Consider the following 288358-nt stretch of genomic DNA (forward strand, 5'->3'; position numbering starts at 1 on the left):
GGTAATAGAAATAAAATATAATGAAAATATATAAGTCCTCTTTCCTAGTTAGTTTTCTGTTGCATAATAAACATCCTGACTAAAAGCAATTGTTGGTGGGGGTAGTGTGCTTATTTTGCTTATAGGTCCAAATAACACTCTGTCATTGAGAGAAGTCAAGACAAGTACTCCAGCAGAGGCGGAATCCATGTGGAATAATGTTACTTATTTGATCTCTATAGACAATTCAGCTTTGTTTTCTCCTTAACCCAAGACCACCTTCCCAGAGGTAATATTAGCCATAGTAGTCTGTACCCTACCACATCAGTCATTAAACATTAATTAAGAAAATACCCTACAAACTTGCCTATAGAACAATACTATGAAGGAGATTCGTCATGTGATCCAGTTCATGTCAAGTTGACAAAAACTAACCAGAGCCCTCTCTGTAGTACTGTAGTAGGAATAAAGTGCTGTACAATGAAAGGTGGTATCTACACCAAGAGAACATGGCCCACAAAATGAACTAAACAGGGGTAATTGGGTCTCACAGAGACTGAAGACACAATCATGGACCTGAATAAGTCTGTACAAGGTCCTCTGCACATATTTTATGGTGGCTGACTTGGTGTTTTGTGTGACTCATAAAAGTAAAAGTGGGGCTACCTCTGACTCTTTCATCTGCTCTTGGAACCCTTTTCCTCCTACTGGGTTGCCTTGAGCAGCTTTGATATGAGGGTTCATGCCTAGACTTCTTGTATCCTGTTATATCATGTTTGTTTGATGTCCCTAGGAGGCCAGCTCTTTTCTGAAAGGGAAGAGAAGAAGAGTAGGCCTGGACAATATGGGAGGTACAGACAATGGAAGGGAAACTGTAGTTGGGATATACTGTATGAGAGAATAATTATAATTAACTAAAGATATCCACATGTTTTAAATCCAGCAACTGAAGGGAATGAGATGATGAGATTTCATGTGATCTCAGTGACGTGTCTTATAAAAGATCCTTGGAGGAGAGAAACCACACAGAGGAAGGTGACACAGTCATGAAAGATGACATCAATTCAATCATGAGACTACAAGTAAAAGCTTCATAAACCTGAGAACTCCAGGATCTCAACAGATACTCCTAGATTTCCAAGAAGAAGGATAATCAGTTGCTAGATACTTTGGTCTTCACTTCTGATTTCCATCCCAAACTGAGAGAGTCTTAGTTTCTGTAATGTTGATGGAAAACTTCTGATACTTTTTCATTACAAGTATAGAAAGGGAATAAGAAAAATTTAAGGGGACACAAATAACATAAATTGATGCAGTGACATAGGTATACACACAATGGGTCCATGTCTCTAACATATCAGTTCATCTGTAATTAATTCATATATGTGTCAATTCATTTTCATTTTTTCCATAAATAAATTTATGTAAAAATTAATTTGCATAAATTAAGGATTTACAGTTGAAAGAGGGGATTCACCTTTCTGAATATGAAGCCAAATTTATGACAATAGACTAAAGTTTTTGAAATACTACAGGAACCATATGATGTTCAAACAGATGGGTAAAACCACTACTGTCTGTGTATGGATATAAATTAATGCACAGGAAGCCCAATTAAGAAATTGTTGGCTATACTTTAGAAAAAACTGAAATAGATCCTTACCTTGGACTCCACTGTGCTCATGAACTTCCTTCAAAATGTTCACTTCTGTATTTAGTGCTGTTTTACAAAGCCTTTTACATATTCAACTTTCATGAATGCTTACCACATCCCTATAAAAATGTGAAAATTAATATAATGACCAATAGCAGATTTTCCAATAAATATTTTACTTGTTAATTAATTAAATATGTACTTAAATAAGCCAATAAAATAAATGCATTAAATAAAAGTTAATATATTTATTTAATGGAAATAGTATACAAAATTGAACTGAAACTGCATGTCAGTAATTCATTCTTATTGAGTTCAACACTGCTCTATATGTAGAGCAATGTTCCCACAAATGTTCAATGGTTTGGGGATTTTTTTCTTGAGGGAAAGATATCAAACAATTGGAAAAATAAAACAGAGGACAAAAAACAGCTAGGACTGTATATGGCTCAACAGTTAAAGGGCTTGCAGCATTTCCAGATCTCACTGTGGTTTACAGAACCAATGTTTGACAACTTGTACCTGTAATTCCACCTCCATGGGCTTTGTCTGGCTTCTACTTGCACTCACAAACATGTGATATACACACATACACATTCACACAAGTATGAACTTTTAAAGTGCTCTTTACAGTTATGGGTACTAAAAAGTGCTACAATTCTCTTTTACAGCATTTCAGACAGGTTTTATCTATTGGTGCAATGAAAAGAAATAATTTCTATGTCTGATGACAGATATGTAAATTTATTTACTATAGTAACTGAGTTACTATCTTTATGCATCCCATAGTTACCTTTGCTATAGTAACAGATTTACTATTGCTGCATCACATAACAAGTATATTTTGTACAATAAATTTATTTTTTAAAAGGAACTCCAGGAAAGAGAATTAAAATATCCATCGGGCTGACTTGGCCATTGTCTTGAAAGAAGTGGGATAAAACAAGAAAAGCAGTCTAGACCTTAGCTCAGTGTCACTGGGAGCTTCTGTGTCCTGGAGGAACCTGAAGTTCTGAAGTGACTGCATGGTGAGGTGACAACAAAGCTTCATTTTTCATGTGAATATTTCTTAAGCTCCTCAGTAAGTTATAGCAGAGTACCACTGTGTGACAAAACATTTTCTAGTGAGATACAACACACCTATGTACTCACTCCAGATAGGGAACCAATAACAGATCAATGTACCGATACCACCAAAGTTTAAATTGGTGAACCATGAGTTTTACTGAGTTTACTTATACGAATGGATGAAGAATAACTACAGGAGCAGAAATCACTCAAATACAGCTGTGCCGCCAACATCCACCCCAGCATTGGTAACAGCGCATGAAGGTGGGAACCTAGGGCACACAGCACAACCTTCAGGCAGCTCAGTGGGTTGGAGAGGGTTCTTTCTAGGTGCATTAGTTGGTCAAACTCTCCTCTGGGCTTCTCCCAGGCAGCTGGTCTAATCTTAGGGTCTTCTTTTTGTTATGGCTGGTCGGAAAGTGTAATTTGCTGCTTGGCTTGTTTGAGATTCTTCTTTGTAACTGCATCTGATTATAGAGAGGCCTAGTGAATCCGGTTAGTGTTAGGGACTTCCTGAAGCTATTTTGATTTCTTTAACTTCCTGTTTAAGGAGCTTCCAAGGAAGATGACATGATTCAATGTGAGAAAAAAATGTTAGAAAACCGGCACATACAGAACTTCATATTAAAACAGAAGTTATGTATACCACAAAGTCAGACATTAATGTTTGGGTAAAAGTATGAATGTTAATATGCAATACAAATAAGTAGTGCTTTATTGTTTGAATCCGCATGCAATCGACAGGTCACTGTCAATCATTATTGGATGTTGTTTGCTACATTTTTATGTGTGATATGTTTCACACATAGAATTGTAATATGAATTAAACCAGTAAATGCATTTAAAATTATTTTTTCAATTAATTTAGTTCTTTGACCCTTTCATGCATCATTACTCACCCTATCTCGTGATGCCTCCTTGTCTATCTGAAATTTCTCTTTCCAACAATGCATTATCAGCTATGACCATGGTAATATACAGATAAGTTTGCTACAAAGAGTCATATGTGAGTCTCTGTTCCTACAGTAGCTGGAGTCTGTGTTTATACCTATGGCTCCTGCTGTTGTTGAGTGCCATGCTGACTGCAGTGGGCTGGGCTACCTCCTGGAAGCTGAGAACAGGTTCATGAGCCATGATGCCACTGGTGCCATACAAATCTCTGTGGCTTTTGCTGTAACCTGAGGCCATGGCAATATCCGGGTCTAGGCTGATGTCATGGAACAGGTCTGTACTTATGGTTATGTACTTATCGCTGTTGAACTCTATATTGATGCCTATGTCCCCACAATGCCATCAAAGGTCACATGAAGCCTGGGATCTGGGCCACATCCTGTGGCCTGGTGGTATTCAGGGGCCATGATGCTGCCAGATCCCCGGATCTGAGTGCTCAGACCTACCCCTCTGAACAAGGATGTTGAACCAGCCAAGCTGCTGCCTGAGGCCATGTCTGGGTCAGTGGCCCATCTGAAGCTGAGGTTTGCCTTGAAATCTGTGGCACAGATTATCACTTGGGCCCATACAGAATCCTGAAATCTGGGCTTGCGTGGAGTGGGCAGTGGCGGCACCACAGCAGGGGCCATACAGATACTGGTGGCCTGTATCACCACCCTGGACCAGAGTGCTATTCTGGCCAAGTCTACTGCCGAGGGCCATGCCTAGGTCCATGACCCTGTAGCAGCTATGGTCTGGATTAACATAAGTAGCTCTCATGGCTCCGGTTGCCACTGAGAGCCCTGAAGAAACCCAAGGTCAAACCAGCAATCTGAGTCTGGGTTGGTGTGCAAGGACCACCATGCATCCATGTCTGAGTGGCCTGTACTGATGTCTGATGCTCCTGTTCCCATCGAAGACCATGAAGACACCAAGGGCCATGTTAGTGTCTCAGGGCCATAGTGCTGTTGGGGACAGTGGGGACATCCAGATGGAGCTGCTTCTAAGGATCATGTTGGGGTCCATTGTCCTACCATAGCTGGGGTTTGACCTGAAGTCCAGGTCCTGCATTGCCACTAATGGTCACATAGAGGCCCATTTCGGGGTTTGGAACCATTCCCACCTGAATGGACATCCGCTCTACCTAGAGGCAGGAAGTTCTCTGGGCGTAAGCTACAACGAAGGGCCATGGTCCAACAACAGTTGGAATCTGTGTTGATAGCTGTGGCCAGTGGCACCTCAGAACGCCATAGAAATCATGTGAGATGAAACCAGATGGATATACTGAGCCAGTCCCCACTTAACTTCCCTGGGGAAGATGGACTTGCCTATTGCTGGACACTGTAAGAGAGCTGGCACCTGCACTCAGGAGAGAGGTTTTCCTCCACTTACCACAGCCAAGGATGAACCTACCTTGAGGGCATGCATGTAGGGAAGGTGACTCCAACACTGCACCTGAGGCTGGTGGCCCCAGTGGTTTGCTCTGGCCTGCCTAACACCCAGGCCCACAACTGGGCCTTGAGTTGATCCACCCTAGCATCTACCCGATCTAGGTCCTCCTGGAGCATTTAAAGGGACTGGTACTGTGGAACGATACCAGCAAGATCTCCAAAATACAGGATACCCCAGAAGAGCTCCAGTGAAGATCCATTGAGGATGGTGTAGCAGAAATCAGAGTCCTTGGGCCCATCCAATGACTCATTTCAATGCACAGTTGCCAGTCAAATGATGGGACAAAGGAGTATGCTATATGATACACCGAAACCCCCAATGTCATCAGGATGGATAAGAAGTGATGGAGAGTCAGGAGAGAAAGAGAAGCAGAGATTTTTATGTTTCAAATACTTGTATTGTTTTGTTCTGTTTTGGTTTAATTTTTTTTCTTTTTTGTTCTTACTTTTGTTTGCTTGCCTGCTTACTTTGTTTTGTTTTCTCTCATTGTGGGAGAAATGAAATAGGGAGGGGGAGGTATGGGAGGACCATGAAGAAAACAGAATTTGGGTACATGATGTGAAATCCCCAAAGACTCAATAAATAAGTTTAAAAAATGAATTAGCATCAATAAATCTAAAATTATTCCACAAAACAGAAACAAAAGGGATATTGTCTAATTCATTTTATGAGATCACTATTATCTAAAAGAAATACTTAAAGAGAAAATTACAACCAATTTCTCTCATGATCATAGATGTAAAAAAATTCTCCATAAAATACTTGCAAACTGAATCCACAAAAACATGAAAAAGATTCTGTACCATTTGATAGAAGGTTTTAGTCCAGATATGTAGTAATGTCTCAACATAAATAAATCAATAAATGCCATCCACCACATAAACAGTCTGAAAGATAAAATCCACATATATGATCATTTCATTAGTTTCAGAAAATGTCTTTGATAAAAATACAACAACCTGTCATGATAAAAATAAAAGTCCTGGAAAGACTAGGAATTCAAGGACATTCTCCATAATAAAAGCAATTTGTACCAAGACTGCAGTGAACATGGAGAGAAACTTGATTTGGGATGTCTTTCTGTATGCTGTGAATATGTTTTAATACCATTGTTTGACAAAGAAGCTTATTTGGCCAAAGCCAGGTAGAATAAGCCAGGTAGACAATCCAAGCAGAGATACAGGGAGAAGGGCATAGTTAAGGAGACACCAGCACCTACCTGGAAAGAAAGATGTGAGGTAACAAGCCTTGAACCTCAGGGTAAAATATAGACTAATGGAAATGGGTTAATTTTGTTGTAAGATATACATAATAAGAAGCCTGAGATAATAGGCCAAACGGTTTGTAATTGATACTGAACCTATGAGTGGTTATTTAAGAACTGGTGTGTGGGAGAGAGAATTCTGGTTACAGAAACTCAAAACATTTCCAGTAAAATCTCAAAGAAAGGGATGTCCAATTTCTCATACCTATTCAATACAGGACTTGAAGATTTAGCTAGACTAATGACACAACTGAAGTAGATAAAGTGTATACAAATAGGAAAAAAGAAGATAAAGTACCTTTGCAGATATGATTTTACATAAAACACCCTTAAAACTCCACCAAGAAACTTCCAAATCTTATAAATATTTCTTGAAAATTATTTATCTGATTACAAAATTAATATAGAGAGGTGTTTCCATAGTGAATTGGTCACTCACAAAATTAATAGAGAAAAATCAGCAGCCTCCCTAGATACAGTTGGTAAACAGAAAACAGATGCAAATGGTAACAGAAAGCAGAGAAAGAATCCTTTTACAATGCTCTAAACAAAGAAACAAAAATAGAAACAAAATATACTTTAGGATAATGCTAACAAAGCAAATGAAAAACTGGTATAATTAATTTTTTAAGATATTGACAAGAGAAATTGAAAAATACATGAGAAAATGGATTAATATAGTGGAAATGCCATCCTATAGAAAGCAATGTACAGAATTAACACAATCTTCATGAAAACTCCAACACAATTCTTCACAGAAATTGAAAGGACAATTTTCAACTTCATGTGGAAACACACACAAGGAAAACAAGCAAACCAAAAATTAGGTTGTTAAAAAATTTTCTATAGCTAGGTCATGGTGGCAATTGCCTTTAACCCCAGCACCAGAAAGGTAAAGGCAGGTGGTTCTTGGTAAACCTGGTCTTCAAAGAAACTCCAGGACAGCCATAGCTATAACACAGAGAACCTGTCTTGTAAACAAAAAACAAATGGAAAAACTGAATAAGAAAATCAGCAACTATGGGATAAAATTAAAGATCCAGTAAAATTGAAGACCCAGACATAAGTCCACACATTTAGGAAACATGATTTTTTGTTTTGATTTGCTTTGGTTTTGGTAAACCAAAAATACACAGTGGAAGAAGAAGAGTGGGACAAATTAGATACCTGCTAGTAGAATCCTGATAGATCTACACTTATTACCTTGTATAAAACTCAACTCCAAGTGGATCAAAAATCTCAAAGTAAGACTAAATATCTAAAACTGATAGAACAGAATGTTAGCAGTAGTCTTAAACGCATTATTGCAGAAAAAGACTTTCTGTAGAGGACAAGAATAGTGCAGGCACTAAGAAAAATAATTACTTACCTGGTAGAACTGGAAAGACACCCATCATGGTGTAAAGTTGCAGGATACAAACTGGGGAATGATCTGTTTTAAATTTTTATTTTTAAATTCAAATATAATTAGAAACAAGGTTGCTTCACATGTCAATCTCAGGTCCCTTTCCCTTTCCTTCCCCTCCTCCCATGCCCTCCCACCCACCCCTCCCAATATCTACTCATTTCCCTTGGGAGGGTAAGACTCTCCATGGGGGTGCCCATAGTGAATGATCTTTACCAGTTATACATCTGATAGAGAGTTAATGTATAATATATATATATATGTATATATATATATATATATATAGAGAGAGAGAGAGAGAGAGAGAGTGTGTGTGTTAGAAAAATAACAATTAGAAATTGAACATTGAACTAACCAGGGACTTCTCAAAAGATGAAACCCAAATGACTGAGAAACACTTATAGAAATGTTCAAAATCTTTAGTTGCTAGAAAAACATAAATCAAAACTGCTTTGAGATTTCATCTTATTCCAGTTAGAATGGATAAAATTAATAAGACAAATGACATCTCCACACTTATTCATTGCTGGAATAAGAAAGGAAATGGGTATGGAAAGACAGGGTGAGCCTGTAGTAGGAGGACTAAATGAGGAGTGGGATGGAAGAGAAGAGTAACAAAAGGAATATGGTAAGAACTAACACTAAAGGCTATTTGAGGAGTCATATGGATACCTACTACTTTAGAAGCTTCCTACAATATGTACATATATGAAAAATTTAAATGGAATCCGGAAATAACAAGGTAGACAATGCTACAACTAGACAGCTCTCATCACTAAGTAAAAAGGAATGTGTCTATCCAGTTAAAATGATGACCACCATCACCATGGAAACCCCCAAATTATCAAGTTATTGCAAAGGCTATCGGTTGCCATCCACAAACTGGTGTTAAGTCTCTATTGCTGAAGACAACTTTTAAATATCTCACCAAACACATAGAAGCCAAGCTGGTGCTGAACTAGAGATTACCACCCCACTGACTAGTGTACATGGTACTGAAAAATACTCTAAACAAAATCGAAAGCTAAATACCAGCACAGGTACAAACCCTGAAATCTGTAATGATGGCTTGCCTAACTCATTCACTGGTATAAACATTATGGAAACAATGAACCACTCTCTGATAGGATTCAAGGTCCATTTCATGAAATGGAACCCACTCAGGAAACTACTTGGGTGGTCAAGAACCTGAGATCAGATAGGCTATTGGCCTACAGGAAAATGACATATTATTATTTTTCTAAAGGAATACAGCAATAAAATGTTTCCTAATGATATTCTGCTATCCCCACAGATTATTGTTTTGCTTAGCCATCCTCAGAAAGTTTCATATTGCAGGATATGGCAACTAACACAGACACTCATAATTGGACAATGTGTTGAAGGTGAAAGATTTTTGAACACCCATTCCTAAATGGAATTTCTTCATCAAACTTCTCCCCTCTGCATTCAGGGAGCTTTGTGGAAACAGCAGACAGGATTTCTAAGAGCCAAAGAGACTGGATGACACTAAGAAAATACTGTTTTCCATACACAACCGGCAGCATGCATAAGGCCTACACAAATTCAAACCAGACCTCGCCTCAACTCTCAAAGTGTGCAATAGACATGAGCTCCCATCTCTAACCAGGAAATTATTTCCAACTGACAATGGCTTTCAAGGTAAAAAAAAGTTTTTTTGGAGGTATGATTTGTTTGTTTTTTGTTTTGTTTTCATTTCTCAATGGAGTCTCACTTGGCTTATTAAAAACTATATGGATTTTAGATATGGATTCGGGGAGTGTCAGTCTACAATCCCAGTGCCAGTGAGTCTGGAAATAAGGAGGTTCCCAAGAGAGATGCATGATTCCCCAGAGAAGTGGAATGAGGCAAGTTCTCCTGAGCACATTGGGAACATCAGGGGAGGGGAGAAGGAACCAAGAAAAAGAGAGGGGGATAAGAGGAGGGGAGAATAAGGTGTCGGGGAGCAGGGAGGTTGAGCAGAGGTAAGAATAGAGGAGAGCAGGATGAGCGATACCATAATAGATCGAGTCATTATAGGCTTGAGGATAGAGCTGACACTAGTAAGATCTACAGAGATCTACAAGAATAACATCAACTGGCAAACTAAGCATTAGTGGGGAGACTACATTAATAGCCCCTCCTTGATGATAGGGTTGAGGACTATCCTATATGCCATCCTACAACCTTAATCCAGGGACTGATGAAAACAGAGACAGATACCCACAGCTAAACACTGAACTGAACTACTGGAACTTAGTGACAGAGATGTAGGAGTGATGAGCAAAGGGGTGAAGACCATGATGATGAAACCCAGAGAGACAGTTGACTATAAGGGGGAGCTCTTGAATCCCAAACTGAGGGCTGAGAGGCTAACAGGGGACTGATCCAGACTCCATGAATGTAGTGCCAGGGCGAATGCCACAGAAATCACTGGGGCCTTGGGTAGTAGACCAGTGTTCACCATTGTTTATGAATGAGCTTTGGGAGCCCATTCCAAATAGAGGGATGCTCTCTCTGCCTGGACACATGGGGAATGGCCTAGGTCCTGCCCAGGATGAACTGACAGACTTTAGGGATTCCCCCCCAAGGAGGGTCACACCCTACCTGGGGAATTATGTGGGGATTGTGTGGGGGTCTCTGGGACCTGATGGAGGGACAAGGGAGGAGGGGTGGGAGAGGGAGGTAGGACTGACATGTGAAACATTCATGCTTCTAATTTAAATAATAACACATATTGAGAAAAAAAACACATAATTGTAGAGCCTTGGAGCAGTGAAATATGGCCAACACATAAAAAACTCAGTGGTAATGCTGTATACATTTTGGCTGATATTGTTTATTTGGTTTCTTTTTTCTTGTCTACTCATCTTTTACTTGTATATTGTGGTTTAAGATTTTGATTTTGTATGAGTTCTATGTGCTTGTATGTATTTTGTCATTTATTCTGATTTATCTTTTTTGTTTGTTTGCCTGTTTGTTTTCTGAAGAGATAGTTGATTTTGTGGGGTAACATCGAGAATGTGAAAACAGTAATAGGAACATATTGTATGAAATATTTTATTATCAAAAAAAGTAAACAAATATGCCCCAGTTTAAGCCTCCTGTATTTAAAGTTACTGAGTAACACTTGAATATATCAGTAGTTGTCACAAACAGTAATTATGAAGAATGACTGTAATGCTAAAAGAATTTTTTCTAAAAAGTAACAATCTTTTTATACATACTTAAAATAAAATTATGCCATATCATTCCTCCTTTAGCTCCCCCGTATTTTACCCCATCCCTTTAAAATTCACTGTTTTCTTATTTATTTATTATTGTTAATATATATGTGAATAAGTATATAAATGGAAAAATAATAAATAAAATAGATTTGCAGGTATTTCTTCCATCCCCTTTGTTTTTAATTATTTTTCTGCAATAGTTACATCATGTATGGAAATAACAGGAAATCACATTTGATTGTCCAAATAGCTCCTAAATTCTGATCAAGTAGTTCACACAATAGTCTCATGTTTTATTTACTGTCATTGGATACTTTAGGCAAAAGATCAAAGTTTCAGATGCTTTGGAACAAGGAGGACATAAAGTCACAGAAAGGTCTCACGAGGCCAGTGAGAGAGACCAGAGACAGTTGCTAAAGAAGAGCTTCATTTAAGAACAGCCATTTGAAAACAAACACAACAGGAGACAATCCATATTATCTTTTATTTGCTGAATCTTTTTGGTTTTAGTGCTGCCAATTCCACCCCTGCAGTTCAGCCCTGGCAGCTAAATCTCTGTTATTTTCCAGTAGCTTCTCACAAGCTGATAAGAAAGCAAACTTGAAGGAATTAAAAAAAAGAAAAAGAAAAGGAATGAACTAAAACCTCCAACTTCCCCCTTTCTCTGTGCTCATCTTGTTTCTTACAGCTTTATTGGGAATAAAGCAAAATTTGACAACGGGAATTTTAGCCTGACCTAGAAATGTCTTCACCAATGACTGCTATAAACCTTCATCTTCATGCTTTTCTGCATCCTTGTAAAGTCTTCAGCAGGACTACATATGTCTTGGAAGCATAATAAATATTAGTCAGTTCATTCTTATGCCCTCAGTGAGATCCTTTGATCTTTGGAGCTGCAGAACTACGTAGCTATCAACCATATATGAATCACCATGCAACTAGTACCATCTTTGGTCCAATCATTTATTTAAGTAAGCCATCTGTCACATTTTTGTGGAAAATGTATACTCAAGAGAGATTAAAAAAATGTACTGTTGCCATGCCTTGGCTGACAACGGTCTATTTTCAAAACGGGAAAAGTAATTCTCACTCATTTTCCATGTTATTTTTATAAAAATAAATCCCAATGAACTGCCTCATTTTAAGGAGTTTGTTGGGATTCATGTGAGTGACATTTGGGACACCTTCCTGCAGCAGCAGCCGTGGAGTACTCTGCTTAGAACTAGTACCTTATTATAGTTGTTTTAGGATTAAAGAAGTGTATTTTCACGATGTTCGTAAGTGTGCTGAGTAAAGTGAACACTTGACTCTATGGTATTCCTTTTAACCTTACTTTGTTGAAAACACTTTTGAGTGAGACTTTCCAAAAAGAGTGATCCAGGGTTTACGTTGTGGCTCTAATAGTTTTAATTTTTTCTCCATTAGGATCTTTCCTAGTAAGCCTTTACTAAGATATATTCCTCTTAGAGTCTGCATTTCAGTTTCTCCTTGAACTAATAATTTGTCATGTGACTTGCGAGCTATTACTTCTTTAAGTGTAACCTGCTTAATAAGTTATAAATAGTTAAATGGGGACATTAGGTTTACAAGGGCCCATGGCTCTCCAGCGGAACTATCCTCAGACCAAAAGGGAAAATTGAAATATTGATTGGCTTGGGCCAGAGACAGCTGTTTCCTTCGACATCTTCTGGATAACATCGACATTTTCACACACTCTGAAAGTATTCACAAACCCCTGCTGAACTCCGGTCACCACGAGGTGGATATGCTGCAGCAAAACCTTCCCAGCTTGGTACTGTTAACACCTAGGCTCACAAGGACCTTCCAGTTCTCTTCTGTGGATACAACAGGAGCAAAGGCATTTAATGTTATTCTCATACATGATTCTACAAATACAATCAATATCTAAAGCTTCATGTTAACAGGTCCCACATTTGGGGGTATGCATTTCCAAGGAAGTTAATAAACCTTAGGGTATTTGACATCAACAGCCTGATAACAAGTAGCCAACAAATGACAATGGACAAGTCTAATAACAGAATTTCTGACAAGGGTATTCATCTTTAATGTTTACTTTACAATGAACTGCAGATCACAATGCCACATGAAGTGATATTTGTTGTAATAGTTTCACATCTCAGGTAAACATATTCTAAGAATTCAATGCATTAACATAACTAAGGTCTTGATGCATGCTACAGTAGTGTTATACTCATGGAAGAAAGTAGTTTTTTTTGCATAACAGCATCTCTAGTTCTCCAACAAGATGAATTGAAACCTAAATTACAAAACAAAACAAAACAAAAAAAGACAGGGGAAACACAACGATGTAGGTGAAGGCAGTTACTTTCTGAAAAGGACCCCAATAGCTTTGGAAATAATAGTAAGACTAGACAAAAAAGATTGCATCAAACTTAAAGGCTTCTTTAGGACAAAAGAAATAAGGAAGAATGGAGGAATACTGTGCAGAATGGAAGAACAGTTTACCCATCTATACTTTTGTCTGAGGATATATATGTATGTATGCATATACACATATGCATATGTATATATATAATAGAGTACCAGAAATGATCTATTCAATGAATAGGAAAATAACTAAACAACTGCTTTCAAATGGAGATGTTCAACTGGGCCATAAATATATAAAAATGTGTTCAATATCCTCGGCCACCAAAAAAAAAAAAAGCAACACAAAACCATATTGAAATGACTTATCACCCCAATTAAAAATGTTTGATTCATGTCTAAAATCCATATATGAGTGAGTACATACCACGTTTGTCTTTTTGTGACTGGATTACCTCACTCAATATGGTTTCTTCTAGTGCCATCCATTTACCTGTGAATTTCAAGATTCCATTGTTTTTTTCTGCTGAGTAATACTCCATAGTGTAAATATACCACATTTTCTCTATCCACTCTTCAGTTGAGGGGCATCTAGTTTGCTTTCAGGTTTTGACAATTACAAATAATGCTGCTATGAACATAGAGGAGCAGATGTCCTTGTCGTATGAATTTGCCTCATTTGGATATATGCCTAAGAGTGGAATTGCTGGGTCTTGTGGTAGATTGATTCCCATTTTCCTGAGGAATCTCCATACTGATTTTCAAAGTGGTTGTACGAGTTGGCATTCCCACCAGCAGTGGAGTAGTGTTCCCCTCTCTCCACATCCGATCCAGCATAAATTGTCTTCGGTGTTTTTGATGTTAGCCATTCTGACAGGAGTAAGATGGTATCTCAAAGTTGTTTTGATTTGCATTTCCCTAATGGCTAAGGATGTTGAGCACTTTCTTAAATGTCTCTTGGCCATTATAGCCTCTTCTATTGAGAATTCTCTGTTTAGTTCTGTACCCCACCTCTTTTAATTGTTTCCTTTGGTGTTTTGGAGACTTGCTTCTTGAGTTCTTTGTAAAATTTGGATATTAGCCCTCTGACAGATGTGGGGTTAGTGAATATCCTGTCCCATTCTGTGGTCTGCCTTTTTGTCTTGTTGACTGTGTCCTTTGCCTTACAGAAGCTTCTTAGTTTCAGGAGGTCCCATTTGTTAATTGTCGATCTCAGTGTCTGTGTCACTTGTGTTATGTTCAGGAAGTGGTCTTCTGTACCAACTCGTTGAAGAGTATCTCCCACTTTCTCTTCTAAGAGGTTCAGTGTGGTTGGATTTATGTTGAGATATTTAATCCATTTGGACTTAAGTTTTGTACAAGGTGATAGACATGGATCTATCTGCAGTATTCTGCATACTAATATCCAGTTATGCCAGCATCATTTGTTGAAGATGCTTTCTTTGTTCCATTGTATAGTTTTAGCTTCTTTGTCAAAAATCAAGTGTTCATAAGTGTGTGGGTTAAAATCAGTTTTCAATTTGGTTCCATTGGTCTACCTGTCTATTTTTGTGCCAATAGTACCAGTCTGCACTTCCACTGAAAGAGAGTCTGGGAAACATGAGAGATATGCATGGTACACTAGAGAAGAGGAATGAGTCAAGATCTTCTGAACAGACTGGGAACAAGTAGAGGGTTGGGGGGGAGTCAGAACTCAGAAGAAGAGAGGGGGGAGAAGAGCAAGAGAAAGTAGGTCAGGAGGAACAGGAAGGTTGAGTGGGGGGTAGAATAGGGGGAAGAGGGAATCATAGGTTAGAAGACAGATCTGGCACCAGTGAGACCTCTAGTGATCTAAAGGGATGACACCAAGTGGCAAGCTAAGCAAGAGTGGAGAGACCACCTCAAATGCCCATTCCTGATAATGAACTTGATGTCATAGGTTATGGTGCTTACTGCATCAGGTGGTGGCTAATTCAGAAAATCATAGTAGACAAAATGCCAACAATAAGTGATGGTGTGCAGCCTTAAATGTGACTGCCATATAATCCCTCTTCCAAAAGATCAGGGAATATCACAGAAGGGGCTAAAGAGTTGGGGCTAAATGATGGGAAGATTTGCAGCAAAAACCCAAAAGATGTCTTCTGGATATGGCTTACTTATTAAACTTAAGATATTATGTGCTTCTGCACAAGATTTACACATGATTGGGCTCACCAGCATTTCAGTAAGACTGGGGAGGTACACATATGGTTCTAACTAACTCTGAGGAACTCTTGTCAGTTAATGGTTATTGGGGGAGCAGTTGTCACATTCTCAGTGTTACAGCCACTGATCAGTTGTTTTGGCCCTAGGATGTCAACTCCCACCCATATTTTAGCAAGACACACACACACACACACACACACACACACACACAAAAGAATTAAAGAGGGACTATTGCAAAGAGGACTTTAGTGGAATCACAAAGAAGTAAGAGAGGCAAAGGGACATGAAAATGCCTCAAATTTATTACATACAAATATGAAACACAATAAAAAGCTTAGATTCTAAAACTTAAAGTAATTATGGTCAATAAAACAATTAAAAATAAAGCATCAAATTTGTGATGGATGCAAAGAATAAAGAAAAACTATTGGTGGATTGTAAATTAGTTCATTGAATATTCAAATAAATATGAACAGTTCCTGAAAGAGTTTCTTAAAAGTACAACTGCTGCATGAACCAGATATCGCACTTTTGAAAATATGTCGCAAGAAATCTAAGTCAGTTTAATAAATACATTCCTGGATATCCACACGGTTATTGCTAGGCTATTCATAGTAGATATATTATGAAACCAGTTATCTGAGTGTTCATCAGCACATAGATGATATCATGGGATATTTTACTTGGTCATAAAGCAGGAAAGGAATGATGTAATTTTTTAGGGAAGTTGATGGAACTGGAGATCATCATGTAAGGGAAATAAATCTGTCTTACAAAAAGTAAGTTTCATGGTTTCCCTTATACATGCAATTCACTAGGGGGAAATGGACATGAAAGTAAGAGGAAGAATGTTGGGAATGTGGAAGTGAAAGAAGATGATAGTTACAGAGGTGTTGTAAAGGGAGTGAGTACGATCAAAATATATAATGTGTTTATAGAATATGGAAATATCATGGAGAAATAGAGATGGCTATGTTGTTTGTGCTTGGTAAGCAGCATAAAGGCTTGCATTTGGATCGTTGTCAGCCATGTAAAGCTGGGTGTGGCAGCACACATATCTATCCTCTAGTCTGGGAAGTGCAGAATTAAACAAATTCATAGGACTTACTAGCTAGACATACTAGCTGAGGGAGTAAGCTTTAGAAGCAGTAAGAGACCTCTGTTTTAAATATAGTGGAAAGAAGCTGAAATACCTGACATGTACTTCTGGTAAGCAAACCATACACACACACATGTACTCACATACATACATGTACCTCTAGGCACCTGTGCACATATATAAATACATACACACATGGCACATACTAAAAAGAGAAAAAATCTTAATGAAATCAATTACTTTGTGCAATTACTTAAAGCAAAACATAGAAACAATTTAAATTTAATATTCAACTGAAATTACTTTAACATTGTTCTTAGATTAGGGCCAGATTATTGCATCTTCATTCATAAATGAAAATATGATAGAGCTAACAATCTAGAATGTTTGCTATCTGTTCTTGTATAAAGGGTTTAACCAGGTTAAAAAATGAAAAACCACAACTTGCAAACATTCCTGAGTTTCTGGAGGAGGGAAACACTTTCAGGAACAAAAGATCATTTCTGTGTTATCAGTCCTCTGAAAATAAGGCAACTCTCATCATTCCACACACCATTAAATGATTAATTCATTTAGTAGTAACTAGTGGTTTAAAATTGAATTCATTTAAGAATTTTTTATATGGCTTCTGATATCATAGATTTTAAAAAGGTGACATAAAAATCTGCTCTCAGTCCTGGAACAATGATCAGTGTTTTAGAGCTCACTGATCTTCCAGAGATCCTGGGTTCAATTGCCAGCACTCTCGTGGCAGCTCACAACCAACCACCTGTAACTACAGCTCTAGGGTATCTGCCCACTCTTCTGGATGCTAAAGGTACCTGCAGCTACATGTCGATATCACCAGTCCCTGAATACATTAATACTTAAAGTAAAAGAAAATGCTTTCACCAAGATGATAGTTAGAAAAGACATACCTATAAGCATGTAATTGCAACCCCAAAAGGAAAGAGAATTACAGTTGCATTCATTCCATATTTTCCAGGATGTTAAGAAAATCAGAAAGGCAATATAAGAAAACTGATAGAAGCTACAACCAAGTGGGTTATTGCTTGAGATCATTCAACTCTACATACCAGTAGAATAACCATGAAAGCAGAATGGCATTTTTTTCAAGTTTCAAATTCGGACACAGTATCTCATGGTATCTAATTTTTTTCCTACGTCTTATCCTAGCCTAGAAAACTACCCAGTACTTGCTCACTCCAAACATTCTATAAGCTGTCATGGGCAGCATCATGACATGTTCACCCATACTTTGGGTTTCCAAGCTTTGGGGGAATTTTTAAACAGGTTCCAGTTTGTGCAAATATTTAGAAAATGATTGTAACAAGCATATCCCAAAACAAATGAAGGCCTTTAGTACTGAAGTGCTCACAGAGAGAAACCCTACCCAGAAGGAAAAGGCTATCTTGTCAGCAAGGGTGTCTCTCTGGGTTAAAAGAAAGATTGGAGCTGACAATTTCCAGGTGCACACTGTGGGAATCACTGTGGCTGTAGGCAGGAGGAGGCAGGCTGGCAGCCCTGGCTCGATGGGAAGTTCTTCTCCAGCACAAGCTGTCCATCTGTTAGGCCTGGATGGATCCATTTCATTTATGCTTCTTCAGAATCCAGGGTTTTCACTCACTAGACACCATGTGGAGGAACCCACAAGGGAAACAAGATCAAGTGATGATGTTGACATACCTTGCATTCCCAATCAGCTGGAACATAAATTATTCATTTACATCCCACCCACAAATAATATAAATGATTAATTCTAAAATATCTATCACCAGCTGACCCTTTAATGAACTGAATTTTAGGAATTTCAATTATATCAAGACAATTGATTAAATATGTATGATCTCTGTATATATGTATGTATGTATGTACGTATATATGTATGTGTACTTCTAAAAATATAGGAAGTTGAGAATACTAAGATTACATTAATTTTTAAGCTTCTTTTATTAACCAATGGTGGTTTTAAAAATACCCACTATGTGTTTACTGACATATTTTTATTTGGCTCCAGATCAGGTGACAAGATAACCAAACTTAGTTATTTTGAGCTAATTTTGAGTGAATCATGTATTGGGGTGATGTCACACAGCTCATTTTCATGAAGCAAGTTGGGACATATGAATTTCCTTTGAGCTGAAGGAGTGGGTTTTAGTTCATCTAAAATGTTCATCTATAAATGTATTTTCTGGACTAAAACAAGCTACCAGAAGTTCATTTTTAGTTTGCACATTAGAATGCTTATCTTTGGAGTACAGCTAGAGTGTGGTTGACGGATCCAAGGTCAAGGTCCTCACTGTTGCCTATGTGTCTCATGGAAATGCTAGTGTTTGTAATTGCATTAAAGAAAGGAAAGCACACACAAGAGGAATAAATGCTACTTCTACATGTGTTAAAATTTAAAATGCTACTTAGTAGGAATCTAGTTGCTCCTCTACAGAGACAATAATAAAATCTCTTTAAAATCATCATTCATTTATTTGTTTGCACATTTAATACATTACTAGAAATGGCATGGATCACTGAACACTTGGACATAAACACAGAGGGCAGAGTACCTATGAATATGTAGGGGGAGAGGATATCAAGGCAAGCATAGTACAATAGCAGTTTAGATTTCCTTTGAGGAAATTACATTAAAATTTCCAGTTGACTGTTTCAGATGGAGCTCAGTTGTTCAATGAAAGATTAGCAGAAGGAATGACTATGACAACATAGACCAAAACAATGTTTCATACAGATGAGATGGGAGTGCTTGATTCAATAGGTCCAATACAAAGATGGGGCTTGGTTATTTTTCAAAGTAGTCACTTATATTTTGGGGAAAAACAGAGAGAGACAGATGGAAAGAGAGAGGTGGGGGACAGACAGAGAGAGGAGACAGAGAGATAGACACAAAGGGAGAGAGAGAAAGGTGAATGGAATGTGAGAAAGCAAGAGAAAGGCTAGAGTCAGAGTCACAATTAGGGACTCCTGCAAGCACCTCTGAGTCACTGAGCCTGTAGAAGTATATCACAACCACAATACTTCTAGAGATATTTAGACCTGTAATCACTCATGATTAATCCAGTATGCAGAATACTTCTTTTATATACAGACATATATAAAATGTTCATTGCTCCTCTATGTATTGGAGGCAAAAGTTGGCATTGCCCTATGAAAACTATTTTTAAAATTCTCTATACTTACCACCTTATTGTAATTAAAGTTTCTTAGTTGCATGAGTCACACATCTGCTCATCCTCTCAACTTTCCCAAAAGGTTTCATGTAAGTTGTCTTAATTTTTGTAAACATTCCTGCTTGTATTGTCCCTGTCACCGACTTGCAAATAATGAGGTAACATAAAGACAGCTTCTTAAATTTAAAGAAATACTGAATTATTTGTTTGTGTACCACATCCAAATATGAAAAATTACTTCTAACATGTCTACCATAAACTGATTCTATAATGTACACTTATGTAGCACATGCTGACAATAATCATCTCACCTTATAGTATTAGGTATGTCACTCTTGTCTTCCAAACTCATGAAACACAGAGGATCTAGGTCATTCAACTATGTGGGATTTAGTTACTATGACTTCAGAGACACACCCAGTTTTAGGAAAACATGAAAAAGGTATTATCATCAGTGTGTGTGTGTGTGTGTGTGTGTGTGTGTGTGTGCCTGTTTGTTTGTGTGCACACACATGTAAACTTTAGGTTAAAATACTCAGAAAATTGCAGTATATAGTGAAAATTATTTTTAACAATATACTATTTAAGACACCTTACATGTATTGGTTAACTATCCTTTATAAGTACAATCAGGATAAAATATATTGGTGTTATTTACAGTTTTGTGTTTTCTCAGTCTACAGTGACTTTCCTTTTTACTGGTGTATCAAAAAAGTCTGTATACATATAACACAGTTTAAGAGAATAGGCTAAAACAAAACAGAAAAAAACTTGCTTAATAACCTCATGAAAGAATGTCTTACAGTATTATTTATAAGATTACTTTGGGGATTCAAAGGATAATGAAGTAAGAGCTCAATGAAGTCCATTGACATCACTGTGTATTTTGTCAAAGATGAGGTCTTGGCATGTCCTTTTCTATTTAACAAGTATATTTGATTATGCAACCAAGAGATAAAATGTAGTTACATTTATGCAATTGCTTTAATGGCAGATTCTAATATTGACAGATGCATTACTCATCAATATGAAGATGAATTCCAGATCCCTCTAGTCATTCATTCTTTTCACTTGCACAATTTGGAGACATAAATACATCTATATACACTCATGTTTGCTATCATAGCTAAATTTGTATTTCAGTCTGACTGACAGTGTTCAACTACATATGAAAACACAATATATCCAGAAGAGCTAAAACAATCCTGAGTAGAAAAAGAACTACTGGAGGTATCACCATTCCTGACCTCAAACTGTACTACAGAGCTACAGTAATAGAATCTGCATGATATTGCATAAAACACATATTTTGATCAATGAAATGCAATTGAGTACCCATATATAATCCCACATCCCTGTGGAGACCTGGTTTTTGAAAAGCAAGCCAGAAACACACACTGGAAAATAATAGCATCTTTGCAAAATGATGTTGGCCCACATGGATAGCTGCATGTAAAGAATGCAAATAGATCCATGGTCATCATCCTTCACAAAACTCAACTTCAGATGGATCAAATCCTTCAGCAAAAGGCCATATACAATGCCTCCCATAGAAGAGAAACTTATTGTCGTAGCATTGAAAATAAAAACCCAGAGACAGATATTGGGGTTCAAGCTTCAAGATGAATATCAGAGAAGAAAAGTAGCCAAGCCAGTAAATCTTACCACTACCAAGCTGAAATAGTAATCCTGACTCTGCGAATCCTCAGAGGCAAAAGCTTGTGAATTCCTGTCTCCTCTTCCTCATGTTCCTTTCTCTGCTCAATCATATTCTCCTGTCCCCATCTCCCTTGTGCTGGGATTATAGATATGTCATCCCAAGTGTTCCAAACAAAGGCATTAGTTCTGTTACTCTTCACTCTTGTGTAATCCAAATGTCCTTGAACTCAGAGAGATTCATCTGCCTGTCTCCTGAGTCCTGGGAATAAAGGTGTCTGGCACCACTGCCTAGATTCTGCAGCTAACTAATGTGACTGGTTTTGCTTTCTGATACTTCAGGCAATCTTTATTAAATCATAAATAATACATCACCACATATTGTTACAGGAGAGGACCTTCTGAATGGAACACCATTAGTATAAAAACTAAAAAGAACAATTATTAATGGGACTTCCCTAAAATTAAAAAGCTTCTGTATGGCAAGAGAGAATATCATTATGACAAATTTGTGGGCTACAAAATGGGAAAGTATTTTACTAACTTCAATGCAATTTAGGGTTAATATCTAAAATGTACAAAGAACTCAAAGACTGAGACTCAAGTAAACAAGTAACTAAATTTTAAAATGGGGTTCAGATATAAAAATTCTCAAAATTGTAAACTCAATTGGTTGAGAAACAATTAAAAAGTTAGCATTCTTAGTCACCAGGGAAAATCAAATCAAAACTACTTTGAAATTTCTTCTTATTCCAGTAAGCTTGACCAAGACCAATAAAAATGTTAGTCCATGCTGGCAAAGATATGGAGTAAGAGAATAATTATCCATTATTGGTGGAATTGAAACTTGTATAGCTATGGTGATACCTTGGGAAGTGGGGAATAAATCTACAATGAAATATAGCCATAATACTCTTGGGCATACACCCAAAGATTCCTAACTACATCCTTAATGTTGTTCACTCCTCTCTAGTCATAATAACAAGAAATTGAAAACAGCCTAAATGTCTATGAATGGGTCAGTAAATAAAGAAAATGTGGTACCTTTGCATAATGAACTATTTCAACAACTCTTACCAAAAAATCAAATTTACAGGTAAATGGCTGGAGTCAGAAAACAAATTATCCTGGGTGAGGTATCTCAGAACACAAAGGACACATAGTAAGCATTTACGTATATATGGATATTAGCTATTGAGTCTCAATAAGCAGACTATAACCCACATAATCACAGCGGTTATGTAAAGGACTAGGAGGGAGTGTTTGATCACCCTAGGGAGGTGAAATAGAATAAATTGGATGGATAGATGGATGGATTTATGGATGGATGGATGGATGGACATACTAAGGGGAAGACTGGAAAAACAGAATCAAATATAGAGGGACAGAGATACGGGTGAGGGAGAGAATACAGGAGTACATGAGGACAGATAGAACAAAAGCCATCTGAAGGGCTAAATTGTCATATGGAAACCCAATAGAGTAGAAGCCTCATATATATATATATATATATATATATATATATATATGGGGAGATAGAGCATCAACTAAACATGTCCCATCACTAACTGAATCAACTGAATCAATTGAAGCCACCAGTAATGAGAATGGATTATATCTAATTGCGTTGTTAGCTATAGGGGCCCAATGGGAACCCTCAAACAATCCTGGCTGTATCTAAGTCTATTGGTTAATAGCCACAAACAGATGATAAGTCCTTATTGCTGAAAACAGTATCTACACAACTCATTACATATGAAAAAGTCAAAAATAGTCCCTACCTAGTGCTGTCACACCTACTGAGTGGAGTTAATAATACTTTAAGGTACTCTACATGCTACCAGTGGAGAAAATAAAAAAAATCCAGGTCTAAATCCTTTGATCAACAATGAACTGCCTTCCAGATGAGTTAATATAGCATTAGCAGAAAAGTTGTGTGAATAATTATGTGCCCCCTGAGTGGATTTAAGCCCAAATCCATTACATGGATCGCATCCACAAAACTGCTGGGGCAGCCAAGACCTTGAGACTATAGAGACCAGGTACCTAAGGTCAAACCAAATACTACTGTTCTCCTGAAAATATAATTACTTCTAAAGATATTCTGCAAAACTAAATTCATAGGTCACTTTCTATTTCAACTAAAAATCTTCCTACTGTAGTAGTTGAAAAAAATACAGAGACCCACAACTATATAATGTACAGAGAGTGTAATACCTTGAAACATCCAAAAAAAGATGTCTCCATCAAAACTGCATTTAGAGCTCAAGGAACACTGTGGAAGACAAGGAAGAACTACTTATAGGGTATGGGGGCATGAAAGAAATGAAGCCGTCTAAACACAGCAGGACCACTGCACATAGAAACTCACAGAATCTGGCAGCATGCGCAGAGTCTTCACAGGTTTGGGCCAGATCGAGTCCCAGTAGTGAGAGAGGAAGGGCACAAGCCCCCATCCCTAACCAAGAAGCTGTCTGCAGTCGATAACTGCTTGCAAATAAAATAGTAGTTTAACAGAGTCTCACTGGGTAAGCAAACTACTGTTAAGGCCAGGCCCCATACCTAGCAGTAGATGGCCAACACAAAAATAACTCAATGTCATATTGGGAGGTTCTTTATTGAATAATGCTTTGTCAGGGCTTTTTGTTTATTTGCAATACAGGCCCCTTTCATATATAGTATGATTCATAGTTTTGTGTTTGCATGGTATTTCAGTGCATATGAACGTGTGTGTGTGTGTGTGTGTGTGTGTGTGTGTTCCTTGAGGCTTTATCTTTGCCTCTTTTTCTTCTATTTTGTTTGTTTGTTCATTTTGTCCTATTCTGATTTGTTTTATTTTAACTAATTTTATTTTATAATCACTACTTTTAGGTGCCTATGCCTATTTGTATTCCAGTGAAAGAGAAAAAGAAAAAGTATGAATTTAAATGGTGGGGAAATGGAAAAGATCTGGGAAAGGAGACCATAATCAGAATATAGTGTTCAAAATATATTTCGATGAAAATGTTGACTAAATAAATAAAATGCATAAACATCTTTGATAAATAAAACTTTAAGCAAAAGTAACAAATGATATCAATACCAATTATCAGTAAACATTTTATGTTATATAAATATCTTGTCTACCTAAAATGCTCATATCACATACAAAGTTTTCTTGGAAAAATGATGTTGCAAGTCAAAAAGAAGAGAGACTCTGACCTATGTCACAAACTCTGGACTGTTTAAATTACTTTTAGCAATTAGATCATCAGTCATTTTAGGTCTTCCCAATCAAATTGGCCTGGTCCCATCATGGCTTTCTTCAGATATGAACATAAATCTTTGAATACTTCACTTCGGTTAATTTCCACCAATCTCCTTCAATGTTGTGTATTTCTGATGCACTGAATGTCATCTTAAACTCTAGCCTGCACTGTATTTATATATGGAGACAAAATGTATAAGGAGGTAACTAAGGCAGAGTGATGTCACAATTTTCTGTTTTTTCCCTCTTTGCTCTTGTTCTGTCCACAATACTGCTACTCCCTGTTTCTCATTCTGTGCACACCGAGGGAAGGCTTCGTGATGTGGGAGGGAGAAATTTCTACAACAAATCACGAAGAAGCTCATCAGCAGACACTGAGGGTTCCAGATATTGTCTTCATTGCAGTCATCTTTTCACTCTTCTCCTGGCTTTAGTGAATATCTTCAGAATGTGGACATAGGACAGAACTTCCTTGAACTTCCTCCTGCCTGCATCATTCTGCCCATGCTCACCATTTCCAGAAGACACCATATTTGCCTTATAGGAGTCTTTCATGCATGAGGACACTCACTGCATTCCATCTTTGCATAACTATATATGAACAGAAGTATCATCTTGATCTGTGCACATGCATGAATAAACAAAATACCTTGCATCAGATGATTTATACATGAAATTCAAGCATTATTTCTTATACGTTTGTAGGGTGGGACCTCCCAGACAAACACATTAGCATATTTAGCCCTGTGGTCCTTTTTTCTGAGAGATGACATCTTTTTTCTCTTTTTATCTACTTAATAATATAAGATGCTATATTATTAGAAAAAATAAAATCCCCACTTTATAAGTTAGATAGTGAGCGACCTTGAAGGATAAATGCATACCTCTTAGATTGCCCAATTTCAAACTCTTTGGCTTTGGGAAGAATATTTTCTTCAAGAGTGATCCATGAATGGCATAGGGCTTCCCTTTGCTTTTCCATCAGATGGTAACATTGTCTGGTTCATGACAGGCATACCCTGCACACATATACACAGCAGAATTCAGGATGATATGCATGGTTTGATCTCTGCCCTCTAATTCCATAAGGTATAATGGTGGGCCAGGAGCTTTAAGTGCTAACAGAAAAAAGTAGATTAGAATAACATTGTTAGCAAAAGAATTTGAGGGCAGCCTGAACAACATAACGAGTTCTAGGCCAGCTATACCTATATGGTAAGATCATATCTCAAAAAAATCTGGGAGAACCTCCATAACATTTTAAAAACTCATATATATATATGTGGGAATTATCTAGGCAGCAGTTTCTCCTCCCTCCTCTCTTCCCCGCAACTCCCTCCAGCCCCCTCTGTTGCCACTTCCAAATCCACTCCTCCTCCATTTCTACTTAGGAAAGGACAGGTCTCCACTGAGTATTAACAAAGCATGACATATCAAGTTGCAGTAAGTCTATACACATCCCTATTTATTAATAATGGACCAGGCAACCCAAAATCCAGTAAAAGAGTAGGACACAGACTCTATTTCAACTTTTAGGAATCCCACAAAAATGCTAAACTACACTATTGTAACATATATGCACAGTGCATACTGCAGTTCTGTGAAGAAACCCAGATTGTCTGTTAAGTCTCTGTAAGACCCTATGAGGCCAGGTAAGTTGATTCTGTGAGTTTTCAGGTAGTGTCCTTGACCCCTCTAGTTTCTTCTTACCCCCTTTCTTACCCTCTTCTGCTGGATTCCCCAAATTCCATCTAATGTTGGGTTTTGAGTCTGCATTTGTTTCTATCGGTTGCTTGATGAAGTCTCTCTTATGACAGTTAGGCTAGGCAATCATCTGGTCACAGGAGATGGCCAGTTCACAGTATGTATAAGTTATTCCTAGGAGTCTTAGATGGGGTCATCTTTGTAGATTCCTGGAAGATTCCCTTATGCCAGATTTTTATGATCCAGAAATGCCCCCCTTTCTAGTAGTCTTTTTCAGTCCTCTTCCCCAGAGTGCAGCCCACTTAATTGCTCATGTTCCCATTCATACCTGTAGGAGTTATTTGGAAGAATGTTGGGGATCATATATATAGATATAGATATGGATATATATATATATATATACTATCATATCATCTGTGAATAATGATACTTAGATTTCTTCCTTTCCAATTGGTACCCCCTTGATTTCCTTTAACTGTCTTATTGCTCTAATTAGAACTTCAGGCACTATATTTAATAGGAATGGAGAGAGTGTACACTCTTTAATTATTCCTGCTTATTTTGGGTTTCTCCACATTTAATTTGATGTTGCCAATCAACTTGGTGTATATTGGTTTTTTTTTGTTTTTTTGTTTTTTTTGGTTTTTCGAGACAGGGTTTCACTGTGGCTTTGGAGCCTGTCCTGGAACTCGCTTGGTAGTCCAGGCTGGTCTCAAACTCACAGAGATCCACCTGCCTCTGCCTCCCGAGTGCTGGGATTAAAGGCATGCACCACCAATGCCCGGCTTGCTGTATATTGTTTTTATTATGTTATTGCATTCCTGATTTGTCCAGGAATTTTATAATGAAAGGTTATTGATTTTTGTCAAAGGCTTTTTCAGCATCTAATGTGATGATTATGTCCTTTTCTTTCTTTCAGTGTTTTATATGGTAGATTACATTGACAAAGTTAATATGTTGATCCATTCCTACATCTCTGGGATGAAGTTTACTTCATCATGGTGGATCACCTTTTTGATGCATTGTTGGATCAGTTTGACAATGATTTATTGTGTAGTTCATGAGTGAAATTGATCTGTAATTATGTTTCTTTTTTGAGTCTCAATGTGGTTTGGGTATTGGGATGACTGTGGACACATAGGAAGAATTTGATGATGTTCTTTTTGTTTCTGTTGTGTGGAATAATTCAAAGAGTATTGGTATTAGCTATTCTTTTAAAGTCGGGTAGAATTCTTCATTAAACCATCTGGTCCTGGATTATTTTAAATTATGAGACTTTTAATGACTACTTCTATTTCCCTAGGAGGTATCAGACTATTTAAATAGTTTATCTGATGTTGATGTAACTTTGGTAAGTAGTATCTATCAAGAAATCTGTCTACTTCTTTAAGATTTCCCAATTTTGTGGAGTACATGCTTTTGAAGTATGATCTGACTATTCTCTGGTTTCCTCAAAGTCAGTTGTTATTTCCCCTTTCTGTTTTTGTTTTTGTGATTGAATATTCTCTTTGCCTTTTAGTGAGTTTGTTTAAAGGTTTGTTTATTTTCTTTGTTTTCTTAAAGAACCAATTCTTTGTTTCATTGATTCTTTGTATTGTTCTCTTTATTTTTATTTCATTGATTTCAATCCTCAGTTTGACTATTTCCTGCTATCTACTTCTCTTAGTTGTGTCTACATAACTTTATTTGAGGCATACTACTAAATAAATAGTTTAAGATCTCTTAAATTCTTCATAAAAGCAATTTGTCATTTGAAATTTCCTCTTAGCACTGTTATCATCGTGTCCCATAAGTTTGGTAAGTTGTACATTCATTTTCATTGAATCCAGGAAGTTTTTCACTTCTTCCTATATTTCTACCTTGAACTACTGGTAAATAAATAGAGAACTGTTAAGTTCTCAGGTGTTTGGAGGCTTCCTATTGTTTCTGTGGTAGCTGAAAGTCTTTTAATCCATGGTTGTCTTATAAGATACATGAGATTATTTCAATTTTTTAAATCAGTCAATACTTTTTTATGGTCAATTTTGAAGAAAGGCCCATGTTGCACTGAGAAGTTATTTTCCTTAGTGTTTAGGAGAAATTTTATGTAGATGTCTGTTAGGTCCATTTGAATTATAACACCTGTTATTTCCATCATTTCACTATTTTCTGTCTAGATAACATGTCTATTGGTGAGAATGGACTGTTAAAGATTCCCAGTAATATTATGTGGGGTTCTATGTGTGATTTTAGCTTTAATAATCTTTCTTTTACAAAGATGTGTGCCCTTACATTTGGGGCACAGATGCTCAGAACTGTGATATCATCTTGGTGGATTTTTACTTCAATGTCCTTGTCTAACTCTTTTGACTAATTTTAATAGGAAACCTGTTTTGTTAGATATAGGGGTAGCTACACCAGGTTGCCTCTTAGTTCCATTTAACTAGAAATTTTTTCCCCAACCCCTTACTCTGAGGTAATATCTATCCTTGATGCTGAGGTGTGCTTCTTGTATGCAACAGAATGATAGATTATGTTTTCATATCCATTCTGTTAGGTTGAATGCACTGATATTGAGGGATATTAATGACAATTAATTGTTAATGCCTGTTATTTGTTGATTGTGGTAGTAGTGTGGGTGTGGGGGGGTGTGCTTGTGCGTGTGTGTGTGCTTGTGTGTGTGTGTTTGTGTGTGCTTGTGTGTGTACTTGTTTGTTTCTGTGTTTGTTTGTACCCATTCTTTGGTTGTATTTTGCTGGTGTTGTGGGTATAGATAACTTTCTGCTGTTCAAACTTTCCTTCCTGTAACTTTTGTAGGGCTGGGTTTGTTAAAAGATATTGTTTAAATTTGAATTTGTCTTGAAATATCTTGTTTTCTTCATCTATGACTATTGAAAGTTTTGCTGAGTAGAGTAATCTGGACTGGCATCCATTGTCTCCTAGAGTATGTGAGATATCAATCTAGTCCCTTCTGGATTTTAGGGCCTCTGGTGAAAAGTTCGATATGATTCTAATAGGTCTATGTTTATTTGCTATTTGGCCTTTTTCTTTTGCCACTTTTAATATTGTTTCTTTGCTCTACATGTTTAGTGTTCTATATTCTTCTACCTTTATAGGCTTGTCCTTTCATTAGGTTGGGATAATTTTCTTTATGATTGTGTTAAATATATTCTCTGGGGTTTGGAGCTTGGTTACTTCTCCTTCTTCTATTCCTATTATTATTATTATTATTATTATGTTTGTTTTCATAATGTCCCTGATTTCCTGTATGGTTTGTGTGGGGAATTTTTTTAGATTTAATATTTTCTTTGACTGATGAATCTCTTTCCTTAGTCATGTCTTCAAGCCTGAGATTCATTCTTCCACATCATGTATTCTGGTGGTGATGCTTGCATCTGTAGTTCTTGTTCACTTAGCCTGATTTTCCACTTCCAGGACTCCCTCTGTTTATGTTTTCTTCATTACTTTTATTTCCATTTTCAGGTCTTAAACAGTTTCGTTCATCTGTTTTGCTGTTTTTGTTGCTGTTTCTTGGCTTTCCTTTCGGGATTTACCAGTTTCTTCCATTTTTTGTTTGACTTAACCTCAGTTTCATTAGGGATTTTTTCATATTCTCTTTAAGAACCTCTATCATTTTCATAAAGAAATTTTAAGGTAATTTTGTTGTGTTTCAGTTTTATTGGATTGTTTAGGTTTTACTGTTGTAGGATATCTGGGCTCTGGTGATGCTATATTGCCTTTTCTGTTACTAAATATGTTTTCATACTGGTGTCTAAACACCTGGATTTGGAATGCATGTAAGTCTAGGTGCTGATTCCTGCATTTGTCTTTGTTGTATTGGAATTTTGTTCTTTGGATTCTCTTTCTTTCCTTGTCTTCTGGCTTAAATGTCCAAGTGTTCTAGCGATTAGTGTGTTTTCAGGTCCAGTATGCTGACCCTCTGGAGGTTTTAGGGCTAGGAGTTCCTGACCTATGGTGAGACTGAAGACTTTTTCTGACATTGTAGATCAAAATATGGAGCACAGGAGAGGAGGTGCAGTCTGTTGTCACTAGATCTGGTTTTGCCTCTGAAGTCCTTAAGCCTAGCCTGGCATCCAATATAGCTGCTAGGACTAGAGTCCTTAGATCCGGAATGTACTTCAGTAAATTTGAAGTATATTTCTGACTTTGTAGGCCTGGATATCGAAGCCAAAGGAAGGGATGCATTATGTGGTTCCTAGATTCTGCGTGACCCTGGGTAAAGTCAAAGACTTCTTCCAAAGTAGCAGGCCAGCATATGGAGCTCAGGGTGGACTGAAGTTTGGGGTTCTTGGACAGACTTATAGGGGGTTAGGAGACTCTGGACACTATCTTCCCCGGTGTCTTTAGGACCAATCTGGCCTCTAGCAAAGCTGCCAAGACTGTGGACCTTAATGTGGAGCCCAGGAGAGAAGGTACTGTGTGATTTTTGGGATTTTTAGCTCGTGGTCAGCAGTGTATTACTGAAGTCTCTAAATCCAGCCTGGATTCTGATAAAGCAAAAATTTTCTTCCAAAGCTGTAGATCAGGATATGATGAATACGGAAGTCTGGGTAGACTTAAAGGGGTTTTGTGGGTGGTAGTTAATGTCTTACCTGGGCTTCCTAGGACCAGGATGGACTATTTTCAGGTTTCCAAATTTGTGGGACCTAATGTGAAGCACAGAGAAGGAAATAAAGTCTCCTTTGTGGCCTCCTTTAAGAAGAATACCAATAAAGGTAGGGTTCTTACTATCTAATCAGTGTCCTGATGCTTCATCCTATGTTTCAATATATAATACTTGGAGATCAAATTCGTTCTTAAGAGTGGTTCCAATCCACTAAAATCAGTGTTGCTATGTCTCAGACCATAAGTCTTCAGAGTTACATAGATTTAATTAATTTTTAAAGTTAATAAATGCAGCTTTTGCTTTTGTTAGATTATGGACTTTATTAGACTTTATATCTTTTTAATCTTCTCTATAAAGTTGGAGACACATTTCATTATATTACAGACAAAAAGTAAGACTAATGTCTTCCCTTGACTATAATTCCTACAGAGTCAGGATGTGACCAGAGCACTGCCGGATTTCAGGGCCACTTTTTAAAAAAATCCAACTGGCTACTTCAACTTCTAAAGTTAAACACCTTGATTATCTAAATCTCTTCTCTCAGTCTGCACTGAGAGTGAGAGCAATGAAGTGTCAATTGTCATTGAATGACTTCAGGAGAATTAATCACAGATTCAAAGCTTTTGCCTCTCTGCTGCATATTTGCAAAATTCTAAAGCCGTATATGGTTAGATTAACAAAGAAATGCAATTATTTCAATACAACCAATAAAAATATCAACAAGCTTCATGTTTAATAACAACACATTTTAATGATACTTGACTATTGAATTCCCTTTTACTGTTTGACAGTGACCTTAAAGTTGACAGATATCTACCTTGGAACATAGAATTGACCTGTTAAAACTGGTGTATAAAGAACAAATTTATTGTTTGCTGATGAGTTATTTCCATTATTACAAGTGTAGAATTTAGTTGTTCATTTTTTGCCTTTTTGTCTAAGGTCAAATGTAGGATCATTTTAAAATTTTATAAGTTCCTGTCTACAGTTCTGCCTTACCATTAGCATGATGATCTACAAGGCTGATTCCATCTCTCATTTCAATATGTGAAAGTTCTATTAGAATTTAGGGTGAAAAATTGCTTGCAGCATGTAGCTGCACAAAACAAATTAGAGAATGTGATAGCAGTTCTGTTGGGGCATTCCTGCTGTCTAGCAAAAGGCAGAGTTTAAAATCAATTGGATTGTATAAAATGCATTTTTTAGTTTCAGCTCATGTTTCTCCTTTGCACAAAAAAATAAGGAAATTGAATGCAACTTTGGTTTGAAATACAACCAGAAGTTACAAATTGCCAAAGTCTCAAAGAAGTGAAGTCCTTCTCATAAGATCTAATGTGACAGAAGTTTCTTTGTGTCACACATTTTGCAGAAAATAAGATGTACAGGAATTGCTTCCTTTCTGAAATAGAGTGAAAATTTACAAAAAAAATAGGTGACATATTTTCCAATGACAAAGACTTGATACTATATACAAGGAAGTGCTTTTCACAAAGTATTAACTTGAAACAAGTAAAAGGCTTCTTTTTCTCATTCTTTCCAGGCTCTCTCTGCCCAATGTGCTGTTGTGCATCTGACCCAAAAAGCTGAATTCAGGTCTCGAACCCTCATGGACCATTCTACTTCTCCAGGTCCAATCATATGGAACTTCTTTATAATTATTATATATTTTATAGTTATTTTCATTTCATATTTGGGTGCCATTGCATGTTGGTAGATATCAGAACAACTTGTGGGGATCAGATCTGCTTTGTATCAGTGGGCATCTCAGGAACCCATCAAAGGTCTCTAGGGTTGGCAGCAAACATCCTTACACACTGAGACATGTAAACAACACCATCACATTACTCTTATTTATCTGATGAATTCCTGGGGTTCTTACTTGAAATTCTACCTATCTCTGACATCATTTTAAAATGATTAATACTTCCTCTACTGAATGTAATTTTAGTTACTATACTTCTCTACAGCACTACTATCTAGTATCATATGTGACTCCATCATTTTAATTTATTCCCTACATTAATAAGTCATTAAATTTAGTTGATTATTTTTTATTTTGAAGCCTTTCCCTTTTTTATTTCTAATAATATACTTTTACATTTTAAAAATATTTTTGTATTTGTGAACTTCATTTTTCTTTTTGTTATTTAAATTAGAAATAAGCTTGCTTCACACATTAATCCCAGGTCCCTCTCCCTCCCATCCTCTCTCCCTGCCCCCCAGCAACACCCCCAAATTCTACTCAATTCCCACTCTACTCCCCACCAGGAGGGTGAGGCCCTCCTTGGGGGATACTCAAAATCTGTCATATGATCCTGGGCAGGGCCTAGGCCCTCCTGCATGTGTCCAGGTTGGGAGCATCCCTCCATGTAGAATGGCATCACAAAGTCCATTCTTATGGCCAGGGATAGATATTGATTACTACATGAGACCCCATAGATTGCCGAGGCCTCTGCACTGACACCCACACTTAGGGTGTCTGGATCAGTCCAATGCTGCTCTCTCAGTCAATAGTTTGGGGACCATGAGCTCCACCTTGTTCAGGTGAGCAATACCTGTGGGTTTCACCTTCCCGGTATTGACCCCTTTACTCATCACTCCTCCCTCTTTGCAACTGGGTTCCAGGAATTCACTTCAGTGTTTAGCTTCTGGTGTCTGCCTCTGCTTCCATCATACACTGGATGAAGGTTCTAGGATGGCATATAAGGTAGATGTCAATCTCATTATCAGGAAAGGGCCTTTAAGGTAGCCTCTCTATTATTGCTTAGGTTGCCAGTTGGTGTCATCATTGTAGATCTCTGGAAATCTCACTAGTGCCAGATCTCTCCTCAAATCTTTAATGACTCCCTCTCTTAGGGTATCTCTCATCATGCTCTTCTCTATTCTCCCCCCTAAACAATCTTCCTGCTCCACCATGTCCTTTTCTCCCCTTCTCTTTTCCTCTTGTCTTTCTCCCAGCTCTTCCTCTCCCCTCCACCCATGCTCCTAATCCACTCAGGTAATCCTGTCCCATTCGCCTTCTCTGGGGTATCATGTATATATCCCTTAGGGTCCCCCTAGTTTCCTGGAGTCTCTGGCAGTGGGATTATAGGCTGGAACTCCCCTGCTCCATATCTAAAATCCATTATGAGTGAGTACATACAATATTTGTCTTTTTGTGACTGGGTTACCTCACTCAGGATGGTTTCTTCTAGTGCCATCCATTTACCTGTGGAATTCAAGATTCTATTGTTTTTTTCCACTGAGTAGTACTCCATTGTATAAGTGCACAACATTTTCTCTATCTACTCTTCAGTTGAGGAGCATCTAGGTTGCTTCTAGGTTCTGGCTATTAAAAATAATATTGTTATAAACATAGTAGAACAGATGTCCTTGTGGTATAAATGTTTTGAGTATATACCTGAGAGTGAATTTGCTGGATCTTGTGGTAGACTAATTTCCATATTCCTAAGGAATCTCCACACTTATTTTTAAAAAAAATGGATGTACAAGTTGACACTCCCACCAGCAGTGGAGGAATGTTCCCCTTTCTCCACATCCTCTCCATTATAAACTGTCATTGGTGTTTTGATTTTAGCTATTCTACCAGGAGTAACATGGTATCTCAGAGCTGTTTTGATTTGAATTTCCCTGATGGCTAAGGATGTTGAGCACTTTCTGAAGAGTCTATCAGCTGTTATAGTCTCCTCTATGGAGAATTCTCTTTTAGTTCTGTACCCTGCTTTTTAGTTGGATTCTTTGCTGTTTTGGAGACTTTCTTTTTGAGTTCCTTGTAAAGTTTTGATATCATATGGTGGATTACATTGATAGACTTTCGTATGTTGAACCATCTCTGCCTCCCTGGGATGAAGCCCACTTGATCATGCTGGATGATTTTCTGATGTGTTGTTGGATTCTATTTGTCAGTTTTTATTCAGTATTTTTTGCATCAAAATTCATGAGTGATATTGGTCTGTATTTCTCTTTCTTAGATATGTCTGTGTGTGGCTTGAGTACCAAGGTAATTGTAGCCTTGTAAAAGGAGTTTGGCAATGAACCTTTTGCTTCCATTACATGGAACACTTTGAGGAGTATTGGAATATTAGCCCTTCTTTGACTCTCTACTAGAATTCTGCAATAGTGCCATCTGGGTCTGGGTTTTCCTTTGTTTGTTTGTTTGGAGACTTTTGATGGCTGCTTCTATTTCATTAGGGGTTATACGTCTGTTTAAATTGCTTATCTGTTCTTGATTTAATTTTGGTAAGTGATATCTATCCAGAAAATTGTCCATTTCCTTTAAATTTTTGAACTTTGCTCCTCAAATTTTCCAAGTAGGACCTGATGATTTTCTGGATTTCCTCAGTGCCCCCTCTTTTATTCCTGATTTTTTTTTAACTTGGATGTTTTCTCTCTGTCTTTTGGTTAGCTTGGACAAAGTTTTGTCTATCTTGTTGATTTTCTGGAAGAACCAACTCTTTATTACATTGATTCTTTGTATTGTTTTCTTTGTTTCAAATTTATTGATTTCAGCCCTCGGTTTGATTATTTCTGGTGTCTATTCCTCTGAGGTGAGTTTGCTTCTTTTTGTTCTAGAGCTTTCAGTTGTGCTGTCAATTCTCTAGTATAACTATTCTCCAGTTTCTTCATGTGAGCACTTAGTGATATGAACTTTCCTCTTAGTACTGTTTTCCAAGTGTCCCAAAAGTTTGTGTATGTTGTGTCTTCATTTTCATTGTGTTCTAAGAAACTTTTAATTTCTTTCTTTGTTTTTTCCTTGACCCAGGAATGGTGCAATTTCATATTGTTCAATTTCCATGAGTTTGTAGGGTTTCTGTAATTTGTGTTGTTGTTGAATTCTAACTTTAAAGGTTGGAGGTCTGATGAGACACAGGGGTTATTCCAAATTTTTTGTACCTGTTGAGTTTTGTTATGTTGTCAAGTATTTGGTCAATTTTTCAAAAGGTTCCATGTGGCTCTGAGAAGAAAGTATATTCTTTTGTGTTTGGATGGAATGTTCTATAGATGCCTGTTAGACTCAATTCGATCATATCTTGTATTAGTTCCTTTATGTCTTTGTTAAGTTTCTGTCTGGTGGCCCTGTCTACTGGTGAGAGTGGGGTGTTGAAGTCTCCCACTATAACTGAGTGAGGTCTTATATGTGATTTTACTTTTCACAGTGTCCCATATTTCTTGGATATTTTGTGTTAAGGATTTGCTGGACTTAAGATTTTCTTACTTTCTTTGGTCTATGAATCTATTTCTCCTAGTGTGTCTTCCATGCCTGGGACTCTCTTCCAACTATTGTGTTCTGTTTGTTATGCTTGTATCTGTAGTTCCTCATCATTTACCCCCCTTTTCTAATTCCAACATTCCTTTGGACTGTGTTTCTTTATTGTCTCTATTTCAGCTTTCAAACCTTGCACTGTTTAATTTGCTTCTTGTAATTTTTGTTTATCATTTCTTCCATTTCTTTAAAGACTTTCTCATTTCCTCTTTTATGGTATCAATAATTTTCATTAACTTATTTTTAAGGTCATTCTGTTCTGCTTCATCTGTGTTTGGATGTTCAGGTCTTGCTGGTGTAGAGTCCGTGGATTTTCTGTTGTTGAATATGTTCTAATATTGTCATCTTCCCATCCTTTCTTCCAGTGGGTACAAGTCGGGTCTCTTCCTCCCTAGTGGGTGCAGGTTCAAGTTCTCTTCAAGTGGGTGCAAGCATGTCAAATACTCTGATGGGTCTCTTTGTGGGTCCAGGTACATTTGAGGCACTCCTTCTCCCAGTGGGTGGAAGCTAGATAAGCTCAGAGCCTTCAGCAGACTCTCGGTTGCTTGGTGAGCCATGGTACAAATCAATCTGCCTGCAGTCTCCATGCCAAGAGATCCCAGAGTGGGCAAGTGAAAATAGGTCCTGAGGCAATGCCCAGAGTTCTCCTATTCCCTGAGTGGTGGCAGGAGTAGACCAGCAATCTCAGCAGGCTCATGATTGCTTGGTCCTCTGGGGGCAAGTCAACACCTGGCCAGGAGATCGCCTCTTTTTAAATATTTTAATGCCCATTATTGTTGTTATTTTCCCTTATTTCCAAGTTTTTCCAACTGTACTATACAGAGGTATTCATGCAACTTTGTTCCTTGAAGGAATTAAGCTAGTGTCTAAGTGTATCTTCTGTTCCAGTGTTATTCACATCATTCAAATTCATAGATGAAATAGCTACTAATCATTCCTTGGTCTTCTTATCTTTTTTTAATATAAATTTTATTTAAATTATCCCAGTTCCATCCTATCCTACCATACTTCCCCCAATGACCCCACCATCCCATCCCACACCCACTCTACAGGGAGAGTTAGGATTTCCATGAGGGATTATTAAAATCTGTCAAGTCATTTGGAGCAGGGCCTAGGCCCTCTCCTTTGTATATAGGCAAAGATAGTATCTCTCCATGGGAAGTGGGTTCCCTAATTCCTTTTGTGCATTAGGGATATATCCTGATTCTACTACTAGAGGCCCCATAGGCTGTCCAGTGCTCCTATATGACACCCATGTGTTGGGAAGTCCTGTGTATATATCAATAAAGCACTGTTGGCCAATAGGGAAGCAAGATATGTGGGACTAGGAGTCCAGGAGGACTCTGGGTAGGAGAAACACAGGAAGTCGAGATGTAACCACCATGGGGTAGGGAGCCTGGAAAGTTCTCTGGTAAGAGAAATACTTAGATTAACAATTATGGGATAAATACTTAAGTCAGAGATAGCCAGTAAGAAACAAGCAAGGCCAACAGCTTCACAATTAATATAGCCTCCTGTGTGTCAGACTGGGGTGTATATATTCCCACTTGCTCAGGTCAGGTTTTTCTGTTGGTTTTCCATTTGTGATCTTGATCTCTTTGTTTGTCACTCCTCCCCCTCTGAAACTAGATTCCATGAGTTTGGCTCAGTGCTTGTCTGTGGATCTTTGCTTCTGATTCCATCAGCTACTGGATGAAGGCTCTAGGATGGCATTTAAGATAGTCATCATTCTTATTATAGGAGATAGGCATTTAATGTAGCCTCTCTACTATTGCTTAGTTAGGGTCATCCTTTTGGATCTCTGTATAATTCCCTAGTGCAAGATTTGTCTTTATACCTAGATTGACTCCCTCTGTTGATATGCCTCTTCTCTTGCTCTCCTCTATTCCTCTCCCCACTGAATCTTCCTGGTCCCTCATGTTCTCCTCCCCACTCCAAAACTGGGTACCAGTCTACCTCAAGATCCAGCAATTCCACTCTTAGGCATACACCCAAAGGATGCACATTCATACAAGGACACCTATTCATCTATGTTTATTGCAGCATTATTTGTGATAGTCAGAATGTGGAAGCAACTTAAATGCCCCTTAACTGAAGAATGAACACAGAGAATGTGCTACATTTACACAACAGAATAGTACTCAGTGGAAAAATCAATGGAATCTTGAAATTTGCACGCAAATGAAGGGAGCTAGAAGAAACCATCCAAAGTAAGGCAACTAAGTCACAGAAAAACAATCATGATATATACTCACTCATATAAGGATTCTAGACATAGTGAAAAGGATTACCAGACTACAATACACACCTCCAGAGAAGCAAGGAAACAAGGAAGACCATAAGAAAGACATACAGGGTCCCCAAGTGAAACAGAAAGGGACAAGAGCCCCTGAACAAATGGGGTGTATAGGGGAAGGGGAGGAAGGTATGAGAAATACTAGGAGAGAAGGGGACTTTGTATGTTTTAAAAAATACATTTTCTACATGTTTCAACCATCCCTCTTGCAATTTTTCTCAAGACATTCATTGTTGTCCTATGTCTTAGACACAAGGGTTGCTTCAGCCATCAACCAGGAATGGCTGCCTCACGTACTCATAAGAAAAGACCCTCATAGAAAGTACGTGACTCGGGACCACCCTGCTACCTGCCAAATTCCAGAAACAGACCTGAGGCTTATCTAGGGCATAGGCTGAAACAATAGAGAGTGGAATGTGCAAGATAAAGTTAGAGTCTGCAATTAGGTTACCAGAAGACACAGTATGACCTAGCCATCCCAGTGACCTTCTGCTCCACCAGGTTCATAGCAGCTACAGCAATCCCCCATTCCTTCCCCTCCTCCCTTCCCCTATATAAATCCCTTTGGGATGAATAAAGTTGTTGCCTTGATCAGACTCTTTTCTTGGTGTCCATCCTTGTATCCCCTGCCCCCCATCTTTTTCCTAGGTGTCCACCAGACCCATGTTTGTTATGAGAAGCCTTTTTCTTTGAGAGAAACTTTCCCGCCCGCCTGGTTCTAGTGCTGCATCAGTCCCAAATAAACACACAGGAGGCTATATTAGTTATGAAGCTGTTGGCCTTGCTTGTCTCTTACTGGCTAGCTCTGCTTTAAGTAATTACCCCATAATTGTTAATCTAAGTGTGTCTCTTACCGGAGAATAGTTCAGGGCTCCTACCCCATGGCGGCTACATGTTGACTGTGTTTCTCCTTCCCAGAATCCTCCTGGATTCCTAGCCCCACCTATCTAGATTCCTATTGGCCAGACAGTGCTTTATTGACATATACACAGGACTTTCCCAACATCTCCTCTTTTCTGTTTAAACAAAAAGAAAGGTCTTAACTTTAACATAGTCAAATTATATATAACAGAACAGTTATCAAGTAATAACACAGTTACAACATTTGGCTATTAACATTTAGCAAGATTTAAAGAAAATATCATTCATCCCATCCTTGTGAGTCCAAAGTTCTATATGTAGCTCATTTTTTATCATAACTAAGGAAAACTATAATTATAACTATCTGTCTTCAACTCCATCAAAGACCACAGAAGGATAATATATAAACATTAGGATTGACAGAGATATCTTACTGCCTGGACAGTCACCCGAAGTTCCTCTGTAACGTTGGGGCATCCATCTTCAGCCCATAGGCCACAATGTGTCTGGAACACTTCTCAGCAAAGCAGAAAATTTCAAACTGTCCATCTGCATTGGCAGTCTGTCAGTCATTTTTCTGTGTCCTGCAGAAAGTCTGGTAGACTCTTCCATGAAGCAGGAACCCTGTAAGACTGAGTTCAGCAGTCACTTTTCTGTGGGTCCTGCATATCCAGATTATACAACAACAGTCAAGCAGTACAGGCAAGAGCAGTTTCTTGCCCAAATGGCTAATCTTGCCATGTTGAAAGCAAACTCCATAACAAATTTCTTCAATGCCCATCTTCCTCTCATACGTAATTGGTGCTACCAGGAGCAGACATTTCTCATTGTCAAGAAAAACCGTAAACCATTTTAAATACCATTTTCTGAAGGTCTTTGAAAGGTTTGAAGACTGTTTATCTATCTCAAATATATTTCTGTTTATCTAGAAATCCTAACTCACCTAACTATAAATTCTGACTATTATAAGTAACTATCTATAATCTGTATTCAATTATGTATTATGTTTTAAAAGATCAGTATAAGCACAATACTTAATCAAGAGGAGAAATATAAGCATTACAAAATTGACCTTGAATTTGTATCAATAAATGAAAAACAATACCCATACCATAATTCCCCTTTTTACCATTAAAAGGAGATTGGTTGTGATCATTAACCAATTATAAACAATCCCATTTAAATGAAAACAAAGATTTATAAACAAGATGGGAATTGGGACGTCGCTCATTCCAAACTGCTTCCTGCTGGAAGGGGGCACTGTTCATACGATGGGGATCATGACAAAACTCAGAAACCTGTATAAGTCCATATTTTCGGGGTCTGTAAAGCTGCATCATCTTAGCTGTCTCAATTGTTGGAACACCTGGTCCACTGCTTCCGGGGGTCTTGGTTCGTCAAACCACAGAAGCCTGGAAGGAATCCTCAGGTTTTCATTTTCTGTGGAAACATAAACTAAAACTCATTTTCCGAGTAACATATCCTTATACTTAAATTTTGAAGTCAAGGCATTTTCAAAAGATATAAGTTGAATTAATTCAGCAGCATTTATAATCAAGTGTACTTTAGTTGTTCCTTCCTTAGCAATGAAAAACTGAAAAACATAACAGCGTACAGTATCCAGACTCTCTGCGTATTTTCCATCTTTACGTGGCTTATTTATTTATCTATTATTTATTATTACTCTATTTCTTTCACTTTTATTTATTTTTCTCTCAGACAGGCTTTCTCTTTGGAAACCTGCCTGCCTCTGCCTCTGGAGCAATTCCTGCCAGGGTGCGCCACCACAGCCAGCTTCTTTATTTTCTCTCTCAATCTTACATATATTTTTAAACACACTGTAATCCTTCAGAGGTTTTGTTCATCCAAGTCTGACTTTACTGTAAATCTTTATGTTTATCTGGCCACGTGTCTTATCTGTAAAACCACGGCTGTTTTAAACTGCCTTTTTTTTTTCTCAAGATGGCAGGCATAAGCGTGATTCCAACTTACCGCCTCAGTCCATGCTGACATCCAGCAAAAGCTGCCACTTCCAGTTGTACGTACACCCCTTTTAATCGTTAGCAGAGTCTCTTAAAACAACCTTGCTGGCTGATTTTTTTTTCTTTTTATGCCCAGGACTTCCCCAACACATGTTGAGTGTTCTGTGGGTCAGGACAGGTTGCCATTAACAAAAGACTCCCTGTGTTGTAGAGAGAAAAACATTGTTTTTAATTACCTCTCATTGTAAATTGTGTTATAAGTATGACAGCTGCAACAGTTATTTTGTTTTACAGCTTGATGGATGTGGAAGGTTTTGTGCAGGCTTTACAGAAAAAAAACTATTAGGATAAGGTAAGAATGAAACTGGGGTCAGTCTGATTTGTGTAGCCATGTTAGGCCAAGACTTCTAGATTTTAACCCAGCTCATTCTACTTTAGACATAGATAAGCAAGGTACAAATTTGGAAAACAATTTGGATAACAACTCAAATCTGTGAATACAATAATGCTTAGGACTTGTTTACATGGAAGGTCTTTACAAATTACATATTGTAACATGGTTTCTTATTGACTTAGAAACAATGCTCAAGCTTAAGTTCTAGGGGGAAATGACAGGAGTAAACACAATGCCTACCCCTTACATTGCATTGAAATCACTTAGGCTGTTCTTTTAAGAGCCAAAGGTCTGAGATAAAGAAACTTAATATTCTGAATGATATAAGTAAAACTTGATTCAACAGGTACCAAAGGATTACCAGAGTAAGTACATTTTCTTCCAGCATTCTGGGAGAACAGGCAAGTGTCTTCTTGCTTTGGAGAGCTCAACTGTATGTTTAACTTTTCCAGTGCATATCTGTGTCCACAATGATATTTTTGTCCTCTTCACATGAGGTTCAAATTAGTTAGATGTCTATAGCTGTAATAAAACTTTATGCTCAAAAATGACTGTATAGGGAAGAGTTGGTTTATTTCACCTTACAGATTTCAGTCCTCCATGATGGGAAATAAGTTTGTTAACTAAGGTTAGATTCATGGAGGCAGGAACTGAAACAGAAACCATGGAAGAACACTTCCTACTGGCCTGCTTCTGATTGCTTCCTCAGCTTGATTTCTTACACAACCCAAGAGCAACACTGAAGGGCTGACATCACCTACAATAGCTTGGGTAGTCCCGTATCAACCATCAATCAAGATAATTCTCACAGGCATGTATACACATAATTTGACAATATTATGGAGGTGTTTTCCCAACTGAGGGCCCTCTTTCTAGAAGACTCTGTCTAGGCTTGTGTCAGGTTGTCAAAAACCAACCAGGATAGGCTCACTTATGAAACAAACTTCCTGGATGTCTATTGGGGTATTTCTCAAAAGCTTTAACTATTATAAAAAGACTCCATGGATGGGGATGGTGCCAGGATGAGCAATACACTCATCTCTCTGTGCTTCCTGAGCAGAGATGAAATGTAACCAGTTTCTTTAAGATTCTACTGCCACAGTTCTCTCATGGTGGGCCAGAGCCTCAAACTCAGCCAAAAGAAACCCTCCATTTTTTCAAGCTACTTTTTACAGGAATTTTCTCATAGTACCAACAAAAATAAGTGTGATAGTCATAGTAAATACTTCACAAGAGTGTAAGGATGGTTTTGACTATGTACAATCCATTGCTGTTATGAAAATGAGGTGTTACTCATATCCATGTCCATAACAGGTATATTTGAGTTCAAGCTGAGTTAGAGTTAGCATGGTCTAATATTGAGACAATGATAGGAAACAAAGGAGGAAATCTAAGGAAAGCAATCAGTTTATAAGATGTTATTGGCATGAGTAAGAAATGTTGATAAAGCACTTACCTGACACTCCCAAAACTCTGAGTTCTATAGCCAGCACTCCATAAAGTCAGGTCAGGGGTTACATGACAGTGATAATAAGACTTGAGGCTAGAGACAAGAAAATCAGAAACAAAATGTATTCTTGACTACATAAAATAGTTCAAAGCAAATCTGGGATACAGGAGACAGTTTGGGGGAATGGGCTGTGTTAAAATGAATAAAATAATGTAGGACCCATAGTTGGAAGCAACCTTAATATTCAGCAAGTAGGTTAATAAAGACTAATAATGATAATAGTAATCATATATCAATGAACTGTACACTACATAGCCTTGCTTCCTGATTTCTACAGATACATTTTAGAATTGAAATACAGTATCTAAAACTGTGAATCTAAGATCCATACAAAAGAAGTTCACATTGTGTTGGACTTCTTGGTTCTGCGTTACCTCACTCAGTGTAAGCATCTCCAGGTCCATCCATTTTCATAATATTAGATTTCTTGTCAATTGGACAAAATTTAGTTGTGCATTTTGACCTGCTTTCATTATTCATGTATCAGTTGATGGACAGACTCAATAAGTTGATTCCATTTCCTAGATGTGACTAGAGCAACAGTAAACACCTATGTACAGGTATATTTGTTCTAAAGCATCATATCCTTTGGATAAATGTCAAGGTGTGTTACAGGTACTTCATATGATTGCGTTTTAGATTTTGAGTAACTTTCACAATGATTAAATATTGGTGGTGCCAGTTTACACTGTCACCAGCACTGTATATTACAACACAAAAAACTTCCATACATTATTTTATTTCATTTCTTTTCTTTACTTTTATTCTGAGATAGGATCTCTCATTTAGCTTTCACTAACTAGGAACTCATTTAATAACAAGACTGGAATTGAACTTATGGTACTTGCTCCTGACTCAGCCTCCTAAGTGCTGAGATTACAGCACCAAACATTGTTTACTGCTATTACAAGCAAGAATTCAAACATTATCGGCAAAAGTCTAACACCAGTCATAGCTTGATAAACTTCATGCATTCAAATACTCCAACACAAGTCAGGAATAAGGTAGGCTTTTCTTTACTGGACATTTTATATAGTATTTGAATAAATAATACTCAGAATAAGACGAGGAAATTCAAATTATACTACAGGCAAATTAGACTCACCAGTGATGCAGTCACTTACAACTTTTATGATATGCAAAGACCTTCCCATCATTTTTTGCATCATAAAATGTTGTCAGTACACTGTAAGTATTGTATTTTTTATCAAGCACAGTGTAATGCATTATGAATATGTTTCTCCTCTAACTTTTACATGTGTTCTAAAATTTGACAATAAAATTTTCATGTTTAAAATCTATTTTATTTTTGTTTATATGTATGTGTGCATCTGAGTTTACATATTTGTGTATGGATACCCACAGATGATGAATGAAGAGGTCATCAATCCTTTGGAGCAGGAGTTCTGAGCAACTGAGAACCACCCAATGAGGCTTCTGGGATCTAAGCTCTGACTCTCATGCTAGAGCAGCCGGCACTCTAGCTGAGCCATTCCTCCATCCGATAACCTTCTTTCTAAATATAACTCAACTGCGGTTTGAGAAGTCATGTATGTTTCCCATTAGTACAGATGGAAAGTGACAGAGTTAACATTCAAAACAGACCCACTTGAGGAAAAAATGTGTTCCATATTATCAGAACTCTTGGAAATCAAAGCAAACAAAATGTGTTACTCTTGAAATTCGCAGGTAAATGGATAGCACTGGAAGAAACCATCCTGAGTGAGGTTACCCAGTCACAAAAAGACAAACATGGTATGTACTCACTCATATATGGATTTTAAACATGAACACATGTTAAGGTAACAGGGAATTGTGCTTTTCTCATAGCTTCACTCTTTATATGGGATGAAATGCATAGTGGAGTTTCTATTACATTTATAAAATGAAAGGGAACATGGACTTAATGTGTAAGGGTTTCAAAGCAGGAACTTAGCCATGGATGTTTACTGGGAAGTGAGGAAGTATGAGCATCAGAAAGAAGGAGCAGGTGCTCAGGAGTACAGTCTCAGACCACAGAGAGGGAAAATGCACACAGAGATACTTAAAATGTATATTAATGTTTAATTGCCATTTATCATGGAACTGGAGACATTTATGTATAATTGGAGGATGACCAAATAAAGAAAATAATGGTTTTGGTAATTAACTACCTGTGAGATACAGATAAGAAAATGCAAAATATCCTATGTAAAAAACTGAGAATCATGACCAGTATCGAAAATGTGTCCTACATACTCTAAGTTGGAAGTCTACGCATGCACAGTGAATTGATGAAGGTTTAAGTAAAATAAATATGCAATAAATGAACCATTCTAATGTTATAACATTGCTTGGTTATATGTAACATGTTTACATGTTAAACTGTCAAAGTAAATAAAGAGCACACAAGTTCCCAAGGTAAAGGCTGATAATAAACAGCAGAAGAAAAGTGAGAAAATATACATGAAAAGCAGGATAGATAGAAAGTACAAAAATAAAAGTAAAATAGCTACACAGGTGTCTAAACAATTAAGAACACTTGCTGCTCTTTCAGAGGACCTGAGTTAAATTCCCAGAAACTACATTGCAGGTTCACTACTGTATATAACTCCAAATCCTAGGGCACACATGTACATAGGGCACACATGTACATAGGGCACACATGTACATAGAACACAAACATACACATGCAGCTTAAAATAATAAAAAATAGGATATGATAGGAGATAAAGTCATCAACAGTGATGATAAATATGAATGGATTAAAAATACTTCCTGAGGGCTTGGTAGATAGGTCAGTGGCAAAGTTGACTTGTTATGCAATTATTAGGATCTGTTCAGGTCTCTAGCATCAATAGAAAGTAATATATGTGTCTTGAGGTATAGAGATAGGTAGATACCTGTGGTTCACAGGACACCCAGTCTAGCAGAAACAGTGAGCTTTAAGTTCAATATGAGATATTATCTCAAAAAATAGGATGAAACATGATAGAGAAAGACACATGATAGTAATTTTTGGCCTTCACCCACTTGTGCACATATGTACATACAACCATGTGCACATATAAACACACATGCAGAAATAACATACACATGAACACATATATGAAGATACATATATAAAATTTAAAATAAGTATTTACTCCTAGTCATGCAAAGTTCTCTTTGCAAAAGACAGAGCCAATTATAGAAAAACCTCAGCCAATCAAAATACAGAATTGTGGATCGCAGTCTCAATAGAAACATGAAAAAAACATGCCTGTACCAATAGCTCAAGGAAAATTGCAGAAGAGGGGGAAGAAGTCAGAGGATGAGGGTTTTTGCTATGAGATTGTGTCTTCTAGTAATGTCAGAAGTTACACATATAATGTCTCACCAACATGACTGACTAAGCATGAACTGAATGAGGACAACAACAAACATGTCAAAGTGTAATTGAGAAAGCCCATGAAGCCTCAAGCTTACACAAAGAACTACATTCACCTTAGAAATGTTGAATGTCGCGGAAATAATTTTCTCCAGGGAAGAGCATACAACCTGGGTACCCAATACCCAATGATCATCCTTGACAATACATATACATGTCACACTAAATAAACTGAGCATGTCATACTCAGAATATATGTGAACATATTTATATATATATGCATGTAACAGCAATTCATATAAAAAGAGTTCATAGATTTGAAAGAGCAAGGAAGGGTTTATTGGAGGATTTGGAGGGAAGAGAGTGAAAGGATAAATCTTGTAATTATATTAATCTCAAAATTTAAAAAGGAAAGAACCAGATTATTACTATGGCAAGTACTGTTAAATATTCAGTATGACCATTTATCATTTATTTTTGTCCACATACTGACACCACGAAGCAAATCACTTCAGATATACATTACTGATTGTATTCTACATACAAAATGTAAATCAAATAAAGCTGTGAATCTACACCATAACAATTCACACAAAGATGCTTCCAAATTGATTTATACAATGGCACTGTAGATTAAAGCCAGGACCACTATAAAAGCAATAAATAAGCTTCAATTTCACCCACTATCATGTGCTATACATGCTACAACACAGTACACAGTATACACACTTCATAAGAGCATTCATAAATAATGTATATATATGTATATATATATACACATGTAATGTATATACTTGCATGGGGTGTGAATGCAAATTGATAGCCATAAGTGGTAGAGTCAAATATTCTAGAAATTCCTCCAAAAGTATTGGAGATATACTATTATTCAATTATATTTCTCTTGGTGCATTCCATGAGAAATGAAATCAATAACGCTGAGAGTTATTGGCATACTAGAGCAGACTACATCATTATTCACATTGTCCACGATTTTAAAACAACCACAGATAAATGGATACAGACATTGTGCTATAATAGATACAATAGAATATAACAGAACATTGTTCGGCTTTCAAAGAGAAGTAAATGTTATTTGGGTCCCACATAGATTAATTATATAGACATTGTATAGAGCCAAATAAGTCATACACATAAGGATAAATACAGGATGATGTTGCTTATACGTTGAACAAAGACAGTTCAATTCATACGTACTGGAATGATTGGCAAGCATTGCTAGGATGATGCAAGTATAAGAATGGCAACTATTGTCTAAATGAATTTAAGTCCCACTCCTCATGTTGAAACTTATGCTAGTATCATTGTTGGTCCAAGAGCTGATGAGTAGACATGTCACAAGCCATATGGAAGAAACTCCTATTATTATGCTGCTAAATAGATATAGTATTAAGCAAACTTGGAGTGACATATAGTATGCAGATTAATGCATCTCCCAATTCTCATTTGAGAAGCTTATTTTTTACTTAGATGGTGATTATCTTGAAGTGTCAAAATTGGCCATGCTGTCATAAAAAAAGGGACTGAAGAATGATCTGCCCTAAATGGAGCATCTATACAGCACCCCACTTGTCAAAGCTTAGGCATCATTGTGGAAGATTGGCAGAAAGATAATAAGATATACATGTGGCAGATTACTCCAGAAAAAGTGTCTTTAGGACACAGCACTACAGCTGTGCACATGAGCTCATTGAAGCAGTTTGCATGAAATTTGTGCAACCCCAAGCCCAACAGAATTCTTGCATGGAAAGGGAAATTTGACACACAATCTTACTACATGTTATTGAGTTATTTGCAATTATTAGCTACTAGGAGAGGGAGAGAAGTGTTCTGTGAGAGTGTAACACATGTTAAGTTGGTAATACTCCAGTAGAGGGTCACACAAATTGAAGGACTTAAAACACAATGAATTAGAATGGAAAACAGGATGCATTTGGGTTAGATTTATATATGATCAAAATGTGTAGTGTTCAAGGATGTGGGAGAGCTGACCCCATAGCATGGGCCTAGGAGACCAACCTAAAAAGGTGGTCCTGATAGCTTAGACTGACCAGCTCAGCTACCAGCCGGACTCACATCCTGGCCCTTAGGTTGGCCCACCGTAATCTCTACCCTATCTGTGACCTGCTGGAGAGTATCAAGTGACTGGTCCTGGGCAACAATAGCCACAGGATCTCCATAACTTGAAATAACAGCAGGATATCTGAGAGGAGTTTTGATGAGGGTCCAGTGATGATGGTGTGCCAGATGCCAGAGATCTTGAACCAAGCAAATGACTCATTGTAATCAACATTTTACACATGGGGCTGATTGGACAAAAGGATGTATTACATGCCACTCTGCAGCTCTCAATGCCACTAGAATGAATGAAATGTTTCTGGAAAGACAGAGGACCAAGGTGGATGTTTGTTTTGTTTTGTTTTGTTTTGTTTTGTTGTGAATTATTGTAAGGATATCCTGCAGGATTACAGGGTGGATATGAAGGGTCTAGGAGGTGAGTTTGATTTTGGGTGAATGAATGTGCAGTTCCCAAGGAATTAAGAAAGTATTATGCTCCAAAAAACACTCAAAGCACTAATAAAAACAAAGAATGCAAAATATAGATGAGAGGAACGAATTCAACAATCTACCACACAAAGCACTGAGAGTAGTTAATGAAAGGGTCTTATATTCCTATAGATTGATTTCCACCAGAAAAAAGATAACACTCACACCCATTAGCTATATATCTTCATTGTACAACATGTTTATAAAAATTAATACTATGTTCATCTATTTAAATTAATAATTGAATTTTTAAAGAGGCATAAAACAAAGCTTCAGTATCATTCATTATAATTTAAAGTTTCAACCTAATTCTCACAGCGTAGACAAATAATAAAGTATGAATACGAAAAGGAAAGTATTTTAAATATACAAATTTTGCTTTAAGTTTAAACATATATGTACATAGGATGCATAATATTGGATATATAAATATAGTATACTATAGATATAACAGACTGTGTAATAGAAAGTTTCCTGTATCTTTCTCTATGGAACACTCAGGTACTAGCCAATGAGTTGAACCTGAAAAAAAGCATCACAAACATTGAAAAACAAATAATCTTCAATAACCTTAATTTGTAATTCATAGGAACAAATCTTAGAAAAGTTTTACTGGCCCTTTGTGGATAACATTATTAGGATTTTATAAGAGAAAATTCTAAATCAATAGAATGAAATAGGTACAAAGAGCTAGCACACAAGAAGCAAGCTTGCTACAACATAATTCACCACTAATTACAATAAAATTTTTGGACAAGGAACAAAAACAATTACCTGAGAGCTCTGAAATTGTAAAGGCAGAGCAACACAAGAAAAGGAGCCAGAACAAAGAAAAAGGCCTGAATAAGAAGTGAATTTCTAGATGTTACTTCTTTTTATCACTAAACATGGACATTTACACTGCTACAAAGAAACTATCCTGAGAAACAACATCACTTTAGACAGAAGAAGGAAAATAAAGGACCTGTAAACAGAAATATAAAGTGTGTGGTTGTCATCAATAATCTACATCCAGTAAATGATGGAAGCAGATGCAGAGATACACAGAAGCACTTACATGAGCTCCTGAAGACTATTGAAGACAGAGAGCAGAGATTATATGAGTAAGGGTGTTCAATATCATGATTGGGAAACAACAGAGACAGCTGACTCAAGGTAGTGGAAGTTCATAGACACTGGACTGACACCTGGGGAACCTGCTACAGAACAAACTAGAATCTCTGAATGTGTATGACAGTTAGGTAACTTGATTTGTTCCAGGTGGTGGTGGACTGCTGGCTGTGGAATTAGGACCTATCCAAGTTGCAAAACAAGCTTTTTAGAGACCATTCCCAGTGGTGAAAATCTAGTTTAGCCTTGATACAGGTCCTGCAGTTTGGTATGCCAGACTGACAGTGGGGATCCTAAATGGGACCAAACTAAGCCTTTGAATGTGAATGACAGTTATGTGGCTTGATCTGTTTACTGGGAGGGGGGAGCTGACATTGACACAATAACCTAATCCAGGTGCATAAACTGGATTTTTGGAGCCTATTCCCTATGGTTGAATACCTTGTTCAGCCTTGATACGGGAGTGGGGGAGGGGGTTGGTCCTGCCACAACATGGTATGTTACACTTTGTTGACTCTCCAAGTGAGGACTTATCCCCTCAGAGGAGTGGGTGGAGTGGGCTGTGGAGAGGTGGAGTGGCAGGAGAAGGGCAGGGAGGGCAAATGGGATTAGTATGCAAAATGAAAAGAAACTTAATGAAAAAAATTTTACCAAATATAAAAACATTTTTTCTCCACCATCTTTGCTCAGAGGGCTGTCCTTTTCAGGAGCTGTCATGGGGAGATGAAGTGGAGATGAAGCCATGTAGCTTATCCTCAAAGAGAACTATCGAAGCCTCAAAAGAGGATGTGGAAAAGGGGTACTGTAATTAAAGACAGTAGGGGACATCCTCCAGCACGTCCTTGGATCCACATTTAATCCACAATGGCACACACATGGAAAAGACACTCCCAACTCTTGTGTTTAACCTAAGAGGTGTAGATGTTTTACAAACCCTTATGCTGATGAGTTTTGTCAACATACACCAGGGAAGAAGGAAGCTCAGTTTACGAATTATCCCCATCATATTGGCCTATGGACATGTCTGTGGTCATTCTTGGTTGATGACTCATTCGATTTGCATTTCTCTGATGACTAAAGATGCTGAACATTTCCTTATGTGTCTTTGGACCATTTGAGAGTACTCTGTTGAGAATTCTCTGTTTGAATCTATATCCCATTTTTACTAGATTATTTGGTCTTTTGATGTCTAGTTTCTTCAGTTCTTTGTATATTTTGGAGATCAGCCCTCTGTCAGATGTAGGACTGGTAAAGACATCATCCCATTATGTAGATTGGTGTTTTGTCTTATTGACCAGGTCTTTTGCTTTATAGAATCTTATCAGTTTCAGGAGGTTCCATTTATTAATTATTGGTCCAAGTGTCTGTGCTTAGGAAGTAGTCTCCTGCACCAATATGTTCAAGGCTCCTTCCCACTTTCTCTTCTATAGGTTCAGCATAGTCAGATTTATGTTGAAGTCTTTGATCTACTAGGACTAGAGTTTGTTCATGACAATAGATATGGAACTATTTATATTCTTCTTCAAGTTAGCATCCAGTTATGTCAGTACCATTTGTTGAAGATGCTTTCTTTTTTCCATTTTATAATTTTAGATTGTTTGTCAAAAATCATTGGATGTTTCTTTAAAGGTGGCTTGATCAAATGACATAGGAAGTATTACCTGCATTCATATTATTAAAGAAGCTAAGGCAGACTGATGTTAATCTTCTTTCAATTACTGGTAGCATCTGTAATGCATAAAAAAGATTAGATTTTTTCCTCATCAGGACCTGTTGGACAGCTGTTCAAATTTCCAGTTTTCATTAAGTCATATTTTTTCTTTTGGTGAACATTTAAGCTTGTATAGATTTCATTCATCCTACTGCTGTGGTTCAGTCTCAGTGTGGCCAAGTCTCAGGGAAGAGTTAAGGAATAGAAAATGGAAGAATGGGCCAGGAATGATGGTCAGGGGAATCTTGCAGCCTGACTGGAAGCCAGAGTTCGTCTTTATTTATACATAATTCAGTAAGCAGTGGTAGATTCATGTTCTTCCAAAACATAGAGCATGCCACTTTTATTTTTTGACATGTGTTTCACTTCTTTTTATTAATTTTTTTATTTTTAAATTTAAATTTAGATTAGAAACATGGTTGGTTCACAAGTCAGTTCCAGGTCCCTCTTCTTTCCCTCCGTCCTCCTGTGCTTTCTTGTTGACTGTGTCCTTTGCCTTACAGAAGCTTCTCAGTTTCAGGAGGTCCCATTTATTAATTGTTGATCTTACTGCCTGTGCTACTGGTGTTATGTTCAGCAAGCTGTCTCCTGTAGCAATTTGTTCAAGGGCACCACCCACTTTCTCTTCTAAGAGGTTCAGTGTGGCTAGATTTATGTTGAGGTCTTTGATCCATTTCGACTTAAGTTTTGTGTATGGTGATAAACATGGATCGATCCACAGTCTTCTACATGCCAGCTTCCAGTTATGCCAGCACCATTTGTTGAAGATGCTTTCTTTATTCCACTGCATATTTTTAGCTTCTTTGTCAAAGATCAGATGTTCATAAGAGTGTGGGCTAATATCAGGGTTTTCAATTCGATTTCATTGGTCTTCCTGTCTCTTTTTGTGCCAGTACCAAGCTGTTTTCAGGACTATAGCTCTATAATAAAGATTGAAGTCAGGGATGGTGATGCCTCCGGATGTTGCTTGTTGAACAGGGTTGTTTTGGCTATCCTGGGTCTTTTGTTTTTCCATATAAAATTGATTATTGTTCTTTCAAGGTCTGTGAAAAATTGTGCTGGGATTTTAATGGGGATTGCATTGAGTCTGTAGATTGCTTTTGGCAGGATTGCCATTTTTACTACATTGATCCTACCTATCCAAGAGCATGGGAGATCTTTCCATTTTCTGAGAGCTTCTTTAATTTCTTTCTTTAAAGATTCAAAGTTGTTGTGATACAGGTTTTGCACTTGTTTGGTTAGTGTTACCCCAAGGTATTCAATGTTGTTTGTGGCAATTGTAAAGGGTGATGTTTCTCTGATTTCTTTTTCAGCCATTTTATCCTCTGTATATAGTAGGGCTACTGATTTTCTTTAGTTGATCTTGTATCCGGCCACTTTGCTGAAGGTGTTAATCAGCTGTAAGAGTTCCCTGGTAGAGTTCTTTAGATCATTTATGTAAACTATCATATCATCTGCAAACAGTGAAAGTTTGACCTCTTCCTTCCCAATTTGTATCCTGTTGATCACCTTTTGTTGTCGTATGACAATGGCTTGAACTTCAAGTACAATATGGAAAAGGTATGGAGAGCATGGACAGCCTTGCTTTGTTCCTGATTTTAGAGGAATTGCATTGAGTTTCTGTCCATTTAGTTTGCTGTTAGCTGTTGGTTTACTGTATATAGCTTTTATTATGTTTAAGTATGTTCTTGTTATCCCAGATCTCTGCAAGACCTTTATCATGAAGGGGGTGTTGGATTTTGTCAAAGGCTTTTTCAGCATCTAATGAGATGATCATTTGATTTTTGTTTTTCAGCTTGTTTATATAGTGGATTACGTTGATGGATTTTCGTATGTTGAACCATCCCTACATCCCTGGGATGAAACCTACTTGATCGTGGTGAATGATTGTTTTGATGTGTTCTTGGATCCGATTTGCCGATTTATTGAGTATTTTTGCATCAATGTTTATGAGGGATATTGGTCTGAACTTCTCTTTCTTAGTTGTGTCTTTGTGTGTCTTGGGAATCAAGGTTATTGAAGACTCATAGAAAGAGTTTGGCAAAGACACTTCTGCTTCTATTGCGTGGAATACTTTGAGAAGAATTGGTATAAGCTGTTCTTTGAATTTCTGGTAGAATTCTGCACTGAAGTCATCTGGACCTGGGCTTTTTTTGTTTGGGAGACACTTGATGACTGCTTCTATTTCTCTAGGGGTTATAGGTCTATTTAAATTGCTTATCTGTTCTTGATTTAATTTTGGCAAGTGATAGCTATCCAGGAAGTCGTCCATTTCCTTTAAATTTTCAAATTTGGTGGAGTACAGGTTTTCAAAGTATGATCTGATGATTCTCTGGATTTCCTCAGAGTCCGTTGCTATGTCCCCCTTTTCATTTCTGATTTTGTTAATTTGCATGTTTACTCTCTGCTGTTTGGTAAGTTTGGACAAAGGTTTGTCTATCTTGTTGATTTTCTCAAAGAACCAACTCTTCGTTGCATTGATTCTTTGTATTGTTTTCCTAGTTTCCAGCTGGTACCCTGGTCTCCCTGGATCAGCTAGTTTCCTGGTCTCATTGGTGGAAGAGAAGTCCTGGAGTCTGGGGTGTTTGGTTCCAGCTGGGATTGGAAGCTCTGTGCAGTTCCCAGGTGATTCCCAGGCACTGGAACACAGGCCCAGATGCAGGGTCTGTTTTACCTGGTCCCCTGGTCTCCCTGGCTCCTCTGCTTTCCTGGACCCTCCGGAAGAGCAGGTCCCCTGGTCTCCCGGGATCAGCTCGTGTTTCACTTCTTTTTGCATATCTTTTAGTCATCATTTATAAACAGAGTTATCTTTTACAATCACTTTTTTTCATCAACCCCATAACCCAGCTTTTAAGAATGGAGGAGCATATGAGCCCATTTTCAGGCTGGCAGCTTTTTTGCCTTCAAGGATGCCAAATAGAAAGTAAATCTCCAAATCAGCCAGAGAATATTGCCATATCCTGAGATGTATATGACTAAATCTTCAGGGTCAGATTGCCCAAGGAAATCTCAGGCCAAATCTGTTACAGTTATTATTCAAATTCTGGCATAATATAATGTTTTCATTTTGTATCTTTCTAGAATTTATCTATATGCCTAATCCTGGCAACCTTTTGTTCCTTGGTGATTAGACATCAGATTGCCCCTGCACTAGCTAACTTTTCTAATAAAGAGGTGTCTTGACACCTCATTCTTTCCTCATCTTTTTGCATAATTCTTTGCTCATCCCTTGGAGTAGAGGCATCTTCAGTTAATCTCACTTTGTTGTTTTATTGCCATGCAATTTCCTGTCAGTATAATGGGAAGAGGCTTGCAATCTGATCTGTAGCTAACTCCTCTAGCCCACTGAGTTTACTATGTTCTGATTGTCTTCTTCCTGAGTAAGTATGGGGCAGATGTTTCAAGAGTACCTCATACCCTCACAAAGAGATCTCTGGCTTCTTTATGTATCTCACAAACTCCAAGGCATAATGTAGACCTTCAAGTAGATAAGGATATATCCCTAAAAAAAAGGATAGTGTTATGTTCACGACCGCTCTAGGGAAGATTAGAGGCAATAATCCTGGGAGAGGGCACAAATTATTCATATGAAGTTTCTGTCAATTCAATAACCCCAAATTGTGCAAATTTTAACATCTCCCAAGCATGCAACATGTGGAGATGAAAACCAAATTGACATAGTGCTCATAAAGACGCTCAGCTTCACTGGATCTTTATCAAGAAACTGTGCTGGCTTTCTGTCTTTAGCCATTCGTATCAGAAATGGATGTGTCAGTCTACTATAACAGAATATAATTGTTCACAGGATATTCTGACTATCCTTTAGGTAGCTATAAGATTATAGCTATGGCCTACTTCGTGACTTCAGTTATCTGATGCTTTCTTTTTTTTCTTAGTGAATACAAGTAAACAATCCTTCCAAAGAAACAGCTCTTGATTACACTGATTTTTGCCATTGTTTTTCTCCAGTGATTATATTGTACTTCCTTCTGCTGATTAGACACATAGTTACTTGTCCCTTTTTGCTTTGTTTTCTTTTAGATATTCCCAACTATAATTTTCATACTTCAACTGGTCTTGCTGTGTCTTTAAGGCTGTTGGGTTTTTATTTTCAATCTCATCTAAAAGTGTTTTCTACTTTATTGGATTTCATTCCTTTGGCCTGATAGCTGTTTAACAATGTGTAGCTTAATTTTCACCTGTTTATAGTTTGATCAGCCTTTCTTTTGTTATTTACTTCAGGATCACCCCATTGAGTTTGAGGAACATACTTTAGCTGATTGTAATCTTCAAAAAATTATTGACACTTTATTGGTAGTCTTCACTGGAATAATATGTAGGTCTAATGTTATGCATGCACTAAAAATATTCTAGTAACAAATTATAGTTGAATATTGCAATTTTCCATCCTGCCAATCTTGTTTTTTTTTATTTTTTATTTTCCAGTTTAAAGATAAGAAACAAGGTTGCTTCACAAGTCAGTTCCAGGTCCCTCTCCCTTTCCCTCCCCTCCTCCTGTGCTCCCCCAACCCCCCCCGTTACCCCTCATTCCCCCAGGGAGAATGAGCCCCTCCATGGGGGTGTCCATAGTCTGTCATTTCATATAGGGCAGGGCCTAGACCCTTCCCCAAGAGTTCAGGGTGAGAGTGCACCTCACATTGTTCTATGGGAGTCCAAAGTCCGTGTGTATACTTGGGATGGGTACTGATCTGCTGCCCAAGGCTCAATAGATTACCTGGTTAGGCCAATCTTGTTTTTAATTGTAAAATAATCTATAAAAATGTATCTTCAGCTGTTTGGAGGTGGTGGTTTCAGAATGTATGGAAAATAAAAGACTTCAAAAATTTCAGCCTAGTTTTAGATGTAGTTCTGAGATTAGTGAGATATGTGCATCTATTGTATCCTTTTGTTTGATGGACTTTACATCTATAAAATACAATTATTGAATTAGTATATCTACAATGTCCTCGTGAGCTCCAATAATCCATGGAATGTCACAATATAGAGTGAAATTCCCCGTGATTATCTTAACAAGATACTAACACCTGGCTTATAAAATGACAGCTGAATAGTCACCCAAAATGCAAAATGGCACTTTGGGAAGAGAGTCTGCCTCCTCATAATCCTGCTTTAGAAGTTCAAGTTTGCCTTAAATCTATCCAACATATTTGTTCAGAGTTGTCAACAAATATTTAACTTCAAAAATTTCAATGTATATTAAAAACAGTCATATTTCACATTTTCAAATATAGAAAATAAGTAGCAAAAGTTTAAAGATTTGAAAATTTTAATAAATTTTAATGATTAAAAACAATAGTAAATCACATGTAAAATGTCTCAATCATATGTATTGGTACACCACTGAAAATAATCAAATGCTTGATGAATTTCACTTTTGTTTCATTTGAAATTGAAATTTTCATTCAATTTTATCATGAACAAAATGAAATTTATCAGAAATCTGAAGATCTACAGAATTTAAGGAGTATTACTTCAGTATTTAGAGTTGATAAAATCTACGTGTCTGCCTAAGAAAAGGACAACAGATTCTACAATATTCTATGAATAAATGAGAACTACAAACTTAAAATAAATATGGAAGTAGTATTTAACATTGTAAGGAAGAGTTCAAGCATATCTTCCAAAATATGTAGCACATGAAATGGTCAGTTTCTTTCTAAAGAGATTTCATTTAATAAATTACAGAATTAAGAATGTGAATAGAGATGAGAGTCAATAACCTAATGCTTCCTAGTATAAGCAACACCTTGGATGTGATCCTCTAAAATTACAATTAAAATTTTTAAAAATTGATAATTTGCATACCACATCGATTTTGCTCACAATAGATTATATAAAACAAAAAACAGCAAAATATTCGCATCTGTTATTTCTCTTAAGTCAAGTGCCTGCTCAACTGGTCAGTGTAAGTTGGTACCAAATGTAGAGATTTGAGAATGCATGAAATGATTTTAGCTTATTCATGAAATAAGATTATACACAAATGATGACAAAGCAATTGGCGATTTTTTCGTTTGTACTACTGACGGGCTTCACAATCTGTTATGGTTACTTATTTTTATTTAAATATGCCTCAACCAAGCAACATAGGCAGTACTATCAATTTGCCTTTGCAACAGAAGAGGAAAATGTTTCATGGGGCAAGTTGTGAGCATTGAAAACGAATGCACCAACTGAAAGGAAGCCTAATGTTAGAAAAAAGAAGGATCCATTTATGATCCAGACTGAACTGGCTGCTCACTTTTAAGAAAATAACTGTCTTAAAAAAAGGTTTTGGGGCTGAAGGAGGTTATTTCATATTCATCACAGGAAAAATCCAACAAGATGAAGTCTCGATTCTGAACATCTATGCCCCAAATACACAGGCATCCACGTTCGTAAAAGAAACATTACTAAAACTTAAATCACATATAAAGCCCCACACACTTATAGTAGGAAATTTCAACATGCCACTCTCACCACTAGACAGGAATACCAGACAGAAACTCAAGAAAGAAGCAAAGGGTCTAATAGAAGTAATGACCCAACTGGGATTAACAGATATCTATAGAACATTTCATCCACATAAAAAAGAATATACCTTCTTCTCACCATCACATGGACCTTCTCAAAAATCTACCACATATTTGGCAACATATCCAACCTCAGCAGCTTCAAAAAAAATTGGAATAACTCCATGCATCTTATCAGACCACCATGCTTTAAAATTAGAATTCAACAACAACACAAATTTCAGGAAACCTACAAACTCATGGAAATTTAACATTGCACAACTGCACCATTCCTGGGTCAAAGAAGAAATGAAAAAAGAAATTAAAGACTTCCTAGAATTCAATGAGAATGAAGATACAACATACCCAAACCTATGGGACACTTTGAAAGCACTGCTATGGGGGAAGTTCATAGCACTATGTGCCCACATGAAGAAACTGGAGAATAGTTATACTGGAGAATTAACAACACAGATGAAAGCTCTAAAACACAAAGAAGCAAACTATGCCAGGACAAGTAGACGCCAGGAAATAATCAAATTGAGGGCTGAAATCAATAAAGTAGAAACTAGGAAAACAATATAAAGAATCAATGCAACAAAGAGTTGGTTCTTTGAGAATATCAACAAGATAGACAAAACTTTGTCTAAACTTACCAAACAGCAGAGAGTAAACATGCAAATTAACAAAATCAGAAATGAAAAAGGGGACATAACAATGGACTCTGAGGAAATTCAGAGAACAATCAGGTCATACTTTGAAAACCTGTACTCCACCAAATTTGAAAAATTAAAGGAAATGGATGACTCCCTGGATAGCTATCACTTGCCAAAATTAAATCAAGAACAGATAAGCAATTTAAATAGACCTATAACCCTATGGAAATAGAAGCAGTCATCAAAAGTCTCCCAAACAAAAAAAAGCCCAGGTCCAGATGTCCACAGTGCAGAATTCTACAGGAAATTTAAAGAACAGTTTATATCAATTCTTCTCAAATTATTCCATGCAATAAAAGCAGAAGGGTCTATGCCAAACTCTTTCTATGAGGCTTCAATAACCTTGATCCCCAAGCCACAGAAAGACACAACTAAGAAAGAGAAATTCAGACCAATATCCCTCATGAACATTGATGCAAAAATACTCAATAAAATACTGGCAAATCAGATGCGAGAACACATCAAAACAAACATTCACCACGATCAAGTTGGTTTCATCCCAGGGATGCAGGGATAGTTCAACATATGAAAATCCATCAATGTAATCCACCATATAAACAAGCTGAAAAACAAAAATCACATGATCATCTCACAGGATGATGAAAAAGCCTTTGACAAAATCCAACACCCCTTCATGATTATGGTCTTGGAGAGTTCTGGGATAACAGGAACATACTTAAACATAATAAAAGCTATATACAGTAAACCAACAGCCAACATCAAACTAAATGGACAGAAACTCAACGCAATTCCTCTAAAATCAGGAACAAGACAAGGCTGTCCACTCTCTCCATACCTTTTCAATGTTGGACTTGAAGTTCTAGCCATTGCCATACCACAACAAAAGTGGATCAACGGGATACAAATTGGGAAGGAAGAGGTCAAACTTTCACTGTTTGCAGATGATATGATAGTTTACATAAATGACCCAAAGAACTCTACCAGGGAACTCTTACAGCTGATTAACACCTTCAGCAAAGTGGCAGGCTACAAGATGAACTCAAGAAAATCATTAGCTCTACTATATACAGATGATAATAGAGCTGAGAAAGAAGTCAGATAAACATCACCCTTTACAGTTGCCACAAACAACATAAAATACCTTGGGGTAATGCTAACCAAACAAGTGAAAGACCTGTATCACAAGAACTTTGAATCTTTAAAGAAAGAAGCCCTCAGAAAATGGAAAGATCTCCTATGCTCTTGGATAGGTAGGATCAATGTAGTAAAAATGGCAATCCTGCCAAAAGCAATCTACAGACTCAATGCAATCCCCATTAAAATCCCAGCACATTTCTTCTCAGATCTGAAAGAACAATAATCAATTTTGTATGGAAAAACAAAAGAACCAGGATAACCAAAACAAACCTGTTCAGCACTATAGCCCTGAAAACAGCTTGGTATTGGCAAAAAACAGACAGGTAGACCAATGGAATTGAGTTGAAAACCCTGATATTAACCCACACACTTAAGAACATCTGAACTTTGACAATGAAGATAAAAATATGCAGTGGAATAAAGAAAGCATCTTTAACAAATGGTGCTGGCATAACTGGAGGCTGGCATATAGAAGAATGTGAATCAATCCATGTTTACCACCATGCACAAAACTTAAGTCCAAATGGATCAAAGACCTCAACATAAATCCAGCTACACAGAACTTCTTAGAAGAGAAAGTGGATGGTACCCTTGAACAAATTGGTACAGGAGACAGCTTCCTGAACATAATACCAGTAGCACAGACAGTGAGATCAACAATTAATAAATGGGACCTCCTGAAACTGAGAAGCTTCTCTAAGGCAAAGGACACAGTCAGCAAGACAAAAAGGCAGCCCACACATCTCACAGAGGGTTGATCTCCAAAATTTACAAAGAACTCAAGAAGCAAGTCTCCAAAACACCAAAGGATCCAGTTAAAAAGGGGGTTGCAGAATTAAATAGAGAATTTTCAATAGAGGAGTCTATAATGGCTGAGAGGCACTTGAGAAAGTGCTCAACATCCTTAGCCATCAGGCAAATGCAATTCAAAACAATTCTGAGATACCATCTCACTCCTGTCAGAATGGCTAAAATCAAAAACACCAACAACTATTTATGCTGGAGAGGATGTGGTGAAAGGAGAACACTCCTCCTTTGCTGGTGGGAGTGCCAACTGGTTCAGCCACTTTGGAAATCAGTATGGAGATTCCTCAGAAAAATGGGAATAAACCTACCACAAGACCCAGCCATTCCATTCTTAGGCATATATCCAAAAGATGCCCATTCATACTACAAGGACGTCTGTTCCACTATATTCATAGCAGCATTATTTGTAATAGCCAGAACTTGGAAGCAACCTAGATGCTCCTCAACCAAAGAGTGGATAGAGAAAATGTGGTACATTTACACAATGGAGTACTATTCAGCAGAAAAAAAACAATGGAATTCTGAGATTTGCAGGCAAATGGATGACACTAGAAGGAACCATGCTGAGTGAGGTAACACAGTCACAAAAAGAGAAACATGGCATGTACTTTCTCATATATGGATTTTAGACATAGATCTAGGGAGTTCCAACCTAGAATCCCATGGCTAGAGATTCTGGGAAGCAGAACCTTCATTCAGTGACTGATGGAAGAAGAGGCAGTCTCCCACGGCTAAACACTGAGCTGAACTCAAGAAAGCCAGTAACAGAGAGGGAGGACTGATGACCAAAGGAGTTAAGACTGGGCTGGTTTAACCCCCAGAAACAGCTGAACTGACAAGGGTTAACTCTTGAATCCCAGGCTGATGCCTGTGTATCTAGCATGGGACTGATCAATACCCCCCTGACTGGGGGTGTCAGTGAGGAGGCCTAGGTAATCTATTGAGCCTTGGACAGTAGATCAGTATTCATCCCAAGTATACACATTGACTTTGGACTCCCATCCAACAGTGTGAGATGCACTCTCACCCTGAACTCTTGGGGGATGATCTGGGCCCTGCCCTGGATGAAATGACAGACTGTGGACACCCCATTGTTGGGCCTCACCCTCCCTGGGAAATGAGGGTATATTGGGGGGGGGTTGGGGCGAGGGCACAGGAGGAGGGGAGGGAAAGAGAGAGGGACCTGGAACTGACTTTTGAAGCAACCTTGTTTCTAAACTAAATTTAAACTTAAAAATAAATAATAAAAATTAAATCAAATTAAACAATTTTGGAACTGCAGTTCATTTCCCTACTCTGTAAAATGATAGCAGAATCATGCTTAAAATTCACTAAACTTTTATTAATTGTCTCTTTTGAACTGTAGGTAGTAGATGGCCATTATCAATACTGTAAGTGAGAGAACCCGCTATCCCTTATCTATGTACTTTCCACTCATGTATTAGGTAAAGTACACAAATAAATTAACATAACCCCTTATGCTTTGTCATGATTTCCTTGTGCACAGTAGGGTTATTGTAGTATCAATAGATAGGAATAATGTGTTTTCCTTTTCCTGAAGGCTAGAAAACAGTTCCACCCTAATGCAATAAATGCTGTGGGAAATAGGCATGTTTACTTGGTTGCTAAAGTGCACAATGCAGGCAGGTATTCAAGCACCACAGGGTGTCAAAGTAATGCATACAATTTTCATGAAACAGTTTTTTTATGTTATCATTGCATTTTCCTACCCACTGAACAGCATGATTGTAGCTGTGAAATACATTTATAAAATTCTAGTGTGCAAAGAATATTATAAAATGAGATTATGTATCATGTGCCAGTATATTGTATATTCTCTAATCCATACATTTATTATATCTACAACTTTAGGTTTTCAATTTATTTAATGTTTATATTTTCAAGGAATTAGTTGTAGCTAGCAGTTTGTACAAGGGTTTGATCCTTTGTGGTAAAATTAAATGAGGAAAAGTACATCACGGACTTAAAATCAGTATTGCTAAACATATACTAAGAACACCAAAATGGAAATGAAAAGCATTTATTTCACTAAGTGATCCCAACTAAATTTCACCCATCCATCACTCCTCTGAATCTCAGGCACTGTGTCAAGTATCCGGCATATTTATGTTCATTTGCAACAGTGTGGGTCCTCATATTACAAAGAGCCTTTCTATTTGTTTTTCTTATGAAATTCTGAGGAAGTTGTTAGGCGTTGGACACTAACTTCTATCATATTGAGGTTGGCAATCAAAAGACTGTAGAACCAGCTCTGAGATAGCAATGTTGCTAATGCTGCTATATGATTATTTCAAACAAGCATATTTTCTTACATGAGCTGAGTGAGAACTGTTTCCCTTGTCCTTGCCTCCCAGGAAAGATGCGGGTAGGGATACTCAAGGCTTTCCAGACATACAAGGCATCTGTTTCACAGCTCTGCCAGCACCTTCCTCCTCAATTTTCTCTAATGACAGCCATCTGTCTGCTTGACAGATAAAACTATTTCTTTATATGCTTCATCATTGCAACCAGAGGTTTACAATTTTCAATCATTTAAAAATACCTTACCTACAGCCAAAAGAAAAAATGTGGTGGAATGCCACACATAATTCCACCACCAACAACCATTCCAAATCAAAGAAGAATGAGCAATCAATGGTCATTAATATCCCTCAATATTAATGGTCTTAACTCATCCATAAAAAGACACAGGCTAACAAAATGGATTCGAAGACAGAATCCATCACTATGGTGCATACAGGAAACACACCTCAGCCTCAAAGACAGACATTACCTCAGAGTTAAACATGGGAAAAAGAGTTTCCAGTCAAATGGACCCAAGAAACAAGCAGGGGTAGCAATCTTAATATCTAAAAAATTAAACGTTAAAATAAAATCAATCAAAAGAGATGAAGGAGGTTATTATAAACAAATCACAGGAGAATCCACGAAGATGAAGTTTCAGTTCTGTACATCTATGCTCAAAATATAAAGGCATCCATGTTCGTAAAAGAAATATTACTAAAACTCAAATCACATATAAAGCCCAACATACTTATAGTGGGAGACTTCAACGCCCCACTCTCACCACTAGATAGGAATACCAGACAGAAACATAACAAAGAAGCAAAGGGTCTAATAGAATTTATGACACAGTTGGGATTAACAGACATCTATAGAATATTCCATCCAAATAAAAAGAATATACCTTTGTCTCAGCACCACATTGAACCTTCTCAAAAATCATCCACATACTTGGCAACATACAAAACCTGAGCAGGTACAAAAAGTTGAAATAACTTGAAGAATCATATCAGAGCACCATGCGTTAAAATTAGAATTCAACAACAAAACAAATTGCAGCAACCCTACAAACTCATGGAAATCGAATAATGCAAAATTGTACCATACCTGGGTCAAAGAAGAAATAAAAAAAAGAAACTAAAAGACTTCCTGGATTTCAATGAGAATGAAGACACAACATACCCAAACCTATGGGACACTTTGAAAGCAGTGCTATGAGCACTAAGTGACCGCAGAAAGACACTGGAGAATAGTTACACTAGAGAGTTAACAGCACAGCTGAAAGTTCTAGAACACAAAGAAGCAAAAGCAAACTCACCCAGGAGACATAGACTCCAGGATATACTCAAACTGAGCGCTGAAATCAATAAAGTAGAAACTAGGGAAACAATACAAAGAATCAATGCATCAAAGAGGTGGTTCTTTGAGAAAATCAACAAGATAGACAAACCATTGTCCAAACTTACCAAACGGCAGAATGTGATCATGTAAATCAACAAAATCAGAAATGAAAAGGGAGACATAACAATGAACTCTAGGGAATTCAGAGAATCATCAGGTCATACTTTGAAAGCCTAAACTCCACAAAATTCGAAATTTAACGGAAATGGACAATTTTCTGGATAGCTATCACTTGCCAAAATTAAATCAAGAACAGATAGCAATTTAAATAGACCTATAACCCTATGGAAATAGAAGCAGTCATCAAAAGTCTCCCAAACAACAAAAAAAAGCCCAGGTCCAGATGTCCACAGTGCAGAATTCTACAGGAAATTCAAAGAACAGCTTATACCAATTCTTCTCAAAGTATTCCATGCAATATAAGCAGAAGGATCTATGCCAAACTCTTTCTAGGAGGCCTCAATAACCTTGATACCCAAGCCACACAAAGATATAACTAAGAAAGAGAACTTCAGACCAATATCCCTCATGAACATTGATGCAAAAATACTAATAAAATATTGGCAAATTGTATCCAGGAACACATCAAAAATATTATTCACCACGATCAAGTAGGTTTCATCCCAGGGATGCAGGGATGGTTCAACTCATGAAAATCCATCAATGTAATCCACCATATAAACAAGCGGAAAAACAAAAATCACATGATCATCTCACTAGATAAAATCCAACACCCCTTCATGATAAAGGTCTTGGAGAGATCTGGGATAACAGGAACATACCTAAAATAATAAAAGCTATATACAGCAAACCAACAGCCAACATCAAGCTAAATGGAGAGAAACTCAATACAATTCCCTTAAAATCAGGAAAAATAAAAGGGTGTCTACACTGTCCATACATTTTCAGTATTGTACTTGAATTTCTAGCTAGAGCAATATGACAACAAAAGTAGATCAAGAGAATACAAATTGGAAAGGAAGAGGTCAAACTTTCACTATTTACAGATGATATGATAGTTTACATAAGTGATCCAAAAATCTCTACCAGGGAACTCCTACACTTGATAAATTCTTTCTGCAAAATCACAAGATACAAAATCAACTCAAGAATATCAGTAGCCCCACTATATACAGACGATAAAAGGACTGAGAAAGAAATCAGAGAAACATCACTCTTTACAATTGCCACAAACAACGTAAAATACAGATTCTATGCAATCCCTATTAGAATAACAGCACAGTTCTTCACAGACCTTGAAAGAACAATGATCAATTTTGTATGGAAAAAACAAAAGACCCAGGATTGACAAAACAACATTACTCAACAAAGCAACATCTGGAGGTATCACCATCCCTGATTTCAAGCTCTATTATAGAGCTGTAGTCCTGAAAACAGCTTGTTATTGGCACAAAAATAGACAGGTAGATCAATGGAATCTAACTGAAAACCCCAACATCTGATCTTCGACAAAGAAGCTAAAAATATACAATGGAAAATAGAAAATTCCTTCATCAAATGGTGTTGACATAACTAGATGCTGGTATGTTGAACAATGTGGATAGATCTATGTCTATTGCCATGGACAAAACTTAAGCCCAGCCACACTGAACCTCTTAGAAGAGAAAGTGGGTGTTACCCTTGAATGAATTGGTACAGGAGACTGCTTCCTGAACAAAACATCAGTAGCATAGACACTGAGGTCCACAATTAATACATGGGACCTCCTGAAACTGAGAAGCTTCTGTAAGGCAAAGGATACAGTCAACAAGACAAAACTGCAGCCCACAGAATGGGAAAAGATATTTACTAACCCCACATCTGACAGAGGGCTGATCTCCAAAATTTAAAAAGGAACTCAAGAAGCAAGTCTCCAAAACACCAAAGGACCCAATTAAAAAGTGGTCTACAAAACTACATAGAGAATTCTTAATAGAGGAATTTAATATGCCTAAGAGGCACTTGAGAAAGTGCTCAACATACCTAGCCATCAGGAAAATGAAAATCTAAACTCTGAAATACCATCTTACTCCTGTCAGAATGGCTAAAAACAAAAACACCAATGACAGTATGCTGGAGAGGTTGTGGAGAAAGGAGAACTGCTGGTGGGAGCACCAACTTTTACAGCCCTTTGGAAATCAGTATGGAGATTCCTCAGAAAAATGGGAATAACCATACCACAATACCCAGCAATTCCACTCTTAGCCATATATCCAACAGATGCACATTCATACAACAAGTACATCTGTTTCAATATATTAATAGCAGCATTACTTGTAATAGCCAGAACATGGATGCAACCTAGATGCCCCTCAACTGAAGAGTGGATAGAGAAAATTTTGTACATTTACACAATGGAGTACTATTCAGCAGGAAAAAAAACAATGGAATCTTCAAATTTGCAGGCAAATAGATGGCAATGGAAGAAACTACCCTGAGTGAGGTAACCCAGTCACAAAAATAGAAACATGGTATGTACTCTCTCATATATGGACTTTAGACATAGATCTGGGGTGTGCCAGCCTACAATCCCATGGCCAGAGAGTCTGAGAAACAGAACCTTCATTCAGTGGCTGATGGAAGCAGAGGCAGACTCCTACAGCTGAACACTGAGCTGAACTCAAGGAACCCAGTGACAAGAGAGGGAGGACTGATGAGCAAAGGGGTTAAGACTGGGCTGGTTTAACCCCCAGACACGGCTGACCTGACAAAGTTTAGGTCTTGATTCCCAGACTGATGGCTGGGAATCCAGCATGGGACTGATCAAGAGCCCCTGAATGTGGGTGTCAGTGAGGAGGCCTGGCAATCTATTGTGCCTTGGGTAGTAGATCAGTATTTATCCCTCACATACAAATGGACTTTGGGTTCCCATCCCACAATGAGAGATGCACTCTCATCGTGTACTCTTGGGGGAAGGTCTAGGCCTTGACATGGATGAAATGACATACTATGGACACACCAGGGTGGGGTTCACCCTCCTATGGAAATGAGGTGTTATTGGGGTTGTTGGTGGGATAGTGTGGGAGGAGGTGAGGGTAAGGGAGAAGGACCTGGGATTGACATGTGAAGCAACCTTGTTCCTAAGTTAAATTTAAATTTTAAAAAAATTTAAAAAACTGGCTTCTTAAATTTGTTAAAGTTTTAAATTAACGAGAGCTAAAATACTGGCATTGACTAATATAAAATACTTGTATACTACAATACATTTTGAAAAACTCTTCAGATTACAGTTCACTATAGTAGGAAGCCCACCTTCTTATATGCTTATTCATGTTTTCTAAAAATCACAGTAATTTTCTGGCTAAATCTGTATAAGTATCCCAACTTTTAACTCCACTACTTGGAAAATTGAGGACAAACTCAGTCTGCTATTGTGTAAGGTGAAGGTGTGAAGGTGTGAGTTCATACTTTTTTCCTTTGTTTTATTTAAATGAGAAACAAGCTTGTTTTATATGTTAATTCCAGTTCCCTCTCCCTCCCCTCCTTCCCTGCCCCCACCAAGTAGATGGGATTGCATAATTCTTTTGTAAAGAAAGATATGCTTTTGGAATTTTCTTTTCATCATGCTAAGTTCACACCATCTTTCCTGTTAATCTCCTCTTCTATTTGTGGTCTTTATTTTTCTGGATTCTGATGTGTGGAAGATGCACACAAAACATCAGTACTCAGAGTTCCTGACAAGGAATACTTGGCGCTTGCTTCCCAAATTTCTGGTGAGACATGAAGACCCATGGCAATCACAGTCACTGTCGGGTGTTGATAACATGGCCATGCTGCTCTACAACCTGACACTCGTGTTCAGAGCTCTCCCATTCAGGGAAGCCTGACATAGCAGGGTTACATCATTTTGCCTATTAGATTACATCATTACTCCTCTGATAGCTCTTAGTATTTCCTTGAATCTTGCATTACTTATTATTTTAGTTAAACCTTAGATTATAAAGCATACACATGCATATTGTGTCTTGGGAAACAAATATTTCTGCACATTTGGGAGACTATAAGAATCCCTCTAACCAACAAAGACAGAAAAAAACTATTGATAATCAAGTTTTATTTACATTTAGTAACAGTGAAGGCTCCACTCATGACATCCTCTATAATACATTGTTATTATTACCTGACACATAGTAATTGGACATTTTTAATATATTTATGGTATGATAACAGCAAATACTTAATGAAAGCTTATTTGTAGCAAACACTCCCACATGTGAAAAGTGGAGTGTTTGGGTCAGTGTTTGCTATAAATGGAAACTTACATCATGAACAATTATGCTTGCTGGGGAAGAACATTTGCCACTATGCTAGGTCCTCAAATTTCAAGTTCAGGAAAAAATGTCACATGATGAAAAATAATGCTGAGTGGTCAGTCTGCTTCAATTATACTTCACTAGAAAAGCTAATAAGAATCTGAGTTTCCAGAATTCTTCCAACATGTTCAGTTAAGGAATTGCATGATGCAGAGTTCATGCATAGATTTATCTGACCTTATTTTTACCACTCTTCTCATAAATCTGTGAGAGCGTGATTTGTCTGGGAAGACTGGAATGCAGAGAACTGATGTCATTCCTTGATGACCTGGGAGATAATGAAATGAGAAAGACATTCAAGATCAACATTTTGGGTAGCTGTAGATGCCTTTCCTTCTTGAGTTTCCTGTCAAATAATATCCCCATTTATCTACAAACTTCAGGCTCACCTGGTGCACTACTCTGTGAAGCAAATATTGGGGATTGTTTTGTTTTTCTTCTTACATGTTTCTCAACAGCTGTCTTCTGTCTGTATGGAATTCCTAATTCGATGAGTGCACATCAGCCATCTCTTCCAATTAGAGTTTTAAATAGTTTATGAAGTATATTTCTGCCACTATAACTTGTATCTGAAACAATTTACCAATAGAAGACTTATTTTGGCTTACAGTTTGGTATTGAGTGGGTTCAATTCAAGACTTATTGGATTCAATGCCTTTAACCTATGCAAGACAGTAAAGAGCAGGATAGTCTGACATGTCCCATAACACAGTAAGAAAAGTAAAGTCAAAACACGAGTTTGGCTCCCACAGTCTCCTTTAAGGGCAGAACTACTAAACTCTATGACTCCGCAAAAACATCATGTTAGTGCCAAGCATTTAACACAAGCTTAGGGATAAGCATTTAAGACTGGAATTGTAGGAAACCACTGCCAATTGAAGTTCATATTTTACTGGTCAGCTCTTAAAATTATATGAAGTTTGGTGAGTTTTTTCCACACTTTCAAAAGTATGAACAGAAAAGCTTCTGGGAGGGGTAGCAAAGTTCAGAATTACTTCTACAAAATGGGCCCAAACTTACTTTTAAGCATTTTTAAAGCAATTTCAAGGAGATTTTTCTTTAAGTGGTCAGAGTAATTGAATGGCAGAGAATTCTGGTCTGCAGCATCTTGCTACCTTTTGACAGGAATTTTCTTCTCACCCCTCACAGATCTTTTGCTTTTAAGGACGAGAAACACAGTTCCTCAAAAGCACATGATGCCAACTGCAGATAAAATTAACTGGAGCTGTAACTCAAAGATTTTATGTGATTCAAAGCGCATGTACGCTCCTTGAAAGGAAAAAAATAATGTGTGCATGATAATTACCCACATGGGTGTGCTCTAAAGGGAAGCTAATAGCTGAAGTGGGTTCAAGAAATACAAAGATAGGGTTTTAAAAAGTAGTTTGCTAATTCCATGAAGTTGAATCTTCAATGTTTAAATTAATGTGTGATACTGATTTTCAAGAAGTGTTAATTTAGCAACACAAGGCATAGTGTCAACAGCCAAGAAGAGGGTCATTTAAATAAATAGATTTGTATGACTTGATTGTTTTAAGTCTCTCCGTGCCATGACTGTAATTTGAATTAAAAATAAGGTGACTTCTTTCACTGAATCAGTAAGTACACATAATAGCACTAGCAACCCTGTCTCACTCCACAGACAAAACTGTTTTTTAATAGCTTTCCAAAGACTATGATGCAACCAAATTCTATTAATGTTGTTTGCATTTTCTTATAAAATTGTCTTTTTGTAACATTAAAAGATTCAGAGTTCCATTCCCTTGGCTTGGTATTAAACATGTTTGAAAGGCACTATTCTTAATGAGTAGGGTAACTTCCTTCAGTATTCCTACTGAAAAACCAGAACAAGGAGTACACAGGAATAAAAGTTCTGTGTAAGGCAGAACTCCTGAGTCCTGACTGTCTTGTGATTAAAGATAATTTTATACCACCTTTGTGAAAGTCATCTTCTAGTGGTCCATGCACATTTTCAATTGATTCCACCCAAGCCTAGGTAATGAAAAAATTAAAGCCTGTATAATATTAACTCTGTTCTTATCAATTGTCTAGTTACTAAATAGAAAATGGACATTGAGAGATTATTTCCTTTTATGGAATTTTGGGGATATTTTATAAGGAAAATAGGTTTTGATTTATAATACTGAATGACTCTCCAAGCACAATTTGTGGAAGGCAAGACAAACCTTATTGAAAAGACAAATTTATCTTTCATTTGTTTGCCAAAATTCATAGAAACCATTGCTTCTGATTGTCCTCGTTAGTTTCTCCTGTCAGCTTCTCACAATCATCTGATGAAGTCTCAAGTGATAGCTTGACCAGATGACATTGTTCCATGGCCAAAGATTTGAGAAATTATTTTGCTAGATGATTGATGTAAGGGCCCAAACCACTGTGGGTAACACTATCCCTAGTATCCTTACCTGTCTCTCACTCTCTAAAGGTAGATATTGCCTGTTATTAATTCAAGAAATATAGTATAGTTTCTACTTCTTTATCTTCAAAGTTCATCCAAACTAAAGAGTAAATTAGCCTATTACCATATTGATTACAGCTTTCCAAGTCAAAAAGAATACAAGGATAGGGAAAACTGTCAGCTCATGGGAAATGTAAAATAATTACCACACATGAGTTCTTTTAACACACTAAGAATATATTACATGAAACTGAAAAAATTATATATTCTTATATAATTTTTACCACAGCTCCTCATTCTTCTACCAGAGTCATAGAAAGCTGGCAATTGAGTAAGATGCTTCAGTCAAAAATAGAAGAGATGAAAACCTGTGGACATTCATGACTGTACCTAGTGGCATAGTCTCTGCAGTCTGATCATTAATGTATGAGACCTCAGGGAAATTCCAGAAGTTGAAACTATGCTACATTTCTTGAATCAATAACAGGCACTATCTACTTTTAGAAAGTAAAAGACAGGTAAGGATACAAGGATAACTAGAAGAATGGCTCACCTCACAGAAACAAGGCTGACAGAGTCCCTCATGGCTATCTCCTGTCTTGTATGCTTGCCTTCCAGACACTACTATCACAGTACTGTCATTTGCCATAGTACCCAGCATTGTTATCGTCTTTGTTCAGCCAAAAATTCCATTCATATAGAAATATTTTCTCTTACTCACTAGCATCCTTAGTACCTATACAAAAAGCAGTACTTACTGAATATCACAATTACTTAAGTAATCGTTTAAAGAGTGCATCAAATAATATCTGATCATTAGCAACGGCAAAAGTGCTAAGATGAACTGTGGGGAGATGTACACACAGAATATGATTGTTGACAACAAACATTACATAAAAATCCAACAGCTCTAAATAATTGGACTGGTATTCCAAAGGAAAACACAAAGTTGGTTACTTATATTACTGACAAAAATGAAACAGGAAATCTGTATGATAATAGAGTGTGACAAAAGACAGGTATCTTACATAGGGACAAGATACAAGGTGAAACGATTTCTCACATTCTAGAATCTACTATAAGTATGCAATTCAAATATCAAAATAATTAACAAAAAGGAGTTTTAACCCCATATTAGACTTTCCTCATAACATAAATTCCATAACTTAAATTGATACATGGAATTATGGTCTAAGCTAACTTGTGGTTCACCTGATTTGGCATGTATGTAAAATGATGATTCATGAAATCTCATTAAACATAATCACATTGTTTTCTATGAATACATTCAAATACTTATTTATTTGGAGCTGAGTTATTAGAGAAGAACTCAAGGAAATGTGTATTAAAAGATATTTTTAAATGTTGCCAGTAAGTTATCACTGTAAATCCTAGCATGTGGGAGGCCGTGGCAGGGAGATTGCCTGAAGTTTCAAAAACATAAGCTACCCAGTGCATCCACGTTACCCTGGGATACAGTGTGAGATTCTATCGTGAAAAGAAAATCAAAACTAACAACTGGACAACATGTGGAAAACTAGATGCTTCAGAATCCTCATCCCTAAATTGGATTTCTTTGCACCACCCCTTTAAACACACACAAGAACTCACAGAAACTGTGACAGGGTGTAAAGCCTGAGTAATGTATACTGCCATGTATGAATAGATCAATGAAATCTGTGATATCAAATCAAAATTAACTCCACACTGTTTTAAATATGAATAGAAAAAAAGTTAGCCTAGGTGCTATAAAAATGAGTGGCAATACATCTCCAAAGTAAGTGTCCAGAGTGCATCCCTCATCCATATCATTCTGGTTGGGATCTCAGAACACAGCATGTGCCAAATCATTTAAAATGTGATTTGGCTAACTACAAACTTATTACACTAAAACCAGAAGCCTATACATATCTAACTGGAATAAATATAAAACAGCATGTGAGTATTCTAAAAATATTACTGTATGAATGCATAGTCAAAGTGGTATGCTTATGGAGGTACAAATATAATTTGCACAATAAATCCAGAACTGGAATTAATAAAAATAGCAGTCAACCATAAGTAAGGTAAAAAAATAGATGAATAAAAGCAAAGCAACAATGTCCTGTGTCTTCTGGAAGCAAAAAAAAAAAGAATATATTTTCCTAGAAAATTCTTTGGTGAAGACTATTAATTAAAAATTTAGATAAACTATCAAGAATTAAAAATTACTATGTAAGTATAATATTCAAATTAATGATGCATTTGTTTATATGAGACCAAATGAGAAAAATAAATTTCATAAAATAAAAAGGATAGTGTTATTTTATAAATTTGATATTGCATATTGGAATAGTATTACTTGATAAAAAGCAGAGAAGAGGAGAGTGAAAAAGAAGCTAATGAAATATGTACATCATTTGCAAAGAAGCAGGGCTACTGGAGAAGGAAAGAGCAGAGGGGCAGGGCAGCCAAGAGAAATAAGAAGAAAGTGTATGTGAAAATGCCATAACAGACTAGATTGGGGACATTCATGGTGGGAAAGAAGGTACTTTAAATGCCCTCTCCGGATAATGAGATAGATGACTACCTTATATGCCATCCTAGTGCCTTCATCTAGTGACTGATGGGAGCAGAGCCAGAAACCCACAGCTAAACACTGAACTGAACTCCTGGAACCCTGTTTCAGAAGGGAGGAATGATGAGCAAAGGCGTCAAGACCAGACAGGTGAAACCCACAGAGACAGCTGACCGGGACAAGGGGGAGCCCATGGATCCCACACTGATGCCTGAGAGGTCAGTAATTGATGGGGCCTCAGGTAGTAGATCAGTATTTATGCCTGTCATACGGGGGAGGGCCTAGGCCCTGCCCTGGATGATATGACAGACTTTAGAGATTCTCCCATTGAAGGCCTCACCCTCCCTGTGTAGGGGAGGGGAATGGGTAGGAAGCTAGAGGGGATGGTGGTTTGCAGGGACAAGGGGAGGGAGAAGAAGCTGGGATTGACATGTGAAACAAGCTTGTTTCTAATTTAAATAACAAAAAAGAAAATGCCATAACAAAATTCAGTTTGTACACTAACTTTAACACTTGCCTGAAACCAAGAAGGAGATACATAAACTATGAATAAAAAGATCAAAACTTCCCTTCTGGTTAACCATTGAGGAAATAATAAAACAGTTTTGATATAGTACAGGGAAAAGTAAAACATGAAATTGTAAATCAAAGAGAATATATTGATGGCTTTTAAATGAATGTAAGGAAGAAACTATAGTAAGTACTATGAAATAATCTTAAATTTCAGCATCTGATTTGTATTGCTCAAATATGTTATATTATTAAAAAATGGACAAATGTTATTTATTAGAAATAATTACAACCTGTGAGTCAAATTCCAAATTGCTGCTCATTCAAAGGAGACATAAATCCCAATAGTGGGGAAACACTTCACAGAATATATTGACAAAAACTTACAAAAGAAAAATTTCAAATTGTAAATTAACACAAATTGCACTCAACCTGGAACATGCTCAGTTAGATTCCAGTGTGTTTAGCAGTAACTTGCTATTATTGAAATGTTCAATCAAAAAGAAACATTACTATGTGCCAATAAATAAATAATCCATCTAGAAAACAGAGTTGCAAGTGAGAGTTTTTAAAATCAAAACTTACACATATTGTCCTTCCTGCATTAAAAGCATTTCTTTAGTTTGTAAGCAATCAAGGCAGCAATAACCACCTACACAAAAGTTCAGGCCCAACATAATGTGAGATATAATTTTATCAAGGTAGAGTAGCCTGTAATTTTGCCCAACAGCTTTGTGAGATCTTATTAGTGAACATCTTGGGGTACACTCTTTCAGAGTTATTTTCAGCTCTATTCTTTTTTTACTTCCTGGAACCATCATCTATGAAAGTTGAACTGAGATCTAATCAGGACCATGTGATGACCAACTGAAATATAGAAGAGAGGAAATCTTGCTTGTGGGTTTATGGAGTTTTATTCAACACCAGATCAACACTTCTAACACCAACAGACTAATCTCACATGCCACAAACATGCTTGTGTGGGAATTTTGTTCTGCTTGTCTCCTAGGTTTGAAGAAGCAAGAGAAGAAAAGGAATAGTTTAGAGGATGACCTTGAGTCATCCCTTAGGTGAGAGATGAGTTGACAACACAATAAGCAAGTTCATGGGCATTCAAAGAAATAGACTCCAGTCTTAACGGAGAAATAAAGTCATTGCCTCTTAAAAGGGAAGGTGGAGATGTAGGGTAGGTCTGGGAGGAGTTACAAAGGTAGAAAAGCAGTGATTATTATCAAAATATGTAGTATGAAATTCTCAATGAATCAATAAAATGCTAAAAAAATTAAAATAGTTTCAGATAGTAGGTCATGGGAGCATCTCTAGGAAGCAGGTTTATTCAGTGTGTGATTTACACTGTGTTCCAGAGATTGGGGAAGCAACTACATGTGACTGGAGTTCTAGGTAGAACATGGGATTTTCTTACATCTGACCTGGAGTCAGTCTGCCTCAGACCTCAAGAAGCACGACTAGCATGTTTCTCAGAGTGCCCACAGATTTCTCTGTTTATTATCTGAGAGGCTGTATGCTCTAATAATAACAATTTAAAAGACAAAATAATGTTGAGCACAAACTAGGCATGCTGCCCAAACAAAGCTCCTGTTTTTGTCTTCCTATGAATCAGCCACAAGATGTGGTTATTACAAATTGACACAAAGTGTTTTCTTCCTAGTCTTTCCTGCTCTCATGCTTGATCCCAGATCATCACAGACCATCAGCAAGCTGGGAGGCCTCTCTGGGCCTAGTCATTAGGAAGCAGATGTTAGAGAATCAGCCTCAGGAAGGAATAAACTGATTCAAAAATGGAATTAAAAGCCTCTTTTCAAAGACCATTTCTGCCATCTGGACAGAGTTCCCCATGTCTGCCAGTCTGAAGTAATCCACAAAGACCACACTCCAAATTGATTCATAATTTCATTTGCTGCATTCTTACGTTTTGCTTATCTCACTAAAAATGAGTATCAGCAGGAAGAAGGAAGGATATGGCATATGACTGGGAGTACCACCAGAAACCATCCCAAGCATGAATATTATTTTTTTTAATTCAATGAAATGCATGAGACCCTAGTGTGATTCCAGAAATGGGGAAATAATCATTTAAAAATAATAAATGTCATTTTAACTACCTAGGGGAAAATCATATTATAAATGCAAATATAGCTACAGATATAGATAAATAGAGAGAGTAATTTCATAAATAAGAGCAGCTGGAAGAAATGATGAGGATAGGATAATCATCTGCTAATATAATTTACGGAAATGCATTAAAATATATCTACAGTCATACAGAGAGTATATGGAATACATCCACCACAAAAAGATGTAGTTTCATAATGGTAGATATGGGTATACAGGTAGATCCACAGGTACATATTCAGTGCATCATACTTTGCTCATGAGTATGCATGCATGTTATATAAACAACACATTTCAAATACCATAGAATACTTTCCATATTAAAGAGGGATGCTCTTTGAGCCTGGACTCTTAGGGGAGTGCCTGGACCCTACCCTGAGTGAAATGACAGACTCAAGATATCCCCTATGTGGAAGGAATTGGCAATAGGGTGGGAGGATGGGGGGCATGGGGGGTGCGGGAGGAGGGGAGGGAGAGGGAACTGGGATTGACTTGTAAAACAAGCTATTTAAAATTAAAATAATTAAAAATATAAAAAAGAAAAAATCCAAATAATGTTGAACCAAAAAAGTGGATATCAACTGATAATAAAAATATGTGGCCAGACGGTGGTGGTGCACGCCTTTAATCCCAGCACTTGGGAGGCAGAGGCAGGTGGCTCTCTGTGAGTTCGAGGCCGGGCTGGACCGACAACCTCCAAAACAACACAGAGAAACCCTGTCTCGTAAAAACCAAAAAAAATATGTGATAAATTTTTGTTTGATTAATAAACTAATAAAGAATACAATGACATATATATAAACATATATTTTAAAGCCATAATTTAACTGTCAGTCAACATATTTGTCTTCAAAAGAAGTCAAGAGACACACCATAGAAATAACAGGAAAATATCAGTGTTTTGAATTTTACTCTACCTTAATTAGAAAATCAAATGCTAACTCCTCAACATGATTTCCTGATTAACCTCAGGTTCCTGTCCTCACTGTTTCCAGTTCTGTGGTGTCAATTTACTCATTGTTGTTTTACTTTTCCCATGGCATCATGAGAACCTCCACATAGCACATGGATAAGGCACTAACACACTCCAGAAATTATCCAAACCAGGTCCAGTCAATTACACTTTTAGGTTATGATTTACAGTACTATGGGTGACCTAAAAGTAGCTAAATGACCAGGATGTTCCCTGATCCACTTATGAGCTGTTCTATATCCAAAGAGTTTACTGCTAGTAAATTGCTTCTCAGGAAGGGAGGAGGCCTCCTGAAATCATGGGAAGATTTGTCAGCCCTGAGAGCCTCAGAGCTGTATGCCCTATTAGCCTTGTGAGCCTTTCCTCCTACTCCAATTTATGAGAAAACATTAACGGACTAGATCTCATGAAGGTCTCAGCTGCTTTGATTCTATATGGTAACAGCAATGTCCAACCCAAAGGTAAGTTATACACAGTATTCTCTCCTTTCCTACAATCTTACCTGTTTTATTCCTGTGTTCTGGAATGTTTCCTGAAACTTGGAGTGAGTGATACCACTGTGTGATTATTCATTCCATTTAGAGATGCTGATTTCAAAGCAACAGCACAGAACACAAGTGCCAGAGACATTTTATTAGTTACGAGTCTCTGTAGTAACTGCAGTTCACTATAAAGGAAAAGTTCCTTTCACTATGGCTTAGAGCACCTTGATGGGTACATCATACCCATTTAATAATGATTCTCAAGCCACAGTTATTTCCCTGGACTTAACACACTAAACACAGCTTCCTTTTTGCAGAAAGGGTCATATTCCAATCAGTAAGTAGTTAGTTGCTCCTATAATTGTTGTAGCACTGTAATACCAATAGGCTTAACTTGCTATGAATACTGATAACATAAGAGGCATGCAAACAAGAGTTGAGCAGCAATTTACCTCCAGAAGTTGGAATATTATCTGGCAACACTATAAATTCCAGTCAATTGAGAGGGAGCTTTTAATCTTATAGCTTGATTTCTTCATATCTTGTGACTTGAGCATATGTTTTCTACAGCTGTAGAAACTTACCAAGTAATAATGGTGTGCAACAATTTCTCCATCAAAGTCTCATTCCCTTCCCTACCACACCATGGAAGACTCATATTCATGGTAAAGTACCATAGAGTGCACTATTCATAAAAACTGTAGCCCTGGGCAGTCCTCCTGTGGGATGTATGATCTGCTGTACAATGAAGGAGAAACGTGACAGATGTTGTTTGCCAGGACAGTAACATAAGAAATGGGAGAAGACTCCCTAGAATTTCATGAACATAAACATGTCTGATGTGGGATGTCCTTATGTCTATATGTTTCTCTTATTGGTTGATGAATAAAACAACCCACGCAGGAAGAGGAAAATGCTGGGGAAAGAACTCAGAAACAAGCTACCAGGGAGATGTCATGCTGCCAAGGGAATAACATGCTGGATTACAGGTAAGTCAGATTCTAATGGCAATACATAATTTAATAGAAATTGGTTATAACTACAGGAGAGCTACCCAGTATGAAGCCCAAGCCGTCGGGCAAACAGGTTACAATTAATAAATGTCTTTGTGTGCTTATTTGAGGCTAATCGGCTGTTTTACCAGGCTGGAAAGAAATTCCAGATTTGCATGTCTGCTTCAAATCCCAGAGGCAGTGGTCATGTCCAGCCTGGAGGAAACAGCCACACAAGAGACAATTGGTGTTCTGCCTGGTAATTATACATTTTTATGTATCTCTGGCAGTGTCCCTTAAAACTGATAACTAATCTGTCAGTCTAGAAAGTCTGGTTCATGGTAAAGATTAAATAACTGTCAAATTCAATCATTTATTCATTCAGCAAACAACTTTTAAAATACTTATTCTAGACCCACATAGTTGATGGATATTGTTTGGGGAGTTTGGAATATGAAAATAATATCAGACTAATACAGAAATCAAGGAGATAAACATATCTGGTGCTTCAAATAATTTTTGTAGTCCTTTGCTTCTGTTCTATTTCCTGATAAGCATACTTACACAAGATGAGACCCCTTAAACTCAAACTTCATAGCACTACATTTCTAGCTATATGAGCTCTATCTACTACACAGTCCAGCTGTAGGATATCCCTGTATTATAGTTCAACGTTTTATCACTGAGCAAGGTCCCATGCCTCCACCCAAACTTCTGATAACCACTGTTACCCTTCTCATTTCAAGGAACCTGCCCAACGTAGATGCTATGTACAAATAGGAAAGACACGTCATGTTTCTCCCTCTGTGATTAGCTTATTTTACTTCCCAAAATGCCACCTAGGTTTCCTCTTGCCACCTGTAACAACATATACCCTTTCAATTCCACTTGGTTAATGAAGATCACAATCACAAACACAAGTCTCAGTCTGTGAACCTCTGGCAGCTCTCATACCTAAATCCTTGCATCAGGTTTTTTAATGGTCTTCCATTCCCTTGTGTATCTATTCAAGGAACTCTGGGCAAACACAGTCACTTGGATGGCAGAGCTCTTTCTCATCTGGGGACACTGTAGCACAAAACTCAAAAGAGCCTGGGATGAAGTCACATATCTGTGGCAGTACTGGCTATGTAAAAGGGAAAGGAGCCTGGCCACATATCCTGTCAAAATCTGTCTGGAAGGAATGAGCAGTGCTTCTGAGGGAGGCAGAAAAAACGTTCACAGGAATCACTCAGCATCAGAGGTGATCATTTGTCTAACAGAGGGCTAATCTTTGCTCACAGCTAACATCTCCTTTTCAAAAAAACCACAATTATCAGTTTAGCTCAAGTGGTGTTTTAGGAAGGGAGGCAAACATCCCTCCCCCTTCAAACTTGTTTACCTGTGTGACGCCCAGTGCAATTATCATGTGACATGGCCCTACCTTCTCTTCCAATACTCTATAAACTAAATACGTGAAATGAACTAAAGAAATATCTTGTGAATTGGGGCTTATCAGAAGTGTGTTTAACAGCATATCTGTAGCCTAACCCCCAAATGAACAATGACATCAATTTTTCCAACATCCTCATCCACTGTCAAATGCCTGTCTTAACTGGTTTTCATGAGCGAATACTCTCTGTTTTGTTGTAAAAAGGCAAAACCCCATGAGAAGTCTGAATTATTTTGACACCTGAAGCTGAGCCAAATAACTCACTAGTGAAAGAAACACAGCTGACATCAAGCCTGAGAAGAGGGAGCAATTTGAACTTCCCACAAAGCTGTTGCTTTCTTCTGCACAAACTGCCATTACACAGAGATCCAGTTAGGTCTTCTTTCTGCCTTCCTTTCATCCTTCGATCCCAACACTCACTAACTGTACTAGTAAAAATATTAAATATATGAACATTTCATTTTATCCAAATATCTCAAAATTCATTCCTAGAACAGAAATTTATTTTTAAAGTTACAAAAAATAACACTAATATAGAAACCATCTAAACCGTCACAGTTGTGTCATAGCAAAGATACTAATTACTTATTGAATATATGAATATTAATTTGGTTTAAGTTCAGCTGAATCCCTCAGCCAGCATTTAAATCCAAACAAAAACAAATTTCTCTAAACTTGCTTGATATTTAAATGCTATTTTGACTTGTTTGCAAGAAAACAGTAGATAATGAATGTGACCTTTCTTATCCCGCTAAGCTTGAATTGTAGGGCATTTTGCCCAGTGACTACATTGCATTTGGGAAGTAGCCCAATGTAACTGACATGAAAAGACACTGTTGAGGGTAGCAAGAAATGCAACAGTTCAGTCTCTCCCTACAAGTTTAACCAGGGTGACATGTAAATACACCATCTAACTATTCAACAGGATTTGATATTTTTGCTAGTATATAAGCTAATTACAAAAATATCAGAAATATCTAAAATTTCAATATATACTTTTTATACCTGGCATTGAGGAAATAATATCACTTAAAGTAATGAAGTAAGAAACTCAGCATCAGAGCTGTCATTCTGAATTTTGCATTGGGGATTAGAGCTGTGCATAGTGTGTTACAAGGCAAGATTTTTAAGTTTTTATAGCAGTCCAACTTTGTGCCTCTGTACCAAATCTCCCCTCCACTATTAAAGAAAATTCCTTTTCTTGCTAGACCAAGTTGGTTCTGATTTTAGATCCATTTCTCAGGAATCCAAAGTGTTTAATTTGTTGGTTGAGCCAGTGTGTCTGTGACTCACAAGTAATCAGTCTCTGCCTTGCTAGAACATCTAGTAATAATACAGGCTGTAGGTACTGTAGGTCTGCCAGTCTGAGAAGTAGAAATACATTTGGTGATCACATTGACACGATTAGAAGAAAGAGAAAGTACTAGAAGCTTCATGCTACTCAAAAGCTTCAAAACAATGAATTAAGCTCACTCCCACACTTACCTAGTTTTGTGATCTTTCTTACAAAGATGAATCTCAGTGTAGTTCCTAGGTCCTCTATGAGCATTTGCTTCAAAGTTGTACTCATGCTAACTGGTAGGAAGTGTATCTATTTTTTTTTTTTTTGGTTTTTCGAGACAGGGTTTCTCTGTATTGTCTTGGAAGCTGTCCTGGAACTCACTTTGTAGACCAGGCTGGCCTCGAACTCACAGAGATCCACCTGCCTCTGCCTCCTGAGTGCTGGGATTAAAGGCGTGCGCCACCAATGCCCAGCTGGAAGTGTATCCATTTTATAATCCCAATTTCTTTTATTATAGACAAAGCATAGAGGTAACAATGAGAGATGACCAGTCAGGCAAGATTGAGAGTGGGTGTCACAGTCCCAAATCTCTACTGCTATAACCTTTAATAGAACTTTGCTCAAGCTTTGCCAAAAGACACATTATGATAGAATGTGACTAGGTTATCTCCATGGTTCTTAGCTAAAATAGCCGAAATAATACTTTTATGTTATTTTTTGCCTGGCTCTCTAAAATATTGGTCTTATAAATATCAAAATAGTTATATTTGTGAGTATATTTGATTTAATCGGTGTGTGTGTGTGTTTGTGTATGTCTCTGTGTGTGTCTGTGTGTGATGTTCAGGAGAGGAATGAAGGAAAGAGAGAAAGAAATGGAGGAAAGGTCTTGGATAGCCTTTTTCTCCCAAACAAAGACCATCCACTCCTCACCTATACTGCAAGAGGCAAGCTAAAGCTAATTTATGATCAGTCCCTAGAAACACACAACCTTTACAATCTGTTTTCATTGGCACAGAGCAGCCACACATGCTTCATCTTAGTCTTCCTTTTCTCTTTTTAAATTATGGGAGTACTGCTTGCCTCCCAGCGTTGCTTCTCTTCTGTGCTCTTAAGCCCGGCAGTTACTCAGGATAATTGACTACATGGCATTTTGTGATAGAAGTGACATTAGGTCAGCAACGTGAGTCACATAGAGAACCAAGAAGGTATTATGAGACAAATCACATTTTAATCAGTTGGAGCTAAGATAAATGCAGGAATGTTGATAGCATTTGTATAACAGCATGTGATGTGACAGAGCAATAACACTTTGAAATATAGGCAGTGGGTATTAATTAATGATAAAACCTAATGGAGCTCTTATGGTACTACATGATGTCCATGTAAAATGTCTAATAACTTATAATTCTTGGTGTGATTTCCCCCCAGCAAGTCACACGGGGTGTGATCATTTGTAGCAGCTCAATCTGTAGTATAACATTTATTTCAGAGGAGCCAGGTAATGTTGGTTATGTGCAGTCCTTGCGCTTACTGAGCAATATTCTTTCTATGAGGCATTTCAGCTCTCACAGAATAAAGATAGGGATTCAAGTACATAACTGAAGCCTAATTGTGTGGTGAATAAGCATCATCTCACAGGAAATACACAAATACATTTTCTTCCAGGAAGTAGCAAGTGCAAAGTAGTTTTGTAATTACTAGTTCATAGCTTCCTGGTCTCAGTGTCATGGTTTTGAGTTCTTAATACTCTAATCTTATCCTAATTGCATCCTTGACATCTAATTGTTCTGTTCCAGTCTTGACGATCACCATGTTCTTTCAAATGCTTCCCAGGAAGGTTCAAGGAGAAAGGGACAAGAAGGGACTTTTAATAACGAATTCAAAAATTTAAGGATATTCAACACTCCCAGAATTTCTCAAGAGTAGAAGCATGCTGCATGTTAATGATACCTCCTTGTGGTTAAAGCCCTTCCCTCCGTGTATGCTAGATAAATGAGTCACAAAATGCTAATTGGATTCAACTGTCCTTTCTCCCCAACCACTAATTTGTACCCTCAAATTAGCTCTTGTTAATCTACTGGTAATTATCAGCTGTAAAAATATGAGAAGAAAATAAACAGTAAATGATGCATAGCTTTCCAGAGCCATCTTTCCATTTCCCGTTCACTTCTCTGCATGTGAGGGTTGGAATTGGAGAACAAAGTGCCGGCAGTCTCAGCTGAAACGAATCTCTTCATTTGCCTCTTTCTATGCAAAACCAACAAAGCCTCAGACTGTGACGCCAGATACAAGTTTCTTCCTGTTGAAAATATCACAGGAGCAGCTGCTCCTCGGCTATTTTGAGTGGATTTTCTGAGAACAGCTTGTAGCTCAATATTGTATGTGGTGGATGGCTGGCAAGAATCTGGCTGTAGGAGGGGAGTAAGCAAAACCTAACAACCTCGGTGAGCTACAGTGACTGACAGGCAGAGCAAAGGAGAGGGAAATGGGCATTGCTCTGAAAAGCAAAGAGATGCTTGCGAAGGCATGGATTACACTAGTGGCAAAAGTGTCTACCATTGTTATTCATCTAACTCAAGCTTAACGCTTCTAATCTGTTAGTGTAATTTTAAGTGACAAAAGACAGAATTCAGAAGTAGCAGAAACTGAAGGAGTCACAAAAAGGTAAAGAAGAGAAATAGCTTCCAATGTAAGCGGAAGCCCAAGCAGCATTAAGATGGGGCAGGAGACACTTCACTTCCTCACCAGGTCTGCAGAATATCCACACACTGTACTTCTATCTGAGGCCTGAGATGTCCTTGGGTCGCTGCTCTTGGTCACAGGAACTAATCCCTGAGTGCAGTATGGATATATGTTCAGCCTGCTGCAGCAGCAGCCGGAATGCCATTCAAAACAGTCTCGTTTCCTAAAGTCAAGCTGAGCTAACAGACCATGTTTATAACACCCAGAGACGCTATCATAGCAGCAGAACTCCTCCCTCAAGTCATTCCTCTAACGTAAGACACATGGCTCTTTGCTTCTAGAAAAAAATGTTCGTGACAACCCCGAGTGCTATCTCTTCAGTGTTTTTCAAATACTCACTACCTATCCACAAGGAAGGAGGTATCTATTAATTCAAAGTCTCAAGTCTATTCTTGACCTGGACTTTCCCATAATTAGTCCTAGCAAGCTTAATGGTTTCGGCATGTATTTTCTCAAGTATTTAGAAGCAAAGAACTGTTGGTGAATCTATTTGGGGTAGTTTTGATGTATTTTTTTAAATTAACTCTTACCCAAAACAGCAGCTTTTAGCACATACAAATATTTGTATGAAAAACAATAAACTTACAACTTCTATAAAGACACATGAATTCTAGAATTCTGAAAAGACTGAACAGCATTCCTGGATTCTGCATGTAATACATAACTTCTTCCAAAACACTGGATCTCTGCTAGAACAGCTGTTTGAGCCCTTGTGTGCTCAGAAAACGTTGTTGGGCTGCTGTAGTTATTGAGGCCATCTTGGAAATTTTGGGGGACAAGGCTCAAAGCTACAGGAATAGAACCTGAAGTCTCAGTGGGGAGACTAATCTTACAGCACAAAATCTGATGAGCCCTTAGTTTTGGCTCCATCTCTTTTACTTCTCAGGACTTTTTTAGACTTTACCTCTTTCTTATCTCAGCACTCTCCACGTAAAGGTCCTTTCTGGGTTGAAGAAGTCTCAGACAGGGAATGGTCTCATAGGAGAGACTGGAAAGGGGTGCAAATCTCTTAGTGAATTAGCATGTGTTGATAATTATTTTTTAAACCTGTATCGTAATTTAAGTATAATTCAGTATACTCTTTCGCATAAACTTCATATACATTGACTATTCTAAAAAGGAAACAACTCTGTGAAATAGGAAGACTAAATTTCTGGAGCTGGAGAGATGGCTCAGTTAAAGAGTACTTAGTATTCTTTCTAGGTCTTACATTCAGTAACAGATGTACCAGATCCAGGATGATACCCTCTGGCCTCTGACACCTGTCTGTAGGCACTTCGTGAATGTAGTGGTCATAAACTCATGCATTCATACCCACAAGACACACACACAAAATACACTCTTCAAAAATAGATTATACTCCCTTTGGACCTCAGTTAGGAGTTGATTGCCATTCATAAAACCATGACACCCATGTAAATACTACATAAGCAATGTGTGCTGTATCCCAGTGTATTTATGTTTGACTGTGTCTTCAGCAACCATACTTACTTAATTAAAGATACTGGCACTACATAGCTTTCCAGGTAAGATCAGACTTGAGCATGTATATCTGAGGAATAGCACAATATAGAGAATTGCTTTTATTTCTCCCTTATAAAATAATTAGAAAGTTAGGGCATTTTCTGAGATCCATTGCCTAACTAGGTTATGTAGTGTACAGACCATATAATAGAAAATTCAATGAAATAACACTTTTTTATTTTTAAAATATAATAAATTAGGTCCTGCACACCGATAGAACAATCTCTTAATACATTTTTAAATGCTTTGTAGGGGTGTAGTTTTGCTGTTTCAGAATGAATCTGTTTCAGAATGATACCTCATGTGTTACATCACTGGAAAGTGTTGACTGTTCATCCCTTCCACTTACCTTTGCAGGTGATTCTGAGCCAAAGGAGGTCTGAACAAAACTGAAACGTCCACCTTTAAGATCACAGTTTCTGCTTCCCATGTTTTTTTCAATGTGTAAGAGCCAATGAAAAATTCAGTGGAGATGAATGCTCCATCAATTATTAAGAGAGTCCAGACTAGAATCTTCTGGGGAAGCAGCAACATTAGATGAGCTCTTCTCCCCCAGCTTGTTAATACACGGGATCCTACAAACTCTTCTTCCTATCTCATTACTCTTCCTCCCCTGACATGATTATTGGTTTGCAGTGTTTGTATCTACTTTCTTCCTCCTTACAGATTCCATAAAAGAAAACTCAGTACCCCTATTTTGAAGTACTACTAACTACTGTTTAATTAATTTGCATGGAGCAATACTTTGTTCAATGAAATTTCCACAAAGCAGACAAGCTGTTTCCTGGATCTCCATGAGTGGAATGTGATCAATGACACTTTGACCAGAAACCGTAAGTGCTTGAGACAAATGCCGATTGTGATCGTCTCTGTTGATCCTTACTGCCACTTTTCTATTGTGTTTTACTTATCAGTTCTTCAAAATATGAGGACCTTGAACATTTTTCTAGAATTAAATAATTTTGTTTACTATCTAAGCTTAAAATCTTTGCCTTTATTAAGGAAGATTGAAATATCCTCCTTTTACTTCATAGGTCAAATTTATTTTCACAGAAACACGTATTTCTGGTTCTTAAAGCAAATGGGATTCTGTAATAAAATTACATACATCATACCAATTAAAACCAATCCATTCACTCCCAGTCTCTCTTTTGATCAGTTCTAAATACCTTATTCTATACAGATTCCTTAGTAGACTTCTCCAAAGATATGAACTTCATTGATCAACCAGCAGGTGTTTCTTGCTCTCTTTGCACTTATATTAATCATGGCATATTTATAAGTTGACATGCTTATTCCTATGTAAATCTTAGTGAATTTAGTTGCCCTAACCCATTGCTTGGGTTCAATTAATTTTAACTACACTAACAAAATAAAAATCATGAATAAATAAAATAAAGAACTAGACCATATATCAAGATAGTTACCTTCAAAATTCATTAAGCAACTTCCCTGCAAGGAAGAAGAGTGGATTAATGTGGAAAATAGACTGCAATGGGGGAAGATGAAGTATAAATTTTAACACTAAAACTATCTGAAATTTTGATCATGCTTACACATTTATTACTATGTGACACTAAAGAATTACTATTTTTAGTTCCTAAGATATGCTTAAATTCTTAATGTTATTATACGAGTATATGCTCACATACACTTACTAATGTGGCAATTGCTGTTTTTAATCCTTAGATGGCAAAGTACCCTGATGGAAATGCTAATAAGAATAACCTTTGTAACCAGGGACGTACACTAGTTTTCCAAAATAAGGCCATATCTATAAAAAGGATATGTATTATGCTTTACTTTTAGATACTAGGTAAGGTGGTGTCCTGGGATGTGAACCATGAATTATGATGAAATAAAACAATTCCAGGCATCTCTTTGTGTTTGATGTTTAGCCATCAGTGTCTTTTGCTTTCTAATAATTAGAGTGATATTTATAGGACATTCTAAGAGATTTCCTAGAACAAGACTGTTACAAGGAGCAACAATTAAATTAGTTTAGTTCAGCAAATGTTATCAATCTAATGAACATAAAATCATGCACACTGACTATTAGGGGAACCAGTCCTAAAATCTGGTTCCACATATCAGAAGACTGCAAGTGTAGTCTTGTCTTGCTCTTGTAAGGAATTCATAAACCTGATACTGGTTTATGAAAAGTCAGGAAAACATACAACAAAACAGTGTCAAATGACCCCAAAGCTTGACAGAACATCATTAGTCAGTAAGAGTCTCTGATTGAAATGCATGTCATATTATAGTTGAACGTAATGATGTTTCCATGCTGTTTTAGCAACAGGGAGTTGAAATTCTTATATTAGCTTTGGAAAATTATCTTAAAAATTAGTTGCTGGATGATTTCACTTAGACTAGAGTTAAAACAATTTTATATTGTCCATCTTACAAGGTATTCTAGTTAACTTTCCATTTTCCTGACAAATACCATCGACAGAGGTAACTTAGGGGAGGAAAGGATCTATTTTGTGTCCACTTTCAGGTCACGGTGTATCACTGAGAGAAACCAGAACAGGAAATTGAGGGAATAACGATGATGAAATGCTGACTGCTCAACCGTTCATACTCACCTAGTTTTCTTACATAGGTCAGGACCATCTATCTGCCTTACAGATGGCACAACTTACAATGGTCTGGGATCTCATGCATCAATTCATAATCAAGACAATCTTTCATAGATGTGATGAAAGGTCAATCTGATCCTCAATCAATGTTTTCCTCTCAGATTACTCTGGGGTGTATTATTTTGACAATTAAAGGTAACTAGGACAAAGGGTTAAACAAGATGTTCATTAATAAATATGGAAATTCAAGATACAATTTTTTGTTTCAGTGTTTTAAATGATAAATAACAAGAAGGTGCTGCCCCAGTCTTTTGAAGAAGAGAATATAACAGCTCAACACCCATGTATTTATGAATGGTATTCATTTTTAGCCAAGTTCTCACTGTGAAACTTTTTCTTAGACAATTCATGCAAAGTAAATTAATTTTTTTGTGAACTATAATGACGTTATATATTCAGCAATGTGGGTATACAGCCCAGAATGCTAGACTGCAGAATGCTTCAAAGAAATCTTGATAAGTGGAACACTGTACTCAAACAGGATTAGCATAACTAGAATTCACAATATTTTAAGGTTAGTGTAACCATGTGTTTTTATTCATATGTTTGTATTATAATATAGCAGATGTGAATGTTAGGATACAGAAGGAAATATATACCTTTAACCATGTGTTTTTAACACTTGTTTGGAGAAGAAATTCACAAGTCAACATGGATGCTTTATATGCCTTTCAAGTAGTTTATTATAATTCTTGACCTCAGCATCTACAGGGGAAAATAATAGAAGGCAAACCGTGTTTATATATACATGTTAAATGAACACCAAGAAATAAATGGTACTTATACTGGTATGGTTGTTTTAAGGTAAGTTTTCATTAGGAAAAGGTTGTAAAATTCTTCAGTATGCATTCCTTGAGAAGACAATATAATTTTTACTGGGAAATTTAATATGATACCCATCAATCTTTGAAGTTTTTTATTGTCTTATATTTAAAGGTGAAGAACATTTTTTAAAAATGCGCTCAAAGGAATGATTTGAGGAGACATTTCCTTTTGGTAAGAAATTAAATACAAGGGAATTAATCTCAGACTATACACACAGTTTTTGTTGGAAAATAAAAGAAAAGAATATTAGAAATAAACAAGTTCTATACTCACCACATCAATCCATAAAGAAAAATTTCAGTTTCAGCTGTCAGAAATCTGACAACCTGCTATGCATAATGAGAGACAGCCTGAACTATAAAGGAACCAATGGATTAATGCTGAGAGAATTGTAAGGAGCCTGTGTATTTTATTAAACAAGAGGAAACACAGTGTCAGAGTAAAAGTCATGCAGATAGATGACACACAGTGAAGTCCCACCTGTGAACATGCAGTCTATGAAGCATACAGTAACAATCAGCCATGCAGTCCTGTGGAAAGAATTATAATGTTGGATATCTATGTAATGTCTCCACAAAACAATAGTAGACAATGCTGTGAGAGGAGCAGATACTGAGAATACTGTGTTATCCCATAACAAGTTACACTGGAGCTTGGAACAAGAGAAAAGAGGTTTATCTCTATACATTCCCAAGTTTTGAGTCAAATGGAAAAACGATGAGAGTTGTATAACGAACAGTCATGATTATAACACCCATGTTGTTTGCTCACTTTTGGCACCCATGTTGTTTGCTCACTTTTGGCACTGTGGCCACTGTTCATAAATCTATTCAGAGGGAAACTCAGTAACATGGAGGCCAGAGGATGTTTCCATTAATAATAACATAAGGTTATAAAAGTAAATAAACAATAACCTGTTGATAGTTATTTTTGTAACTTTTATTAAAATATACATCGTTTTGATGAAGGGAACATAAAAGGAAGAGATAACACTGTTATTACAAATATCTAAAACATAGTTCGGATTATCTAATTTTTTAAAAAGAAAAAACAAAATACATTTGAAAAGAAGTATTGACAGTAGTGTCATAACCAAATTTGAAACTATACATGCAGTTTAAAGGTAACAGCAACAACAATAAAACACTTCCAATACAATCATTTTACTTGTGACATATAATAGTAGAGAAAACAATATTAATACTATAGAAAAATAGAAGGTATTTTACAATCTTTGATATTTTTTAATTTTTAGTGTGTATATGTGTGTGAACAGACAGACAGACAGACAGACAGACAGAGACAGAGACAGAGAGTGACTGAATACACATGATGGAGAGTGGTTGTGATAGCACATGTTGTGGTCAGAGAACAACTCTGTAAAGTTAATTAAATTCTTCTGTCTATAATTGGACTCTTGAATTGACCTTAAATCAAGTCCTTCAAGATTTTTAATGCTGAGCCATCTTGCCAGTGTTGACGAGGAACTTTAATACTAAAACAAAAAGCACTAACAAACAGAAAACTATTCCTTATTGCTGTAAGATGTATAAGTCATATGGGCACTTTCTATTTTTCTTCATCTCTCTTTCTCCTTCTCTCTGTCTGTGTCTGTGTCTCTGTCTCTCTCTGTTCTTTGGTTTTTTTGAGAGAGTGTTTCTCTGTGTAACCCTGGTTGTCCTAAAACTTGCTTTATAGACCATGGTGTCCTCAAACTCAGATATCTGCCCGCCTCTACCTATTGAGTACTGGGATTAAAGGTGTGCACCACCACCCTTACTGACAGGTTGTATTTTTGCCTCAGCAGATGGCCAGTCTATACAAAGAATGATGTATCATGGCCAAGTAAACTTTAACCTGAGTTGTTTTGAATTAACCAAAAAAAGTATCACACTAAATAGGGAAAACCATTTTAATTTCAGAAAATTATAGAAAACGCATTGAAAATAAAGACATCCATTTATAATAACAACCCTTTACATGAAGTTAATAGAAAACACCTGCACTGACAACAGATGCATCCACAAACACTAAGAACAGCATAGCAGTCAGTGGCAAAGGTCTTTTCACTCTGCTAAGGACACTGTGGAGAGAATGAAATTAAAAGACAGAAATATGCAATATTTTAGGATATGAACTTGAATTACATAGTCTCTCTCAAAACTCAATACTTAAAAATTCCATTAAAACAAATAAATGTTCTGAATAGTCACTTTGTGAAGGCAAACAAATTAAGAGATGCATCAGTCAGTCCTTAAAGAAATGCAAATCAATTTTCAAAGACATACTGTTTTTAAAGTACAAAATAACTGCTATGTTGAAAGTATGAAAAAAGAAACAAATACTAGAACATGTTTTCTTTATGGAGATGTTACACATGCTTATCAAAATGTGGAGATAGTCTGAATTTCCTTAATCCTCTAAAAGAATAAACAAACTATGGTATGATCATACAATGGAATATTACTAAGCAATAAAATGAAAACTGCTGAAAATTGCAACATAAATGACTCCCAAATTCACTTTCTTAAGTAAAAGATTTTATACCTAAAATGCTGCATACTACATGACTCATTTACATCATGATGATAAAACTAAAGAGATGTATACATAATAAATCAGTTGCTGTCAGAAGGAGAATTAAGGGAAAGTGTCAATTACAAAATAACAACACAAAGACCATTTTGAGAATAGTGGAGCTTGGTGTATCATTTGAATTATTACACATGTGAATGTGGACTTATCAGAGTTACTATTGCTGTGACCATGACAAATCTTAAAAGAAATCATTTAATTGGGACTTTCTTTCAGTTTCAGAGGTTTAGTTCATATATCATTGTGGGAAGGATGGCAATTCACAGGCAGACATGGTGCTGGAGAAATAACTAAGAATTCTGCATCCAGATACTCAGGCTCAGAGACAACGATGCTCTGGGAATGGCATGGGCTTTTGAGCTCTCAAAGTCCACTTACCGTGTCATACTTTCCTTAACAAGGCTACACCTAGTCCAACAGGGCAATATCTCCTAATTCTTCTCAGATAGTGCTACTTCACAAATGTGTACTTGGACATTAGTGTATGCTATCTACCATAAAGATACCATTTCTTGTGTTTGTACACAACTCTTCAGCCCAATCCAAAATATTTACAGAAAAGAGTATCAGTACTATAAAAGTTAATGAATTCCATGAAAAATGAGGTAAAGGGAGCATGCTTATTCCTTGCATTATACATTTGTTTTCTCCAAACATACAAAATCTTTCAAAAGAATGAAATCAGTAGAGAGGAATCTGGTATGATCATAGAAAAAGTAAGCATTGTCCAAAAAAATGAAGTACACATGATGTTGAAAAGTATATTTAAGAATAAAAATAATGTCAGGAAATATAGACATTAATGTACACAAGAACACCCCTGTTTTTATTAAACTAATCTCATAATTAATGATCTTGTCAACACAGTGAATGAATTATAAAATTACTAAATTAAATTTTTATTTCTGAGTTGATTTATCCAGTTTTATTTTATGTGTATCAGTGTTTTACACACATGCATTTCTGTGTACCACATGGGTATAGTACTGGAAGAGACCAGAAGTAGACGCTGGATGACCTGGACCACAGGTCATTCTTCAATGACGGAGTCCTAAAGTGAATTGTCAATGTATGAGAAGATAAAGAAGATAGAAAAGCTGGTACTTGGAGAGCTTGGAAATGATATGCCTCATCCAAAACAATATTATTAATAAATGTAATGTCTCATATACTTCTAAGGGAATGGGACAAAATCAGTGAAAAGCTATGATGAATGAGGACAAAGACAGCAGGAGACTAATCAAGGAATGCATAACTGCAGCAGTGTGTCTTGAGAGAATTCCAGATATAGTGCACACTGGCTTTGGAAATAACTTTATTCTCTTCATGGGCAAACATCAAGTTTCCAGGAACCAAAACTCTAACTTCATCATGGTCCTGGACCAAGCACAAAACTGAGCTAGTGTTACTTTTGTCCTTGAATTGGGGTCTCTGAGAAAGCCTTGGGTTGATCTGTCTCTCAACAGTTGGATCTCCTAGAATTGGAGTTATAATCAGTTATGAGGTGTTGTGTGTTTTCTGGAAACTGAACATGGAGTCTCTATAAAAGCAGCAAGTGGTCTGACTCATCTCTCCAGCTGGCTATATCTGTTAAATTTTAAAAGTATGGCAAAGTTCAATCATATCTCCTTCTTCTTCCTCCATAAGACTCAGGATATCAGCTCTTTGTGGAAGCTCTTGATAAATTTGAGGTTGAGTTTTGCTTTGTCTGTAATATAAAGTTTAAATATTATTCTTCTACTTGTAAGTGTCCAGTTGGATTGGCACTATTTATTGATGATGTCGCCCTTTATCTAATATGTATCATCGTTTTCTTGGTAAAATATCATGCAGTTATAGGAGAGTTTATATGTGTATCCTACATTCTTTTCTGTTGGACATTGTGTTTATTTGATGGCAACACCATATTTTCTGTTGATTTAGCTCTCCTGTATAATTTGAAATCTGGGATGGTGATAACTATCAATTTACTTCTTCAGGATGATTTTGGATATCCAAATATTTTGTATTTCCATATGGAAGTTAAGATTACTATTTATTTATTTATTTATTTATTTTGGGTTTTTGAGACAGGGTTCCTCTGTGGTTTTAGAGGCTGCCCTGGAACTAGTTTTTATAGACCAGGCAGTCTCAAACTCACAATGATCCACCTGCCTCTGCCTCTAGCGTGCCATTAAAGGCATGTGCCACCAAAGCCCAGCCAAGATTATTTTTAAATATCTTTGAATTGGATGTGAATGTTGAGGGGAGTGAATTGAATATTTAGATTAATTTTTTCTAGGATGGTCATTTTTGCAATATTACTTCTACAAATCCATGGCCTGGGGAAACCTTCCTACTTTCTGGTGTGTTTTCCAAACTTCTCTTTTCAGTGTCTTAATGTTTTCATATATGTATGAATATATATGTATGTATATATATATATACTGTTATATGTATGCTGTTATAAATGGTTTTGCTGCCTCATTTCTTTTTCTGTATGTTCCTTGTTTGTATATAAGAATGCTATTCCTTTTTATATGCTAATTTTGCATTCTTTTGGCTGCAGGTGTTTCCCTTCTACATCAAATTTCTGGTGTAGTCTTTAGCCTTTTTTAATATATAGAATTAAACTATCTTCAAATAATGATACTTCAAATTCTTTTTTTTCCTATCTGTATTCCCTTTACTGTCTCCCCTTTTCTTAGTGCTCTAGCTCAGATATCAGGTGCTATACTGAATAGGACTGATAGCTTTGAATGCACCATTACAGAAAAGCTCTTTTAGCTAGGACCTCAGTAATATTGGCGTTAGGATTAACAATTTATAAAGGGAACCTCATGTGCTAAAATGATCATGTGAGTAAAGAGGCAACTTACGAAACAGGGAGAATATTTACTAGCTATATATCTGCCAGAGGGTAGGTATCTAGAATACACAAAGAACTAAAAAAATAAACATCATGAAAATCCAATTTTAAATGGGGCATAGAACTAAATAAAGTGAAATGCAAATGACTTAGAAATATTTTTAAAATGTTCGATATCTGTAACCACGAGCAAAATGCAAATTAAAATTAAGATTTCATCTTACTCCTGTCAAAATAGCTAAGATTAAAAATAAGTGAGGACAAGCGCTGGCATGGGTATGAGAAAAGTAGATCAGTTAGTTATTCACTGCTGGTGGGAGTGCAAACTGCTGCGGCCTTTGTGGAAATCAGCATGGAGGTACCTCAAAAAATTAAAATAGATCTATCAAAAGATCTAACTATACCACTTTTGAGCATGTATGCTAAATGACTTCATATACTTTTCTAGATATACCTGCTCATCCATGTTCATTCATGTTCTACTCACAAAATCGAGGAAACGGAAACAGTATAGATGCATATACACTGATGAATAAATAATGAAAATGGAATATTATTCAGCTGTTAAAAATAAATTGTGAAATATGAAAGTAAATTAATGGATATGGAAGCAATTTTTGAGCAAGATAACTATCATATATGGTTACATTAAATCTTCTGTTACTTGTATTTTGTCGGAATACCCATAGATGTCAGAAAAGTATTCAAGTGCTGTGAGGTGGGCTTTCAAGGTAGGGGAGAACTTGGTGCGATAAAGAGCAATATAACTAATGTAACAGAATATAGTAAATGAGGAAGAGGCTTGTAGGGCAGGGTAAAGGATAGAATTTAGGGAGAAATAACTAAATCACTAAAATGTTTTGTAAAGTTATCTGGAAACTGACTACTAATCTTCCTAGAATACACTAATATGCATATATGAAAAGAGTTAAAATATAGTAATTGTACAATGGATGACAATGCTGCTACCACATTCCAGAGACTAATGACTCAAATCTCAGAACCAGGAATAGGTTATCTCCTCTTGAGTTGTTAGCCATTAAGGAGCCATAGACTCCCACATATTACAGGTTATTGCCAGTGCTCTTGGTTGCCTTCAGGAACTTGATTGTAACACCTTAGTGCTGAAAACATCACACAACATGGAGAAATCACACTGGTCCTCAACTGTAAACTTAATCTCTATTGGCTGTCTTTCACAGTGATAGAGACACTTACTACTAATAGTGGTGAAAAGTAATCATCACTGATAGCCAGTTGTGAACTTCCAACCTACAATAGAGACTATTGGCTTGGCGTATTCCCTGAGGAGATGGTGTCATGGGCAGCAGGCGAGTAATCAACCACTTCCTGAATGGGTTATATCCTGAAGCACAATTTAAAATCTACATATAATATCATTGTCTAGAGTTTAGATTCTAGACCATGAACTTGATTAAATAGTTTATATACCTTAAGGCAGAATTTATAAACACTCTGATAAATGGATATAGTATTCAGCCAATTCTTAAGGAGTTATTGCTAGAATCAATGATTAAAGCCATCACCCAAACCTTATCAGAAAAGGTTTATTTCTTGGTGGATAGTAATTACCATAGCGATAACACCGTCAAAGTCCAGACATTATGAAACCAAGGAATTCTCTGCCGCAAAAAAGACATCTGTTTTACTATCTAACCCCCCACAAGGCTCAGGGATCACAGAGGAAGAAGGGGTTGAAAGACTGTGAGGACCAGAGGTGGCAGGTGACAAGGAAACTTTTAGACATAGCAGGGCAGCTGCACATATGAACTCACAGCACTTCTGATGGCATTTACAAGATGTGTGTAAGTTCAAATAATACCAGCACAATTAATGGAGATAGACATAAGTTCCTGCCCTCATTCGGGAACTATTAAAGATTGATACTTGTAGAAAGAGAGTCATTTCTCTTTAAGGTAGTCCCTTGGTTGTTTGACCAGTCTCCCATTGAAGGTCACATCCCCAAGCATACATGGGCAACATAAATTACACTTGAAGAAAGAAGGATGCCATATTGTGGGTTCTATCTGAAAAGGATTTTGTGAGAACAATGAACATAATCAAAATACACTGTTTTAAGTTTTCAAAAAACTAATAAAATGGAGAAAACAGAGATGTCTCAGTGGATAAACACACTTGCTCTTCAAGAAGGATGACCTAGTTCCAAACCTCAAGCATTCCTATAACACAAGCATTATTTCCAGAATCAGGACAATCCCAGGAGCTTGTTAACCAAGAAACCTATTAAAAATAATATTGGGATCAACTAAGAGATCCTATCTCAGGGCATCATGATGGAGAAGATAGAGAATACACATTACATCATCTCCTGATCACTGCACATTGAAAATACATGCAATATAGGCACATAGTACATAAACACACAGCACAACATGTACACACAAATGAAAAATTTAAAACATTTTTAAATCATGATGTATTTACTAACATATTTCACATAGACATTTTGAAGACTGACCAGTAAAATTATTCCTAACATTTTAAATACAAAATATAATAATTAATATTAAAATAATATTTATGTCAAATAAATTATCAACATTTCATAACTATTCAGTTTATTTCATATAAAATAACTCCAGAAAAATATGATGGTAGTTTAACTTTATTGTGTAAAGCTAATGGGGTAATAATTTTAAGTGTAGTATGTAGGAAGAGATCTTATGTACCCATAGAAGTAGCAATGACCACACCCATGTTGGTGTGTTCATAGTAAGTAGAACATACAGCAGATGAAAAGAGCTAGGAGGAGGAGACTCTCTTTGGGTTCCAGTTGTGACCTGGAGAACAGCATGCAGACTTTTGGTTCTCGGCTTTCTTGGCTTCTCACAAAAGTGATTTCTCTCTCTCTCAATAAAATACCATAGTTCAGGCTCCAAAACAATACAGAGAAACCCTGCCTCATAAAACAAACAAAAAATATCATAGGTCATCCCTATTTTGTATAGCTTAATACTTCTGTGTTAGTAGTAAAAAGTTGAAACATAATAATTGGGACAAATATGTAATCGGGAGCACCAACAGACTCTTGATGAAAAGTGGGGAGCAAGCTGTGTATCTGGGAACATAAATTTATTTGTATACAAAGTCACAATATTTGATCTTAATATTAGCAACAGTATTCTTGCATACTTTATTATAATATTTTTCTTTTATCTGTAAATACTTTCCAGACTTTTTTTCAATACCATGATTACGATGTGGCATAATAAGCATATTTAAGTAGTTTTCTTTATTATGAAGTTTAGGATCAATGAAGACAGAGGCAGATAATGTGTGAGCTAATTTCTCTTTCAACTTGACACAAGCTAGAGTTATTTGGGAACACAGAATCTCAGTTGAGAAAATGCCCTTATCAGATTGGATTCTGGGCAAGGCTGTGGGACATTTTATTGATTGATGATTGATATGAAAGGACCAACTTACTGTAGGTGGCACCAGCCTGGCAATAGTGGTCCTGTGTACTATAAGAATGCAAAGTAAGAAAGACATGGGAAGAAATACACATAGCACTGCTCTGTGGCATCTGCCTCAGTTCTTACCTATTTTTCCCTGTTACTCCTTTTCTTTTCCTTTTTGTATTATAATTACTTGAATATTTGGCAACTTAATATTTCTGAAGTGAAAACCGTGGTTTTTTATTTACTTTCACATTTATGGCCCTGTGCCTCAGATTTTTACATTTCTAACTATTTTTCTTCATTAATTCTTCATTCAGTCATTACTAATTCTCTGAATGTATTAAGTTTTCAAATTAAGTACAGGTGTTTTTTATTTTTGTCCTATGTATTCCTATTGATTCTCCCTCTGTATTTTTGTCGTATAACTGTGAATTGACTCATGTTTGTAATTTATTTTTCTGAGATTTTTTAAAGTCTTTTTCTAAGATTTTTATCATCTCTAATTTTCAGCTCTGTTTTGGTAGTCATGTTTTTTTCTGATTATGGAACATTGCTTGTTGTCATTTTTCAAATTCTAGATTTATTTGGTACTTTAATTTTTAATTTTTTGTGACTGAGCCTAAAATTTTATGCTTTTAGTTAAAGATGACTACTTTATTTTGATATGCATTGTAGTTACTTGTAAAACTTTTTAAATTTTGAATTTTTTGTGATATTTATCATCTATTTTGCTAGTAATTACTTCAGGGAAAAGGCTGAAAATGTCTTTTGTAAATTAAAATATTGTAAAGAATTTAGTCTTATGAACAATTCAGTATATGCTACAGCTCCTTTCATAGCATGAAACCAGTAGCAAATAGTATGTAAGTAGGTGAGTATTGCTGTGTTTCATTAAAACTCAGCAGAATCAAGGCAGACCATCTTTGTCTACATCCTGTAATTTGACACCTCCCATTCAGGATAGGTGTCCTAGAGTTATAAATTGGCCATTGTAAGGATTTCATTAAATGAACTTTTCCATCAATATGACATCAATTATCCTTATCATTGCCCTGTTGATTGAGGGATTAACTGAGAATGTGAGGATGTCTTGCCCTCTCTCCATCTTTCAACAGTCTACCAAGTTTTTGTAAACTCTGGAAATCTGCTTTCATTTCAACAGGTCCTCTTTACAGGGCTTGTTTTTCAGTAAATCTTAAATAGTGTCCTCCTATTCTGGATAACATTATATGGAGTGACCTCAATTGCATCTTTATAACTACAGAGAGGTGTGAGCCCACTTGACAATCACAGTGGCTTTTACAATATTTTAACAAATCACATCTGCTTTCATTCTGAGTGTGCATATAAACATAATATGAACAGGACTTGAGGCCATTTCATATGTTGGTTATGCTTTGTCTAAATGTTAGTATTCATTGTCTAAAAACAAAAGCATTATCCTTCACATTGAAAATAACTTTACAAAAACAAAGAAAATTCAACACTAGTTTAATACTTCTGTAATTTATAATTCATGTCTAATTTCACTGATTCAACAGTGTCATCTGAAGAGAACTTTATGAGTAGAATCTAGTACAGAATTCTATACTGCATTGAATAGCAATGCCTCAGTAGATTTTCAGGACTTGAAATGCTTTTGAAGTTACGCTTTTTCATTCAAATCACTATTTCCAAAAAGCACAGAGCAGACTACTTTCTACAGCAGATCGTCAGCCTCAGCCTACAGGCTACCATTCTTCCTTGCCCTGTTGTGAATGACTTTCAAAATAATAACTGCTTTTGTGTTTTAAATACGTTTTTAAGACACAAAAGTGGGAAGGCTGGAGCTGTAGTCCTGGACCATTGTCAAAGGAGCTTTTTACCCCAGACATGGAAACAGTGCCAGCAGGAGGCCCCAACCTCAGGCCCAGGATCTAGGAGTTATAACCCAGTGAAACAAAGGCAGTGGTTTTCAGTAGTAGCTTCCAGAAACTACCACAGAAAGTCCCTCTGAGAAAGAGTACCTGTGTCCCAACCAGCATCCACTGACATTTCTTGGTAGGAAATAACGCTCTACTATATCAACCACTGGACCCTCAGCCCCATCTATACATCCAATGGGTGTAGTGTCCACCAGATGTAGCCCCACCTGCACCTAAATGAATGACCAACTGAGCATTAATCCCTCTTGCACCAGGAGTTCTGCTCTATTTGTGCCTGGAGAAAAATGTCAATAGAACAGAACCCCCAAATGTAGAGAGCTGCGAAGTGCTCCACCATTAAGATGGTGCTGGCTTCCACCTTCTGCTAGCCTGACAGCAGGTGCTCTCTGTGATAAACAGCACCTGTATTTGGTTAAGGCTGGATATCAGGCTTGCTTCTGTGTTCTGTGTACGTGGACCTATCTGCATGTTCGAAGTGGCATACTGGGGTTGGCCGCCCAAGGGCTTTTATGGTGTGGGTTGGCACTCCCCGGGAGAAGAAGATTGTTCAAGGTTCCTGAATAAACTGATTAAAGAAGAGTCTGGGCTTTGCGTCTTCCTTGTTGGTCGAGGCGGGTGCAACAAATGGTGGCCCATACAGGGAGCCTTTTCCAACTGACTCAGAACTTTTTGCAGTCAGGGCAGTGCACTAGTAAGTTCCTAAGGTAAGGTGGGACAAAAAAGGGGCACAAGTGGTGGCCTGTACGGGGAGCCTTTTCCAACCGACTCAGAACGTTTGGCAATCAGGGCAGCACGCTGGTAAGTTCCCAAGGTAAGGAGAGACAAATAAGGGACCGCGACAAGAGCTGTTGGTTTAATAGATAAATAAATAAGCCACGTAAAGATGAAAAATACACAGAAAGTCTGGATACTGTACCCTATTGTGTTTTTCATTTTTTTGATTGCTAAGGAAGGAACAACTACTAAAATACACTTGACTATAAATGCTGCTGATACATTACTTGGGAGAAGAGTTTTTGTTTATGTTTCTACAGAAAATGAAAAGCTGAGGATTCCTTCCAGGCTTCTATGGTTTGATGAACCAAGAGCCCCAGAAGCAGTGGGCCAGGTGTCCCAACAATTAAAACAGCTAAGATGATGGAATAAGGACTTATACAGGTTTCTGAGTTTTTGTCATGATCCCCATGGTATGAAGATCTTGATTTTGCATGGGACCGAGGAAGGATCCAGGCTTTGGTATATTTTCCAGCTTAAATTACATGAAAGCACCAGAGATTTGGATACTAGGGGGAGCTTTTTCACTATAAAAACCCTGTACCATGTGTCAAAATGAGTTTTTCCAGGTTTAATGTAAGGGCCACTCAGGTGTTTAAATGCACAACAAATGGTGGCCTGTATGGGGAGTCTTTTCCAGCAGACTCAGAACTTTTTGGAGTCAGGGCAGTGTGCTGGTAAGTTAAGATTGTTCAAGGTTCCTGAATAAACTGCTTAAAGAAGAGTCTGGGCATTGTGTCTTCCTTGCCGGTCGAGGCAGACACAACACCCAAGTATACAAATTGGGAAAGAAATAACCCCTAAAGCACAAGCTCCACCTATACAGATTAGGAGGAGAGATGTGTAAACAAGGTAAGAACACATTCAACAATATAAAGGGCAATAGAGCACCACTAGGAACTAGTGGTGCTACAATAGCAAGACCTGAACACCCTAACACAGATGAAGTAGAATAAGTCAACTTAAAAATAACTTCATGAGGATGATTGAGGACCTTAATGTGGAAATGAAAAATTCATTTAAAGATATGGAGGAAAAGACAACCCAAAAAGTGGAAGATATCAATAAATCCATGATAGAAAACCAAGAAAAAACAATCTGACAAGTTAAGGAAACAGTTCAAGTCATGAAATCTGAATAGTGGCAATAAAGAAAACACAAACCAAGGAAATTCTGGAAATGCACAATCTCAGTAAATTATCAGGAACCACAAATGCAATCATAAACAACAAAATAAAAGAGATGAAAGAGAATTTCAGACACTGAAGATGATTTGGAGGGAATAGTTTCATTTATCAGAGAAAACTTTAAATTCAACAAATCTTTAGCACATAACATACAGGAAATAAGGGACAAAATGAAAAGACTGAAACTAAGAATAATAGGGATAGAAGAAAGAGAAATCCCCCTTGCCCTGTGCTTGAGGTGAGTGGGGGCCCTGCTCTGAGCCCCAACTTCCTACATCCCTCTGCTTCTGTCTCCCTAGGCACTTTCTGCATTTAGAGAGAACCTGCCCCACCCAGAAGGATCTCCCTGAGTCTTGCCACACCTCAGGCTTCAGTGGCCCTCATTCCCTGCCATGTGCTTGAGCCCCTGCCCTGGGCTTGCATCTTCAGACTGTCTGGCCCATACCATGTACTTGAGCCTTCAGTCCTCTCTGGCACCCTTCCTGAGTTTGAGCCTTAAGTCCCCTCTGGTTTCTGAACTGTGCTTGAGAGTATTGGACCTGTACCCATCAGAGTATTGGACCTGCTTGAACTCATTGGAAGAGATCCTTAGACACAAACCCACCAGGAGAAGAAGAGACCCCACCAGTGCCCACTGAAAGAAGGGATGGGAAGATGGCAATATAAAAACACAGCCAACAACATAAGAACCAGTATGACACCACCAGTGTCTAGAAACTCTACAATAGCAGGACCTGACCTTACCAAAATAGATGAAACAGAAAAGAAGGACCTTCAAAAGAACCCCATGAAAGTGATAGAGGCCTTTAAAAAGGATATGAGAAAATCCTGTAAAGAAGTGGAAAAAAACAAAACCAAACAAAAAATGCAAGAAATCAACAAATCTCTTAAATAAAACAAGGAAAGCCAAGGGGAAAAAAAAAACAGACGAAGGAAAAATTCAAACAGTTCAAGACCTGAAAACCGAAACAGACAATAAAAAAAACACAAACTGAGGTAATGCTGGAAATAGAAAAGCTGAATAAGCAATCAGGAGTTACATATGCAATCATAACCAACAGAAAACATGATATGGAAGATGGAATCTTATGCACAAAGATAAACTAGAGGAAATATAATCATCAATAAAATAAAGTCTTAAATCCAACAAATCCTTAACACAAAATATCCAGGAAATATCAGACACCGTGAAAAGACCAAACATATAAACAATAGGTATAGAAGAAGGTGAAGAATTCCCGCTCAATGGTACAGAAAACATATTCGACAAAATCATAGAGGAAAACTTTCTCAACCTTAGGAATGAGATGCTTTCGAAAGCACAAGAAGCTTACCGAACACCAAATAGACTGGACCAAAAAAAAAAAAAAAACCAAAAACAAACAAACAAAAAAACCCAGAAAACAAAAAAACAGCCCACTTGCCACATAATAAACAAAATAACAAAGACACAGAATGAAGAAATTTTTAAAGCAGCAAAGGAAAAAAGCCAAGTAACATACAGAGGCACACTAATTAGAATTACACACGACTTCTCCATGGGAACTACAAAAGCCAGAAGATAGATGTCCTACAAATACTAAGAGACCACATATTCCAGCTCAGACTACTATTCCCAAAAAAACTCTCAATCACTATAGATGGAGAAAATAAGACATTCCATGACAAAACCAGATTTATGCAATATGTATCTGCAAATCCAGGTCTACAGAAAGTCCTAGAAGGAAAACTCCAACACAAGGAAGTTAACTACACACAAAATAACATATGAAATAGATAATCTTACTTTACTACATGTCAGAAAGGGGAAAAACTCACTAACAAAACCACCACAAAAAAGGGATCCAAAGCAAACAAGAATCAACAATTGATGGTCATTAATATCCCTAAATATCTCCTGGATATTTTGTGTTAAGGATTTGTTGGTTTTGAGATTTTCTTTGGTTGATGACTCTATATCCTCTAATGAGTCTTCAACACCTGAGATTCTTTCTTCTTTCTCTTGTATTCTATTGGTGATACTTGCATCTGTAGTTCCAGATCGTTTACCCAGCTTTTCTATTTCCAGCATCCTTTCGTTCTGTGTTTTCTTTATCGTTTCTGTTTCAGCTTTCAATCCTTCAACTGTTTGAGTTGTTTCCTTCATTTTTTGGTTGTTTTTTCTTGGTGCTCTTTAGATTCTTTGAGAGATTTGTTTATTTCTTGAATTTTCCCTCCATTTCATGGATTTTTTTTTTGTTTTTTCTTCAATTTCTTTAAGGGATTTCCTCGTTTCTTCTTTGAGGGTCTACATCATCTTCATGAAATAATTTTTAAGGTCTGTCTCCTCTTCTTCGTCTATGTAGAGCTTTTCGGGTCTTGCTGGTGTTGGATCCCGAGATTCTGGTGGGGTCATGTTGGTCTTTCTATTGCTGAGTGAGCTCTTATTCTGTCTTCTTCCCATCTCTTCTTCCAGTGGATGCTGGTGGGGTCTTTCCATCTGCACTGGTCTCCTTCCTTCCTGAAGCTGAAGCTGGACTCACTGGGGTTTGGGACTTGGAAGAGCTGATGTCTTTCCTGAAGCTGGACTTGCTGGGGTTTGGAGCTTGGAAGAGCTGATGTCTTTCCTGAAGCTGGACTCATTGGGGTTTGGGACTTGGAAGAGCTGATGTCTTTCCTGTGTGTGGGGGTATTCTGGATGCCAGGAGCGTCCCCGAAGATCAAGGGGATGGGAGTCGGGTGGGGGATCCCAGCCGGAGACCCAATCTCACTTGAAGCTGGACCCGCTGGGGTTGGGGACTTGGAAATCCTTAACACAAAATATCCAGGAAATATGGGACACTGTGAATAATCCAAACCTGAGAATAATAGGTATAGAAGAAGGCGAAGAAATACAACTCAAAGGTACAGAAAACATATTCAACAAAATCATAGAAGAAAACTTCCATAACCTAAAGAAAGATATGCCTATGAAAATACAAGAATCTTACAGAACACCAAATAGGCTGGACCAGAAAAATAAGTCACCTCGCCATATAATAATCAAAACATCAAACCTACAGAGTAAAGAAAAAATATTAAGAGCAGCTAAAGAAAAAGGTCAAGTAACATACAAAGGCAGACCTATCCGAATTACACATGACTTCTCAATGGAAACGATGAAAGCCAGAAGATCATGGACAGATATCCTACAAACGCTAAGGGAACAAGGATACCAGCCCAGACTACTATATCCAGCAAAGCTCTCAATTACCATAGATGGAGAAAACAAAATATTCCATGACAAAGCCAGATTTAAACAATACGTATCCATGAATCCAGTTCTACGGAAAGTGCTAGAAGGAAAACCTAGATCCAAGGAAGATAACTACATTCACAAAGACACAGGCAAGATATAATGCCACTCTACAAAACACCAAAAGGAAAAAGAGAGGAGAAACTACACAAAATAACTTCACTAACAATAAATCAAGCACAAACAAGAATCATCAATCAATGGTCATTAATATCCCTCAATGTCAATGGCCTCAACTTGCCTATAAAAAGACACTGAATAGCAGAATGGATATGAAGACAGAACCCTTCCTTCTGCTGCATACAAAAAACACATCTCAACATCAAAGACAGACGGTATCTCAGGGTAAACGGTTGGGAAAAGATCTTCCAATCAAATGGACCCAAGAAACAAGCAGGTGTAACAATCCTAATATCTAACAAACTAGACTTCAAAATAAAATCAATCACAAGAGATGAAGAAGGACATTTCATATTCATCAAAGGAAAAGTACATCAAGATAAAGTCTCAATTTTAAACATCTATGCCCCAAATTCAAAGGCAACGACATTCATGAAAGAAACACTACTAAAGTTCAAGATGCACATAAAATCTCACACACTAATAGTAGGAGACTTCAACACTCTGCTCTCACCGCTAGACAGGACCTCCAAGACAGAAACTTAACAAAGAAACACAAGAACTAATAGAAGTTATGACCCACCTGGGTTTAGCAGACATCGATAGAACATTCCACCCAAATACAAAGGGATATACCTTCTTCTCGGCACCACATGGAGCCTTCTCTAAAATTGACCACATAATAGGAAACATTGCAAATCTCCACAGATACAAAAAAATTGGAATAACCCCCTGTATCCTATCAGACCACCATGCATAAAATTTAGAATTCAACAATAACACAAATCGCAGAAACCCTAAAAACACATGGAGATTGAACAATGAACAATTGCACCATCCCTGGGTAAAGGAAGAAATAAAAAAAGAAATTAAAGACTTCCACGATTTCAATGAGAATGAAGACACAACATACACAAACTTATGGGACACTTTGAAAGCAGTGCTGAGAGGAAAGTTTATAGCACTAAGTGCCCACATGAAAAAACTGGAGAACAGTCATACTAGAGAATTAATAGCACAGCTGAATGATCTAGAACAAAAAGAAGCAAACTCCCCCAGGAGGAGAAGACACCAGGAAATAATCAAATTGAGGGCTGAAATCAATCAAGTAGAAACCAGGAAAACACTGAGAAGAATCAATGAAACAAAGAGTTGGTTCTTTGAGAAAATCAACAAAATAGACAAACCTCTGTCCAAACTAACCAAAAGACAAAGAGAGAGCATGCTGATTAACAAAATCAGGAATGAAAAAGGGGCCATAACAACAGACTCTGAGGAAATCCAGAGAATCATCAGGGCATACTTTGAAAATCTGTACTCTACAAAATTTGAAAATATAAAGGAAATGGACAATTTCCTGGATAGATATCACTTGCCAAAACTAAATCAAGAGCAGATAAACAATCTAAACAGACCTATAACCCCTAATGAAATAGAAGCAGTCATCAAAAGTCTCCCAAACAAAAAAAGCCCAGGCCCAGATGGCTTCAGTGCAGAATTCTACCAGAAATTCAAAGAAGAGCTAATTCCAATACTCCTCAAAGTATTCCACACAATAGAAGCAGGAGGCTCACTGCCAAACTCTTTTTATGAGGCTACAATTACCTTGATACCTAAGCCACACAAAGACACAACTAAGAAAGAGAACTATAGGCCAATTTCCCTCATGAACATCGATGCAAAAATACTCAATAAAATACTCGCAAACCGGATTCAAGAATACATCGGAAAAGTCATCCACCATGATCAAGTATGCTTCATCCCAGGAATGCAGGGATGGTTCAACATTAGAAAATCTATCAATGTAATCCACCATATTAACAAACTGTGAAAGAAAAACCACATAATCATCTCACTAGACGCTGTAAAAGCCTATGACAAAATCCAGCACCCCTTCATGATAAAGGTCATAGAGAGATCAGGGATAACAGGTACATACCTGAATATAATAAAAGCAATATACAGTAAACCAACAGCTAACATCAAACTAAATGGAGAGAAACTCAAAGCAATTCCTCTAAAATCAGGAACAAGACAAGGCTGTCCACTCTCTCCATATCTCTTCAATATTGTACTTGAAGTTCTAGCTACAGCAATAAGACAACAAAAGGAGATAAAGGGGATACAAATAGGAAAAGAAGAAGTCAAAATTTCACTATTTGCAGATGATATGATTGTTTACATAAGTGACCCAAAGAACTCCGCAAGGGAACTCCTAGAGCTGATAAACACCTTCAGCAATGTGGCAGGATACAAGGTAAACTCAAAAAAATCAGTGGCCCTATTATATACAGATGATGAAGTGACTGAGAAAGAAATCAGAGAAACATCACCCTTTACAATAGCCAAAAACAGCATCAAATATCTGGGGATAATGTTAACCAAGGAAGTGAAAGACCTGTATATCAAGAACTTTGTGTCTTTAAAGAAAGAAATAAAAGAAGATACCAATCTTGCCAAAAGCAGTCTACAGATTCAATGCAATCCCTATCAAAATTCCATCGCAATTCTTCAAGGAACTGCAAAGAACATTAATCAAATTTATATGGAAAAACAAAAGGCCCAGGATAGCCAAAACAACCCTATACAATAAAGGAACTTCAGGAGGCATCACCATACCTGACTTCAAGCTCTATTATAGAGCTATGGTCCTGAAAACAGCTTGGTATTGGCACAAAAATAGGCAGGTAGACCAATGGAACCAAATTGAAAACCCTAATTTTAACCCACACACCTATGAACACTTGATTTTTGACAAAGAAGCTAAAACTGTACAATGGAAAAAAGAAAGCATCTTCAACAAATGGTGCTGGCATAACTGGGTACTGGTTTGCAGAAGACTGCAGATAGATCGATGTTTATTGCCTTGTACAAAACTTAAGTCCAAATGGATCAAAGATCTCAACATAAATCCAACCACACTGAAACTTTTAGAAGAGAAAGTGGGAGATACTCTCCAACGAGTTGGTACAGGAGACCACTTCCTAAACACAACACCAGTGGCGCAAACACTGAGATCGACAATTAGCAAATGGGACCTCCTGAAACTAAAAAACTTCTGTAAGTCAAAGGACACAGTCAATAAGACAAAAAGGCAGTCCACAGAATGGGAAAAGATATTCACTAACTCCACATCTGACAGAGGGCTAATCTCCAAAATTTACAAAGAACTCAAGAAACAAGTATCCAAAACACCAAAGGATCCAATTAAAAGGTGGGGTACAGATCTAAATAGAGAATTCTCAACAGAGGAGGCTAAAATGGCCAAGAGACATTTAAGAAAGTGCTCAACTTCCTTAGCCATCAGGGAAATGCAAATCAAAAGAACACTGAGATACCATCTTACTCCTGTCAGAATGGCTAAAATCAAAAACACTGAAGACAATTTATGCTGGAGAGGATGTGGAGAGAGGGGAACTCTACTCCACTGCTGGTGGGAGTGCCAACTCGTACAGCCTCTTTGGAAATCAGTGTGGAGATTCCTCAGGAAAATGGGAATTAATCTACCACAAGACCCAGCAATTGCACTCTTGGGCATATATCCAAATGAGGCAAATTCATACAACAAGGGAATCTGCTCCACTATGTTCATAGCAGCATTATTAGTAATAGCCAGAACCTGGAAGCAACCTAGATAACCCTCAACTGAAGAGTGGGTGGAGAAAAAGTGGTACATTTACACAATGGAGTATTACTCAGCAGAAAAAAACAAGGGAATCTTGAAATTCGCAGGTAAATGGATGGCACTGGAGGAAGCCATCCTGAGTGAGGTAACCCAGTGGCAAAAAGACAAACATGGTATGTACTCACTCATATATGGTTTCTAGTCATGGATCAGAATAGTGCCAGTCTGCACATACACTGATAGAGAGTCTGGGAAACAGGAAAGAACCTAAAAGATATGCATATATGCATAGTACCCAAGAGAAGAGGATTGAGACAAGATCCTCTGAATGGATGGGGAACACGGTGAGCGGTGGGGGGGAGTGGGAGCTGGGAAGAAGAGAGGGGGAGAAAAGAAAGAAAGAGTAGGTCATGGGGGTACAGTAAGTTGAGTGGGTGGGGGTAGGATAGGGGGAAGAGGGAATCATAGGTTAGAAGACAGATCAGGCACCAGAGTGATGTCTAGTGATCTAAAGGGATAACACCAATTGGCAAGCTAAGCAATAGTGGAGAGACCACCTCGAATGCCCATTCCTGATAATGAACTTGATGTCTATAACCATCTGGGAGCCTTCATCCAGTGACTGATGGAAGCAGAGGCAAACACACACAATTAAGCACTGAAATCAACCCAAGGATCCCAGTGGCAGAGAGAGAGGAGTGATGAGCAAATTGGCAAAGAATGGGCTGGCAAAACCAGCAGAGACAGCTGATCTGAACAGGGGAGAGCTCTTGGACCCCATACTGACAGCGGGGAGGCTAACATGGGACTGATCTGGACCCCCCCCCAAATGTGAGTGTCAATGAGAAAGCCTGCGCAACCTATGGGGCCTTGAGCAGTGAATCAGTGTGTATTCCTGGAATACAAACAGTCATCGTGTGCCCATAGCACAAAGAGGGATGCTCTCTCAGCCTGGACTCTTAGGGGAATGCCTGGACCCTACCCAGAGTGAAATGACAGACTCTAGATATCCCCTATGTGGAAGGAATTGGCAATAGGGTGGGAGGCTGGGGGGGGAAGGGGAGTGCGGGAGGAGGGGAGGGAGAGAGAACTGGGATTGACATGTAAAACAAGCTATTTAAAATTAAAATAAAAAATGATAATAAAAAATATCCCTAAATATCAATGGACTTAACTCACCAATAAAAAGACACAGGCTAACAGAATGGATGTGAAGACAGAATCCAACATTCTGCTGCATACAAGAAACAAACCTCAATTTTAAAGACAGATATTACCTCAAGGTTAAAGGTTGGCAAAAGACTACAAAACCAAATGGACATAAGAAGCAAGCAGGTGTACCAACTTAATATCTAACAAAATAGACTTCAAACTAAAATTAATCGAAAGAGGTGAAGAAGGCCATTTCATAATCATCATAGGAAAAATCCCATCAGGAAAAAGTCACAATTCTGGACATCTATGCCCCAAATATAAAGACATCCACATTCATAAAAGAAACATTACTAGAACTCAAATCACACATTAATCCCCACACACTTATAGTGGAAGACTTCAAAACACCACTCTAAATCAAAGAAGAATGAGCAATAAATGGTCATTAACATCCCTCAACATTAATGGCCTTAACTCACACATAAAAAGACATAGGCTATGAGAATTGAATAGAAGAAAGAACCCATACTCTGCTGCATACAAGAAACAAACCTCACCCTCAAAGAAAGACATTACCTGAGAGTTAAAGGTTGGGAACATTTTTTCCAATCAAATGGACCCAAGAAACAAGCAGGGGCAGCAATCCTAATATCTAACAAATTAGACTTTAAAATAAAATCAATCAAAATATATGAAGGAGGTCATTACATACTCATCATAGGAGAAATCAACCAAGATGAAGTGTCTATCCTGAATTTGAATGCCCCAAATACAAAGGCATCCTCATTCATGAAAGAAATATTACTAAAACTTAAATCACATATGAAGCCCCACACACTTATACTGGGAGATTTCAACACACCACTCCCACCACTAGACAGGAATACCAGACAGAAGTTTAACAAATAAGCAAAGGTTCTAATAGAAGAAATGATCAACTGGTATTAACAAGCATCTATAGAACATTTCATCCACATAAAAAGGAATATAGCTTCTTCTCACCACCATATGGAACCTTCTCAAAAATCGACCACATACTTGGCAAGAAATCAAAGCTCAGCAGCTTCAAAAGAATTGTAATTCCTCCATGCATCTTATCAGACCAACATGCTTTAAAATTAGAATTCAACAACAACACAAATTGAAGAAAACCTACAAACTAATGGAAATTGAATAATGCACAACTGCACCATTCCTGGGTCAAAGAAGAAATAAAAAAAGAAGTAAAAGATTTCCTAGAATTCAATGAGAATGAAGATACAACATACCAAACCTATGGGACACTTTGAAAGCAGTGCTATGAGGAAGTTCATAACACTAAGTGCCCACATGAAGAAACTGGAGAATAGTTAAAGAAAATTAACAGAACAGCTGAAAGCTCTAGAACACAAAGAAGCAAACTCCTCCAGGAGGAGTAGACACCAGAAATAATCAAATTGAGGGCTGAAATCAATAAAGTAGAAACTAGGAAAACAATACAAAGAATCAATGCAATGAAGAGTTAGTTCATTGAGAAAATCAACAAGATAGAACAAAATTTGTCCAAACTTACCAAACAGCTGAGTGTGAACATGCAAATTAAAAAATCAGAAAGGAAAAGGGGGACATAACAATGGACTCTGAGGAAAATCAGAGAATCATCAGGTCATACTTTGAAAACCTCTACTCCACAAAATTTGAAAATTTAAAGGAAATGGACAACTTCCTAGATAGCTATCATTTGCCAAAATTAAATCAAGAACAGATGAGCAATTTAAATAGACCCATAACCCCTATGGAAATAGAAGCAGTCATCAAAAGTCTCCCAACCAAAAAAAGCCAAGATCCAGATGTACTCATTGCAGAATTCTTCCAGAAATCCAAAGAGCAGCTTATACAAATTCTTCTCAAAGTGTTCCATGCTCTAGAAGCAGAAGGGTCTTTGCCAAACTCTTTCTATGAGGCTTCAATAAACTTGATCCCCAAGCCACACAAAGACACAACTAAGAAAGAGAACTTCAGGCCAATATCCCTCTTGAACATTGATGCAAAAATACTCAATAAAATACTGGCAAATCAGATCCAAGAACACATCAAAACAATCATTCACCACAATCAAGAGGTTTCATCCCAGGGATGCAGGGATAGTTCAACATATGAAAATCCATCAATGTAATCCACCATATAAACAAGCTTAAAAACGAAAATCAAATGATCATCTCATTAGATGCTGAAAAAGCCTGTGACAAAATCCAAAACCCCTTCATGATAAAGGTCTTGGAGAGATCTGGGATAACAGGAAAGTACCTAAACATAATAAAAGCTATATACAGCAAACCAACAATCAACATCAAGCTAAATGGACGGAAACTCAACGCAATTCCTCTAAAATCAGGAACAAGACAAGGCTGTCCAATCTCTCCATACCTTTTCAAAATTGTACTTGAAGTTCTAGCCATTGCCATATGACAACAAAAGGGGATCAAGGGGATACAAATTGGGAAGGAAGAGGTCAAACTTTCACTGTATGCAGATGATATGATAGTTTACATAAATGACCCAAAGAACTCTACCAGGGAACTCTTACAGATGATTAACACCTTCAGCAAAGTGGCCAGCTACAAGATCAACTCAATAAAATCAGTAGCCCTACTATATACAGATGATAAAAGGGCTGAGATAGAAATCAGAGAAACATCACCCTTTACAATTGCCACAAACACCATAAAATACCTTGGGGTAATGCTAACCAAAGAAGTGAAAGACCTGTATTGCAATAAATTTGAATCTTTAAAGAAAGAAATTAAAGAAGCCCTCAGAAAATGGAAAGATCTCCCATGCTCTTGGATAGGTAGGATCAATGTAGTAAAAATGGTAATCCTGCCCAAAGCAATATACAGATTCAATGCGATCCCCATTAAAATCCCAGCACAATTCTTCACAGACCTTGAAAGAACAATTATCAATTTTGTATGGAAAAACAAAAGACCCAGGATAGCCAAAACAACCCTGTTCAAAAAGACAAGGTCCGGAGGCATCACCATCCCTGACTTTAACCACTATTATAGAGATATAGTCCTGAAAACAGCTTGGTATTGACACAAAAATAGACATGTAGACCAATGGAATCAAATTGAAAACCCTGATATTAACCCACACATGTATGAACATTTAATCTTTAACAAAGAAGCTAAAAATATACAATGGAAAAATAAAGCATCTTCAACAAATGGTGCTGGCATAACTGGAGGCTGGCATGTAAAGAATGCAGATTGATCCATGATTATTGCCATACACAAAACTTATGTCCAAATGGATCAAATACCTCAACATAAATCCAGCCACAGTGAACCTCTTAGAAGAGAAAGTGGGTGGTACCCTTGAACGAATTGGTACAGGAGACAGCTTCCTGAACATAACACCAGTAGCACAGACAGTGAGATCAACAATTAATAAATGGGTCCTCCTGAAACTGAGAAGCTTCTGTAAGGCAAAGGACACAGTCAGCAACACAAAAAGGTAGCCCGCAGAATGGGAAAACCTATTCACTAACCCCACATCTGACAGAGGGCTGATCTCCAAAATTAACAAATTACTCAAGAAGCAAGGCTCCAAAACACCAAAGGATCCAATTAAAAAGTGGACTGCAGTACTAAATAGATAATTTTCGATAGAGGAGTGTAAAATGGCTGAGAGGCACTTGAGAAAGTGTTCAACATCCTTAGCCATCTGGGAAATTCAAATCAAAACAACTCTGAGATACCATCTTACTCCTTTCAGAATGGCTAAAATCAAAAACACTGAAGACAATTTATGCTGGAGAGGATGTGGAGAGAGGGGAACTCTACTCCACTGCTGGTGTGAGTGCCAACTCGTACAGCCTCTTTGGAAATCAGTATGGAGATTCCTCAGAAAAATGGGAATAAACTTACCACAAGACCCAGCAAGTCTACTCTTAGGCATATATCTAAAAGATGCCCATTCATACAACAACGATGATCATAACAGCATTATTTGAAATAGCCAGAACTTGGAAGCAACCTAGATACCCCTCAACCGAAGAGTGGATAGAGAAAATGTGGTACATTTACAAAATGGATTACTATTCAGCAGAAAAAAAAACAATGGAATCCTGAGATTTGTAGGCAAATGGATGTCACTACAAGAAACCATCCTGAGCAAGGTTACCCAGTCACAAAAAGAGAAAGATGGCATGTACTCTCTCATATATGGATTTTAGACATAGATCTGGAGAGTGCCAGCCTACAATCCCATGGCCAGAGTGTCTGGAAACAGAACCTTCATTCAGTGGCTGATGGAAGAAGAGGCAGAATCCCATGATGAAGCACTGAGCTGAACTCAAGAAGCTAGTAACAGAGAGGGAGGACTGATGACCAAAGGGATTAAGACTAGACTAGTTTAATCCCCAGAAACAGCTGGCCTGGGAATCCAGCATGGGAGTGATCAAGACCCCCTGAGTGTGGGTATCAGTGAGGAGTCCTAGGAAATCTATTGAACCTTGGGCAGTAGATCAGTATTTATCCCTGGTATACAAATGGACTTTGGACTCCCCTCCAACAATGTGAGATGCACTCTCACCCTGAACTCTTGGGGGAGGGTCTAGGCCCTGCCCTGGATGAAATAACAGACTTTGGACACTCCCATGGAGGGCCTCACCCTCCCTGGGGAAATGAGGGGATATTGGGTAGGGGTTGGTTGGAGGGCAAGGGAGGAGGGGAGGGAAACGGAGAGGGAACTGCAACTGACTTGTGAAACAACTTTGTTTCTAAATTAAATTTAAAAATAAATAAAAAAACACTCTCACCACTGGACATGTCCAGCAGACAGAAACTTAACAAAGAAAAAATGGAACTAATACAAGTTATAACCCTATTGTGTTTAACAGACAACTATAGAACATCCCACCCAAACAAAAAAGAATATGCCTTCTTCTCAACACCACATGGAACCTTCTTTAAGATTGACTGTATACATGGCCATAAAGCAAACCTCAAAAGATACAAAAATATTGGAATAACACCCACTATCTTGTCAGATCATCACGGCTTAAAATTAGAATTCAACGTCAACAAAAATTGCAGAAACCTCACAATCTTATCAAAATTAATCAATGTTTAATTGCATCACCCATGGGTAAAGTAAGAAATAAAAAAGAAATCAAAGACTTCCTAGAATTCAATGAAAATGAAGGAACAACATACTCAAACCTTTGGGATATTTTGAGAGCAGTTCTAAGAGGAATATTCATTGCACTAAATGCCCACATTAAGAAAATGGAGAATTGCCACAGTAGAAAATTATCAGAACACCTGAAAGCTCTGGAACAAAAAGAAGCAAACTCAACCAGAAGGAGTAGATACCAGGAAGTAATCAATAATGTAGAAACAAAGAAAACAATACAAAGAATCAATGAAACAAAGAGTTGGTTCTTTGAGAAAGTCAAAAAGATAGGCAAACCTTTATCCAACCTAACCAAAAGACAGAGAGAGAACATGCTAATAAACAAAATCAGAAATGAAAAAGGGGACATAACAACAGACACTAGGGAAATCCAAAGAATCATGAGGTCATACTTTGAAAACCTGTACCCCACTAAACAATTTAAACAAATCTATAACCAATAAAGAAATAGAAATAGAAGCAGCCATAAAAAGTCTCTGAAACAAAAAAAATACCAGGGTTATATGGCTTCAGTTCAGAATCCTACCAAAAATTGAAAGAAGAGCTAATGCCAATACTCTTCAAATTTTCCTCACAATAGAAGCAGAAGGATCATTGCCAAACTCTTTTAATCAGGCTCTAACCACCTTACTACCCAAACCACACAACCAAGATAAGGAATTACAGACCAATCTCCCTCATGTCCATTGATGCAAAAATACTCAATAAAATACTGGCAAAATGAATCCAAGAACACACCAGAAAAATCATACACCATGTTCAATGTTCAATCATCCCAGGGATGCAGGGATGATTGAACATATGAAAATCCATCAATGTAATCTCACCATATAAACAATATGAAAAAGAAAAACAACATGATCATCTCTCTAGATGCTGGGAAAACCCTTTGATAAAATCCAATACCCTTTGATAAAATCCTTTGATAAAACCCTTTGATAAAATCCATTATCCCTTCATGATAAAGGTCTTGGAGAAATCAGGAATAACAGGAACATACTTAAACATAATAAAAGCTATATACAGCAAACTAACAGTCAACATCAAACTAAGTGGGGAGAAACTCAAGGCAATTCCTCTAAAATCAGGAACATGACAAGGATGTCCACACTCTCCATATCTCTTAAATTTTGTACTTGAAGTTATTGCTAAAGCAATAAGATAACAAAAGAAGATCAAGGGGATACAAATTGGAAAGGAAGAAGTCAAACTTTCACTATTCACAGATGATATAATAGTCTCTGTAAGCAATGCGAAGAACCACACCAGGGAACTCCTACAGCTAATAAACAGCTTCAGCAAAGTGGCAGGGTACAAAATTAACTAAAAAAAAACATTAGCCTTACTATATATAGACAATAAAGGGAATGAGAAAGAAATTAGAGAAGCATCACCCTTCACAATAGCCACAAACACCATAAAATATCTTGAGGTAATGCTAATCAAACAGGTGAATTACCTGTACAACAAGGACTTTGAGTTTTTAAAGAAGGAAATTAAACAAGATATCAGAAAATGGAAAGATCTCCCAAGCCCTTGGTTAGGAATGATCAACATAGTAAAAATAGCTATCTTACCAAAAGCAATCTACAGATTCAATGCAATCCCTATCAAAATGCCAGAAAAATCTTTCACACTCTTCTAAAGGGCAATCTTCAATTTTATATGGAAATATAAAACAACCAGGATAGCCAAAACAACCCTGTACAGTAAATGAACTTCAGGAGTAATCACCATCCCTGACTTCAAGCTCTATTACAGAGCTATAGTCCTGAAAACAGCTTGGTATTTTCACAAAAACAGACAGGTAGATGAATGAAATGAATTAAAAGACCCTGATATCAACTCACATATTTTTGAACACCTGAACTTTGGAAAAAAGTCTAAAACTGTACAACGGAAAAAAGAAAGCATCTTCAATAAATGGTGCTGGAGTATCTGGATGCTGGCATGTAAAAGAAAGCAGATAGATCCATATCTATCACCGTGCAATAAATGTAAGTCCAAAGGATCAAAGACCTCAACATAAATCCAGCCACACTGACCTCTTAGAAGAGAAAGTGGGTAGTATCCTTGAACGAACTGGTACCAGAGACAACTGCCTGAGCATAACATCAGAAGCACAGACACTGAGATAGACAATTAATAAATGGGGCCTCCTGAAACTGAGAAGCTTCTTCAAGGCAAAGGACACAGTCAACAAGAAAAAATGACAGCCAACAGAATGGGAAAAGTTATTCACCAATCCCACATCTGACAGAGGGCTGATCTCCAAATATTACCAAGAACTCAAGAAACAAGTCTCCAGAACACCAAAGGATCCAATTAAAAAGTGGGCTACAGAATGAAATTGAAAATTCTCAATTGAGGAGTCTAAATGACTGAGAGACACTTGAGAAAGTGCTCAACATCCTTACCCATCAGGGAAATGCAAATTAATACAACTCTGAGATACCATCTCACTCCCATCAGAATGGCTAAAATTGAAAACACTAATGACAATTTATGCTGGAGAGGAAGTGGAGAAACAGGAACACTCCTCCACTGCTGGTGGGAATGCCAACTTGTGCAGCCAATTTGGAGATCAGTATGGAAATTCCTCAGGAAAATGGAAATCAGTCTACCACAATATCCAGCAACTGCACTCTTAGGCATGACACCAGCTGGCATTAAGGCTACCTTAAATGCCCCCAATGATAATCAGATTGATGACTACCTTATATGCCATCCTAGAACCCTCATCCAGTGTCTGACAGAAGCAGTGGCAGATACCCACAGCTAAAAACCAAATTGAACTCCTGGAACCCAGTTGCAAAGAGGAGTGATTTAGCAAAAGAATCAATATCATGCTGGCAAAAACCACAGGGGCACCTGACAAAAACAGGGGGGAATGCATAGACCCAAGACTGATGCCTGAAAGCCAACATGGGACTAATCCAGATATGTCCCCCCCAAACCTGGGTGTCAGAGAAGAGGCCTAGGCAATCTAAAGGACCTTGGAGAGTAGTGTTTATTCCTGACATTCAAATTGACGCTGGTAGGTAGCCAGCGTCCACATGGAGGCTATGCTCTCTCAGCCTGGACACATGGGGGAGGACTTAGGCCCTGCCCGGGATGATATGACAGACTTTGAAAATTCCACATGGAAACCCTTAACCTCCTTGTGGAATGGAGGGGTGTGGAGTGTTGGGAGGATTGGTGGGCTGGGGGAGGAGGGGAGGGAGAGGTAACTGAGAGTAACATGTGAAAAAGTTAAATAAAAAAAGAAATTGAAACCTAGACAGATTATATTCTAATTTAAGGAAACAAATCTCTCTTGAAAAATAGAAGAGTTGATATTCATGATTCTCCTTTTGTTTATTTATAAAACAATGTTATTTTATTTACTGTATAGGTATTTTGATTAAAATTTAATATGAAAAAAGAGAAGTCCAACTTAAAGGCACATAAAGTATATTCAACAAAATCATAGAAGAAACCTTCTACCTATGAAAATACTAGAGACTTACAGAACACCAAGTAGACTGGAACAAAACAAAAAGTATACCCTCACCATAAAATAATCAAAACAATAAACATACAGAATAAAAAATAATATTAAGAGCTTAAAAAGGCAAAGGTCAGGTAATCTAAAGGCAGACCTCTCAGAATTACTATCATAATAGCTAACAAAATAGACTTCAAACTAAATTCAATCAAAAAAGATAAAGAAAACCATTTAACATTCATCACAGGAAATCTCAAATTCTGAACATCTATGCACCAACCACAAGAGCTCCTGCATGTGTAAAAGCAACATTACTAAAGCTTAAAGCACAAATCACGATCCACATAATACCACACCCTTGCTACTGGACAGACCTGCCAGACAGAGACTTAACAGAAAAATAAGAGAACTAACAGAGGTTATGACACAAATGGATTTAACAAACATCTATTGAACAATGGACCCAAACACAAAAGAATATATTTTCTTTCCAGCACCTCATGGAACCTTCTCAACAATAGATAACATACTTAGCAGCAAAGCAAACCTCAACAGATCCAAAAAATAATTGTAACAAAACTATCAGATTGCCATAGCTTGAAGTTAGAATTCAATGGCAACATTAATTTCAGAAAGTCCACAAACACATCAAAATTGAAGAATGATGAACTGAACCCCCATTGGGTAAAGGAAGAAAAGAGAAACAAAAGTCACAAAGCACCAGATACCCAGCTTACAATCAGCTAGCCCAGAGAACTAAGAACACTCTTCCAGAAACAGATGGAAACAGATGCTGAAATCTACAAGTAACCAATGGGCCAAATTCCTGGAGTACAGTCGAAGTGAAGGAGGAGTTATAATATGAAAAAATGATTCAAGATTATGATATAGAATCCCACAGAAACAGATGACCTGAGCTAGTGAGAAATATCTTACTCCAGTCTGACAAATGGAGAAACTGTCTGAGAAGGAACTAGACTCCCTTAATATAGGTGATAGTAGTGTGACTGGGATAATATATAAGGCCACTGGTAGTTGGACCAAGATCTAACACTACTGCACAAACTGACTTAGTGAAGCCTATTCTATATAGGGAGATACCTTTCTCAGCCCAGACACTGGGGTGTGGGGGTGGATAAGTGCCTTGGTCCTTCCTCAGGGAGATGATTGGACAGCCTTAGTAGACTTCCTACGGGATGCCTCACCTTCTCTAAGGAGCAGATGGGAGATGAGGGGATTGGAATAGAAAAAGAAAGTCTCTGTATCACATAATAATCAAAACAATATAGAACAACAATAAAAAGAATACTAATAGTTGCAAGTGAAAAAGGCCAATTAACATTTAAAGGGAAACTCATTTGAATCACAACTGATTCTCAGTGAAGACTCTAAAAGCCAGAAGAGCCTGGGCAAATGTGTGAAAACTCTAAGAGACCATGGATGACAGACCAGACTATTATACTCAGCAAAATTTTGAATCACCATAGATGAAGAAAACAAGGAATTTCATGACAAAGTCAAATTTAAATATTATATCCAGCACTACAGAAGCAAACCTCCAACTGAAGGGCAGTAAATAAACTGTGAAAGCACAGGCAATAGATAATCTCACACCAGCAAAACTCAAAAGTGGGAAACACACACACACACACACACACACACACACACTACCACCACCACCACCACCAGCATAATAACAGGAACAAATGATAAATGGTCATTAATATCTGTTAATATAATAAGACACAATTTACCAATAAAATTACAAAGGCTAACAGGCTAAATATGAAAACAGGATCTGATTTGTATTGTATACAAGAAATACCTCAACCACAAAGACAGACATTACCTCAGAATAAAGAGTTAGAAAAATATTTTTCAATTAAATAGCTCTAACAAGAAAGAGGGTGTAGGTATCCTAATATCTATTATAATAGACTTCAAAACAAAGTTAATCATAAGAGATGGAGAAGGATATTTAATACTCATTAAAGGAAAATTCCTCGAGGATAATGTCTTAATTCTGAACATCCACACCCCAAAAGTAAGGGTATTCTATTAATAAAAGATGATTACTGAAGATTATATCACCTATCAAACCCCATACAATAATAGTGGGAGACTTTAACACCCAACTCTCACCATTGAGTGAAAGATGGGTCATCCAAACAGATTCAGCAGAGAGTTAATGAAAGTAATAGATGTTATGACACAAATAGACCTAACAAATATCTACGGAACATTTCACCCAAACACGAAAGAATATACTTTCTTCTCAGCAACTCATGTAATCTTCTCTAAAATTGACCATGTACTCAGTTACAAAGCAAGTCTCAACAGATGCAAGAAAATTGAAATAACCTCGCTATCCTATCAGATTAGCATGAATTAAAGTTAAGTTGGATTAAAACAACAGAAAGCCTATAAACTCATGGAAACTGAACAACAATCTACTGAATTACCATAGGGTCAAGAAAGAAATGAAAGTCTTCCTAGATTTCAATGAAAATGTGGACTTTGGAAATCCTTCATGGAGGCCCTTGCCTTCCCTGGGGAGTGGAGGGGGGATAAAGTGGGGGTAAGGGGTTGGGAGGATTGGGGGAAGGGGTAGGAGGGGAGGGAGAGGGAACTGAAAGTGACATGCATAAAAGGTTAAATGAAAAATATGGGAAAAAGAATAATAAATGATCACATTCAGAAAAATAAAAAAAGAAAAGAAAATGAAAACACAACATACCCAAATCTGTGGGACACAATGAAAGAAAGCTAAGAGGAAAGTACTTAGCATTGAGTGTTTGCATAAAGAAATTAGAGAATTCTCATACATTGACTTATAGAACACTTGATCTAGAACCAAAGAAGCAGACCCACCCAAGAAGAGAAGATGGCAGGAAATAATCAAATCTGGGGATGAAATCAATAAAAGAGAAACAAAGAAAATAATTCAAAGAATCAATGAAATAACCAGTTGGTTCTTTGATGAAAATCAACAACATAGACAAATCATTATCCAATGTAACTAAAAGACAGAGTGAATATTCAAATTATTGAAATCTGAAACAAAAAGGAGCATAACAACTGACACTGAGGAAATCCAAACAATCATTAGGTTATATTTATAAAGCCTTTATTGCACAAAATTGAAATATTTAAAAAATGGACAATTTTCTCAATTGATTACCACTTACCAAAGTTAAATCAATATGTGATAAATAATTTAATTAAAGTAACTTCTAAGCTATAGAAGCAGTCTTTAAAAGGTCCCAATGAAGAAAAACCAAGAAGTGTTTTTAATGCAAAACTCTACCAGTATTTCAAAGAAGATCTAATAATAACACTTCAAAATATTGCACAATATAGAAACAAAAGGATCATTATAAAATTCTTTCTATGAGTCAGAAATCACTCTGATACACTAATAACACTTAGTAAAGTGTCTGGCTACAAAATTATCAAGTTAAAGGGCTATATGACTAGAATTTCAATTCTTTGAAGAAATAAATGGGAGAAGATATCAGAAAATGGTAAGATCTCCTATGTTTATGGATCAATGGGTTTAAAGTAAAACTGGCCATCCCCCCAAAAGTAATCTGTAGATTCAAGGCAGTCTCCTGAAAATCCCAACACAATTCTGATGGGGGAAGTCCTGTGTATATGTCAGTAAAGTACTGTTGTCCAATAGGGAACCAAGATAGGTGGGACTAGGAATCCAGGAGGACTCTGGGTAGGAGAAACACAGAAGAAACACAGGAAGTCAAGATGTAACTCCATGGGGTAGGAAGTCCGGAAAGTTCTCCGGTAAGAGACATGCTTAGATTAGCAATTATGGGACAAATACTTAAGTCAGAGATAGCCAGTAAGAAACAAGCAAGGCCAACAGCTTCATAATTAATATAGCCTCCTGTGTGTTTATTTGGGACTGATGCGGCTCTGGAACCAGGCTGGGGGAAGGCTTCCCTTTACAAAATTCTTTACAGACCTTGAAAGAATAGTACAAAACTTCATATGTAAAAACATAAAACCCAAAATAGCTAAAACAGTCCTGTATAATAAAAGAACTTCTGAGGGCATCATCATCCCAGATTTAAAGATCTATAAAGGGCTATAGAAATAAAAACTGCATGATATTGGCATAAAAAGACAGGTGGATCGATGGAATCGAATTATAAACTCACATACATACACATACCTGATTTTCCACAAAGAAACAGAAATTATACAATGAAAAAAGACAGCCTTAACAAATGGTGCTAGTAAAACTGGATGTTTGCAAGCAGAAAAACACAAATAGATTCATATCTATCACCCTGCATAAAAGTCAATTTCAAGTGGATAAAAGACATCAATGTCAATCCTGATACTCTGAATCTGATGGAAGAGTAAGTGGGAAGTAGAAAAAAACGGCCCTGAATTAGGTAACTGAGACCCAGAAAGATAAATATGGTATATGCTCATCAGTGGATATTATCTGAAAAGTTAAGGATAATCATGCTACAATCCACAACCCAGAAAGGCTTGGTGAAAAGGAGGGCTCAAGCAGGCTACTCAGATTTCTATGGGAAGAAAAAATAAATGGATTTTGTTGGGGAACTCAGAGTAGGTGAGGTTGGGAATATGAGGGGTCAGGTGAGTGAGTGAGAGGAGGAATGCTGAAAGAGCTGACTGGATAAGGGATTATTTCAGGGTCAGATAAAAACCTTGTTTAAGGAATTTACAATGATAACCCAAGATAAGATTTGTAGAAAAAGCAAATTAATAGCCTTAAATAGCTACTTCCCATAACCAGGCAATACAACCAATAGAGGGATTGGGACACCAACCTAGCCAAAGTTCAACATAATATTTAACCTACCATCTATCTCTCTGGCCTATGGGATGTGCTGCTGACATAGAGATTGTGGGAGTGGCCAAACAGAAACTAGTCCAGCCCAAGACAATGGCAAGAGAGTAAGCCCACCCCTGACACTGCCTGGAGTGACAGTACACAGAGGCTAGATGCCCAGAGACCTAGGATAAAACCAAAAATGACTGGGGAAAAGTGTCTATTCTAATGATGTCTAACAATATCCTGTTATAATCATAGATTGCTGCCTAATAATCATCAGAGAGGTTTTGCTCAGGGACTGGTGGAAACCCACAGCAAACATTAGTCTGAGCATAAGAAATCATGCAGAAGAGAGGCTGGAAGGTTTTTATAAGCTAGAGGGATGAAGGACATCACAAGAAAAATACAGAATCAACTAACATGGGTGCATATGTGCTCAGAGAGATTGAAATGACAACCAAGGGACTGATCAAGGCACTCTGCATACATGTGACAGTTGGGTAGCTTAGTCTTCATGAGGGACTCCTTATAGTAGGAGCAGGGGCTGTTTATGACACTTTAACTAGTTTTGTGGAAATTATTGCTCACAGTAGATTACTTTGATCAGCTTGAATACAAGGAAGGGTACACAGTCTTACTACATCTTGATTTGCCATATTTTGTCAATATTCATAGCAGGCCTACCCCATTTTTGAATAGAAACATAGGAGGCATAGATGGGGGTAGAAGCTGAAAGGAAGTGGTGGGGGATGGGCTGAGAAGAGAGGAGGAAAGGGAAGTTGCTTTCAGGATATAAAATTAAAAAATCACAATAGTTAAAATAATATGCTAATAAAAAATAAAATAAACAATTTAACAATGTTTATTAAAATACCTTAATTTTGAGGAAATTACTATATGTGTTCTTCATATTATTTCATATAATTCTGAATTATTGATAAATATAATCCAAGGGTTGAAGTAAGGTAATGAAGACATTCGATATTCATTTAAAATCTGCTTAAACTAGATGCCTTAAGAAGCTCAATAACATGTAGTTATTGCAGAAATAGGGTAGTTTCATAATTCATACCTTAACTCTAATGTCAACATACAATGATATCAGAAAAGAGCTATAAGACTTGATTAGATTGAGACAGAAGCAAAGAGAAATGTACCCAGGAGAAATGACTCAAGGGCAACTGATCCATAATGAAAACCATAGAAATTTACCCATTAAAATATAGACACCTTCAAAGGCGTTCCTGATTCTAACAGTACATTAGGAATATTTACATTATAAATTAAGATTCTTCACAGAGGATATATGATGCAATGGAAGTTGGAACTTCTATTCCGATGAATATTCATTTCCCAAGGATTTTTAAAGGTCTGGCCTAGAATATAGTTTCTCCAAGATTTTTCATTTTAAATAATGACATATGAAAGCAAGCTGACTCATCTTTCATAACATTCCTCCATCTGTTGCTTAAAAATAAACAACCTATTGCAGCTTGAGCTCATAGATAGGTGCTTGCAGCACATGGTTTATGGAGACAGGCAAATATACACTGTTGATGGTATAAGTGTGACTGGAAGAGAATTGATAAGCCAGAAATGAACTCACTACAAACTTATATATTGGACATGATGTTGTTAGATAAAGGACCTTTGGAGAAGCACCCAAACACGTAGAGGCAGATCAGGAATAGTTTGTAAAATAGACATTAAAAACAATCTTGATAAATACCTATAGCAATGGTCCTCAACCCTGCTAATTCTGCCACCCTTTAATACAGTTTAGTCCTTCACATTGTGATGACCCCCAACCTTAAATTATTTTAATTGCTACTTCCTCACTGTAACTTTGCTGCTGTTATGAATATTAGTATAAATATTTATGTTTTATGTTGTTTTTTGCTGACCCCTTACAAAGGGTCATTCAACCACCAAAGGGGTTGTAATCCACAGGTTGAAAACCCTGATCTACAAAATTTAGAATCATCAAAATCATTGGTTACATTTGCAACTACAGTTTTGATTATGTGTTTTACAAAGAAACTAGAAAGTTGTGTTTCAGAAAACTCAACACATATAAAAAAAAGAACCACATACATGCACAAAAGGTTTTAAAGGAAAATTTTAAAGGCAAGATATAAAATCTTATAAAACAGCAGCTGGGTATTCCTATAAGGTTTGTACCACTATTCCCCAGCATTCTGTGGATAGGTTGGAGTTGCTAATTTAATTTAAAAATTAGATTCAGAGTGTAGAAAGGGAGAATATCAAAAGGGACTGAAAGAGAGAGTACTAAGCTGAAATGTGCTGAATATTGCAGGCAGGAGAGAACATCTACTTAAACTAAGGCACATGGCAGAGAATAATAAAAGCCACGAGATTCAAGAGACATTCAGAAAGCATAGTGAACTTTGTTGTTTTTTCTTAAACAATTAATTGTGAGAACTGAGAAAGAAGTAGAGATCCTGCTAATCTTCTGGTTTACTTGTAATCTGTGTTACTATTTTTCTTCATTAATATGTTCTACATGAAGGAGAGTTAAATGAGGCAAGGTCAATGCATACAGCAATGACTGTGTTTCTATGCCTAGCCTCTCATGAGTAGAGAGATACTTCAAAGGATAAACCTAGGCTGAGAATGCAAGGTTGGAAATTACCAGCATCTTTTATTTAACTATTAACCGCCTGTAGATTTCAATTGTTTTCATCAGAGAAAAGAATACAAAGTGAGGAGTAACATCGAAAATGAAGAGTTAAAGTAAAAAAAAAAAAGCAAAAAAAAAAAAAAAGAAATACAAAAGAGACTAAACACCTAGAAGTACTGGAGGAAAGACAGAAGAATAGAAGCATAATTAAATTTATTAGTTGAAGTTTTGTTTGAGTTTGGGGAAATATTTTTCATTCTAGAAAATAGAAAAAAAGAATAAGAATAGAAATATGATAACTAGAAGAAATCATTTCTTGCACAAGGGAGGGGTTAAAATTTGTTTTAAAATGAAATGAAAATTCTGAGTATCATTTTTAAAATAGATTTCTTCCTACCCTACCCTTGCTCCAGCCCATTCTACTATCCATTCTTCAACTCATTCCATGAACCCACTCTCAAGTTGGTAACCATTCTCCCAACCCTGTTCTCTAAGATTCAGTCAATTGTGTTTAGAATATGCTGCCCAAATTGTTTATTGCTTAGATTGTCAGCTTGTGTCATTCTTGTAGGTATGTGAAGATCTCACTAGTGCCAGATCTCTCCTCCAACTTATAATGGCTCCCTATATTATGGTATCTCTATCCTTCTCTTCTTTATTTTTAACCTGGATCAAACTTCCTGCTCCCGTGTGTCCTCCTCTTCCCTCATCTTTTCCCCCTCTCTTTCTCTCATCTCCACCCCCCATCCAATTAGGAGATCTCATCCCATAAACCTTCTCTGGGTTACCAGGCATATCTCTCTTAGGGTTCTCCCAGCTTCCCAGACTCTCTGGTGGTAGGATTGTTGTCTGGCAATCCCTTGCTCTAAAATCCATATATGAGTGAGTACATACCATGTTTGCCTTTTTGTTACTGGGTTACCTCACTCAGTATGGTTTGTTCTAGTGCCATCCATTCATTTAAATTAAAAACAATCTTATTTTACATACCAATCCCAGTTCCTTCTCCCCAGTCTAATTCCCAGAACCATCTCTCATCCCCTCACACATCCACTCTTCAGGGATGTTGAAGCCTCCCATGGGGGATCATCAAAGTCTGTAAAATGTTTAGGAAAGGAATGTGGCCATAACCCCATATCTAAGCTGAGAGAGTATCTCTCCATAGGAGCCCATGGCCTAAGGTGACAACTCTTACAAAGAAAAATATTTAATTGAGGGGGCTTGCTTATAGCTTCAGAGGTTTGTGCCATTATCATCATGGCAAGCAGAGTAGCAGAGTTCAGGGAAGACTTGGTGCCAGAGGTAAGAGTTCTACTTCTTGGTTCAGAGACAATAGGAAATGGACTCACTGTCACAATGAGTGAAGCTGAGAAAGAGAACATAAAGCCTACCATCACAGTGACAAGCTTCCTACATCAAGTCCATACCTTCTAACAGTGCCATTCTCTTTGGGGATTATTTTCTTTCAAAATATCACAACCACCAAATGTTAGATATGAAAGTGCAAATTCTAAAGGAAAGGTTAAGGGCACAGGAAATGAGGAGGAAAGGGGCCAAGACTTCTGTAAAGTATTATAGAACTTGTTCAATGTCTGTCACTTGCTGACAGTAGGTGCTATGTTCTTATGAATTTGAAATTCAGTGGGTATGTTTTTATCTGGCTTATCAGTTCTGTTTTATGAATTTGGGTTGGACAGGATGTGTTTTAGTGGTATAGCACTTCCATTTTAAAATATCAATATTTCAGCAGGCTAAGATCACATCCTTTGCAACTGTTAAAACTTAAGATGAAACTAACTTAAAAACTGTGAGGCCTGAATAAATCTCCAAAGTTATCTGACAGAATATATGAACACATCATTTAATTTGAATGTCACTGATTCTGAATTTCCTGAACAAAAAGAGAAGATGAAATTTGTAAGACTAGTAAATGGAAGAGACCTAGCTCAAATCAAGGATCTCAATGTTTGGAAGACTTACAATACATAATCAATGACTAAGAATAGGCTATAGGCTACATAATGCTGTTTATTTATTTATTTTAGAAGATTGTATATAAGACATTTTAAACAATCTTTTTATTTTTTGAAACATTTGTACAGTGTGTTTTGATTACATTCCTCTCGCTCTTACAACTCCTTTAAGATGCACCCCACCTTTTTACCCATCCAACATTTTGTTCTAGCTTTTCTTTTCTTAAATGTAGAACATCAAGGTTCTGTTACCCAAATAATCTTGGTATTGGGGCAAATGACAGGAATGTGACTGACAGTAGGGCTCACACACTTAAAAAGTTAACTCTTCCTCTTCCAGAAAGTATCAAATGCCAATAACTCCAGCTATTGGTAGGACATTGTGCCTACCAAGAGAGCATAGTTTTCTCATGAAAGCTTCCCTTTGTCATCTGTATGCTTAATGTTTCTGCACATTGTGTAGCTAGTATTGCTGTGAAGAAACCATTCTTGCCATGCATGATATTAGATTGGATTTATGCTGAACTGTGAGTCAAAACTAGAAAAAATAAATTGTCATTTAACACATCATACTGAATGCTTAACATTACTTGCCTATTCTATTTTGAATTTGGAAGGATAGCTTTAGTACAGGCTATTTGATTCACTAGATTCTTTCCTTTTTATTCTTTTCTCATACAATATATTCTGACTGCATTTTCCCCTTCCTCTGCTACTTCCAACTCCCCTCCCCTCATATATGACTGTTATGACATTGGAAATTCCCTGTAAGTACAAAGTTCTAGACTTTGTAACATAACTTAACATTAACACTAGAAAATCTTAAATTTGACACTAGATATGAATATACAGTTTTCAGTGCTTATAGAATTAAAAATTGAGATAAGATGACATGATATGACATGACCTCATAGGGTAGCATCACAGAAATGTTCATCAAAAGGAAGTCTTACTATTGCTCCAGATACTTAGAAGGCCAAGGTTATTCAGTAATTACTATCCAATATACATCACATATTATGATCCAGGCCATTTCCCTTCTACATTATCAATTCAGCCAATCACTGAGAATGGTCACCAATACTGTCAGTGAAAGCAGAGGACAGTCTGGAGTCCATGGTAGCTGAGAAACCAGCGTAGAACTGATCCAGACCTCCTGAGCATGGTTGTCAGTGAGAAGGCCTCCACAATCTATGGGGCCTCTGGTAGTAAAACAGTATTTATCCCTAGCATACAAATGGACTTTGGGAGCCCATTACACATAGACACATTGGGGAGGGTCTAGGCCATGCTCCAATTGATATGACTTTGAAGATCCCTCCATGGAAGACTTCAACCTCCCTGGGGAACAGAAATGGGATAGGATATGGGGTTAGTGGGGGGCAGGGAAGGAGGGGAGGGAGAGGGAACTGGGAATGACTTTTAAGACAAAGTTGTTTCAAATTTAAATTTTAAAAAGAAGAAAAGAAATTGGAGGACAATGACTAAATCAGAAAAAGCAGCATCTCTTATGGTGGACAAACACAGCTGCCCAGAAGTCTCTGCTGGACTGAGACTGTGCTCACAATGTATCTTGGGAAAAAGGGGGAAGAAATGAGAGAATTTGAAAAATTGGTTAGCTTCTGAGTTACTATCTGCAAAAGAAATTGAAACAGGAGACTAAGATCTTTTCATTAAGAATAGTAAGTGGAGTGACTGGGAATTACCTGGGGACTGCCACAGAGCTTCCCATCCTGTCAGGAGCCATGTACCCCAAAATCCCAGGTCTTCTCTTCCTCCAATGAGACCAGGAAACCAGCAGGTCTAGGAAAACAAGGCCCTACATCCAGGCATGCCTTCCGTGCCTGGGGACTCCCATAGAGCCTCCCATCCTGGCAGGAGCCAAGCACCTTCTTCTCCACACAAGGTACCAGAACTAGGAACAGGAAGAGAAGAACTAACAGAGTATTAGACTTGCTTGCACCCACCAAAAGGGAACTCTGGGCCCCTAAAAACCAGACCAGTAAGGGGCTCTTTCTGCACCCACTTGAAGACGAGATGGGAAAGAAACAATACAAAAACACACTCAGCAACAGAAAAACAAATATGACACTGCCTGATTCTAGAGACTCCATACAAGCAAGACTCCAACATTCCAATGCAAATTAAGCAGAAGAGAATGACCTTAAAAACAACTTCATGAAAACAATAGAGGCCCTAAAAGAGGATACAGGAAAATCCCCCAAAGAAATTAAAGAAAAAACAAACTAAAAAATGCAAGAAAATGAAGAAAAAACAAACCAAAAAATGCAAGAAAAGGAAGAAAAAACAAACTAAAAAATGCAAGAAATGGAAGAAAAAACAAACCAAAACATTCATAAGGTGCCACAAATGGACAAAAAGATAAACTGAAAATTGCAAGAAAAGATTCAAACAGTGCAAGGGTTGAAAACTGAAATAGATAAAATATATATATATAAAACAATCTGAATGAAGGCTGAAATAGGAAAGCTGGGCAAATGGTCAGGTAATACAGATACAAGCATTACCAACAGAATGCAAAACATGGAAGAGAGAATCTCAGGTGTTGAAGATACACTAGGAGAAATTAATTCATCAACCAAGGAAAATCTTAAGTCCAACAAATCGCTAACACAAAACATCCAGGAATTATGGGGCACCATGAAAAGACCAAACCTAAGAATAGTAGATATAGAAGAAAGTGAAGAAAACCAGCTAAAAGGGGCAAAAAACATATTCAACACAATCATAGAGGAAAACTTTCCCAACATAAAGAAAGACATGGCAATGAAGGTATAAGAAGCTTACAGAACAACAAATACAGTGGACCACAAAAAAAAGTCCCCTCTCCACATAGTAATCAAGACCCCATATATACAGAGTAAAGAAAGAATATTAAAAGCAGCTTAGGAAAAAGGCCAAGTAACATATAAAGGCAATCCTATCAGAATTACACATTACTTCTCCGTGGAAACTCTGAAGCCAGAAGGTTCTCAATAGATATTCTACCAGCACTAGCAGACCATTGATGCCAGCCCAGACTACTATACCCAGCAAAGCTCTCAATCACTATAGATGGAGAAAAAAAGATATTCTGTGACAAATCTAGATTCAAGCAATACATATTCACTAACCAAGTCCTATAGAATATGCTGGAACAAAAATTCCAACCCAAGGAAATTAACTACAACCAGAAAAACATAAGCATTAGATAATCCCACTCTACCAATAGCCAACAGAAAAAAAGGGGTGGAATTCCTCACATAATTCCAACAACAACAACCATTCCAAATCAAAGAAGAATAAGCAATCAATGGTCATTAATATCTCTCAGTATTAACTCACCCATAAAAAGACACAAGCTAACAGAATGTATTCAAACACAGAACCCATCTTTCTGCTGCATACAAGAAACACGCCTCACCCTCAAAGACAAACATGACCTAAGAGTTAAAGGTTGGCAAAAGATTTTCCAGTCAAACGGACACAAGAAACAAGCGGGGGTAGCAATCCTAATATCTAACAAAGTAGAATTTAAAATAAAATCAATCAAAAGAAACGAAGAAGGTCATTGCATACTCATCACAGGCAAAATCCACCAAGATGAAGTGTCCATCCTGAACATCTATGCCCCAAATACAAAGGCATCCACGTTCAGAAAACAAATGTTACTAAAATTTAAATCACACATAAAGATGCACACACTTATAGTAGGAGATTTCAACACACCACTCTCACCACTAGACAAGAATACCAGACAGAAACTTAACAAAGAAGCAAAGGGTCTAATAGAAGTTATGAACCAACTGGGATTAACAGGCATCTATAGAACATTCCATCCACATAAAGAAGAATATACCTTCTTCTCACCACCACATGGAACCTCCTCAAAAATCGAACACATTCTTCACAACATATCAAACCTCAGCAGATACAAAAAATTGGAATAACTCCATGCATCTTATCAGACCACCATGCTTTAAAATTAGATTTCAACAACAACACAAATTGCAGAAACCCTACAAACTCATGGAACTTGAATAATGTACAACTGCACCATTTTGGGTCCAAGAAGAAATAAAAAAGAAATTAAAGACTTAATAGAATTTTATGAGAATGAAGACACAATATACTCTAGAACACAAAGAAGGAAACTCTCCCAGGAGGAGTAGATGCCAGGAAATAATCAAACTGAGGGATGAAATAAATAAAGTAGAAACTAGGAAAACAATACAAAGAATCAGTGCAACGAAGAGTTGGTTCTTTGAGAAAATCAACAAGATAGAGAAACCTTTGTCCAAACTTACCAAACAGCAGAGTGTGAACATGCAAATTAACAAAATCAGAAATGAAAAGGGGGACATAAAAACGGAATCTGAGGAAATTCAGAGAATCATCAGGTCATACTTTGAAAACTTGTACTCCATAAAATTCAGTAATTTAAAGAAAATGGACGACTTCCTGTATAGCTAGCACATGCCAAAATTAAATAAAATACAGATAAGCAATTTAAATAGACCTATAACCCATATGGAAATAGAAGAAATCATCAAAAGTCTCCCAATAAAAAAAGCCCAGGTCCAGATGGCCTCAGTGCAGAATTCTACCAGAAATTCTACCAATTCTTCTCAAAGTATTCCACGCTATAGAAGCAGAAGGGTCTTTGCTAAACTCTTTCTACGAGGCTTCAATAAACTTGATCCCAAGCCACACAAAGACACAACTAAGAAAGAGAACTTCAGACCAATATCCCTCTTGAAAATTGATGCAAAAATACTCAATAAAATACTGGCAAATCAGATCCAAGAACACATCAAAACAATCATTCACCACGATCAAGTAGGCTTCATCCCAGGGATGCAGGGATGGTTCAATATATGAAAATCAATCAATGTAATACACCATATGAACAAGCAGAAAAACAAATATCACATGATCATCTCACTAGATGCACAAAAAACCTTTGACAATATCCTTCATAATAAAGGTCATGGAGAAATCTGAGATAACATGAACATACCTAAACATAATAAAACATATATACAGCACACCAGCAGCCAACATTAAACTAAATGGACTGAAACTCAACACAATTCTGTTGACAGACTCTGGAGATTCACCATGGAGGGCCTCAACCTCCCTGGGGATCGGATGGAAGATTTGGTGGGGGACTGGATGCTGGGGGTAGCATGGGAGATGAGGGGAGTGAGAAGGAACTGGGATTGACATGTGAAACAATCTTGTTTCTAATTTAAAAAAAGAAAAAAAATGGAAAAATTTTAATACTTTAGAATATGTCAAAAATTTTAAGGATAAAATTTTGAAAACCCTGAGAAAATGCATCCAAAAATATAGATACAAAATTAACAGAAAATTGCTGAAATGGTAACTTACTAACATGTATATGAAATGTATCTTAGAATGAAAATCTATTTAGATTACCTATAAAAATACATGATGCCACTGATGAAATACAGTACCTTTGCATTTAATTTCTAGATAGTATGGTTTCAAAATATATTTGGGAAAACTTACTCTTCAAGAGTATAGATGCAGAATTCTTTTGAATCCTCATGTCCACCTTGTCTCTTTCAGGTTACCAGCTCTGAAGGTGGTTATTTGGCACTGAATAAAAGTAGGAAATGACAGTCATTCTAATGGTGGTTCAGGGAGGTCCTAATAATGAAAAGATCACCGAGTTTCTCAGAAGTGGTCACTCGGCATAAATAATCCAAGTGTTACCTTTCACTGGAGGAGCGTTCATGATCACATCTATCCTTGTATCCTTTTAGCAATGATCAGCTAATATAATAAGAGCTGGGTCCTAGCATGAGTAATGGAGATATTTTCCTTTGCTAGCCAGATGATAAGTGTTCATGTGGCTATATCATGGGTGCCATAAGGCACAGTACAAAAGATTATAATATAACATCAAGAAGATCAAAAAATAATCAGAAACAGTGATACATGGAAATTCACAATTGCTCCTTCTAGTCTGATAGGAACAGCAACAAAACAAGAATTAATGCTGTCTAAGAAATTACATAAAATTTTGGTAGAATTGTAGGACTGAATGCTACGTTTACCCATAACAATATCATCCTATGTAACAGCAAAAAATTTTACTCCTGCCATAAGCATGATCAGTATAATGTGAAACTTTTCCTTAAAAAGACACAAGCTAAGTTGGATGCTGTCTCAATTTGCCCCATATTCATTATTACTAGATAACAGGGGACATCAGTTGTTGCTCTTCCCAAAACCACATTTCACCCCAATTCATTTAAGAAAAAATTGACTTAAAGAATGCAGGATAGTCTATGTCAGATTTAATGTTCAAAGAAAAAATGGAAAAATTTCCAATCATTTGGCATAGCTATCACCCAATTCTAGAGATCTGGGAATGTGACTACTAAGGTGGAAAGGGCATGGTCTCTGCTTTAAGGAACTCACATGCTAACTGTATCAGCATCATAAAAAATAAAGATGGTCTGTAAAGCATCAGACTATTATTTAAAGAGACAAAGACAGGCCATAAATTGAAGGACATAAGATAATTCTGTACCATTGTAGAAACCAACATGTCACTTTTTTTCAGATGCAGTGCATAAAAAATCAATATATGAACTCATAAATAAACATGATAAAACACTCCCATTATTAGGAGCATGTTTCTTCAGATAGGGAATAGATAATATGAAAACCAAGGCAAGCATCAAGATCTCATAGATCTCTAGGTTCACAAGCTAACTATTCCTGGAAGTAGCTTAGAGAGAACCACTGCAATAGAGATGCTCCCAGCCTTGAGTGGAACAAATTATATTGCACTCGGCTTGATGCTTTTGTAGTTATGTTGGCAGAACTTCTGAGGTCCAGGAAGGATACAGTGACATAGCAGTTCAGTAGAAAAGCAGAACCCCACAGAAAGAAAATGAGGAGTAAAACAAGACTACAAGACCGGTCAAGAAACGCATTTTCTCATATGTAACTGCTTTTCTTCTGAAAGTCAGTGATTGAACTACTGGTTGAGATGCCAAAAGATGTGAGGAAGGTTCAAAGCCATGTGGTTTTGTGAGAGTAAAGTTTTATGTATGGGTCAGTGAGGTGACTTAGTGAGGAAGTCTATCTGCCTTCCAGATATAACAAGCTGAGATGAATCCCCAGAACACACTTGGTAGGAGGAGAAAATAGATTACTGTAAGTCATACTCTGATGTACACCTAACCACATGCACTTTCTCACATTTAATTGATTGATTAAACAAAATGTTTTAAAATTAACTATGTAGTATGTACACATTATAACAATGTTTTGGTCATAGGAAATAACAAGCATTCATATATTTTTCAAACTCTTAAGGTTTATCTCTTTATATATTCAAAATTAGAGGTCTTCAACACTTCTATCTTGTTTAGTTCTTTCAGATGTGTTTTAGTATTTTGAGAAAATTCAGTGACATTGAGATTAAACCTATGTGGAGGTGTTTGCGCAAGAACTTCATGGTATTTAATTATGAGGTACATGAATTTATTTTATTATGCACTGAAATTTGTCATGTGTTGATTTCTACAGTAACAAAGAAATCATTTAGGTCCTCTATTTCATGGCTTTGCTGTCTGTCTTTATGTGAAACCTGACAGTTTACAGATCACCATGTCATTTCATGCCACTCAGGTTCTCTGTTTTCTCAAAATTGGAACCAGTGGGTGACATCCAAACTGGAGGGTAATCAATAAATTTGGAATAGGACAGCAAACCTAACGACAACTTAAGATTTGTGGGTAGGTCAAACTATACATACATACTGTCATACAAAATTCCCGTATCTTTTTTCAAAAAGAGGCCTTGAAAATAACACTTACGTTAGATATTCAAAAATGCCAAGCCAAAGCATGGGCAATTGCCTTCTTGATTCCTGGTTTCAATAAGCTCTTAGATAATTTGTTTGTTTCTTGAATCATTTGCTCAGAAATGAGTCCATGCAGTTTGTCTTCCAATTAATTAGTTTGCTTTCTATGCTATTTATAGAATCCTAATTATATCCGTTAGTCCACTTGAAATTTTCATTCAATCTTTGGAAAAATATAGGCTTCACAGCCTTGGAAATTACTGTCCCTTGGAATGTCATTTGCTCTTCAATAGGAAGTAGAATATCTTCCCAGGTTTCCTCTAACCCCATAAAGGAAATTAATACCCACCAGATTCTACATGCCAAAAAGTGTCTGTAGTTTTACTGCAATTTCCATCTAAAGCAACATGCATTTTGTCAGGGATGATTCAGCCATTATGTTGGTAATTAAGTTAACAAGTGCTGTGTGCAACTTAATTTGGCAACAAGCTATCTCACAGCCTGTTCAATAGGAGCGGCAGCATTTCTGTAATGATTTTGTTTTTAAGCTTGGAAATAAGCTAAAAGCCATAATGACCCTACCAAAGGGATAGCTGATACATGTGCTAAAAATGCCTAGGATGAGAAAATGCTACTGTGCACATTTGATCCTCAGATCTTTTATTTACAGGTTCACTGCAGAGCATACTGGAAATAGGGGTAATTACCTGTGTACATTTTTAATTCATCATAATTCAAATAAAATGTGTTTTCCTGCAGAACTTCTTTATTGCACCTGTCAGGTTTTAGCAACTGCAAATTGACTTTTAGTAATGAATTTCTGCTGAATTTTGCTAATTATGAGTATAATATATCCTCTTGCTATCCTCCATTGATCTTCCCCCACCCTCCAGCTTTAAGAAAATAAAAGGCACTGATTGGCTGTGATGGTTGATATTGTCAAGTTGGCAGGATCTGAAATCTCCTAGAAGACAAAGTCCCAGGAATATTTGCAAATGGTCATTAGGTTATAGAGGTCTTTGTGAGGAATTTTCTTGGTTAGGCTAATAAAAGCAGACCATAGCAGTGTTGGTTTCTAGACTGCTTTCACTGCTCTCTTCTTCTTGACTGCATACCTTGTGTGTAAATGCTTCAAATTCCTGTTTCCATGACTACTCTGCCATGACTGTAAGCCTAAGTAAACACCAACCTTACAGGACATATGCATGCACTGTTCCCATACTCTGTTTTCTTAAGTGTCTACCAATAGAACATGATTGGGAGTGATGCTTACTTGGTTACCAAAGACAAAGAAAGCTGATTAGCAAGTGGTGGTGGAGGTAACACACAAATAATGAGCCAGGACAGAAACAGGGCTTAAATTTTATAAATATTTGGGTCTTCCCACACCGTATGCTGTAGTTGGTAATTGGAAAGCGGCTAAAGCTTCTTTTATTTGGTTCTTAAGATGGTTTTTTTCAGCTGCCTGTGTCCTTAGATACATGGAGTTTAGGAAAACAAGAAATATCTATCCAAATTTGACATGCATGTGTCAGTAGAAATTTACATCAATTGGAATAAGCCATCTTCAAAGGCTAAGATAAAGATTTTTATGCATTTTGCCTAAATATTTTACTACATGTTTAAGATCTGTACAAATTATTAAAATATGACTTCAGTAAACTATATTAAAATATCAAGGCACCTCTTTAAGTTAGACACTCCCAGTAAGCTACTCAAAGGAAAAGGAATATCAAGCACAACAATTTGAAAAAAGCAAATACACTTTAGTTATTTGTGCTACGTAATTTAAAATGGCATTGCACAGTTTGAGAAGTGGCTTATTTGGTAAAATACTTGTCATGCAATCATGAAAACCTGGATGTGAGTTCCCAGCTACCACATAGTAATCCTGACAAGATAATAATGTGTGTAATCCCAGACACAGGAAATCCGTGGAACTCAGAGGAAAGCCAACCTAGCTGATTCGATAAGCATCAGTGAGAAATTCTGTGCCAAAACATAAGGTGGAGAGCAGCTGAAGGAAACACGCAAAGTAGCAAATCAAAGGTCAATCACTGTCCTCAACACACATGCACACAAATGTATAACCATAATGCAGACCTGCACAAACACAGGCATGTATACAAATGGGCATAAATGTTCACCATGCATGCACATGCACATGCACACACACACACACACATGCACATGCACACACACACGCACATGCACATGCATACACACACACACACACACACACACACACACGAAGAAAACTAAACAGCATTACTATTTCATCTTTCATCTGGAAATTGATGAATGTCTTGAAGTATTCCAGCAAACTATAAAGAGAAACTCCTAGTTATTCCTTTTCCGCAAAGACTTAGTCATCATAAGCTTTCATGTTTATATTCAGTTCTTTGGTAAATGTTGAGTTTATATTAGTGTATATTGCAAGGATCTAGTTTTAACATTACACTATTAAGTTAACTATTTTAGGTTCTGGTTGCAAATGTTTATGTCCTCCCTATTAATTTGGCAGGATTTTTTTCAAAATTGCTAGTTTAGCTTTATTTAAAATTAATTTTTATTTAAATTAAACAGAATCTTATTTTACATACCAATCCCAGTTCCCTCATCCTTTCTTCCTCCCATTGCCCTACCGTTTCCCCATCCCACCCCTAATTCAATCCTCAGGGAGGGTGAGGCATCCGTAGAGGAATAATCAAAGTTTTTCACATCATTTTGCACAGGACATACTACTCCCCCTCCCACTGTATCCAGGCGAATGGTTTCTCAAAGCCCATTCATGCATCAGGGACAAGTACTGGTTCCACTGCCAGTGGCCCCATAGACTGCCTTAGCCCCCCAACTGACACCCACATTCAGGGAACCTGGTTCCCCAGCTGTCAGCCTGTAGTTCGTGAGTTTACTTGCTCAGGTCAGCTATTTCTGTGGGTTTCCCCAGCATGGTCTTGATCCCTTTGCTCATCACTCCTAGTTTAACTTTTATGTTCAAATTATTTTATCTCTCTCTTATATTGCTGGCATCTCTTTTGTTTTATTTTCTTCCAATATCTTCTAATAGCATCTTTTTATTATAATGCTATCTTACCTTAATTGGGTGTTTAAAGTGCACTGTTTGCAGAAGGGAATTCAGCTGGCTTTCCAATGTATTATATATATAACTCTTCTGAGTGAAATTTTCCTGTAATTTAACATGATTTTCTTATAAGACATTTTGGTCTTCATGAAAGTATTCATCATGTGTAAATAATATATTAATTTTCATCATTTATGATTCTTGTGATTTAAAAGATTTATGAATTTTCCCATGAAAGTGATGCTTGCATATCTGGGATAATCTTGCTGTTTATGCTGTATTGTCTTTTAGTTTGCCTTCAAATTGTTACTTGGTTTTATATTTCATCACCTAAACATTGGAAAGCATAGGTAGCCTGAGTTATATCTCCTTCTATTTTGGAATAAGAACTGTACTAGCCTATTGAATGAGTCGGGTGGGTTCCTTTGTTTTGTTCTACAATCATGAAGATATGAAGGAAAAATACAAATGGAAGCACACATTTCTGTTTCTGTAGTTTCATGGAAAGTTTCTTAAAGTGGTTATTTTGGGAAAGGGAGCTAAATATTTAGGGTATGAAAGTGATAAAGCAGATGATAGATAGTTCACTGTTTCAATTAAAATGCCCCTCAGGTTGTTTGGTTTATCTACCATATTCATAATTTATATTATTTATATGGACGAGTACTTCACTAAGAAGTCTTATGGGTATAGACTAAAGTAAACACATTCCACTGATACTCTGATGACATCACCACCCTAGGCATTCTTAAGAGTAGCAATGGAGATGTGAATAAATGTGTAATCACACCAGATAGAGAACTGACAACAGACCAATGTAAGAATAACTCCAAAGACAACTGGGTGAATTAGTGAGTTTTCTTGGGGGTTACTTAAGGAAGTATGGATGAGGTGTTACTTATGGGAGCAGAAATTAGTCAAAACAGCTGCATTACCAAACCCACACCGTTTGAGGTGACATTTCATAAAAGTTAGAAATGTGAAGAACACCATACAACTGTAAATATTGGAAAGTATCTTTTCCAGGCAGCTTAGATCATCTCTGGGGCTTCCACGTAATCAGGCTCATATGAGAGTCTTCTGGGTAGCTTAGTTGATCTGAGAATGTCTCTCAGTGGTCCACACTACTTACAAATGCTTGGAGAAGGAGTCTAGTGAACTTGGTCAGTTTCAGGGACTTCCTGAATCTTTTGAGTTGTTCATTTTCTGAGTTTATCTGGCTTCCCTCAAGATGGCTGACGCATCTCCTTCTAGATTAGAACATCTTACTACTTAAGATCTTTCCTCTAAGGTGAGGAGTTTGATCTTGAAAGTAATTGCTACACAGCAAAAACAAAGGGAAACACGTGATGCTAACTTTGCTGAGTGTTTTACTATAAAGGTTCTCTGTTCCTTCCTCTAACTTAGATATACTTGGCACACCACTGCTAAGCATCCATATACTCACCATTTAGTAGCTAATACTTCCATCTAAGAGTTCTCAGACTGCTACCATTTTAGTGCTCATGGCTTCATGAAAATCAGATGGATTGGGTTGTTCAATTTCAGGTCATCACACTTCTTGTTGATCAATGTCCACCCAGTCTCAGTTTTGCCACTACATTTTTCTTTTTTAATTTTAACTTATTATTTTTACTTTCCTTTTTGCCTGAATCAATATCTATACACCACATGCATGGTCATGCCCACATTGATGACAAGAGTTTATCATATCATCTAGAAATGAATTTATGAATGGTTGTGAGATGTAATGTGAGTGCTAGGAATTGAGCCCTTGGTCCTCTGGAAGATCGGAAAGTCCTCTTAACTGCAGACCAATTTCTCTAGCTCCTGTTACATTTTTCTGAAAATACACCTTGCCCCAAAAGGGACTGAACTTTTTCTAGACCTTGCACCAAGTTAATAATATGCCTTGCAATCATTTAAGACAATATCTTAATAAGATTTCCATTGTTGGTGATTAAACACCATGATGAAAAGTAATTTGGAGAAGACAGGATATTTCATCTTATAATTCTAGGTAGCATCCTAATGGTGAAGAAATTTAAGGCATAAATTCAAGCAAAACAGAAACTGAATCAAAGGCCATGGAAAATTGTTGCTGTCTAGTCCCTTACTGCTAGCTCAGCCTGCTTTATTAATAGTATTCAATACCACCAGGCCAGGGAAGACAATGCCAAGAGTGAGGTAGAGTGTCCCATAGCAATGACCTATCAAGAAAATGCCCCACAGGCCTCCCCACCGGCCAACCTAGTGAGAGAATTTTTGCAAATGAAGTTCCCCCTTCCCAAATGACTATAGATTGTTTCAAGTTGACACAATACTAGTCATTGCAGCTAGGTAATTAACATGCTATCTTACTGTGTACTCAGGCTGCTTAAGCTTTAATTTTACATTATATACTCTTTCATGGCCCTGACCCAGAATAAGGTATGTGTATGTGTTGAGATGATGATTTTCTAAGAGCAGCTAACAGGTTGAAAACAACTGCAAATAAAACAAATACCTCATAGATACTAACATGCAGATTAAGGTTGACAACATACATTTGTAGTTTTCAGTGCTTTTCTGAGTCAGTTGTAGTCTGCAATGTCTTATTGTAAAACCCTGGTAAAGACTTCTGTGAGTATTCCTTGTTTCACTCTCATTCAATGATTTCTCTGCAATTTAATAAACACAGAACAAACTCTTTGTTAGGGATAGGCACAGCACACATGAAACAGGGAGAGACAAATCAGAAATATTCAACAGATGGAATACAGACTGTCCAGTAACCACAGACTACAGTCAGATAGAAGCCAGAGGGAGAAAAACCTGAAAAATTCAAATTTGGACTTGCTTTTGGTCAAGCAACATCATGGAAAAGTTTCTGTTTCAATCCCTTAATGTGATACAGATGCATTGTAGTGCCTTTGCTGAGGTCTAAAATAAATTTGTGCAAGGTGAGGCACAGAATGCTTGTCAAAGGATATAAACCTCCACATTCTTGCTTTGTGACATATGATCATGGTTTCCAGTATCTCCTGGGAACAAGCAAACTAAGCCCTGTAACTGCTGCATTCATTTTGCCATCAAATGACAGAACACTCTTGTGAATTCTCAAGAAGACAGAGAAAGTCAGACAGAAAGGCTCTTATTACATTACTACAGCATTTAGAGCAAGCCATTCTGTAGCACCTGACCTTCCCAGGTGCCGTGCCTTCCCCCACGACATTCCAAAGGCTATTCCATTCATGAACAAGGAATTCTATTTTATGCATGAATCTGTGTGACTTACTTTTTTTTACATACTTTAGAGTTTCTTAACTGTCAAGAGAGGGCTTTGCAGCTTAATAACTATGAAAGGGAAATAGAAGCTAAGCAGCACTCACACCTAGGAATAAAATGCAAGTAAGATGCTTTTGTGGATTAGTCCTTAGGTAAAGGCCACAGTGTCTTTTCCTCTAAGCCCCTGTCCATTTTCAACACAGGAAATGACAATCTGCAATTTCAGAAAAAGAAAATGGTCTTAGTCTTAGTCCATAAAGCAGATGTAGGAAATATCTATTTATGTATATATATATGTATTTATGTATATATATGTATATATATTACAACTTTCTCCTATAATAAAGTTGTATATGGCTATAAAGTAGTGGGTATAAATGTGGTCCATTTTATTTTTCATGCAATAAATGTGTATTTAATGGTCTATTATAAATTGCCACTAGTGTAAAAATTTTCTACTTGTAATAGCCGATTTTATTATTTTTGAAGTTGCCAAGGTGATCCTTTCATTATATATAGATGATAAGTTTATCTTGCAATTGAATGAAATAGTTTCTAAGTAGAATATCCCTGTTCCACAAGGAAAGTTGTGAGTAATAGGAAAGAACAGGCATCATATAAATGTTTGATAATTCAGAAGATCATGTTGTGGTTTTATAATCTTTCTGACTGTGAAACAGCATTTGGCATGTAACCTTCTACACTTGTCATCTGCATACTCCTCTGATAGAGGAAATGTGAGATGAGTTTAAATTGCTGGCTCTATAATATTAAGTAGGAACATAGCAACATAATAGGATGAGCCTCATATGAAGAAGTCATATAAATTCTAACTCGCAGTCACCATTCATTTGTTATATCCTTGAATACATCATTTACAATTTTATGCTTCAATCTTCCAATGGAAGAGGATAATACTTACCCTTGTCACAAATATTTTTAATAAAAGCATAGAAAACAAAAGAATATTAGAATTGTTGCATGCTAGGGCCTTAGAAAAAATAATTCCTGCACAAACAAGTTAAATCTTGCCATCTTTATATGTGAAGCTTCATTTTTCATTTCAAGGGAGAGAGACAGACACATAACTCTAGCTGGGAGCTCAGACTGTGTCTATCAAGCACTTGTTGCATGTCCAACACTGTTTTAATTGTACAAGCTACAATCATCTGGAAAGAAGGAATCTTCACCAGAGTGGCCAGTGGGTAAGTCTCTCAGACATTTTATTCATTGGTCATTGATGTGGGTAGGAAAGTTCAGCCCACTGTGGCTAGTACCAACCCCAGGTAGATGTTCTTCAGGACTATAAGAAAGCAGGCTCAGCAACCCATATACAGCAAACTAACAAGCAGTGTTCTCCTATGTTTTCTGCATCATCTCCTGCCTCCAGCTTCTTGCTCATGTTTCTTCCCCAATGTCCCTCAACGATGAATCATGAACTGAATAAATAAGTCAAATAACATGTCATCTACAAGTTGCTTTTGGTCATGGTGTTTATCAGAGCAATAGAAAGAACATTAGTATAGACACAGGCACCAAGCTCCTAAGCTATTTTTAAAGTAGATTATTCTCTCATACAGTACATCTCAATCACACTTTCTCCTTCCTTAGTTCCTTCCAGCTCCCACTACCTACTTCCCCCACACATCTACTCCCCTTCCTTATACCTTCAGACAAAAAAGCAGTCATCTAAGAGACAATGGCCAAACACTACAAAATAGATACAATAAGAGAAAGCCAAAGTCCTCATATCAAGGCTGGATAAGACAAGCCAATAGGAATAAAGAGTTCCACGAGCAGGCAAAAGAATCACCTGCTAGGCCTGGCGTTGGTGGCGCACGCCTTTAATCCCAGCACTCGGGAGGCAGAGACAGGAGGATCTCTGTGAGTTCGAGGCCAGCCTGGTCTACAGAGCTAGTTCCAGGACAGCCTCCAAAACAATACAGAGAAACCCTGTCTCGAAAAAAACAAAAAAAAAAAAGAATCACCTGCTCCCTTTGTTAGGAGTTCCACACAAACATCAAGGTAACAGTCATCCCATACACACAAAGGACCTTGGGCAGTCCCATACAAGCCCTTTAGTTAATGTTTCATTCTCTATGAGTCTATAAGAGCCATGCTTAGGTGATTCAGTGGGCCAAAGTCTTCTAGTGTCCTCCATCCCCTCTGACTTCTACAATGATTTCTCTCTTTCTTCCATGGGGTTCCCTGAGCTCTGAGTAGAGGAACATGATGGAGGCCTCCAGTGTAGACTATCTCTGAATAATGTCTGGTTGTAGGTCTGTGTATCTCTTTTCATCTGTTGCAGGAGAAAACCTCTCTTCTGACAACTGGACAAGGCACCAACCTATGAGCATAACATAATAGCAGGAATTATTTTGCTAATTGTTTGCTTATTTTTTTGTTTATTTTTGCCATCCCTGTTTAGTTCTATTCTCAATCTCTGGGTTGCTGATTTTCCATTCATTGTTAAACATTAAGTGTAGGGCATGTACTTGCTCTGTCAGTGTGGGCCTCAAGTTAAACCACATATTGGGTGGCCACACTCTTATCCATGTTGTTTCAGGAATGACTGAGGAAGCACTATGAAAATGAAAGGCTGGAGGGTTCCTTAAATTCTCAGAGTTTAACAGGTTGTTCTCTGGAAGCTTACAAAGTAAGAATGCAAAGAATAATGCAAATAATAGATACCTGCCTTGTAAATTTTTAGAAGAAGGTTTTACATTCCTTCATAGACTCCACTTGGGCCCTCAGCTTGAGATGTTTGAACTAAGAATCTGTGGTTTCTAATTTGTTGGGGGCCAAAGAATCAGCTGTGATTTTAACAAGAGACTAGAATCATTGAGGTGAAATCTTCTGGTAATCATTTCCTTGGGGTCAACATGAAAAAATTCTGTGTCAGAAGGGGTGAAACCTGCATCTCATGGTGGCAGATAAGGTTGGATATGCTACCAGATTTGTAAGGTGTAGGACTGAAGAGTCTGAAGAGTCCATCAAAAGAAGCTAAGAATTAGCACTGAAAAAGAGAAGAGGCCATTTGGTGAAGGTACTGCCTCAGTTGCAGTGGAAACCCCATGATAGAAGGTGTCATGAAAAGAAGATAAGGCACAGCACTATGGGAGAAGGTTGGTGTCCTTGAAGAAATCCAAGAAAAATATTTAGTCTTAATTAGAGTGAGAACACAAGGATAACAGATATACTATAGAACAGACAAGAGTAGTGACAGGTATGTTATGGAGTCTGAACCAATGAATCAAGCTGTATATACTGCAAAAAACAGAGCCTGAGCAGTGGAGCTGCCCAAGCCATTTGCAGCCCCGAAGATCATGAGTGACTCTCAAACATTGGACACTGAGTTTTTATGTGACTGAAGGCTTGTTTTACTTTGATTTGATTGTAACTGTGCCCTGATTTTCCCTCCAGGAGTAAGATACTATTCAGTTTGTTTTATTGTTATTCTTTATTTGTTTATTTCTTTTATTTTTCTTTTCAAGAGCACATGGTTGAGAGGTTTTAAACTTGTTAAGATATGTTAGGATATTTTAAAGAAGCAGAATGTTTTTCTACTTTATTATATACTTATTTTTTACATTCCAATCCCAGTTTCTCCTTCCTCCTTTCCTCCCATTCCCTCCACTAACTGCTCCTTCCATCTGCTCCACAGAGAGGGTAAGACTTCCCATAGGAAATCTACAAAGTATGTTCCATCACATAGTTGAGGCAGAACCAAGGCACCTCTCCACCTCCATACCCCTGTATCTAGGCTAGGAATGGTATCTCTCCACATAGAGTGGGCTCCACTAAGGCAGTTTGTACATTAGTATTAGGTCTTGGACCCACTGGCAGTTGCCTTATGTATAGTCCCAGGCACACCATTGCCACCTATATTAAGGGAGTCTAATTTGGTCTTAGGCAGAATGCCCATTTGTCAGACCTGAGTCAGTGATCTCCCATTGGTTCAGCCAGCTGATACTGTGAGTTTTCCCAGCATGGTTTTGACTCCTTTGTTCATATCTTTGCTCCTCCCTTCGATTGTGCTTCAGGAGCTTGGCCCTGGATTTCTGCATCTGATTCCACCTGTTTCTGGAAGAGAGTTCAATCTTCACTTGGATTATGGATTGTAGGCTGGGTATGTTTTGCTTTATGTCTGGTATCCACTTGCGAGTGAGTATATATTTGTCTTTCTGGTTTTGGGTTACCTCACTTAGGATTTCTTTCTAGTTCTGCCCATTTTCCTGTGAATATTAGGATGTCATTGCCTTTTACCACTGAGTAATACTCCATTGTGTAAATATACCACATTTCTTTATACATTCTTCAGTTGAGGGGACTCTAGACTGTTTCCAAGGTGTGGTATTGCAAATAATGTTGCTATGGTTATAGTTGAGCAAATGTCCTTGTGATGTAAATATGTGTCTTTCAGGTCTATACCCAACAGTGATATTGGAGGATATTGAGGTAGGCTGATCCCTAATTTTCTGAGAAATCACCATACTGATTTCCACAAAGGCTGTACAAGTTTGCACCCCACCAGCATAGTATCTCTACATCCTCTCCAGCATAAGCTGACATTGGTGTTTTTTCTTTTAGTCATTTTGATAAGGTGGAAACTCAGAGTGGTTTTGACTTGCGTTTCCCTGATGAATAAGGATGTTGAACATTTCCTTAAATGTCTTTCTGCCATTTGAGATTGTTCTGTTGAGAATTCTCTATTTAGATCTGTACCCCATTTTTTAATTGAATTACTTGGTAGTTTAATTTCTAAATTTCTTGGGTTTTTTTAAATCTTAGAAATCAGCCCTCTGTCAGATGTGGGGTTGGTAAAGATCTTTTCCCATTCTGTATGGAGTTGGTTTGTCTTGTTTGCCATATTCTTTGCTTTACATAAGAATCTCAGTTTCAGGAGGATCCATTTATTAGTTGTTGCTCTGCGTCTGTACTACTGCTGTTATATTTAGGAAGTTGTCTCCTAGGCCTGTACATTCAAATGTATTTCCCACTTTCTCTTCTATGAGGTTCAGTGTGGATGGATTTTTATTAAAGTCCTTTATCCATCCATTTGGACTTGAGTTTTGTGCATGTTGATAGCCAGTTATACTAGCACAATTTGTTGAATATTTTTTATATTTTATATTATTAGATTCTTTGTCAAATTCAGGTGTTCATAGGTATGTGGGTTGATATCAGGGTCTTCAATTCAATCCCATTGGTCCACCTGTTTGTTTTTATGCCAATATCAAGCTGTTTTCATTGCTATGGCTCTATTGTAGAGCTTGGAGTCTGGGAGGGTTATGCCCCCAGATGATCCTTTATTGTGCAGGATAGTTTTGCCTACTCTGTTTTTTTTTTTGTTTTTTCACATGAAGTTGAATATTAAAGTGTTTGAATGTATAAAAGGCAGTGGGAGTTTTAAACTTATACTGGATTTTGTATTGTGATATTAGCATTAAATCTTGTGGATAAGGAAGAAAGGAAAAATTATAGGTTAATCATGAATTATCTGTGTGCTGGGTTGACAGAAGACTAACTATACTACTTAGTTTTTATAAATTGACACCTGCTCATCTGGGAAAAATAAACCTCAACTGAGAGCCAAACTAAATTCCAATTAGACAGCTTTGGTTGCTCCAAGAAAAAGGTGCAGTTGTTGCACCACTGGAGACATTTTTTCAGGCTAGTCACTGTTGTGAGTCATAGGTATTATGACTGAACAGAACTAGAGAATGTCTTTTAACCTTGGCACATTGCATAATACCTCCCAATACTATGCTAACTAGTCTTTAGACTAGTTAGCTTTTAGGTCAGTTCCATCTCAGTTCTTTTAATTACTGTGTCTGAAGTATGTGGTGTCTTCAGAGTTATTATTAGACATGTGAAAGATTTAAGTTTACATGGGTAGAAAATAAATACAATTTCTATCATTGCACATTATGTGTGAATTATCTATAATTTCATATTGCTAATGTATTTTGGAATGTTGTCATTTATTAAAAGTTTTATTTATATTATGCTTTGATAATGGTTTAATAGTGACTCACAGTTTGCTAGGACCTAAATTTTAGGGTTTTAAATTTGTGAGGGCTATTTAGCTTGAATTGATTTCTTGTGATGCTGGTGATGGGTTATTAGGTTGAGATAATTGAGATGGGAATGGATTATTAGACTGAGTTAACTAAGGTGGGAACACCCATCTTAACCACGAGCAGCACTTGTCCATGTGTAAGGGTCCTGAATGAAAGGGAACTCATCAGAAGCATTCATTACTCTACTTCCTAGCTAAAGTTACAATATGATCAAATATGATCAACTGCCTTTAAATTCTTGCCATCATGATTTTCTTGCTACTATGGACAGAGCCTTAAATTTAAACTCATCCTCCCTTAGTTTTGTTTCTCATTGGATATTTCATCACAAAAAAGAGGTAACAGTTATCAAAAATTGATATTTAGCAACTAACAAGAATTTTTGAGTAACCATCACAAGTATCTAGACCTCAGAAAAATGGTGACTCATCATGAATGCCTAATAAGTAATTCATGTATTATAATACCACTATGAAACTTCTTATGACCCTTTAGACTCAGTAAATGAGCCTGAAAAACAGGGTCATTCAAGGTAAACAAACTCACAAGTACATCATATTGGCCACCTGAAGGGAGCATTGGAAGTGGCTACTAACCTAAGTAATCATAACCGTAACAGAGAAATGGCATTTCTCCAGAAAGTTCGCACACTTCCTGTAAGTGCACTGTCACAGCCCACTAGAATCACCTCAAGAGCCTCTAATGTCCATTGCAATCATCTGAAATGCTCTCAACTGAAGCCAGCAAACCATCATTTAATTATGTAGGACTTCTGATTGCTCATCACTAGCCCTGTCCTCCTTCAGCTTTGTACCCCCTGTGTGCCTCCTCTATAGAAAACCCCCATTAATCTGACTAGTAACAAGGAAGATGTGCATATTCACGAGAGAGAATATTATTCAGAGTATCAGAAGAATTAGACAGTGAACAGACCTTTTCTTGAAAAGTCCCAAAATGCTGCTACTTGATCCAACTGCTCATCTTATTTTAAATTTTATTCTGTATTTATCTTTAAAAATCCATGCTAATACATCTCAGAAGAAGCAAACTTATAAAAAATAGTTTTGTGTTTTCATATTTAAAGGTAATGTCCCATTGTCCACTGATTCATGAGACTGATGCACACTGAAACTAACTTATTTGTCTTCCTCATATAGAATGAGAATTTATTACACTAAGCTTTCATAGGAACTACATGCTAGTTTTTGTCCTAAAGAATAGTAGCTTTATTGTGAGACAAGAGTCTTAAAATATTGTTTCAAGCTAACCATGCATTCTATGATTTCACATTCTTTGTACATTATAAATAAAAGCCACCAAGGTAAAATTCACTGGATTTTCTATTTCAAATTCTAACTTTGAGCAATAGCACCTCGTTGAAGTTAATAAGCCAGATAGGTCTAGAGGTACAGCTAGAGATCCTATGTTCTGTCCTCAATACCAAATACAGAGGAAAACAAGACACAAAAATCTTCGATGCCATTTTATCAAATAATTGTCTCCTCTTCCCTCAACAATGTTCCTTAGTCAAAGAAATTATGTACACAAGTGTTTATATTTTTCTCTTTCTTGATATAGTTCATGTACCCCCATCTATTATACAATTTATCAGGAACAAGCCAGTTGATGCAGCATTTCAAAGGAATACATTACTTATGTTCTAGTACAGTTTCATTGAAAAGTGTTAACAATTGCTATTTGGCAACCATAAAGAATATACAGACTTGAAGCAAGTTCAAGGTCTAATAGATAGCCTATCAAGACAGAACAGCAAAGCTATGCTTCATTATTGCACTCATTATTCAGTGTCTACTATATCCTGAACATGAAATCATTCTCTCATTTTAAGTGTTGTAGAATCATCCCTGAATTATGCATGCAATTATTGGAAGAAGGGAGCAAGTATGAGGGGACAGATCTCAAGTATTTTTGGTCTACTCAGAATGAATGACAGCTCCAGGTGGAATTCTGTGAAACAGAAGACTATAATTAATGTATTGTGCTTGTTTAAAAAACATGGTCATGAAATATTACACAGTATTTTTTAAGATGCTCTTTTAGAGAATAAGTTGGATTGAGACAGAATCCCTTAATTATCTATGTTTAAGAGATAAGATACTGGATCGGCTAGGGTAGATTTTGGTATTGTATTTCTGCATTTAGTGAACTTTTGCATGAAAGTCATCTCTTTGAATGCTTTTGCACACCTACTGTTACACTTAGCCACATCAAAGGGTAGATTTAGATTCAGCATCAGTGTCAGATGGAAGAAAAATGTAAGAAAATAGGTGGAATTTAAAAATCCATCAAGGCATATGTGTACAACCAGTGGAACAAAAATGGATTTCAGGAGAAAAGTTGGAATATTTTAATGAGATCCAGATCCCTGCAAAACAAAGCAAAACATGCAAGGTATCAAAGTGAGACAAGCTTTGGGAGTTATATAAAGCATGAAGGCTAAAATGAGGACACAACTTTAGAAAAAAATTCATAAACAAAGGCTGTTCTCTACAGATTTCTTTTCATTTTGAAAAATGTTCTTTAAAAATTGATCATTTATTTGGAACTGTGTGTGTCCACGTGTAAAAATGCTCACAAACGCATGCAAGTGAGTGTGTGTACATGTGTGTGAACATATGTACCAAATGTGTGGAGATCAGAGAAAAGCATTTGGATGTCAATTCTCTCCTTTCTTCCTGTGAGTCTCAGGGATGGAATTCAGGTCATTAGGCTTGTAGGTAAATACCTTTACCTACTGAGCCATCACCATGGCCCAAATCTCTAAGTTACCTGAATATTCAGTGAGATATAATTTTGTTTCAATGAAATAAATAGCAGTGTGAGCTCAACATTAGTGATAAAAATCCTCAGACTTGCCTCCTTCATAGAATCATATTGAACACCCAGGTCTTATCCCTGGTTTCAGATGCCACATTTTGTGAAAAGTTATTTGTTGCTAAGAATGGGCAAAATTCACAGTCTGGTATGGTAGGGAAAATGATCTAATTAAATAGATTGATATACATCTATATATATATGGTTTTATGTATAAATTATATACCAAAGTAAAAAAATATTCTGAAAATGTGCACAAGTAAAAATGTGTATTTTGGAAAGTTTACCACTTAAACCAAATAGTGCAGCTGGTAAGTATAAAGATAGAGACTACTAGTAAACACAATATACAATAAAGCCATAAAAATTGAGGTTCTTCTTGAGACTAGATAACACAGAGACCTAGTATAAAACCAAACACTATTGGTCTAAAAATCTATTATCAATAAGATGACTGCTAATGATATTCTGTTATAGTCATAGATCAGTGCCCTATTCAGTCATCACAAAACAAGCTACCTTCTTCAGGTATTAAAACAGTTGCAGAGAACCACAGCCAGTCATTGCACATAAGGAAAGTCCTTTGGACAGACAGCTCTAAATTGTATCTCTTCATTAAATTACCCCCGTTATAGCTCAGAGAATCTCATGAAAGAGGAAGAACAAGGACTGTAAGAGCCAGTGGGGAAGGAGGCAATGAGAAAGCAACACCCTCTGAGTCTCCTGAACAAGGCTCATATGAACTCACAGAAACTGAAGCACCATGTACAGGACCAACATGGTTCTGTACCAGGTCTATACTATTTATTTTAATTTTTTGTGGGATTCCTGATTGTGTGAGCTTGTGGGTCTCTGATTCTTATGCTTACTCTTGGGGCTCTTTTCCTTCTGTTGGTTGCCTTGTTCAGTCTCAATGTGATGGTAATTGTTTTATCATATATTTTATCTTGTCATGTTTGCCTGTTAGCTCTTAAAGGCCTGTTAATTTTTAATGAGGGATAAAAAGTGCTCATATTTTTAAGAAAGGGGAGATGAGAAGGAACTTGGAAGAGTAGAAGGAAGAGAAACTGAAGTCAGAATATGAGGAAAAATCTATTTTCAATAAAAGAAATTATATTTCTCAAGGTAACTATAATAACTCTTGAAATAATGAGCCAATGAGGTGATAATAAAAATATGACAACACAATGGATCTTAAAACTTGCTAACTTGAGTCTAATTCTTAGAACTATAGCTCATAGCATTGCTTTCATGTCATTCAGGACTTTTAGGAGCAAAGGAGTATAATCAAATACATGAATGGCAGAGTATCTACTAGCACATAGTACTTTCTTTTAAACAATCATGTGTGAATATATGTTTCCTTGGCATTTATAAGAAACTTCAAAGAAATAAAGTTAAAACTGCATTACCTTCATTGCAAAGGATCTGTGGGAAGAGCAGAAGAAATATGGAATTTGTGGTAATCCCAATATTTCTAGAAATGAATGTTTCAACTTAAATTAAATAATAAATGTTGTATGAAAAGGTAGAAAGTCATTGTGTGAAGCAAGATGCACCATGCAGTGATTGATCCTGATATCTTTCATGATTAATTAAATGTGTGAAATATAGAGTTAGTGTGTCCTTTCTCTTTTCCATGGTTTTACTTTCTTCTCCTCTTCTGCTTTTCTGCTTACAATTCCACCTAATTGTTTCTCATTTCCAGAATACAAAAGAATCAGAAAAGCTTTAAAAGTCATGTAAAGAGGACAAGAAGAAGCGGTTCAATAAGGAGGAGGCAGTGCATGCTCTTTTGTTTGATTTACGTAGGGTTATTTAAGAGACAATTGAATTTATACAGTTCCATTAGGTGAAGGATGTATATATGTCAGACAATGTCACATACAGTTTTGGAAAACACTGAGGTCAGTCAAGCCTGGAGAAAATATTGAGACTTAGACTATTGTTTTCAAATAACAGTGCACTCACACTTTATATGTATAATTTATCCATCAGCTACCCATCTACTGTCTATCTATCTATCTATCTATCTATCTATCTATCTATCTATCTATCTATCTATACCTCTAATATCTGTCCATCTACCTAGGATCTGTGCATTTCAGGTTGATGTTGAGCTCATTATGTACCTGAGAATGACCTTGAACTTCTCCCCTGTACATATCTCAGTTTCCTGATTTCTAAGGTTCTAGGCATTCACAGCCATACCTGGTTTATGAAGTTTTGGGGGAGCAAATTAAAAACTTGCTTCCTGCTAGACCAGCGCAGTACCAACTTACCTACATTCTCAGTACTAACAAACCTTTTGTTTTTTGCAAATAGCTTTTCTTTTTTCATTTATAAACATAAGACAATATATTATATTTTGGGGAGCAACAAGTTAAAAATGTTTCTTTATGTTCCCTTATGTATTTTTGTTTTCCAAATCCAAGATATTTAATGTGGGATGTTCTTCTTTATGCTGGGAATATTTGTTACTTTTATTGGCTGATAAATGAAGATATCTTGGCCAATATCCAGGAAGAATATAGCTAGGCAGGAAATTCAAACAGAGTTACTGGGAAAAAGTCAGGGTCAGGGAGATGCCATGTAGGAGCCATGGAACAAGATATGAAGTAACAAGCCATGAACCTCATGGAAAAATATAGAATATTAAAAAATAGTTTATATGTGAGACCTAGTCAGTAATATACCTGTGTCATTGGCCAAACACTTATAATTAATATTAAACCTTAGAGTGGATATATGAGAACTGCCAAGCAGGATGAGAAACTTCCAACCATATATGACATATATGTTTGATAGGAATTTCCATCTAAAGCCAGGAAAAAACTTTAAAAAGGATTCTAATAACTAAAAGAATAGACACGAATGGCTTCTTGGTAGCAGCCTCTTCTCAGGTAGGCTCTGTTTGAGAGGCAGCTTCCTGACTCAGTATTTGCAACAAAAAATATACAGTTCTTTTAGGAGGCCATGCTACCAAACACTTATACAGAGTTTATGAGTAAACAGAGGCATGGCCCTAAAACCTCCCTAGATTTGGGGCCAATACATGAGACACCTGCCAGTATGTCTGCTGTGAAGCTAGACTCACAGGAAGTCAAGGAATGGAGTGGAGTCAGCATCTTTAATCCTAGTCATGCCTGCTTAGCATACTATATGCTCATGTGGTCAGAAAAATATAGAAATATTCAATAAACACAGATTCAGTTGGAAAGAAAAACTCTAAAAAAATATATAGTTTTAAAACAATTAAAGTCCTAAAAGGGAGTAAGTAATATGTAACAAATATTACTTTTTAAAAGTAATAATTAAAAAATGCAAAATATACAGCAAGTCTGAATACTCTATATTGTGATGTTGTCTATGAATTGTTTGATAGATAAGGAAGGAGTAAGAGCTGCTAAAAGACATTTGATTATAAATGCTAATGGATTAATCCGATATATATATATATTTTTTTAAATGTCTTGATTTCAAAATTTAAGTATAAAGATATGTTACTTTGGAAAGAAGTTTATGATCTACACAGGAAATTAGAGTCTGTAGATTAATTCCAGTTTTAAAAAGCATCAGGATTGATCAAAGAAAACCTCTGTGATTTATTGAAGATACTTCCTTTTCTCCAACAAGAATTTTAGCATCTTTGTCAAAAATCAGTTAACTGTAGGAATATGGACTATATCTGGAACCTCTTCAATTTAAACCAATAGTTTGTCTCTGACAGTACCATGTTATTTTAATCACTATATCTCTGTGTTGTAACTTAAAAACTGGTTTGATGATACTTCCAGAACTGATTTTAATTTTCAAATTTTTTTGGCTATTGTGCATCTCTTGTGTTTCTATGTTTGTTTTAATTTTTTTCATTTCTGTCAAGAAATGCACTGGAATTTTGATAAGAACTGTAGATTTCTTCTGTGGTGTTGGCCATTTTCAAAATGTTACCTATTCCAATCCATAGGTATAAAGTCTTTCTGTCTTCCAATATGTTCTTCAGTTTTTTTCTTCTCTGTCTTTGGTTTTCAATGCATAAGGCTTTCACTTCCTTGGTTATATTTATTATTTGAGGATACTGTTGAGATTTTTGTAAATGTATTCTTTCCCTGATTTCTTGTTGGCTTGCTTCTTCTTGGTACATGGGATGGGTACTTGCATGAGTGCGTGCGTGCGTATGTGTGTGTGTGAATTTTGTATCCTTCTACTCTCCTGTCTATGTCTATCCACTTTTGGAGATTTGTGGTGGAATCTTTAAGGTCAGTTAACTATAGAATTATACAATCTGCAGATAAGATACTGTGACATCTTCCTTTTCTATTGCTTTTAAGTTTCACCTTTAGTTCTTTGTAGTCACATAGAATAAAGGACATTATTTTAATTGTCTTATATCTACTCAGACTTCCTTAGTATTCTCATATATAGTCAAATATAGAAAATATCCATGAGCTATTGAAAAAAGAAGTTTTTTATTTAGTATTTAGGTAACATTTTATGGGAATTTCCACCAGATTTATGTTTCAAGATGTTAGTTAACTTCAATATTTTATGTATGTTTTTATATTCATCAAAGATTTATTGGTAAAATCACTAATATTACTGTGTTGAAGCTATTCTATGGCTCTAGATTCTTTACTTTTTATTTTATGATTTTGGGTAACTCTGTGTTAGGTACATATATGTGTAGAATTTTAACATTCTCTTGGCACATTGCAGTTTTAATGAATATGAACTGATACTCCTTATCTTTCCTGGCTTGTTTTGGTTTGAAATCTATTTCTGTGAATACTAAAGTAGATCTGTATACTTGTTTCTTGGCTTCATTCACTAGATTAGAATAACTTCTCCTGTCCTTTTGTTTTTTTGCTAAAGTGATATTTATCATTGATAGAAATATATGATTCTAGTATGCAGCTAATAAGTATATCATGGTTTTTTAATCCAAGTTTACAATCGGTGTCTTTTTATTAGAGGATTAAATCAATAATATTAAGAGTTTTTTTTTTTCTTGGGAAAAGGTGCATTTTATTGTCTATCAATGAGTCTCAGTAGAAAAGTAGAAAGAAAGCCTTGGTAGCACCTGTTTGAATTCTTTTTTTTTTTTGATTTTTTTTTCAAATTTTTTTTATTTTAATTTTAAATAGCTTGTTTTACATGTCAATCCCAGTTCCCTCTCCCTCCCCTCCTCCCGCACTCCCCTTCCACCCTCCCTCCCACCCTATTGCCAAATCCTTCCACCTAGGGGATGTCTAGAGTCTATCATTTTACCCTTGGTAGGGTCAAGGCACTCCCCTAAGAGTCCAGGCTGAGAGAGCATCTCTCTTTGTGCTATAGGCACATGAAGACAGATTGTATACCAGGAATAGAGACTGATCCACAGCTCAGAGCCCCATAGGTTGTCCAGGCCTTCTCACTGACACTCACATTTGGGGGGGTCCAGATCAGTCCCATTCTGGCCTCCCCACTGTCGGTCTGGGGTCCAAGAGCACTCCCCTGTCCAGATCAGCTGTCTCTGCTGGTTTTGCCAGCCCATTCTTTGCCAGTTTGCTCATCACTCCTCTCTCTCTGTCACTGGGTTCCTTGGGTTCAGTTCAGTGCTTAGTTGTGTGTTTGCCTCTGCTTCCATCAGTCACAGGATGAAGGCTCCCGGATAGTTATAGACATCACGTTCATTATCAGGAATGGGCATTCGAGGTGGTCCTTCCACTATTGCTTAGCTTGCCAATTGATGTTATACCTTTAGATCACTCGAGGTCACTCTGGTGCCTGATCTGTCTTCGATCCTATGATTCCCTCTTCCCCCTATTCTACCCCCACCCCCTCAACTTCCTGTTCCCCCATGACCAACTCCCTTCCTCTTTACCCCCTCTATTCTTCCCAGGTCCCACTACCCCCCCCCTCGCCCTGTTCCCCATCCATTCAGAGGATCTTGTCTCCATCCTCTTCTCTTGGGTACTATGCATATATGCATATCTTTTAGGTTCTTTCCTGTTTTATTGAACAGTGTATATTAATTCCTGTCTTACTTTTGTGTTTCTTCATATGCCTTTTAACAAACTTCTTTAGTTTATTGTTTCATGTAACATCTTAAGTATGTTTGTCCTTCTCTTCATATTGAATTATTTCTTCAAGTATCATCTACAAAGTTTTAAATCTTGCATTGCTGTCACAAATTCCTTTAATCTGTTCTCATCATTTTAATGTTATTTGTTTCATTTCATAATTAACATACAATTTTGCTGGATATGGTGTTGATATTTCTGGCTTGGCAATTACATTTTATCAGAAGTTGGAAGACATATTCCTAGGTCCACTATACATTAAAAATCTTTGTCAAATAATCAAGTGTTGTTCTCTTATGGCTACCTTTATAGGCGATGTGGCCAGTCTATCTTTTAGCTGTTAATATCAATTTTTTGTTCTATGCTTTAGTATTTTAATATGGCATGTAATGGGGAGTTGTTTTTCTGCTACTATTTTGGTTCTTTAGGCTTCCTGGATGTTAATGAGCATCTTTGTTTCTAGATTTGGTAATTTTTCCTCTGTGCATTTATTGAGGATAATAGTCTCTGTGCCTTCACTATAATATTCTTTTTTCTCCCTTTATACACAAAATCTAAAGTCTCTCTCACTTTTTAAAAACAATTTAGCACTGGCCTTTACTGAGTGGTAAAAATAGTCTTCCTTGACATCCATCTCTAATTATCTTTCTTACTTTTAATATATTTGTTTAATTTAGAAATAATCTTATTTTACATATCAATCCCAGCTTCCTCTCCATCCCTAATTATCTTTTTTTTTTTACATAATTTCTTCAGTTGTTGAGTTTCCATTTGGCTCATTGAGTTTTACTTTCCACTATCATTTTGTTTGGGGTATTCTTGAGAGATTTTGTCTCTATTTTCATATCTTACGTTGACATACTTATTTCATACATGTTTGCTGTTGTTCCCTTAAAACATAGTCATGTCTTTGAACATACTTATGATCATTCTTTTGAATTGTTAGGTAGTTCCTCCAAGTAATTCAGGAGTTACCATTATTATAGAATTAGCGATTTATGGAAAAGATATCTCATGTCATTTTTTTGTGTTGTTTCTGTAGTATAGCTTATGCATCCGAAGTAAGTTCATTGTTTGAGTTTGTCTATCTTATGTATTTTTTATTTTCATAATCAAATCTTCTCTTCCATTTCAGTGGTGTTATTTGCAGTGTTCAATGCATGACTAAGTCCAAGTGAGTTCCTGAGTTCTTTCCCTGTGTGGGACTGGTATTACAGCCTAGGCTCTGCCTCATATCTTCCTCAGGTTCCGTTATTATCCTGTGTCATCTAGGGTTTTTTTGTCTGTGCCTTCAGCTTTCACTGTGAGTTGTACAAGTCTTCCCATCCTATAGGCATAACCAGGACTCAGATTTGGCCTTCATTTTCTGCAACAGCTGGGAAATGTGGAACTTCTAGAATGCCTATGAGGCTATCAGGAGTGAAAGCAAAAATCAAGTTCCCACATTTATTCTGTAGCTTCTTTTGAAACTCCTCAGGGAGTCAGGTTAACATATTTTTTTTCAAGGAAACGGCCACTACAACACTGAACTCTTCAAAGCATAGGGAATTCCAGATCATGGATGACATTATTCCTTACAAATCTTCCTTTGAGGATTAAAACTATTAAGTTCAGCTTACTTACAAGCTAAATGCATGTACCATTTTATTTTTTAAGAAAAATGTGGGGCAAAGAATTTTGTTCATATACATATATATATGTATATGTAACTATCTTTGGAGAGTATATGCAGAACCAAGAAGCAATATCCAGAGCACCACTCTTAGTAAACTATCCATTAAATAAACCCAGGGAGTCTGCATTATTCTCTAATCAATTACAGGGTCAATTAAATAAAGTTCACTTAAATTGCTTTTTTGTTCTCTCCATATGATGTCACTTGAATGAATGTTTTAATAGCACTTTCCAAAAGGGAAAACACAAATGAAATTGCTAGCATGATATCAAAGAAGTCAACCCATTACAAGTACTATTTAAACATTTAAGTATATAAGTGTTGTAACTAAGGGTTTTGTATAAAACCATTACTAGTCAGTGGTTCATTCTTTGAATAATGGAATATTTGCTCTTATTTGCTCTTTGTTCTTAACTGGAAATATAAACATGAAACACGGAGTGAAAAAATATATTCGAGTACAAATATGTAGTCTTGGTATCAGCTTATAGTGTTTTCTGCATATTACCCTTCCCAAAATCTATAAGAGACCAAACTAGGTCCATTACCTCAAGATGGAGAATGGTGTCTAGCTTGTGTAACAATAGACCTAGGCTCCACACCCATCATGAGGGCTAGTGGGATGTGCCTGGGGACTAGTGGGACTTGTCTAAAGACTGGGGAAACATGCCATTAATGGAAAGTCTGAGAGCTTATGTATGTGCATTCTAGGACAATCTCTAGGGTTAAAGGAAGTGTTTCCTAGTCAGGCCTATATACATGATAATAGATGTCTTCTGCCACTACCCTGCTTTTGGAAAGCTTTTTTAAGAGGATGCCTAAATAAGCCATAGTCTCCAGTATGGCCTGGGAGCCCTTATAAAATGTAAAGATGTCTCTGTCTCATTCTTTTTTTCTGTTTTTAATTTAAATTAGCAGAAAGATTGCTTCAAATTTAAATCCCAACTCCCTCACCCTCCTCTCCTCCCTCAGTTGTCCCTGACACCTCCATATCATCATCCAATCCCTACTTAACTCTCCAGGGAGGGTGAGCCCCTTGTTTGGGGTATCTCCAAAGTCTGTCATATCGAGGCCCTTCCCTATGTGTCCAAGCTGAGAGAGCATCACTCCACACTCCATGTAGAATGGGCTCCCAAAGTTCAATCAAATGCCAGGAATAAAAACTGATCTAGACTCGAGGCCCCAAAGTATGCCAAGGCCTTCTCACTGACACCCACATTCAGGGAGTCTGGATCAGTCCCATGCTGGCCTCTCAGTCATCAGTCTGGGGTCCATGAGTAACCCCTTGTTCAGTTCAGCTGTTTTTGTGGACTTTACCCAACCTTAGCTCATCACTCCTCCCTCAATGCAACTGGTTTCCAGGAGGTCACTTCAATGTTTAGCTGTGGGTGTCTGTCTCTGCTTCCATCAGTCATTGGATGAAGGTTCTAGGATGGCATACAAGGTAGTCATCAATCTCTTATCAGGGAAGGGTATGTAGGTAGACTCTCCGCTATTGCTTAGATTGCCAGTTGGTTGTAGAGCTCTGGAAATCTCATTGGTGCCAGATCTCTCCTCAACCTATAATGACTCCCTGTATTATGGTATCTCTCATCCTGCTCTCCTCTATTCTTTCCCCCAAATCATATTTCCTGCTCCCCCATGTCCTCCTTTCTCCTTTTCTTCTCCCCCTCACTTTACCCTAGATCCCTCTCCCCTCTCCCTATGCTCCCAGTCCACTCAGGAGATAGTGTTCCATTCCCCTTCTCTGGAGTACCATCCATATCTCTCTTAGGGTCCTCCCTAAATCCCAGACTCTCTGGCGATGGTATTGTAGGCTGCTTCATGTCTAAAATCCATATATGAGAGAGTACATACCATGTTTGTCTTTTTGTGACTGGGTAACCTCACTCAGGATGGTATCTTCTAGTACCATCCATTTGCCGGCAAATTTCAAGATTCCATTCTTTCTTCTGCTGAGTAGTACTCCATTGTGTATGACATTTTCTCTATCCACTCTGCCATTGTTTTTTTCTGCTGAATAGTACTACATTGTGTAAAGGTACCACATTTTCTCTATGCATTCTTCAGTTGAGGGGCATCTAGGTTACTTGCAGATTCTGGCGATTACAAATAATGCTGCTATAAACATGGTGGACCAGACATCCTTGTAAGAATGTGCATCTTTCAGGTATATGCTTAAGAATGGAATTGCTGGGTCTTGTGGTAGACTGATTCCCATTTTCCTGAGGAATCTCCATACTGATTTTCAAAGTAGTTCTACAAGTCTGCACTCCCATCAGCAGTGGAGGTGTTTTCTCCATTCTCCACATCCCTCCCCAGCCTAAACTGTCATTGGTGTTTTGATTTTAGCCATTGTGTAGGAGTGAGATGGTATCTCAGAGTTGTTTTGATTTGCATTTCCCAGATGGCTAGGGATATTGATCTCTTTCTTAAGTGTCTCTCAGCCAATTTAGACTCCTCTACAGGGAGTTCTCTATTTAGTTCTGTACCCCACTTTTTGATTGGATCCTTTGGTGTTTTGGAGGCTTGCTTCTTGAGTTCTTAGTAAATTTTGGAGCTCAACCCTCTGTCAGATGTGGGGTTAGTGAATATATTTTCCCAATCTGTGGTTTGCCTTTTTGTCTTGCTGACTATGTCCTTTGCCTTACAGAAGCTTCTCAGTTTCAGAAGGTCCCATTTAATAAGTTTCAGGCTAGGTAGTGGTGGCAAATGCCTTTAATCCCAGTACTTGGGAAGCAGAGGCAGGCAGACCTCTGAGAGTTCAAGAGCCAGTTTAGTGTACAGATTAAGTTCCAGGACAGGCTCTAAAACTACAGAGAAACCCTGTCTCAAAAACAAAACAAAACAAAATGAAAAAGAAAATTCTGTTTATCATTTGTTTTTTTACAAAGGAAAAAATGTGTACATATATGACATTGATTGTGGGCCCACATAAGACCTGAGAAAGATGAGTTAAATTCTGGACAAGGAGCAGGATGTGGCTTCCATGGCACACAGAGTTGCAGCTATCGGCAGATGCCTCTGGGTTGGAGTCAACGTCTAACTCCATCTGCCAGAACCACGCACCAATACCATGTGCTAAGGTACATGGTAGCTGACATAGTTGTGTGATATTTGTCCCATATAATCAGAGAACAATGTAGGTACCCAGTCAAGACAGATATAGGTGATAAAAACCTCTAAACAGGTTATGATATCTTTACAAAATGTGCATAGGATTAAAAAAGAAGGGGAAATGGGTATAGACAGTCATTAAAATAGTTTATAAATAATTATATAAAGTCTTTAAATCAACAATAAAATAATATAAAAAGATAAACCATGTAAAGAGGGAAAATTTATAGAGTATTGAATTTGTATGATATCCTATTGATTTTGAATTTTTTGAATGCTAGTAAACATGGAATGACGGCTCCTGAGAGACATTAAAGTGAGGAAGGGACTGCTGGTTTAAACAATCCTAGATATTTTAGGAATGCCTTAATTTTAAAATGGAAGTAAAAAATTGTATCACTTGGGGAAGACTTTATGTTTTTATCTCCACAGAAAATGAAAGGCTATAGATTTGTTTAATATTGAGGAGGATCAGGTTTGATTGGGGACAGCCCCTGAAAATCCCTGTTATATACATAAAGAAATAAGCACAGGAAAACATAATGTATATTTTACCTGCTGAAACATAAAATTTATTTGACTCGTATACAATACACAGTCTATACTTGTGTAAATGTAGTTATGTATGTGACCTTTGAAAGTTTGTGTGTTTTCAGAGCAAGAAACAAATATAAATGGGTGGCCCAGGTGACTCAGCCTCTAAGAGTGCCTTTGCTACAGTTTCTTCAGTGTTCTACATTTAGATGGTTCTGGCTTACTGACTATTCTAGTCAGGACTTGACAATTATCCTAAGTTTCTCAGAGTCACTTAAAAATCCAGCACCCCCAGACAATAGGAAGTAGTCTAGAGAACACAATACCTACATTCCCAAGAGATGAGGCGGATGATTTTTGTCATTCAGTGAGATATAGATGTTTGTTGTTGTTTAGGGTGGTTGGTTACAAATTTTTGTTGAACATTACCAGAAACTAAGTGAACAAAGGAGATTAGATTCAATGATCTCTTTCTAAAGAGAAAAAAAGAGGGATATGGTATAAAATAATGAAATAAAAGGATGCATGTTGAATCTACATTTGACCACTATTCTCAAACACTATACATTGATATTAATTTTTGTGTCTTGCTACAAATTTAAGGTTATTATTTTTAAAGCATACTACACACACATTTCTACTCTTGTTTAATGTAGTGTACCTATGCAGATCATTTCACAATGTAATTTGAATTTCTAGTACTTAAAAGTTATTATTACAAATCATTTAATACAATAAAGAAATGCAAGCTAATAGCCACCTATAACAATCAAACTTTCAGTAATGTTGGGTATGTTTTCAAGGACAAACAGATATATTTTAGGTAGATGGTCTTAAAATACTTCAAAGACCAACAGAATATGTCCTTTAAAATGTGTTAATAGCATATGGTTTTCATGAAAATGAGAAATTCTTGTTCCTGGCAACAACAATTTACTTCAGAGAAGGTGCTGTGCATAGAAGAAACTCCATATCGAGTTTGCTTTGAATGTAGCAAAACTAGCCATTTGGGTAAGAAACTGCTTTTTTCTTGGCTGATGTAGTCTTGACAGTATGTAGTAAAAACTGGACAAGCAGGACACAAAGGAAAAGTCTGCAGAACTTTACCAAAATAAGGTAGGATAGTCCTTCAAAATCTTACTTCATAGAGAAGTCTGTCAGATTTTCCAAGCCTGTATGCTGAAGATAGATGCCCCAACATTATGGAAGAAACCTGGGTGATTGTCCAGGCAGCTAGCTGTTTCTGTAATTTCTATAGTTTTAGAAGTTGTTTGCTCTGCACTTGCTGTTTACTCAGGTAATATTGCATCTTTCTCTGGTCTCTGATAGAGTTGAAGACTAGATAGTTTTCCTTGTTAACAAATTCAGAAAAGAAATTAACAAAAGAGGTATAAAGTATACAATGCTGAAAGGCATAAAAGTTATTTTGGGATTGGTAACACAAGTTAAGATAAAGGGCAAATTAGGTACAAAAGTTTGGATTCACCAAGATAAGCAATATAGTGGAGCATTTTCTCGGCATTTGCCAAATACAAATTGACTAGACATTGTGAATATAATTCTTACCTGATAATTATTGTTATTGTATATAGTGTTACTATGTTAGAGTTTGAAACATTTCTTTTTTATTTAGATAAAAGGGGGAAATGTCATACAACAATCCCTTGTATATTGTAAATAAGTGTCACTGGTTTCATAAAAATACAAATAGTTAAGAGCTAGGTAGGATTTTGAGGTCACTTGGAAGAATAAAGAGAATGCTTAATAAGCGGAACACAGAAAATGGGATAGAGGTAAAAGACACATGGTAGAACATAGGCTAATTTTTATTTACATGAGCTAATTTAAGACATAGTTAGAAACAAGCCTATTAGTTGGGGTTTCATAATTGATAATAAATGTCTCTCAACATCTCTGTCTCTGTCTCTGTCTCTCTCTCTCTCTCTCTCTCTCTCTCTCTCTGTGTATGTGTGTGTGTGTGTGTGTGTGTGTGTGTGTGTGTGTGTGTGTCTGAAGCTGGCAGACCCACTTTCCCATATTTCCTGAAGTAGTATTTAGAAGGTTTTATTGAAGAGGTAATTTCATGTGAAATTTGACCAACTTATTAGATTAAACTTAATTTGTGGAGACATTTCACCTAATGCCATTTTATCTAAGGAAAGCTCAGAAAATGGAATCTGTCCACTAATGTCAATCGATCTGGTGCATGTTTCTAGTTATAGACCAGCCACGTATCTGCAATTTTAATTTATTTTTAACTGGAAATTTTCCATTGTTCTTTTTTGTTGTGTTTTTTTTTAGAAATATACATCAAACAATAATGTTACATTAACTTTTAACTGAGTGGCCAATAGAAGCACAGGCAGAGAGATTTGTAGACAAAGTACTCTGTCATGTAGTATTCAGCAGCCTTCCCTGAGCAAACACCCAGTTTTAGTATCATGATGAAATTTCTAACCTCCATCCTTTCAGTTTATCTACTCTGGAGGAGAAGAAATGCCTCATAAAACAGCCCAGTGGTGCAATTATCACTTCAGTATGAGGACATGAGAAAGTGCTAAAATTCTACATTCAATACACCATTTTATGGCTGACTATAAACTCACAGTGGCCTTTAGGTATTCGCTGCAGTGTTAGTGATGATTCATAATAGAATCTCACAAGACATGGAAGGATGCCCTACACTCACATCCAACAAAGCTAGTATGAGGAGATGAGTGTGTGAAAGATAATGGTATATCAAACACCCAGAGCCACACTTCAGTGAGGCACTGGCAGTTTCAAGTAACTCATACTATGTTCCAAGTTAAACATTTACTATCTATGATTTTCAAAGAACAGTGATGCCCCAGGCACTCTTCTTACCAGGTGAGAATATGCAGCAGGCACTGTTTTCATTTGTGTATTGTATAACTAGAAAGACAATTCTAGGTTATCAGATTGAATTGAGCCTAAAAAACACAATATTAGCTGTATTTTGATTATTCTAAATTATAAAATTCCTATTTGTAGTTAATTTTACTTTCTTTGCTTTACACAATGCATAAAATCAGAAGCAGAGGCGTGACCTAGGAAAAACTAAGTAGGTATTATTTTCATTGCCTCTATCAAATTTGCTTGCTCTATAGATTTCACTGCACAGTTACCTCCGTATTTAAAACATGATAACATCACTATAAACATATTTTTTGTTTTCTGCTTATCATTTCATAGTTAAAATTTCCTTGTTTCAAATAGATTTTAGAATTATAATAGATAAATGATATTTATTGTGTTTCTATGCCAGAGTTGATTGAAATACTCATCTGTTGTAGAATCATTCAGTTTTTTTAACAGAGTTTAGTTTAGCTGTATTTAACATCGCAATTGACATTTTCATGAATCTACCTTTTTGTATAACCACTTTATTAATAGACATTTTTCTGACATATGATCATTAACATAAAGCAAAACCTATACTAAAGCTCTTGAGAGAACTTCTACATTTTTTAAACATGATTTATCATTTTTCTGTACCACAGATATTCTCAGATATTTAAAGGAAATGTCATATATTTTAATAGAGCTCATGTTTGTGGTGTAATATTCCAAATAACATTCCCACAAAGAAGCTTGGTACTACTCTCTTATTTTTTTCTACACAAAGCCATAGCCTATATTTTACTTTATTTTTGAAGATAGAATATATCCAACTAAGATATGAGCAATCTTCTTCAAAATTTTCTAGCTTCAAAAGCAAAACCATAACTAGGCTACACATCTACTGGCAGTATTTTATTTATAGTAATTCTGACATTCAGCTTCATATTGTTCAATAAAATCTTTCTGTCTGATGTACATATGGAGTAAGTCAATTACAATATTTGGAGAGATTGAAAACATTAGCTAATTTGTGGCTTTTATGTTCCTTAAATATAAAAGGATTTTCTCACCAGTGTGATTTTTTATTTGGTTATTTCGTACTGCAGTGACATGCTGAACAACAATAAACACTGTCACATTGTAAATTTTAAAGAATCATTTCAATTACACATTATAATTATAAAAAACCCAAGAGTACCCTTCCTAGTAACAGCGATGCAATTATAGAAAGTGTAAGTATTGAGTGAGTCTGATCCTTGAAAATATAATGACTAGATTTTCTCTCATTATTAGTAGATAATGATGCATTGATGATGATTAGTGAGCTGCGAACAATGCAACGATTTAGAGAAAAATGACAGTATCAGGTAAACAAATGGATTTTAGTTACAATAATACATTCATTTATATCCTCTCAAGGTGAAATTGCTTTCATTTGCCTGATTTTCATCTACCTCAGCATTTGTCTATTAACTGGGTTGACCTCATTCACTGAGACAATGATATGTGGAGAAGAGAATACGTTTATACACTTAGTTTTCTGTATCAAGCTCTACATTATATAGGTATTACTAAACAATTGTTGTCTTTGCAATCCTGACAGATATAAATTCTGTAATCAGAGAACATAAAACAAATGTTATTGCTGCTAGTAATATTGAAAAAAATGGATGAAGGTGCACACATGCATGCATGCACACACACATAAACACATACACACTACAAAATAGACTGTAAAGTTAGATCAATCACATTTGGTCACTACCGAGTTCAGAGGGGATCTGCTATCTTCAGAGGACACTGATGGCCTTTCATTTTGTAAATTTCCAATGAAGAAAAATATAGTGGTGGCAGGTCTATGTGGTTTTTGATTTTTAGGCTGGCACTTCAGCATGAGGGTGTAATAATCAAATTTTTTCCTGTGAGATCAAGCCCCTTTGACTTCAGACTAATGGGAGTATCAATGAACCAACTATAACTAAAATATCTTTTAAAGAGTGTCTAAGCCTAATAAAAGCTAAAACTTTTTAAATCATCTGAGTCTGAACCACAATAGAAATGAGTTGGTAACCATGGTTTTATACAGACAGCCTTCAGTGTCTGTCTCTAAACCTGCTAACTAGGAAGAAAGGGGAGATAATGCAATGAAAAAAAGTGAAACATTGGTAATTTCCCTTAAAAAGGCTTCTCAGAGATGACCTTAGAGATGTTATCTGTTGATCTACTCCTAATCTGGGTATGAGAGCATTGAGCTTCAATGTAGAATCTTGATGCCTGTGTAAGTATTGGGGCACAGTTTGGATATTATATTTACTTAAGACACTCTTACTGAATAATTCACAGATACCATTCTATTTCTGGATATCATGAGCATGAAAATGGAAAAGCAAACTCTCTGCCACTGAAGAGCTCTTTCTGGAATTAGAAGTGAAAACACATATTTGCTAATTGTGCAATTAAAGCGATAGTAAATCAGTATTATGTTGATTTTTCCTACAATATTATGTGTGCCTTGAAAGTGACTAACTCGGTTCTGCTATTTAAAGTATAGCTGTTTGTTGCCCAGCTTTTAAATCTCTATATTTACCACCAACCCTGTGTTGAGACCACACCTTCTCTAGATGCAACTATGCAGTATCCGAGCACAGCATTGATATGAAACCAGGTCCAAGTGAGCAGGAAACAGTACATCTTCCACAGATGACAAAGTACTTTCTGTGAGTCCATGCCATGTTTATTTGGATCTGAGATGAAATATTTGAACTTTCCACCCTTCACAGTCTCTAGATCTGCTGTTCCACTTGACGTGTTTTTAAATCTTCTCCTGTTACTTCTCCTTAATAATGCGCATGTTGTTTATCTACTCTCACCTGTGTCCGTGTCTTGGAAGACCTAAACTGATCAGCTTTGCTTGTTTACTATATTTATAGGAATGACTTAAATACATTTTCTTTGCCAAGTGCCAGCCTGTAATGCTCATTGCCCTTAAAACTCTATAACAGCCTACGAAAGTAATGCTTTGCCAAATTTATTGACTGGATCAAAGTCACATGGTTAGCTACAGATAGAAATGCATACTTCCTCCAAAATTAGAGCCAGCTACCACGGTGTTACTATGTCCATTTCAGTAACTATGGACACTACCAAAATTGTTTATGATTATCTTGATACAGGGAAGATAGTCTCAAAAATATGCATAACATTATACATATTATAAGTCATTCATATATAATATACTATTCTATATTATACAATATGTACATATTCAGGCATAGTTGAGAGTCAGTAGTTTGGGGGATGGTGAAAGAGAAGAAGGGTGTGAAAGTATTCTGGTATATACAATGAAATGATGAATGACCTAATTAGAATATATAGACAAAGGACCTGAGCAAATATTTATTCAGTGAATATTACAAGTGGCTAGTAAGCATAGGAAAATATGCTCAGTATCATTAATCATTAAAGTTAATTTAAACTTCCATTGAAATTTTACTTTACCAGCTAGTAGAATGGCTATTATTAAAGAAATAGGGATGTAATGGTGGTAAGAATATAAGCTAATACAACTCTTCTGAAATGATTTTGGTCATTGCTCATAAGGTCAAATCCACAAGTAACTTATGGTCTAACAATTTCCCTCCCAGTCATATATCTGAGTATTAAAATCAAAACCTTGTATATTCTTGTACATTCTTTGCAAACACATAAGCATTATTAATGGATGAGTGAGAAACAAAATGTGGTGTATTTAATCCTGGTAAGCCACAAAAAGAAATGAAATGTATCTGAATTCAAACCTGGGCGAACTTGAACCTGGTGTTCATGGAATGGTTTACTTAAAATCCAAAAGGGCACAATCCCCAGACATGGAAAATAAAGTAATTAATAATTGCCAGGTACTGGAAGAATGGGTAGGTAACAACTACTAAAACATAGTTTTCATTTTGCAGAGATGATGATACTCTGAAATTAGTTCATCATAGTAGTTGTAGGCTTAGTGATTTTAAGTAAATTCAAAAAATTAGGGAAAATTTTTAAATTAGTTAAAATTTCATTCTTCATTTTTCTTTTGTTTTTACAACGATACCCTCCTCAAACAACTGTAGTACATGACACAAAATAACTATTTTAGTCTCTCAATGAATAAAACACATAATGAAAGTAGTAATGTGATATGCTATGTCATTGCTGGCTTCCAGAGTACACTGTGGAAAGTATACAGAATATAATGAAAACCAACATTCAAAGAACTAACTCCTTTATTTAAAAACCACTACACACTACTGAGTACAACACCAAGAACTGAGTATAATAACCACCAGTTCCCAGATTTCACAGTATGGATGAATTGCGTCTCAGGACTGAAGGCCTAGAAGCACAACTATGGACAGACAATACCAGAGAGAGGTTACTTAAGGAGACCTGAAGTGGAGTCTATGGTGTTGATTTAGAGCAACGTCCCTTACTTCAGGAGATGATACTGGAGCATGAGAGAGAGGAGATGTTGAGGATACACCTGATGTATAACTTACATTCTTGGATGAGACTAGAAGTGTCACAGTGAGGTGGGTTTTGGTGACGCACACAGCCGGGCGTTGGGGCCCACACCTTGAATCTCAGCACTCGGGAGGCAGAGGTAGGCAGATCTCTTTGAGTTCAAGGCCAGCCTGGTCTACAGAGCAAGTTCTAGAACTACCTCCAAAACAATACAGAGAAACCCTTCTCTAAAGTCCAAAAAAAAAGGGACACAATGAAGAAAAATAACATTTAATACTCTGTGGCCTCTTCTCAGAACCAGAGTCCTCAGGGACAGAGCTATTCTGCTTTATACTGGGAATACAATCAATTAATTTAAAACTAAAGATGAATATTCCCACATTTTGACTGAAGTGCTTTAACAAAAGTACAGTCCTTTTAAAATTTAGAACTCTGAATCCAAGGCATAGGTGAAAGGCTGAGAAACATCTTGGAAACAACTCAGCGTTTGTGCATGAAGTTAGGTTGACTTTTGCCACTCTGTGATTGATGGGCACAAAAAAGGTGGTCTTACCTGACTTATCGTTAGGTTCTGTTTATATTTAGGTTCTAAATTCAGTCTTAACTTGTCTGCCTATTGTTTCAAAATATAAGCTTGATTACAGAGAAGAGGCAATTGCATTGAGAGTTCAGTTTTTTGGTATTGCTAGATCCTAAGTATTATACACTAAGGCAAATAGAATAAAATGAAATCACCAGAGGCAGCAAATTTTGAGAAAAACGAAAGTATTTATGATATGTATAAAAGTGTCATAGATAAGCATAAGAGTGATTGAAGAGTATGTAAGAAGGTTCGTATTCCCCTCTCTTTTTTTTTTTTTGCAGAGTGAAACACTGACAATGAAGATTGATGATGAAGGAGTAGGGGGAAATATAAACTTGTTTGGGAAATTTTCTTGGATGAAATCAAAGGTTTTGCCAATCATCACATCATCAGCCTGAAATGGGGAATAAGGAATGGTTTATTTTTATCATGTCTTTATCCATATATTTTTAGTGAGCAACAAGGAACATCTAAGAATGTCTAAGCAACATTGAAAATAAATATTACAGTTTTCTCAACTATTCAAGGAAGAGATAATATAAAAATTCGATTAGTAGGAACTTTGTCAAGTACTTGGAGCAGTGATTGACATACATATAGAGAGTGCTTAGTATTCATAGCTATTACTAATGCAACACTCAGAAGAATGGACGGATACTATACTCCAGGAAGTATCAGTTTTAGTCTGTAAGAGCCATCAATTCTGGACTGTTGTCTTTAGGACACTGCTCAGAGGCAGCCAAAGAGCCCTGGATCGGACCCTGGGTCGGGGAGTGTGGATCAGGGAAATCTTAGCTACCCAGTAACAGATGGCTTCAGTGCGGAAATTCAAAGAAGTAATTCCAATACTCCTCAAAGAGTTCCAGAAAATAGAAGTAGAAGGTTTTTACTTTTTATGAGGCAACAATTACCTTGGTAGCAAAGACACAACTAAGAAGAGAACTACAGACCAATATCCCTCATGAACACTGATACAAAAAATCCTCAATAAAATACTAGCAAATTAGATCCAAGAACACATCTGATAGAGGTCCGATCTCCAAAATTTACAAAGACCTCAAGAAGCAAGTCATAAATCAGGGGAGTGCCAGCATACAATCCTACTGCCAGTGAATCTGGGAAACAGAACCTTCATCCAGCGACTGATGAAAGCAGAGGCAGATACCCACAGACAAACACTGAACTGAACTCCTGGAATCCAGTGTCATAAAGGGAGAACTGATAAGCAAAGGAGTTAAGACTGTGCTGGTTTAACCCACAGAAACAGCTGACCTGAACAACGGGGTGCTCTTGGACTCCAGATTGATGGCTGTGTGGAAAGCATGGGACTGACCCAGACCCCCTGAATGTAGGTGTCAGTGAGGAGGTCTAGGTAATCTATGGGGCCTTGGGTAGTATTTATCCCTGACATACAAATAGACTTTGAGTGTCATGCCACAATATAGATGCTTTCTCAGTGGGGACTCTTGGGGGAGGGCCTAGACCCTGCCCTGCATGAAATGACAGACTCTGGAGATCCACCAAAGAGGGCTTCACCCTCCCTGGGGATTGGAGTGGAGATTGGGCAGGGTACTGGGGTACCTGGTGGGGAGGGTGGGGGAGGAGGGGAGGAAACGAGAGATGGGATTGACATGTGAAACAAGATTGTTTTAACTTAAATAAAAAAACTTAAAAAAGAAAGTTCAGTCAATAGCTTAGGCTTTTATCTCTATCCCACTTTGTGTGTCTGAATCATCCAGTGTCTAGCTGTCTTCTCTTTTCCTCCACCCATCCCCTCTGGTGCCCAAATCTGACCTAGATGTTGACCATTCAGCTTTTAATTAAAGAAGAGTGACACATATTCACAACGTACAAAAATTATTCCACAAAAGAAGTGCAAGATACCAAAGAACACTAATCACCTTTGAAATCATACTTCATTTTAAAATTATTTGGTTAGTGAAAATTTTTAGAATTAAATAGTAAACCAACTAAAGATTCATGTATGTCCTTCATTCAGTTTTCATTGCTAATATCTGTCAAACAATTCTCAAAGCTGAAACACCCATGTCAAATGTCATTATTATCTTATTCAAGAGTTTGAATGTAAATATTCTCTAAAACATGCTTTTTTTCCACTTGGAAACTAATCCATATTACCATCATTACATTCAGCATACTTACCTTGTAAAATTTAATCTGTGACACACAGAGTTATAGTAATTTATATTTCCCACTGAACCTGTTCATAGAAAAAATACCAACAGAATAGCAATACCATACAGTGTAGTGTCCAACTCATGCATGGACAACCTTATGCATGAGGCAAATTCCAGATAATCAGGAAGGAGTTTCATGACTGCATTTTGTCAGTCCAATTTAAAGTCCAGTTTGCTCAAAACACCTTTCCAGGCTATATCCAGACAAAGTAGAAAAGTTTTTTTCAGATGTTCATTATTAGAAGCAAAGCTAACATCCAATTAGCTCTGTTTCACTAGAGTCCAAATTCCCACCAATCCCGATGGTGAAAAGCACCTTTCTAAGGCCCAATTGTTGTTCGAGAGAAGCATCAAGTATTAGTCAGTCCTCTGATTACTCTTTGGAGTAGACACTACTTAACTTTCAGGAGCAAACTTCTCAGTTTTGTTACTTTTGATCCCCAACTCACATTCCCTCATTGCTAAGTCCTTCAATGTAGGCTTCTCATGGATGTTTTCTCAAGGCAAAAAGGCATTAAATACTACTATTTTCACATGATTCTGACTTTAGAACTTTCAAAAAATATATCTTCAGTTTTTTATCTTTCTGCATTTCACACCCTTCAATCTCTGGGTTGACAAAGGAATTGGGTTCTTCATCAACATTTAAAGGAAAACAATAATAACCAAAAATGAAAAAATAAAACCAGGAACTGGGGAGATGACTATGTAAGTATCATGTAAGCATGATAACCTGAGCCTGGATGCAAACTACCTAAGTGGAAGATCAGGTTCAGTGGCCACGGACCTATAAAAATAGAGCAGTGCAGCTAGAGACAAGAGACTATCTGGAGCTCACTGGCATTCCAGCCTCAGTGAATCATTGAGTTCTAAGTTTACTGAGAGATCCTGTCCTCTGGATCAAAATATAAGGAAGAGAGATATAAATCCAGAAGGTTTGGGGGAGGGTAAGGATATTACCAGAATATAGGGATTTTATATGAAAAATGGGAAAATGAGGGTCTCTTTAGGTAGTGGAGGGTTAAAATAACAAAAGTGATATATGAAAATACAACAAATATTCCCATGATTAGCTATTTAACTAAAAATTCCTAAACATATTTATTTCTGTATTATCTATCATCTACCTATCTGTCTGTCTATCTATCATAGTTTAGTGAACATTTTACATTTCTATTGACAGTGATTCTCCCAAGAACCAAAGATCACATAACTAAAGCATAGTACCAGACATAAACCATCTTTAGAGTTGCTGGCAATGGTTGTCCAAAGTATTTCCAAAGCATACGGCCTGTTGCTGTTGCCTACCATATAAGAGATACAAGATAAGTTCCTATTTCTTTAAACAGTGTGTGATTCACAAACGGTTCCTAGAGACCACTGAGCTAGAATTGACCTGAATGCCACCTCCTTGAATATACTAGCTTTCATGGTGCCAGGAAACAACTTGCATGTATTCATTGAAGGAAAGCAAGTAATAGTCCTACCCAGCTACTATACCTATGAGCCACATAAATGACAAATACAGTAATGGCACACATTATTTGGAGACAACCAACAGCTCTGTAACTGGACTCAACACACTCAACAGTTGCAAAGTCATGCCTGGATCATGAAACTAGGCTAACTACTCAGTGCTTCTGAAGTCACTGTTATTGTAGGAGAATCTACAAACACTATTGTCCTAAAACATCATCACTCCTAACAACATGTGAACATTTGACTTTATATTTACAAATAAGTGTGAATATAATCACAAATTCAACCCTCTAAAAGAAAAAAAATTATCTTTGCAACATAAGCAGACCAATACAGAAAAACAAAACCAAACAAAATGAGAAGATGCAGAACTGAGTACCAATGAATACCTGTACAAAAAGCACCCACACCTAAAGTTCATGGAATATTTCAGAATATGCTGTAGAAAGACAGTAAAAAATAGAAGATTTGTAACTGTGAAGTATCTGTAAGGTTATGTCTCCTACTAACATCAGAATTTACACCTAAAAATCTTCACCACGTGAATTCCCAAATGTGAGCTGAACAAGTATGACATCAATGGACATACCAAAGTAAACAAGCCTGGAGGCCTCAACCACACCCAAAGAACTACATAAACTAAGAAAAGCTGGTAGCTTTTATGTTTTTGTATATGTATATATGTAATGCATGTACAACATTATATATATATATATATGTGCATGTACAACAATTAATGAAAAAAGATGCCATGAATTTGAAGAGGAATCAGAATGTGTATTTGGGAGGACTTGGAGGGAGGAAAGGGAAGTAGGAAATGTTTTAATTATAATCTCATAAAGAAGTCCCAATTCATTGTTTTTCTAAGATTTAAAAGAATACTGTAGAAAGATTTCTTTAACAATAACACAGAAAGTTATTTCAGCAATAATATACACATATTTTTCATTTTTAATTTTCAGGTATGTCACAAAATATTGACAATTCTTTTTCCATTGATAATTATATTATTATTGTATGAATTTCATTACTATATTATTGAAAGAAATGCTCTTTACTTTGTCATGGCTTATAATACTTTGTATGGTATTAGGCCCACAAATAGGGTATCTTTGGGGATTACTATGATCATGTTCATGAGCCATACTTACTATAGTATTTTGTTTTGTTTTGTTTTGTTTTGATAACAGGGTAACACCAAACTCAGAATAAATGAATCTCTCCTGATGTGGGAAGTCAAGGTTTCCCTTTACACTCTCCTTTTTATTTTAGAAATATTTTTGTTAATTCTTTAAATATTCTGGTAAAGTATATAAACTTTACATCTTAGATAGCTCTACCTAGGTCTCCCACATTTATAGTCTATTATTATCATGGATAGAATTTCTATGTATAATAACTACAATTGTTTCCTGATAATCTTAAAATTTTTTAGTTCCCTTTCTTAGGTATATGTGTCTCTGATTTCTGTTTTCCCTTGTAACATTTCTTAGAGAGTTATATATTTGTGCAGGTTTAAAATTGATTATTATAGTTGTAGAGAGGGACCACCAGATCTTCATAGTTTTTCTGGCAGTCCTAGCATATTATTTTTATGGTGTTTGATTTGAAATTTTTAAAAAACTAGTTATAAGAGAGAATAATCACATACTTTTTTAGCTTTGGGGTAACTAAATTTTTATTTTATTAGTCTGTTAGTCTTCATATTGCTATCAATAATCTATTTCATTTTATTGTAGATTAACATTTTTCTTTCATGAAATTAATTTTAATTCTCTCTTGTCATCTGATGAATGATGTTTGCATCATTTGTGGAAGGTATTTTGCTACATTTTAAAAGTGAAGAGCAAGATGTCCAAATAGGAAAACTATTAGAAATGACAAGATGCTGAAAACCCTGCTTAGTAAAAGACTTTGTGCTGATAACAGATCTCTTCACCAAACAAGTGCAAGGAAGGTTCAGTGAATCCTCAGAAAGAAACAGGGTTATAGCATTGATTGATGAAGATGCATGTTATCCTAATGATGAGATGGCTCTCCTCCTCGTCATTTGTTATTATGGGACAAGTACAAAACCATATAGGAAGATGAGTGATGAAAAAGCTACATTTTTCTATGCAGATTTCTTTAGCCCAGCTAAACTATTACAGTGGGTGATATGTGTGCTCTGAATAAGCATGTGTTATTATTGAAAAATAATGTTCCAAATGATACTAATGTGAAGCATGTACTGATGTTATAGTATTCATTTTAATCTAAGAGGATATTAATATACTGTGAAAGGATAAAGTGATAGAGCAGGTAGTCTCCATGGTGTTAATAAACATAATATTCTGTAAGTATGTTGTTTGTGTCAAAGAAGAAAAATAAAAATGGAGAGTCATCTCACAGAACACTCAGAATTTTCCCCTTAGTTTCTTGAGCTAAAACTGTATGCTTCAAACCACTGTGGCAGGAGGGGCTGAAACTACATACTTATGACTATTATTCAAAGCCTCACATCCCATCTTACTGTTAACAATAAAAATCTTTGAACAAAAAGCATCAGCGGCTAACTCATAATAAGAACAATTTTCTTTTCTACCCCACAAAGACTTGTTACTATGTGAAGGAGGAAGGTAGCCTGTTCATAGTAGTATCCTCTGGGAAATGGTGGGCAGGCTCAAAGTCATCTTTTGTTGTTATTCTAAGATGTAGCTAAGGAAAATGATTATTCTTATTATTCCATATGTATGAATTAGAATAGAATTGAAAGGTGAAGGAATTGCTAATTTAAGTTATGAGGATTGGGTGTAAAATCTCAATTAGGGAGCTAGATAAGTGGTTCAATGATTAGTCACACAAATTGATATTGTAGAGAACATATTTTATGTGTGAACACCAACATGGCAGAACCATATGTAATTCCAGTTACAGGAATACAATGCTCCCAGATATGCACATGGTACATAGATATGCATATAGGCAAAACACGTGCACATGTTAACAAACAAACAACAACTGAAAAATGCTGAACTGGAACTACTGCTTCAAAACCAGGCAGAACCATTGCCATGTCAAGGAAGAAATAAAAAAAGAAATTAAAGACTTTGAAGAATTTAATGAGAATGAAGACACAACATACCCAAACTTATGGGACACTTTGAAAGCAAAGCTGAGAGGGAAGTTCATAGCACTAAGTGACCACACGAAGAAACTGTAGAATAGTCACACTAGTGAATTAACAGTACAACTGAAAGCTCTAGAACAAAAGAAGCAAACTCACCCCAGAAGAGTAGATGCCAGGAAATAATCAAATTGAGGGATAAAAACAATAAGGTAGAAACTAGGAAAACAATACAAAAAATCAATATAACAAAGAGTTGGTTCTTCAAGAAAATCAACAAGATGGAGAAACCTTTACCCAAACTTACAAAACAGCAGAGAGTGAACATGGAAATTAACAAATTCAAAAAATGAAAATGGAGACATAACAATGAACACTGAGGAAATCCAGAGAACCTGAAGGTCATACATTGAAAATTGTACTCCTTAAAATTCAAAAATCTAAATAAAAATTATCTGGATAGATATCACTTACTAAAATTAAATCAAGAATAGATAAGTAATTTAAATAGACCTATAATCTCTAATGAAAAAGAAGCAGTCATAAAAAATCTCCCAAACAGAAAAATTCTAGGACCAGATGGCTTCAGTAAAGAATTCTCCCAGAAATTCAAAGAACAGTTAATACCAATTCTCCTCAAATATTCCATACAATAGAAAAAGAAGGGTCACTGCCAAACTCTTTTTAAAAGGCTTCAATAAACTTGATACCCAAGCCACACAAAGGCACAACTAAGAAACAGAACTAAAGATCAATATCTCCCATGAACACTGATGCAAAAAGACTCAGTAAAATACTGACAAATCTTTATCCAGCAACTGATGAAAGCAAAGGCAGATATCCACAGATAAACACTGAACTGAACTCCTGGAACCCAGTGACAGAAAGGTAAGAGTGATGAGCAAAGGGGTCAAGACCTGGTGGATGAAACCCACAGAGATACCTGAACTGACAAGGGTGAGATTTTGTACCCCAAACTCATGGCTGAGAGGCCAGCATGAGACTGATACAGACCCTATGGATGTGGTGTCAGTGAGGAGGCCTTGGCAATCTCTGGGACCTTGGGTATTAGAACAATGTTTACCATAATATATGAATGAACTTTGGGAGCCTATTCCATATTAAGGGATGCTCTCTCAGCCTCAACACATGGGGGGTGGGGCGGCTAGGCCATGTACTGGATGAAAGGACAGACTCTGGAGATCCTCCATGGAGGGCATCACCCTTCCTGGGGAATGATGTGGGGATTGGGTTGGGGGCTGGGAGGCTGGTAGAGGGACAAGGGAGGAGGGAAGGGAGAGGGAGCTGGGATGGACATGTGAAGCAAGCTTGTTTCTAATATAAATGAGAAATTATATTTTAAAAATACTGGCAATTCAAATAAAAAAACACATCAGAATAATCATCCACCATGAAAAAGTAGACTTCATCCCAGGGATGCAGGTGTGGATCAACATACAAAAATCCAACAATGTAATCCATTATATAAACAAACTGAGAAAGAAAAGTAACATGACCATCTCACTGGATGCTGAAAAAGCCTTTCACGAAATCCAACATCCCTTCATGATAAAACTCTTGGATAGATCAGGGATAACAGGAATATACCTAAACATAATCAAAGCAATATAGAGCAAAACAACAGCCAACATCAAACTAATGGAAAGAAACACAAGGTTAATCCTTTAAAATCAGGAACAAGACAATTCTGTCCACTCTGTCCATACCTCTTCAGTATTATACTTGAAATTTTAGCTAGAACAATAAGATAACAAAACAAGATCAAGGGAATACAAATAGGAAAAGTAGAAGTCAGACTTTCACTATTTGCAGAGAATAAGATAGTTTACGTAAGTGACCCGAAAAACTCTGCATGGGAACACCTTCAGCAAAGTGGAGGATATAAGATTAACTCAAAAAATACAGTAGCCCTACCTTATACAGAAGATAAATGGGCTGAGAAAGAAATCAGAGAAACATTACGTTTTACAATTGCCACAAACAACACAGAATGCCTTGGGGGGTAACTCTAACAAAACATATTGCAAAAACTTTGAGTCTTTAAAGAAAGAAATTAAAGAAGATACCAGAAAATGGAAAGATCGCCAATGATCTTGGATAGGTATGATAAACGAAGTAAAAATGGCAATCTTTTCAAAAGCAATCTACAGATTCAATGCAATCCCCATCAAAATCCCAGCACAATTCTTCACTGGCATTGAAAGAACAATAAGTCACTTTATATGGAAAAACAAAACACCCAGGATAGCCAAAACAACCCGGTAATATAAAGTAATATAAAGGAACATATGGAGGCATCACCATCCCTGACATCAAGCTCTATTATAGAGCTACAGTACTGAAAACAAAGTAGACATGTAGATCAATGGAATCAAAATGCAAATCATAATATTAACCCACACACCTACAAACACCTGATTTTTACAAAGAAGCTAAAATTATACAACAGAAAAAAGAAAGCATCTTCAAAAAATGGTGCTGGCATAACTGGAGGCTGACATGTAGAAGACTGCAGATAGATTCATGTCTATAGGCATGCACAAAACTTAGGTCCAAATGGATCAATGACCTCAACATAAATATAGACACAGTGAGCCTCTTTGAAGAGAAAGTACGTTGTACCCTCGAATGAATTGTTACAGGAGACTGCTTCCTGAACATAACATCAGTAGCACAAACACAGAGATTGACAATAAATGGGACCTTCTGAAACTGAGAAGCTTTTGTATGGCAAAGGACACAGTCAACAAGACAAAATGGCATCCCACAGATTGGGAAATGATATTAAACAACCCCATATCTGACAAAGGGCTGATTTCCAAAATATACAAGGAACTCAAGAAACTAGTTACCAAAATACCAATTGATCCAAAACTAAATAGAGAATTTTCAATAGAGGAATCTACAATGGCTGAAAGACCCATAAGAAAGTGCTCAACAATCTTAGCCATCTGGGAAATGCAAATCAAAACAACTCTGAGATACCATCTTACTCCTTTCAGAATGGCTAAAATGAAAAACACCAAGGATAGTCTATGCTGAGACTATGTAGAGAAAGGGGAGCATTCCTGCACTGCTGGTCAGTGTGACAACTCATACAGCCACTTTGGAAATCAGTAAGGTGGTTTTTCAGGAAAATGGGAATCAGTCTGTTACAAGAGCTAGCAATGCCACTCTTAAGCATATACCCAAAAGATCCTAGTCCCACCTATCTTGCTTTCATATTGGCGAACAGTGCTTTACTTAAAATCAAATAAGACAACATAAACACAGACGGACATCCCCATCATCATTTTAAGTAAAACTATATGCACTTTTTAAAAGAACATCAATATTTCCAAAAAAAAACAATAAAACTAAACTTAATTGTCTTAAAACTGAACAGTATACAAATTCAAACAACTATGTTCATAGCAGCATTATTTGTAATAGCTAGAACCTGGAAGCAACCTAGATGCCCTTCAACTGAAGGATGGATGGAGAAAATGTGGTACATTTACACAATGGATTACAACTCAGAGGGAAAAAACAATGGAATCTTGAAATTCACAGGCAAGTAGATGGAACTAAAAGAAACCATCCTGAGTGGAGTAACCCAGTCACCAAATGACAAAAAATGGTATGTACTCATTCTTATACTGTTTTTATACAGAGAACAAAGGATTACCAGCCTACAATCTATACCATCAGAGAAGCTGTGCAACAAAGAGAACCCTAAGAGAGGCATATATGGTCCCCCAGTGAAGGGGAAAGGGACAAGATCTCCTGTAATAATTGGGAGCACAGTGGGGGGAGTTAGGATAAAGGGAAATTGAGAAGAGGAGGGGAGAGGAGGACATAAGAGAGTAGAAAGATTGAGTTAGGGGAGCATAGAGGACAACAAGAAAAGTGATAACATATTATAGGAAATCATGTACATTTAAAAAGAAATCTGGCACTAGGGAAATGTCCAGAGATCTACATACAAGGTTGACCACAACTAGCCATCTAAGCAATAGTCAAGAGGCTACCTTAAATGCCCTTCTCCAATAATGAGATTGATAACTACCTTATATGCCATCCTTGTGCCTTCATCCAGTAGTTGATGGAAGCAGAAATAGATACCCACAGTTAAACTCTTGAATCCAGTTGCAGACAGGGAGAAGTGATGACCAAAGGGTCTAGACCAGGCTGAAGAAACCCACAGAAACAGCTGATCTGAACAAGGGATTACTTTTGAACCTAAGACTGATAGCTGGGAAACCAGCATAGGACTGTTCCAGACCCCCTGAACAAGGATGTTAATTGGAGATCTGGTTAATCTATGGGGCCTGTGATAGTGGATCAGTATTTATCCCTAGTATGCTAAAGGACTTTGGATGCCCACTGCACATAGAGGTATTCTCTCTCAGACTAGACACATAGGGGAGGCCCGAGGCCCTGCTCAAAATGATATGACAGACTTTGAAGATTCAGCATGGAAGGCCTCACTCTCCCGGGGAGCAGAAATGGGATAGGATAGGAGGTCCATGGTGGTCAGGGAAGAAGGAGAGGGAGAGGGAACTGGAATTTACATGTAAAAGAAGCTTGTTTCTAATTTAAATTTAAAAACAAGAAAAAATAGGCAGACTAGTGTGATGGTTTAAAGCTCAGGTTTAGGGTCTCAACTACCTAAATTTGTTCCTGAATTCTCTCTTAATGTACTGGCAAAAGATTGAATGGTCCTTTGACATTTGGCACTGACACCTATAAAATGTAGATAGAAATTAGACTGTTACAAGGCATAGCTTACATAATAATCTTTGTTCTTACTATAGTAGTTTATGAATCACCTAATCAGATTATTTATTCCAGTATTTATAACATTTAACATGTGGTTGCAAATATAGAGTAAATATCTGCTAATAACCAAGAAGAGTGGTTCTGATTTCTACTTTGTTCAGAACAATTAATATATCTATATAGGATTCCCTTAGAGAAATCACTTTGTAATGTACATTTTTCCCGCCAGCCTAGTCCCAGAGTCGCATCAGTCCCAAATGACCATGCAGGACACTATATCAATTATGAAGCTATTGGCTATTTGCTATGGTTTCTTAATGGCTAGATCTGACTTAATTATTAAACCATAATTACTAACATATATTTTTATAAGGACTTATCTTTCCGAGGACGCCATCCTGCCATGTCCTCTACTCCCGGGATCACAATGGCAACTTCTACTCTTTACTACATATCCCAGAATCCTCCTTGACTCCTAGTCCCACCTATCGTACTTTCCTGTTGGCAAACAGTTCTTTACTTATCATCAAATAAGACAACGTGTACACAGAAGGACATCCCCATCATCACTTTGAGTAAAACTATATATATGCAGTTTTTAAAAAAATCAATATTTCCAAAACACCAATAAAAACTAAACTTAATTGTCTTAAAACTGAACAGTATACAACATATTTGGCTTCTCATGGCATCTTTTATTCATAAGTATGAACAAAGGATCCTTACTCCTTTGTTTAAGTTTCCTACTTTCATCATGAAATACCATCTATAATATTAAGATGCTAATCTCTAGATATGCCCTATAAGTGTAAAACAATAAGAAAGTATATTAAAAATGAAAGCATAAAATATATTAGTCAAACTAGGCATGAATGAGAGGCAAGTATAGTTGTCCCTGTTTTTTGTTTCCAACCACCATCTGAATAACCTGAACAGAGCAGCTAAACGCTATACCCTAAAGGTTTTATAACATGGCAAAGCAATGTGACCAACTTAGAATGAAGCACATGAGCTTTTGGGAAACATTCTATATTCAAAGGAATCACTTGAAAATATTCCCATTTTATGTTGCAACTCTGGTGACAATGTGGGGTCTGATTTTCACTAAGGAAATTAGTACCAGTTAGTGATTTCTGCTTCCTTTTGGTTACCACAAAGTTAAAAGACCTAGAAAAAATTGTTAATGTGCCAGATAGAAAATCACAGAAAGAACCAGAAATATTGGTCCACTGAATCACAAAAGAGAAAAGAAATGAGAAATTAGAAATGAGAGAAAGAAAGTAGGTTGGGTTATCTTATTGAGAATGGTCATTTAACTTCTTCCATCTAGCAAGCTATATTTTGGAAGGTTAAAATAGCATTGCCATTGACGGCCCTGGAAAAGGACAGCAAAAGGACTAAACAAATGATTAATATAACTAAGAGGATGCTTCAGTTTACCAGCATTAGAGAAAGAGAGAAGATATCTTGCTCATGAACAACTTTTCCACTCTGCACTCTTCTTCCTTTGTATTTCCTAATTGTTAATACCAGAGTATGTTGGCCTTCAAGTTGCCAACATGTGGAGTTGATAGTGAGAAGTTACAATCTTCTTTCTAATACAAGCTTTAAATTTTGATACTAGTAAAAGATTATTCGATTTGCATAATTGAGGTTGTGATTTATTCAATATAACATCAAATATCTCTGTAATTTACATCTAATGACAGATGTCTTGCCAGTTAAAAACCAGAAAATAAAGCATCCATTAAACACATTCAGATGCACAATAAGAATGATGCTAAGCTGTTCGGGCAGCAGGATCAGGTACAACAGGCCCTGCTTCTGGGCCTGTGTTCCAGCGCCTGGGGATCACCTGGAAGAAAAAACAAACCAAAGAATGAAAGAAATGGAAGAAAAAAGAAACCAAAAAATGCAAGAAATGTAAGAAAGAACAAAGCAAAAATGAAAGAAATGGAAGAAAAAACAAAGCAAAAAATGAAAGAAATGGAATAAGAAACATACCAAAAAAGGCAGGGAATGGAAGAAGAGACAAAGCAAAAAATGAAAGAAATGGTAGAAAAAAACAAACAAAAAATGCAAGAAATGGAAGAAAGAATAAACCAAAACATTCATAAAAGGCAACTAATGGACGAAATGATAAACCAAAAATTGCAAGAAGCAATGCAAACACTGCAAGGGTTGAAAACTGAAATAGAGCCAATAAAAAAACACATTCTGAAGAAAGGCAGGAAATAGAAAAGTGGGGCAAACGGTAAGGTACTACTGATACAAGCATTACCAACAGAATAGAAGAGATGGAAGAGAGAACCTCAAGTGTCAAATACACACTAGGAGAAATGGATTCATCAACCAAAGAAAACCTTAAGTCCAACAAATCCTTAACACAAAACATCCAGGAAATATGGGACACAATGGAAAGACCAAACCTAAGAATAATAGGTATAGAAGAAGGAGAAGAAAACCACCTCAAAGGGGCAGAAAACATATTCAACAAAATCATAGAAGAAAACTTTCCCAACCTTAAGAAAGACATGCCAATGAAGGTACAAGAAGCTTACAGAACACCAAATAGAGTAGACCACAAAAAGTCCCCTTGCCACATAATAATCAAGACCCCAAATATACAGAATAAAGAAAGAATATTAAGAGCAGCTAAAGAATAAGGCCAAGTAACATATAAAGGCAGACCTATCAGAATTACACCTGACTTCTCCATGGAAACTCTGAAAGCCAGAAGGTCCTGGTTAGATATTCTACCAACACTAAGAGACCATGGATGCCAGGCCAGACTACTATACCCGGCAAAGCTCTAAATCGCTATACATGGAGAAAACAAGATATTCCATGACAAAACTAGATTCAAGCAATACATATCCACTAACCCAGCCCTACAGAAAGTTTTGGAAGGAAAACTCCACCCCAAGGATGTTAACTACAACCAGAAAAACACAGGATTAGAGAATCCCTCTTTACCAACAGCCAAAAGAACAAAGGGGTGAAATTCCACACATAATTCTACCACCAACAACCATTGCAAATCGAAGAAGAATGAGCAATCAATGGTCATTAATATCCCTCAACATTAATGGCCTTAACTCACCCATGAAAAGACACAGGCTAGCAGAATGGATTCGAAGACAGAATCCTTCCTTCTGTTGCATACAAGAAACACACCTCACCCTCAAAGACAGACATTACCTGAGAGTTAAAGGTTGGGAAAAATTTTTCCAATCAAATGGACTCAAGAAACAAGCAGAGGTAGCTTCTTCTCACCACCATATGGAACCTTCTCAAAAATCGACCACATACTTGGCAAGAAATCAAAGCTCAGCAGCTTCAAAAGAATTGTAATTCCTCCATGCATCTTATCAGACCACCATGCTTTAAAATTAGAATTCAACAACAACACAAATTGCAGACAACCTACAAACTCATGGAAATTGAATAATGTACAGCTGTACCATTCCTGGGTCAAAGAAGAAATAAAAAAAGAAATTAAAGACTTCTTACAATTAAATGAGAATTAACACACAACATACCAAAACCTATGGGACACTTTGAAAGCAGTGCTATGGGGGAAGTTCATAGAACTAAGTGCCCACATGAAGAAACTGGAGAATAGTTATACTATAGAATTAACAGCACAGCTGAAAGCTCTAGAACACAAAGAAGCAAACTCCCCCAGGAGGAATAGACTGCAGGAAATAATAAAATTGAGGGCTGAAATCAAAAAGTAGAAACTAGGAAAACAATACAAAGAATCAATGCAACGAAGAGTTGGTTCTTTGAGAAAATCAACAAGATAGACAAACCTTTGTCCAAACTTACCAAACAGCAGAAAGTGAACATGAAAATTAACAAAATCAGAAATGAAAAGGTGGACATAACAACGGACTCTGAGGAAATCCAGAGAATCATCAGGTCATACTTTGCAAACCTGTACTACACAAAATTCGAAAATGTAAAGGAAATGGATGACTTCCTGGATAGCTATCACTTGCCAAAACTAAATTAAGAACAGATAAGCAATTTAAATAGAACTATAACCCCTATGGAAATAGAAGCAGTCATCAAAGTCTCCCAACCAAAAAAAGTCCAGTTCCAGATGGATTCAGTACAGAATTCTACCAGAAATTCAAAGAACAGCTTATACCAATTCTTCTCAAAGTATTCCACACAATACAAGCAGAAGGGTCTTTGCCAAACTCTTTCTATGAGGCTTCAATAACCTTGATCCCCAAGTCACACAAAGACACAACTAAGAAAGAGAACTTCAAAACAATATTCCTCATGAACATTGATGTAAAAATACTCAATAAAATACTGGCAAAGAGGATCCAAGAACACATCAAAACAATCATTCACCACAATCAAGTAGTTTTCATCCCAGGGATGCAGGGATGGTTCAACATACGAAAATCCATCAACGTAATCCACCATATAAACAAGCTGAAAAACAAAAATCAGATGATCATCTCACTAGATGCTGAAAAAGCCTTTGACAAAATCCAACACTCCTTCATGATAAAGGTCTTGGAGAGATATGGGATAACAGGGACATACTTAAACATAATAAAAGCTATATACAGTAAACCAACAGCCAACATCAAACTAAATGGGCAGAAATAGATTAATAGTTAAAAGAAATCCACCAATTCTTAAATAAAATTAGTCAGGAAATCTGTAACACCATGAAAGAACCTAAGGATAGAAGAAGTCCAGTTCAAAGCCACAGGAAATATATTCAACAAAAATCATAGAAGAAAACTTCCCCAACCTAAAGAATGACATACCTATAAAAGCACAAGTAGCTCAAAGAACACCAAATAAACTGTACAAAAATAATATAAAATAAAAATAAGACCCCTCACCTATAATAATAAAATCACTAAACATACAGAATAAAGAAAGAATATTAAGACCCAGTAACATATAATGCCAGTCCTATCATAAGAATACCTGACTGCTCAATGAAAACAATAAAAAAAAGGTCCTGGTCAGATGTTACAAAGACACTAAGAGATCATGGATGTCAACAAAGACTATTATATCCAGTAAAGCTTTTTATTACCATACCCAGAGAAAGCAAGATAACCCATGACAAAATCGTGTTTACCCAATACCTATTCACCAAATCAGCACTGCAGAATGTACTAGAAAGAAAATTCCAACCAAAGAAGTTGTCTACATCTAAAACGAACAAACAAACAAGAACAAACACAAAACAGACAATAGAAAAAGCTACATCAGCAAAAAGCTAAAAAGAGAAACACACACAATACCACCACCAATAACAAAAACAAAAATAACAAGAACCAGCAGTCACTGGTCATTATTATCCCTTAATACCAATGAACTCAATTTACCTATAAGAAGACACAGGCTAACAGATTGCATACAAAAACAGATTGGATGCAAAAAAAGCACACCTCAACTACAAAGACAGTCATCACCACAGGATTGGGAAGTTTTTTTTCTAATCAAAAAAATTTAAGAAACAAACTGTTGCCTGACATTGGTGGCACATGCCTTTAATTCCAGCACTCAGGAGGGAGAGGCAGGCAGATCCCTGTTATTTTGAGGCCAGCCTGGTCTACGGAGCAAGTTTCAGAAGGATAGCCTCAAAAACAATACAGAGAAACCCTGTCTAGAAAAACAAAACAAACAAACAAAAAAGAAACAAACTGGTATCGCTATCCTAAGATCTAGAAAAATAGACGTCAAACTAAAATTAGGAAAAATAAATGAAGAAGGACATTTTATATTTGTCACAGGAAAATAATTCATCAAGATGAATTCTCAATTCTTAACCTTTATGCCCCAAACACAATGGCACCACATTTGTGAAAGAAACATTACTAAAAGCTTAAATCACACTTGAAGCACCACACACTGATTGATAACTCGGAGACTTCAATACTCCATTCTCACCTCTATACAGGACTCCCAGACAGAAATATAACAGTGAAATAAAGGAACTAACATATTATGACTCAAATGGGACTAACAGGCGCCTATAGAACATTATACCCAAACACAAAAGAATATACCTTCTTCTTAGCACAAAGTATCTAAACTCATAAAGACACAATGAAAGCAGTGATATGAGGAAAGATCATAGAACTAAATTCCTACATATAGAAGCTAGAGAAATCCCACACTAGCAAAATAATAGAACAAACAGAAGTTCTAAGACAAAAAGAAGCAAACTCATCCAGTAGGTGTAGATAGCTGTAAATAATCGAAATGTTGGTTAAAATCAACAAAATAGAAAGAAAGCAATAAAAAGAATCAATGAGACAAAGTTGGTTCTTTGAGAAAATCAACAAGATAGACAAAACTTTATCCAAACTATCAAAAAGGCAAATTTAATATTCAAATTAACAAAATCAGAAATGAAAGGGGGCTAACAACAAACACTGAAGGAATTCAGAGAATAACTAGGTCATATTTCAAAACTCTGCACTTTACAAAACTGGAATACTTAAGGAAAATGAACAATTTTCTGGATAAGTACCAATACCAAAATTAAATCCAGAAGAGATAAACAAATTAAATAGACCTATAATCCTTATGAAAATAGAAGCTGTCATGAAAATGTTCCCAGTCAAAAGAAAAAAAGCCCAGGCTTCAGCATAAAATTCTACCAGAACACCATAGGAGAGCTAATAAAAACACTCCACAAAGTGTTCTGCACAATAGAAACCGAAGCAACATTGTCAAACTCTTTGTGTGAGGCTACAGTTACCCTGATACCCAAAACATATAAAAACACTACTAAGAGGCACAATTACAGACCAATCTTCTTCATGAACATTGCTGCAAAAATACTCCAAAAAAAAAACACTGAGTAACTGAATCCAAGAATACAATAGAATAGTTATCCACAATGACCAATTAGGCTTTATTGCAGAAGATGTCAATGTAATTCACCATATAAACAAACTTAAATAAAAAGAAAACACATGTTCATCTCATCAGATGCTGAAAAACCTTTGACAAAACCAATATTCCTTCATGATAAAGGGCCTTGGAGAGATCAGGAATACAAGGAGCATTCTTAAACATTATACAGGCAGTATGCAGCAAGTCAACATCCAAGCTCATACTAAATGGAGGAATCAAATGATTCCTCTAAACTCAGGAAAAAGACATGACTGTACATTGTATCCATATCTAGTCACTATGTACTTGAAGTCCTAACTAGAGCAATAAGACAACAAAAGATCAAAGGGATACAAAATTGGAAAGGAAGAAGTCAAACTTTGGGTATTTGCTGATGATATAACAGTGTATATAGGTGACCCCAAAAATTCTATCATGGAACTACTACAACTGATAAACCCCTTCAGTAATGTAGCAGGATATAAGATTAATTAAAAAAATGAGTAGTCCTCCTATGTACAGATGGTAAATGGGTTGAGAAAGGAATCAGAGAAGCAACACCCTTACAATACCTACAAATAACATAAGATATCTTGGGGTAACTCTAACCAAACAAGTGAAAGACTTGTATGACAAGAACTTTAAGTTTTTAAAGAAAGAAATTGAAGAAGACATTAGAAAATGGAAAGATAAACCATGCTCTTGGATAGGTAATATTAACTTATTAAAATGGGAATCTTACCAAAAACAAACTACAGATTCCATGCAATACCCTTCAGAATCCCAGTAAAATTCTTCACAAATCTTGAAAGGACAATACTCAACCTCAAATGGAAAAAAAACAGGATTCCTGTAAGTAAAGAAACTTCTGGATGCATCACCATACCTGACTTCAATCTCTGCTATAGAGCTACAATAGAGAAAACAGCTTGGTTTTGCAATAAAAAATGCATGTGGACCAATGTAGTCAAATTGAAGATCCTGATGTCAATCCACACACCTGTGGACACCAGAATATTGACAAAGAAGCTAAAATTATGAAATGGAAAAAAAAAGAAAGTCTCTTCAACAAATGGTGCTGGTATAACTGGCTGTCAAAATGTAGAAAATACAAATAGATCCATATCTATTGCCATGCACAATACTCAAGTTCAAATGGATCAAAGCCCTCCACATAAAACCAAATACACTAAGCCTCATAGAAGAGAAAATGGGAAGAAGCCCTGAATGCACTGGCACAGAAGACCACTTCCTAAATATAACACTGGTAGCACAAACACTGAGAGCAACAATGAATTAATGGGACCTCCTGATACTGAGAAGCTTCTGTAAAGCAAAGGATATGGTCAACAAGACAAAATAGCAGCTTACAAAATGGGAAAAGATCTTTACCAACCCTGCATGTGACAGAGAACTGATCTCCAAAATATACAAAGAACTCAAGAAACTAGACATCAAAAGACAAAATAATCTAATTTTAAAATTGCATACAGAACTAAGAGAACCCTCAAAAGAGTAATCTAAAATAGCAGAAAGACACTTAAGTAAAAGCTCAGCATCAATAATCATTAGAGAAATGCAAATCAAAACAACTTTTAGGTACCATCTTATACCTGTCAGAATGGCCAAGACCAAAAACTCTGATGATAGCTTATACCAGAGATGATGTGGAGTAAGGAAAACACTCCTCCATTGCTGGTGGGAGTGCACAAACTTGTACAAGTTTGGAAGTCATTAAAGCCGTTTCTCAGAAAAGTATGCTTCAGTCTACTGAAAGACCCAGCAATACCATTTTTGGAAAATACCAAAAGGATGCACACTCAAATCACAAGGACATTTACTCAACTGTGTCCACAGTAGCATTATTTGTAATAGTTAGAACCTGAAATCAACTGAGGTGCTCCTCAACTGAAGAATGGGTAAGGAAAATGTGGTACATTTACAAAATGTAATACTACTCAGCAGTAAAAAACAGTGACATCTTGAGATTTGCAGGCAAATGGAAGGAATTTAAAAAAATATCCTGAGTGAAAAAAGCCAGACGCAGAAAGACAAATATAATATAAACTGACTCATAAGTGTATATTAGACATAAAGTAAAGGACAACCAGACCACAGGCCACAACCAAAGAGAAGCTAGGTAACAAGGGACCCAAAGAGAGATATACATGTATCTGCCTATATACATTATCTCCTAAGTAAATTGAGAGCATGGGGGATAGGGAGGCACTGGGAAGGGAGAAGGCATAAAGGAAGGGGAATGAAAGTATATATAGTCTCTGATCTCCACATCTTCCCTGTGGAATGCACACACACACACACACACACACACACACACACACACACACAAAATCATAAAGAAACACAAAACAAATTCAATTTTACAAATTTTCTCCATATTTAACTGAACTATTTTGAGGTAGGAAGTTTTATTTATCTAACTTTCATTAGGGTCAATCTTCATGAAGGTCATCAGAAGCACCAATATCTGTTTATTTAATACAAAACTAGCCAGCCAGTCACCTTGGCTGTTTTGAGATTTTTAAAACTTTCTCAAAAACATTTCATCCTTTTGATAATTGTCTGAGTAACTTTTTAGAATTAAGTCTGAAGGTGCAGTATAGGCTGAGTCATGGGATGCTAGAAAACTGGTGAGGCATGAGATTCTCTCTGTATAGTAAAGAAAGCTTAATGACCAGTTGTGTGGGAACACAATTTTAGCACCTTTGTGATGCATACAAGCATGACTTCTGATGAATAACAGGTCATGAGCTATGTTTCCTTTCTTTGTTTATATTCACTTCCTTCCTCAAATGCTCTCATGTCAAAGCTCCTACTCTAGCTGGTTTCCTGCCCTTTCCTGTCTCCCCAATGCTCGGGTTTTGTCTGGCTTGAGCTCTGCAGGCCTTGCCATGGTGTTACTGTGTGTCAGTTTTCTCTATGAAACACAGTTACTTTGTTAATACTGACTAGGTTCCCACAATCTTCTATCCTTCTTCTGCTAATATCTATATGTCTTGGAAGAGAGGAGTGTACCTGACCCAATTAAAGGTAAGAGTTCTATGATCTCTTGTTCTCTGCATGTTGACCAGAATGCATATTCTATTCATTCTTCACTGGTTTTATTTTACTCCCAGGTCACTATTTCCTCATTGTCTTTATAGGAAACATGGTTTTGTTTTAGGGAACCTTCTCTTGGTCCTTCCTCAAAGTACATCTATACTCATGCTTTCTTATCCATGTGCTTCTACATGGATAAGTTAAAGCTACAGTATCTGGCATCCTCGGGACATCTCTCTCCACATGCTTTTCCCTAAAATGTAAGGGTTATCTCTGTGCTTCTTACCGCAAACCACTTCGTTCACACTATGCTTTTTAACCACACAAAATAGGAGATTAATATTTATCCCCCTTTTTTTTGTAATTACACTACTGAGCTTCTAGTCTTTTATTGGAACTGGTGCCTTAACTGTATGTTGTACTAATCTAGTATATGAATGCAGAACAACAACAAAAAATGTGTGTGTGTGTGTGTGTGTGTGTGTGTGTGTGTGTTTAAACCACACATACATGTACACTGTAAAAGTGGTCATTGGTCAACAGCAGCATAATTTGAGGGTGACCTCATCTTTTTCTTGTAGAAGTCTTATCCATCAGTGACATAAAGGTGAATCCTTGAAAGTCAGAGGATCAGTTAAAGACCTACAGCCGGGAAAGGCAGTAGCTCTTGCTTTGGTGAATGTAGAATTCAACAGACCATGAGCTCTGATGGTAACTTTCCATAGACAGCAGAGACTAAAATGATGCATTGCATTTCAACACCAGCAATGTTAGCTCTGCCTTATAAACTTTCAAAGCCCTAATGAAGCACAGCCTCCATTCTCTCTCCTGCCATGCCGCTGTGATCTCACTTTAGGCCTCCCTTCACTACAGTGTACTTACAGTAATTCCAAATCATCAGGTAATCCACATGTAAAATAAAACATCTAAATTTGAGATCCATGGTGATTTCTTCTTGAAACCAGTAAAAGAAAGGCTCCAAAGTCCTGTCAGTTGTCTGCTAATGAGCACTGAATGCACAGCTCTGAGTTCATAAACCTCATTTAGATGTGTCAGCAAGAGCCAGTGGTATATTAAAGGTCTGAAACTGGAACAATAATTAAGAAGACTCAATGCCAGTTCCTTTTCATCTTTAGCTGCTGCCTACCGTCCATACACACAAATACTAAAAGGTCATCAGAATTCATTTTATAATGAGTGCATATTTATATTCCACAAATCTTGCCTCTAACAAAGACAGTGATAACAGGCTGAAAAAACTTGATATAGTTAGCCCTGCGACATAAGAAGAGCTCAGGACAGGGTAAAAGGAGACAGCTCAACTCTACCAATGAAGGGCACAGCACAGCTCCTCTGGAATCAACTCATATGAGGAAGAGTCTGTACACTGTCTAGTAGAATTCAGGCACTGTTCATGTCTCTCTTCTGACACTTTCTCTCTGTAGCCTTGAAAGAGTGTCAGTCCCTCTAATCTGTTTTCTCAGTTAAAAGATAGAGTGGATTCAAAGTCACACTTAGCCTGGGATGGATCTCCTGGAACTTCTATATTGGTAGAATGAATGAAATCATGAGACGGTACTCTAAAGGATACAGCCTTCATAAAGATTAAAATGTTATTCTTATTGTTGACATTTCTCAAGATTTCACTGCATTTTAAGAATAAAATGACTTCACTCTATAAAAAGGGATTCAGTTTAGAATATTTCTTTAATGGATATTAGGACAAGGCTGATTTATCTCCCTTGTGAAGAAGAACACTCATGAAGTAGTCTATGTGGACCCATTACTAATATCTTATAGATTCTGCTAATAGTTATTATTAATAAACTATTAACAAAGTTAGTTCTCTTTTTTTGGATTTTTGAGACAGGATTTCTCTGTATTTCTTTGGAGTCTGTCCTGGTACTTGCTTTGTAGACCAGGCTGAACACAGTTAGTTCTTAGTGCAAACCTCAAGAGAGTTGTCATTGTTCTTATCACAATACAGAAAGGTGTGTAGTTTTGTCCTTTTGGCAAATATTCCATATTCTTATAAAACTTAAAATAGTCTCCTTTTAACAGAGACCTGGACCAATGCTCTGACATCTCTGATCTTGTTCTTGCCTCTCTCCTTGGTGTTATATTCCATTATCCATCAGTGTCCACAAGGAGTTACATAAGTCAGTGAAAGCCTCTCTGCACACAATTTTGCAGTGATCTTCCTTGGCCTAGAAGGCCCCACTGTGCTACACACTTGTTCTCTTTGTCTTCCCTCAACTTTGCCCCTTCAGTGTTCTTCCTCTTTCACAAAGAATCATGTGTGGTGTCCTTCTCCCTTTTTTCTTGGTGCGCTAAACATGTCTCAGCTCAAAGGCCTCTGTTCTTTCTGTGTCCTTTTCTTGATTAATCTTTCCAGGTTTCAATAGTGAAACCATGTTCTGCAAGAGGCCTGTTCACTTGAAAGTACAGAAGGAGACTCCTGCTGATTCCCAGCACCTTCTGCATGGTTTTGCGTGCTAGAAATGATCAAAATTAGTATTTCTTTTACTTACTTATGTTCATTCTTCCACACTGGTATGTAGGTCTCAGGCAAGAAGGCTGCCTCCTACCTTATTCTCTACTGCCTAGACTCAGGACCAGCAAGGGACAAGCATATCATAGCTTTGTTGAAGGAGTATGTCTTGAAATAAAAAGTGAATGACAAATAGTTTCTATCATTTAGTATTTTAGTATTTATGACAATGGAAATTGAAAGAAAAAATATGAAATGAAGTCTGAATAAAGATTAAGGGAACTGACCATTAGGAAGTTATTAGCTCTTTATTTTAAACACAGATGTCTATAGAAATAAATATGAGAACTTAAGCGATATTTTAAGTTGACCTGGCATGCTAAATTTGCCCAAACTATCATCAACAGTGCCACAGGTAAGCAAAATACTGGCGATGTTTCTGGGGAGTATCAATCAGTAGTTATTGTTACAACAATTAATAGTCATACAGATAATACTTCAGGGAGACATTTACCCAGCATTCGTTATACCAAACATGTTTGCCACACAATGTGTAAAATCATTTAGAAAACAGCAAAATTCACATCATGCAGATATTTCACAAAAAAAGAAAACCCCACAAAACACTCCTTTCTTTGGTCTGTAAGTGTCAACAGTTGGACTCAGGTCTTCTGCCCCTAAAGTACTAACTTACTCATCAAGAGAACTTCTTAGCATAGAAAAAAGCATCAGCACTGTGCTGGGAGCTGCACTCAGTCCTCCTGTAAAAAGATGATCATCTGATTCTGACTGTCTGAGTATAGGCATAATGCAGTGAATTTTTACGGGTTCTCTGTGTACTATTATAACTGGAATGTGATTCCTTCAAGTGACAAAATACAAGGAAAAAAGTATCTTACTTCTGAATGACAGTTTCCATTTTCTAAATAAAAGTTTCTCAACTAAAATGGAATTTGCATTTACTTAGATATAAAATATGATGTTACATGAAAAATGGCTGCAAATGATGTTATTAGTGTAATTATATTTTAAAAAACCCTTGTGTGTTTACTCTGAAACAAATGTATATATATATTTCTTTATTTTTATTTAAATTAGAAACAAACTTACTTCACATGTCAATCCCAATTCTTTCTCCCTTACCTCCACTCCTACCCACCACCAGCACTTGCCAACCCCTCACCCAAAATCCACTCCACTCTCTAGAGTGGGTGGGGTACTTCATGGGCAATCTCTAAAGTCTGTCATATCATCCAGAGCAGGGCCTAGGCCCACCCCTTGTGTCCAGACTGAGAGAGCATCCTTTCATGTGGAATGGGCTCCTAAAGTCCAATTGTATGGAGGGATAAATAGGCCTCATCACTGACAATCAGTGGTTCTGAATCAGTTCCATGCTGGTCTCCCAGCCATCTGGCAGGGTGCAAGAGCTCCCCCTTGTTCATGTCAGCTGTTTCTGTGTGTTTCACCAGCCCAATCTTGACCCCTTTGCTCATCATTCCTCCCTCTCTGTCACTGGGTTCCCCCAGTCCAGTTCAATGTTTAGATGTGGATGTCTGCCTCTGCTACCATCAGCTACTGGATACTCTAGGATGGCATACAAGGGAGTCCTCAATTTCATTATTGGGGTAGGGCATTTAAGGTATCCTCTCCACTATTGCTTAGATTGCCAGTTAGTATCATCCTTGTAGATATCTGGAACTCTCACTAGTGCCAGATCTCTGCTCAAACCTATAATGACTCCCTCTATTATTGTAGCGCTCATCCTGCTCTCTATTCTTCCCCCAACTCAAACTTTAAGAAGTCCTCCTATGTCCTCCTCTCCCCTTCTCTTCTCTCCACCCCAACTTTTCCCCAGATCCCTCTTCCCCCCACCCATTCTCCTAGTCCACTCAAGAGATCCTGTCCCATTCCCTGCCCCTGGGGTAGCATGCATCTCTCTCTTAGGATACTCCATGTTTCCCAGACACTCTGGAAGTGGGATGATAGGCTGGCACTCCCCTGCTTATGTCTAAAACTCATATATTAGTGAGTAGATACACGCTCAGGATGGTTTCTTCTAGTGCCATCCATTTGCCTGTGAATTTCAAGAGTAAATTTTTTTTCACTGATTAGTACTCCATTGTGTAAATGTACCACATTTTCTCTATCCACTGTTAACTTGAGGGGCATCTAGGTTGCTTCCATGTTCTGGCTATTACAAATAATGCTGCTATGTTTTGTTTTGTTTTTTTGGGTTTTTTGAAAAGTGGATTCTCTGTGGCTTCGGAGGCTGTCCTGGAGCTAGCTCTTGTAGACCAGGCTGGTCACGAATTCAAAGAGATCTGCCTGCCTCTGCCTCCTGAGTGCTTGGATTAAAAGCATGTGCCACCACAGCCCAACATAAATTATGCTGCTACGAATATAGTGGAGCAGATGTCCTTGTTGTGTGAAATGTTGAGGTGTGCTTCTTGTATGCAGTAGAAGGATGGATTCTGTCTTCATGTTTATTTTGTTGGCCTGTGTCTTTTTATGGGCAAATTAAGACCATTAATATTGAGGGAAATTAAGGATCATTGAGTGTTAATTCTTGTTTGTTTTTGATTTGTTGGTGGTGGTATCATTGAATGTGGATTTACTCCACTTTTTCTTTTGGTTTTGGTAAATCTAGATTATCTATTGCCTATATTTTTGTGACTTTAGTTACCTTCCTTTGGTTGAACTTTTCCTTTCAGTACTTTCTGTAGGGCTGGATTAGTAGATTTGTATTGTTTTTTATGCATGTTCTTTATTTAAATTAGAAACATGCATGCTTCAAATGTCTATACCGGCTCCCCCCCTTCTCCCTCCACCAACCCCACCCGAACCACCCACCCCCAGCCCAATCCCCATATTATTCCCCAGGGAGGGTAAGGCCCTGCTTGGGGGGGATCTCCAGAGTCTGTCATTTCATCCAGGGTAAGATCTAGGCCTCTCTCCATGTGTTCAGGCTCAGAGAGCATCCCTCCATTTGGAATGGCATCCCAAAGTTCATTTGTATGCCATGGTGAACACTAGTCTACTACCCAAAGCCCAAGAGATTTCTGAGGCCTCCTCATGACAACACATTCATTGAGTCTGTATCAGTCCCCTGTTGGCCTCTTAGTCATCAGTCTGGGGTTCAAGAGCTCCCCCTTGTCCAGTCAGCTGTCTTTATGGGTTTCACCAGCATGGTCTTGACCTCCTTGCTCATCACTCCTCCAACTCTGTTACTAGGCTCCAGGGTGTCAGTTCAGTGTTTAGTTGTGAGTATCTGTCTCTGCTTCCATCAGTCACAAGATGAGGGTTGTAGGATATCACATAAGGTAGTAACCAACCTTATCATCAGATAGGGGCTATTAATGTATTCTCTCAGCTATTACTTAGTTTTCCAGTTGGTGTTATCCTTGTACATCTCTGGGAATATCACTAGTGTCAGCGTTCTCCTAAAAGCTATAATGACTCCAACTATTATGTTATCTTTCATCCTGGTCTCCTCTATTCTTACTCCAACTCAGCCTTCCTGCTCTCGCATGTCTTCTTCTACTCTCTTCTTATCCCCCTCTCTTTTTCCTGGTTCCCTATCTTCTCCCCCATGTTCCCAATCTGCTCAGGAGATCTTGCCTCTTTCCACTTCTCTGGGGTATAATGCATATATCTTGGGAACCTCCCTGTTTCCCAGACTCACTGACCCTGGGATTGTAAGCTGACATTCCCCTGATCCATGTCTAAAATCAATGTATGAGTGAGTACATTCCATGTTTGTCTTTTTGTGAAAGGGTTACCTCACTCAGGATGGTTTCTTCCAGTGCCATCCATTTGCCTACAAATTTCAAGATTCCGTTGTTTTTTTCCGCTGAGTAGTTCTCCATTGTGTAAATGTACCACATTTTCTCTATCCACTCTTCAGTTGTGGGTCATCTAGGTTGCTTCAAGGATCTAGCTATTACAAATAATGCTGCTATGAACATAGTGGAATAGACATCCTTGTTGTATGAATGGGCATCTTTTGGATATATGCCTAAGAGTGGAATTGTTGGGTCTTGTGGTAGACTGATTCTCATTTTCCTGAGGAATCTCCATACTGATTTCCAAAGTGGCTATACAAGTTTGCACTCCCACCAGCAATGGATGAGTGTTCCCCTTTCTCCACATCCTCTCCAGCATAAGCTGTCATTGGTGTTTTTGATTTTAGACATTCTGACAGGAGTAAGATGATATATCAGGGTTGTTTTGATTTGCATTTCCCTAATGGCTAAGGATGTTGAGCACTTTCCCAAGTGTCCCTCAGCCATTTTAGTCTCCTCTATTGTGAATTCTCTATTTAGTTCAGTCCCCAACTTTTTAATTGGTCCTTTGGTGTTTTGGAGAATAGCTTTTTGAGTTCTTTGTAAATTTTGGAGATCAGCCCTCTATCAGATGTGGGGTTAGTAAATATCTTTTCCCAATCTGTGGGTTGCCTTTTTGTCTTGCTAACTGTGTCCTTTGTCTTACAGAAGCTACTCCATTTCAGGAGGTCCCATTTATTAATTGTCGATCTCAGTGTTTGTGCTACTTGTTTTATGTTCAGGAAGCTGTCTCCTGTACCAGTTCGTTCAAGAGTATCTCCCACTTTCTCTTCAAACAGGTTAAGTGTGGCTTTATTTATGTTGAGATCTTTGATCCATTTGGACTTAAGTTTTGTTCATGGCAATAGACATGGATCTATCTGCAGTCTTCTACATGCCAATATCCAGTTATGCCAGATATGTATTGTTTAAATCTGTTTTTTTGTTGGAATATCTTGTTTTCTCCATATATAGTTATTGAAATCTTTGCTGCATATGGTAGTCTGGGCTGGCATCTGTGCTCTCTTAGTGTTGGTAGCACATCTATCCAGGATCTTCTGGCCTTCAGAGTTTCCATGGAGAAGTCAGTTATATTTCTGATAGGTTTGCCTTCATATGTTACTTCACCTTTTTCCTTTGCTGCTCTTAATATTCTTTCTTTATTATGTATGTTTAGAGTTTTGATTAGTATGTGGTGAGAAAACCATTTTTGTGGTCCACTCTATTTGGTAGAGTTCTGAAGGCTTCTTGTACTTTCATTAGCATGTCTTTCTTTAGTATGGGAAAATTTTCTTCTATGATTTTTGTTGAATATGTTTTTTGCAACTTTGAGTTGTGTTTCTTCACTTTCTTCTATCCCTATTATTCTTAGATTTGGCCTTTTTACAGTGTCCCATATTTCCTGGATATTTTGTGTTAGGGATTTGTTGGACTTACAATTTTCTTTGGTTGATGAATCTATTTCGCCCAGTGAATCTTCAATACCTGAGATTTTCTCTTCCAGCTCTTGTATTCTGTTGGTTATGCTTGCATCTGTAGTCCCGAACGTTTACTTACCTTTTGTAATTCCAGTATTCCTTCAGACTGTGTGTTTTTTTAATTGTCTCTATTTCAGCTTTCAAACCTTGCACTGTCTGAATTGTTTCTTGCAATTTTTGTTTGTATTTTCGTCCATTTTTTAAACTTTTTTTCATTTCTTCCTTTATTGTCTATATCATCTTCATAAAGTTGTTTTTAAGGTTTTTATCTTCTGCTTCATTTGTGTTTGGATGTTCAGGTCTTCCTGGTATACAGTCCCTAGACTCTGGTGGTGTCATATTGTTTTTTCTGTTGTTGAATATGTTCTTATATTGTTGTTTTCCCATGCCTTCTTACAGCGGGTACAGGTGGGGTCTTTTCCTTTCCTGATGGGTACTGGTCCAAGGTTCTCTTCCCATGGGTGCAAGCAGGTCCAGTACTCTGATGGATCTCAGGGAGGGTGGGAGCTGAACTGTTAGTGTGCTATCAGCAGACTTGAGGTTGCTTGGTGTGTTAGTGGCAGGTTGACCTGGATGCAGTCCCCAGGTCAGGATATCCCAGAGTGGGCAGGCAGAAGGAAGTCAGCCAGAGGAGGGATCTGAGTGAGGGCAGGAGTACACTGGCACTCTCAGCAGGCTCCTGGTTGCTTGGTCCTCCAGGGGTGACTCAACCTGGCTGCAGTCACCAGGCCAAGAGATCCCAGAGTGGGCAAATGGAAAGTAGTCAATTAAAGGTGGGTCTCACCTCTGCCCTCCGTCCTGAGTAGGGGAGGGAGTCGTATATTTCGTTTTTTGTTTGTTTGTTTGCTTGTTTGTTTGTTTTTGTTGTTTTTTAAATTTATTTTTCAGTTTAAATTTAGATAAAAACAAGGTTGCTTCACAAGTCAGTTCCAGGTCCCTCTCCCTTTCCCACCCTTCCTCCTGTGCCCTCCTCCCAACCCCCCCATTATCCCCTCATTTCCCCAGGGAGGGTGAGACCCCCCATGGGGGTGTCCATAGTCTGTCATTTCATGCAGGCCTGGGCCTAGACCCTCCCACAAGAGTTCAGGGTGAGAGTGTACCTCACATTGTTGGATGGGAGTCCAAAGTCCGTGTGTATACATGGGATGAGTACTGATCTACTGCCCAAGGCTCAATAGATTACCTAGGCCTCCTCACTGACACCCACATTTAGGGGGTCTTGATCAGTCCCATGCTGGATTCCCAGGCTGATGCCTGGAATTCAAGAGTTAACCTTTGTCAGGTCAGCTTTTTCTGGAGGTTAAACCAGCCCAGTCTTAATTCCTTTGGTCATCAGTCCTCCCTCTCTGTTACTGGCTTTCTTGAGTTTATAATGAAAATCTTTATAAAAATAATATGAAACTTCAGTATTCAAACAGGATGTAAGATTTCTGCAAATGTTCCCTAAGGTCTGCTTCCTAGTTGTTTTAGTTGATTTTAGACACGTTTGCATTTTCTATTCCTAAGACTCTCTGTTAACATGCCCATTTGCTCAATATACTAGGGGAGATGCTGAGTATTTGAAACATACACTTTTGGCATGATAAACACCCACAACACATGTCAATCATAACTACCCATGATGTGTGAATATTTTTGTAACTATAGGATTCACTATTTATAGATGTTTGATGGGAGAATGTCGTTCTGTATATATGTTTCACTTATTGGTTGATGAATAAAATACTGATTGTCTATTATAGACAGGGCTACCAGACTGGGAGAATTCTGGGGAGAAGGATGAGAGGAGACACAGGAAATGCCATGTAGCCATCAAAGGACTAACAGGTCCTGGCATTCTCCAGTAAGTAGATATACATGTATTAATAGTTAAGGTCTAATAATTAACAAAGAGATAGCCAGTAAGAAGCTTAAGCCATGGACAAAATAGTATATAGTTAATATAAGTCTCTGTGTATTTATTTGGGGCAAATAGCTGTGTTACCAGGTAGAATAGAAACTCTGTCTACAGATGTTGGCATGGTTTTCAAGAGAACTTTACAAATCTGAATGGTTAAACACTATTTTATTGAAGTAACTACCACAAATAATCAGCAGACAGCTTAGTTTGGATGATTTTGGAAACTGAATATCACAATGGAACTACTATCCAGATCAAGAGTTTTATTTGTACCCCAGGCACTGTGTGGCATCATGGTAGTCTTATTAAACCTCTGTGACTTACATCTGTGACTTTTCTTATGCTTCTAATATTGATATAGACTATGCATTCTTTTGTATGAGGTTTCTCAATATTAAATTTCTGAGATTATTCAGTACATAAAGCTGTAGCTCAGAATCTTGATCTTTTTGCCTTTTTGAATATAGACACATCCCAAGCAGGTGAAAAACACCAACATGACCTCCTGTATCTTCACAGTCCTTGCTGGCTGAAGATGTCCACAGGCCTGCTTGGTATTACTAGACCCAGGTGGGTGATAGACACCCACATGCCAGCCTGAGGACAAGGTGACATCCAGGCCTTGCCTACTTTTGAGAAAGCATGTCTGAATTCGTGGTCTTACTGCAGGGAGGGGTGAGTATGTTGATGTTCTTAGCCTGTGTTGACACCAAAAGCCACAAGGATTCCCACGGTCAAGCCCACAACCTCTGCCAAGGTTAGTGTCCAAGGGAATTGCTGCTGTCACCTGGGACAAAACTGTAGCCTGCCCAGACTGCTACCAGGGATATGTCTGAATCATTGGCCCTGTATCAGTCAGAGTCTGAGTTGATTCCCATGGTTCCTATGAGCATCAAGGGTTATGTAGATGCCCAAGGTCTGATCCAACACCTAAGACCATGATGCTTCCAGGGCCATGTTGATCTGCATAGCCTGTGTTGCTAGCTGGGTCATGGTGACGTACAGGTATGAGATGCTGCTAAGGACCATGTCTGGGTTTGTGTTTCTGCTGCAACTGGGATCTGTGTTGATGACCATGGCCCATGTTATCACAGCAAGTCGTTGGAACCAAACATGTGGAAATACGAGAGCCATGCTGAGCTGGCCCTGTCCTTTACTGGCAGTAGGGTAGCTGTCTCTGCTCTTTGCTGGACACTGCAGCAGGAGACCTGGCCATGCCCTTAATGAGAGTTCTGTGTGCCTCCACTAAGCACAGAGGGCTCCAACCCTCATTACTGCTGTGAGAGACCTGACCCCAATGGAATGGGTGTAGGAGATCTGGCTATGCCCTCACTTGAGCAGTGAAGTCTCAGTGGCCCATATTGACCAGCTCAGCTGTCACCCAGGCCCAAGATGAGAGTGCCAGTTTGCACACACACTAGGAAAATCAATGTGGCAATGAAATAGCTGTGGCAATTCCTCAGAAAGATGGAAATCCATCTACTACAAGACCCGGCTATAACCAAAGGATACTTCATTCTACTACAGAGACTGTTGTTCAACCATGTTATTGCTGCTCTATTCACAATAGCCAAAAACATGGAACAGGGTAGATGTCTTTCAATAGCATGGGTAAGGAAATGTGGTACATTACTCAATGGAGTATTTAATCAGCTGTTAAAAAATGAAATCATAAAATTTGCAGGTAAATTGAGAGACCTAGGGAAAAATCTTGCCAAGTAAGGTAATCCAGGTCCAGAAAGAGAAATAGGGTAGGCATTCATTTTTATGTGTGTTAGAGCTGTGTGGACAACCAAGTTCGAATTCATAGCACCAGAGAGGTTAGATATAGATAGAGTAAATGCCTAGAGAGAATAGATAGATCTCATTTGAAGATAGAAATAGAACAAAAAGCTATCAATGAATGGGGGAGCTGGAAAAGAAGCAAATATAGAATTTCAAATTTTAAAAGCATAAAATCAAGTCACTCAAAAATTACCAACAAAAGATTCCTTTCAAGGTCATAAAAACTTTTAGTTACTTTTAGTTGGGAAAGATTGGTGTCAGTTGCCCCCATCATAGATTAGTAATGTCAACTTTCCTGTCCTGAAACATGAGACTATGTTTAATACATTCTAACACATCTAAAATTTAGATATTGAATCATGTACCTGATGTGTACACACACACACACACACATATATATTATATAATATATATACATATATAATATATGGTTGCAATAGATGACAAGAAAAAATGTAGACCAAAAAATGACCTTTACTAAAGATGAGATTTATTATTTTTCTATTTCTGATAAATTCTAAAAGTGGAAGTGTGTTTCTCCGTAAATGTCAGTAATTGTCAATCTGCAGATGGAAATATTGAATTTCCTCTGAGCCTCATTACAATCCATTTGCTAATTTGTAAATCTGAAGCCCTTGTGGGAATCAGAAATGCACACGTTCCCCCAGAGTGAGCCATTTGTATATGTGGATCTCTGTTAAGCAGAGATGTGTCATGCATTGGCAGGAAAATCACATCCAACTCCAACATGTTGTAGTGATTTCACAGCTGCAGATTCTCAGGAGCACAAATTACTTCCGCTAAGGCTGCCATTAATCTGCCTTCAAAATCCCTTCTGCAGTGGAGTTTTTGTAAATACAAAGCCACTGCAATTCCACAATTTGTTTTTACCCACCTTGTTCCACTTAGTGACAACCATGTCCCCTTCCAGGGATCTGTTCCATCTGAAATTCGGTAGTCATGCTTATCTAAAGACCCTCATTTTAGACGTTTCTAAGCCTATGTGCACCTTGACAAATACACGCAGAGATTTGTAGCAGCTTTTCCAACCACATATGAGCTGAATTCTGCAAATAAACACAAAAGCTTTCTTAAATGCTCATCGGTACAAACAATTGGAAAGCCATTGTTCATTGAAGTCAAATGATATTTTAATGTAGATACTCCTTCTGGCTTGTGACAAACAGCAACACAGAATGCTGCATTTGCATGCTACTTCTCGCAAATTTTTGAGATGAACCATCAGCACAAGAATATAAAACACACGGACCACAAGCTCATCATAAGCACCAAATTAAAAGCAAACTTTAGCAATCAGTGGAGAAATAGAGTATACACAGTGTGATCCAGAGAAACACTTTGGACATGATCCCAAGGGACTTGGGAAATGAGGTGATTGGCATTTTCTCTGTCATTCCACTCTGATGCCTTTTTGCTTAGTTCCTTTTCTGTGCTTTGTGATCTTTCTGGGAGTTGAACTCTTAGCAAAGATTTAAGAGCTACTCCCTACTCCATAGACTTCCTCTGAAGCCTGACTAAATAGTATTATTATTGAGTGATGTCCCAGTGATTTTTGAACAACAGTAATGCCAGAAGATTCCATTTTTAGATTCTTCTATGTTTCTACTTTATTGTCTAATAAGAGTAATCTTAATAAGTCCCTAAAATAAGAATTTTAGAGTTCTGGATTTATAAGGAAAGTGAAGTAAGTCATGCAACTATTACACTGCAGAGCATGATCCCCCTTCCCCTAAACCTGAATTTATTTGAGGATGATACCCCAAGTATCAAGCATGACTGAAGAGACACCATTTCAAAGTTTCAGCTGCAGCTGGCCAGGGTCTTACATAACTGGAAAATAGCACATACATAGCTCCCTTTTCAGCTCACAGAAACTACTCATCTTATAAAATGGAACTGTTTCCTATTGTAGATACAATTACTGTATTTACCAAAATGTTTAATATAATATTACAGACATGTTATATAAATAGATGCTGAATGCTTCCAATCAGTTCCTAACCATGTTGGTCAGTGGCTCAGGATTACATTAATTTCCTTCTGCTGTCCTCACTTGTCTTCTGCCTCTGAGTGTGAATCTATGTAGGTGACTCTTTGCTACAGTGGCTCAACATGACATGATTTTTAACTTTTATATTAACTTAGCTTCCCTTTATGGAAATACCCTAAATATTTCTGTTCTTTCTCTCCATAAATAGTCCTGTGTTTTTTAACCCCTTGCATTTTTCTCTCCTCTATTGCACAATTTTTTTTCACTAATGTTTCTCTAGAAGAGTTAAAGAAGTATTCACAGGGCAGCATTCAGTGCTCTTAAAATCTGATTTATCTCTCCATTCCCTGTTCATACTATAAAATGTTCCCTGCTTGGCACTAGTACAGTTTCAGGAGTCCTTCATCGGGTTTCTTTTAGTGACCACTTTCCCTAGTCTTTTTAAAACCATTAGTTGACTTCAGGGAGCAACACTAAAAGCATTTCATTGGACTGTGGAGAGGCTCTAGGGTTCATCTTTGAACCAACTCTCGTAACAATGGAATTTTCTATTCATTTTCTCTTCAGAGATCAAGTTATTTTAGGGAGAAAGAACATGTTAGCTAGAAGAGAACTTCCTTGACTATTTATCATCTCCATAAATTAAATAATTCTGATTTTAATTTTGTCCTAATTCGGTTACTTTAAAGATTTTATTGTCTTTGTGACTCCCAAGTTAATAATTGTTTATGAGGAGATTTGTCACCAATCAGGAGGGTTTTATAAAATCTGATAAGCTAGTTAGATTGTTCAAATTGCCACAACTTTGTGTTTTGTCAGGTTTTTAGGAAATTATACAGATACTAAGTAACAGTGCATTAATCCAATGTTTAGTTCATGTAAAATGTGCTATCCACTAGCCATCAATAGGAATAACCTGTCTTATAACATAAACACTATTTTGGCTAGAAATTTGGTTAGTAAATGGAGGTTGAGAATAAATTAAATTTCAAATTGTGAACTAAAATGGAATTTTAAAAATTATTTTAACTATTATATAAAATCATAAATATGTATCATATGTATCATATATGAAGCATATACAGTGTTTCAATACCTGCATATATCTATAATGTTGAAACTACATGTCTATCTTCTAGTAGTAACTATTACTTAATTGCAAAACCATTCAAATCCTTTCTTCTAGTTTTAAAAATATACAGTATATGCTGATTCTCTAGAAATGCTGATTCTCTAGAATCAATCACTGTGCCATTCTACACTAGAACTTTTTTCCTGTGTGTGTGTGTGTGTGTGTGTGTGTGTGTGTATGTGTGTGTAAGCAATGTGTGTGTTGTTGTACCTGCACATGGAGGTTCAGGTGGGGTATCTTCCTCAGTCACTCCACACTTTATTTATCAATACAGAGTCATTTGTTGAACCCACAGCTCACAGATGTGTTTGCATCTGGAGAGCTGAGGTTACAAGATTACAGATGGGAAGCCCTTCTTTATGCAGGTGCCTGGGTGCTATCAAACCTCTGGTCCTTATACTTACAAGGAGAGTACATTACCTACTATGATTCTTGCCAACTCCTCACTAAACCTTTACATAACTGTTGCACATCAGTGTTGACCTCCTTTTTGGCCAATAGATTATTCAAGTTTGTGCTCTCAACGTAGACTGTTGAAAGCAGGGGTAAGGAGAAAATAGTAACTCTGACTCTGTATCTTACTTGAGTATAGATATGTGATTATGGTAGTCAAAAAGATTCTCTGTGTTTCAGATGATTAAAAACAATTTTGAGGCTCAATGAACAATACGAATAAGTATACAAGATGGAATGTTATTTTGAGAGCAATAAAGAACTCAATAAATTGTCTATGGTTTTTGACAAAACATCATTTTTATGATTATCAGAGCATGAACTATGCATAAAAGAGAAAGAATATTTAATTCATCTAAAAGATAGAGTCATGTTTCATAGATTTGTAGTGCTCCACATCTCTTTAAAGCCAAGAAATGATTGTGTTTGAAAACTCCTTGTGCTTGAAATTGCCATTAAACTTATTAGGATGACCAATGCGATTGCTGAGAAAACAACTTTCCAGGAAACAGGCTCACACTAAGAAGAAAATGGTGCAGGGTTTTGATTTCAGTTGCTTCACACTCACTTATTAGTTCAGGGACACTTTAAGGTGGAGGAGAAACTTTGGTCTCTGGAAACTGTGGGCATTTTAATGATGACACAACGACCAGCACTGCTTATGTGTACTACTTTTTGTCCAATGCTGGACTCTGTGCAGCTTAGATTTTCTTCACTGCACTGGATTATTACACCTGAGCTATGTGAATTGCAATTGGTAAAGGAGTAATCATTTAGTTCCCTCAATTAATTTTTCATGTGCATGACTACCCAAAGAAAACTAATGTCCTTCCAGCTTATCTAAATAAAGGCCAGTCAGTTGTACACAGTATGGTTGGCGCTGCATGCTAAGAAAAGCAGATTTCATATGTCTTAACAAGAAAACCCTATCAAATATGCTTGTAGTTCCAAAAGAATGTTTTTGAGATGTCAAAAGCTCTATACACAGTGTGATATAAATGGTAAACACCAGTTCTGCTGCTACAATGATTCTTAAATTAAAAAATGGAACTTGGGGTTTGGAGAGATTTCTGCATGGTTAAAAACCTGGAATCCTGAAACTAAATTATTAAATTAACAAAAATCTTTTAAATTTTAAAAAAATAGATGCTGTGATAAAGTTAGCTCCCTTTTAACTGGAAACAGTCACAATGTTCACAGATACTTAGAATAAAGGGTCCTAATTGGCATTTTCCCTACATTGTATAAAACAAATGTGTTTTATTACTAATGCTTTGGATTCCTTCTATAAGTTACTTTGTCACAAACAACTAATAGTTCACAGTAATATAAGTTTTCAAAGCAATGTCTGAATTTCTTTAAAAGTAATTGTACTATGCAAGCTACTACATCCTTCCTTAGTTTTACAAAGTAAACTAGCAAGTCTAAACTGGCTAGAGAAAAAATGTAGTTTATAAAAAAATTATTATCTTCATGAGCAGTTACTGGTTTGTTTCATAGAATATTTGTGTATGTGCATGTGTGTCTGCATGTGTGTGTAATGTAATATATGTGCTTTTGTGGTAGTTTGAATGTGAAATATCCTCCAGGAGGCCTGGTATTTGACACTTTCTTGTTCCCCAGCTGGTGGTGATGTTTGGGAGGTTATGATATCTTTAGGTGCAGCCTTGCTGAGGAAGTGTGTCACTGAAGGCAGGCTCGGAGAATTTAAGGCTCTCACGTTGTTCTTTTCTCTTTTTCTGCTTTCTTTCAACAGACGAGAGTCTACAACACCAGCCTCTTCTTTCTGAAGGTATGCCTTCCCTGTCTGTTCCCATCTATTCTCCACTAGGATAAGGTAAATCAATTCTGGAGCTGTAAGCTACAATAAACCCTTTTCCTCCTATAAGTTGCTTTTTACATGCTATTTTTATCACAGAAGCAGGATAGTCACATGCCCGTAGCAGGAAGTTCCATGTTCTGCCCTGGCTTAAAATGCTCCCCAAGATGTGTCCATAAAATCTGATAAAGTAGCACTGCTACACATTTTCCCATATAGATGATAATATAGTTACTACCATAAAAATGTAACAACAAAAATGAAATAGTAATATTTTCATTTTATACTGGCAAATGCAAAGTAACTTTAAGGGAATAATTGACAAAATATAAAAGGATTAAATTCCAAATTTTAAAGTTAGTGGAAGACAAACTCGTGACTACATTACTCAGTGTTTCTATACAGATTCTCCAAATTGAACTCTAGTGTTCTACATCCTGATAAATGTCTCTCCAATCTCATGTCATACTAATTGTCTGTGACATCACTGTCACTTTCTCACAAACAACACTTCTCATGTCGTGACAATGTCCACAGGCAATATTAGCTTATTTGTTGGTTGTAGAGAAGCAACATGGTAAGGGTAGATGCAAGGCTCTTGATAATTGCCAACATATAGTCAACACTTAAAACTGCTTTCTGAATTAAGACATCACCCACATCTCCCATGCCCTTCTCATATGTCTTCCTATATAACAAAGCTAAATGGAAATGAGAGACAAAGTACGAAGAATAACTTTCCAAACTGTTAATATTTAGAAGTGTAATGGTGAAATTATGTTTCCAATATTTTCCATCTACTTTCATTGTCATTGAAATTTTTATAATTTAATCAATATCATGTGCAAGCCATTATATTCCAATTAACTGTGATTTACCATTTAACATCTTTTAGACACTACAATAAAAAAACATATTTATCCCTCCCATTTCCTGCTTCCCATATATTCTTCTTTGCTGCCTTTAAAAATAAATGGCCTCCTTTTTCATTGTATATTGCATATATATATATATATTTCTAAATACAACCTGTTCAGTCTGTATAATGTTACTTGTACTATGAATTCAGGGGTGACCATTGGGATAAACAATTGGTGTGTCTTACTTAAATACTTTTTATTTCACTCTCAACATTTTTTAGTTGCCTGTAGTTCTTTAGGGCCTATGGCATGTTACTTAGTGTCATCCTTGTTCAGCTCATATTTAGACCGTTATGTTGGTGAGACGTTATGGGTGCAGCTTCTGCCCTCCTAAGGAGATACAAACTCATAACATATTCCCTGAATTTCTGACTCTTACAATCGTTCCTCCTTATCTTCCACAAATGTTCCTGAAGTCTTTTATTCGGGAATGTTTTATATATGTATCTGTTGGGACTGGGCTCCACAACTCTGTATTTTTTTTTTGGTTTTATGATACAGGGTTTCTCTGTATTGTTTTGGAGGCTGTGGGTCCAGCCTGGCCTTGAACTCACAGAGATCTGCCTGCCTCTGCCTCCCGAGTGCTGGGATTAAAGGCTTGTGCCACCACTGCCCGGCCTACAACTCTGTATTTTGATTTCTCTGGTGTTGTAAAATGATCTCTCAGTTGCAAAGAGAAGCTTACTAGATGAAGGATGAGGGCTACACTTAGCTATGGTATAAAGAAAAATATTTCTGTTGTTGTTAGGGAGTATGCTGGTTTAGTGAAACAGTTGTTGTAGTGTTAGTTGACGCTTTTGTTGTTTTGATTCTTTTCTAGGGCCTTTTAAGGGGCCCACCACCCAGCTCCCAAGTAAATCATATACAGACGCTTAGGCTTAGTTATGAATGCCAGCTTTAGTTTGGCTTGTTTCTAGGCAGCTTTTCCCTCTTGGCTTTTATCTTTCCTACTTCTATATTTCTTACTTTCCTTCATACTCCGTGGTTGGGTGGGTGCCTGACTGGCTAAGTGGCTGTCTGCTGACGTCTCCTCTCCTTGTTCTCTTGCTACCCCTTCTCTTCCTTATTTCTCCTTCTATTTATACTTTCTGCCTGCCAGCCCCACCTATCCTTGCTGCTGCCTCGCTATTGGCTGTTCAGCTCTTTATTAGGATGACCAGGGATTTTAAACTGGCACTGTAACACAGCTTCAGAAAGTCAAACAAATGAAGCATAAACAAAATTCACACACCTTAAAATAGTATTCTCCTTGAATATCTGCTCACCCAGTACTCCTGTATTTATATGTGAACTCTTTAGTAGATAGTTGAATCTATTTCTCATTACTGTTCATTTCTTAATTCCTATCTAGTACTTAACCTACAAAAGTCATAGTTATCCATAAACATTTAGTGAGAGAATCAGTGAGTTAATGAGTAACAATCAATACTTAACTAATGGATGGATATAAACAAACGAGAATCAACCAATGGTATAAGTCTATGAGAAATTGCCTGTATATTTGGGCTATCTTGTAGCCAGGCACTGGTTTTTAATAAATCTAGTATATATCATATTACTAAGATATTATCCTGTATTCATAAAGTAGGAAGACTATTAACTAGCATTTGTTTCTATATTATGAATGGGCATTCTATGGCCAAAGTAGTAAAGCACCCAGTAGGTCAAGTTTATAGACAATTATCAATTTTCTCCTATTTTTCATTTTTCCTATACAAGAAAAAATAAGCAATTGTAAAAATACTACAATCACCAGACAAATGTACCGATCTGACGTGTTCAAGATTATTGAAATTTTCCTTCCCACAAGAATACACTCGAGAGCTAATTATAAACATTTAATACAAAATGACGTAATGAAATAAAGCCTAGGAAAATACTACTATTCTGTAATTGTGTGGTTCTAGATAGCCATGAAACACTGTCTTGAGAGCATATGTGTGTTTCGCTAATTGTTCTCAATTGCAAATAGTATAACGAATTGCGAAGGGTGCTAAAGAAACACACACAATGAATAAAAATGAATTTCTCTTTGATTTAGCTTTGCTCTACACAAAGTCAAGATGTTGGGATACTGGAATCTATGTTTCATCACAGAATCATAGGTTTAAGTGACAAAGGGAAGCTCTGAGGTTTAACACATTTTACAAAATCCATAAATTCTACCATAACAGGAAGGTGGATATTAGAGAACAATAAGTCCACGATCTCAAACCAGGAGCAATATCCAAGCGGGAAAGGAACCAAGCTTTATATGAAGCTCAGGAGGCAAAAAAATATTCGAAACCATGCTCATTTGAGGCATAAGACAATCACTGGTGATCAGTAAGATGTGAGAAAGCACAGTCCCTGTGTGGGCAGCAGTTGGCACACCAGGTGGTATACTGCAACAAGGCAGCTCACAAAGGCACATTTCTGCCTTATTTTAGCAAAGCAGCATCTTAGTAATTGGTGGAATGCAGTTGGGTTCTTATCAAATTAACTCTTAAATCTCTAAACTTCTTTTAAAGTGGAAATTAATGGTTTTCTTGTTTCATATTATTTATTCACTTGAATGTAAGCTTGCACATTTTAAAATGCTTAACCTTGCTTTACTTCCTGTCTATATGGTGGATTTCCCGATACAAAGTGTTTGCTTTTGTTTCTGAGGTGACTCTCAAATACGAACATATTACTGTTAAAAATTCCATTTTTATTTCATGAGTATCAAATTTCTTATTTAATAATTAATGATGAACCCAGGTTTGGGACTCAAGACGAAGTATTTTAAAGACACAAATGTAGTGAAAATTACACTTACTAAAACATTATTGGCTTATATAGAGTAGCAAACTAAGGTTAACCTTCTGAATGATGTTTAGATAAAATGGAGAAGCTGGGAAATGAAATATAACCAATTAATAGGAGGAAACCAGGTTTTTAAAACAATGTGTTTTGTGAAACTTAGTTTGAGAAACAATGTAGCCTTCATCTTCCTTTGAAGTTTAATGTTTTGTGAAATTAAAATATAATTATATGTGTTCATATAAACATGTGGTATTTGGTGTGTGTGTATATGTATGTATGTATGTTCCTAAATATAGAAATTCAATCTGCTCAGTTCACATAATCTTACTTGTATTTATACTACTTCAGAGCTGACCACATGGTATTATAACTCTTCCCAGGGGATCACTAATTCCTCGTCCTTTCAGAAGAGAGCAAGTTATCATGTAGTATTAGCCCCAAAACATCTACAATGCAATCCTGCACCCAAGACTCAGGAGACATTATGGAAGAGGGGGTGAACACATTTTAAGAGACAGAGAAACAGATGTCAGCTACAAGTCTGCTGCTCCTCGAAGAACAAGGGAAGCATACCCATGACATATCAATACCATGAGTTTTTTTTAATGCTAATTCAATAGCGCTTATATATGCCTGGCCTTAGATGTAATTACAGAGAATACAAAGCAAGAATGTTCTTTCTTTGTGATAACTTAATGCATGTACAACATTTCTAAGCTTATTGGAAATGATGACATCATGACAGATCAAATGGCATCTTCAAGGACTCTCTTCTTGCCAGCCTTAGGTTCTTTAGATTGAGAGATGCTAACTCACAAAAAATTAATGATTTATTTTTAGAAATTATAATTGAGATGAGATGAAACTATAATGAGAATTGTAATTTCTAGGTAGCAGTTCCTCAAAGCTCATGATCATAATGCTTCCTTTTGCCTTTGGGAATTCTGGAAAATCTCACCAAATTTAAAATTCTAAACTCTTTCTGAGATATATCTACCTCAGTCCATTACTGCTTGTTACTGTAAACCTACTAGATCCTGGGAAAATTTGCCCCACAATTTTAAGAATTTATTTTAAATTATTTTAAAATTGTGTTTTATAGAGCAGATTTTGTGCTTTGCTAAGTAGCCCAGAGCTATTAACCAAAACTTGCTGTGAGGCAATTAAAAAAAGGAGATTTAATTACTCAGGTTCATCCCCAAAATAATACAGTTCACTCTTATTGATTCTGATGATATATATTTCTAATTAAAATATAACATCAATAAATATATTCTTTGACTAACATTGATAAATTTCAAGAAAACAATCACCAATTTTGATCTTGTTAAAGAGCATTGATAGAGTTTGAAATAGGAACATCTTAATTGTCTCATTTATAAAACCTCTGCTCAATTTAAATTATTTCTGAACTCAGAATGGACATAAAGGAGTGATGTCAGATCTTTCATTGTCAGGAAAGTCAGACTTGCGAAATGCTCATGAACCAAAACACAATGAATGTAACACAGGAGAGGCAGAAATATAAAGAGGGACAAGGTGCATAGAAACCATACACTGTTTCTTATAAAGAAAAGTCACAAGGACGCTGAACTTTGAGATACAGGTTTAGGGAATCACACCTGCCTGACACAGGTTCAGGGACCTTCCCAGCAGGAAAGAAGAGCACCAGTGAGGGCCCACCCTGCATGTTAGGTGCCAGTTGTGTGGGCTCCCTCATTTTCAGTAAACAATGGGCAGAGTATTGGAGAGTTAGAGAAGCAGAATGGTTCATACACCATGGAAAGACACATAAAGGAAGAAAGGTAGATGGAGAGAATTGTCCAAGTGTTGGAGGTCAGCTTGCCACCTGTGCACATGAAGTGAGGAAGTGACTGAAATGAGGAAGAGCCTGACGAGGGAGGTATATTTGCCACCCAGGACCATGTTGATGTCTGGATCAGGCTGCTATCAAGGGCCATGTGTGGGTCTTGGGTACTGCTGTAGCCAGGGTCTTTGTTTATATCCATGGCTTCTGTTGCTGTTGAGTGTCAAGCTGACTCCAGTGGCCTGGGCCACCTCCAGAGGCTGAGATCAGGTTCAGGAGTCATGCTGCCACTGAGGCCATACTGATCTGGGTGGCCTTTGCTGTTCCATGGGGCCATGGTGATAGCCAGGCCTAGGCTACCACCTAGGACCATGTCTGCTTCCCTGATCCTAGGACATGTTTTGCCCCTGTTCCACTGAGTCACATCTGAGGTCTATGTTGATGTCCACTTGCCCATGGTGCCACCAAAGGCTACATGAAGCCTTGGGTTTCAGAAACATCCTGTGACCTTGTTGGTGTCCAAGGGCCATGCTTCCATTAGAGCCACCTTTCTCTGAGTTCCCAGAGCTACCACTCAGAACAAAGATGTACCAGGTTAAGCTGCTGCCTGAGGCCATGTCTGGGTTCATGGCCCAGCTGCAGCCTTGGTCTAACTTGGACTCTTTAGCACAGGTTAACACTAGGGCTCATACAGAAGCCCTGGTTGGACTAGAACCTGTAGCTTGGGTGGAGTCAGGTGGCCCATGCAAAAGCAGGGGCTATACAGATATCAGTGGCCTGTGCTAGCACCTTAGGTCATAGTGTCATCTTGGCCCAGGCTGCCACCAATGACCATGACTGGGTCTGTGACCCTGTAGCAGTCAGGATCCTGATTAACATGCTTTGTTCCTGTTGCTACCAAGTACCTTGAAGAAGTTCAGGGTCAAACCAGCCACCTGAGCCCAGGTTGGTGTCCTAGGATCTGGATGCACCCATATCTGAGTAGCCTGTGCTGCTACTCAATGACAGGGTGATATCTGAGCCTGAAGTGCAGCTGAGGGCCATGTCAGGGTCTGTGGCCCCACTGCAACCAGGGTCTGTGCTGATGTCTAAAAATGGTCTTGTTATCATTGAAGCCCTGTCAGACACCCAAGATCAAGGGCCAAGTTAGTGCATCAGGGCCATACTGCCACTGTGGGTAATGGTGACATCCAAGCACAGCTGCTCCTAAGAACCATGTTGGGGTCCATGGTCCTACTACCACTTGGGTTCTGACCTGTCCAGATCCTTCATTGTCAATAATTTTCATATAGAGGCCTGGAGTTGGGGCAGCAACCTGAGGTCTATGTGATGTCAAACCACCACATGTCTGCAAGATACATTTCCACTTGAGGGGCCATTCCTTCTACCCAGAACCAGGATGGCATCTGGGCCCAAGCTTATGCCAAGGGCCATGTCTAAGTCCATGGTCCAGAAGCAGCTGAGATCTGTGTTGATATCTGTGGCCAGTAGCTCCTCAAGAAACCATCAGAATCATGCAAGATGAAATCAGAGGGCTATACTGAGCCAGTCCCCTCTTCAGTTTCTTGGGAAAGATGGACTTGCCTCTTGCTGGATACTTCAGCAAGAGAGCTGGCTCCTGCACTCAAAAGAAAGGGCCCCCACCTGTCACCACATGTGAGGATGAATCTACCCTAAGGGCATGCATTTAAGGGAGCTGAATATAGCACTGCACCCAAGGACTGTGACCCTAGTAGTTTGAGCTGCCTAGCTAAGACACAGGTCCACAGCTGGGCCTTGGGTTGACCCACCCTAGCACCTACCCTGTCAAGTTCCTGCTAGAACTGGTGAAGAGACTGTTCTTTTGAGACCATACCCAAAAGATCTCTAAGACATAGAATGGCCTAGAAGAGCTCCAGTGAGGATCCAGTGATGATGGTGTACTAACATTCAGAGGTCTTGAACCAGCTCAATGACTCCTTGTAATGCACAGTTGCCAGTCAAGCTGATGGGACAATGGGGTATACTAGGCGACATACTCCAATGCCATAAGAATGGATAAGAGGTAATGGAGAGTTGGGAGAGAAGACGAAGCAGAGATTATTGTTTCAGGTGTGGTTTTGTTCTGTTTTGGTTTATTTGGATTTTGTTGTTGTTTTTCCTGCTTTTGTTTACTTGCTTAGTTTGCTTTGTTTGTTTTTATGGGGGGATGCAACAGGCATGAGGGGACATATGGGTGATAGGGAGGTAAAGATAATTGGGGGGGGAGCATGATGTGAAACTTCCAAAGGTTTTTTTTTTTTTTTTTGGTTTTTCGAGACTGGATTTCTCTGTATTTATCTTGGAGGCTATCCTGGGACTGGCTCTGTAAACCAGGCTAGACTCAGATTCACAGAGATCCACCTGCCTCTGCCTCCTGGGTGCTGGGATTAAAGGCATGTGCCACCAATGCCCAGGGCCAAAGGTTTAATAAAGAAAAATTTTTAAATGTTCAGGAGCACAGGAGGTACAAGGATTTGTGATGATAACTATAAATGTCAGGGAAGACAGCACTGGACACACCATATCAGTTTTAAGTACACGTGATTAAAAACAAAAGAGGAAGCCGGGCGTTGGTGGAGCACGCCTTTAATCCCAGCACTTGGGAGGCAGAGGCAGGCGGATCTCTGTGAGTTCGAGGCCAGCCTGGTCTACAAGAGCTAGTTCCAGGACAGCCTCCAAAGCCACAGAGAAACCCTGTCTCGAAAAACCAAAAAAAAAAAAAAACCAAAAAAACAAAACAAAACAAAAAAAAAACAAAAGAGGAAAATTTTATTTTGCCTCTTGTTTCAGAGCTTTGACCTAGTAGATTCCTGAATCTGTGTGGGTTTGAGTTGAGGCTAGTCATCTATGCAGTGAGAGAGTGCCCTGTAACTAAGTAACCCTATTCATGGTAGACAAGGAGAAGTAGGAAGGAGAAATATAAAGAGAGCTAGCGAGTGGAAAGAGTAGGTAGTGTATTTGTCAAAAGAAGACAGCAGATGACACTTCTAATGGAGTACTGAGGTCTCCTGGAGAGAACTGCAAAAGATCAATTCTATGAGGGGGGGTGACAGTAGGAAATATTGTTAGTAGCAAAGAAAGGAAACTGTTGGCAATCATATGAGAGAAAGAAAACAGCCTGTTGTGGGAGTTTCAAACCTCAATGGGGAGTAAAATCTTACCAGTGAAAGGACGTGCAAATGTAAAGGGTCAGACCCAGGACTCATGACAGAGTTTGGAAAATTTTCCTAGCACTCTCAGTAAAAGGTAATTTAAAGAGACAGAAATAAAAAGTCAGTGAAACAATAGCCATGAGTGGCATATACACCTGCAGGAGAAGGGACAGTGATGGAATAATAATGACAATCAGAGAAGAATTTAATGAAATGGAAAGCACAATCCAAAAAACCAATTAATAAAATAATTCATTCTTTTTAAAAAGTAAGTATTCTGACTAGTCTTATATCAGCTTGACACACAAACCTCCAGGTAAGGTTGCCTCCTTTCAGAAAGGGACATTTGAGAAAATGTCTCCTTAAGATATAGTTAGTAAAGCGCTTTCTTAATTAGCTTTTGATGTGGGAGGGCCCAGTCCATTTTGAGTGGTTCTGTCCCTGGACTGGTCCTCGGTTTTATAAGAAAGCAGGATGAGCAAGCCATAGGAAGCAAGCCAGTATAAGCACCCCTCCATGGACTCTGTGTCAGTTCCTGCTTCTTGGTTCCTGTCCTGTTGGAGTTCCTGTCCTGACTTCCTAAAATGATGAACAGTGATATGGAAGTCTAAGTCAAATAAATCCTTTCTTCCCCAACTTTCCTTTTGGTCATGATGTTTTGTCACAGTAATAGAAGCTCTAAAAAGTTTAGAGAAGCTATGTACAACAGGCATTGGTGGACTTCAAAGGATCATGAGAGATTGTGTGGAAATCTATTATAATAAATTAATGTAGAAAAATGGATAAATTTCTAGACATTTGAAACCCATCAAAATGAAATTAAGTGGATATAAAGCTTCAATATGTATATAAAATCATTGATATTGAGGTAATAATAAACATTCTCTCAATTAAAAAGATCCTAGGTCCAGATGGAGTCACAACTGAATCCTTTAAGACCTTTGAAAACCAACTGCACAAATGCTTGTCAAACTGTGTAACAAAAAAAGAAAGGAACATTATGAAGTTATCTTTATTAATCCAACATTGAAATCAAAACCAGGCAACAAAAAGAAAATTATTGACCATCTCCATAATGAATACAAAGAAAAAATTCTCAATGAAATACTTACCACAACTACACATAGGAAAGATCTTTCACATCACACTCTGTTTTTAAATTGGTTCATTTCCAGAGATCTACAAGGATGACACCAACTGGCAAACTAAGCAATAGTGGAGAGACTACCTTAAATGCCCATCCCTTATAATGAGTTTGATGAATTCCATCCTGTGACTGATGGAAGCAGAGGCAGTCACCCACAGCTGAACATTGACCTGAACTCTTGGAAGCCAGTGACAGAGAGGGAGGAATGATGAGCAAAGGAGTCAATATCAGGCTAGTTAAACCCACGGAAACAGCTGACCTGAACAAGGGGGACCTCTTGGACCCCTCCAGATGGCTGGGAGACCAGCGTGGGACCGATCCAGATGCCCTGTATGTGGGTGTCAGTGAGGAGGCCTGCACAATCTTTGGAGCCTTGGGCATTTGTGTTTGTCCCAGGCATACAGGTGGACTTTAGATGCGCCTCCCACAGTGAGGGATGCTCTCTCAGTCTGATCTTTTGGAAAAGGCCCTGGGCCCTGCCCAGGATGAAATGGCAGACTCTGGGAATCCCCCATAGATGCTATCACCCTCCCTGGGGAATGGAGTAGGGATTGGGTGGGGGACTCGGGGAGCTTGTGTGGGGGCACGGGACGAGGGGAAGGAGAGGGTGCTGGGATTGACATGTGAAGCAAGCTTGAAATAAGAAAGTTGGGTCATGTGTTTGCTTGATACATTGAGTTTTAAATATTTGTATATTATAGACATTAAACATCTATGATAGAAGTAGCTGGAAAAGCCCTCTTTTGTAGGCTCCATTTCTATAAAATTGATGCTTTTCTTTGTTGTTATAAAGTTTCTTTGTTAGTTTGTTTGCTATGTTTTGCTATTTTTTGAAAGAGGGTCTCTCTTTGTAGAAAGGCCTGTAACTTACTTTGTAGGCAAGATTGGAATTGTACTCACATTTACCTGCCTTTACCTCCTGAGTGTTGAGATAAAAAGCAAGTACCACCATTCTTAGCAAGGCTTTAGTTCTATGATGTCCCCCTTTTGAGCTGCTGCCTTTAACTGCTGAACTAATGGCATCCTGTTCAGAAAGACCTTCCATGCAACTGTGTTTTGTGCAGGTGCTGTCTATGGTTTCTTCCAGCAATTTTATTTCTCACATTTAGGTCATTTGTCTATTTGGAGTTAATTTTGAACAGTGAGATAGATATAGGTCAATTTTTCTTCTATGTGTGGACATCCTGAATTCACACTACCATATACTGAAGATGTTGACTTTTCTTCATGGTTCTTGCATCATTGTCAGTTATCAGATGGCTGCAGCTGTTTGAAGTCCTGCTCGAATTTCCTGTTTTCTTGAATTGATATACTTATCTGTTTTTTTATGTACCATATTGTTTTTATCACTATAATTCTGGAACATATCTTGAATGGAATTGTCCAACTTAGCATTTCTATTGCTGTGACAAAACACCATGATGAAAAGCAAGTTGTGGAGGAAAGTGCTTATTGGGCTTATACTTCAGCTTTGATATTCATAACTGAAGGAAATCGGAACAGGAACTTAAACAGGGCAGGAACCTGTCTCTCATTAGAAAAAAATCCAGGCATCTAGGGAATATAAATAAAATGAAATGAAATAAAACAACAAAAGTCAGGATAGGACAAAATAAACAAAAAGAAAAGATTTAAAGAAAGACAAAGCCAGATTTAAACAATACGTATCCATGAATCCAGATCTACAGAAAATGCTAGAAGGAAAACCTAGAGCCAAGGAAGATAACTACATTCACAAAGACACAGGCAATATACAATCATACTTTACAAAACACTAAAAGAAAAAGGGAGGAGAAACTACACAAAATAACTTCACTAACAATAAATCAAACGCAAACAAGGATCACCAATCAATGGTCATTGATATCCCTCAATGTCAATGGCCTCAACTTACCTATAAAAAGACACAGACTAGCAGAATGGATACGAAGACAGAACCCTTCCTTCTGCTGCATACAAGAAACACATCTCAACACCAAAGACAGATGTTATCTCAGAGTAAAGGGCTGGGAAAAGATCTTCCAATCAAACGGCCCCAAGAAACAAGCGGGCGTAGCAATCCTAATATCTAACAAATTAGACTTCAAATTAAAATTAATCAAAAGAGATGAAGAAGGGCACTTCATATTCATCAAAGGAAAAATACATCAAGATGAAGTCTCGATTTTAAATATCTACGCCCCAAATACAAAGGCACCTACATTCGTGAAAGAAACATTACTAAAGCTCAAAATGCACATAAAATCTCACACACTAATAGTTGGAGACTTCAACACTCCGCTCTCACCGCTAGATAGGACCTCCAGGCAGAAACTTAACAAAGAAACAAAAGAATTAATAGAAGTTATGACCCAACTGGGTTTAGCAGACATCTATAGAACATTCCATCCAAATACAAAGGGATATACCTTCTTCTCGGCACCACATGGAACCTTCTCTAAAATTGACCACATAATAGGAAACATAGCAAATCTCCACAGATACAAAAAAATTGGAATAACCCCCTGCATCTTATCAGACCACCATGCATTAACATTAGAATTCAACAATAACACAAATCGCAGAAACCCTACAAACTCATGGAGATTGAACAATGCACAATTGTACCATCCCTGGGTAAAGGAACAAATAAAAAAAGAAATTAAAGACTTCCTCGATTTCAATGAGAATGAAGACACAACATACACAAACTTATGGGACACTTTTGAAAGCAGTGCTGAGAGGAAAGTTTATAGCACTAAGTGCCCACATGAAAAAACTGGAGAACGGTCATACTAGAGAATTAATAGCACAGCTGAATGTTCTAGAACAAAAAGAAGCAAACTCCCCCAGGAGGAGCAGATGCCAGGAAATAATCAAATTGAGGGCTGAAATCAATCAAGTAGAAACCAGGAAAATATTGAGAAGAATCAATGAAACAAAGAGTTGGTTCTTTGAGAAAATCAACAAAATAGACAAACCTCTGTCCAAACTAACCAAAAGACAGAGAGAGAACATGCTAATTAACAAAATCAGGGATGAGAAAGGGGACATAACAACAGACTCTGAGGAAATCAAGAGAATCATCAGGGCATACTTTGAAAATCTGTACTCCACAAAATTTGAAAATTTAAAGGAAACGGACAATTTCCTGGATAGATATCACGTGCCAAAACTAAATCAAGAACAGATAAATAATCTAAACAGACCTATAACCCCTAATGAAATAGAAGCAGTCATCAAAAGTCTCCCAAACAAAAACAAGCCCAGGCCCAGATGGCTTCAGTGCAGAATTCTACCAGAAATTCAAAGAAGAGCTCATTCCAATACTCGTCAAAGTATTCCACACTATAGAAGCAGGAGGCTCACTGCCAAACTCTTTCTACGAGGATACAATTACCTTGATACCCAAGCCACACAAAGACACAACTAAGAAAGAGAATTATAGACCAATTTCCCTCATGAACATTGATGCAAAAATACTCAATAAAATACTTGCAAACCGGATTCAAGAACACATCAGAAAAATCATCCATCATGATCAAGTAGGCTTTATTCCAGGAATGCAGGGATGGTTCAACATTAGAAAATCTATCAATGAGATCCACCATATTAACAATCTGCGAAAGAAAAACCACATGATCATCTCACTAGATGCTGAAAAAGCCTTTGACAAAATCCAGCACCCCTTCATGATAAAGGTCCTATAGAGATCAGGGATAACAGGAACGTACCTGAATATAATAAAAGCAATATACAGTAAACCAACAGCTAACATCAAACTAAATGGAGAGAAACTCAAAACAATTCCTCTAAAATCAGGAACAAGACAAGGCTGTCCACTCTCTCCATATCTCTTCAATATTGTACTTGAAGTTCTAGCTACAGCAATAAGACAACAAAAGGAGATAAAGGGGATACAAATAGGAAAAGAAGAAGTCAAACTTTCATTATTTGCAGATGATATGATAGTTTACATAAGTGACCCAAAAAACTCCGCAAGGTTACTCCTAGAGCTGATAAACACCTTCAGCAATGTGGCAGGATACAAGGTAAACTCAAAAAATCAGTGGCCCTATTATACACAGATGATGAAGTGACTGAGAAAGAAATCAGAGAAACATCACCTTTTACAATAGCCAAAAACAGCATCAAATATCTGGGGATAATGTTAACCAAGGAAGTGAAAGACCTGTATATCAAGAACTTTGTGTCTTTGAAGAAAGAAATCAAAGAAGATACCAGAAAATGGAAAGATCTCCCATGCTCTTGGATTGGTAGGATCAACATAATAAAAATGGCAATCTTGCCAAAAGCAGTCTATAGATTCAATGCAATCCCTATCAAAATTCCATCACAATTCTTCAAGGACCTGGAAAGAACATTAATCAACTTTATATGGAAAAACAAAAGGCCCAGGATAACCAAAACATCCCTATACAATAAAGGAACTTCAGGAGGCATCACCATACCTGACTTCAAGCTCTATTATAGAGCTATAGTCCTGAAAACAGCTTGGTATTGGCACAAAAATAGGCAGGTAGACCAATGGAACCGAATCGAAAGCCCTAATTTTAACCCACACACCTATGAACACCTGATTTTTGACAAAGAAGCTAAAACTGTACAGTGGAAAAAAGAAAGCATCTTCAACAAATGGTGCTGGCATAACTGGGTAATGGTATGCAGAAGACTGCAGATAGATCCATGTTTATCGCCTTGTACAAAACTTAAGTCCAAATGGATCAAAGATCTCAACATACATCCAGCCACACTGAAACTTTTTGAAGAGAAAGTGGGAGATACTCTTCAACGAGTTGGTACAGGAGACCACTTCCTAAACATAACACCAGTGGCACAGGCACTGAGATCAACAATTAACAAATGGGACCTTCTGAAACTAAAAAGCTTCTGTAAGGCAAAGGACACAATCAAAAAGACAAAAAGGCAGGCCACAGAATGGGAAAAAATATTCACTAACCCTACATCTGACAGAGGGCTAATCTCCAAAATTTACAAAGAACTCAAGAAACAAGTCTCCAAAACACCAAAGGATCCACTTGAAAGGTGGGGTACAGAGCTAAATAGAGAATTCTCAGTAGAGGAGGCTAAAATGGCCAAGAGACACTTAAGAAAGTGCTCAGCATCCTTAGCCATCAGGGAAATGCAAATCAAAACAACTCTGAGATACCATCTTACTCCTGTCAGAATGGCTAGAATCAAAAACACCGAAGACAATTTATGCTGGAGAGGATGTGGAGAGAGAGGAACACTCCTCCACTGCTGGTGGGAATGCCAACTCATACAGCCTCTTTGGAAATCAGTATGGAGATTCCTCAGGAAAATGGGAATTAATCTACCACTAGACCCAGCAATTCCACTCTTAGGCATTTATCCAAATGAGGCAGGTTCATACAACAAGGGCATCTGCTCCACTATGTTCATAGCAGCATTGTTTGTAATAGCCAGAACCTGGAAGCAACCTAGATGCCCCTCGACTGAAGAGTGGATAGAGAAAATGTGGTACATTTACACAATGGAGTATTACTCAGCAGAAAAAAAACAATGGAATCTTGAAATTCGCAGGGAAATGGATAGCACTGGAAGAAACCATCCTGAGTGAGGTAACCCAGTCGCAAAAAGACAAACATGGTATGTACTCACTCGTATATGAATTTTAAATATGGATCAGGATAGTGCCAGTCTTCACTTCCACAGATAGAGAGTCTGGGAAACAGGAAAGAACCTAAAAGATATGCATATATGCATAGTACCCAAGAGAAGAGGATGAAGACAAGATCCTCTGAATGGATGGGGAACACGGTGGGGGGGGTAGTGGGACCTGGGAAGAATAGAGGGGGTAAAGAGGAAGGGAGTTGGTCATGGGGGAACAGAAAGTTGAGGGGGTGGGGGTAAAATAGGGGGAAGAGGGAATCATAGGATCGAAGACAGATCAGGCACCAGAGTGACCTCGAGTGATCTAAAGGTATAACATCAATTGGCAAGCTAAGCAATAGTGGAAGGACCACCTCGAATGCCCATTCCTGATAATGAACTTGATGTCTATAACCATCCGGGAGCCTTCATCCTGTGACTGATGGAAGCAGAGGCAAACACACAACTAAGCACTGAACTGAACCCAAGGAACCCAGTGACAGAGAGAGAGGAGTGATGAGCAAATTGGCAAAGAATGGGCTGGCAAAACCAGCAGAGACAGCTGATCTGAACAGGGGAGTGCTCTTGGACCCCAGACCGACAGTGGGGAGGCCAGAATGGGACTGATCTGGACCCCCCAAATGTGAGTGTCAGTGAGAAGGCCTGGGCAACCTATGGGGCCCAGAGCTGTGGATCAGTGTCTATCCCTGGTATACAATCTGTCTTCATGTGCCTATAGCACAAAGAGAGATGCTCTCTCAGCCTGGACTCTTAGGGGAGTGCCTTGACCCTACCAAGAGTAAAATGATAGACTCTAGATATCCCCTATGTGGAAGGATTTGGCAATAGGGTGGGAGGGAGGGTGGAAGGGGAGTGCGGGAGGAGGGGAGGGAGAGGGAACTGGGATTGACATGTAAAACAAGCTATTTAAAATTAAAATAAAAAATGATAAAAAAAGAAGTTAGCATGAAGAGGACTTCCTGGTTAACACAGGTAAAGGTGGTGTTCATATAGGAATATTAATCAAACATCACCAAATCACACAATAAAACTATCTCTCCAAAATATCCAAAATGACAATAGATGGATTCAGTTAATTTAAGGTGAACACACCTCTCATCAAGTGTGTTATGGTTCCTATCTCTGCTACCAATGTCTAGACACACACACAGGCACACCACTCACACACACAAATGCAAAAAAAAATATGGGAAGCATATAAAGATGCAGAGATACACGTGTTAACTTACAGGAATCCTGTAAAAGTATATATTATGACATAATATACACATACACAAAGGGCTGTTAAGGTTAAAAAAATAACCTGACTCAACATTGAGATGAGAGATCTCCAAGTTTCCCATTTAAGTCATTTTGAGTATATTGCTGGGACTCTGTCCTACCTTTAAAAGTAGTTTAGTTACCCAGTGACACTCCCTTAGAGAAAATAATTTTTTTCATTTTCAAGTGGTTGTTAATTGGAGATAGCTTCTAGGTTAGGGATGGGTGATTTAATGGAGACATCCAACGTAGTGCTGAGTATATCAAGTTCTTTCACTCTGCACATTGTCTGGCTGTGGATCTCTGTATTTATTCCCATCTAATACAGGAAAAGGCTTCTCTGAGGACACCTAAGCAGGGAACTGATCTAGTGAATTGTCATGGGTCATTACCCTTACAGTAAAGAGGAGACAATGATCTCTTTTATTAAATAAGTGAGCAAATAAGTAAATATGTTGAGGAAAATTGGAGCTAGATTTTTTCCTGCTTGAAACATTTTTTTACCAATATGTAAAAAGTAAGGATAAAATTACCTTCATAATGTTAAATGGAAATAGAAAGTTGATATTATTGTTTTAAAAGGGAATTACATATATATTCTCTCAAAAAATTAACTAAAAATTAACTAAAAAGCATTAATGATTAAAATGTAAGACATTGAGGGAAACGGAGAGGGACCTGGAACTGACTTGTGAAGCAACCTTGTTTCTAATCTAAATTTAAATTTAAAAATAAATAATAAAAAAATATTAAAACATCAAAAAAAGATGGGAACTGATCTATTAGTAAAAAATATCTTTAGGACTAATTTTATTGCTTTTCACTGAGCAGAACAGTAGTATTTGATTTTTCCCTTTGGTCCCTGGCTTATCTAGTCTCAGGTTCTTGTTCACTGGTTCTAGATGGGTTTGTGTTCCACCTCATGGAATAGGCCTTATATCAAACCAGAAATTCATTGTTTACCCCAACAAGGTTGTTCCACATTTACACTACTACAACTTATAAGCAGTGTTTACCTTTTTCCTTTGATAGAATTCAGAGTACTTTTCAGTACCAGGAACATTAGTCCCTTTGGTTCCTTTCCATTTTCAGTGAGTTGTGTAGGTAATGTCTTCACCAATAGAGCCTCATAATCAGTTGTGAAGAACCATCACTTCCATTAGGAATAGCCTGTTTTGTTGGTTAATTCCCATGGAACTCCTTTGCCCAGAGCTCTATTAGATGTGACCTATTCCTGGTACTGGACACTTCATATGGTGACCTATGAAGTTCAGTCAGGGCTCTATCTATTCTGTTATCTGGTGAAATAATTTGCTTTGACCTCATATATGCAGATATTTTAGAAAACTACTGCTTTATATTTCTGTGCAACCCCTTAAATGTCCCTTTGTTTAGCTGCCCTTCCCCATATTCCTGATTCTTTTATTTCCTCTTCCCTTCTCCATTTTATCACCCATTCTAGATCCTCTCCTTGCACATCCATAACCATATATTCTATTTCACCTTCCTAAGGAAATCCATCCTTCTCCTAAGTCCTTTATTTTGTATTTTGCCTCTGTGCTTATATGGACTGTAGCTTGCATTGTGAAGACATAAAACCTAACATCTGCATGTAAGTGAATATATACTCTAGAGTATATGGCTGTATGTGACCTCGTTCTGAAAATGTGGTCTTCTAAAATTCAAAAATTATCCTATTCAATGTCATAAAATCAAAAAATCAAAACCAGTCATATTTATTATACATGTACACATATAAAAACAGAAAATGAAGTATGAAAATTGAGATGTAGACAGTGACATTTGAATACTGACATGTTGCAATCTAATTTTAATTCACTGCTAGGTATTATGCCACAAGTCTATAATCCCAATGTTTGTGCCGTGACTTTGTGTCCATCCTGGGCTACATAATGATTTCCAGGCAAGCCCAGGCTGCAAGGTAAGATTTTTCTTTAAAAGTTAAAATGGGGTGGGAGAGATGGTTTATTTTTAAGATTGCTTGCTGCATTTGCATAAGATCTATATTCAGCTCCCAGAACCCCCAGGGTGGCTCATAATCATACATTAAATCTTGTTCTAAGGAATCTAATGTCCTTTTCTGACCTATATAGACAATTGTACATGCACCTTGTATTCAGATAAGTGCATGTAAAACACTCATACACATAAATTATATAAATCTAAAACAGAAAACACTATGTCATAGGCTGTCAAGAGAGTATATATGCTCAAATGTACTTACTGTCCAAGCAAGTGAGACTTAATTAAAAGCTAGATGACACTAAAATTGAAGTCCATTTATGCCAGAAACAACTGTATCTAGAGAATTTAATATCAACAGTATAATGTCCCAGTATAAATGTCAGCCAACTTTGAAGATCAGAACAAAAAATCACTTTCTAGTTTCCCAATGATCTGTAATCAAAACAGTCAAAAAACAGTTTCTTACCAAGGTGGGTGATGGAAGGAACTTAATGCTTAATAGATTGAGCCTTAGAAACTGAGCAGAGAGCCAATGGGAGCTCATGGTTATGGCATAGGAGAACAGGAACAGAAAACCAGATAGAGTCATAGTAGGGAATATTTAGCACAGAAACAGATTCATAACAGAAAGGACAGTTGAGCTTAGCAGGTCTGAAGTCAGCATAGTGTGTAGAATATCCAGGTCTTGAGGGATCCTAAAAGCATGATGCTAAAAAAATTACACCCGAGATTATTGTTCTGGGAAGTCTAGGTCCTTGCCTTCTCTTTCCCCTGTGACTCAGTTGCCATACTCTGCTATTCAGTATCCAACTTCTGTCCTAGTATAGCCACAGCAGAATGTCATAAAAAGCAAGCTCATTGAAAAATGCATATAGTGGCACTCCAGTTGGAGACACTGATAAGCAGAGCTCATTTTTCCACTTAAGACACAGCTCATGTAGTCAGCCAGAAAGATAGGAAACAAATACAAACAGAAGTGCCTGATTACATACAGGTATGACTAGGCACACACATACACAAAAAAAACTTGGTTGTGATTAGTAGAAGAGCAGAATCTGTTGAGCTTTCTCCACCCAATAGTTTGGTATCCCAGCCTCTGTGAGCTTTTTACTTACTGGCACACCCAAGGGTCATATGTTCAGCAGAACTCCTGGCTGGTTGGCCCTAGAGCTCTGGTTCATTATTAAATTTAGATAGGGGTACTTTAATTCTGTGCTACTAAGTACAGAAAAAATGAAGACCATGAAATTATTCCTAATTCATAACTATAATTCTACTACTGTTATGAATTACAATGTAAATATCTGATACCCAGGATATCTTATATGCATTACTTTGCATTTGTAAACCTCTCACATGAAAACACATGAGTAACAAAATGCAAAGCAATGCAATCCTAGAATAGTGGTTCTCAACTTTGCTAATGTTGCAAGCCCTTAGTACAGTTCCTCATATTATGGTGACCCCAGACCATGAAATTATTTATTCCTACTTCATAACTATAATTCTACTACTGTTATGAATCACAATGTAAATATCTGATACCCAGGATATCTTATAGGCAAACCTGTGGGAACTTGACCCACAGATTGAGAATCACTGATCTAGAAGCAAGCAAGCGTAGTAATACACTAATAACATGTCTGACAAAGCAGATTTAAAGACAAAATTACTACAAACATATTCACTAATCAGTAGTAAAGAGGTCAGTACATCAAGCATATGAAATAATTTAAAATGTTCACACTGAATATAGTACATCAAATTTCATTAAAAAATTCCAACAAAAAAAAGGAGGTTGATAGGTCCATAATCCATAACAGTACGTGACTTCAAGACAGAATGTCCCCCCAATAGACAAAATGTTCATTCAGAAAAATAAGCAATCTATCAAACATACCTGAGAGTTTTGCTGCCCTATGAAAAAAAGTGAATTTACCAGCCAACTATGAAACATTGCATCTAACAATTACAGATTTTTATATACAGGTCACTGAACTTTTTAGAGAATTTTAGGGCATAAAGTAAGTCTTTGAAAATATAATGGAAAACCCCTGAAATAATTAATTGCATCTGGCCAAGTAATAGTGGAATGAAAGTGAACCTCAACATCAATAGAATTTCAAGACCCACTCAGACACACAAAAATATGCTCAGTGTAGAACTGTAAATGAAAAAAGCCACAATAGACACCTAGAGAGCAGCACTATTAGGAGATGTGGCCTTGTTGGAGCAAGTGTGTGTAGGAGAAACTGAAGCCAGCTTACCCAAGCTGAAAATTGCCCTGAACCCTCATGCCCACACCAGCCTACATGAGCATGGGCATACACATGCAAGGCAGGCACTTCTTCCCTGAGCCAAGCTGCAAAGCCTGCCTCAATGCCCAGAGACTGCTTACTGATTCAGAGACACCAGTGAGGAAAGGACATGCAGCAGAGTCTACCGCCTGAGCCAATAGGACCTTGGGAGGAGTTATAAAGGCAGGCCTAACTTTCTTAATAAATGAGTCTGCTGCATGCTCTTCTACTCACTGACTCCCAGGCCCTGTGTCTTCTCACCCACTCACTTAAGAGGTATCTAAAGAGGGCCACCTGCAACAGGTATGGTTTTATTGGAGTAAGTATATCACTGGATTTGGTCTTTGGGATTTCACATGCTTAAGCCATGCCCAGTATCTATCACTATCTCCCTGATTCCTGCATATACAAATATCGAATTCAGAGCTCCCTCACCAGCACCATGTCTTCTCACACACTGCCATGCTTCCCACCATGACAATAATATAATAAACCTCTGAACTGTAAACCATTCCCAGTTAAATGTTTTCCTTTGTCAAAGTTGTCATGGTGTCTCTTCATATCACTAGAAACCCTAACTAAGACAGGGAAACACTGGATCATTGAAAAAATGCAGAGAAACTCGAAACACTTTAAAATCAATTAAAAAATAAAAACACAACAAATTGGAATTGTTGGCATACAAGTAATGTGATTATAAAAGAAATGTTTATAGTTATCAGCAGCTACATTAAAAAGTAAGGATATTCTCAATTATATCTCAGTGTTTTAAGAAAATTATGAACAAAGTACACCCAAATCCGAAGGAAGTAGATGGTAAAGACAAAATATGTCATTAATGAAAAAGTATAAAAAAATACAAAGATTAATATAACAAAGAGTTGGTGCTTTGGAAACACTGACAAACATACCAAGAAAAGGTATGAATTAATAGAATTAGAGACCAGAAAGGAGAATGTTGCAGCAGGTGCTGTGAAATCAGAAAATCACTGAAATATTTTCAAGATAAGTTCTGCAGGAAGGGCAAAATGGCTTGAGTGTGAAGGCCCTTACTACAAATCTGACAATCTGAGATAGATTCTCTGAATTCATATGGTAGAAGGAGGGCAGAACTTTAAATGTTGTCCTCTAACATTCACATTGCAGCAAGTATATATGCACACATATGCATACACTCACACAAACTTGTGAGTAAATTTAAAAACAATTGTATTCTAAAGAATTGGAAAATCTAAAAGAAATTGAAAATTTTGCAGATACTCATAACCAACAAAAAATTGAAGAAATATACCATGAGTGCATAAAGACACCAATTAGAAGTAGTGAAAATAATGTAGTAAGGAGAAGTTTCTAATAAACTAAATTCCAGTAGAATTGAAATTTCAGCAAGATAAACAGAACAGTAGGAATAAATAAAAGGGATACAATATATAAATTTCCCTTTTACATATGATATTGTATTTAGAATACTCTGAAGATTCTCATCAAAAACCCAAATTTATCAATATATCAGGATATACTGTCAACATACAAAAATCATCATCGTTTTTAAAAGTTTGTAATGAGTCAAGTAAAGATGATAATGGAAAAGCAGTCCAAATCACAATAAATATAAAAGTTTATAACAGAAAAAAAATCTCATGAAGGATATGAAAAACCTCTTCAGTGAAAACTATTAAATGCTGAAAGAAACAATTGAAGACACCAGAAAATAGAAAGGTCTTTGTTCTCTTTGCTCACTGGCTAGCAGAATTAATATTAAAAAAAATAAAGATTTTTGTGAAAATACAACTTTAGATTTGATGCAATATTCATCAATATTCCTATTATGCTTCTCAGAAACAGAAAGTCCTAAAACTCATGACCATGAAAATATGATTTGAAATAGCCAGATTTTTCCTGAAGAAAAAGAATAATGCAAGATATATAAACATATGTGGTTTCACACTATACCACAATTCAATAATGATTAAAATAACTTGGTACTAGCACACACACTTACCCACTGGATTAAACCAGGGAACTCATAAATAAACCTATGTAACTACAACCATCTGAATCTTGACAAAATGTCTGTATGACTGGAACATACATTGGGAAAATGGTAGAACAGTTAACTAATGATGCTGGAAAAACGGTGCATCTGCATTAGAAAATATCATATTTACATCCTAAAATTTACTCAAAATGAATTAAAAACTCTTTTAAAAGATTTAAAAGTTTGAAACTACCAGAGGAAAACTCAGGGAAAATTCTTTTTAGGATGTAGATATAAACACAAGCAGTTATTCAATAGTGAGGAGTCCAATAGTTCAGATAATAGCAAGAGAAATTAATATATTGGGTTACAAGGAATTAGAAGTTCCTGTGAGGTGAAAAAACAGCTACTGTAGCACGGATATCCACATAATAGAAGAAATTTTTGTCTTAGTTAAGTTTTATATTGCTGTGAGAAAACTTCATGACCACAGCAATTCTTATAAAGGAAAACATTTAATTAGGGCTAGCTTACATTTCACAGGTTTAGTCCACTATTTATCATCATGATGTCTGGTATGCAGGCAGACATAGTACTGGAGGAGGAGATGGGAGTATAGTACCGGAGGAGGAGATGGGAGTTCTAGATCTTCATCCTCAGGCAACAGGAAGTGAATTGTGTACCACACTGAGCATAGCATGAGCCAAGCAGACCTCAAGGTCCATGCCCACAGTGATACAGTTCCTTCAAGACAGCCACAAACTCCTAATAATGTCATTTCCTTTGGGGGTCATTTTCTTTTAAACCACCACAAGCTCTCATTTGTCCAACACAAAATTAATAAATAGAACATATAAAGAATCAAAAATTGAATATCAAATTAAAAATTAATCAAAATGCATGTGGTAAATTAATGGAAATTAATTTCTCAAAGAAAGGGAAATGACTTATTAGTATAGGAAAATAAATTCTACATTTTAGCCATCAAAGAAATTCAAATCAAAACTATACTGAGATTCCATCATATCCATTCAAGTGTCTTCACCAAGAATATGAAACAATGAGTTTCATAGGGTGGGGGTTGGGGGAAAATAAGTACCCATGAGTCCTAATTCAGGGGAAATCAAACAGGGTTTCCTTGACACAGAGAAATAGAAATAACAAGCATCTACAGGACTATTGGGTATATTTCCTAAAGAATCAAAGTCAGCATATGATAAAAGAATGTGGCAAACTTGTTGTTGGCTATTCCTAGTAACATGTTTATAGAGTCAGAATGGCTGGCTACCCATAAGTGACTGAAATATTTTTTTAAATTGGAATGTGTACATAATGGAATTTGTCAACACACTCTACAGGGTTGGACTTGGGTGGGACAATGGGACTGACAAATGTAGCAGACTAAAGTCTCAGACAATAGTCAACTTTATTCAGAGCCAAGAGAAAATCTGTGTTTTGAAGAGAATTGGTTGACAAAAGTCTCGTCATGTTTTCTTGGAGTTTTCTCACAAGCACTCAGAATTCTCAAACTACACCATTCCTGGACCATTTTCTGACAGATTAAAATAATGTTTTAGGAGGATGAAAATAGAATTTTCCATTTTAGTGAAATAATGCCCCAGATATTAATATCACATGTTTTTCCCCTTTTGTGAAATGTAGTGAGACAGACACGAAAACAATAGATATACTATGTAAGATAGAGGTTGGGGATCAAAGATAGAAAAGTCAGAGAAAAGGTAACAACACATTTTTAAATAAAATTGTTATTCCATTGTTGAGTTGGTAACTAGGAAGCAGAAATCAAAGGAAAGAAGATAATTTTCAGGAATTAATTTTCTTTCCATGATGTGGAAGTCAGGTTATGAGACTTGGCATTTACCTGTTAATTCATCTCACTGTTCCCTACTTAATGCTATATATGATCAATGAACACTACATTTATGTCTAAAAAACAATATTCACATAAAAATATTCAAAGTAATGTTCCAATGTAACAGTGACTCTTGTGATTTCTACTTCTCCCAAATTGCCATCCTGTCTCACACTACCATAACAGGCAAGAAAGTATAATGTTCTCATGTCCACATAAAACTGAAAAATTATAGCTTCCTTTCCTATGTGAATTGCTATTAAAGAGTTTCTAAATTGTAACTTTGGTAAATATAAAAAAATATGTAACTACGTCTCCAAAACCATCACTAGAATCATCCATTGTACATACTTTTCTTCCTTCTTCACCCTGGTTTCCTTTTCCTTCTCTCCCTAGAATTCACCCTCTTCCCTTTCACATCTAATATTGGTAAAATATATCTACCCACAAAATATTATAGTCATGTCCTCAACAGAACATTTTGCCTTTAATTATCTAATTCTCAGTTGGGTCTAATTAATGATTCTTCTTGCCATCAGCTGAGGTAGCCTTCCATCACCCCTAAGTAGAGAAAAGAATAAATTAATGTCATTACTGCCCCACAAACATATGTTCAAAGTGTAGAGAAATTCTTATGGCTTCTCTGTGACATTTAAAACAAAAGGATTATAAAAGATACACTATTAGTCATGACAAGAATTTTATCATTTTTTGTCTTTATCTTTCATTCTACAGTGCACTACAAAATTAATCATTTTTATAGTGCAGGTATAGTTATATCATAAAATGTTTCAACCACATCACATTCTCCACAGATAAATAAATTGTACCTGGAGTTTCTTTCTAGTCTTGTACCACAGCTGATTCGTGCCTAATAAACACACAGAAACTATACTAATTATAAAACTGGTTGGCCCATGGCTAGGGCTTTTTACTGTCTAGTTCTCTGTTAATTATTAGCCCATTTCTATTAATCTATGTGTTGCCATGATATGGTGGCTTACCTGTAATCAAACTTGTTACTCTTTGGGCAGCATGGCATCTCTTAGTGGCCTCCCTCTGGCTTCCAATAGTCTGATAGACCTGCCTATGCTTTCTTCCAGGCTATTGTTCAATCAGTGTTTTGTATATCAACCATTAAAAGAAACAAATATACAGATGGATATCCCCCATCAATAAATAAATAGGAAAAGTAATGAATTCTTAGTCTGACATTCATTGTATTCCACACCTTGGCCTTAACTCACCTTCCCAGCCTCCTCTCTACTTTTCTGATACCAATGCCAAATCCTGATTGAATGATCATAAATATGGCTGGCTTTCCCTATATCCATGGATTTCTTAGCCTAAATATTTGTCTCAGTTGTCTTAAAATCCTGACCAAAATTCTCGAAGACTCATCTGCATTATGGTAGCAAACAACAATCAAAGAACCCTGATAATTATAGGCAGGAAAACCACTTCATTACCCAGAACAACTATATGTGTGTGTTTTATATATATTACATAATTTTATGTGTATGTATATGTGTATACATATATCTGTATGTAGCATTGGGAAAAATTCACAACTTTGAAATTTTTTTAACATGAATCACAGATAACTCAGAATTTCTTTACAAGAGGATCTTTGGAAGGCATAAAGATATATTTGATTAGCTTCAGAAAAATTGTAATAGCACTTTTGTGTGGCAAAATTGTGTATACTTTGTATATTTTAGGGGAACTTCATGACAAAATATTGAAGGAGAAAGAACTACAGGGACACACCAAGTTATTCTTTGTAGTATCCCTTCCTCTACCAGAATTACCTTCTACTCCTCAAAGTACAAACTCTTTGAGTAAACCACACAGAAACAGACATAGACAGACAGACAGACACACACACACACACATATATATATATACATATATATATATACATTCATACATATATATATGTAGAGAGAGAGCGAGAGTCAGAAAGAGAGGAAAAGCATTGATGCATGTACCCCTAAATAAAATAGACTAAAGCTATTCCCTGTGTCCTCAATATCTGTCCTCCAAGAATTTTCTTCTTCAGGTGTGCTCTTGGCTTTTTCCTCAATTAGGCTACTTCTTGTAACACTGTTGTGCTGTGAGATATCTGTACACTGTGTGAAGATGTGTTGCTGTAATAAAAAGCTGAATGGACAATAGTTAGGCAGGGAAGATAGGCCAGGTAAAGAAAGGAACTCTGGATAATTCTAACACATGACAGATATGCCAAGGCACAGAAGAAATCAGACATACAGAATGAAAGAAAGGTAAAAACCATGAGGCAAAACATAGATTAATATAAATGGGTTATTAAGTTATAAGAGCAAGTGGATTTTAGCTGGGGCTATCCTAGAGGATTCCTGGAAATTTTTCAAGGGACAGGTTTTTCCCTAGCCCCTTAATGTTTCCTTCTCTTTCCTTGCTCTCCCATTCTGTAGGGTGAAGCCTTTTCCTTGCCAGCCACTTTGGCTCTGTTGCGTTGTAGTCCCCAAATAACACACAAGACGCTGCATTAATTATGAAGCTGTTGGCTGTTTGCTTGATTTCTTACTGGCTGTCTCTGACTTAAGTATTTACTCCATAATTGTTAATCTAAGTATTTCTCTCACCAGAGAAAGTGTCTGGATTTTTACCCCTATGGTGGCTACATGGTGACTCCCTGTGTTTTTCCTTCCCAGAATCCTCGACTTTGAGTCCCACCTGTCTTGCTTCCCTATTGGCCAACAGTGCTTTATTCAACAACCAATAAGAGACAGATTTCAGAATGACATCTCCCATCATCTCCTCTTTTCTTTCTTTTACATTTTAAAAGACTGGTATAAACACAATACTTAATACTCAATACTTAATCAAGAAGAGAAATATACATATCGCAAAATTGACCTTGAATTTGTATCAATAAATGAGAAACCATACCAAGTATTCATTTTCATACCATAATCCCCTTTTTCCTTTAAAAAGAGACTGGTTGTGATCATTAACCAATTATAAGCAACCCCATTCAAATGAAAACAAATTTTTATAAAATGGGGATTTGGACTTCACTCATTCCAAACTACTTCCTCCTGGATGGGGTGCTGTTCATACCATGGGGATCATGACAAAACTCAAAAACCTGTATAAGTCCTCATTTCCATTTTCTGGTCTGTAAGGCTGCATCATCTTAACTGCCTCAATTGTTGGAACACCTGGCCCACTGCTTCTGGGAGTCTTGGTTCATCAAACCACAGAAGCCTGGAAGAAATCCTCAGCTTTTCAATTTCTGTGGAAACATATACAAAAACTCTTTTCCCAAGTAACCAGTCCTTATATTTAAAGTTAGAAGTCAAAGCATTTTTGAAATATATAAGTTGGATTAATTCAATATCATTTATAATCAAGTGTACTTTAGCAGTTTTCCCTTTTTTTAGCAATCAAAAAACTGAAAAACACAATAGCATACAGTATCCAGACTTTCTGTGTATTTTCCATCTTTACATGGCTTATTTATTTATCTATTATTACTTTATTTCTCTTACTTTTATTTATTTTCTCTGAGACAGGGTTTCTCTTTGGAAATCTACCTGCCTCTGCCTCTGGAGCAAATCCTACCAGCGTGTGCCTCCACAGCCAGCTTCTCTATTTATTGACCAATATGCTGTTTCTTTTTCTCTCTCAATCCTACATATACTTTTAAAAACACTGTAAACCTTTAGGTATTTTTCTTTATCCAAGTCTGACTTTACTGTAAATCTTTATGTTTTTCTGGCCACATGTCTTATCTGTTAAAACCGCAGCTGTTTAAACTGTAGTTATACCAAGATGGCAGGCATAAGCGTGACTCCAGCTCATTGCCTCAGTCTATGGTGATATCCAGCAAAAGCTATCAGCTTAGAGATGTAGTCATGCCACTTCCAGCTGTGGGTACACACCTTTGAATTGTTAGCAGAGCCTCTTAAAAGAAACTTGATGGGTTTTTTTTTTGTTGTTGTTGTTGTTTTGCTTTTTGGGTTTTTTGCTTATGATGAGTCAGGAAAACTCCCTTAAATGAGTCTTTGCTTGTTGCTAGCAAAACAGAATCCACCTGAGAAAAATGCTGCTACCAAGAACCCATGCTTGTCTCCGTTCTTTTGTTTCTAAAATTCCTTTAAAGCTTTTTCTGTTCTACATAGAAATTCAATCCCACTTCTGACACCATTTATAAGGTGAAGACTTTTCCTTGCCAGCCGCTTTGGTTTTCCCCACCAGTCACCTGGGCTCTGTTGTGTTGTAGTCACCAAATAACACACAAGACGCTTCATTAATTATGAAGCTCTTCACTGTTTGCTTGATTTCTTACTGGCTATCTTTGACTTAAGTATTTACTCCATAATTGTTAATCTAAGTATTTCTCTTACTAGAGAAAAGGTCCGGACTTCTTACCTCAATGGCAGCTATATGGTGACTCCCTGTGTCTTTCCTTCCCAGAATCCTCGACTCCTAGTCTCACCTATCTTGCTTCCCTATTGGCCAACAGTGCTTTAATCAACAATCAGTAAGAGACAGATTTCAGAATGACATCTCACATCACAATTCCATTCTTCTCCCAACTCAACCATCCAGTTCCTTCATGTTCTCATTTCCTACCCATCCTATTAGTGGCCTTACCCCAGTTTACCCAGGAGAACTCATCTATTTCCCTTCCCACGGGATTCATATGTCCCTCTTAGGGTCCTCCTTGTTACCTAGCTTCTCTGGATATGAGGATTGTGGTCTGGTTATCCTTTACTTTTCATCTTATATCCATTTATGAGTGAGTACATACCATCTTTTTCTTTCTGTGTCTGGGTTATCTCCCTCAGAATGATCTTTTTCTAATTCCATCATTTGCTTGCAAATTTCATGATGTCATTATTTTGTTTTACATCTGAGAAGCACTCAATTGTGTAAATGTACCATATTTTCTTTATCAGTTCTTTGGTGGAGGGACATTTATGTTGTTTCTATGTTCTGACTAAGGAGAATAATGCTTCTATGAACATAATTGAGCAAGTTTCCTTGTATGATTGACCATCCTTTTAATATATGCCCAAAAGTGGTATTGCTGGGTCTTGTTGTAGATTGATTGCCAATTTTCTGAGAAAATGACATACTGATTTCCAGTGTGGCTGTACAAGTTTACACTCCAACAAACAGTGGAGAAATGTTCCCATTATTCTACATCCTCTACAACATAGGTGGTCATCAATATTTTTGATCCTAGCCATTGTGACAAGTTTAAGGGGAAATTTCAGAGTTGATTTGATTTGAATTTCTCTTAAGACTAGGGATGTTGAGCAATTCCTTAAATGCCTTTTGGCCATTTGAGGTTCTTCTGTTGAGAATTCTGTGTTTAGATCTTTACCCATATTTAATTGGATTATTGGGGGTTTCAATGTCTAGTTTCTTGAGATATTTACATATTTTGGAGATCAGCCCTATGTCAGATGGGTTGGTGAATATCTTTTCCCATTATATAGGTTGCCATTTTGTTTTATTGACGATATCATTTGCCTTCCCAAAGATTTTCAGTTTCAGGAGGTTCCATTTATTGATTGTTGCCATCAGTGTCTGTACTGCTGGTGTTATATTTAGGAAGTGGTCTCCTGTCTCAATGCATTCAAGGCTACCTCTCACTTTCTCTTCAACTAGGCTTAGTGTACCTGAATTCATGTTGAGGTCTTTAATCCTCTTGAACCTGAGTTTTGTGCATGGCAATCTTCTATATGTTAACATCCAGTTGTGCCAACAACATTTGTTGAAGGTGTTTTCTTTTTCCATTGTATAGTTTTGTCTTCTTTGTAAAAAAAATCAGATATCCATAAGAGTGTAGATTGATGTCAGGGTCTTCAATTTAATTCCATTTCTTCATGTGTCCATTTTATGCCAATACCAAGCTGTTCTTATAACTATTGCTCTAGAGTAGAGCTTGACGTCAGGGATGGTTGATACCTCTGGAAATTCCTTTGTTGTACAGGACTGTTTTAGCTATCCTGTTTTTTTCCATATAAAGTTGAAAGTTGTTCTTTCAAGTTCTATGAAGGATTCTGTTGAGAATTTGACAGGGATTACATTGATTCTGTAGATTTCTTTTGGTAGGATTGCATTTTTATTACTCTGATCTTACCTACCAAAAGCATGGGAGATTTTTCCATATTCTGATACCTTCTTCCATTTCTTTCTTCAAAGACTTATAGTTCTTACCATACAGGTCTTTCATTTGTATGTTTAGATTTACCCCAAAGATATTTTATATTATTTGTGACTATTGTAAAGTGTGATGTTCTCTGATTTCTTTCTCAGCCCATTTATCCTTTGTCTATAGGAGGGATACTTATTTTTTTAGTTAATCTTGTATCCTGCCACATTATTAAAGGTGTTTATCAGCTGTAGGTAAATTTCTTGGGGTCAGCATCTAATGAAATGATCGTATCATTTTTTTCTGTTTCAGTTTGTGTATATGGTGGTTTACATTGACAGATTTTCTTATGTTGACACATCCCTACCATGTACTAGCCTTCCTCTGGAATCAGATTGGTTACTATCCTGCCATCATAGAAACTTCATCCAGTAACTGATGGAAGCAGAGACAGAAATCAACATCCACCCACCAAGCTGAGCTAGGGGAGTTCACTCAAAGAAAGGGAGGGGTGATTGTATGTGCAAAGTGCGGGGGAGGTCAAGTTCATGATCGACAAACCACAGAGACAGAGGATAAGAACATGAGGGAGCTAATGGACTCTAGACAAACAGCTGATGATCCTGCATGGGACTGAACCAGGCTTTCTGCCTGTGGGCAACAGTTTTGTACCCTCGTCTGTTTGTGGCACACCTGGAAGAGAGAAAAGGATCTATATCCATAGTGCACAAGCTGGCTTTTTGATGCCCATTCTATATGGTGGTGGGGAGGGGCGGTGTTTAGTCCTGCTTCAACTGAATTTGCAAGCCTTTGTTGAGTCCCTATGGAAGACCTTACTCTTTATGAGGAAATAATGGGTGCAGGCTGGGTGTAAGGAATGGAAGCGGGGGAGGGGAGAGATTGGGAACTATGGTTGGTATGTAAAATGAATAAATGAAATACTGAAAAATGCAATGGGAAAAAGAGATAATTGGACAAGTCTCAATGACAACTGAGTTTTCATAATTAATAAGTCTACGTGTCCATTATTTGGAGCTGGCAGCAGAAAAGAAGCTCATCCTACACTGGTAATACAGTAAGACATTCTCAGATGGGGAAGGCAAATGCCCTCAGGCCATGAGCACAGTTACTCTCTTTCTCTTGGTGCCTTTCCACTGGGCTTCTTCACTCTGATGTCCTCTTTTGTTTTGCTTGTTTTTTTTTGTTTGGTAGAAATTTGAACTCTGACTCAAGAGTAGGGCTGTAGCCTAGCCTGCCAATGCTACAAATGGTTAAAGATACCTCAAGAGAACTGTGGATCAAACACATGTAATGATAATCATTTACTTGTAGTATTGTCTCTACTAAGCTGTCAGCTCTAGGCAGGGTCAATTCTTTGATATTCAGACTTCTGATCCTGGGTGTTGTCATCACATTTCTTAATTCACATACTCATTTATATATGTATTCATGCGATTCATGTTTTGAGTACTTGCTTAATGATTATCAATAATATTGCTGACTGGGTGATTTTTGTGACAGGGGAAAGAAAGCCCCTGAATGCATATAACAAAATGCAGAATGAGAATAGAAGGTGGGCTAAGATATTTATAAAGCACAACAGGTTCAACCTAAGACTGAGAAATTAAATTATATCTTTTAGTCTCCCTCAACTTCTTAGCATTTGTTTTCAATTTGTGGTCTTCAATTTAAAGAGTAGCCATTCTTCACATCGAAAGCCAGATGCACAGGGAACTAGCAGCAAGTGCACGTACATGTACTGTTCTTAGGGTGACCAAAGACCCAAAGAGTTTTATGCAATTGCTCCAGCATAGATTTCTCAGAAGAAAACTTTATTGAGATAATTTGGTCATGTGAAACAATCTTATATTCTGAGGGACAGGGCCTTAAGGAGAACTGTGAGTGACCATATGACTACACTAGGAGTGGGGGAGGGGGATTAGTGTGAAAAGAGAAATTCATGAGTGGGGAAAAGGAGTTCTGTAGTTAGAAGAGTAGAAATGAGACTTGAAACTAGCACAAATAATGTCATAAAAATCTGCACACATGTAATTTATTATCTCATATATGTTCACATGAGTATACACATTTGCTTCTCATTTTCTATTTGCTTTGTCATTGCTTTATTAAGTGTCTGAGAAATGCCTTGTATAAGTGAGCCTTTAATTGTGATACTAATTGCAATTTTGAAGAAGACCCCTACCTGTTTCCTGGTTGGTACTTCTAGAAAGGACCTTGTAGTCATGTCACCAAAAGTAGTTTGACTAAGACTTGACATTTTTGCTTATTATACAAAAGGATTCAATTTTAATCAGCTGATATAAAAATTGCCTGTGGCAGAATGAAGGAATTTCCAAGTAAGGGAAAGTTCCATTGTCTTCCTTCCATGAAGACATGGACAGTGTTGACTCTCCCTGGCCACACTGGCCACAGAATAAGAACAGAATGTGGACTAAGATTAACAGAAAGCACAGCAGAAAACTCCTTTAACCTTGGTTTCCAGAAAATTCCCTGGAACATAAGCACTTGTCATAATAGGTAAACATGGACCCATAGTGTATGTCCAGAGATGCCCCACCCAAAGCCATCATAATTCACATGGATAACCTGTCCAGTTATCACAGATGACAGGTTTAGAGAACATCCCTAGACAGGACATAGCAGGAAGCCACAGATACTAGTTGAAAACAAAATTTAGTTCTCCCTCTGGGTAAACTTATTTACCACACAACAGAATTTTAAGTAACAAACCCAGGAAATTCCAAGTTACTTCACTGAAATTGAAATTTCATTAATTCTTTTAAGTGGGTAAGTCCCTACACAGGACTCTAGTTACTATCCAGTGATTATCGCCAAATTTTCTCCAGTTTTACTGGCAAGCAAAGAATGAATGAAGCATGTCTCAGAGACTGAGGACTATACTTTACTAATTTTTTTATTTTACTAAACATGTCTATGTAATCTTCGATAATTGTTCCTTTTTGCAGAACAGTTTTCAGAGTTAATATAATGTTCTTGCTAATCTGTGACAAATAACAAAATTTTAAATTTCCCTAGAATTTGTCCACTTTGTGTCTATTCTAAGGAGCTCCATATCCCATCACACGGGACAACAACAGGATATCCAAGAGGAGTCCCAGTGAGGGCCTATTATTGATAGGGTAGCAGAAGCCTAGAGGCTTCAAACCAGACCAATGACTCACTGCAATGAACATTTACAAGTAAAGCCCAGCATGCAGGTCAGATTAGTTGCAGGGTGGTGACTACATGCTCCTTAAGCTTTTTTGCTTTCATTTTGTCCCAGAGAACACTGAGCTTTGTGCTGCCTCCTCATGAGGCCTCCAACTTGTTGATGCTTACTCAAAATTGACTGCATATAAATGAAAATTTAACGAGCAATGCAAGGCTAATTTTGACATGTAATTAAATGTTTGTTTATTATATCCTCACTAACATCCGTCCAATCTGACCTTTACTTGTTTTGTCTAACCATTTACCATCAATCCCAATATTACTGGTTTATTTTCCATAGCATTTTACATTCCAAAACTAATATTATATACTCCAATGCTTCCATGTTTGTTTCCACCAATGCCCTGCAAACTTTAGAAAACAAGTCCCCTCCTTAACACTCTTCTTTGAAGGGGTAAGCACAACTGTGCTTGCATTCTCTGTGCCTTGGGTAAGGTCTGACACATAATAGGGGAACTCAATAAATATTTGTCAAGTGACAAAATAAGTAAGTGATGGGTAAAACACTGGTATATCAATAACATGAAGTATTAACTTTTGAGTTATTACCTGGAATTTCATGCCTTATCTGTCTTCATATTCTATCAGCAATAAGATAAAATGGCTTAAAATCATGAACCAAGAAGTAAATGTTAGCTCCTTTATTAAAGGAGTCCTAAAATAGATCTGTAGAACAATGTTAGCTGAGTTTGTGTCCTTAAAACAGAAAAGGTAATTGCCTAAAAGATAACCCAATACATAAACATTAGTTTCAGATGGAGGCATGCTATTACTAGATTTTGAGTCATGCTCCTAGAATTGGTAGTAAATCCTGTTTAGGAAGTGTGTCAGTAAGAGATTTTCCCTAGTCCTTCTAGATGTGGCCATACCTATGAAGCTATTACTATAAAACAAACAAAAAATTGTATACTGTAACTCCTAATCACCAAGTCTTTGAGAGTGTTCTGAGGTGTTTCAAGAAAATTCTGTGAAAATTTCCACTATATCTGGGCAATAGATCTAGTTTCTAAAGTCAGATATTATTAAATTAGTTTATTGGCCAAGAGGCATTAAAGGGAATATGAAAGTTCAATATAATTCAAATGAAAACTAAATAAATATCTGTTGGAAATATTTGGAAACATATGTCTTACATTAATAAATGTTTTGTAAGTAGGACAACTGGTAAACAGGTTATTCTGTAAAAAATACCTTGAAGGGCAAGAAGTATAACATACGTTACACCCTTTTGTTAAGAACAACAGATGGGTGCACCCTTATAATTTAGGTACAAATGGTGAGTCAAAGGATACAAGATTTGAAGAAGAAAGAGTGCCATTACCTATTATAATGATCGAAACATATGTGTGTCTACATTGGTTTAATTTATAATAACAAATTATTAGAAACTTGGTGGTATAAACATAAACTTGTTCTATCATAGTTTTGAATCTACAAGTTAAAATCAAGTTTTTTGCAAGAACCTCATTCTTGCTTAAGGCTCTTGAGAACAGTAAAGACTCCCCATCCCTTGACCATATCCTAGCTTCTAATTATTACCAGCATTTCCTGGCTTGTAGACTGAACCTGATAGGTATGTCTATCACCACATGGCAGTGTGTGTGTGTGTGCATATATACATATAAATATATATATATATATATACACATATATATTCGGTGTTGCTTTGTTTTCTTCTCTTAAGAACACTACCCATTTGTTCACTTGAATAACTTCAGAAATAATAAAATTAATGTAGATGAAAAGAAACAAAAGGTATAGAAATAGAAAAAGAAGTCAAAGAACCATATTCTAGAGATGACATGATCCTATAAATAAGACACTCTAAAGATCCACAAAAAAATACAAAGGCATCTAGATCTGATCAGTACTTTCAGAAACATGGAAGGAGACAAATTCAACACAGAAAAAAATCAACATCTGTCTTATATGCCAATGAATAACATACCAAAAAAAAAAAGAAATCAAGGAAACAATTCCATTCACCATAGCCACAAAGTAATAAAAATACCTAAACCTAACCAAGAAAACAAAAGACCTCTATAATAAAAAACTTTAAGACAGTGGATTAATTAAAGAAATCAACAGAAGATGGAATTCCTGTACTCATGGATTGACAGGATTAGTGCAAAATGACCATCCTACCAAAATAGATTCAATAGAATCCTAAAGGACCATGAATCTTCATCACAAACAATAAAACAAATTTAAAAATTTATAGATAGATATGAAAGAACAATGATAGATAAAGTAATATTGAACAAAAAAAACTATTTGGGGATGATATCACCACACCCTATTTCAAATTATGCCCTCTGATAATTGTAGATCTCACCCCTTATCAAAGAAGTGTCTTTTTTGCTGTGAAAGGAGACTGCTACAGAATGTACTAGTCAAATATTCAGAAAACAGACTATGGCCAGCTCATCCTCAATTGGCTCATCTGTAGTATGACTCCTAGATTCAAGTTTCAGGAAACATCACAGAAGAGGAGGGTGGAGATTCTAAGATCCAGAAAACCAAAAGTGTGCTGTGAGATTATGGTTTCCTGCTGAAGGAAAGTGATGTTTATAAAATACCAACATAGCTGCCTAAACAAGAGCTGAAGAAATTCAACAGTAGTTGACATCCCAAAGTTGATTGGGAAAATCTCATAGAATTTCAACCATAGATGAATAGCTATAGGTAATTAACTTCTAAGATATGGAGAATTCTAATACTCTAGGTATGAGTCCTGTGATTGGTTATTCAATATTGAGTAGTTAGCAACAGAAACATATGTATGCAGGCAATACTGAATTGACCCAGCAAGTCCCATGTCTACATTTATTCATTTATATGTATATGTAACAACAATGGTCAAAGAAAAGAAAGCCATGGATTGGGGAGGGCAGACATGAAAGAAGTAGGACATGAAGTGGGAAAATAATGCCATGATATCTTGTTTAATGTTTTAAAAGGATTTTGAACTGAAGTACCCTATGTCAGTGAACATGTTGCTCCTAGAACACATTAATGAGTAACATAAAATGTCCATGCCATTTCTGTTACCTGCCTACCTCAACTACATCATAAACTGCTATTATGGATGACAACACCTACTTTGGATTCAGGCACAGATAATATTGATGATGGTTGGGGAAGGAAGAGTCACTTTTATTTACAGGTGTGGCTACAAGTGGGTTCTGCATACTCCATTAGATAACATAATAACTGTGTACTCAAGAGCAGACTATGTGGACAGGGTAGGTTAAAATTCAATCAATCAATAAATAAGCAAGCAAACAAACAAATAACTAAATAAAACGAAGGATATGAAAGTAAAAGGGAGCTGTGACAAGTGTCCTGGGAAGAGTTGGGAGAAGGGAGGGTCAGATATAATCAAAAACATTTGTATACATGCTTGAACTTTGAAGAAATAAATAAAAAGAAAAATGATATGTTATAAAAATACTCTAGGGGAGACTCTTTCTCTTCATGAAGTGTTCAATAGTCCAAGCTCTGTTAGCTTCTGGCTTCATCTGATCTTTGTTCCATTTGTCTCACTTTCTTTTATCTGATAAAGCCAGTTCTAATCTGTTTGATCTCTTCTTGAAGTATTTAACATAATTACATCTGCAGAATTTCTTTATCCAAATTTAATTGTATATAAGTACCATATTTACCCTACTACAGAAATAAGTAACATCAAAGATAGAAAAAGAAAATCTTCAAGGTCATGTGGTAGAGACAAAACATGGCTTAAAATGAGCCTTTTTGTCAAAGAAAAAGCAGTAGAACCATCCCACGGTATTTCGCAAAAAATGATGCACACCAAAATCAATAAAATTAAGAAAAGGAGGTCAGGCTCTGGTTCTCCTGCACAACTTCTTGTCCTTTATGGAGAAATTCCTTGGTAGACTTAAACCACTTAGGACATGTTTGTGTCTATCATTTTCAGACTTTCAACACCAGGGCCCAGAACACAGTTTGTAGCATTAAGATGTTGTTTAGACATTTTGTTTTTTTAGTTTATGTGCTCTTCTCTCTTCTTTGGTGTTAATGAAGAAAGAAGAGGAATGAAGAATGAATAGTTTGAGTAAGAAATACAAAGGCTTTACATATCTGGCCACCTGACTTCATAAGCACAGAGGTTGGTAAAAGTGGTAAATTTAGTGGAGAAGGAAGGATGTAGGGAGCCAATGATGAAACTCATCATTTAATATTTTCCTGAGAAAATAGATAACAGGCTAGTTTCAAGTGAAGAATGGGGAAAATCTCCCAATTCAGGAGCTAATAAAATATTTTCTTCCAACCATCTAAGGTTTATCCTCATTTGGACCCAGCTTTTGGCAAGAATACTCTCAGTTGACCTGCTTTGATGTGCATTTCTTATGCTACTGAAATAACAACAGCTTTCAATGCACTGTTAAAAAAGAGGTGATGTGGGGTACCCTTGATCTTCTTAATCTTATTAGGAAGCTTCTGATTTCTTTTAGGTATACATGTAATTGGAGGCTTTTGTGCCTATTGTTCCTGAAGTCAAGGAAGTCCATACTATTCACAGTTTAGTGGGAATTGTAGTTATAAATGCTATTTAATTCCATCAGTTACCTTTTTCCATATTTATTGGTATGATCATGTGACTTCTCTGCAAAGACTTTTTGAAGAGATTGTAATGCTAAAATAGCCTTACTTACCAAGGATAAGTCTCATTTGTTGAAGCTATTTATTTATTTTATGTTTTGTTGGATTCTGTTTCAAACATATTGATGCTTGTATTGATTTGGTTAGAAAGGTATTATAATTAAAGTAATATTCAACTAACAGAATGTTAGGGATTATACCCTCTACTTCTATATCTTGAAAGAGACTTTTGAGAACTGGCAAATTCCCTTCCCCTAGTGTTTGATGGAATTCAATAGTGAGCCTATTGTAGACAAATTTTGCTGTCTGTTTGGGAATGTGATTGGTTACTGACTCCATTTTTTATTTGATTTGATATTATTTAGAAATTTGTTGTTTAATCTTCATGAATTTGATTATTTTCCAGTTATTCTTTTGGTACTCACATCTGTGACTAACAAAATCTGTTAAGAGACATTGTAAGATTAAGGTAGTTTTATATATATATATATATATATATATATATGTATGTATATATACTCTTTAAAACATTTAGAAAGCATGCTTCACATGTCAATCCCAGCTTGCTCTCATTTTGCATGTCAACCCCCAATTCCCTCCCCTACCATCCTCCCATGCCTCCAAAAGAACCCCCATCACACCCTTCATCCACTCCCCATTGAGGGCGAGGCCTTCCCTGGGGGATCATCAAAGTCTGTCACATCATTTAGGTCAGGGCCTAGACCCTCCCCTGTGTTTATAGGCTGCAAGAGTATCCCTCCATGGGGAATGGACTCCCAAAGTCCATTTGTGCACAGGGATAGATACTAGTTCCACTGTCAGAGGTCCCATCGACTCACCCACATTCAGGAAGCTTTGTTCAGTCCAATGCTGTTTCCCCAGCTGTTCGACCAGGGTCCCTGAGCTTCCATTTGCTCAGGTCAGCTGTTAGTGTGGGTTTCCCCAAAATAGTCTTGATGCCTTTGCTCATCACTACTTGCTATCTACAACTGTATTATAGTAGTTCAGCTCAGTGCTTAGCTGTGAATGTCTGCTTCTGCCTCCATCAGCTAATGGATGAAGGTTCTAGGATGTCATTTAATGTAGTTATCATTATCATTATAGGAGAGGGGCATTTAAGGTAGCCTCTCCACTATTGTTTATTCTTTATTTTCTATAGTTTTAAAAACCTATAAAAGTAAGTGGTAACATTACTTAGTAGTAATTGTTGGTCTGGAATATGTGAGACCAGGGGTTAAATACCAGGAGTTAGGGAGAGATTGCACAGCAAGAGGGGATACAAGACAAATGAAGGAAAAAAACAAAAGCAAAGAAAAAATAAAAATAATATTTGTGTCCAAGAATTCCAGCTCTGAATGGTTTTGGAGTTACAGTCTTTTGATATTCTGATTGTTAGATCCAAAGTTGGCTCCCAAAATGTCACTGTTGCTGGTAATGGCCAGTCTGGGATCAGCTCAGGCAGGACTCTGACATGGTAAACTGATGCCTAAACTCAGTATTTCTTTCTCAGAAATATCATGAAGCTATCTTCTGTTTGTTGTGAAAACCCATTATTACTTTTTCTACCCCACAATGGTCAACTACCTCAGGCAAAGGGCATCTAGTTACTGACTAGCCTAAATAGCCTGTAAGTAATAAATGCCCATATGATGACTCAGGCCTGGCCCAGCCTGCAACCCTTCTCCTACAACTTTCTGTTCCGATTAAATTTACAAGGTTTTTCCAACACGTTGCTGCTCTCTGCCCCTAAGACACAGCCTAGCAGTTTGTTTCCATAAATAAACCCTCTACCCATGGTGTGGTCTAGTTCAATGGTTTCATTGGGCCTTTCATACATGAATGAGCCCAAAGGATTCAATAATGTATAAACTATACAGCACAAGATTCATAAAAACAATGTCTAATATGGTTTCTGGAGGTACATGGTAAATCATTATAACATCATATTCTTAAATTTGTTAGTCATAAAAATCAGTATCCATATAAATTGGAGGCAACATATTTTCTCCTAAGTACATTATGAAAAATAACAGATTTCCAGGTATTTTAAAACATTCTCCCTCATCCCTATGTGGCAGTCATTATGATGCTCTCCACTTCTGTAGTTCTCTCTGATCCTCTATACATCTGTTTAAGCAATATCTAGTCACTACCATTTCCATCAGCTAAAATCTATGGAGACATCTGCTGAAGTTACCTCTATTTGCATAAATATTAAAATGCACAATGAGTGAAACCACAAATGAAAGAAGGATGCTTGGAGAGGCAGTAAAACATTTTGGTAGGCATTACCTGTAGAAACTTGATTCAACATCAGAATAAGCCAAGAACTCTCAAGAAGCAAAAGTCACTAGCTTCCAGATTTCCTTTATCTGGATACTGAGTCAGCTTCAGATCCTTCTACTGATAATAGTTATAATGACAAAACTGATATATTTGGCAATGCCAACTGAATAACACAAGACACTGAGAAATAAAACTTCCTGAAGCTCTAGTTTTGTGTTTGCCTATTCCATATTGAAAGTAACAAAGATATTTCTCGGCATCTTTCTGTAAGTGGAAGGTGACTAAAGTCTCACAATACTTACTTGGTAAATGACTTTTTTAAAGCCCTTATGCTGAGGATAAAATTTTGTTGGGCTTTATTCAGTTCTCTAATTTCACTTTGAAAAATTGGGAAAAATATCTAAAAAAGAAAGATAAACCTGTCTAAAACTTCCTAGTTCTGTTGTGCCACATATATTTTATGGGAAAAATAGAAAAAAACTGCATTTTTCCTTCTTGGTCTTCTTCCACTAAAACCAGCATTTCTCTAAGCAATGGTTATCATAATAAGGGTGAACACATCTGTGCTTCACGGCTTATGACACCCCAGGGTGTGTTTATCTCCACTCTGCTTTTATGGCTCACAGCACTCTAGGGTGCAGAGAGCTCCTAATGGCTCCAGAAAGCACTGCCAGTAATTTTTTACCACTTAAGACAGTTACTATCTCAGGTGATGATTACATGTTGGATAGTGTTCTGTTCTTTCCTCTATATTGCTTCCCTTGAATTGTTTAAAATTGTATGTGATATCCCTGGCAGAGGAGATGTAGTTTCCGACCAGAATTATGACAACTTCTTCATACATGAATAAGCCTAAATGATCATAGTTCATGATGAAATGTCCTAGTTGATTAAATGTATATCAGGTGTCAAGATCTAATGAGGAAAGTCACGACAAAATTAGCAACAGTGGCAAAGATGCATGTTATGTAAGTACAAATAAGATGCAGTCAAAGGACAGATAGAAACATCCTGCTTAAATTAGAACTGGAAGTTGACAATAAGAAATTACCTATTTTGTATTTTAATTTTATTGCATGGCAACTTTAATAGGCCACTCATTGCTAACCTATTACATGAAATTATACTTTATTTTAACATACATTTAAACAGTCGTAATTTTGTATTGTAGGCATGGTTTGAATTTAACAATATCCATAAAATGGCTTATCAGAATAATACTCTAAACAGTGAAAATTACTATTATTTATGATGCTTATTGAGATTGAATATCAAAAATAATTCCCATCAAAATAAGAGAATCTCTAAGGACCTTGAGAAACTGCCACAGAATCAGGAAACCTCAATAATTCTATCTTCAACATATTTCATTTACCTTTTATAGTATATATCTTTCAAAGATACACAGTTTTTCAAAATAGATGTCTGTCTTCACTTCCAGTGTAACTAATGAACATTTCTGTGTTATTTTTTCACATTCATAAGCCAAAAATTTAACAAATGTCAAATCTTCTTTGTCTTATATAATTTGTAAATATATCTTCACAGCCAATCGATATGGATTCATTGCTAATGGAAATTTTTTAAAATATTAAATCCCTAAAACTTAGATTGTTTGATCCTCAGTTTTTAATTTGTCAATCAATTTCTTTTTAAGATGGATTTATTCATTAGATTTATGGATGTCTTTTAGGTTTTATATATATATATATATAGTGTGTGTGTGTGTGTGTGTGTGTGTGTGTGTGTGTATGTGTATGTGTGTATGCGACCTCAAAAGAGATTGAATCCCTAGAAGTTGAATTTTGGGCTATTGAGAACCATCCAGCCTGGGGCCTGGAAACTGAACCCAGGTGTTCTTTAAGAAATCAAAAGCATCTCCCCAGCACTTCAGTCCCTATTTTACTTATCATAGCTCTCTCTGGGATGTGAACAAATCTGACATTAGACATGCCCAATATGACACTATGATATGGAATTCAAAGAGGATGAGATTCTTCTGTAGCTGTGCTGGAGTCACATGGTAGCATGTCCATCAAAAACCACATAAACGCAGGGTCTTCTCTGAATCCACTGTAGCCTTGGCATGGGAGGATGCATGTACTACAGCAAACATGAATCCTAAGTTTTAAGTAACTGATAGATTAGTTGAGTAATGAATACTGGCTAAAAGTGTGGTATTAAATAATCATTTTCATATTAAAAACTTAAAAGTAGTAAAACAAGTAAGTAGTGAGTTGTCAGAGAATGACTAGAGAGAGATATTAACTCATGTTAGGATACAATTTCATGAAATAATCCAACAATAATAAACTCATCTTCAAACTAATGGAAGAGTGTTTCTGATCTGAAATGAGGACGAAGAATTGAGGATAAGAACATCTGAAAGAACAAAATCTACTTTTCTGCTTCATCAAGCAAAGTAGGAAGTTCCACTCAAATTTCAGACAATTTAGGTTTTAAGGCAATGCTGAAATGACCTTTTCAAACCATGTATGTAAGTGACCATTAGCCACATACTTTAGCAGCAAGGCTTTTAATTTAACAATTCTACTATTCTTTGTCTTTCTTGAACATGAAAACCAATGTTTAATTTTTTGACATTTACTTAATTTCAAAAATAAGTCATAAGTATAAAGAAGAAACTGGTGAATCTAACAGTTGCAAATTTGAGCACATGCTCTGCTGCTTTAAGGAGAAAATGTATCCTTAGAAAGCAGGGTGAGGCAAGAGTTAAACAATTTCTATTGTTATACATTGGCACTGGTGAGTATACTGACCACTGGCCTCGGTCTCGGGCCAACAGTATGTTTTATCACTGGCTTGCTCCTAAGCTTACTGTACCTTACCCCTAGGCAGACTGAGACCTCAAGCAAAGCCTATCCCTTCCCTCTGAGGTTTAGTGTCTCTCAGTCCATCCACATGGCTAACTGCAAGAGATATAAGAATGGGACAAATTTCTCATTGAGAATTCGTCAGAACTGAGTTTTCCTGAAGAACACACAGGAGAGATTCTCAATAGCACAGAGCCATGCACTTGTTGTATTTTAATGAAGGCCAAGTTGCTTTGCAGCACTATGGCAAGAACATTTCCTCTTTATGATCAATAAATTTCATAGAACAGGGTATTTATACTTAAGGGACTTTTCCCAGTGAGAGAACTTCTATTCTTATCAACCCTTTTATGTATGTACATAAAGAAAGATGTTTGTGAGTCTATAAAAAGTACCCTTGATCTTGTATGATAGACTGCTCTCCTCAGAGTGAATAGGCATTCAAGTGTGTGACTTTATATTTGCAAATGAATGGCCATGTGTGTGCCAAATCCCTTCTCACCTGCAAATGTAACAGGATGAAAATTTTATTGGAGGAAAAAGATTTCAAAACAGGTCAGTTCTCATTTACTCCTTAGCGGGCGCTACTGGAAAGCTTGAAAAAAGGAAGACACGACCATTAAACACAGCCAACAAAACAATATGTACATCAGTCAAAGCCTAGAAATGGGCTTTGCATAGTTATTTATTACCAATCTTCGTTAAATATGTATTACCCTAACAATGGGCATAATACACAGACACGCATTTCAGAGACAAGTTGTTTGGCAAGGATGGGTAGTTAAATTTTTTAAAATCATATAATTGTTATGGAATAAATCTTTATAAATCAGGCATCCAAATAAACAAGTCTTTTATCAGTCATGGTAAGTATCTCCAACTGCCCACACAAATCATATAACGGTGTGGAATAAGCTTTTATGTTAGACTCTTACAGTCAAAGGCACACTTTGCAAATGAAGGTCTGTCCTATTTGCTTGGATGATATTGGTGTGAATACATTAAAGCAGTGACAAGAAAGAATTTCTCTATTCTCCTTGTCAATTCATTTACAGATTGGCACCAGCAGGCCTTCAGTACTTCCTGAAAAGTCAATACAGAAATCTGGTGAATATTCTCTTCTCTTTTTATTAGAGAAATTGACAAGTGAGAGGAGCCCTCTGACTACCTGACACCAGTACAAACTATATTATCAAACAGCTCTCACCAGAGGCAGCCACATGCAGCAGCACCCAAAAACTCTCAGCATCTCTTACAAGTGATGTTATAATGTGGCTAGTTCTCTGTCCATTGAAATTATAAAATGTAATGCTTTATGACTTGTCCCATTGTCTTATGCTCTAAACACATTTTGTCCTCAACATTCTATATATAAAATTGCAATCTCCCACAAGGTCTAAGTTTGTGATCCTATTTGAGGTACTAATTATGAGGTGCAGTATGTGCCATCAGCTAGTAGCTAAAGATTAATGGATTCTGTGCTTGGATTTGTGTCCCTAAACTCATACTCAGTAATGGAGTTTCTAACCTCTGAGTGAGTAGATGGTTCCCAGATGTAGGAAAAGGAGATGTCTGGATCTGGAATATACCAGAGCAGCCATCAAGAGCTCAAATGTGTTACTCCTTTTCAGGGATCAGGAGAACAAATGGAGGAAATTATAGGGCTGACATAAAAGCAAGGAAAACACTATAGAATATTAGCATAGGGATACTTTTGGCCTTAAGAAGCATTGTAAAGAAAGTAGAGAAAATAGGAATAGGGTTTATTCTGAAGATGTTGTAGTTTAAGGGTGGCTTAGTGGTAGAGCATTTGTCTAGCTAAGCAGGATTTTGAGTTTGATCCTTCACACTGCACACACACAGAGACACAGATACACACACACACACACACACACACACACAAAATAAAGTAGACAGTTGAACTTTTTAAATGTCACATAAATCTGTGAATGAAGGAAGAACATGTCAAACACAAAGTTGGTTGTACTAATTACTTTGCTATTGCTATGAACACGGAAAGTAATAAAAGAAATCTTTCACTAGGGCTTAGGGATCTAGACTGATTGGAGTCCATGATAGGGCAGCAAAGACATGACAGCAGGGATAGCTGAGAGCTCCCGTTTCAAACTCCAAGCGGGATGCAAAGAACACACTGGGAATGGAACTAGTTTTCTGAAACCTTGAAACCTCAAACCTTCCCACAATTCCTTGTCAGCCATTTCATGTCTCCTAATCCTTCCTAGTTTGAGCAATTCAGCACCTATCAAGTATTCAAACATGTGAGCCCATTTAAACTACCACACCAGCTTTCTTTCATATCATTGTTTCTTGGAATCACTTTATTTTGTGGTGGATGGTATTCTGATACTCTAAAAATATACCCAAGGCTGATGAGATTTGCACCTAGAGGGGAACCTGTTAACACAACGGTTCTTAACAGATAGGATTACCAATGTATGCTCAAAAGATCTATTCTTGTGTCTACAGATAAGTGTAGCTTTCACCCCTCATTGCAGCAGGTAGAGGCTATCACAGATATTCACATGGAGAGATTAAATTACATTCATGTGTCAAACCCCAGCTGTTACATCTAAAGCACAACTCTTCTACCTAAGTCTTGGGGAACACTGGGCAAGAGAGGACAGATTGATGGAAAAGCCAAAGGGTCACAATACCTACCTGGAAATAGTGTCTTCTAGAAATGGCAAGGAGCTGCACACTTGAAATCTCAAAAATATATTTAACCTAACAAGACCATGCAATTACAATACCATTTGACATTCCCATGTGAATGATAAAAATCTCACAAAGGGCCAGTGGTCAATAATGAACTACAGGCAATTCATGGCTGTTAGGAGATGGGGAATCAGTCTCCTCTAGGTAAAAATCTCCAGATAGGCTGTCAAGTCCTGAGGTGTCAGTCCTAAACAGGTACACACAGGGCAACACTAAAGTTGAATATGTATGGATACATACAGATGTGTGTGTGTGTGTGCGTGCATGTGTGCATGCGTGTGTGTGTGTGTGTGTAATTACAATTAAAGATGAAGAAGTGATGAGGTTGAGAGAGGCTGGTGGTAGGGGAACACAGGAGATGTTGGAGAGGAAGAGAGTGAGGTAAAAATTTTGTAAATTTTCAAAAAATAAATGCAAAAGAAAGTATAATATGGAAGTGGGTATATAAGTTGGAGGAGAACCCATTTTCAGTTTAAAGACATGCAAAACCATCAAATACAAAAAAGTCCCTACTTTGAAAATGCTAAAACTTTCAAATTAGAAAGACTAAGTGGAATACTTATATAATAAATTTATTGATTTCAGGGGATGACAATAATTAAAATTACAATTTAATATTATAAGGAAACTAACATAAAGACAAATATTCAATATGAAAGAAACAGGAATAAGTAAAAAGACAAAGTCTTTGGGGGAATGAAAGTTAAATTTTAAGAAAGTAAGAATTTATACTATCTAGATTTATGTCATCTTGGCACAGACTATAGTCATGTGTGAGAAAATGCCTCTTTGTGCAGATGCATGAGGTTTGGGCTGAAACCAGTGATCATGTTGCTTCCTGATACTCTACTGTTAGAGCCATAAAAATTAGGGTGGTCTTCATTACTATCAGGGGTTGTAGTGACAGCTGGACCTGAGCTGAATCAAGGGGGCATGTCTGGGTGCTTGGTACTATCATAGCCAGAGTCTGTGTTGATTTCTGTTGCTCCACAGAAGGTCATGCAGATGCCTAGAGTTTGAGCTGCCACCTGATGCCATGTTAGAATCTGGGGTCCATTCTGCTTCTGAACTCATGCCTATCTAGGAACCCAAACTGTTGCTGATGGCAGTATCTGGGTCTGCGGTCCTGATATAGCTGGGGTGTGGGTTGATGTCCATTCCCAGTGTTACCAAGGGACCCGTGTGAACTATTGTTTAACCATTTGTGTGACCATGCTGTGTTGTACCCCCTCACTGACCCAGGGAAAGTTGCATGCTCTCACTTAAGAGCTGACCTCACCCCTTGCTGGCCCTGGGATACCATATCCAGGTGACCCTGGCATAGGAGAGCTAACCCTGCAGGTGGGAAAGCCTGCCCCATTCCTCACCGGAAGGGGGTGGTCCCAGCAGGCTGTCCAGAACAAGTCAACTACCACGCAGGCACACACCCAGTGCTTTGAGTTGGCACTCCACAGTATCTACCGCAGCTGTGACTTGCTCTAGAGCACATGAAGAGACAGGTCCTGTGGAGCAGTAGGATCTCCATGATTGGCATCAACAGCAGGATGTCTGGGAAGAAGTTAGGTAAGGGTCCAGTCCTGATTGCATACCATAAGCCAGAGGTCTTGAACCTGACCAACAACATATTACACAATGAACACTGACAAATAACCTTGTCTGGACAAAAGATTCTATCTACTGTATGATACACAGCAACTCCCAATGCCACTAAAATGAATGAAGAGGTGATAGAGAGGCAGGAAACATTGAGAAGTGAAGTCCATTTTGGTTTGCATTTCATTTGCTTTGTTTTAAATAAATTAATATTTTTATTTGAAATCTTTAGATTTTCTTATTTCTCATTTGTATATATTAAGTTTTCATTTAAAGGGATGCTACATAGGTTGAAAGGCAGATATGCAGGGACTGGGAAATGAGTGGGATTGGGGTGCACAATGTGAAATTCCAAGGGAATCAATGAAAAAATCATGTTTTTTAAAAAAAGAAGTGTTCCCCCTTCTCCAAATACTTTCCAACATAAAATGTCATTGGTGTTTTTTTTATTCTAGCCATTCTGACAGGTGTAAGATGGTACCCCAGAGTTTTGAGTTGCATTTCCCTGATGACTAAGTATGTTGAACAATTTCTTAAGTGCAGTTTGACCACTTGATATTCCTCTATTGAGAATTCTCTGTTTAGATCTGTACCCAATTGTTAATTGGATTATTTGGTGTTTTGGAGACTAGTTTCTTGAGTTCTTTGTACATTTTGGAGATCAGCCGTCTGTCAGATGTGAGGTTGGTGAAGATATTTTTCCCATTCTGTGGGCTGCCTTTTTGTCTTGTTGACTGTGCCATTGGCCTTTCAGAAGCTTCTGAGTTTCAGGAGGTCCCATTTGTTAATTTTCATCTCAGTGTCTATGCTACTGGCATGCTCAGGAAGTGGTCTCCTGTGCCAATTCATTTAAGAGTACTTCCCACTTTGTCTTCTAAAAGATTCAGTGTAGCTGAATTTATGTTGAGGTCTTAGATTCATTTGGACTTGAGTTTTGTGCATGGCAATAGATATGGATCTATCTGCATTTCTCTACATGTCAGCAGCCAGTTATGCCAGTAACATTTGTTGAAGATGTTTTCTTTTTTCCATTATGTAATTTTAGCTTCTTTGCAAAAAATCAGGTGTTCAAAGTTTTATGGCTTAATATCAGGATCATCATTTGGATTCCATTGGTCTACCTGTCTATTTTTGTGTCTATAGCAAGATATTAAAGAGAGACACTCTTCCACAGCTGGTGGGAGTACAAACTTGTACAGCTATTTTGTAAATCAGTATGGTGGTTTCTCAGGAAAACGTCTACCTCAAGATGCAGCAATTCTATCCTTAGCCAAAGAATGCACATTCATGCCACAAGGACATAAGTTCAACAATGTTAATAGCAGCATTATTTGTAATAGCCAGAACCTGGAAGCACCTTACATGCTCCTCAACAGAAGAATGGATAAATAAAATGTGGTGCATTTACACAATAGAGTACTATTCAGTAGAAAAAACAATGACATCTTGAAATTTTCAAGTAAATGGATGGAACTAGAAGAAACCTTCCTGAGGGAGGTAACCCAGATCCAGAAAGAAAAACATGGTATCTACTCACTCATGGGTGGATGTCAGACATAGAAAAAAGGATAATCAGCCTACAATCCACAACCCCAGAAAAGGTAGGTAGCAAGGAGGATCCTAAGAGAGACAGACATACATGGACTGCCCCCCAAGAAGGGGAAAGAGGGAAGATCTCCTGAGAAAATTGGGAACACTGGGGAAGGGAGATAGGAGAAAGAGGAAGGAAGAAGGGGAGGGAGGAGGACAACATGAGATAACATTGAGCTCGAGTTGGGGGAAGAACAGAAAAGGACAGCAAGGAAAGAGATATCTTACTAGAGGAAGCCTTTATGGATTTAACAAGAAAACTGGCACTAGGTAAATCTCCAGGAATCCACAAAAATTGTTCCAGCTATGAATCAAAGAAATACTGGATAGGATACCTTAAATGCCCTTCCCCTGTAATGAGATTGATGACTACCTTAAATGCCATCACAGAGCCTTCATCCAGTAGCAAATGGAAGCAAAAGCAGAGATTCACAGTTAAGCACTGAGAAGAACTCCTGGAATCCAGTTACAGAGAGGGAGAAGTGATGAGAAAAGGGGTCAAGACTATCATGGGGAAACCCACAGAAACAGCTGACCTGAGAAAGTGGGAGCTCAAGGACGCCAGTCTAACAGCTGGGGAACCAGCTTAAGACCTAACAGGGCCCCCTGAATGCGGGTGTCAGTTTGGCAGCTGAGGCAGTCTATGGGGCCTCTGGTGGTGGAACCAGAATTTTTCCCTAGTGCACAAATCTGTTTTGGGAGCCCATCCCCTATGAAGATATACTCCCTCAGCCTAGATACACAGGGCTGGGTCTAGGTCCTCCCCTAAAAGATGTGACAGATCCCCTAGGGAATGCTTCATCCTGTCTGAAGAGTGGATGAGGTGTGGGATGGACAAATGGTGGGAGGAGTGGCAGGATGGGAGGGAGAGGGAACTGGGATTTGTATGCAAAATAAGATTATTTTTAATTTAAATAAAAATTAATTTTAGAAAAGGAAAGAAGATGTCTCCATAAGATTAAGCTACAGGCATTTTATTAATTAGTCATCGATGAGGGAGAGCCCAGATCAGTTTTGGTGGTGCAATCCCTGGGCTGGTGGTCCTGGGTTCTGTCAGAAAACAAGCTGAGCAATCACTATGGAACAAGCCAGGAAGCAACACCCCGCCTTGGCCTCTGCATCAGCTCCTGCCTCCAGGTCTTGCTCTGCTTGAGTTCCTGCCCTAGCTTCCTTCTGTAACAGACTAGATGTGGAAGTGTAAGTCAAATAAACCTTTTCCTCCCCAACTTGCTTTTTCATGGTGTTTCATTGCAACAACAGTAAACCTAACTAACAGGAATTGGTACCAGGATTGTGGAGTATTGCTGTGAGAGACCTGACCTGACCATGTGGTTTGGAGGAGAAGGAGGACCGTGTGAGGACTTTGTAACTTTATACAGGAAAAGCTGGTGAGTATCAGTGCTTAATAAGTTATTGCATAGACTCTTGACAGATAGAAATGTTGAGAGCAATGCAGACGATGGGTGCCTGACTTGTGGCGTTTTAGAGAGAAGTTTAAAGACTCTATCAGGGCCATTATTTATTTTGAATTAAGATTCTATGGTCCTGGTTAACTGTAGCTGAAAAAACCGCTGTGATTAATGAGATGCCAGAATATTAAAGTAAAACCTTGGTTTTGCTTGGGTACCCAATGTTGATCTGCTGGAATCAAGAAATTAGCAGTGATTAAGAGCAGACAAAGCATTATTGGAGTCAAATACCCTGGGAAGTGTTTCCTCAGGGCCAGCACATAGAAACTGTGTTCCAGAGGTGGGCAAGTTTATCCCTCCCACTGGCAGCTGAACATGGCAGTGTTAGAGTCTCGATTTTGAAGGCATGAAGCAGTTGTGAAAAGCTGAGGCTTGGAACTGTGAGAGACCAGGAGAGGTCATTGGTGAACTTCAGATCAGTAGCAGTTGAAGTTCTCAGATCGAAGGAGTCATGCAGAGAAGTTGATGATTGGCACAATGGAGAGAGCTTATGAAGGGCTATTGGTAAAAGTTTGTGGCAGTTGTAGCAGAAGATCCTATCATTTTGGAGATGCCACTACCATAGTGCAAACACCAAGAACAGTGACAGTGGTGGAGTGGACCCTGCCCAAGCTTAGAAGACAGGCTGTATGTGTTACAGAGGAAAAAGGAGGAAAGGTAACTCAAGCCCTTTGGAGTAACCCAGAAGATCATGAGTGGATCCTAGCTATTGGACAGTGAGTTACTTGGTTTTAATTTTTCAGACTGTGACTGTGCCCTGGTTCTTCCCTCTTGAAGTGACAAAGTATTTAATTTATTTTAAATTTTACAGAAGGTTGTAGTTGAATTTAATCACACACACACACACACACACACACACACAGAGAGAGGGGGGGGGAGAGAGAGTGTTAATAGCCAAGATGAGACATCACAGCTCTCAAATAAGAAAATTAACATTAGCACTGCCTTTTCAGAAAAGACTGAATCTATACATTGAAAGTGTATTCACTGTAAAAGTATTACAGAATAGTTTTCTTCAAGATATATACTAGAAAAGTATTGTATTTTCTAAATGAAGACCATATGGCTCTCTAGAATAAAGAAAATAACAAGTCATGTTAAGTACTCTAAGCTTCAACCTAATGTTCTAACCATCAGCATCAATCCTGTTAATTCACAAAAGTTTCTTATTTGCTTGAAGAAATTTGCTTAGGCTTCTACTCTAAGTTTAAAAAGAAATACTAAGTGATGAGGGGACTTTCTTTTCTGATCCAGTCTATTTGATGTTCTGTATGCTTCTTTACCTTAACAGGCATCTCCTTCTTTAGGTTCAGGAAATTTTCTTCTATGATTTTGCTGAAAAAAATTGTATGCCTTTGACTTGAGTCACTTCTTCTCTCTCTATTCCTATTATTCTTGAATTTAGTCTTTTCACATCATTCCATATTTCCTGGATTCTTTGTCTCAGGAATTTTTTAGATATAACATTTTCTTTGACCAGGTGTCATTTCATCTATCATGTCTTGAATATCTAAGATAATCTCCCATATCTTATACTCTGTTGGTGAAGGTTGCTTCTGAGATTCTTATTTAATTTCCTAAATATGTTATTTCCAAATTTCTCTCAGTTTAGATTTTCTTTATTGATTCTGTTTCCACTTCCCGGTGTTGAGCTATTTTTATTGTTTTCTTTCCACCATTTGCTTGTGTATTTGCATATTTATTTGAGGAATCCATTCATTTCTTCTTTATGAACATTTATCATAGTTGTAAAGATGATTTCAAGGTCTCTGTCTTATGCTTCGGCTTTGTTGGAATGCTCAGAGCCTGCTGTGATAGTGTTGCTTGGCACAGGTAAAGGCATAGTCCTAGCAGTTATTGACTGTGTTTTTATGTTGGCTTCTAGGTATCTGCTTTTTGAAAAATATAATCCTAGGAACTGGTATCTGGTTTTGTCTTTTCTGGGTGAGTATTTTTCACTTGGTTTATGTCGCCATTGCTGGTTCTTTGGAGAGTGTGGTGGCTGTGTGTTGCTTGGTAGAAAATCTTTCTGGGATCCTGATAGGTGTGGCCACTGGTGTTTCTGTTAAAATGTATTTGAAGCCTCTCTGGGATCTCCTGGACTGGGGGCTACAGCAGGCTCCACGAGACACCAGAGGACTCAGCGACAAGGAGCAAACTGACACAGCCTATCTATTCCTGCCCCCACTCAGGGCAAAAGGCAGAGGGCAGAGTGTAGAGTCCCCACCCACCGGGAGAGGGAGTACCTCAGACCCATCTGCACATACCATGAGACCCTTCAGTGAACTGGAGCTGCTTACACCCAACAGAAGAGAATTGGACTTATACCCACCAGGAAAGGAAGAGACCCCACCTGTACCCACTGAAAGAAGGGATGGGATGACTACAATACATGAACAAATTCAATGACAGAAATACCAGTGAGACACCACCAGAGTCTAGGGACTGTACACCAGCAAGATCTGAACATCACAATGCAGATGAAACAGTAGAGAACTAACTTAAAAACAACTTCATGAGCCGGGCATTGGTGGCACACGCCTTTAATGCCAGCACTCGGGAGACAGAGGCAGGTGAATCTTTGTGAATTCCAGGCCAGCCTGTTCTTCAGAGCCAGTTCCAGGACAGCCTCCAAAACAATACAGAGAAAACTTGTCTCAAAAAACCAAAAAAAAGCAAAAAAAAAACAAAAAACAAAAACAAAAAACAACTTCATGAAGATGACAGAGACACTAAAAGAAGAAATGAGAAAACCCTTTAAAGAAATGAAAGAAACGACAAACCAAAAATTATAAGAATCAATTCAAATAATGCAAAGTTTGAAAGCTGAAATAGAGACAAAAAAAACCCACAGTCTGAAGGAATGCTGGAATGAGGAAAGGTGAGTAAATGATCAGGAACTACAGATGCAAGCACAACCTGCAGAATACAGGAGTTAGAAGAAGGAATCTCAGGCATTGAAGATTCACTGGGAGAAATTGATTCATCGACCAAAGAAAATCATTTTTTTTTTGGTTTATGAGACAAGGTTTCTCTGTATTGTTTGGGAGGCTGTCGGTCCAGCCCGGCCTTGAACTCACAGAGATCCACCTGCCTCTGCCTACCCAGTGCTGGGATTAAAGGCGTGTGCCACCACCTCCCAGCCAAAGAAAATCTTAAGTCCAACAAATCCCTAACACAAAATATCCAGGAAATATGGGACACTGTGAAAAGGCCAAATCTAAGAATAACTGGTATGGAAGAAGGTGAAGAAACCCAGATCAATGGTGCAGAAAACATATTCAACAAAATCATAGAAGGAAACTTTCCCAATCTAAAGAAAGACATGCCAATAAAAGTACAAGAAGCCTACAAAACACCAAATATAGTGGACCACAATAGGAAGTCCCCTTGCCACATAATAATAAAAACCCCAAACATACAAAATAAAGAAAGAATATTAAGAGCAGCAAAGGAAAAAGGTCAAGTAACATATAAAAGCAAACCTATCAAAATCACACCAGACTTCTCCATAGATATACTCTGAAAGCCAGAAGTCCTGGATTAATATTCTACCAATACTAAAAGAGCAAGGATGCCAGCTCAGACTACTATACCCAGTAAAGCTTTCAATCACTATAGATGGAGAGAAAAAAAGATATTCCATGACAAAACCATATTTAAACAATACATATCCACTAATTCTGCCCTACAGAAAGTACTGGAAGGAAAACTTCAAACTAAGGAAGATAACTACACTCACAAAAACATAGGCAATACATAATCCAACTTTACCAAAAGCCAAAAGAAAAAGTGAGGTAAATCTGCATACAATAACACCACCAAGACAGGCATTGCTGGCTCACACCTTTAATACCAGCAGTCAGGAAGCAGAGGCAGGCTGATCTGCCTGGTCTACAGAGCAAATTCCAGGACAGCCTCCAAAACAATACAGAGAAACCCTGTCTCGAAAAAAAAACAATAAAAACAAATCAAAAACAAAAAAGAATTAACACTCAATGGTCCTTAAACTCCCTCAATATTAATGGTCTTAATTTGACTATAAAAAGACACAGGCTAACAGAATGGATAAGAAGACAGAACCCATCCTTCTGCTGCAAACAAGAAACATACCTCAACTTCAAAGACAGACATTACCTCAGAGTAAAGGGTTGGAATAAGCTTTTCAAATCAAATGGATCCAAGAAACAAGATGGTGTAGCTATCCTAGTATCAAACAAATTAGATTTCAAACTAAAATCAATCCAAAGAGATAAAGAAGGTCATTTCATATTCACTACAGGAAAAAATCAGCAGGATGAAATCTCAATTCTGATCTTCAATGCCCCAAATAAAAAGGCACCCAAGTTTGTAAAAGTAACATTACTAAAATTCAAATCACACATAAGACATCACACAGTTATAGTGGGAAACTTCAATGCCTCACTTTTACCACTAGTCAGACAGAAACCAGACAGAAACTTAACAAAAACAAAGGAACCAACATAAGTTATGACCCAAATGAATTTAACAGACATCTATAGAACATTCCAACCAAACACAAAAGAATATGCCTTCTTCTGAGTGCCACGTGGGACCGTCTCTAAAATCGAACACATTCTTGGCAACATAGCAAACATTAACAAGTACAAAAAAATTGGAATACCCACCTGTATCTTATCAGATCCCCATGCTTTAAAGTTAGAATTCAACAACAACACAAATGGCAAAAAGCCTACAAACTCATGGAAATTGAACAATAAGCTATTGCACCATTCCTGGGCCAAGGAAGAAATAAAGAAATTAAAGACTTCCTATAATTCAATGAAAATGACACAACATACCCAAACTTATAGGACACTTTGAAAGCAATACTAAGAGGAAAGTTCATAGCACTAAGTGACCATATGAAGAAAGTCACACTAGAGAATTAACAGCACAACTGAAAGCTCTAGAATAAAAAGCAGCAAACTCACCCCAAAGGAGTAGACGCCAGGAAATAATCAAATTGAGGTCTGAAATCAATGAAAGTGGAAACAAAGAAAACAATACAAAGTATCAATGTAATAAAGAGTTGGTTCTATGAGAAAATCAACAAGATAGACTAGCCTCTATCCAAAATAACCAAAGGCAGAGAGAGAATATGCAAATTAACAAAATCCGGAATGAAAAGGGGGACATAACAACAGACATAAGAGCCAGGCAGTGGTGGTGTATGCCTTTAATCCCAGCACTCGGGAGGCATAGGCAGATAGATCTCTGTGAGTTTGAGACCAAACCTGGTCTACTGAACGAGTTCCAGGACAGGCTCCAAAACAATACAGAGAAACCCTGTCTGGAAAACAAACAAACAAAAAAACTGCAAAAAAAACAAACAACAGACATAAAGGCAATCCAGAAAATTTTCAGGTCATACTTTGAAAACCTGTACTCCAGAAAAATCGAAAATTTAAAGGTAATGAACAATTTTCTGGACAGATATCATTTACCAAAATTAAATCAAGAGTAAATAAGCAATATAAACAGTTCTATAACCCCTACTGAAAGAGAAGCAGTCATCAAAAGTCTCACAACCAAATTAAGGCCAGATACAGAGGACTTCAGTGCAGATTTCTACCAGAAACTTAAACAACAGCTAATTCCAATTTTCCTCAAAATGTTTCACACAATGGAAACAGGAGGTCCATTGCCAAACCCTTTTTACAAGGCTACAATTACCTTGGTACCCAAGCCACACAAAGACACAACTAAGAAAGAGAACAACAGACCAATATCCCTCATGAGCATTGATGAAAACATACTCAATAAAATGTTAGCAAATGAAATCCAAGAACACATCAGAATGTGACACCATCCCTGATGTCAAGCTCTATTATAGAGCTACAGTCCTGAAAACAGCTTGGTATTGGCACAAAAATAGACAGGTAGACCAATGGAATCCAATTGAAAACCCTGATATTAACCCACACACCTAAGAAAACTTGATTTTTGACAAAGAAGCTAAAATTATACAATTGAAAAAAGACAGCATCTTCAACAAATGGTGCTGGCATAACTGGATATTAGAAAGTAGAATTCTAGAGATAGATCCTTGTCTGTTGCCATACAAAATTTTAAGTCCAAATGCATCAAAGACCTCAACATAAATCAAGCTACACTGAACCACTTAGGAGAGAAATTAGGTGGTACTCTTAAACGAATTGGTATAGGAGACCACTTTCTGAACTTAACACCAGTAGCACAAACACTGAGATTGACAATTAAAAAATGGGACCTCCTGAAACTGAGAAGCTTCTGTAAGGCAAAGGACACAGTCAACAAGACAAAAAGGCAGCCCACAGACTGGGAAAAGATATTCACTAACCCCATATCTGACAGAGGGCTGATCTCCAGAATTTACAAGGAACTCAAGAAGCAAGTCTCCAAAACATCAAAGGATCCAATTAAAAAGTGGGGTACAGAACTAAATATAGAATTCTCAATAGAGGAGTCTTAAAATGGCTGAGAGACACTTAAGAAAGTGCTCATATCCTTAGCCATCAGGGAAATGCAAATCAGAACATCTCTGAGATACCATTTGACTCCTGTCAGAATGGCTAAAATCAAAAACACAAAAGACAATTTGTGCTGGAGAGGATGTGGAGAAAGGGGAACATTCCTCAAATGCAAGTAGGAGTGCCAACTCAGACAGCCAATTTGGAAATCAATATGGAGATTCCTCAGGAAAATTGAAATGAGTCTACCACAAGATCCAGCAATTCCACTCTTAGGCATATAACCAAAAAAGGCACATTCATATAACAAGGACATCTGTCCCACTATGTTCATAGCAGCATTATTTGCAATAGTCAGAAACTGGAAGCAACCTAGATGCCCCTCAATTGATGAGTGGATAGATAAAATGTGGTACATCTACACAATGGAGTACTATTCAGCAGAAAAAATAATGGAATCATGAGATTCGCAGGCAAATGGATGACACTAGAAGAAACCATCCTGAGTGAGGTAACTCAGTCACAAAAAGAGAAACATGGCATGTACTCTCTCATATATGGATTTTAGACATAGATCTGGGGAGTGCCAGCCTACAATCCCATGGCCAGAGAGTCTGGGAAACAGAACCTTCATTCAGTGGCTGATGGAAGAAGAGGCAGACTCCCACGTGTAAGCACTGAGATGAACTCAAGGAAGCCAGTGACAGAGAGGGAGGACTGATGACCAAAGGGATTAAGACTGGGCTGGTTTAACCCCCAGAAACAGCTGACCTGACAAGAGTTAGCTCTTGAATCCAGACTGATGCCTGGGAATCCAGCATGGGACTGATCAAGACCCCCTGAATGTGGGTGTCAGTGAGGAGGCCTAAGTAATCTATTGAGCCTTGAGCAATAGATCAGTATTTATCCCGGGTATACAAATGGACTTTGGACTCCCATCCAACATTGTGTAGTGGAATATCCACTGCACCAGCCCCTGTTGCACTGACCATGCCCATTTAGGCATGGTCACATATGCAGATGTGACAGGGAAAGGCTAGGTGTGGGGCCCTGGACCCCATTGTCTCACTCTTGGTCCTGGTCAGGTCACAGAGAGCCTGGGTGTGGATCCTTGGAGCTGGAACTTGTGGGTCCGTGGTTGCTTATGTAAGTGACTTCTCTCCTAATAAAATTAACATATTTTTAACCAAGTCCCATATATCTTAAGCAGTGCATCTATATATCGTATATGGGGAACACATATCCATTGCTAGTATTAATGCAAACTTCTACAGCTACTATGGAAATTGGTGTGTTGGTTACTCAGAAAGATGGCAATCCATCTACCTCAAGGTACAATTATTTGAACATAACCACAAAGGATGTTTCATTGCACCACAGACTACAGAGACACTTGCTTAAACATGTTCATAATTGCTCTATTCATAATAGTGAGAAACTGGAAACAAGGTGTATGTCCCTCAAAAGAAAAATGAATTAAGAAAATGTCATACATTTGCACAATAGTGTATTACCCAACTGTTAAAAAATGAAATTCGTGGGTAAATGGATGAAACTAGAAAAAAATCCTGATTGAGCTGTCCCAGACCAGAAAGAGTGATATGATATATTAGCTTATATGTGGTTATTAGCTATTAAGTCAATGATAATTAAGCTAAAATACAAAGAACCAAATACTTTAAGTATAGGGTTAGGGAATAGGGAAGTTGATTCTATAGATCTCCTTCAAAAAGGGAAATAGAATAGTTATGAATGGATTGGTTGGGTCTGTGACCAGATGATAAAATAGAGAGGAAGTGGGAAGAGTGCAATGAGGGAGGGAATGTGGTAAGAAATAAGTAATATTAAGGGCCATTTTAAGAGTTGAATATAGAAACTTTCTAAAATATATTCATATATGAAGGATACCTAAAGGAAATTGTCAAATAATTGGTGAGACAGAGGCCCACCTACCTAGCCATCTCTTGTTATTAAGTGAAGTTTCCAGAACCAGAATAGTGTCACATCTGACTGATCTGTTCATCAGGAGAGTACCACGGAAAACCAGAAACCACCCAAGCTGTTTCCAAGGCTATCGGTTACTGCCCACAAACTGACAACAAGGTTCTGTTGCTGAAGACAACACCTACACAACTCATTGAACATGGAGAAGTTGAGCTGGTGCCTATATAGAGCCTTCACTCCTATGGATAGTATCTTTGGGACAGGAATGTAGTCTGCATTACATCAAAAGAGAAGTGTAAATACCAACAACCACAAACCCAATGCTACGGCATTGTTTGCACAAAACTTATGGGAATAACTAACCATTATCTGATTTGAATTAATGTCCACTTCATGAAATGGAACCCAAGCCCCAGCATTGCTTGGATAGTCAAGAACCTGAGACTTGATAGCCCTAATGTATTCTAGTGTAAAACCAAATACTACTGGTCTAAATAAATATGCAGCAATAAAATGACTCCTAATGTCATTCTGCTATACTCATAGATCAGTGCCTTGGCTGGTTGTCATCATAGAAGCTCCCTCTTATAGTAGATGGGAACAAGTACAGAGATCCACAAGCAAACATGCAGAGAGTAAGAAGTCTTGAAAAACCCAACCCGAAATGGGATATCTCCATCCAATCCCTCCCTTATGTACTAAGGGAACCCTATAGACTAGGCAAAATGAGTGCAAGAGTCAGAGGTGATAGACAGCACCAAGAAATCAAGATTCTTTAAATCAATATGATCAGGAAACATATGAACTCAGAAATTGAGGCATCATGTACAGGGTCTTTGTGTGTCTGAACCAGGTCCTGTATATTTATATTATGGCTTCTAGTTTAGAGTTTTCATGGGATTCCTGAGTGTGTGAAAGAGTGGGTTAGTGATTCTTGTGCTATCTCTTGATGTTTCTCTTCTGTTTGTTTGTCGTTTCCAACTCCAATGTGTTATTTTTATTTTATTAATATCCCATAGGATCCTGTTTGATTTCTAATATGAGACAGAAAGGGAGTGGATCTGAAAGGCATGGGAGGTAGAAAGGAACTGGGAAGACTAGAGGGAAGTGGAGTATATTATATGAGAGAAAAATCTTTCATCACTAAAAGGAAAAATAAAGATTAACATTTTAATCATGAATGACTTCACTAAACCAAGATACAGAACCTAGTTTGAGAATATTTACAGAATAGAAAATGAACCAAAGGCTTTTACAATGAAAGAGTATTTATTTTGACAGTAAAGTCTGCAATGCTTCATTTTTAATGGAACAGTATGGGGAATATTTTCGTAAGAAGCTTTGTTCTTTAAAGGAATATTGAAGAATTAGTTCCACTCCACACATGGATATTTGACAATACTGTGGCAAAATACTAGCATTGAGCATGGGATATGATTATTTGTGTAGCTGAAATTTAAGAAAAATGTAAAGGTTGATATAAAAATTACAGAAGAAAACATAAAAACTATATGCTCTGATGATGAAAACATAGATAGGACACTTTTTAAATTGGGGGAATTCAAAGAAACAATTTAAATACTAAAGCTTAAGTTAAATAATTGCTTGCATCTCAAAAATGCCTGCTATGTAAAGGAAATAATGAAAAAATTAAGAATGGAAGAATATAGTTGAAAAACAAAAGGGAAGGGATCCAGGTCGAATTTGGTATTTCTAAAGAAATCAAAAGAATGAGTGGTGATAAAGTTATATATACAGTCAAGAATTTAAGGAGTTTACATATAATGAATACTAAGGAATGAGATGGCTCAGAGGGCAAACATATTTACCACTCAAGTCTAACAGCCAGAGTCGAAACCCCAGGAATTCATGTAAAATGGTAGCTATGGTGACACACATCTGTAATACCAGCATTCCTTCTGAAAAGATGAAGAGTGACACTGAACAATTAGACAGAAGCTCACAGGCCAGCCAGGTAGGAGGATACAGTGGCATAAACAAGAGGCACTCTTCTTCAAAGTCGAAGGTAAGAACTGATTCCCGGGAAGTCATCCTTGACTTCCACCTGTGTACTGTGGAACATGTGTACACACAGGCACACACACAAAAAACACATACAACACATATGAAATACATAAGGAAATTCAAATTTTAAAGAATTTCATTATTTAGATAACCTTAAAAACAAAAATGTGAACTTTTATTTCTGATATTATTTTTAAGATAAAGGATAAAATAGAAGTATTTAAGCATACGCAGGAATGCTCGTGCACAGTTATATTAAAAATAGCAAGCAATATATTAAGACAGAAATGCTTTCTTTAAATAAAAATGAGCTGTGTCATAGGTTTAAATGTAACAAATTCTCTCATTGATTGCAATGAAATTCAAACTTACATTTTTCAGAGTACATATACATTAGACAAAACAACCAATAACTTTAAGAATACAAAGGTGAGTACAATTCCACCAGACCACATATAAACATGAGTGTTTGTACATACACACAAGTCACATACAATCCAAACACAAAAAATCAAATAAATAAAAACTTAAAAGAAGCATGAGTGATGAAAAGAGGCAAAATTTTGTGTCTCCACTCATTTGCATAGCATAGAGCACTTTAGAAAATGTAAGGCAATTAACAGTTACCACCTTCAGTATCTGAGCATCAGGGAGTTCACAGCAGATTTCATAGAAAAACTGAAGAATTGAAGTGACTTTTTTCATATTTTTAATTTAATTAGAAACAAGCTTGTTTTACATGTCAATGCCAGTTTCCTGTCCCTCCTCTCCCCCCTACACCCTCACCAACCCCCTACCTGCTCCACAGAGAGAGTTAGGCTTTCCATGGGGGAATCTTCAAAGTCTGCCACACCATTTGGAGTAGGGCCTAGGCCCCTTCCCGTGTGTATACGCTAAGAGAGTATCCTTCTGTGTGGAATGGGCTCCCAAAGTCTATTTGTATACTTGGGATAAATACTGATCGACTACTGGAGGACCCGTAGATTGCCCAGGCCTCCTAATTGACACCCAGGATCAGGGGGTCTGGTTCAGTCCTGTGCTGGTTTCCCAGCTGTCAGTCTGGAGTGCATGAGCTAGCCCTTGCTTAGGTCAGCTGTTTCTGTGCATTTCTCCTGCCTGGTCTTGATATATATATATCATGTATATATATTTTTTTCTTTTTTTTTTTTTTTTTTTTTTTGGTTTTTACGAGACAGGGTTTCTCTGTTTTGGAGGCTGTCGGTCGAGCCTGGCCTCGAACTCACAGAGATCCGCCTCTGCCTCCCGAGTATGAAAATCCTGAGTAATATGAAGGTTGCCCACCAGGGCGGCCATTCACCCAGCAGACTGTGTTGTGAACTTCTGAAAGCACTGTCATTTTGAGTGCCCACAGAAAAACAACAAAACTAACAAATTGCTTATCTAGAAAGTTAAAACACAAACAAAAAGTAACTAGCATGGCTTTTAAAACCAGAACCATTATAAATATGTTTCAAGGAGGAAATATAAACTGAAATGATCTGACCTCTAGTGAACACCAAACCCAGACGAATCCACAGTGTGGTCCAGCAGGCCTGTCAGGACACTGAGGGCACATGGATGAAAATATGCACTAATACATGAATCAAAAAATTAGAAATTATGAAGCAGTACGAGAAGAGAATTAACAAATAAGTCAGTGCAGTTAACAACTAAACATAGTGTCAGCCTGATAAGGGGGAGAGAGACAACATGTCTGTATTGGTACCAATTGTTTTGTAATGCATGCTTAGTGTTTCTAAATAGCAGAAGGGTTGAAGAAATATGTTCCTTTAAACCAGGGTCATAAGCTTTAGCAGAGTTTATGCTTAGATAGGGCATCTAGAAGGAGAACTTGAATTTCTGAGTTAACTGATTTACAACCTAGTTTATGGACTCCTCTGATGAAACCTACTTTTGTTAATGTTAGTGACTAAGGGCAGGAGTTCCCATGACCTCCTAAGAGTAAAACTGAAGAGGCGGGAGCTAGTTATGATGTGTCTGACATGCAGTGAATCTGAGGTTTGTGTATGTCTAAAGTCTGGATAAACCGATTAGAGTCCAGTTATAAAATACTGAAAAAAAAGATATAAACAGTTCAGAAAATATTTGCAGGTTACCAAAAACATTATTACTTCAAATTCACAAGCAATGCCATTTAAATCTGCACTATGCCATCATTTCTTCCATATCAGAATAAATGTATTTTACAATAATGAAATGCATGTGCAGAAGAGAAATATCTGTCAAAACATAAATAACTTAAATTTGACTTTGAGATACAACTAAACTATATTTAAGAGTGTCAAGGATTAATCACAAAGTGTTTAGTATTAGTTATCTTAGCAAGAAGAAAGATCCCATAGTGGGAATAGGGGAGAAGGGGCTCTAGAGGCAGATAGAAGGACACCGATGGTAAAGGATGAATTAGGAAAAATGGGGCAGGACTAAATTTAATTGGAAAGGGAAAATACAAAGAGTGAGGAATGGAAGATAATTAACACTAATAATGTCTGAATGTTTAACAAGGAAACATCATTTTGTCAGCTTGCTAAAAGTATATTTTAACATACATAATTCAAGAGAATTTATGACAGTGTTGATAAAGCAACCCCCAAAGCCATAGATAATCTAAAAAAATAATAAAAAATAAATAAAACACAGTGCTAGACATGGGAAACATCTATTTAAGTTGTTGACTAGGGAAATCCAAGACACTTCCTAAGCAATGTAGACTATTATCATTGCCCTTGGTTGCCTCCCAGAATTTGAAAGTAAGTCCCTATTGTTGAAAACACCACACATTTCAGAGACACTTGGAGAACTCAAGATGGAACTGACCTTGAGGCCTCCTCCCTGCAGGCTTGCTTTCATAGTATCTGAAGATGCTATACAAGCTGCCAGGGAGAAAGCAATCAGCAGTGCTACCCAGCTGTAAAGCCTGTGAACCACAACAGTGACATACACAGCAGGACATCCACAATGCTGCAATAGTTAAACTTTTATCTTGGAGCTAACCAACATTGGAATAAAGGCCTACAAATAAGAGGGAAATAATGCCATCTATTGCAATTGCTAGGCTAGGCAATTGCCTATAGCCAGAAAAGTCATAGACCCTAATGGAGAATTTGCCTGCTACTGACATTTTCCTAAAATAATGTAATTTATTACTGCATTCAAAAATACTTCCATTATACCCACAGTAAGTGGTTTTCACCTTTTCACTAAAAAAAGAACGTTGCAACAAGTAGAGATGATAACAGAGATCCTCGCTGATACAAAGTTAGAGAATAGGTAACAGTTGTATGTCCAGTCCCAAGGGACACATCAATAGCAAAACCCCTACACATAGGCTCAGTGAAATTCACAGGAGATGGGGCAGAAAGGTTCTAAATGCTACAAGACCATGATGCCTGCTGCTACATAGTGTTTTCTAGACATGGCAGGGAAGATGCACTCAGCTCAAGTTGCCTAAATAAGATATGTATAAGGAGAATACCAATGGACAAGTCATTGTGACCAGGAGAAATTTCATGAAATTCTACCAGGAGATAAAGAACTATAGGCAATCAATGGCTTCTAAGAGAGGGAGATGCAGTCTTCTGCAGGGACAACCTTCCTGACGGGTTATACAAACCCAAGTGCTTATCTGTAAACACATTTATGTAGAAGCAGCTGACTGACTCTATTAGGATCTCTATGTGTGTGTGTGTGTGTGTGTGTGTCTGTGTCTGTGTGAAAGTGTATACGTGTGTGTGTGTGTGTGTGTGTGTGTGTGTACCGCACAATAATAACTAAAGAACAGGTTATCACCTGAGGGAATGTCAGGGTCACAGAAGAAACTGGAAGAAGGAAGGGGAAAATAATGTGAATGCAAATTGTTTTAAGTATATTCAATTTGATGAAAAATCCTTATTTCTAGAAATCATTCCAAATAAAATAATCCAATATTCAACCAAAGATTAATGTATATGGTATATTTTAGAGCTCTGCTTAGCAAAATAAAGACTGAAAGTAATCTAAATACTTAACAAAAATGATTAAATAAATGAACATTCATGACATATTATTTCAAATTTTAAACTTTCATTTCAAAATCCCTGTAGTCAAGTTGAAATATTCATGATACAATTTATGAATAAGAGCAGAGCACAGAATAGCATGCATACAAACATAAGCAAATGGATGAGGAAAAATGATATTATATTTCATAATGGTAGTGGTATTATGTTAGATTATACATTGTTTCCATTTTTTCTATTTTATGATATATCTGCATTTCTACATAGAAACTATTTTCAAAATTATAAAATAATGTCAGCAATGTGAGTACTTAGTACCCTGACAATTGTGATATAATAAATGCTTTTTTAAAATGGTTAAAAATCAGAAGCCTAATTTTCAACTAAATACATAAAATATAAAAAAATTTCTAATTTTTCCCATTTTCAAAAATAACTAAAACATATTGGACAAACTAAAATCTTATGAGTTTGTCTCTTTGGAACCAAGGTAAGAAGACATGTTATCAGACTTAATCCCAGGATTTGCAAGAAACTGCTGGTAAAGAAAATACATACACATACCTAGAATAGATGCCCCTAGATGCCAAGAGGAAGATCCAGGTTTAACAGCTGATGAGTTGGTAATTCAGAAAGAGTAAAGGAACTGTGAGGGAGCTTGAAGCCTCCTTCAAACTCTTAACAGCAGTCACATTTATCAGTTTTATATTGCATGTTTTAAAACAACAGAAACTAAACAGCCAAAAAAGAATTTGAACATAGAGAATAAAGAAGTTTTGCATCACCTCATGCTGAATTAAAATAGAGCTACCTTAATCAGGTCATCTTGTTATTGGCAAGAATATAGAGAACAGCATCCCAAAATAGAAGCACAAAAATAAATCCATCTAATTTGTACCCAAGGTGTTGCTTCAAGTGTGTATAACATGCAGATGTTACCCACTACTAGTTCACTGTTGAGCTTTGTCTTGTATAAAATGTCATGAGATTTAGTTTGTGTAATATATATATGGAGACTAATTAATGTGCTGCTGATATCTCCAGTAAATCATGGATTATGGACTAATTTAGGTAGTTATTTTTAGTCTAACTTAAGAATAATATATATTTATATATTGTTTTATTGGTAGGCATAGTAAAACACATTATATGGGTCAATTGAAGTACACATCAGCAAAGCTACAAGTAATTACTAACTTTAAAACACCAGTAAAAAAATGGAAGAACTGAGTCATACTTTTAGTTAACACAAAAATTTGAAATATGAGGTCAGAATCATATGAATTAAATATATAAATATCAGACGGTACAAAAAACATCAAGGGTACAATTTTGAGGCATTAGGTAAAGCCTCTAGGTCTATACCTTCAAAAACATGCCCTCATGTCACTCCCTTCTCATACATCAGATGTACCATCACAGAAATGAGAATTATACACCTCTAACTTTCTTTTCATCATTTCTTATACAGACAAGAGATGTCTCAATCTTAAAATGTGTGCAGTTTGTATTGCATGGCCACACAGAAAATGCAACATTTTTCAGGTATCCCTGACTTACAAAGCCATTGGGTATAGATTTCTTTATTATAAGAAAGTACAAGACTATCCTACTAAAAGATATCTACTAATAAAGATTCTCATAATTTCATGTTTCAAACCCTTGAGTTTTATAGCTATGAGGTTTACCTGTTGCAACAAGAAACTTGTAACAAGACACAAGTCATTTATTTCTCAAGACGAAAGTGTCAAAAGTAAAAAAGAATGGACTGCTAACTTGCTAGTTTAACATTTTCCTCCATGACATAACTAGCATTTGAAAATATTCTGTCCTCTGGAGCTATAAAACACACAGTTTCTAAAGCAGCACAAAGATTCCAGTTGAATGTACTGAAGCTCTAGTAAATTTCAAATGACTGAAATACTACAAAATATGGTTTTTAACATCATCTGAATTTAGAAAGAAATATCAGCAATGGATCTATACAATTAAAAATATTATGAAATAAAGACACATGTGTAAGCCATTTATACACCTAAAGAAGAAGATAGTACAAAGTAGATCAGTATTCATCCCTGGCATACAAATGGACTTTGGGTGTGCATCCCACAATGAGGGTTGCACTCTCAGCCTGGATTCTTGGGGGGAGGGCCTAGGCCCTCCCATAAACTAAATGATAGACTCTGGAGATCCCCCATGGAGGGCCTCACCCTCCCTCTCCCTGGGGAACAGAATGCGGATTGGTTGGGGGGCTGGGGGGGTATGATGGGGTTGAGGTGGGCAGGGGAGGAGGGGAGGAAAGGGAGCTGAAATTGACATGCGAAGCAAGTTTGTTTCTAATTTAAATTTTAAAAAATGAAATAAGGAATTTTTAAAATATTGGAAACCAAATGAAGCATATAATATAGACTTTTGTACAGAACTGTGCATAGAAGAAAATGCAGATCACATGTTTGAATGTCATATTTTTAAAAAATAGGCCAAATATACTTTAATCTATGAGTATAGGAGGATATCATTAATAGTTACCCTATTGTTTCTTTTTTTTTTCTTTTGCTTTTTACACTAGTAGTCATTGGTCTTATCCTAGGTCTCTGAGCTATCTGGTCTCTGATTCTTGATCAACCAAGCAATATCAGGCATGGGTTCAATCTCATGGAATGGGCCTTAAGTCAAACATAGTGCTGGACCTGAGAGTCCTACATCTTGACTCAGAGGTAACAGGAAATCAACTATTACACTGAGGGAAGCTTAAGCAAAATAGACCTTAATGCCCACCCTCACAGTGACATACTTCCTCCATCAAGGCGATACTCACTCCAACAAAGCCATATATCCTAATAGCACCACTCCCTATGAGGTTATGTATGCCAATTTCATTCAAACTAACACAGTTGGCTATTCCCACATTTTCTGTGATTGCATTGTCCTAGTGTATAGATCAGTGTCTTATTCCATCATCATCAGAGAAGCTTTTCCTGTAGCATATGGGAATAGATGAAGATACCACAGTCAGACATTATATATAAAGAGAAAGGTCTGGGGAGGAACTGTGAAAAGTAGAGGGAGGAAAAGTGGTAATCAGGATATATTATCGGAGAAAGAATCTAATTTCAATAGCAGAAAAAAACTAAATAGATGTTAAAATCTAATTAAATATACACAGTTGACTTCAGTGCTAAGTATAAAGGAAATGTATACCATATCTAAGTGTGGTTGATTTGAGGAATTCAAGGTTAGTTTATCATTCCGTCATCTATCAGTGCAATTTGGAAACTGAAAACAATAACACACAATCATGTATCACTAGGTACAGAAAAGGAACTTAACAAAACATCAACTCATACATTTAAAAAATACATTTTAACAAAATATCAACTCATACATTTAAAAATACATTTAACAAAATATCAACTCATACATTTAAAAAATACATTTTAACCAGAAATTCAAAAAATTCTTCAGTTCAATAGAAAGCAGCTAATATTTTACTTGTAAAATATGGAAGGTGTCATATAATATGGATCAAGGTAGGAATGGAAGCTTTAACTCTTTGAACATGACACACTAACCTGGATATCTCAGTGCAACAAGACAAAAAGTAAATGATGAAAATATTAGAAGTAAAACATAAGTCAGACAGTTGTGGGACACACCTTTAATACCAGTATTCAAAAGGCAGAGCCAGGAGAATCTCTGTGAGGTTGACTCCAGCCTGGTCTACAAATACAGTTCCAGGAAGCCATAGCTGTTACACAGAGAAACTTAGTCTCTAAAACACAAAACAAAACAGACAACAGTTTTAATGAAATATATTTTTCTATAGAAAACATCCAAAGAAATATCCCAGCATATCTGCCCAGACCTGTAGTCATAGCTATTTGAGAGACTGAGGGGAGAAAACCACATGTATAATAGGCTCAGAGATAACCTGTGGGATACAGCAAGCTCACATCTCTAAAGAATAACTTAAAACAATACCAAAATTACTATATTTTAAAAATATTTTCTTCCTTTTTAGAAGTTACATTAGAATTACATTGTTTCTCTCTTCCCTTACCTCCCTCCAAACACTCTCATATACCTATATTTACCCTCCTTAAATTCTTTTCTCCTTTTCCATTAATAATTACACATATATATGCCTATATGTTCCTATATATATGTATATCCCCATTATGTATGTATCTTATTATATATACTATATATTCCTATATATAATCTGATCAATCTGTTTGTTGTTATTTGTATGCATGTTTTAGGGTTAACTATTTGTTATTGGATGTCCAATTGGTGTACTTTTCCCTGAAGACTATTTCTCCCACACTCAGCGTTCCTTACTTACCTGTGTTTTGTGTAAGGTTGAGGCCTCTTTAGCTTTACCCTGTTTGTTATAGCACCTCTGTTGCTGTCTTTCTTGTTCAGTTCACATTCAGACAACATGTTGGTAAGACATTATCAGTGTAGCTTCTGACATTACTAGAAGACACAATCTCACAGGAAACACCCTGACACTCCAGCTCACACAGTCTTTCTGCCTCTTGTTCTACATTGTACCCTAAGTCTTATCTGTGAAAGCGTTTTATAGTATCCATTTTTATTGGACTCCATAATTTATGTATTATGATTGGCTGTGGTTTTCTGTAATAGTATTTGTCTGCTACAAAGAGAACATTCTTTGATGAAGGGTCGGGACTAAGATTGTTGTGATATAAGGACAAACGTTTAAAAAGCAGCTAGGGATCATGCTGGTTTAATAAAGTAGTGGTTGTTGGTTCTCCTCTGGGATCTAAAACTTCATTTGCCCTGGGAAGTTGTCTAGATTTCCATTACCAGGCATGGCTTTTCCCTTGTTCAGTGGGTCTTAAGTCTGATTACACAGCTTTTATTTACTGCCAATGTAATCATCCCACTACTGCACCTTGCAGTTTCTGTGCCATGCAGTTGATTGTGGAGATTCTTACTTGTCACAGCAGGTTAAGGCTGTTACTTACTTCCCTCCTTTAGGAAGCTTACATGACACCTTTTGGTATCATGAAAGCTAGTACTCAGGGAGCAGGCATTCATATTAGTTGGGGACCATGGGTCTCTGGGTGTCTAAAGTACTGTAAGAACTTAACCTCCACATCTGTGTAGGTGCAACCATGGGCAACAGCAACAATCTATGATATTTTTTGGACACTCCTGGACAACCCTGATCAATAGTTTAAAAAGAGGGTTTCTTGTGCCTGGTGTTGAGGTTTTCTTAGATAGTCTTTGACTCTGAAGGGAGCATCATTATCCCAGATGAGAAAATTTTATTCCAAATATATGTATACTTTTGCAGATAGTGTGTGTGTGTGTGTGTGTGTGTGTGTGTGTTTTAGGAAGATAATTAATAGTATGATTGCTTATGACTTTTTCAGGTATCCTGATTGTTATTATATCCTCTTCCCTCTTTCTTTTGTAAAGATCTACCTCCCTCTCTATAATTATACCTCTTGTTTCTTTTGGTTTTTAATGATCAAAGCACTTGTATTCTACTATTTCCTTCTTTATTATTCCCCTACCGACATTGCTTTCTTATAATCATAAATTAAATGACCTAAGAAATCAACATTGAAAACATTCTAATAGATAAAGTGTAGGATCAAAAGTCAATATTCCAAATAAACTATATTTATATATTGGAAGCAACAAAGGTACAACTAAAAATATTTCATTTATAAGGCTACAGAAACACATATTTAACATAAAATATAATAGAAATAATTACTACAACTCTATAATTTCTGTTTCTAGCCACTAAGATGTCTCTCTAACCTCAGGGGGAACACTTATTAACTGTTAAGGGGACTGAAAGCAGTGTAGCCACTAAGGAAAACAGTATGGAGATCCCTCAAAAAGCTAAACATAGACTTATCATGTAACACAGCTATAACACTCATAGGTATATACCCAAAAGACTCCATATGCTAGTCTAGAGATAACTGTTTATCCATGTTCATTGGTCTCTTCTTATAACAACCAGGAAATAGAAGCAGCCTAGATGTTTACAAACAGATGGATGGGTATTGAATTGATGGAAGTTTCTGTTCTGCCTGGTCCCACAACCACTTTCCCCAAAATAAACACACAAAGATTTACATTAAATATGTTTGACCAATGGCTCAGGCTTCTTAATGGATAGCTCTATCTTAATTATTAACCCATTTCTATTAATTTATATATTTGTCACAAGGCTTTGGCTTACCCATAATCCAGCATGTTATTCCTTGGGCAGCATGGCATCTCTTGGTGGCCTCTCTCTGCCCTTCTCTCCCCAGCCTTCTCCTGGTCTGGTAGCCCTGCCTATGTTTCCTGTCTGGCTACTGAACAATCAGTGTTTTATTCATCAACCAATAGGGGAAACATATATACAGAAAGACATCCCCCATCAGATATATTTACATAATCAGATATTATCCAGTCTTTAAAAAATAAAATTATGAAATGTTCATGCAGATGAATAAAGTTAGAAACAATAATTCTCAGTGTGGTTATATAAATGCAAGGAAGATAATCATGATTTATCTTATCTGTGCATTTATTTTGAATCTTCAGATATGTGTGTTGCATTTGGAATACCCAGAGATGTTAGGGAATCATTGGAAGCCAATGATTAACAGCTTTCAATGGTGGAGGGAGAGAGAATTCACTGATTCAAAGAGCTAAATGACAGTAACAGAGCAAGAATTGATAAACTGAATGAGAGGAGAAATAAAGAGGTAAGGGTAGAGTACAGAGTATGGGGAAAGACAAATATCAAAAGACCTTTCAAAAAATACATGGAAACCTATGATTATAGTAGCTTCTTAATACATACATACAATGTACATATGCATCATATACATATGCACATACCCACAAAAATAATTTAAAGAGAGTTATACTATAACAGAACAACAATAGCCACATTAAACATACAAAGCTAACAAGTAAAAACCCAGTGACAGCAATGGGCTCTTTTAAAACAGTTGGCCAGTAAGTTTCCATAAAATCTCAAATATTATAGGCTATTGTCATTGCTTTCCATTACCCTCCAGAACTCGATTATAAGATAAAATTCCTGCTTACAAAATATACTTAAGTCATAGGACATGACACACAGGATAATTCAAATTGATAAGTTTTGGGGATCAAAAGTCAAGGGCAGACAGAATGTAAAGGCCAGAAACAGCAGATGAACTGACTCTGTTTGGAACTGTGTGTGTAAGTGTTCGTGTGTGTGTGTGTGTGTGTGTGTGTGTGTGTTTATTTAAATTAGAAACATGCTTGCTTCACATGTCAATCCCAGTTCCCTCTCCCACCCCTCCTTCCTTGTCCCCTCACCAGCACCCCCCCAACCCCCCACCCAATGCCCATACCATTCCCCAGGGAGGGTGAGGCCCTCCATGGGGAGATCTACAGAGTCTGGAATTTCATCCAGGGCAGAACATAGGCCCTTCCTTATGTGTCCAGGCTGAGAGAACATCCCTTCATGTGGAATGGGCTCTCAAATTCATTCGTACGCCATGGTAAACACTGATCTACTGCCCAAGGCCCCAGAGATTGCTGAGGCCTCCTCACTGAAACTAAATTCAGGGAGTCTGGATCAGTCCTGATGCCCTCTCAGCCATCAGTCTGGGGTTCAAGCGCTCCCCCCTTGTCTGGTCAGCTCTCTTTGTGGGTTTCACCAGCACAGTCTTGACCCCTTTGCTCATCACTCCATCTCTGTCACTGGGTTACAGGAGTTCAGTTCAGTGGTTAGCTGTGGGTATCTGCTTCTGCTTCCATCAGTCACTGGATGAAGGTTCTGGGATGGCATATAAGGTAGTCATCAATCTCATCATCAGGGAGGGGCTTTTAAGAAAGTCTCTCTGCTATTGCTTAGTTTTCCAGTTGGTTTTAGCCTTTTAGATCTCTGGAAATCTCACTAGTGTCAGCTCTCTCCTCAAACCTATAATGACTCCATCTATTAAGGCATCTCTCATCCTGCTCTACTCTATTCTTACACCTACTCAGCCTTCCTACTTCCCCATGTCTTCATCTGCCCTTGTCTTCTCCCCCTCTCTATTTCCCAGTTCCCTCTCCCCTCCCCCAGTGTTTCAGTCTTCAGGAGATCTTCCACTACTCTGGGTTATCCTGCATATCTCTCTTGGGAACCTCCCTGTTTCCCAGACTCACTGGCAATGGGATTGTAAGATGACACTCCCCTGATCCATGTCTAAGATCCATAAATGAGTGAGTACATACCTTGCTTGACTTTTTTGTGACTGGGTTATCTCACTCAGGATGGTTTCTTCTAGTTCTATCCATGTGCCTGCAAATTTCAAGATTCCATTTTTTTTTTTTTGGTATTTTTTTTCCGCTGAGTAGTACTCCATTGTGTAAATGTACCACATTTTCTCTATCCACTATTCAGCTGTAGAGCATCTAGGTTGTTTGGAGGACCTGGCTATTACAAATAATGCTGCTATGAACTTAGTGAAACAGACATCCTTGTTGTATGAATGGGCATCTTTTGGGTATATGCCTAAGAGTGGAATTGCTAGATCTTGTGGTAGACTGAGTTCCATTTTCCTGAGATCTCCACACTAATTTCTAAAGTGGCTGTACAAGTTTGCACTCCCACCAGCAATGGACAAATGTTCCCCTTTCTCCACATCCTCTCCAGCATAAGCTGTTATTGGTGTTTTTGATTTTAGACATTCTGACAGGAGTAAGATGATATCTCAGGGTTGTTTTGATTTGTATTTCCCTAATGGCTAAGGATGTTGAGCATTTTCTCAAGTGTCTCTCAGCTATTTTGGACTCCTCTATTGAATATTCTCTATTTAGTTCAGTCCCCCATTTTTAATCAGATCCTTTGGTGTTTTGGAGACTTGCTTCTTGAGTTCTTTGTAAATTTTGGAGATCAAACCTCTGCTTGATGTGAGGCTAGTGAATATCTTTTCCCATTCTGTAGGCTCACCAGGCTTTTCTTTAATCTGTTTATCTCCTTCAACACAGGATTTTGCTCTATCCCACTTCCTGGTGCCCCTTTACTCCTTGAACTGTACATTTTTTTAAATTTTTCCTTGCTCAGCTTCCTTATTTTCATTAAAAACTTCATAAGAGTGAAAATAACAACCATACAACAGGGTCAATACTAGGCTGTTTAGATATTTCCTATGAAAATGCAATTAATCTAAAACTCTTTAATTTAGTTTTGGTTAGACTTTCCAGATAAGGCAGAAAGCCACATTCTTAACCAAAATTGTATAAGAATCACCCTTCACCACATACTAACTTTCTTCTTCTCTGAATCCTGTTGAGCTGGGCCCCTCAGTTCAAATCACCCTCACCATCACTGTCTTCCATATTCCCACCAGAATGGCATACTAAGCTCTGTATAAAGCATTCAACTGCTTTTCAAATGCAAGTCCAAAAGTGTTTCATATTCCTTCATGCAAAAGCATAGCCTGGCCTATCACAGCAATACCCCAGTAACTGATAACAACTTCTGTCTTAGTTAGAGTTTTATTGCTGTGAAAAGACACAATAATCATGACAACACATAAAATAAAACATTTAATTGCGCCTAGCTAACAGTTTCAATGGTTTATTTCATTATCTTCATTGCAGGACATGGTGCCATTTGGCAGACATGTTGCTGGAGAAGGAGCTGAGAGTTCTACATCTTGATCTGTAGGCAGCATAACTAAAGAGAATTTCTGATGCCTCAAAGCTCTCCCCCACTGTTATGTACTTCCTCCAACAAAGCAACACCTACTCCATCAAGGCCACACCTTCTAATAGTGCCACTCCCAATGGGCCAAACATTCAAACACATGAGTCTGTAGGGCCATACTTATTCAAACCACCAAAGTTGGATAGATAAGGAAGAGACAGTATATTTGGGAAGTCTTAGATGGGGCTTTAATATAATCAGACTGTGCTATAAAAACTCTCAAGAAACTATTTGGAGGGAGATAGTCAAGAACAGAGAGAAAAAGAAGGAGGGAACTGAATACTGTTCAGCAATAAAGTGAAATGTACCCACTACAGGTTTAGGGAACACTACAGATGAGGGGGCAGTTAAATAGAAGAGACACAGGCAGTAGGTGTCTATAAGGAAACAATGTCTTCTGGACAGCCATAGAACAGCTATGCACTTGACTTCACAGCAGTTGTGACAGCATATACACATCCTTTGAAAGACAAAGCCAGACAAAATCCCAGCATGAGAGAGGAGTTGGGCTATCATTGACTTCTGAGAGAGGGACAGCTTTCTCTATGTGCCTGAAGCTCCTGACCATGCTCCAATAGAAGAATACACATATAAAAATATGTGGGCCACAGAAGTTGGCCTTGATGGATCTGGAAAGAGTTGACAGAAGGAGGGTGAATATGATCAAAGCATGCTACATGTAATTCCCGAAAAAAAGACAAAAATATTGTTTAAAAGGAAGATAGCAATATCAAATAAAAGAAAAGGTGCAGTAAATTTTGTACTTTAATATATTATTGGTAATGATTAAAGTGACACAATCTATTTGGGAAACACAGTTTTGCTTTTAAAGTGAAACCTATTTCTATTAGCCAATAATTCTAGAGTTAGATATTTGTGTGAATGCAATTAGCACATTCACCCTCCACTTTTACAAGGCTCTTTACAGCAGCCTTTTCCATCATCAGCTGAATCCAGAAAAAGACCTAATATCCGTTGCCAAAAGACTGTATAAAACACGGTGGGTTCCAGCAATGCAGTAAAAAATAATAAACAATTGTAGGCGAATCTCAGAGATGCAATATTTTGAGTCACTGAAGAGAATACATTTCCATTTATATGAAGTCCTAGAAAAGGCTAAAGTAACCTATGGTTTTAAGAGTCAGAAAGTGATTGCTTGTGGGAGAAAAAAGATTGACTGGGAATGGCATGGTGAAACACCAGATGCAGTGCATTCTGCTTTTAAATAGGCGTGTTGACACAGTCATCAAAATGTATTGATTTGTATGCTTGGGGTGTGTGCATTCATGGTTTGTACATTTAACCTTGATACTGCAACTAGAGATTTAATTCTGGTTGGTAGGGTTAGCAATTTTGAATGTGTGTAGTTTGTATACCAGCTTGATAAAAAATTTAACTAATGTAAGAATAATAGAAGTAACATATCTATAAAGGTTGGAGAAATGATTTGTGGATATGGAAAGGCTACAGTGTAGCTTTTAGTATTGGGCTGAGTCTAGAGGTGTATATGAAGATGTTATATACATTTACCTGTGTTTATATAATATTCATATGTGCAGTTGCATGTATTTGATATGTGATTTGATGTTTGAATGTGTGTTATGTACTTTTGCACATATATTTCTTGACTTCAGGTGAAGGTCCTCAGAGATAGTCACACGTCATTCACAAGGAACACATCTGGCATCAGAATCTTCCTCTCTAAGATCCATTGGCCACTGACAGAAAATAGGGACTTTGAAGGGGAAAGCCTGGACCCTCTTTTTTATTGTAAAGTAAGGAAACACTCAAGGATGCTGAAGATATATGAAAAGAATCCAGAGGCCATGTTAAACCAGGTCTGACTTGACATTTTTGCAGAAGTTCAGCATGAAATAATTGCTGATATTTAAAAAAAGTTATGCCCTTTTAAGTAAAATAAAGTCCAAAGTTCATTTAAATATAAAGACTTCAGAGTCAAAAGAGACAAAGAACAAGGAACTCTTCTAGAATGAAGGTGACAAGACACTGCAGCTGCTAGAAAAGCTGGATCCTGTATTGAATTCTAGCTCAAAGAGAGCAGGAAAGAGCCACAGACCACACTCTCATACTGGAACATGAATATGGACTTGAGACCAGATGAGAATTACATCACCAGTAACTTTGCTGACTGATAGCTGTGCTTTGATTGTGCCAGAAAGCAAGCTTGCTCTTAAGGAAAAACAGAAAAACACAACATGGTCTTTTGGGTAGATAGGTGCAATATGGTCAGTTTATTCTCAAGTGACCAGGGAAAATATATGGATGCATAAATGTATAGGTCAAATATATAAAGTCAATTCTCATTATTCATGTCTTCCACATTTGTGAATTTGCCTACACTGTAAGATGTATTTTAACCCCAAGTCAATAAAGTGCTTCAGCAGTCATTTGGAGAATAAGCCATGCAGGAAAGTATCTGATATTCTGGGTCCCAGCTGAGCTCAAAGATGAGCATGCATATCACTTCTTTCGTATTGTAAGCACAGGTGTTTACTTGTTTGTTTACTTTTTGTTTACTTGTTTGTTTACTTGTTTGTTTCAGTAGGGAGACTGTTCAGTGATAGATTTTCCATGACATTCTCTTTTTACTTGGTGACTTCACAGTCAAAACTAACCCCAAATTGTGACACAGACTTGTTGTCTTATGTTTATAAGAGCAAGAGGCTTGCAATGTTTCTGAAGGAGTAAGCACATGCATTCAGCAAGCTTAGTTCAGACAGAATCTGCTGTTTCATCAGAAATTTTGTGCTAATGAATCAATAGTAAGTATTAAAGAGTTTAAAAATAGAAATGTACATAAAACAAGGTCCTACACTGATCAATAGATTAAAGAAGGCCACATCTGTTATTGGTGACCTAACACTTTATTTTGCATGGAACTGATAGCTGTATATCCATATATTCAGTATTCACAGCAGCCATATGGACTGCACTTACTACGAAGAATGAGAACCAACTATACAAATATAAGGATACAAACACACGGAAAGTACAACAGCAATAAACTACTGTGAATCTGAGCATGGGCATTTAAGAGTTCCTTGTACATATGAAACTTTGAAATGTCATAAAATTTAACCAAAACATCATCTTTCATAAATTATTATTAT

This window comes from Mesocricetus auratus, unplaced genomic scaffold (genome assembly GCF_017639785.1).
Source record: "Mesocricetus auratus isolate SY011 unplaced genomic scaffold, BCM_Maur_2.0 Super-Scaffold_100676, whole genome shotgun sequence".
In the NCBI taxonomy this organism is placed as follows: domain Eukaryota; kingdom Metazoa; phylum Chordata; class Mammalia; order Rodentia; family Cricetidae; genus Mesocricetus; species Mesocricetus auratus.